Source organism: Canis lupus, chromosome 20 (genome assembly GCF_003254725.2).
Source record: "Canis lupus dingo isolate Sandy chromosome 20, ASM325472v2, whole genome shotgun sequence".
In the NCBI taxonomy this organism is placed as follows: Eukaryota; Metazoa; Chordata; class Mammalia; order Carnivora; family Canidae; genus Canis; species Canis lupus.
Window position 1 is genome coordinate 54,962,706 of NC_064262.1, and position 281,614 is coordinate 55,244,319.

Sequence of the window (281,614 nt, forward strand, 5' to 3'; positions counted from 1 at the left end):
TCATAGAGGGGCAGACGCCACCCCACAGTTGCAGGGTGTATGGGAGTGGAGCTGGGGATCGCGCTCGGGCCAGTCTCCTCCCCGGCCGCCGCGTAGCGCGCCGTGCTGCCTTCCCCAGAGGGGTCAGCGCTGGAGCCGGTGACCTGCCCGCGCCATGGGCCACCCCGGGAATGGGTCCACATGCCGAGCCCGGCAGGCGCTGGGGCGTCCTCGTCGGAGTCTGCTCCTCCCCGGGCACGGGGGCTGGGTGTGGGTCGAGCCATCCCTCCCAGGGTCACGCGCAAGCTCCAGAGGCAAGAACGGGCGGTCTTGGCGAGGGCAGGGTCCCAGCCTAGGCAGGTGGGGCCACCCGCTTGAGAAGCCATCAGATCCAGGAGTCCGTGGATATGAAACATGGGACCGGTACCACGAATCAGCTTAGGCCCATAGACTGATCAGGTCCCACGTCCCCCACCTGCAGAATTCTCGACACACAGAAGAACACTCAACACAGGTGAGCTGTCGCGGTCTCCACAAGTCCCAAGAAACAAATACTGGGGAAGAGAACCAGACCTTGGCCTCCAGGAGTGGATTCTGAGATAAAGCCAGCCCTCCCCCGGGAAGAGCCTCTGGTGGGAAATTTTTTTTTTTCTGGTGGGAAATTTTTAAAGCATGTTTCTAAACAAGGCACAGGTTAAAGAAGGAGCCACATACAAATCACGGAGCCATTGAAATGGAGCCCATCAGTGAGCACGTCGCACGGTGAAAAGGGGGTACCCAGCGGAACGTGCGCAGCCTCGGACGCACTGGAACCGAGTGAGCTCCAGGAAGAAACGGACCAAGCTTTGCATTCAGATAATGAGAACAGACCAGAATAAGTCGAAATAAGATAAAAGTTGGATTGGATTTAACTGGGGATGGTTTTGAGGTTATTATTTTGTGTTAACGAAATGAAAAACTTTTTGAAAACACCGGAAGTAGATAAGCCATAGGTTAAGTGCAATCAAGAAAAGGGGTGCCTGTGGGGTGGGGAGGGCTCGGTTGGTGAAGCCTCTGCCTTCTGCTCAGTTCATCATCCTGGGGCCTGGGATCGAGTCCCACATCAAAGAGTCTGCTAACCCCCTCTCCTCCAGGCCCATGCTCTCTCGCTGTCTTTCTCTCAAATAAATAAGTAAAATCTTTAAGGGCACCTGGGTGGCTCAGTGGTTAAGCGTCTGCCTTTGGCTCAGGGCATGACCCCAGGGTCCTGGGATCGAGTGAGTCCCACATCAGGCTCCCTGCATGGAGCCTGCTTCTCCCTCTGCCTGTGTCTCTGCCTCTCTCTCTCTCTCTCTGTGTGTGTGTGTCTCATGAACAAATAATATCTTTTTAAAAAAACTTAAAAAGAAGCATGTGGGACCACAGTGAGCAGCTCCTGAGTTCTGATGACAAGTAGGGGGGTTGGGATCCTCTTAGATTATGGGACAAAAGGGACAAAATAGATTCTACCCCAAGCCTGGTCTTCCCTGAGTCGTCCAGGACTTGACCAAGAGAGAACCCAGAGAACCTCTCTGCCCCGAGAACCCAGCCCTCAAAGCCCCTCTAAGGGAGCATCTCCTCTTTCCCTTCTTCGGTCTCCTGAGCCACTGAGACCGAAGTATCTAAATAGGGTCTACCTTCCACTCCCTACTGGAAACCAGACAAGGGGGTGGAGATCTTCAGGAAAAGTGAACGTGTGTGGCCCTCTGCTCTGGGGTTCAGCCCTTGAGATGCTCATGCCGATGGCTGGTGGTGGGCGATGGCAGGTAGGGATGGATGTGAAGACCTCTTGGAAACTGAGGATCCCAAGGAATTGCCTCAACCCACGGATATGACCAGTGAGACAGCATCTCCAGTGGCCTCAACCCTGCCACAGGACATACCGTCACATCCATCCCCATTCATGGAGTAGTTGCTGTATGATAGGCGCCTGCGGTCTCATGTAATCCTTACAGCAATGCATCGGTGGGCAGATAAGGAGACGGAGGCCCAGACAAGTCCAGTGCCTCACCCAGGATCACAGTACGCGGTGGAGCCTGGACAGGGAGCCGAGTCTGCCCACTTCCCACAGCCACCGTGCAGATGTTCCAGACACCTGCGTCCCACCTGCCTGAGGCCAGCCTCACCCACGTGTGGCAGCGCCAAGCTGGAAGGGACAAAGCCTGGAGCACAGCCCATCACCAAGGACTTGTCAGGGGACCAGAGCACCCCGATGCTCTGGGGGGTGCCATACACACACTGTCCTCAACAACATCATATTAAAATGTCTAAGGGAAAAACGCCCCTGAGAAGAAATGGATCAAACCACAGCAGAGCAGGAGACTGCATCTAACTTGGGATGCAAAGACCAAGCTGACCAAACAATCGGGATCTTGAGATGATTAATGCCGTTGCAAAGGCATCAAGTCAACATGTATGGGACTTTGTAGCCAACAAACAAGGTACATTCTGTCCAAACGCTTGGAACCATCACAAGACCAGACCATGTGTTAGGCCATAAAGCTGAGCCCAACATTCAGACTCCACTCACCAGCCCCAATGCAATAATATTCTACATCAGTGTTGCCCATGTTCCTCGAGTCCACGGAGTCGAAAGGGTTTAAATAGGAGTGAAAGGTAAATCATATTTACCAAGTAAAGTCCAAGATATTTAGGGCTGGAGGACGAAACCATTGCAAATGAAAACCAGAAATGTGCTCAGAGGTCAATTTCAAATTTTAAATGCATTTATGGAGGAGGGAGATCACCGAATGTAAACGAAATAAGCGGCCAAAGAGGGACTCAGAGGCAAACACGTAGCCTTTATATAAATTTATGAAGTAAGGAAATAAACTAGTTAAGATCTCACCTCAAAAAAAAAAAAAAAAAAAGATCTCACCTCGATCATCTACTGAGAAAGACCAACTAACGGAAAGTCTAGGGAAAATATTAAGAAAATTAGAAATTAGGGGCTCTTGGGAAGCTCAGTCAGTTAAGCATCGGACTCTTGGTTTCAGCTCAGGTCATGATCTCAGGGTCCTGGGATTGAGCCCTATGTTGGGCTCTGTGCTCAGCAAGGAGTCTGCTTCTCCCTCTGCCTCTGCCCCCAACTCATGATCATGTTTTTTCTCTCTTTCCTTAAAATAAATCTTAAAAAAAAAAAAAAAAAGGAAAATCAAATTAAGAAATGTGGAACTACAGCAACAATTGACACAAAATAATATAAAAAGCTGGATCTTTCGGGGGTGCCTGGGTGGCTCAATTGGTTAAGCATCTACCTTCGGCTCAGATTGTGATCCCAGGGTCCTGGGATGGAGCCTCACATTGGACTTCTTGCTCAGTGGGGAGTCTGCTTCTCACTCTCACTCTGTCAAATAAAATCTTAAAAAAAAAAAAAAAGTCTGGATCTTTGGAAACACCATAAAAAGAGGCAGATCTTTGGCAGAAAGACCACATAGGTACAAGTCAAAAACATTAGGGGTGGAGAGGGATCGACTCCTTTTGCAGGGAAGCTATTTTGGAAGATGAGCATATACCACATATGTACAACTTGATGCCACTAAAATGCATGAAATGATAAAATAGAACCTAAGATAATAAATATTAAAATCACGCCACAAAAAAAGTGAATCATCTTTGGGAATACTGAAACAATGGTCAAGGACCTATTCCCCATACAAGGCACCTTCCTGGATGGTTTCTCAGGTGAGTTTTGTCAAATCTTCAAGGAAGAGATGATTTGCATCTTTTATAAATTATGTCAGCTTGTAAAAAAAAAATGATACTCAAACCACAAGAAACACCCAAGGAAAAACAAGAGGAACATCCCACTTACGTGCCCAGAGGCAAAAAGGCTAAGAAAACACTGGCAAATGTGGCATCTCTTTAAAAGAATAGGATGTTAGGAAGATCCCTGGGTGGCTCAGCAGTTTAGCACCTGCCTTTGGCCCAGCGCGTGATCCTGGAGACCCGGGATCGAGTCCCATGTCGGGCTCCCTGCATGGAGCCTGCTTCTCCCTCTGCCTGTTTCTCTGTGTGTCTCTCATGAATAAATAAATTCTTTTTTAAAAATAAAATAAAAAATAAAAGGATAGGATGTTATGACTCAGTAGGGAAGTTAGAAAATCTATTAAACCCAGAGTGAGAAGAAATTCCTGCCTCAGAGAACAATTTGACGGTAGCCAGTAAGTTGAAGGTGTGCATGACCTTGACTCAGCAATCCTGCTGCTGGATACATATCTTATAGAGACTCCAGCAGGGGTGCCCAAGGAGGCGTGTACAAGTACGTCCAAAGTGAGATGGTATTATTTTAAAGATTTATTTGAAAGAGAGAGAGAGAGCTCATGAGCAGGGAGCCCAAATGGGGCTCAATCCCTGGAAAAAATACAAGATGGTATTTTTTTAAGGTGTGTATAATATGTAATACATGTAAATAAAAAATTATTCTAAAACTGGAACCAGTTTTTTCCTAAAAAAAATGGAACCAACGTAAATATCCATCAGCAGGAGAATTATAAAGAAATATGGTAGGCCACGCTGTGGAATACTATGCAGCAGTGAACATGAAGCAACCACAACGTGAATGAATCTCAGAATTATTCAAACAAGCCACAGGAAGAAATGCTAGTGTAACTTTATTTTTTTAAAGATTTTTTAAAAATTTATTTATTCAAGACAGACACAGAGAGAGGGGCAGAGACAGAGGCAGAGGAAGAAGCAGGTTCCATGCAGGGAGCCCGACGTGGGACTTGATCCCAGGTCCCCAGGATTAGGCCCTGGGCTGAAGTTGGCGCTAAACTGCTGGGCCACTGGGGCTGCCCGTTAGTGTTATTTTATTAACACTAACTACCATGGGACACTTTAAAACACATAAATATATATTAGAGATAACTACATACCAGCAAATATATAAAAACTCATCCAGGGGCACCTTGGGTAGCTCAGTCAGTTAAGCATCTGCCTTCGGCTCAGGTCATGATCTCAGGGTCCTGGGACTGAACCCCACCTCCGGTTCCCTGCTTCTCCCTCTCCCTCTGCCACTCCCCTGGCTTGCACTCACTCATCACACGCTGTCTCTGTCTCTCAGAATCTTTTTTTTATTTTTTTATTTTAAAAATATTTTATTTTTTTATTTTAAAAATATTTTATGTATTTATTCATGAGAGACACGGGGAGAGAGAGAGAGAGAGAGAAGCAGAGACAGAGGTAGAAGCAGGCCCCATGCAGGGAGCCTGACATGGGACTCGATCCCGGGTCTCCAGGATCACGCCCTGGACTGAAGGCGGTGCTAAACTGCTGAGCCACCCGGGCTGCCCAAATAAAATCTTAAAAAAATAAAAATAAAAAAAGTCATCTACACGGCAATATTACCCAAAGCAATCTGGAGATTCAATGCAATCCCTATAAAAATCCCAAAGATCTTTTTTGCAGAAATGGCAGTCAAGTCTCAGTTTCTTTTGGAATTGTAAGGAGCCCAGAATAGACAACACAAACTTGAAATAGAACAATAAATTTAGAGGACTCACATTTCCTGATTTCAAAACTTACACTAATTAAAATATTGTGATACTGGTATAAGCATAGACATAAATCAATGGAATAGTATTGAGAATCCAGAAAATTCATACATCTATGGTCATTGATTTTCTACAAGGGTGTCCAGACCATTTGATAAAGATGAATAGGGTTTTTTTTTTTTTAAGATTTGTTATTTATTTTAGAGAGAGTGTGTGTGAGCACAGCGGGTAGAAGCAGAGGAAAGGGGAGAGAGAATCTTAAGCAGACTCCACACTGAGCACAAAGCACAATGTGGGTCTCGATCTCACGAACCTAGGATCATGACCAGAGCTGAAACCAAGAGTCGGACACTAAATGGACTGCACCATCCAAGCACCCTAAAGAATGGACAGTCTAAACAAAAGGTGGTGGGACGACTGGAAATCCACATATAAAAGAGTGAAATTGGGTCTCTGCCTCACACCATATCCAAAATATTAACTCAAAATGGGTCAAAAACCTAAATGTAAGGTAAATAATGAAACTCTTAAGGAGCTCTTAGAAAAAAGCACTGGGTGTTATTCTGTATGTTGGTAAATTGAACATCAATAAAAAATAAATTTATTATTTTAAAAAAAAGAAAGAAAAATGCATCTCTAAACAAATTCAGGGTGATTGATCCCTTTCAGCTAGAGAAAGGAAAATTCAGCAAAGGGTACGTAGGTACATCCAACCACGTGTAGTGGTAAGGATATGCTATTATATCACTTCTGTGTATCAGGAATAATAAAATAATAAATCTATCAATGGGAAAGGGGAGAAATATCACCACAAAGCATCTGACTTTAAAAAATAAAAAACAACTCTAACTTTATTACTTGGTAATGTTGAAATTTTAGAAGAGAAGTCGGCAAAATATTTTCTGTAAAGAACCACATATCAATATTTTAGGCTTTTCAGATTAGAAGGCCTGGGTACAATTCATTAGCTGGGCTGCTATGGCACTAGAGCAGTTGCAGACAAAACAAACGGGCATGGCTGTGTTCCAACAAATGTGATTTACAAAAATGGAAAAATGGGTGGTGAACTGGTTTTGGCCAACCCCTAATTTACAAACATGTTTATCGTATTCAGAAATTAGACAAGGAACATCCATTACCATAACAATTATTTCACGTACTACTAGGGACCCTAGCTAATGCAATAAGACAAGAATAAGAAATGAGGTTCAAGTATGAAAAACACAAAGCCGTTATTATTGCCAAAGGTATGACTGCCCACCTAGACAACTCCGAAGAATCACTTTAAATTGTATTAGAATCAAGAAATCCAACAAAATGATGATTAGAAAGCCACCATAGGGCAGTCCCAGTGGCGCAGCAGTTTAACGCCACCTGCAGCCCAGGGCATGATCCTGGAGACCCAGGATCGGGTTCCACGTCAGACCCTCTGCATCTGCATGGTGCCTGCTTCTCCCTCTGTGTGTGTGTCTGTCTGTCTCTCTCTCTCTGTGTCTATGGATAAATAAATAAAAATCTTAATTAAAAAAAAAAAAGGAAAGAAAGAAAGCCACCATAACAAGTCACTGGCCTAGGGATGCCTGGGTGGCTCAGCGGTTGAGTGTCTGCCTTTGGCTCAGGTCATGATCCCGGGGTCCTGGGATCGAGTCCCACATTGGGCCCAACATTAGGCTCCCAGCTCGGTAGAGAGCTTGATTCTCCCTTGCCCTCTGCTGCTCCCCCTGCTTGTGCGCTCTCTCTCTCTCTCTCTCTCTCTCAAATAAATAAAATATTTAGAAATTTTCCATATAAAAGAGAGGTCCACCATGCTCCCACACTTGGCATTTGAACCTGACTCTCAGTATGCAAAGTCAGTCAGAATCCACTGATTCTTCCCTACCTTTTGTGCATAACCAGTTAGGCTTCTCTGTTTGGGGTTTGAAAGAAGAGTTGGTGTTTTTTGTTGTTTTTTTTTTTTTTTTCCAAGTCCTTGCTTTGTATCACCAGGACGTGCACACACATTACCTGGCATAAAGTTAGCTGTGAGATAGATGCTTCAAAAAAGAAGGAAGCGAGGGAGGAAATTAATAACGATGACAACATAACAAAGTTAGCGGGTGGAAAAAAAATGGACGTGAAGGAGGACATTTGCATAGTCTCAACGTATCTACACACAAGACGCTTTTTGATTACAGAGGGAAAAGAGAGAATGTTACGGTGGGGATGCCTGGCCAGCAAGCCCTTAACCAAGTGATCAAAGTCAACATCCCTCCGCCCCAGCGATGAGACATCCCAACATCACACACGTCCTGGTATACCGCGCTGAGAAGGGCCCAATATAGCTTCTGTGATATTCTTGCCCACAAAGGCACCACCACCTCAGTCTAATCATGAACAAACGCCAGGCAGACTTAAGTTGAGGGACTTTCTACAAAATAACCAACCAGCATCCTTTAGAGTGTCAAGACTATGAAATACCAAAGAATGAAGATCTGTCACAGACCAGACGAGACTAAGGAAGCATGATGACCTAATACAACTCAGGGTTCTGGATTGGATTCTGGACCAGAAAAGGGACATGAGAAGCAAAATGGCTTCAATTTATTTTTTTTTAAGATTTTATTTATTTATTCATGAGACACAGAGAGAGAGAGGCAGAGACACAGACAGAGGGAGATGCAGGCTCTCTGGGACTGCAGAGAAGCAGGGAGCCCGACATGGGACTCGATCCCAGGGCTCTGGGATCACGACCTGAGCCAAAGGCAGATGCTCAACCACTGAGCCCCCTAGGGCCCCCCAAAACTGCTCCAATTTGAACAAAGTCTGTAGATGAGTTACTGGTAGTGTATCAATACTAATTCCCTGATTTCAGTTCAATGTACCTGCTTGTGGTAAGATGCAACCATTAGGAGAGGCTGCATGAAGAATACACAGGAGCTCTCTACGATTCTAGCCATTTCTTTGTGGGTATAAAACGATGTCAACATAAATAGTTATGATTTTTACTGAATTATAAATCCACACACAATATTAAATTAGCTTCACATGTACACGATAGAGATTCGATATTTTCATACATGATGAAATAGTTACCATGATAGGTCTAATGACCACCTGCTTTTGTCGTTGCCCTTGCCTGCGGAGATAGATCCAGAAAAATAAGGATAAGATCGACGTCGGAGAGCTTAACACTGACCTTTTCTTTGAGGAGTTTGATGGCTTCAGGTCTCACGTTCAAGTCTTTAGCCCACTTTGAGTTCATTCTCGTGTCTGGTGTAAGAGAGTGGTCCCGGTTTCTCCCAACACCATTAGTTAAAGAGACTGTCTTTTCCCCACTGTAGGTTCGGTCTCCTTTGTTGTAGATTAATTCACCATATAAGCATGGGCTTAAAATTTAGGATCAGGGGCACCTGGGTGGCACAGTCGGTTGTGGGTCCGACTCTCAGTTTCGGCTCAAGTCATGACCTCGGGGTTGTGGAATCGAGCCCCGTGTTGGGCTCCACTCTCGGTGTGAAGTCTGCTTGGGATGCTCTCTCCGGCCGCCCCGACCCCTACCCCCACCCCCATACACTCGCACCCTCTCTCTAGAATAAATCAATAAATATTTTGAAAATCTTTTTATATAAAAAAGATAGGGATCCCTGGGTGGCGCAGCGGTTTGGCGCCTGCCTTTGGCCCAGGGCGCAATCCTGGAGACCCGGGATCGAATCCCACGTCAGGCTCCCGGTGCATGGAGCCTGCTTCTCCCTCTGCCTGTGTCTCTGCCTCTCTCTCTCTCTCTCTCTCTCTGTGACTATCATAAATAAATAAAAAATCTTAAAAAAAAAAGATAAATAAAAAGATCATTTTTACAGCCGGCTAGTTGTAGTCACAGCAATAGCCGATGAGAAGTTGTAAATAACAAAGACCCCAGATTAGAGGGGTGGGCGCTGGGGGCCTGGGAGGAGGGGGTATGTGGAGTCAGTGTTGAGCAGATACAGGGTTCAGATCTGCGAGAAGAACAGGGTTCTGGACGCGGACGATGGGAGCCATCACCCGACAGAGTGATGGCACTTGATGCCACTGAGCTGGTTACAAAGTGGCTACGGTGGTACATTTTATGTTACTGTGCATTTTAACACAAGAAGAAAAAAGACAATAGTAAGGATCATAAATGTGTCCACGTCAAAAGACGATGATCTTTTTCACTAGATCTTTTCTCCAGGATTGGAGAAATTGTAAATGATTAAATTGTAAATCCCCGTGATTGTAAATCCACGGGGAGATGCGAAGGGGCAGCAACAGGCACAGGCCGACGGCACAGCTCTGGGGAGGCACAGCCACTTCCACACAGGACAGCGCGCTCTCCGATGTGCTTCCCGCTGGCAGGTGGGCTCCATGCACCCCCCCCATCAACTCCAGGTGGGCTCATGACTGCACCTGCAGGATTCAGGGGAGGCAGTGCTGAGGGATACCCCAGGGGGGGGTCGCAAAGTGCTGTGAGCTTCCACCTGGTTCCACCTCTGAGATGTTCACTTGTCAGAAGCTGCTCCTCAGGACTCAGCAACCCCCCCTGCCCCCCCACGTCCTGCCATATCCTGAGGAAGCCCCACCCACGTGGAGAAGCCCCACGTGGGCACCGCGGTCTGCACCCCCAGCTTGTTAGATGGGGCCCGGACATCACGCTGTGGAAACGAGCCCCTGCCCACGGGGTCCCGCACGCTGACTGATCTGCAGCTAGAGTGGAGGGCAAGGGTGAGGCCAGGATGAAAGGTGGGTGGGCTGGTGCTTCTGTTTTTACAGTGAGATTTCTGGCTGGTTAGTTAGTTATGCGGGGCAGGGGGCAGAGGGAGAGAGAATCTCAGGCAGGCTCCATGCTCATCATAGAGCCCGAGACGGGGCTCGATCTCAAGACCCTGAGGTCATGACCTGAGCTGAAATCAAGAGTCAGACGCTTAACCGACTGAGCCACCCAGGTGCCCCAAGATTTCTGGTTTTGTGATGGAAAATGCATCTGTATGGTGATTACGTGGCTAAAAATGAATTCAAAAAGTGAAGGAGGGGATCCCTGGGTGGCTCAGTGGTTCAGCGCCTGCCTTTGGCCCAGGGTGTGATCCTGGAGTCCCGGGATCGAGTCCTGCATCGGACTCCCAGCATGGGGCCTGCTTCTCCCTCTGCCTGTGTCTCTGCCTCTCTCTCCCTCTCTCTATGTCTATCATGAATAATAAATAATAAATAATAAATAAAATCTGAAAAAAAAAAAAGAAAAAAAAAGTGAAGGAAAGCCCTTCCATCCATTATTGGCTATTGGAGCCTTGGCAGCCGCCCTGAAGAACGAAGACACCGCAAAACCTTGCTGACTGTGCTGTCTCACCCTGGGGACCCAACTCCCATTTGAGTGATCATTGTAGTATTTCACGCCCCCCGTGATAAGGCACTATCCTCATCCCCATTTTGCAGAGGAGAAAGCCGAGGCACAGGGAGGTCAGGTCACTTGCCCAAGATCACGCAGCCAGGAAGTGGCAGAGCCAGGATTTGAGCCTGGGCCTTCTGGCACTAGTGTGCTCACCATATCGAACGAGCCTTGCGTCAGGGACTGGACACTCAAGAGCGAATAAGCCATGCCGCCGCCGCCACCACTGCTGCCACCACTGCCACCACCTCTGACTCCATGGGGTCCGTTGACAAGTGGGGGAAACAGACCCGCAAATGAAATTTCTATTCTACGTCGCCAGGGAGAACACAAGATGGGAAGCAGGAGGGCGTCGGGAAGGCTCCCCAGAGACGCGAGGCGAGCGGGGATTTAATTTCTTCATGGAGGGGACACCGGGGTGGCTCAGCGGTGGAGCGTCTGCCTTCGGCTCAGGTCGTGATCCCGGGGCCCTGGGATTGAGTCCCGCATCGGGGTCCCTGCAGGGAGCCTGCTTCTCCCTCTGTCTGTGTCTCTGTGTCTCTCATGAATAAATAAGTAAAATCTTTAAGTGATCATAATAATTTCTTTATGGAGGCGGAGGGCAGACGGCCCAGCCATGCCGAGGTCGCCAAGGGCGCTTGGCTGCAGGGGACGGTGTGGGCAGACACCGAGTCACCGGCCTCACCGGTCTGTTCATTTTCACTGATGTGGGCCTTCGCCCCTGAAGGCCAGTGTTCATGTCCACGAGCTCAGACGGGGTTGGGGGGCGCTGGACGCTGGGGCTGGAGGAGCAGGGGGGCTGCCGGCAGTGCCCAGCTGACATCTGTGGCCCTGGTCACCGCGCTGGGGCCCAAGGTACAGGCTCCTGCACAGCCCCGCAGCGGCCAGCCTCCCCGTGCTCATCCCTCCGACCAGAGTCAGCACCTGCTGGAGGGAAGGAAGTGCTGCCACTCAGGGGGGCGGCGGGGTGGGGGGAACCTTCACCCTGGCTCTCCAGACGCCCTTATCTTCCTTCTGCTTCTCTGTGTAGTTAACCCAGGTGTTAGGGGCTGAACGGCGTTCCCCCACCCCCCACAAATTCATATGATGAAATCTTGCTCCCCAATGTGATGGGATAGGAGGTGTGGCCTTGGGGGGTGATTAGGTCGTGAGGGTGGAGCCCAGGTAAATGGAATCAGTGTCCTTATAAAAGGGACTCCAGGGAGCTCCCTCTTCCTCCCCAAAACACAAGAAGAGGGGACACAGCGAGGAGGACCCAGCTATGAAGCAGGCAGCGGGGTCCCCGGGTACTGAACCTGCCAGCGCCTGGGACTTCCAGCCTCCATGACTGTGAGAAATACACATCTGTTATTTCTTTTTAAAAATTTTATTTATTTATTCATGAGAGACACAGAGAGAGGGAGAGGCAGAGGGAGAAGCAGGCTCCATGCAGAGAGCCTGACGCAGGACTGGATCTCAGGTCTCCAGGATCACGCCCTGGGCTGAAGGCGGCACTAACCCGCTGAGCCCCCCGGGCTGCCCACCTTTCTATTTTTTCAGTTAACTTTCACTTTCAGAGTTTTAGGTTCACAGCAAAATTGAGCAGAGAGCTCAGATTTCCCATATACCTCCTGCCCGTTCCCTACATGCCCAGCCTCCCCTGCCATCGGCATCCAAGGTCCCTCCGCATCTTTTCGTGGCCTGATGGCTCGTTTCTTCTTAGTGCTGAATAATATCCCACTGTCTGGATGCTGCACACTTTATTTGTCCATTCACCTAACGGGAGGACATCTTGGTGGCTTCCAAATTTTGGCAATTATGAATGAAGCTGATAAACGCCTGTGTGCAGATTTTTTCATATGGACATAAATTTTCAACTCTTTTGGGAAATGCCAAGGGGTGCGATTGCTGGGCCATACGGTGAGAACAGGTTTGGTTTTGGTTTTGGTTTAAGAATGTATTTATTTGTTTAAGAGAGAGAGAACACAGACATGAGCAGAGGGAGGGGTGAAGGGAGAGGGAGAAACCAGCTCCCCAGTGAGCAGTGAGCAGGGAGCCCGATGTGGGACTCGATCCCAGGACCCCAAGACCATGACCTGAGCCCAAGGCAGAGCTTCACCAGTGGAGCCACCCAGATGCTCCAGAACAGGTTTAGTTTTGTAAGGACACCCCTGACCTCCCAGAGCAGCTGGACCATTTTGCATCCCCACCAGCAACAAATAAAATTCCCCTTGCTCCTCATCCGTGCCAGCAACAGCCCCTGTCAGGGTTTGGGATTTCGGCTGTTCTTGTAGGTATGTGGTGCTGTCTCACTGAGACCCCGACGGCATTTCCTGACGACATAAAACGTGGAGCATCTTTTCATGTGCTTATCTGCCCTCTGTAGATGGCCTCTGGTGGGGTGTCTGTTCAGGTTTTTTGCCCATTTCTAAATTGGGTTGGCTCTTTTCTTTCCCTTTCTTTCTATCTTTCTTTCTTTCTTTCTTTCTTTCTTTCTTTCTTTCTTTCTTTCTTTCTTCTTCATGAGAGACACAGAGAGAGAGAGGCAGAGACACAGGCAGAGGGAGAAGCAGGCTCCCTGTGGGGAGCCCGACATGGGACTCCATCCCAGAACTGGGATCACGCCCGAGCAGAAGGCAGACGCTCAACTGCAGAGCCACCCAGGCATCCCTGGTTGGCTGTTTTCTCACTGTTTTCCCTCCATACTTTCACTGAAGTGCCACTGACAAATACAGGTAACACGTATTTAGGGTAAACGATATCATGTTTTGGTGTCGATTTTGCTGTGACATGATCACCACGATCAAGTTCACAAACATACCCAGCTCCTCACATAATCGTCTTCTGTGCGTGTGTGCATGCGTGTGTGTGCGTGTGTGTGTAGTGGGAACACTTACCACCTACCCTTTCAGCAAATTTCAACTCTACAACAGTATCAACGATTCTCCCCTTGCTGTACTCTAGATCTCCAGCACGTACTCATCCCAGGTGACTAGAGGCTCACATCTTTTCACCAGTGTCTCCTCCATGTCACCCCTGCTCTGCTCCAAGTCCCTGGCAGCCACCGTTCTACTCTCTGTTTTTAGGAGTTTGATTTTTTCTTTTTTTTTTGGGGGGGGGGGTTGGTGGGGAGCTCCACAGAGAAGCTAGTATCATATCACTTTTGTTCTTTCTGTGTCTGGCTTAAGTCAGGTAGCATCGGGTCTTCCAGGTTCATCCCTGTGGTCCCAGATGACAGAAGTATCCTCCTTTTCAAGGCTGAATCACATCCTGTTGCGTGTAGATACCACATCTCTATCCACGTAGCCATCAGTGGGCAAGTAGCTTGTTTCCATAGCTTGGCTACTGTGAATCATGCTGTAGGGCACGTGGGGGCACAGGTATTTCTTTGAGATCTTGGTTTCATGTCCTTCAGGTACATCCCCTGAAACGGACTTGCTGGATCATATGGGAAGTTGTATTTTTAATTTTTAAAGAACCTCCATACTGCCCTCCGGAGCAGTTGGCATCCCCACCAGCAGTGGGACAGGGTGCCCCTTTCTCCGCGTCCTCGCCGACCCCTGTCGTTTCCTGTGTTGTTGATGTCAGCCACCCTGACAGTACGAGGTGGTCTCTCGTGTGGTCCTGATTTGCATTTTCTTTTTTTAATTTGCATTTTCTTGATGAAAGATGATGATGATGGTGATGAAAGATGGTGAGCATCTTTTCATGTGCCTGTTTGTCGCCTGTGTATCTCCCGAGAAATGTTTGTTTAGATCCTTCACTCATTTGAAAATTGGGTTGTTTGGTTTTTTGCTACTAAGTTGTTTGAGTTTCTTCTATATTTTGGAGATGAGCCCCTTATCCAATGTATTGCTTGCAAATATTTTCTCCCGTTCCCTAGGTTGTCCCCGCACTCTGCTGATGGCTTCCTTTGCTGTGCCAAAGCTTTTTAGCTTGATGAAATCCCACTTGCCTCTTTTTCCTTTCGTCGTCTGTGCTTTTGGCATTGTGCTGGGAAAAGAAAAAAAAAAAAAAAACATTGCCCAGATCAACGTCATGAAGGTTTTCCTCTAGAATTTTACAATTTCAGGTCTCACATTCATTTTTAAGTTTTTTAAAACTTTATTTCCTTATTCATGAGAGACACACAGAGAGAGGCAGAGACACAGGCAGAGGGAGAAGCAGGCTCCCTGCGGGGAGCCCCATGTGGGACCCTGGGATCACCCCCTGAGCTGAAGGCAGATGCCCAACCGCTGAGCCACCCAGCAGCCCCTCAGGTCTCACATTTACATCTTTAATCCATTTTGAGTTGATTTTTTGTATATGGGGTGAGATGAGGGCCTGATTTCACGGACTTGCACGCAGCCATCCTCCCAAGACCATTTTCGAAGAGACTCTCCCTTCCTGCCGTGTGTTCTTAGCTCTCTTGTCGGAGATCAGTGACCGTGTAAGCGAGGCTCTGTTTCTGGGCTCCTGCTCCACTCATCTGCGTGTCTGTGTTTATGCCACGGCCACGCTGCTCTGAGGACCCCGGCTCGCTCCGCAGGACAGTTTGAGACCAGGATGTGTGGCGCCTCTTGCTTTGTTCTTCTCATTCAAGATTCCTCCGGGTTATTCAGGGGCTTCTGTGGTTCCAAACGGATTTTAGGACCGTTTTTCCTATCTCTGCAAACAAAAAAAACATGCCGTTTGGAATTTCTATAAAGATCCCACTGAAAAAATAAAAATAAATAAAAATAAAAATAAAAATAAAATAAATAAAATAAATAAAAAATAATAAAGATCCCACTGAATCTACGGATCACTTGGGGTCATACGGATATTTCAACGATCTGAATCCTTCCAACCCGTAGCACGGAATATCTTTTTTTTTTTTTTTATGGAATATCTTTCCAATCAATTGGGTCTTCTGGGCCTTTTTGATCAGGGCACACATTTTTCACCACCTTGGTAAGACCGATCCCTAAGTATTTTATCCTCTTTCTTTTTAATTTTTATTTATTTATGATAGTCACAGAGAGAGAGAGAGAGGGAGAGGCAGAGACACAGGCAGAGGGAGAAGCAGGCTCCATGCACCGGGAGCCCGACGTGGGATTCAATCTCGGGTCTCCAGGATCGTGCCTTAGGCCAAAGGCAGGCGCCAAACCGCTGCGCCACCCAGGGATCCCCGTATTTTATCCTCTTTGATGCTATGGTCATGGGGTGTCTGCTCCACTCCTTCTCTGAGCAGCTCCTTGTGGGTGTGCAGAGGAAATGCAACCAATCTCTGTATACTGACTTTGTTTTCCTTTCTTTCCTGAATTAATTCAACAATTAGGTCCATCCATGTTCTAACCAGTTCCTGGTAGGCCTGTGGGGGTCCTGCAGGCGGGATCACGCTGTCTACAGGCAGTTTCATTTCTTCTTGTCCCAGTCAGATGCCTTTTCTCTCTCTCTCTCCCTTTTTTTTTTCTCGTCCGACTGCCCAGCAAGGACTTCCCGGGTGACGGGTGACGTTGAATAGAAATGACAGGAGGGGGATCCCTGGGTAGCTCAGTGGTTTAGCGTCTGCCTTTGGCCCAGGGCAGGATCCTGGAGTCCCGGGATCGAGTCCCACGTTGGGTTCCCTGCATGGAGGCTGCTTCTCCCTCTTTCTGTGTCTCTGCCTCTCTGTCTATCATAAATAAATAAATCCTTAAAAAAAAAAAAAAAAGGAAATAACAGGAGCCAACTCCCCTTGGTCTTGCTCCCGATCTCGAATGATCGGAAGGGCTCCTCCCTCTTCAGTTTTGAGTCCGATGTGAGCCTCTGGTTCAGTTGTAAGAGTTACTTGCGTGTGTTGGAAAACAGCCCTTTATCGGAGGTGTCTTTTGGAAACACGTTCTCCAGTTTATTTCGTCTTGTGATCATCTGTCCCGTACACAGTGACACCCTTTGCAGCTCAGCACGGTCCCCTTGAGGGTCAAAACCAGCGCGCTGATGGGAGCGGCGGCCGCGCACCGGGGGCGCCGTCCAGGCCGGGAAGGCGGGGAGCGGCTGCGGAACCGTGAGGACCAGGCTTGAAATGAAAATTATTCTTTTTTTAAAAAAAAGAAAGAAAACCTCAAAAGCCGCCCCCCTACCCCGCCCTCCTTCAGCCTGTAACTGCTGAATTCATTAAAATCCAGAAGAAAGGAGAAAGGAAGCGGCTGAATTCTAATTTTCTCTTTGCATTTCAATGAAGGCAAACAATGGGCGGCTGCAGCCGGAGGGCTCGAGGCAAGGCTGCACCCCCATTCCCCGCACCCCCCCCCCCCCCCCCCCCCCCCGCGGCCCCCAGCCCGAGGGCAGGTCGGACCCTACAAAGGTGGGCAGCAGGCGGCTCATCTCAGAGCTTTGTTCCCGGGGAGGCGCCTCTGCTCCCTCCGGCCCTTCTAGAAAGGGGCTCGGCTGAATGAGCCTCCTGAATAGCCAGGCTCGCCGCCGTCTGGGGCCCTGCGACGGTTCCCGGTTCTGGGATGACTGGCTTAACCCCTGGCCCGGCCCTAGCGGCACCAGCCTGCCCCGAGCTCCCTCCACAGTGCCGCCTACAATCCAGCAGGGTCCCCAGGGAGCGCCCCGCACTGCCCCACGCCGGGGGGGTGGGGGGGGGGTGGGGGGGGGTGGGGGGGGGTGGGGGCGGGCGCAGGACTCCTGGGGGTGCACAGAGGGCCCGGCTCCAGGTTCCTCACCCCATCAAGCTCAGGATTATCACATGACCCAGCTGCGCCCGGTGTCCATCCCAGAGGCTGGAACATGTATTTGCACCATCGCTTGTGCACAGATGTTCACAGCCGCGTGATTCCAACACCCAGAACGCGGAACAACCCAATGTTCATCAACGCCAAGTGGATAAAAAAAAAATGTGGCCCATCCACATGCTGGAATATTATTCAGTCAGAAAAATAGAGACAGGAGCCCACACGCATCACCCCGGGATGGACCCCGAGCCCATGACGCTCAGGGAGGGAACCAGACACAGGAGGCCCCACGGGGTGTGAGTCCACGTGTGTGACACGGCCAGGACGGGCTTGTCCATGGGCGGGGGGGAAGGGGGTTGGGGTTGTGGGGGGTGGGGAGGGGATGGGGGTGACTGCTGACGGGCACATGGAGTCTTTTGGGGAGATAGAATGATCTGGAATGACAGGGTGGTGAGGGTTGCACGGCTCTGAATGTCCTGAAAACCACCGAGTTGTTTACTTATGTGGTGAGCGTATGCTCTGTAATGCCTCCAGATGCAAACTTTTTTCTTTTTTTAATTTTCAGGGCTTCCCAAAGCAAACCCCGCACTCCAGCGCCCTCCTGACGCCACCCCCTGTTGCTGCTGTCCAGCCTGTTCCCTCTGCCCGGACCCTCCCCCACCATCACTGGGCAACTCCTGTGTCTCCCCTCGTCTTCACAGGCCCTGCAGACCAGGTCAGACCCCCCCACCCCAACAACGTCGTCCTAGCTCCCCTACTCCTCAGCACTGACCACAGTCACAGTATGTCCTTTTTTTTTTTTTTTTAAAGATTTTATTTATTCGTGAGAGACACAGAGAGAGGCAGAGACACAGGCAGAGGGAGAAGCAGGCTCCCTGTGGGGAGCCCGATGTGGGACTCAATCCCAGGACCTGGGATCACGACCTGAGCTGACGCCCAACCGCTGAGCCACCCAGGGGTCCCCACTCGTAGTACTTCCATGTGCGGATTTGCTGAATACGGGTTCCCCTCCGCCAGGCTGTGAGGTCCCCAAGGGCAGGGGCCTGCTCTCCCTTGATAACCGCCGGCTGCCGGCACCCCAGACCTAGCAGCACCTGGTAGTCGCTCGGTAAATATTTGTCAGCAAAAGAAGGAACGAATGAACCCGGAGGCCTGATGAATGTCCCCGGATGGACACTTGTTAACTGAGCACCTCGTCCGTGCCCGCACTGTGGCCGCCGTAAGGACAGAGCAGTGAATGACACAGGCACGGGGGTCCCACGGGCCACGGCCAGGTGGCTTCCGCTACAGCCCCTGAGGATCTCCGCGGCCTGGCGGTCACGCTCGATGAGAGGGGCAGGAGCCAGGGACGCACTTGGGGTGAACAGAACAAGCAGGCGTGATGCGAGGTCACTGCCGAGACTGGGGCGTGAGCGTCCAGGACTTGCACCTTGTCCCCGCTCTCTGGCCTCCTTGCTCGCTTGCTCTGATGAAGCAAAGCCACTGGACTTGTCATGTGGCAAGGAACAGGGGGTGGCCCCAGCCGCCAACCAGCAGGGGACCGAGGGCCTCAGGGCTACAGCCCACAGCCGCGGCTTACGTGCGGAGGCAGATTCTTTTCCATTGGAGGCTTCCGACGAGGCCCCGGCCCGACCCACACCTCTTCACGGCCTGCGAGACCCTGGGCGGGGGGGACGACACACCCACACTGCCCCCACAGCCCTGGCCCACAGACGCTGCGCCGTAAAGGTTGTCTCCCCACGCTGTGAGGTTTGGGGATCATTTGTTACGCAGCAATAACTGACGGATACGCTTGTTGCCCGCAGTGTCAGCTGCATCAAAAAGGGCTCAGCAAATGCTCGCGGTTTTGATTATTCTTGTCACGGTGGCGGAGTGTGCAGCTGGGGGCGACGCATCTGGCTCCAGGAGAGCGAGATGTCCCAGCTGAGGACGCGGACCCCCCACACTTGCACACCATCCTCATCAAGCAGCCATCTGTAAGTCCTGGGCCGGCAGCCACCCAGGGCCCCCCTTCGCCCTGCTCTCACTTGATCACACCCGGGTCTGGCTCACAGAGTCTGTCCCCGCGTGTGGCTTCGGGGCTGTCACGACTCCCTCTCACGACCCCCTGCTAAGGTGGCAGTCACTGGTTTAGGTGGGGTCCCCCCCCCCACTCTGAAACCAGAACAGTGGGCCACAGACCTGCCACAGGGCAACGCTTGCCTCAAACCGGGGTGCGATCTGAAGCTCGGGGAGCGGCTGGGGGGCCCTTGGGTGACCCCGATTTGGAGAAGTAAAGGGCACCCCCGGCGGGAGTACCGAGTCCACCACCATGCCCCGTTTTTGCACCTGGAGCCCTCATCCCTCAGCCTCTGCGACATCCATTTCTGCTCAAGTTAATATTTACTGGAATAAACACAAACCCCAACCGTGGCCCTGGTTTGTTTATATCACATATATACATATATATATAATCTAAATGTTTAGGATTTTTTTTTTAAGAGAGAAGAAAAACTAATTACATCAATGAGGGGAGAGAATCATAAATCACCGCGTTAGGCTGAGAACACGGACGGCTCGGACCAGGCCCACAAGCCGGCGACAACTTCTTATCTCATTACAGTTTAATTAAGAATTATGTTTGAGCATCTTCTGTTTCATTATCACCGGACCCAGCTGACTTCTAATCTTTTTTTTTTCTTTTTTTTTACCCGGCGTACAGGAGGGTCTGGTCCAAGATGCGCGCTAATGAATTTACAATTCTCTCTTTGGGGAACTTTAATAAAATTAGCCCGCACAGAAGATGAACACAGATATGGTAAACTTCTGGAGGGAACATTTGCTTTCAATTACAAGAGTTCTGGAGTGAAGGGCCAAGGGGCCCCCAAGGGGGCCGTGGAGGCAGCAGGGAAGGATGCCAGGAGGCGTGGGTGCGTGATCCGCGCCACTCGTCCCTCCCGTGGCAGGCAGGAGCTTCCTTGCAGACGTGGAGCACCTACTGTGTACCACGTCCCCGGGCTGGGCACCCCAGACACAGCGAGGCCCCCTTTTGCGGGGAGTGGGCCAAGGAGACAAACCCTAAGTCACCTACAAGTCATTGCCTGATGTGGCTGTGAGCATGTCCCCAGAGGGAAGCTCATCCCGAGACACCTCTAAGGCGGCTCCTGGGGTTTGCTCTGGCTGCAGGGTGAGCCGGGGGCGCGAGACCTGCTGGCCCCCACCCGAAGTTCACCTCTCACTCACCCCTCGCCCTTTGGGTGGGACGACTCAGCTCGAGCGCTATGTAGTCTCCAGGGGCTCTGGCGGGACTGAGCACCATTTACCCACGGGGGTCACCGGCCCACGAACGTCCTGGGTACTGGCTCCCTTCCTTTCCCATCTCAATTCTCCACCCCCTCCCAGGGCTCCCTGGGATCACCTCCCACATTAACGACTTGCCCCCAGATCCTTGGTTCAAGGTCTCCTTCTGGGGAGCTCCACCCAGGATAAGTGACAGGGGCTCAAACAAGACAAACAGGGCATCTGAAGATGAGCAGCCCTGGGCTAGTTAGTGCATCTGTGGCCGTCAGGGTCCCAGGCTTCTGTATTCTTCTCTCTCCACCCTTTTCAGGGTCATTGCAGGACCCCAAGTGGCTGCCAGCGCCCCAGCCATCATGTCTTCATTCCAGGCAGCAGGAAAGAGAAGGTGGGGGGAGGGACAAAATGATGCAGTTTCCACCTGAATCAGCTTCTTTTAAAACAGCCTCCCTAGAAATCCCACAGGAGATCCCTCCGCTAGGATCTCAGTGGCTAGGATGTGACCAACCATAAGGTCACATGTCGTTCGCAGAGGAGGCTGGGAAATGTAGTCTTTTCACTACACGCAGTTAAAGATGCACCCGTACCCCCCAAATAAAACCAGGATTCCGTGACTCAGCCGGAGAGGGAGAGCGACCTCTGGGTGGGCCAGCCACGATCTCTGCTGTAACAGCTGTAAGCCATTTGTTCATTCCTTCATTTGGCACGCATCTGTTGAGCACCTGCTGTATACCAGGCCCTTGACATTCAACAGGGATCAAATCCGAGCAAGATCTTTACCCTCTTGAAGCTGACAGACCAGCAACTGAGAAACACGATCAGGATCAGATTTCTGTTTGAAAGGATCCATCTGGCGTTTGCAGAGACAAAGTACCCGAGGAGGTGGGGCCTGGGCGCAGGGAGGCGTGGGGACGGGGAGCCACGGGATGCGGGATGCGGTGGGGATGGGGGCAGCAAGAGAGACGGGGGCCCTGGCCGGCCCCAAAGGGGAAGCAGGGAAATGGGACCATGCCCGAGACACCAGGGCTCTGGAAGGGCTGACAGCAACAGAATCCAATACCGGAGGGATTTTAGAAAAAAAAAAGAGGGGGGGAACTTACAAGATGATATTGGGAGACGTAAATCAGAACCATGAAGAGACGCCCCTTCATACCCACTAGAACGGCACCGTCTAATCGAACTTTCTGGGACGATGGATGGAAATGCTCTCTGGCCGTGCCCTGCGCTGCGGTCGGCGCCAGCTGCGTGCTGCTGCGGAGCGCGAGCCGTGGGACTGGCGTGAAGTCCTGGATTTTACATTTTATTTCACTTGGATTGATTTGAACTTAAACTGCCACACTTGGCCAGTGGCTGCTGGGCTGGATGGACCGTGTGTGGCTTTAGAATAAGTAAACCGTAAGAACACTAATGTTAGGGGGCGGCGCCTGGGGGGCTCAGGGGGTGAAGCTGCTGCCTCGGGCTCAGGTCATGATTCCCGGGTCCTGGGATCCAGCCCCGCGTCCAGCCGCGGCAGCGGGCTCCCTGCTCCATGGGCAGTCTGCTTCTCCCTCTGCATCGCTGGTGCTCTCTGCACACACTCTCTCAAATAATAAATAAAATCCTCAAAAAAATAAAAATAAAAATAAAGGGACGCCTGGGTGGCTCAGCGGTTGGGCATCTGCCTTCGGCTCAGGGTGTGACCCTGGGGTCCCAGGATTGAGTCTCACATCGAATTCCCTGCATGGAGCCTACTTCTCCCTCTGCCTGTGTCTCTGCCTCTCTCTTTGTGTGTCTTTTATGAATAAATAAATAAAGTCTTTAAAAAATAAATATATAAAATAAAAAACCTAAAGGTTGACATCAGGCGTGAGAGAGAGTATGGAGCAACAGAAACGCCCGGATCATCCTGGTGGGGATGCAAAGTATGGTAAAAACACTCTGGAAAAATGGTTTTTATGAAGTTACTGATATAGGAACCTATACGCCAATATTTACAGCGGCCTTATCTCTAATGGCCCCAAACTGGAAACAACCGAGGAGGTGTCCGTCCACTAGTGAAGGAATCCAGAAGCCAGCCGGCCTGCCCATAGGACGGATACCACTTTTTTTTTTTTTTAGATGTTATTTATTTATTCACAAGAGACACAGAGAAAGAGAGGCAGAGACACAGGCAGAGGGAGGAACAGGCTCCATGCAGTGAGCCCGATGCAGGACTCGATCCTGGGACCCCGGGATCACACCTGAACGCAAGGGTGTCCCCTCTTCTTTTTCCACTTTAAAGAATCTTGGTGGTTATCCTGAGCCTACCTCTACAGTCCGGGATAATCGCTCTGTTCTAAGGCCCGCTGACCAGCAACCTTCATCCCATCTGCAAAGTTAATTTTGCTTTGCTACGTAACCTAATATATGCACAGGTTCCAGGGGTTAGACATAGGCATCTCCGGGGGTACAGGTGTGGGGGAGCCCTTATTCTGCATTCCGCTGCAGGCCCAATCAGCTCACCGGCTGCTGACAGAAGGGGGAAAGAAGAGACGCCAGGGAAGCTTCTGGGGACTGGCTGTGTCTTACCTCTTGGTCTGCATGCTGGTCACAAAGCTCCAGGCGAACGTAAAAATTTACTGAGATCTACACTGAAGATTTATGCTCACGACTGTACAGAAAGTCCGGGAAGCCTTGTTTGTTTAGCTTCCACACTGAACATGGGGCTCGACTCATGACGATGAGGCCAAGAGTCCCACGCTCCACCCACTGAGCCAGCCTGGCACCTCAAGCCTCAATTTTTTTTTATTTTTAATTATTTATTTATTTTTTATTTTTTTATTTTTTAAAGACTTTATTTATTCCTGAGAGACACAGAGAGAGAGGCAGAGACACAGGCAGAGGGAGAAGCAGGCTCGATCCCAGGGCCCTGTGATCACGACCTGAACTAAAGGCAGATGCTCAACCTCTGAGCCACCCAGGTGTCCCGCCACAATTTTATTTTAAAGAGAGAATGATGTCGGGACGCCTGGGTGGCTCAGTGGATGAAGCATTTGTCTTGGGCTCAGGGCATGATCTCAGGGCCCTGGGGTGGAGCCCCGCATCGGTCTCCCGGCTTAGCAGGGAGTCTGCTTCTCCCTCTCCTTCGCCCCCTCACCCCCTCGCCCCCACCAGGCTCATACTCTCTCTCCCTCTCAAGCAAATAAATTAAATCTTAAAAAGAGAGAGAGTGACAGAGAGAGAACGAGCTCCTGCCCAATAACCACTGAAGAGAGGTTCAGCGCCGTTCGCCACCAGGGAAATGCCAGCTCCGCCCACAGCGATGCACCTCTTTGCACCTATTAGAAGAGCAAAAGCCTAAAAATCGTCACAACACCAAATGCTGGAGCAGATGTGGAGAAACCAGATCTGTCCTACGTCGCTGGCAGGAATATAAAATGGTAGAGCCACCCTGGGAGACAGATCAGCAGCTCCTTTCAAAACGAAACGTGTAGCTGCCATACCGCCCAGCAAATACAGTTCTGGGCATTTATCCCAGAGGAGTGAAAACATATGTTCATGCAAAAAAAAAAGTGTACACCGATATTCATAACGGCTCTATTCACAACAGCAAAACACTGGAAAGCAAGCGGCCTTTGATGATGGAACGTTGAATGAATCTGGCAAGCCCACACCTGGAATATTACTGAGCCATAATAGGGGAAAAGCCCGGAGACGCGCAGCAGCCAGGACGGACAGATTCACAGGCAGCGGGCGGCTGGGGACGTGGGTCTCCGCGCGAGGGGCGCCCACAAAGTGGCCAAACCACGGAGGCAGGGAGCAGAGGGGCGGTTTCCTGAGGGCAGGGGAGGGGTGGGTGGGATTCCCGGAGAGGGATGGCATGACGGGGTCACTCCAGGAGACGGAGCGGCCCTGGCTTGGTGCTGACGGGCACGCGAGTCCACACGCGGAAAACACGCACAGGATCACGCGGGCGAGCGCACTGCAAAACCACCGCGTCTGAGCATCTGTAGCCCGGGGGACAGCGCGGGCCCGGTGTCACTGCCCCGGTTTTGAGCACGTCCCCACGGCCGCAGGAGGGGTCCCGGCTGGGGAGGCTGCGTGGAACTCCGTGTACTATTTTTGCACCTTCCTGGAAGTCTACAATTATTTCCAAAGAAAAGGTTAAAGAGCCAAGAGACAGCGATCCGATTAGCTGCGGACTAAGAGACTCCTGGAAAAACTAATGGGTTTTTTTCTTCACCCCAGAAATGCCCCTGTGACTGTTGATGCTGTAGGAATCAAAGAGGCAGAGAGAGAGAGAGAGAGAGAGAAGTGTCATCCTTGTGTGTGATTTTTTTTTTTGGGGGGGGGGAATATGCCCAAATCGCCGCAAACATTTGAGCATGTGTTTGTTTATTTTAAGGATTCACACACAGTTGCAGTTGTAAATAAACTGTACGGATTGCAGAATAAAATAAAGCAAATTAAGCCAATCGCAGTTTTTTAGTTTAAAGCTCATCGAACCCTCCAACGATCGCTTCGAATTCTGGCGCCTGGCTTGGGTGGGTTTTGTGCCTGGTGGTTGGGTGGCATCTTGGATCCGAACGCCTGGGAAGGGTTGGCGCTCCGGGCCCAGGAGCTTCCCAGCCTGTCGTAGTTGGCTGCGACTCCGGAACGACATGCCGCTGACTGGGTGGCTTATAAGCAACATTTATTTCCCACGGTTTTGGGGGCTGGAAGTTCTAGATCGGGGTGCCAGCGTGGTCGGGTTCGGCAAGAGCTCCGCTCCGGGCCTACAGATGCCATCGTCTCACTGTGTGCTCGCGTGGGCGCAGAAAAGAGGGCTCCCGGTGCCCTCAGCCCCTTACCAGGGCACTAATCCCGGCCCAGGGGCTCCCCGCCTCCGTGACCTCATCCAGACCCAACTACCTGTCAAAGGCCTCACCTCCAGATACCATCCCATGGGGTGGCAGCAGGAGGGTCAGGGCTTCAGCACGGGATCCCGGGAGGCGGGGAGGGGGCGGCGACGCAAACACCGGGCACACAGCTCGCTCCGGGAAGAGTCTCGGGCAATTGCCTGAAATGGGATCACACCCCAGGCCCAGGTCTTCTCCTCCTCCAAGGCCTGCCCCTGAGGCCCCCGACCCCGCGCCCCCTGTACCCTCAAGTGTCAGGGACGTGGACAGGCCCGGAGGGAGGTAAAAGATGCTCTGAACGTGGAGCTGGCATCGCGAGCCTTGCTGGCGGGATGTGCCGTGGTCTAGCCCCTCTGGGAGGCGGCCTGGCAGCTTCCAGAACACCAGGCGCTCACCAGACGATCCAGCAATTGTACTCCCGGGCACTTATCCCAGAGACGTGGAAACGTATGTCCGTGCAAAGCCTGGACACGACTGTGCGTAGCAGCTTCAGTCACAGCAGGCGAAGCTGCAGGGGGCGAGGAGTTAAACAAAGGCCGCCGCCTGGAAGAGCCCAGAACGGAAAGACCCCCTGGGGAGCTCGGAGGGCGGCCCTCGGGGCGGGAGGCGGGTCCTGGGTGCGGGCCCCCCGCTGGGCGCCCCTCCCCGGTGGACACCGCAGTCCCTGCCGTGGGCCGTGACCCTCCGACGCAGCCCGGTGACGCCCTGGCAGCTCCCTGCGCTGGCTTGGCAATTCTCTGGAGCCCAGAATCATCTCAAAATAAAAAGTTAAAAAAAAAAAAAAGGACAGAAGCCTGTGGTCCCGTGGACCACAAACCTCCCCAGCTGCAAGGACTCGCGCAGGGAACGGGCGGGTTGGGGGAGGGCGGGACACCCCTGCAGACCTCACTGGGCCAGGGCCAGGACGTGGGGAGCACCTCCTCCTCCTCCTCCTCCTCCTCCTTGTTCCCCTCCCACTCCCCCTCCTCCTCTTCCAATTACCCACGACCCCAGGATGTGGGGAGCTCCTCCTCCTCTCCTCCCCCTCCTCCTCCCTCCTCCCTCCTCCTCCTCCTCCTATTCCCCCTCCACGGCCCATGACCCCAGGACATGAGGAACTCCTCCTCTTCTTCCTCTTCCCCCTCGTCCTCCTCCTCCCCCTCCCTCCTCCTCCTCCCCTTCCTCCTCCCCCTCCTCCTCTCCCTCCTCCTCCATCGCCCAGGACCCCTGGGAGCCGCTTTATTTGAACAATCAGCCTTGCCAAGAGCGGGACACACAGAAGCACAATCCGTCACTTGCTACTTTGTGCCGCACTCGGGGCCCTGGCAGGTGGCCCACGGCGCAGGCGCAGTGTCACCCAGGCGTCACGATGCTCACAATTGGGGGCTCAGTGTCCACGGAAGCGCCCCCCCCCACCACGACCCATTCCAGCCAAGTCCTCCCTGCGAGGCTTTCCTGGGCCTGCTCCTCCCGGCCGCCAAGCCCTTTCTGGATTTCGCCCCAGTTTACATCTCCCTCCCCTCGTGAAACCTCCAAGGAGGCCACATGACTGGGGGACTGGGGCACACACTTGAACACACACCCCCAGGTTGCGAGCCCGGCAGGCATTGAGTGCTTGGCTCCCTCGCAAGAGCAAGTTATGATGATTCACGGACAAGACTGCACCGGAGAATTAATTCTAGAATGCAGGGGTGAGGCCGCGCACCCCCCCACCGGCCCAGCTCCACCCATGGAGCCTCTCCGGAGCCCGCAGCTGCTGGGGGGGAGGCATCCAGCCACCCCAGCACTGTGGCCATCCTGGGAGCCCCCCGCTCGGGTCTCGCCCCTTGGCGTGTGCAGGGGAGTAGTCAGGGCTTGACCTCAGGGAACAGGATTTCGGGGGATGGGGGGCGGTGCAGCCGGTGCCTGCGTGTTGGCAGGCCCAGCTCCTACCTGCAGGCGACAGGAGTCCCACCCAGCAGCTGCCGGGGTGCAGGGCGCAGGGTGCAGGCCACCGCCGGAAGCCCAGGAGGGAGCTGGCGGGCTGCTGGGCCCACGTGAGCAGCAGGCCTGAGCGCCCCTGGAGGCCTCACCTGCGGGGAGCCAGCCGGCCGCCCCCCACCCTGTGCTCCTCACCGTTTGGACTTTATCCTGGGGCCACCGGGGAGCCACGGAAGGCTATAGAGCAGCTGAGGGGCATCCTGGGCTCTCTGCTGCAGGGGTTCAAGGACCCTCCCAGCCCTGGGCACCCACCTGTCTCACATCGTGGGGCCTTGGTCCCAGACGCCCTTCACCCCAGACTCCTTTTTCTTGTTCTCCAAAGCCTGGTTCCATCAACAGCTTCCCCCGAGCAGCCTTCTGGGGCTCCCACTCCAGACCCCCAAGTCCTGAGGCCTTACTAAATAGGCCGGGGACCCATGTGGCGGGGTCGGGGGTGAGGGCCGCCCAGGGGGTGTGTATGTTATACAGAGATGGGCGCTGTTTTGTATTGAAGTTATAACTCGGTTCATAAGAGCAGGAGAAAAATATTAAAAGAAGGAAGGAAGTCTATGGGGATTTTCTAGAAAAACAAACAAGGAGTACAGCCAAATTTCATGAGAACTAAGATGTCATCCCCGTGTGCGTGTGTCTGTGGGGCCGCATAGACGTCTCCAGGTGCATTGAGGGGGCGCCGAGGAGCAGGGCCTCCCTGAGAGCGGGCGGGGAGGGGGGGGGAAAGAGACCTGCTTTGCTCAGTGTTCAGTGGCATATTTGCATTTTATGAGAGCAATTTCAAAACTCCACAATTAAACAGGAATCCAGATTCCGAGAGAACTGAAAACACATCCACACTGAAACTCGTACACAAACAGCGAGGCACCCACACGCGCTGCCCCGGGGATGGACCCCGAGCCCATGACGCTCAGGGAGGGGACCAGACACAGGAGGCCCCACGGGATGTGAGTCCACGTATGTGACACGTCCAGGACGGGCTCATCCACAGATGGGAAGGGGGGTGGGGGGGCTGGGGGAGGGGGGGGTGACAGCTGATGGGGCGGGGTCTTCTTTGGGGTGATGGAATGTTCTGGAACTAGAGGTGGTGGTTGCACAGCCTTGGGAATACAATGGAAGCCACTGAAATGCACATTTTAAAAAGCTGAAGTCGCTGATATGGGACTTATGTCCCCAAACTGGAAAAAATGTGTGTGTATGTGTGTGTATTAAATAAATAAATATATATATATATTTCTAAAAGTCTTGTTTTTAAAGATTTTATGTATTTATTCATGAGAGACACACAGAGAGAGGCAGAGACACAGGCAGAGGGAGAAGCAGGCTCCCTGCGGGAGCCCGATGCAGGAGGCGATCTCCCGGGGTCACGGCCTGAGCCCAAGGCAGACGCTCAAACGCTGAGCCACCCAGGTGCCTCTAAAAAAAAAATCTTTATTTTTAAAATTTTTTAAATTTTTCCTAAAAAAATCTTTAAAACAAGAATGCCTGGGGCCCTGGGTGGCTCAGGCAGTTAAGCCTCTGACTCTGGACTTCCGCTCAGATTGCCACCTCCGGGTCACGGGATCGAGCCCGGCTTTGGGCTCTGAGCTCAGCAGCGGGGTCTGCTTGAGATCGTCTCTCTCTGCCCCTCCTCCCCCTGTTTGCTCTCTCTCTCTCTCTCTCTCAAGTAAATAAATACATCTTTAAAAAACTAAAATAAAAAGAGAACGTCTGCCTGGTGAGCTCTGCGTAAGGCTGAGTTGATCACATTATTTCCCAATTTCCATAAGACGATGCAGAATGACATTATGGAGGAGGCGCACGGCCCTTCCCCACACTTTTTTTCTTTTGGCCACTTCTTTTTTTTAAAAGATTTATTTATTTATTTATTTATGATAGACATAGGGAGAGAGAGAGAGAGAGAGAGGCAGAGACACAGGCAGAGGGAGAAGCAGGCTCCATGCACCGGGAGCCCGACGTGGGATTCGATCCCGGGTCTCCAGGATTGTGCCCTGGGCCAAAGGCAGGCGCTAAACCGCTGCACCACCCAGGGATCCCCTTTATTGCCACTTCTTGTGAGTCTGAGGCTCCTTGAACGTGAAAGGTCACCACTGTGCGCATAGTGGGACCAGGAAGTGGATGGCGGCTCGCCTGGCCTGCCTGGTGCCCGGGCTTGACCTTGCAGGGCTGCGGGCTCCCCGGCGCGGGCATGCAGGGCGCAGGGCTCCTTAGGATGAAGCCACGCGGGCTCGCCGCAAACACCTTTTAATTCACGGCCCGAACAGCATGAGGAGATTATTAGTTTTCTTAAGATTTGATTCAATTAATTAGTTCCCAAATATCAGCCCATCCAGGCAAGCAAAGGCAAACAGAGATAAATCCCAGCCCAGCCTTGCTTCATCTTTTAAAGGCAATTAACTCTTAGTTATTAGCTTTTAATTAGGGAGTAATAATGGCCTCATTAATACACTTTATTATACTTGTCACCAGGCAGCTGTTCCGAACAGATTCCATTATCAGATGGTCATGGCCCTGGTGTCAGTGGCGCTTCCTGCAGCGGCGGCCCGGGTTCGAGGGCTGCCCGCAGCCCGTTCCCCGGAGCCGGCCCGGAGGCCGTGCAGGAGATCCGCCAGGGTCTCCTGTCCCCCTCTGCCCCCCGATCTGTCCTCCGCAGCAAACCCTGGGAACCCCCGAGTTCCTGCTCTGAATCCTCCGAGCGCTGCCTGGGGCTTGCCAGCAAATCGCCAACCCCTCCCTGGGCCCCCGGCTCCCACCACTGGCCACCCTGGGGGCCATCCGTGCCATTAGGTGCCAGGGCTGTCACTGCAGCATCCTTTAGAAGGGCCCCACATGCAGGGCGCCTGGGTGGCTCAGTGGTTGAGCATCTACCTCTGGCCCAGGCCGTGACCTCGGGGTCCCAGGATCGAGTCCCACCTTGGGCTCCCCACAGGGAGCCTGCTTCTCCCTCTGCCTGTGTCTCTGCCCCTCTCTGTGTCTCTCATGAATAAATAAATAAATAAAATCTTAAAAAAATAAAATAGAAGGAGCCCATGCTGGAGACACCTTGAGTGTCCCCCGGTGGGAGCAGTTTCAGGGAGAGGGAGGGAAACCCAAGAGTAGGTTCTCACTAAGTGTCTACAAAGAGCCACAAGTAGGAGTGAGCTCCCAGGGGCGTCACCTGCAGTCGCCAAATGACCATCAATGAGTGAGCGTTGCAGGGGGTCGGCGGCCCCGCCACGCAGTAGAGCACGACCTGGAAGTGCAAAAGGCACGCCCGCAGAGACACGCAGCAACGTGGGCGAACCCCACATGCCCTGCGCGGCCGGAGGGAGGCCAGACACAGAGGCCTGTGTTCTGCATGATTCCATCTCCAGAAGCTTCTAGAAGAGGCCACCATGGTCTATAGAGACAGAAGACAGATCAGTGGTTGCCTCCGAGCAAGGAGGGTTGCCGAGGGAATATTCTGGAAGGAGGGAAACATTCTGCGTTTTGTTTTGGGTGCCAGTCATTCAAGGGCATGTGTCTGCCAAGCTTATGGAGCCGGACGACTTCGTGTATGTCTAGGAAATGTCAATTATGGCTAAATAAAAAAATTTTACGATATTAGATCGACATTAAAATGTGGGGCATGGGGGCGTCTGGGTGGCTCAGGGTGTGATCCCAGGGTCCTGGGATCGAGTCCCTCCTCGGGCTCCCTGCATAGAGCCTGCTTCTCCCTCTGCTTGTGTCTCTGCCTCTCTCTCTGTGTCTCTCATGAATAAATAAATAAAATCTTTTGAAAAAATAATAAAATGTGGGGCATGAAGATTTAATGATGGGATAAACGTCTACAGCGTAAGGTCAAGTGAAAAACCAGTGTGCAGAAACAGCGACAAGCAAATGAGTCCCAATCTCACGTACTAGAGAGCGTTGCTGCCTCCAGAGCCAGGTGTGTGGTTTATAAGGCCCCTGGTCCGTGGGAGTCTGTCCTAGCAGCCCCGATGCCCGAGAGAGACCCCCAGTCCCCACCTCTTACGTTTGTCATGAGATACTTCCTTGCCCCACAGCATAGAGGCCAAAACTGTGCTCTGGATCCAGGCATCCTGGGTTCAAGTCCCGGCCCTGCCACGTGCTTGCTGTGTGGCCTTGGGCAGATTACTGCACCTTTCTGTGCTTCCACTTCCCCATCTATATAGCAAATGAGCAAGTGCCTTGTAGGGGGTATCGCAAAGAGCAGGGAAGGAAAGCCACCTAAAAACCTTGCCGCAGGGTAAGTCTTCAAACAGTGACCGTTCTGTGCTGTCGATGGATCGATGGATCGCTAACTTAATTACCTGTAGCTCCAGCTGCAGGCCAGGCCCGGAGCTGCCCTCTGGGAGGTCCCCCTCCTCCTCTCTGCCCCCTCCTCGCCCCGCAAGGGGTGTGAAGACGCAACCACCACTATCTGAAGCTGGAATGGGAGCACGTCCTGATTCAGGGTCGGAAGACCCCGTCGGAGGAGGGACATTCAGGTCTGGCCACCCAGAAGGTAAGGGGTAGACTTTGATTTTGTTTTTAAATATTTTATTTATTTATTCATGAGACACACAGAGAGGGAGGCAGAGACGCAGGCAGAGGGAGAAGCAGGCTCCCTGTGGGGAGCCCTTTGCAGGACTCGATCCCAGGACCCCAGGATCATGCCCTGAGCTGAAGGCAGACGTTCAGCCACTGAGCCACCCAGGTGTCCCCAAAGAGGACCCTTGATGCTTTGGGCACAGCTTGGGCACAGGCCCAAAGGTGAGCCGGCACAGGGCATGTGATCCAGGGCCGCGGGGACAGGGACATGAGGCACCTGAGCCACTGTGTGGGGCGGAGAGTTAGGCCTTAGAGGCCGGGTCACTCGGGAGTGTGGGCTCCAGGTGGCCGGGTTGCTTCTGAGGAAGACGCAGGACACTGATTTTGCATACAGGTCACAAAATTGGATGCAGATTCCGTTTTGCCTTTCCCAGCAATCTCGTGAGACTGTCCCTTAAAGACTACGCATGTGCCTCCGTGACGGCATTGGCCAGTCCGTGCCGGTGAGCTATTTTGCATTTTGTTGTTGACCGTCCCCGGATGAGCGCATCCCGTGGCAGTTTTGCATCATGCTGTTGTTGCCCCTCCTTTGTAAGGGAGGAAGGGTGGGCCCGGTCCCGTCCGGGGTCTGCACCCAGCGGATGCGCCTGCACCTGTTTGAGAAGGTTGGCGGCGGCGCTCCTCAGGGGACCCTGAACGGAAGCACCCCAGATGCCCAGCAACTGCAGACGGATAAACGCACCGGGGCTTATTCAGACCGCTAGGCATCTGCAAAAATCGCCTGTTTTTATGCACAATTTAAAAGATGAACTACATACAGATATAGACAACAGGAATGAGCTCATGGATACAATTTTGAGCAAAAGATGCCAGACACGGGGACACCCGGGTGGCTCAGCAGTTGAGCATCTGCCTTTGGCTCAGGGCGTGACCCCGGGGTCCCGGGATCGAGTTCTGCATCGGGCTCCCTGCATGGAGCCTGCTTCTCCCTCTGCCTGGGTCTCCGCCTGTCTCTCTCTCTGTGTCGCTCATGCATAAATAAATAAAATATTAAAAAAACAAAAACAAAAACCACATAGGGTCATGCTGCTCACGCAAGCGAGTCACCTGTGCTTCGGGGGAGCCACCTCATCCCAGCTTGCAAGAGGCAACCGTTAACATTTCCAGGAATTCTGTGAACTGGTTGCCAAACACACCACCGTGAAAAATAAAATTATATAAATTTACAGTTACATACATTGCATTAAATCCAAAGCAATAGGGGCGCCCGGGTGGCTCAGGGGTTGAGCGTCCACCTTGGGCCCAGGGTGTGACCCTGGGGTCCTGGGATCGAGTCCCACATGGGGCTCCCTGCATGGAGCCTGCTTCTCCCTCTGCCTGTGTCTCTGCCTCTCTCTCTCATGAATAAATAAAATCTTTAAAAAAAAAAACCCAAAGCAATAAATATCCCAAACTCATTGCTTTACAAATTATTTTATTACATTTTGCTGCCACCTATGCTGTTGAGGGTTTTATCATTACTGTAACTGGTGATGGATGCCTTATATAGTGGTGCGCTACTCTCTTGTCTTTCCAACGCTGCATTCAGCGGCATCGCGTTGGTAGCGTGGAATCGGCCGCGGTGGGTTTTTATGACCATGGAAATAGGCAAACGCTACCAATCCAATGAATGATGTCGGGGACATCTCTCAACCCCTCGCTGGTGACGGTAAAATGGCTGCTGTGGCTCCTGCCATCACACCCACATTTGATCTGGGAGGAAGGGGCGAGAGGCAGGCTAAAGGGGGTTAGCACCAGCCCTGATTGCCTTTTTCAGCGGGAAGTTTAAAAAACTCCCCCCCCCCCCCCCCCCGTGTGATGTGACCCTGAGTAGGTAAGAGACTTTGGGAAGACAAGCGTTTTGATTTCTCAGGCTTTTCACAGCGGAGGATGGGGACAAGGGAAAGGCAAGTGGGGTTGTCTGCTGGGCTCTCCTGCCACAGCATCTGCCCCGCTGGGTCACCGGAAATTGTCTCTCGGGGACACGGTCACGAAGAAAGTGGTGACCACAGCCCCGTCTCGCCCTTCCTCCGGGTGGCGGCGACAAGAGGTGGCGTCGTGCCCGCTGGAGGGTCTGGCGACCCTGGGAAGGGGCGCTGGCCGGCGAGCTGGAAACACGTGTTGGCGGGACATTTCCTCGTGACACCGACGGTGCCAGGGGGGCGCGGCCCCAACTCCCAGAACAGGTTGGGGTTTCTTTCTGAGACTGAGCCTTCGCACGAGCGGCTGCGTCACCAGACGTCTGGGCCTTCGGTGACACGGGGTGCTTTCCTTTTCTGCTTGGGGCACGAGGTGGATGATTCATCGGGGCGTGTGTGTGTGTGTGTGTGTGTGTGTGTGTGTGTGTGTGTGTATTTTAGAGACAGGAGAGGCAGAGGGAGAGAGGTGGTTTTTTTTTTTTACATTTTATTTGAGAGACAGAGACAGAGACAGAGACAGCATGAGTGGGGGGAGGAGCCGACGGGGAGGGACAAGCTGACTCCATGCGGGGCGCGGAGCCCACCGGGGCTCGATCCCATGACCCCAGGTCACGACCTGAGCGGAAATCACGAGTCGGATGTTTAACCCACTGAGCCACCCGGGTGCCCCAGGGCGTGTATTTAATCTGATTTAATTTTATTTTAAAGATTTTATTTATTTATTCGCAGAGACCCAGAGAGAGGCAGAGACACCGGCAGAGGGAGAAGCAGGCTCCCTTCGGGGAGCCCGATGCGGGACTCCATCCCGGGACCCCGGGGTCAAGCCCTGAGCCCCCCGGGCGCCCCCGGGCGTGTATTTTTAAACAGGGTCCATATGTTCAGCGGACACAAATGTGGGATCCCGGCGAGTCCGCGGGACCAAAGTCGCGGTGCGGAGCGCGGCCGCCGCCCCCGGTGGGAAGGTCCCGCGGGCCACCTGCGGCAGGAGGGCAGGCGCGAGGTCCCTGGGTCCACGTCGAGCTGCCGTCCAGCGCCGTTTGCCGCCTCGCTCGCTGCACAGTAATTATGGGCTTGGATTCGCTAATTTCACAGGATCCGGTAAGAGAAGCGACGCCGCGAGTGTGGCCCCTGCCCCCACCCCCCAGGCTCAGGGAGCGACGCCAGCTGGACGGACGCGCGGAGACAGGCCGAGCATGGAGCCAACCCGCCCGCTGACGGGAAGGGTCACTGGGGAATTTTTTAAATAACATGTTTCAAGAGAGTTCTGACAAAAAGCTTTTAATCGTGTGAAAGGACGCTCAGCTCCGCTCATTAGAAGGGGAGGGAACGTGGGGGCCGTGGCCAGGCGCCGCTTTTCCCCGGTCCCGGGGACCAGGATCGCAGGCGGGGGCACGGCCTCGGGCCGGGGGTCTGATCGCGCAGCGGGGCGCACGGGCCGGGGTCACCTGGCCGAAGGGATTAGAAGTAGAATCAGAGATGCTTCCGCCCAGCGATCCCCAGCCCCACTCTTGAGGGGACGCGTCCTGGAGACACATGCACACGCCAGGACCAAGAACCTGCTTCGCTGCAGCCTGGTTCCTAGCTGGGAGAGACGGGAAACGCCCCGGTGTCCACCAGTAGGGGGTGGGGTTATTGTTACTTTTAATATTTTATTTATTTATTCATGAGAGACACAGAGAGAGAGAGGCAGAGACACAGGCAGAGGGAGAAGCAGGCTCCATGTGGGGAGCCCGAGGAGGGACTCGATCCCAGGACCCCGGGATCATGCCCTGAGCCGAAGGCAGACGCTGAACCGCTGAGCCACCCAGGCGCCCCCTCTGGCTTCATTTTTCCTAAAGCCGTGGCGTCCAGTAGGCCCTTAAAAACATTTAATCTATTTGTTTATTCTTGTTCACTCCCCAGCGGCACGGGCCTCCCCGATGTTTCTCCAACACACCAGGCCCATTGCTGCCCCAGGGCCTTTGCACTGGCTGCGCTCGCCACGTGGAGGTTCTCATCCCCCAGATGAACTCAGCCCGCTCCCCCCAGCCCCAGCCCAGTCCCTCTTACTTTCTTCCTCGTTTTCGGGCAGCGTGTACCATCTTCTAACCTGCCCCATAATTCGGTTGTGCCTCCCGTCTGCCTCCCCTGAGGGGTTTTTTTCCCTGCCTGCTCCCCCAGGGCAGCCCAGCCCCCGGGACGGAGCTCCATCAGCTCCATCAGCCTTTGCTGAGTGACCGCATGCAAGCGGCTGCCTCTCGTCGCTCCTCCGTTCAGTGATTAGACGCCGTCTGCGAGGGAGAACAGTCCCTTTTCCTCCCCATTTATTCATTCAATTATTTATAGGACTTTGCATATTTCTTTTATTCTCTATTATTCTCTGTTCTAACCCAACAGCCTCCCCGGGCCTGTTGTCCCAGCCGCCTGGCCTCGGCCCTGGGGGTGGCTTTGGCTCGGGTCCCGCGTCCTTCCCAGGCCCGCGCACACCTGCGGCCACTGCCCTGCCGGTCGGTCTATCCGCGCCCACAGTCGCTCCAGGGACTGGAACCACGAGCGCGCCCCGACGCTCCTGACCCCGAATGGTCAAGGGACAAGGTCCACGGCGGCTCCTCCCGGCCCTCAGCTGCCATCTGCCCCTGACACGTGCATGCACCTGCCCATCTCCTCGGGCCCCGCATGGCACCTGCAGGTCCGGGACGGCGACGCCGGGGCGCCAGGCTCTTCTAAGGGGAGCGCAGGGGGTGCGCGGCCTGTGTTCGGCCCAGCGTATCGGTGTCGGCCACAACCCCGCCCGAGGCACCATCTGGACGCGCCGGGGTCCGCACGCTTTTGCCTCGTGATTCCTGGCACATCGACGCCTGTCACCGTGCGCTGCGTGACGCGGGCCGTGCTGCGGGGTCCGAGCTGCCTCCGGAGGCAGGCACCCTGCTCCCCGCGCCACGGGCCCTGGACGTGACCGGCCTCCCCAGCCCTCGGGGGCCCGCCCGCCAACCCCGGGACTCACGGTCCCACCTGCCCCCATGCAGGTGCCACGGTGACCGAGACCACGTCCTCACACGCGTGCGGCACACCCAAGTGGGGGGACGGTCGTGGGACCGGGCAGGGACAGCAGAGGACAGCAGGATGCTGGAGCGGCTTGACCGGGGGGTGGGCGGGGTTCCCCCAAAACACCAGCCCACACCCCACTTCCCGCCTCGGACCCGATTTGGAATCAAGCGTCTTTGCGAGTGTAGTGAAGGGTCGTGAGAGGAGAGCATCCGGGGTCCCCGGGTGGGCCCTGCATCCACGCCTGGCGTCCTCACAAGACAGAGGCTGACGGGCCCCAGAGACAGAGGGTCGGGGAGGACCCAGGCCACAGCGAGACGGCCGCGTGCCGAGGGACACTGGGGCCACCGAGGCGGGAGGAGGCAGGGAAGGTGCCCCGGGGCCTCTGAGAGCCACACCAGGATTTCGGACAAGTGGCCTCCAGGACTTTGAGAGTCTGTGCCCACTGTTCTGAGCCACTCGGCTGTGGTCCGTGGTCGCCGCGACCCCAGGAAGCCGACCCGGGGACAGCAGAGCTGTGGTCCAGGGGGTCAGGGCCGCCCCCCAGGGGCCGGTGCCACAGAGGCGACTTCAAACACCCTATTTCCCCTGCGCACCTCGGGTCTTGTGCTCCAGCGGCAAGGGGCGCTGAGGCCCGCGGGGTGCGCGGGAGAGGCCCCCGCCTCGCCCTGCCCGGGCTGCTGCCGCCGGGGAGTCATTTGTCCCTGTCGCTTGCTGAGCGGCCAGGATGGATGCCACGCAGGGACGCCAGGCACCTGGATACTTACTCTTCCTGGCCTCGCCTCCGCCACCATGTGTCACCCCTCGGGCGGCCCGTGGCAGCAAATAATTCTTATTTTCTCCGTTAACAGAGCAAAAGCACTAAGTAAATCTAATCCATAAATAACGGCGGCTGCCGACAGTGCCGGCGCCCCGAGCGCCCCCCCCGCCCGAGCCTGCGCCTGGCTGGCTCCTGGGGCCTCGGCGTTATGTCGGGGCTGTGACTCTCTGTCCCCGAGGGGTGGCGGGCGGCCGGGGGGCACGTGGGCGGAGGCTGGCGGGGAGGGGACCGCACAGGGGTTTCAGCACCATCACGACAGCCACGGACTGTGACAGCGGGGGTCACAGGCCGCAGAGGCCAACGGAGGCCTGTCTACTGTCCTTCTCTGCCCTGGACACAGGTGGTGACTCGGGGGGCGGGGGACAGCCTGCAGGGCTTGGCCATTGGCCACTTTAGGGTGCAGAGGCTTAGAGGCCAGAGCCCCGCCTGCCCTGCAGATGGATGATGGATGGATGAGGGGGGGTCCTTGGGTCAAAGTCCTGGAGGGGGAGGGGTGCTCAGGCGCAGGTGGCGTTAAGGGGCGGCCTTTGAGAGACGGGGGGCGGGGGTCTGGGCCCCGAGGGCTGCTCCCCCCCCCCCGGGAAGGTAGCCACAGGGGGTGGGGGCTGCGGCCTCCCGCTTATTCTAGGTCTGAGAAGAGCACGTTTTGGTCAGTAAGGGGCCAGGTGCTGATCTCTGTCTCCGTGGCCGGTGCTTGGCTCTGCTGCTGCAGCGCAAAAGCCACCATGGATGGGACGCCTGGGTGGCTCGGTGGTTGAGCGTCTCCCTTCGGCTCAGGGCGTGATCCTGGGGTCCCAGGATCGAGTCCCGCATCGGGCTCCCCGCATGGAGCCTGCTTCTCCCCCTGCCTGTCTCTGCCTGTCTCGCTCTGTGTCTCTTATGAATAAAAAAAACAAAAACAAAAACAAAAAAACAACCCACCACCGATGAGCACTAAACAAGTGCGCACAGAGGGTGCCAATAAAACTTTATTTACAAAAACAGATGGAAAGCCAGCCTGGGCCCCCCCAGGCCGCCGGGCCGCGTCCTCGGACGGTGCACTCACCACGTTGTGCAGCTGCCCCGGGTCTTTCATAGGCTGTCGCTTGGGGGCTCAGATCCTTCAAACATCACCTCCCCGAAGGGCCTCCGGACGCCCTCTCGGGCCGACTTCCGTGACTGCCAGCTTGTCCCCCGTCCCTGCCTGTTCCGGTCCGTGGGGGCAGGTGTCAAAGCTGCTCTGGGGTCCCCCTGCTTTCCCAAACCCCAAACTCCAGAGGAGCAGCAGCTGTCTTTCCCTTGTCCTCAGGCTTCTCTCCAGGGCCCAGCCCCTGGGCACCCTGGGTCCCGCAGCGGCTCCGCACGGCTGCACACCCGCGTGGGAAGCAGCAGGTCCTCCGTGGCCAGGCCAGACACCCGGGCCAGCGGCCCCCTCCTCGGGGCGGCGGGCAGATCGTGGCTGCCAGGCCCCTGGGGCGGGGGTGTGGGGATGCTGACCCAGCCAGTCAGTGCCACAGACGGGGAAATTGAGTCCTGGGGCTGTTGAGAGGACGCTGGAGGCAGGGGCCCCCTGAAAAGGAGGATCTGGGAAGTGGGGTGAGGGCAGCAGTGCCCGGATGATTTTATCAAAGGAAACTGGTGCTCAGGATGCAACCACCCAGAAGGATGCCTGCACTGGGGAGAAACTGAGGCCCAGAGATGGGCACCCCCGTGTGGGGCATCTGGTGCATACGCTCCCCCCCCCGCCCCACGCTGGCATCTCCTAACGGCCCCCAGACTCGTGTATGCGCCGTGGGTTCATGTGGGGCCGTCGCTCAGGTCTGAGCTGGTCTCCCCCCCCCACTTAGTGGTAAACCACCTTTCCAGGTGCTCAGGCCCCGGCATCCTGGTCCCAGGCTCCCCTGCCCCTGCACCCTCCACCCCCCGTGGCCTCCCCACAGCAGCCACCAGAGGGTCCGCGAACACCCCATCAGGCCTGCCTTTCCCTGCCCACAGCCCTCCAGGCCCCATTCCTCCCTCAGGGTCAAAGTCCCTGTCCTCCCTGGGATCCCCAAGGCCCCACGTGGTGTGTCCCCATCTCCCCTCCTCTCTCTGCCCCGGTCACTTGGGCCTCCAACACACCAGGCCTGGTACTGCCCCAGGGCCTTTGCACAGACCGTGCCGGCCATGCCACCATCTCCTTCGAGACGCCCTGTGTAAAAGCCTTCCTCCCCGTTCTGCTTTCTTCCTCGCCGGGCAAGCCTTACTTCCTGGCTGACTTCCTCTCCCACTGCCGCTGCCTCCACGAGGGCAGAGCTCAGACCAGCTGCCCTGGTGCTGCACCCCCAGGACTTGGAGGGGCGGCACATTCACGGGGGCAGGGGTCTGGCCGACCCCACGGTCCGGCATGCTCCTTGGCTCAGAAGTCACTGGAACCGGGAGGTCAGGGGGGCGGCGGGAGAGGGTGCCCACGGGCCCCAGACGAGCAAGGGGTGTCTCTGAGGGGGACTGGCCACCACCCCGGCCACCGCTGGCCCCAGCCTGGGCGGAGAGAGGGTCTGCGGAGGACACACGCCGTGGAGGGACGCGGCTAGAGCGGGAGCCGGGGGTCCAGGCCGCCCTGCCAGCCAGCATCCCCCGGGGAGGCCTCACCCACACCCCGGGGGCCGTGGGAGCAGCGGCCCAGGTGCCCCCCACGGGGACACGGGGAGACCCCTGCTCCCAGCGCCCACTCAGAAATGAAGACACCGCCACGACAGCGAGCTGTAATTCGCAGTGCTCACGAGCCTTTAATTCATTATGAACCTAGAGGCAGGGGAAATTAGGCAAAAATACAGCGCATCCTTAATCTTGGGAGAAAAATCAGGGTGGGTAGGGTTTTTTGTCTTTTGTTTTTGTACATAGACACGGATATACCTTTGTGGGGAAATGCGCGTTCCCCGTGTTGAGCCGCGGCCTGTCTGCGCGTCACCCCAGACCCAGAGAGACCCTGCGGGGTGCGGCCCACCCCTGACCCGGAGGGCCAGCCCACTTCTGTTCGTTCTCTTTACAATATAAATAGCATTTTCAAACTACATATGAACACAGTGCCGGCATCTGGGCGGGGCTGCTGCATGCAGAGGGGAACCCCCACATCCCGGCTGGTGCCCCTCGGACCCCCGCCACCGCCCTGCTCCAGGGCACCTGCCCCCCGCCCCCCACCAAGGAAATGAAAGTTCTCGGCTCATTTACATTCTTTCCGTTCTCCTTATATGGTTCTCTCTGGCCTGAAAACCATCGGAACACTTTTTTTAAATTTTTTAATTTTTTTTTTTTTTTTTTTTTTTTTTTTTTTTTTTTTTTTTTTTACACAAGCAAATTAAGCTGTCAATCCCTGGGCAGGACAGCAAGGGCCGCCGCGCTGGGGAAGGCTCCCTGGGGCATGTGGCGGGGCCCAAGCCCCTCCGAGCTCGCTCTCACGCACCCAACCCATGGCTCTCGGCTCGGGTGGCTCTCGGCTCGGGGCTGCCGGCAGCGGTTCTCTCGCTGTCCCCCAGACACACTGGTCCATGCTTCTCAAAAGGGGCACGGGACGCCCCAGCCCCCTGGGGTCCAAGGCGGGCGCCCCTGCACACCTGGGGCAGAAGCCGACATGGGGGTGGGGTGGGGTGGGGGATGCCTGGGTGGCCAGAGCCTGGGGACACAGCCGGACTCGGGCCACCAGGGAGGCCTGTGTGGGTCCACGTGCCCCCTCCCCAGGCGGCCGCTGGGAACAGCCGGGCCAGCCACGCTCACCCGGGGAGGGCCACGGGAGGCCGGGCGTGGGGACGCCCTGCGGCCACCGAGGCCTTCTGCAAACACTGGGGGCCTCCGCCAAGCGGGGGTGGTTCTCAAGAGAGGAAGAAGCGAAAGATGGAGCAAACCAGGAGAGAGGGCGGTTATTTTGTGAAGGCGTGCGCAGACCCGAGGGGGGCTCGGGGGCGCTGGCGGCCAGCGGTGGCCCCCCGTGGGTGCAGAGAGCGAGGACGCTGGCCAAGGAGGCGGTGCCAGCCGCCCAGACCTTCGCCGAGGCCGGGGGAGAGAAAGGCCACCCTGCCGGCCTCCCAGGCACCTCCCTGCCGCTCACTCGCCGAGACAGGCAAGGTCTTAAAACATGACGAAACAAAACAAAACGGAACCCCGAAAAACGAGATGCTTTTATCTCCCTCAGCGTATCCTGGTTCTGAGAAAAAATAATTGTTTTGTTTTGTTTCCTCTTTAAAGCCACAAATCTAGAAAACAATGTGGGGGATTTTTTTCCTTTTCCTCGTTTTCCTTTTTTTTTCTCGTGTTTTTTTTTTTTAAACAATAGGTATTTATAGAAAGAGCCTCACAAAGGTGATGTATGTACAGAAGTCACAATCTCAAAGGCTGCTCAGGAGGCAGGCAATGCAGTAGCACCTTTTCGAGAAGAGCTTACATGGTTTACGAATCTGAGTAGTGGGGGTGGCGCGAGTCCCCGGCCGGGCCCCCCCCAGAGCCCGCGTGGCCCTGCTCCCTGAGTCCGGGCCGCGTGCCGGCGTCCCGCTGGCTCCTGTCGCCACGCGGAGCCGGGCGGCCCCTCGGGGGGACCGGGGTGGGAGGCGAGGACAGGAATCCACAGCAAGCACACGCCAGGGCCCGCCGCCGCCTGCCTTGCTGGGCCTCGGGGGCCACCGGGCGGCCGGCTGTCCTAGAAGGGGGCCCCGGGCCGGCACTGCGCCTGCAGCAGGCTCTCCATGAACGCTAGGTAGTCCGGGTTCCGCCCTGAGTCCTCGGGGGCGCGCGGGGTGCCCACCCGCGGGCGCTTGGCGGCCTTCACCTCCTCCCCCGAGAAGGTGTTCTCCTGAGGTGCCCCCGTGCTGAGCGACTGCAGGAGAGCAGACGGTACAGGGGTTAGCGGGGCGGTGGGGCGTGGGGGCCCAAGCCCCGCATCCCCCCGCAGTCATGGGTTGCAGCTCTACCCCCCCAGGGGCCTGTGTCAGGAGGTGGGGCCCCCGTCAATGCAGTCAGGGCCCCTAAAGGAGAAAGACCCCCGGAGTCGCTCTCGTTCCAGCCGCGGGAAGACCCGAGGAGGCATCCATGGATCAGAAGCTGTGGTCCCGGCCACCGGAGCTGCCCACACCTGGATGCCACACGTGCAGCCTCCAGAACCGTGAGAAACGCCACCGCCGGTACCTTGGGACCCCCAGAGCGGAGCTTCGCCAGAGCAGCCCCAACAGACTGATGCGGGGACTCCGCTCGCCCGCCCCCCCTGGGGGCCAGGGGCTAGGGGGGCCGGCCCCTGTGCCCGGGCCCTGCCTGCTGCGAGGCTCGCATGCACGGCAGGGGGTTCACGCAGAGGCAGCGACCCGTGTCACTGTCAGAAGGCCCGGCTCTGTCTGCACCCTGCCCTTCCCCGCGGGCACCTGGGGTCTGCGGTCAGCGGTGTGACCCGCACCAGCTCTTGCTTTGAGCTCATTCACCGCCTGCCACAGCCGCCTGCTCCTCAAAACCCTGCCTTTGGATTAAACACGACAGATACACAAGTGCAAAGGCCTGGGAGAGAAGGCCAGTCACCGTCCCTCGACCCTGGGGCTGTTCCCTTTCAGTTCCCTTTCAGAGGGGGGAGCTGTGCAAAAGCGTTTCTGCGCCGCCACCGCCCAGGCTGGAGCTCAGGCTCTGTGTTGGGGTGACCACCGCTGAGCACCAAGGTGGGGGGAGCTCCCGCAGGTGCACCTCCCCCTGGCCAGGCATCACCAGCCCTGCAACCCGCCCTTCCCACCACTGACCGGGGTCCCTCCCTGGGACCAAGGACAAGGGGGAATCGAGGCTACCACGGGCCGCTTCCCTGGGGACCCCTAAGGACTTCCGGGGACAGCCCCCACCTTGCTCAGCCACACCACTTACCAGCCGCGACCGGACCCTCTTGGGCAGCTCCTCGTCCAGGGTGAAGATGTCCCCACGCTTCACCATCAGCTGAGACCCATCCTCAAACTCCACCTACAAAGGGGGTGCAGTTTTCAAGGGCGGCCTCTGCTGCCTCCCGCGGAGGGCACTGCTCCGGGGTGCCCAGGTCACAGAGCAAGGGCAGCGAGAGGGATGGCGTGTAGGGGTGTGACAAAGAGATACGAGTGCTGGCGAAATACAGATACAGGAGAAAGCAAAACAGCTGAGGATTAGTGGCCATCGACTCTGGTTGCTGGAATGTGGGTGATTTTTTCCCCAAGATTTCAGGTTCCTACATAATTTCTCTCCCATAATCATGGGAAGAAACTCACAGCCCCATAGATTAAAAAAAAAAAAAATCAGGAGCACTGGACTGTACACTTAAAAATGCTTAAAACAGTAAGTTTTATGTTATGAATGTTGTGTCACACACAGGGAACTGGGGAGACAGCCCTCTGGGGACAACCGAGACCTAACGAATCCTGAGCATTTACGCCAAGCAGACGAGCATCAAGTCCCCAGCAGGAGCTGGCCAGGACCCGCCCAGCCCTCCGTCCCTCCGCCTGCAAAGCAGGGGCCTGCTCACCTGATAGACGTGACTCATCACCGAGGAAATGAATCTGGCCTTGTACATGTTGCCATCCGCCCACCGCAGCTCCACGAACTCCCCCTCGGGTGGGGGTCCCAGCCGGACACAGTCCCTACTCTGCAGGGGAAGAAGGTGGAGGGAGGTGAGGCCACCAGGCCCGTGGCCTCTGCTGGGCTGTAGCACCGCCCCACGCCATGCCGGGCACTTGAACTCGTCCTGACAGGTGTTGGCAGCAAGCAGAGAGGCAAGTGGCGCTCTGGGCCTGACCTCTCCAGGCGAGCGTGTGGGTGTGGGGGCCTGGCTGTATGGGGCCACCCCGCTGCAGGCTCGTCTAGAACTTTCTGCAGAACCCAGCAGCACCTCTCCTGCAGGGGGCCCTGGGCAGCCCCACAGGGCCACCTCCCGGCTTCCCGATGGCCGCCCCGCGCCTGCCCCGCGCGCCGCTCACGGTAATGCTCTCCGGGTACAGGTTGTCGCTGTAGGACCCGTCGTCAAAGTTCACTTCATAGAAGGTCTGCGCGCTGGTGCCGATGACCCGGCACCGGTAGTAGAGCCCGTTGCGGTTCTTGGTGATGACCATCTGGCCCAAGGACACGGCCCGCAGGAACTGGACCTGGGGGCGTGGGTACGGGGCTGCGTCAGCGTGGGCGGCCGGCCGCAGGGCGGGCGGGGGCGGGCTGGGCGCTCACCGTGTGGCTCCCTGACTTGTGCTTGAAGCAGGTGATGGAGACGACGTAGGGCCAGTCGTCAGGCTCCATGAGGACCCCGGCGGCGTGGGCGCAGGTCACGTGGAAGGAGGTGGAGCAGTGCTCGCAGGAGCACTGGATGCAGGCTCCCGACACCTTCTTCATCCGTTTCCGGCAGTACACGCACTTCTGGGGGGACACAGAGGACATGGGGCTAGAAGACCCCCAGGGTGGTCTCCCTGGAATGGCCCTCAAGACCCCGGGCCGGAAGGCAGTGGCCCGCATGGCTGGATGGGTGGAGGCAGCGTGGTAAAGCCCGCAGAGCTCCCCGTGGCCAGGGGTCTTGATCATGGTATCTCCCCTGCCAGGTAAGTATGTGGCCAGGGGTCTTGACCGTGGTGGAGAGGCCCCCAAACCCAGCCAGCGGCTTCCTGCAGGAGCACTTCCGGATTCTTCGCCACACACCCTCTGGGTCTAGCTGCCTGGAGCAGGCACTGAAGAGTCACCCATGGGCACGTCCCTCGGCTGCAAATAGGAGCCAGGCACCCACACGCCACCCCGGGGACGGACCCTGAGCCCACAACGCTCAGGGAGGGAACCAGACACAGGAGGCCCTGCAGCGTGTGAGTCCACGTGTGGGACAAGTCCAGGACGGGCTCCTCCACGGACGGGGAGGGGACTGGGGGGGCGCTGGGGAAGGGGTGATGGGGATGAGTTTCTTTTTGGGGAGATGGAATGTTCTGGAACTAGATCTCGGTGATGGTTGCCCAACTCTGTGAATGTACTAAAAGCTACTCAACCATATACTTTATTTTTTTTTAATTTTTAATTTTTAAAAAAATTTTATTTATTTATGATAGTCACAGAGAGAGAGAGAGAGAGAGAGAGAGAGAGGCAGAGACACAGGCAGAGGGAGAAGCAGGCTCCATGCAGGGAGCCCGACTCAATGGGGAATCCTACCTTAATTCTGAATATGAGGCACCATGGAGTCGCCTCCTCCACGGGGCTGCGCCCACCCCGCCAGGTCTGCGCCGTGGGGCAGCCCGACCCCCCCACACCCACTGCCGTCACTCTGAGCATTTACTAAGCGGGCCTTTATCGTTCTGTAAACCATGTTCAAAAGCCAGATAAGCCGCGCAGCAAAGGGCGCCGCAGGAGCGCGCCCGCCGCCGATCGATGGCAATGAGATCTCATTATTAAACTGTCAATACCTAATCCCGCCAGCCTGCGGGGCGGCGCGGACACGGCGGGCGGGAGCTGCGTTAACCCTCCAGTACTGGGCCTCCTCCGCAGGGAAGGGACGGTGCGGGGAGGCAGCAGCCCCGGGGCCGGAGCGGAGGCTCCCCCCACGGAGCCAGGCTCGCTGCACCCCCCAGCCGGGGCCAGAGCCCCTCCCTGCCCCCCCCATCCCGCGGTGCAGGCCCAGGGGAAGCCGAGGGCTGGGCCCGACAGCAGGAAGGTTTCAGCCCGGGCATGGCACCCCCTCATCTGGAGCTTCTGCATCAGTTAGGATGCCCCCCGCCCCACACTGTGCCTTCAGTTGGGAGCCCCCTGGGGCTGGGCGTCTGGGTCTCCCCTGGAGGCTGCAGCAGGGGGTGCAGGGAGGGCAGCAGAGGTCTGTGGAGAGTGGGGTTCTGCAGGAGCCAGGGGTCACGGACGGGTGCGACGCTGGTCAGGAGGCTGCTCCCACCTGCAGAACCCCCCCAGGTCCTATGTCCTCAGCCTGCCCCTTGTGCCCACCCACCAACCTGCTTTGGCAAATGCCCACCTTCCCTCCAGTGCTCCGCCTCACGGCAGGGCCGACAAGAGGGCCAGGCCGACAAGAGGGCCTGACCCCCACCAGCCCTGCTGCAGTACCCCCATAAGCTGATCTTTCCCACTCAGAGGCCCGACCCAACCTCAAAGTTCCTCCGGGGATCAGCCCAGCCTGGCGACGGGGGTGAGCACAGACACTAATCCTGCTGACCCGACAGGCAATCGGGGCCTGGGCCATGGTACACACGGGCCACCCCGCTAGACAGGACACCCGCAGCGCCCAGGGCCAGAAGCCAGGCAGTCGTGGGGACAAACGGGTGGACAGATGAGCAGGAGGGGCCACCCCTGAGCCTGTGGCCAGCACGTGGCCCTGGGAGTGGGCGGGTGGCTGGGCAAGCAGGAGTTAACTGCCGGCTTCCTTGCGAGGCTCCATTAGGCAGTACAAGTAAGCCTCATGTAGAAGGATTTTTAATTCATCGTTACAAGTGCTGGTAATGAAGAGGCTGCAAGCTGGAAATGTCAGATGATCCATAAAGCGTCTGGGAGGGAGGATCTATCACGCGCGCCGCGAGCCGCACCATCACTCCACCTGAATAATGAAGTCTTTCACGCCGCGTTCCTGGAGGATCACCTGCAGGCCCTCGTCCTAATCACCTGTCCGCAGCCATGAGGCAGGCGCTGGCCTGGCGCTGGCCGCCCTGTGCTCCATGGCCCAGGGCCCCCGCCCCTCCTGCACGGGCTCCCCCCGGCTGTCCCCCCAACCCTGCCAGGGGGCCCCACACCCATGGGCTCTGAGCACCACATCCCACAGGACTCCCCACAAGGCCCACGCCCCAAGCCCCCTTGGCCTCCTGCCCACCTGCAGCCTTGGGGGAATGACTCCCCTGGGACCACCCAGGCGGCCGGATGCGGTCAGGTGCCATGAGACACACATCCCTGTCAGAGCCACCATGCACATTCCCACAGCAAAGCTGTGAACTGGCGGTAATGACGGGCCTGGGAGCAGGAGCCAGTGCACGCATGGCCCAACCAGCGCCAGATGGCTGGGCCCAGTTAATGCCACCACGCAGGAGGCCGTGGGCCGCCCGACTTACAGATGGGAAGGCTGGGGCACATGGAGGTCAAGGGGTCTGCCCAAAGTCTCGTGGCTGGACCATGGCTCCGCACAGTCACACTCTGCCCACCCTGCCTGCTGCCCCAGGGGCTCCCCCAGGGTGACATCCTCAGTGAGAGGAGGTGGCGTGAGCCTCAGGGCCACACTCCACCCAAGTCCAGTCCCCTCCTTGCAGTGGGACGTGCAATGAGCATCAAGAGGAGCCGGTTACAGAATTCCTGCAACCAAGCAGCGAAGAAAAGCAGCCTCCAATTTAAAAATTAGCAAAGAACCTAAGTAGATATTTTTCCAAAGAAGACATCCAGATAGGTGGCCCACGGGCACATGAAAAAGATGCTCACCATCACTCATCGCCAGGGAAATGAAATCAAAACCACAGTGAGAGACCACCTCAGCCCTGTCAGGGTGGCTGACATCAACAGGAAACCACAGGGGTCGGCGAGGACATGGGCAGAGGGGAGCCCTGTCGCACTGCTGGTGGGGATGCCAACTGGTGCAGCTGCTCTGGAGGGCAGTACGGAGGTTCCTCGAAAACTCAGAACCACTGGGGGTGCCTGGCTGGCCCAGGGGTAGAGCATCCAACTCTTGGGTCTCAGTGGTGTGCATTCGAGCCCCGAGTTGGGTACAGAGAGTACTTAAAATTAAAGAAAATAGAACCACCATACGATCGAGGAACTTCACTACAGGGTGTTTACCCAAAGGAAATGAGAACAGGACCTCAGGAGGCATCTGCACCCCCATGTCCACGCAGCATTATGTGCAGTGGCCAAGACACAGAAGCGGCCAAGTGTCCATCAGCGGAGGAACGGGTAAGGACATATGGCGTGGCCCCACGATGGACTACTACTCAGCTGCAAAAAGCAAATCCTGCCATGGGACGGACTTGAGGACGTCACCCACAGAGAGGAACTGACCCAGAAGGACGTGTCCCGCATAACCCCAGTCCCGGGTGCAGAGAGCAGAGTGGAGGCTGTGGGGGGGAGGGCAGTGGCAGCTCAATGTGTGTAAAGCCAGTCACGCTCTGCTGTCCGTGCCGCGGCGGCGTGCCACAGTTAGCAGCGTGGGACAGTGCTGGGAGGCTGTCAGGGTAGATGTCAGGGTTATTAGAAAAGCCGGGGAGGGGGACTGCAGCTTCCCCCACGTGGGTGGGTGCGGAGAGCACCCACCGCTTTGTGGCGCCCCAGAAAAGAAACCGGTTCGGTCGAACTGAAGTCCACGGCACCAGCCGGCCCACACCCACACCCCGGCCCACGACGCCCGGGCACCTACCAGCTTCCACCGCTGCTCGGGGATGGCGCTGATGTCCACGGGGTGGCGCTCCATCACGTTCAGGAAACGCACTTCGGGGACCGCGATGGCACAGATCACATGGATCCACCTGGTGGCGCGGGGGCAGGCTGGGGTCAGGGCTCAGGGTGCTCCCTGCTCCCGGCCCACCCCTGCGCCCCACGCCGCCACCGCTGTCACTGCCGCCAGCTGGGGCTTACAGGACGGGACCTTAGTGACGTGCTGGGCCAGCTGCTCCTCCAGGTCCCCCCACCGCTGCCCCCACACCTCAGGTCTGCACACCCAGGGGGAGACCCTCGACCCACCTCCGGTCGGTGGTCTTCTGTAGGGCTCCTCCCCGGAGGTTGCAGAGACAGCACTCCTGCGGGAACCAGACGGCCATGGGGTGAGGGGGTGCAGGGCAGGGCTGCCACCTGTCTGTCCCCGTCCCCGGGGCCTGTTCCAGGAAGGGACTGGCCTGGGCAGGGCGTGCATCAGGAGTGCAAGGGCTTCCTGCACTGCCAGGGGGAAGAAACGGAGACCCAGCCAGCCTGGGGTCACCCCGGCGACCAGCCGGGAGCCCCCACAGCCTCAGCGGCTTTCAGAGCGCCACCCAGCTGCAAGGGCGAGTTACCGCAGTCCAGGCGTGTGCCGTGCAGCGGGAACACGTCCAGCCCTCGTTGACCAGCTCGGGGCGGATGCCATAGCAACCTGCAAGATGGGGGGTGCGGCTGAGACGGGGCGGCATCTGCTGCCAGGCCGCGCAGAGCTGCCGGGGCCTCCTGGAATTCGGGGGCAGCATTTAGGGCAATTGCTTTCCCCACCCTCTCCTCCTGAATCCAGGCCACTGCGCACAGCGGGATGGCCTGGAAATGGTTTGTTTGCAACTCGGGTAGGGGGAGGGAGAGGGGGCCCCCCGCCGGGGCTGCTTAGCCCGGGCAGCCCTTGCTGTCTCCAGTCTAGTCTAAGAGGCCCTGCCCGGGCTCTGCAGGCCAGGCAAGGCTGGGAAGCCGGGACAGTGACCCAGCAGCTGTACACGATGCCCAGTGGGCCTCAGGGACACTGTGTTCAGGCCGGGCCCTGTGTTCAGGCAAAATCACTACTTATGAATCAGAAATTGGGGCCTCTGGGTCATCCAGGTGGTTTGCTTAGAAAAGAGGCAGGGCGGAGGGCCAAGAGGCCGTGCCCTGGAGCGAGGGCCATGCCTCACCCCCGGGGTCATCATCCAGCAGTTCCTCGCCAGCTGGGATCCTGTCACCTGGCAGACGGGGGCTCTGCTGGCTGGAGTGGGCCGTGGCCAGTGCCACAGGGTCCCAGGGAAACACAGCAGGACAGCAGGGGAGCAGAAAGCGTCCCTACAGAAGCCCCACAAGACAGCCTGAGCCCGGCCCCCCTGCTCTGAGCCCTGGGGGCACTTGGCCAAGGTTGGGGCCCAGTGGGGGCCACACTCCGGGAAGAAGAGGGGGCTCCACCTCACTCCAGGGCCGGGTCTCTAGGAACTATGCTGAGCCTCTGCCTCCTGGGCTCATCCCCACCTGCGCAGCTCGACTCAGGCCCTTCCAGACGTCTGTCTGGTGGGCTCAGCCTGGGCCTGCCCTGCCATCCCCCAGGAGCACATCTCACACCTGGACCCAGCAAGGCAGGGCGGACAGGCTCCCAGCCAGGGGACAAGATGAGCTCTGGGCAGGCCTCTGCAGGGGCTGGATGGAGACCTAGCTTCCCTCCTGTCCCGGCAGCTCATTCCCGCACCTGCTGCCCCAATGCCTGAGAAGGGGGCCCACATCCATTTTCTTGTCTCCAGCTAAGTCGGGCCCTCAGGCTTTGGGAGAGAGTGGCCACCCACAGCAAAGAGAGATCGGACCCCCAAGACCACTCTAGAATCTCAGCTTTATCATCAACTCAGACTCTTGCCCCAAAGTGTGGAGTTTGGAAGCCTCATAGCACTTTCAAATCAGGCGATGGGCACCTCATTTCTTCCCGCTGCTGCCAGAACCCAGAGGGGAGGACAGGCCTCAGTGGAACCGCCAGAACCAGCCAGGGGAAAGGCTGCCCAGGTCCTGTGACACCCCAAAGCAGCAGCCCAGAAGGAAGGGGCTTGCTGGCTCCAGAGCCGAGTGTGGCCACCCAGGGAGGGTGAAGCAGGGGGTGCCACAGACCCCACAGCTCTCCCCCACCGGCTGCCGGCCCGGACCCAGTACTCACTGGCATGGACCTGCAGGCAGCACTTGGCACAGGCAATCAGCAGGCTGGTCCCGTCGTCACCGATGTAGGAGTTGGCAGGGAGGGGCTCCGTGTTCTCACCGCTGGAGGTGAAGCACATCTCGGGGATCAGTGGCCGGGTCTTCTGGCCACTTTTGGAAGGAGGAGCAGCCGAGGGACCCTCCCCGAGTGAGGCCTGGGGAGCCTCCTTCTCAGTCTGTAGGGACTGCAGGAGGAGGGGGCTGCCTTCAGTGGGGAGACACCTGATGCAGGCAAACCAGGCTGGGCACCACGGCCATCCTTACTCTGCCCTCTGCTCGCCCCTTATGCAGCCTCTTCCTCTAAATACCCTCCCCCCTCCAGCCTGCTCTTCACTGTTCCCTGCAGTTGCCCCATCCCACCCTCCCAGCCCTCAACCCTGACCCAAGAGCCCTCAAGAGATCCTCCTCCAACACAGACCCTGTCCTGTCCTTGCTGAAAACCCTCCCATTTAGGGTCACATTGGCACGGACACTGTCCTGCTGCCCTCATGCCCCTTGGTCACTCTGCTCCAACCACACCAGCCTCCTCGCTCTGCCTCCAACACCCCAGGAGCTGGGCACCATGCTGCCCCAGGGCCTTTGCATGTACCATTCTCACTGCCAGGAACATTCAGATGTCTGTTTGTATAGGCTCTAGAGCCCAGCCCGCCACCTCTGCTGTGTGCTCTGTGGTCCTGACCAGCACCTGCCACTGTCTACTCTGTGAACCTATACGGGTGTTCTCCCCACCTCTGATGTATGCCCTGTAAAGGCTGTACCCCAGTCCTCACTGACCCCCCAGGCCCCATCACGTGAACAGAGGATGCCAGTGGCACCAGGTCCAGCACCCTCCAGGCCTGTCTCAGGACAGCGGGGTTCCCTGTACCCACAGGGGCGTGGCAGGGAGACTCTGCACAGCTCCTGACCCAGGAGGGAAAAGCTCCGCTGGGTACACCCCACCTGGCACCTCAAGCTAAGGGACCAGCTGGTTCCCAAACAGGCAGAAGGCCCAGCAAGGATTCTTCTCAGCCTCATGGGACAAGTAGGGCCTGGCCCCAGACCCCAAGGGCTCTGGCAGCAGAATGCCACCGGAACTGTGGGTGCAGTGAAGTTTAGCCACTGGGCACAAGGAGATTTGTGTCTCAAGCGGAGCTCCCAGCACCCTGACTCCCAGTCCCAGCAGCACTAACAAGGGACACGCCTGGAGAAGACGTCTGTGTTCTGTCCTGGAGATGGCGCTCCAGGCAGCGCTAAGCAGCCGTGCCTTAGACAAGCACCCTGGCCTCGGCTGGCCTTGGTGTGGGGCACAGATCTCAGGGTGGGGGCGCTTAGCTAAGTGGGTACTAGGCTAGGAGCCAGGGACACAAAATCAACTGAGTCCATCCTCCAGGGACTCACAGTCCAGGGGCAGATAACCACGGAGCAAGAGCAGAGGTGGTGGGAGAGACTGGGGTGTGGTGTGCCCAGGGACAGCAGATCCAGGAGGGCTTCATGGAAGAGACGGCAACTGAAGAGACTCAAAGAATGAACAGAAATCTGTCTGGCAGGGCACCTGGGTGGCCCAGTGGTTGAGTGTCTGCCTTCACTCAGGGCATGATCCCCCGGTCCCAGGATTGAGTCCTGCAATGGGCTCCCCGCAGGGAGCCTGATTCTCCCTCTGCCTGTGTCTCTGGCTCTCTCTGTGTGTCTGACTCTAGTGAATAAATAAATAAAATATTTAAAAAAGAAAAAAAATGAATCTGGCAAGAGAGGAGGCTGGTGAGGTTGGATGGGAGGGACCCTGGCGGTCAGCACGGAGCACGCTGTGGCTGTGGGCACGGCGGGGCATCCTGCGAGTCTGGGGCCTGCGGTGAGCCTGGTGGAGTTTCCAGCCAGGAGCACATGGCCAGAGCAGCCTCCAGAACATGTGCCCGGGCCTCAGTGAGGCACCAACAGAAAGGGCTCCTGCCAGGGCAGGTGAGGGAGGAAAGATCTAGAAGGCAGATTAGGATTGGGGAGGAGCCACAGGGAGGAACCAGAGGTTGAGAGGGCGGGACCTGGTGGCTGGCGGCCCAGGACAGAGGGTGGGGAGAGGCCAGGTCCCCAACTTGGGAAACACAGGACAGAACCGGGCCCAGGTGGGAATGAGTGCAGGGCGGGGGTGCCTGGCTCGGCAGAGGCCACCTGGGGCTCCTCGCTGGTCCATCCTGGTGGGTGGAGCGAGGCTGCTGCCCTGGCCCCAGCCTGCCTCTCGCAGCCCAGCCCCGCGCTGCTCCTGGCAGGCCGAGGGGCTTGCAGGGGACAGCCCTCTGCCTGCCTCCATGCCAGTGCCCCCCAACTGGCTGCTGTGTTCACATGCCCGTGAATAAGTCACTTTCTGGTAAAACTCAGAAACCAGGCTCTCTCTCGTCCCTGCAGCCCTTCCGAGGGAGCCTCGGCTTTACGTGCCCAGGACCGCCAAGGGCATGCACCTGTGACCCCTTGGCTGTCCTGCCTGTCGGGTCAGGCGGCCCGTCGGGCCAGGCTCTGTGCACGGATCTCACTGCGGTTCCCGCAGCAAAGGGCTTCTTGGTTTCCACCAACCCCCTGGAGATCCCCCAGGCGGAGCAAACGCCGGAGCGCACATAGACGCAGGCCGGCACCCACCTGGCTATAAGGGTAGAAGAGGGTGCAGATGGCGCAGTAGGGCTCCGTGAGCGCGGCCGCCGCGTTGAACTTCCTCTCGGCCTGGAAACTGGCAGCCTTGTTCTTCCACTGCAGTGAGAGCAAAGACCTCAAGGCCTCGGGGTCACTCACGTCTTCCTCCCCGGAGAAAGGGAAGGCTTCTAGAGGAAAACAGGAGGGCGGGAGGGGACGGAGAGAAACCTCGGCATGGCTGGAGGCCCTGAGGAACCTTTCCTTCCCTGCCCTCCGGGGCCTTTACTGCTGCACACAGGCGGGGGTGACAGGTCCCCAGTTCCCTGGCCATGGCCGTGGCGGGTCTGGCTCAGCCTCCCCGAGCTCAACGGAGCTGAGCCAGGGGTGCGTCTGGGAGTCGAGAAGGGGGTAAGGGTACTCCAACACACTCCAGTGACTTAGCATCACCACCAAGATGAAAGCCACCAACACGTGTCCCCCCCACCCCACCTGTCACCTGTCCCGGCTGGCCCCTGCTGGCCTCAGGTACCAGCCAGCCACACCCCAACCCCCCGATGTCCTGTTACTGTATCTCCTGAGGACACAGGGCTGAGCTTCAGTGCCCCGCAGGAGGCTGCCCTGAGAAGTGGGGGCTCATTTCTGAGGCCTTGACCTTTGTGGCAGCTGGGCCGGCAAGGCACGGTGGGAACAGAAAGCAGGAGCCTGGAGTCCTGGGTATGGGACTCAGGACTCACGACAGTGAGGGGGAGGTCAGCGCAGACCCCCTGGGATGGACGTGCAGATCCTCTACGGCCTTGGGGGACTGGGCCTGACTCGGGCCAGGACTGTTCTGTCTGAGCAAGCCCCCGGCAGGCCCCGGCTCCCAGCAGGCGACAAGAGCTGCTGGCCTGCCTCCCGTCACCAAAGATCGCAGGACACAAGCTGGGCTCTGGGAGGCCTTGGAGGCACCTTCTAGAAATGATGTAACAGCCCTTAGCTGCCTGCAGGGCTCCGGTTGCCTCCAGCCCTCCTACAAGCTCCCTCTACTCTTAGGGGCTCTGGCTCCGCGATCCCAGAAGCTTCCAGAATCCCTCCTTGCCTTAGCCCTCAAAGCTGACTCAGTATGAAAGGAGCCATCCAGATGACTTGCAAAATCCACGTGCATCTTACACGAAAGGCTGAAGCTGGCTCAGCAGGATTTTCCCAAGAGGCCGTGCCTCTGGCTCTCAGCGGCATCCCGGCCCCCAGCTCCACATGGCGCGTGCTCCGGTCTCCCCGCGGCCGCCAAGGGCCAGGGCTCAGCGGCAGGAAGAGGCCGCCGAGGGGGCGGCCCGGCCACAGTTCAGGTCACGAGCGGCTCTGGTAGCGGCTGCGCCCCTGCTCCTCCAGGCAGCGTGGTGCTGCTCCCGCACGCGGGGCACGGGGGTGGCAGAGCCAGGACGTCCCCCGGCCCGCAGAGCCCTGCGATCCTCTAACTCTGAGTCATTTCCCAAACTCCAATGCGGGGGTGCGGCCGGCACAACCATGTCCTTCTGCTCTCTCGCCCGCTCGCCCGCCCTACGAGTGTCCCGGGGCCTACTGGGCACCAGGCTTTCCCAGCAGATCTGGAGCCCGACAGAGAAGGCATGGCCCGCACCTGCCTTGGGGGCCAACTAGGGATGTGGGTGTGCAGGGGCCGCGGGGGAGCCAGCCCAGGCCTGGGGTGGGAGCCTCTGGCAGGAACGGAGTCCACTCTGCTTCCACAAGATGCACAGGGGCAGGAGAGGTTCTTGCAGAGCGTGACAGCAGGTGCCCGGAAGGTGCCACAGCCTCAAACAGCAGCACGAGCGGTAACCCAGCCTCGGCATGCCCGGCACCTGGCACGGGCTCAGCACCATGCGGCGCGCCTTCTAGGCACTGGCTCCCTGCACCTTCCTGGCAGGGCGCCTCTCGGGACTGGCAGCCCCCACTCTACAGATAGGGAAATTGAGGCACACCAAGGTAACCGGCACCATGGTCTTGGGCTCTGGGCGGCGGGCTCTGGTCTGAGCCCCAGTGACCTGCAGCCGGCCCCTCACAGGCCGTGTTCGTTTCAAGCCCTGGGACTAGCACAAAGTGAACACCCCAAGGTGGGAAACAGGGCAGATGGGATGGGGGCCGTGCCTCGGGGGGGCCCTGCGGGGAGCACTGTGGGCAGGGTGGGGGCAGCCTGGCCTGACGGTCCATGCAGGGGAAGAGTCTGGGGGCCTCACCCTCATCACTTGAGGCCTCCTGCTTGACCACGGTCAGTGGGGAGCGGGTGGGCGGCTTGCCCAGGGGGTGACGCCGGCTCTTCTTGATCTCCATCTTCAACTTGGAGAACGTGGCTGGTGCCTGAAAGCGGAACAGGGGCATGTGCAGAAGGCCCGGCCCATGAGGGCAGAGCGGTGCCTGGCCCCCCAGCGGGCATGTCCCCAATCATGGGTGCAAGGCCCCAGGAGGGGGTGGCCGGAGCACAGGGCAGGTGGGATCCCCAGGCCCCAGGGACCTCCACTGGGCCCTACCTGCACCTCGCCGGCTCCGCTTTCTTCCTCGGGACCCGTCAGCTCCATGGGGGCCGCCTGTTCCTTCCAGGTGGGGCCCCTCTGGGCAAAGTGCTCAAAGGCCTGCTGGCAGGACACGCGGCCTTTGTCACACCCCGTGCTGGGCCGCGGCACCACGTACAGCATGGGGATGATGGGGCGCGGCTTCACCTCTGGCTCCTCGCCAGGTGCCTCGGGGGGCACGACGTTGAGAGGTGGCGGTGGGGGGGTCTCCTCAGCCGGCACGGGGCCCGGGGCCAGGATTGGGAGCTCCAGCGGGGGCGGCAGCCTGGGCGCCTCCTCGGCAGGGAACTGGGTGGGCGGGGGTGGCGGCAGCTGGGGCAAGAGGGGGTGGTGGGGATGCGGGGGACCATAGCTCTTCTTCTTTCTGTCGCTCCTGGCCTTGGCCAGCCGCAGCTTGCCCCTCCCATCTTCTGTGGGGAAAGAGGAAAGACGGTCACAGGTGAGGCCAGCAGCCATGCGTCTCGCGACCCCCCCCAGCCGAGGCAGGACACGACCTTCCCCTCCAAACACACGCTTCGCGCCAGCTCAAACTGCTACCCAGGTGGCCAGAACCAGTCATGCCCGAGCCTGGGGTGGCCCCGGGTCCCCGCCCTCCGGGGTCTGCCAAGTGCTCAAGGGGCCTTCTGGAATTAAGTGGTAAGAAAGCAGCTGGGAAGAGCTGCTTGTGGTCCTGGGCTCCTGCCCGGGGGCCTCTCTGAATGTCCTCCCTGAGGACTGGTGTAGATGCGGGACGGCGTCCAGGCTTTGTAAGTTCTACACTTAAATAAACCGTGCATCCTATACAATTTTTAAAAGTTAAATCTCGACGAGCAAACCATGAGAAGTGGTCACTTGAGCAGAACACAAGGGCCAGATGGGCCTGGAGGGCCGTCCCAGGGGAGTCCCGACAGGTGACAGGGCAAGGAGGGGGCCGGGAGGCGTGTCTGCAGGGGCCTGTTAACTGGGGGCCAGTTCACCAGATCGAAGGGAATGGCGGGACGTTTGGCAGAATCACGGTCCCCAGGGGCACCGGGGTGGCTCAGGTCACGATCTCAGGGTCCTGGGGTCGAGCCCTGTATCCAGCTCTCTGCCCAGCAGGGAGTTGATCCCTGGAAGCCCGGGATCTTTCCCTGCTGTGGTCAGAGGGAGGTGAACTGCGGCCCGGCTGGCTCTGACGATGGAGGGGCCATGAGCCGAGGACACGCTGCCTCCAAAAACTGGAAAAGGCAGAGAACATGCTCTCTGCCCTGGAGGCTCCAGCAGGAGCCAGCCCTGCCCACACCTGTGAGGCCTCCAAGAGTCTGTGGTCACTGTCACAGCAGCCACAGGTGGTGGCCTTCGTGAGGCCTGCTGTGCCCAGAGCGAGGCACGCCTGGCATTGGGGACCCCTGCCCATGAAGACAGCCAGGTGGCCCACTGGAACACAGAAAGCCCTGGAACCTTCGAGCCTGGCCTGCCCTGCTGGAGAACATGACCTCAGGCCCTCATCTGTACAACCCAGCTTCTCAGGGGCAAGAAGTCACATAAGGAGTGATGGCAGTGACCGTCTGGGCTGCCCAGGACCGAGGGTGTCCTGGGGAACCCGGGATGAGGCGGTCAGCCTGCTGATGGTCCTCGGGAGGCCACCGTGGGAGGCTGCTGGTATCTGTTTTATGGTCTTGGTCTCCCTGACCTGGCCTGGGGAAAGGTTAAACTGGGGGCCAGGGTTCTATCCATCTCCATGCTAAGCCGCTGGCGGGCGAAGCATGCAGAGCTCGGGGTTGCACCCACATTTTACCTCTTATTATAAAAGCCCATCCAAGCGACAGGCCTGCCCCCCAGCCACGGGGGATGAACAAGTGCAGGTGACCTTGGGAGGGATGGCAGCCCTGCCCGGCTCTGGGACAGCCCGTGCCGTCCTGTCCCTTTGCCTCCAGCAGGCACGCACCCCATGTTCTTCAAGAGGCTCCAGCAGTCCTAAGTAGACAGGAGCACTCGGCCCTGTCTGGCTCAGGCCCCAGGACCTGGGCATCCCAAGGGCACCTGTGCTGCTCCTCCCTGTGCCGCTCCACCTAGAGGAGCCCTGAACTGCTCCCCAGGCCCCCTCCTGCCTGCACCTCATGAATAGTTATCAGGCTGAGAAAGCACATGATAGACGCTCTGCTCCACAGACGGTGGACTTGGATGGCTCCCTGCAACGAACGGAGCCCGCGGAGCTGGAGAGGGGTGTGTGTGTGTGTGTGTGTGTGTGTGTGTGTGTGTGCACGCGTGTGCGTACAGGGGTGGAGGTGGGGCGAGAAGGGGGGTGGAGGGGAGAGGTGTGTGTTAGGAGGTGGGGGTGGGGAGAGAGATGGGGAGATATATGTGGGGGGAGACATGGAGGGGAGAGATGCTGGGCTGGGGAGAGACAAGGCTGGAGGAAGAGTTGGGCGGGGACGGGGGGATGACTCAGGGCCCCAGGACACCAGGCCCTGCGGGCGAGTGGCGAGGCGGGTGAGGGATGCCCGCGGCCCTGCTGTTCCAGTCATTTATAGAAAGGGCGACCAGGCTGCCCTATTTGTGTGAAAGGCACTTTCCAATCAACAGCTTTGTTCTCTAAGGAAACTCAGGGCTCGCTCCGCCCTGACAGGGCGAACCTATGGGATGGAACGCAAGTTGAGCTCTCCCCAGCCTGAGGACAGTGGGACCTACTTACTGTCTGTTTACTCTCAGGCAGGAGGCTCTGCTGTCAGGAAGGAACGTGCCCGGCCCCTTCCCATCTCCTAGGCTCTGAGAAACCCAGGGGGACACAGCCGGAGGACCGTTTTCAGGGACAAGCCAGTGGCCAGGAAGGGCACCTGGGTGCTCGCCGTGGGGACCACCACAGGCCCAAGGCAGGGGCCTCACCCTTGGGACCGTGTGGAGCCCCTCCCCTGCCTCAGCCTGAGGGAACCCAGAAATGGAGCAGGGGACAGACACACAGACAGGGCTGAGGGTCCCAGCCAGGTGTGCCCCCAGCATGGGAGCCTCTCCCCTCCCCCGAGAACGGCAGGGACTCCCCCTCCGCTGCCCAACCTCAAGCTGAGGCTCTTTCCAGCACTCTTTTTGAGGAGTAGGATAAGTCACAGCCAAGAACTGCCCCCCTAGCTTTAGACTTGAAAGGCCTGCTTGGTTGGGGAGCACACCTGTACAGGACCAAAGTGCCCCCAGGGAGGCACATGGGAGGGCGTGCTAGGTCCCCGGGCCCCTAAGCTCAGGGGTGCTGCCCGTGGGGAATCCCAGGGTGGTGCCCAAGGCTGCTGCCTGCTTTAGGCACCTCCTCCAAGCCTGGGAGAGCTGGTCCTGGTGCCCAGGGTCTCCACACTCTTCCTGTGCAGAACCCGAGGCAGGGCACACCCCTGGTCCTGAGGCCCGGCTGCACAGCGCTAGGGGACGGTCCTGTGTGACCGGACACGCATCCAAGTATAAGTAAGTCACAGCCCCTCATAAACTTGGGCCCGGCCTCTACTCTGCTGACTGCGGCCACTTTGGTTGTCCTGCCCGAACACTGTGTGGCCACTCCTGACACCCATGGCTCCATGAGCCCCCTGGCGCCCCCTCCCTGAGCCCCAGGGCTGGGCCAAGCTCCCCGAGGCCCAGGAGCTAGAGCCTCTCCGGCCCTCAGGATAGGGGCCACAGCTCTACCTGGGGGGCAGGGTAGCACATGGTGGAACCAGCGCCCTTCAGTCCACCCGAAGGGACAGCGGCCATACCTAGCCACAGATGGGGGTGAGTTCCCGTGAGACAGCAGCGACCCCCTAGGAGGAGGGAGCCCCCGATGACCAGCAAACCAGGGTGGACATGGGCTGCCTTTCTACCTCCTGCTCAGGACCCCCAGGTGGGGATTGGGGGTGGGAGGAGGCTGCTGCTCCAGGTACCACAGGGCAAGGGCTCTTCCCAGATGGCCTGGCAGCGGGAGCAGGGTGGGGACACCAGCGAGCAGCCCTGGCCCCTCCCAGCCCTGAGGAGGCTTCCTCCTGGGGACAGTCAGTCCCACCTCCTCATCCCGTGCAGAGCCCCAGGCGCCTCCACTCCTGCCCACTACCTCCCAGGGCCTGCCATGCGTCGGTGACAGCGTTCACTGTTCTCACTTTGCAAACCCAAAACAAAATGCCCTACTGCTTGCGCACAACATGATTCTCAGCACTCATGGCTTTTAGGGACATTAAGCTGGTATTAAAGGAAGCCTAGAAAGCACTTTAAAATCTTCCACTCATTCCCTGGACGTGTATTTGCCATCACCCCTGACTGTGAGCACTTGTTTATTCAATGAATTTGGTTATCTTCCCTCCAAGGGCTCGAGGGATGGCACACAGGGCGCTTCTGACCATGGCACAGGCCATTGGGCTGTGGCAGCCACATCCGGCAGCCCAAAGGGCCCCCTTCCTCTCTAAAGAGGCCAGACACCCCATGTTCTCCTCCTTCCAGGCTCCTGTGTGGAGCAGGGACAGCGTGTCTGGAACGGGGGTGTCCCACCCCGAGAAGACAACACCCCGCCCTTCCTGGGGACCGTGTGCCCCTAGAAGCTGATGGGGCCCCAGGGCGAGACCGGGGAGGAGGACAGGGGGCGGCTACAGATGCTGGGAGCGAGGCAGCAGTTCTGCACGGCCCCTGCTGTGTGGCTTGCGTTCGATCGGCAGCTTGCAAGTGTCACTCTCAGGGTACACGGAGCCCCGGCTTTAGGCAGCAGCCACCTCGGAAGGGAAAACCAGAGAAGAGCCGGAGGCTCACTGGGAAAGGGCCTTTGATGGGTCGGCTCCAGCTGGGAATCCCAAGAATCGTGGAGGCCAGACCCCCCGAGTCACCAGGACGGGACTGGGCAAAGCAGCCAAGAGCCAGCGACGCCCCAGGCAGTGGGCGGTGCGAGTGGGTGAGATTCGTTGTCTTTAAAGAGTCCGTAGATTTGGGCAAAGATTTGTTACAATTAAGTTAACGGAGAAGAGCCATCATCCCTTTGCTAAGCAGCCCGGTCGGCACATGTATGTCTTGTCTTCCCTGCCGCCCTCCGTCCGGCGTCAGCCCAGTCGGCCCCTCGAGTCTGCTCAGGAGGGCGAGACATGCCAGTGGCTGTGATGTCGCCTTTCGACTCTTCCCAGGAGGGCCCCGTTGAAACCCTGTCCCTCCTGACCACCTGAACCGCTCAGCCAAGGAGTCCAGCTCCAGCGGGACCTCCGTGAGCCCTTTCTACCCAAGCACAAAGCCACCTAAGGCTAAAACCAGCCAGGTGCACTATGGTTCCTCCACTGATTTCAGCCGGGCTTTCTCCCTGTTAGGGGCCAAACTGTGCTCCCCAAATTCCCGTTGTGAGGTCCTAACCCTGGAACACCAAAGTTGTGAGGCCACAAACATCTGCTGCTGAAGCCTGCAGCCCGGGGGACTTTGTTACGGCTGCCTCAGCGGACCCTAGCACCCCCTGAACAATGCAGTGTCTGGGGGGGTGTTCTCTGAACCTGAAAGACACGGGATGGAGCGCATGTGTGCCCCGTGACATTGAGGCTACGTCTGAGAGTCTCTCTCCCAGGCAAAGAGTGGTGGCCTTCATTTCCGCCACCCGCATGGCCAGGGTGAGCTCCCATTCCCGTCCTGCACAGACCACCAGAGTCTGACGTCAGGTCGGGCAGCCTGACCTCTGCTGACCCCTGTCCTCGGACCTCTCGCCCTCCGTCTGCACCTAGGTCAGCACCCCGGAACCCGGCTGGGGCTCTGAAGGGGCTGCACAAACCCACACCCATTTAGAGGAAACTGCGTCCTCCTATCAGGGAGCTCACGGGACACACACCCTTTAGATGGTGATCCTTGTTTTTTAAAAAATCTAATTTTTTCAGTAAAACCCCCTTTTTTTTACTTTCTGTTGGGTTTATCTCAAGGTGCTTTACTTTTCGGTGACCTTTATTATGAGCAGCACCTTCTTGAAAACACTGCTCAGCACGGCCTCCCGTCTGATGACCAGCCCTCTCCAGGTCCCACTGGAAAAGGAGCCAGCCCAAGAAGCCCAAGGCAGAAGCCTCCATGTCGCCAGGGCCACTCTCCTAGAGGAGCCCAGTGGCTTGAAGGAGGACGCCTCGCGGGAGGCTGACCCCGAGGAGGAAGGTGTGCCCAATGCCCGGGCCACCCTGCAGCTTGGCCACTGACCCACCTCTGGGCAGGTGACTGCCCATGCTGACAGTGGTGACGCATTCTTCCTCTCCCTGCTCTGCCCTTCTGGGCTGTCTAGACCCCCCCGTCCACCGGGCAGACAGGACCTCCCGAGTGTCGATCTCACCGCCCCCTGCCGTGAGCTCCTGGGGGCCCCTCCAAGCCGGACACTCCCTCGCCCTACAGCGGGTAGGGGCAGACACACAGTTGCTCCCTAACCACCAGCCTGTGGGCACACTGGGGGTGCCATGGCCTGTCTGCTGAGCAGACCCTCTCCCAGGCCTCAGATTGCACCCCCAGAGTCACATCATCTCTGCCACCAGCCATGGGGCATCCCAGCGAGTATACAAGCACAAGACAGGCAGAGCTGTGCTGGGCTCACTGGTCCCAAGACGGCCACCTAGAGGGAGACTGAGGACCCGAGCGGGACTCTCTGGTGACCTCTGCCCGAGATGCTGTTGCCAGGGTGACCCGCCCTCCAGCCCAGCCCGGCCCCTCCTTCGTATTTGGGGGGCTCCTGCTGTGTGCACACAGGTGAGCAGGTGATGCTTCAGTTAGGAAATGAAAACAGCCATAAAAAAGCAGCAGCGCCATAAACCGTCGGAGTGGGGGCCCCTTCCAGCTCTCACAGGTCGCTACCCCACCCCTTGAAGCCCCCGTGCAGTGTAAGGGCACGTTTCTGCCACCCGCCCCCCACCGACAGTCCCACAATGCCACCAGCCAGGTGAGGGTCCGTCCTCGAGTGCAAACATCCACCTGCTGGTCCGGCCGCCAACAGCAGGCTGCAGTCTCTCGAGGGTCAGATGACACCTCTCAGGGGTTGAGGACCGGTGGCCCCCAGATTTGGGTGCTGCAAGCTGAAGCCCAAAGGGACGGCGGTGTCAGGAGGTGACAGGGGGATGCAGGCGGGGCCCTGGTGAATGGGATCAGCGCCGTTCTAACGGAGGGTGGAGAGGCGGCCGGCTCTCTCCTCAGGCGAGGACACAGCGCAGGCGTCTCGCACCAGACCCTGCCAGGCCCGCACCGCACCTGCCAGGCTGACTCCCAGCCTCCAGGATAAACGCTGCTTGGAAGCCCCCTCCCCCCGCCTGCGGTCTTGTGCCTTAGCAGCTGGGGCAGAGACAGGGAGTCTTCAGTTTCTGGGAGAAAAGAGTCTTTTCACGGCACCTCCCCACCGAGTGCACGTTTGTAGAAGCCCCACCCTGTCAAGGAAACAGCTGAGCTGGACTCTTAGGAGCGGGGACTCTCCCCAGCAGCTGGGGGTCAGGGAGGAGGTCCCCGGCCAAGACTGACCTTCTGTGGCCTCAGCCTCCCGGCCCTGCGGCGGCGGCGGCTGGGGCTCTTCCTCCTCCTCCTCGGCGTCAGCCTCCTGTGAGGCCTCCTCCTTCAAGCCGCCAGGCTCCTCAAGGAGACCGGCCCCGGCGGCCCCCTCCCCTGGCGACTTGGGGTCTTCTGCCTTGGGCTTCTTGGGCTGGCTCCTTTTCCGGTGGGACCTGGAGAGGGATGGTCATCGGACAGGAAGTCAAATGACTGGGATTAGCCCCATCTGTGTGCCCCACAACCCAGCCAGCAGAACAGAGCCCCAGATGGTGCCCCAAAGTCACAGGGCCCAGGGCCAGCAGGGCTGGCTCGGGGGCAGGGGAAGTGGAAGGGGAGACAGGCCCCAGGGGCCACATAGGACAGAGCAGGTGCTGATGACCAGGAGGTGGGATGGTGGGGGTGCTGGCTCAGGGGCAGGGGAGGTGGAGGGGGGCAGGGTTACAGGTCCATGGGCTATGTGGGGCAGAGCAGTGCCAATGACCAGGAGGTGGGATGGTGGGGGCGCTTGCTTGGGAGCACGGGAGGTGAAGGCTGGACAGGCCCAGGGGCTGTGTAGGGCTGAGCAGGTACTGATAGCCAGGAGGTAGGATGGTGGGGGCACTGGCTTGGGGGCAGAAGAGGTGGAGGTGGGGGACAGGCCCAGGGGTGCATGGGGTGGACCGGATGCTGATGACCGGGAGCTGGAATGGTGGCGGTACTGGCTCAGGGGCAGGGGAGGCAGTTGGGGGGCAGTGGGAGGGTGGGGCGCCAGCTGGGGGGCAGGGGAGGTGGTGGGGGGGCAGTAGGATGGTGGGGCGCCAGCTGGGGGGGCAGGGGAGGCGGTGGGGGGGCAGTAGGAGGGTGGGGCACCAGCTGGGGGGGCAGGGGAGGCGGTGGGGGAGCAGGAGGGTGGGGCGCCAGCTGGGGGGGCAGGGGAGGCGGTGGGGGGGCAGTAGGAGGGTGGGGCGCAGCTGGGGGGGCAGGGGAGGCGGTGGGGGGGCAGTAGGAGGGTGGGGCGCCAGCTGGGGGGGCAGGGGAGACGGTGGGGGGGCAGTAGGAGGGTGGGGAGCCGGCTCTGGGGGTGAGGGGCAGGGGAGACAGAGGGGTGCAGAGGGAGGGTGGGCGCCGGCGCGGAGCCGCTGTGCGGTGGGGCGGAGGCGGGTGGAGATGGAGATGGCTGCGCACGAGGACAAGGTGCACTTACGGCGGCCCCGGCCTCCTGGGCTGCTCCCTCTTCCTTTCTAGACTGGCCTTCCTGTCCTCCTCAGTCTTTCTCCAGTGTCTGTTTTCTTTCAGACTAATTTGTCTAGAATGTAAACGTCAGGGAGTTTTTGTCTAGCACCTCTGACTCCCCGGACGCCTCATCTAAGGGCCTGGCTTCGGGCACCTGCCCATCCCCGAGCTCTGCGTCCCTCACTCGCTGGCTGCCGGGGCAGGGGGCCCGGCCTCGCTCGGGTTGCCACCCTTGGCCTTCAGCCCCAAGTGGAAGTCACCCGAGACTCAGCTACGGCTTCTCAGCACAAACCAAAGAGAATTGGGTCAAAGGAAGAAAGGACTATAACCGGGCTGGATGGGGCTGCCCGTCGGGCTCCGGAACTTTCCAAGGAGGGGACAGAAACGGCTTCTAGGCTGACACCAGGGTATGTGACTGGCCCAGAGCTGGGGCACAGGCTGCGTGTGCACAAGCCTGCCTTGGGCCAGTGAGTGGCACCCTCCAGGGGTTGGGGTGACTCCTGCGGGGCCTCAGACTCAAGCCCCATAATCCGCTAGCCTTTCTTCTGCCAGAGTGTCAGCCACGCCAGGAGAGGCACTGGCCACGGCGTCCCTCCCCACAGAGGGTCTCCCTGTGGCTGCCGCACCTCCAAGGACCAAGAGGTCACCAAGCAGAGCAGGGCCAAGTGACTGGGGCCAGCTGGGGGCCTGGGGAGGCCCTGAGGGCTCCCGATGCCAGGACCCCCGTCTCCCACCCAGGGGCGCCCACAATGGCACTGCTGGCCCAGGACACAGGGGCCTGACGGCTGCCTCACCACCTTCCCCGTGCCTGCCCCTGCCGGCTGCTGGGGGCCTCTCCTGACTGTCCCCTAACGCTCACTGTGGCTGGTCCCTCTCACTGTTCAGCTGCCTCACTCAAGGGCCCCTGGCTTGTCGCTGCTCATCTGCCCCCAGCCCAGGCGAGGCCAGGCTGACAAGCCCGGGTGATGTTCACGCATGAACCACTCCGATGACCAAAGGCGGAAAGCAGGGGACATTCCGGGGGAGGGAGTGTCATGGCAGAAGCATGGCGTCACACACATCATGGCGTGCACGGGTCACTGCGGGGGACGGGGTGCAGGGGGGCAGGGGGGACAAGAGAGCCAGGCGGGAGGGGGCACGGGAGCCAGGAGACCAGGGGGTCGGGGGGGGGGAGAACGCTGGCACCACGGAGCCCCTCAGGACTCCATGCGGAGCGACTTTGGGAAAGGCGAGCCCCGCTTGGAAACAAGCCCCAGGACAGCAGCAGAGTGCAGTTGGCTTTTGTCATCAGCTGTCCCCCCAGGAGGGGCTTCTCTCCAGGTCCAGGAATGCCGCAGGGCAGGGTAACCATGAGCAAACCCCCATGCTGGCCCCAGGCAGCAGCCAGTACGAGGGGGTCCTCCTACCATCAACTCACTTGGCCCCAGTTCCCCGCAGCCCCTCTCTTCCCCTCCTCTCCCCCGACCCTGGAACTGGAGGCCACTCGTGGTGCTGCCAGCCACTCCTGGGCTGACCGCCCCAGACAGCCAGGACCTTCCTCGGCCCCCTGGCACCCCTGGGCTCCAAGCTCCGGGCGTCAAACCCCAAGCGCCACCAGGCCTTGCTAATGTGGAGACCCCAGCACGGGGTGGAACCAGACTGAAAGACGCAGGTGGAAGGCCACCCCTACTGCAGGGGGGAAAAGCAAGCCGAACGTCAGCAGACAGAGAGATATGTCTTGTGAAAACATAAGCTGGAAGACGGTGTAGCCAGTTTGTGGGAGCTGCAGGAAGAGGCGCCCCCCGGCTAGCTCCCGATGAGCTGCCTCCCCCGCTTTTAGCTGTGTCTGTCTGCTCGTCTCCCCCTCTGCTGCTTCTTCCGCCACGCTCCCAGCACGACACACGGGGTGGGGCCACCCTGCCACCCTCAGGCCCCCCCGCTTCTCTCCCTGCAACTGCCACCATGATCAATGCGGTGAAATTCATATTACCGTGTCCCTGACTCTGTAGGTATCATCCATCCGTGAGTGACAGCTGCTCGCTCGCTCCTCCTGGAGTCGGCAACTGGCCCCTGTCTTAGAGGGTTAGCTCTCGTGGTGATCTCCAAGCTTGTGTGAGGCCTCTTACACAGGGCGTCCCACACTCCTTGATGACCCCCGGGGACCTGCCCCCTTGAGACTGCCTCGGACTCTCCAGCACGGGATCCAGGTCCCTCAATCTGACGTCTTTTTTGGTTGATGCCCTTGTCTGGCTGGAGCACATCCTCCAGTAGGTTCTTCAGAAAGAACAAGAAATCTGAGGCTTTCCGTGTCTATAAAGATCTTTATCCTCTTGCACGTTTAGTCTGGAATTTGGCTAGGTACATGCTTTTGGGTCAAAAACTATTCCCCTTCTGCTTTTTGAAGGCCTGTTCCTTTGCGTGTTAGCTCGTAGTGGAAGTCCGATGCCTTAGGATCTCTTGTTCTTTATGTGGACCTAGACGTTCCTAGCTGTTCCTTCCAGATGTTTTTGGGATCTTCTGTTCAACCCAAGAGCTGTGAAACCGTATAGTGATGTGTACACCGTGTGGGTCATTGTCATCCTCCGCACCAGGCTTCTTTGAATCTGGAAACAGCGTTTCGGTCCCAGGCAACCTTCTTTCTTCTCTTCCTGAAACTCCTTGCAGAGGCCAGAGCTGCTCAGGGAGCCTGTGTGTGTGGATCTCCCCGTCCTCTGCTGACTCTCGGCTCGGGGGGACTCCTCAAGCCGGCTCCCAGCCCATCGGTCTGTTCGCCTGGAGCCAGCTCTCCTGGAGCTGTGTGGGCTCCTCCTTACCTGCAGACACCTGCCCCAAGGGACCCCGAATGGCCAGGTGCCTGGAGGCAAACCGCACCGTCTCCTTCGTGGGTCCCACTCTCTCTGGTTGGAGGCGGTGTCTCACATCATCTTCTGCTGGAGACGTGTGGGGGTGGGGGGTGGGGGGGCCCTGAGCCCCACGGCGCCTCACACTCGGCCTCCAGTCCATTGAGGTCCCTGGCCCAGGAGGCTCCAGTGTCTCTGAATCCCAGGCCTTCCTGGAGCTCTGGGCATGAGCCACCTGCTGCCTGTCTGCACCCTTGGATCCGAGTTCCCTCTGCGCTGCCCGTGGCGCTGCCCACCCTGCTGCTCCTGTCAAAGTCTGTGGACCAGCCACTCCCTCCCTCTGCCATCCCCAGCCACTCTCCTATGGCCGTCACGGTGGCATTTCAGGAAAGGATGGAGAGAAACATGCACTTTACCCTCCAGACCTGACTGCGTGTCACTGCTGTCAGTTCACAGTGAACCAAACACGGGGAGTCTCAGTACCTACACTAAATATTTTCAATATGGAAGCAGGTGTCCTTGGACCTCAGGTGGCAGGAGAGGCAGGGTGGGGGCTCCTCTTGGATCCCCGCCCATGCGGCTGGTCCCGAGGGGCTCCTGGCCCAGGCAAGAGGGGCCCGGAGCACCCAAGGTCCCAGGTCTCACAGGACAGCCGCTGCCCCGGGTCCCTGCTTCCACACGGAGCAGAGGGGCTGCTGAGGCCCCCGGGGCCAGCACAGCCACTGCATCCAGGCGCAGGGGGCCGCAAGCCCTGTACCTCAGGCCCTCCTCACCCCCTGCACCCCCACTCTGCCCTTTCGGCCCCAAGACACACACTCCCCTTCCCCCTCAGAGACAAGCAGGCGAGCGGCGAGGAAAGGATTTCAGCTGTTGTGTGCGCTCTGGGGAAGAACAATCTAGGAAGTGTTCAGGGAGCCACCAGAGCAACAAGCTCCTTGGGGCCATGGGGCCAGGAGACCCCAGGGTCACAGGGCTTGGGCCTGAGAGGCCAGAAGGTGTGTCTGTGGGGAAGGGCTCAGGAGCAGCATGGAGCCAGAAGCCCTGGGGGGAGCGGGCTCAGAGATGTGCTAACGTCCAGCCTGGATCAGGGAGGAGATGGGAGACAGGCCACCGCCCAGTCAGCAGGTGTCGGAGGGGTGGGAGGCTGGACCTTGGCTCCCTGTTTCCCTTGTGACCCAAGGGTGGTGAGTGGAGAGTGGTCCAGGTCAGCAGGAGTGGCGGAGGCCATGAGGGGATGGAGACCCGTGGGGTCCCCCTGGGGAAGCGCGTCCCTGTCCATCTTCCTGATGGCAGACGGCTGAGCACAACCGGCGTGGGGCAGCGTAGATGCTGCGCGAGGCTGGCGTGCAGCCATCGGATCCCACACCCGCTGGAATGTGTGGTCGATGCAGGCGTTTCTCAAAGCCCTCGTCGGGGGTGACAAGGAGCCGAGAGGAAGACTGTGCATGCAGAGAAGGGCTGCTTTGCAGAACAGGAACAGGAAGGGCATGGAGACGCTGGGCTGGGCTGGGCACCACGCCCCACGGACACCTGAGCTGGCCAGGCACAGGTCTGCCCGGTGCTTGGGGCCCAAGGGGCTGCACAGCAAGGAGCGGGATGGTCACAGCTTTGTGGGGTTTGTCGCAGAGCAGAGTCAATTCACACGATCAGATTTCGGGGTGGAAGATTACGCCACAGGAGGGCAACAAGATGGTGGCAGATCATTTACCCTGGAGAGGCCAACACCTGGCTCCAGCTCCGAGGCGATGCGGGGGCGCACTATCAGGAAGGCTGAACCTTTAGGGGACAGGGGGCCTGACTGAGCAAGAACCTAGGAGAAGCTGCAGGTCCCAGAGAAGCAGGAGAGGCTGCAGGGAGACTCGAGGGATGGAGGGGAAGAGTGGGCAGGGGAGGAACCCACCCCAATGCCATACCCTTGGGCAGGAAATCCAGATGGTGTCTAGGGACATCTGTGGTCGTCACAACTGGGGGTGCTCCTGGCATTGAGTGGGTAGGGGTTGGGTGCTCCTTGACCTTCCAGAGAGTGATCCGGCCCCAGAGTCCCTGATGCTAAGGGGAGAGACCTTGTCTGGGGACAGAGCCAGCATCGCTCTTCACCCTCTGGCCCAGGCCAAGGATGCTCAGGGGGAGACGAGACATCCCCTAAAACAAACCCTCCGAGGCTCAGGGGAGCTGGCCCAGCTGGGCAGGGCAGGGCGCCACGTGGCCAGGAGAGAGTCACACGGGACTCCTGAAAGTCCTTGAGCTTGGCCTTGAGCCCCTGGCCTCCTTTTTCTGAGAAAGGCCCCCAAACCCTGACTTTAAAGAAAAAGAAGAAAATTAGTCCTATTTTACATATTAATGGTTTTAAAGGAAATGATATCCTTGGGAACAAGACTGATTTGTGGTCCAGTCCCCCTGGCTGGAGTACCACAGCTCCCTGGCGGACAGCAAGGAAGGGAAGAGGTGCCGATAAGAATATTCCAGGAACTAAGAGTGTACGGCAAGGGGGCTGGGACAGTGAGGGGAAGGCGCTTCCTCTGGCACAGAAGGTTCTGGACCCGCAGGCTGGGGTCCCTTGTCCTCTGGGTAGGCTCTACAGACAGCCTCTAATCCACTCCATTTCAGGGACGTGCTGCCTGTTTATTGGCAATCTGCTCTGTTGACCAATTAGGCCGAGCCACAATCAATTAGCCATTATGCAAATGCGCGTCTGGCCCGGGAGCTGGCCTTCCACGGGGAGCTCACTCTTCGCTGTGTTGCAGGCTGGCCTCGGCCAAGGAGGTGCTCCGGCAAGGAGCACAGGGAGAGCGGAAATCAAACGGACAGACAACAAAAGAACTCGGAAAAACCAGACTCACCTCCACAAGGCCTGTTAGGAACAGATGTGAATGCCGGAGCTGCCAGAAGCTTCTCAGAGGGAGGGGCCCCACGGTGGGGGAACCACGCAGCGAGGCCGAGACGGCCCAGCCTCGCACGTTCACAGACAGACCCGTGGTAACAAGGACAGACCGGTCGGGGGCTCTGCACCCCGTGGCTCCTCGGCCAGGATGGCAGGCGGGTGTCTGTCCCGTAGGGCGTGGGGGTGCCACCCCCGGAGCTCCCCGAGAAGGCTCTGGCCCAGCCGCCTGAGCCCTCGGTGGCCAGGCCCTGGGGACGTGTCGCCCATGGCCAGCGGGGACAAAATGAAGCCAGAAGTGACCAAGAGGCCGCAGATGGAAAAGCCCTGCGCGAGGCACAGACCCGCCCACCGCCTGTTTTGGCACAGCCCACCAGCTACGGACGGTGACTACGTTTCTGAATGGTTCAGAGTCACAAGACTAATCCTACTCTGTGGCAGGTGAACATGATGTGACATGGCGATCTCAGTGTCCCTAAGTAAACTTCCACGGGGACGCACCACGCTCGTTTGTTTAGAGAACGTCTACTTTTGTCTATAGCGGCGGCTTTCTTGGGAGTCGAGCAGCTGTGAGACCTCCGGCCCCTCACCGCCAGGTTCCAGCTCGCAGCTGGGGACCGGCAAGGACTTGCTGAATGTTCTCTGAGCACCAGGAAGGAATCCGGCGGAACACTGCCCGTGAGCACTCAGACGCGGAGAGCCTGGGCGTTTCCACAAGAAGCAAATGGACCGATGTTTGGGTACCAGGGTGCAGCCGGGCACCGCTGCGGGCTCTCTTGTTCCTGGCACAGAGCTGATTTCCCATTCAGCCCACCCCCTGCCCACATTCCCACAGGCTCGATGACACACCAAGAGGGCGCTGTCGCTTTGCTCTGTTCTTCCCCACCCAATGCCAGGCAGGCAGTGACCACACTGTCCTGGAAGGTGGGGGCCGGGAGGGGTCCACGCTGTAGAGAGGGGCCCTCCGAGCCAGAATGGGGATGTCTGTATGGACAGGACTCTGGACTCAGTGCCATAATCGTGAATCCAAACAGCGTGATTTTGGAGGTACCAAATGAGCATCCACAGGCGCAAAAGGGCAGGGGCCCTGCAGCTCTGCGGGCCCCAGCACAAGACCTGCCAGCGCTCAGAGCCAAGGACAGGCCCGAGCAGCCCCGCCACACAGAAACCCAGCTCTTATGCCCACAACTGTCAGAGGAGTGACAGGGGCTGCCTGCGTCTGTGTCCTCCCAGTGAGGAAACTGTGTGGCCCAAGCACCAAAGGGTTGGCCTCCCAGGAGCTGGTGAATGAGTGTGTGGTGGTGATGGGGGGAACCTGAGTCCCTGACAACAGATGCCACCTGCCCCAAGGCCCACTGACAACGTTCATTCTGGGAAGTCAAGGCCTCAGAGACACTCTTGCAAAAGAAACAGGAGAAGGAGGAGGGGAAGAGAAAAAGGAAGGAAAGAAAAAAGGGGGGAGAGGAGGAGGGGAGGGGGAAAGGGAAAAGGAGGGGAGAGGGACAGGGGAAGGGGAGGGGCAGAGCCACCAGCCAGGTGGAGAGTGGGTGTGGCCAGGGCTGAAGTCACTTACTGTCACCTGGAGAGCCAGGCAGGGTGCGGAGGCTCAGGCTCCAGGGGGACTCACCTGCGCAGGAGCTTGGCCTTGAGCGAGGCCCGAGAGGCGCTCCAGGTGCTCAGCTCTGGGCTGCTCAGGGCTGTGGGCCGGGTGTGGTCGAGCACCGTCAGGTCCTTGCCTTGCTTCCACAGCTCATAGCGCTCTGGCTGCAGGATGCGCACGAAGACGTCCATGGAGATCTTGACCATGTCCTTCCGGCACGTGCACTGCAGGAGGGCAGGGGAGACCTGCTGAGCTTGTGGCTGGTGAGCTGAGCAGGGCCAGGGTAGACCCCAACTGGGCCCCTCTCCTTTCTAGAGCCTCTACCTCCAGGCGGGGAATGGCACCTTTCTTTCCCAAGTGGAAGTCATGCCCTTGGGTGTGAGCGTCTGGCCCACCCCGGTAGGGCCCCAGCCCCACCCCCAGCACGTGGTCTGGGGAGATGAGAGCAGACCCTTTGTGGGGGATTCAGGGGTCAGCAGCAGAGACAGAGCTCAGGAGCCCAAGGTCACGAGGGTCCAAGTTCCAGCTGCCCCATGTTGGCTCTCACCAAAATCTCCCATCTGTCGGACACACGTATCCCCAAGTAGGAAATAATGCATGTGGAATGCTGCTTAATAGCAGTAATTTCAAAGGTTAGGAAGAGGGGAGAGCTGTCAGGCCCAAAAGGCTGAGAGCAGAAAAGGAAACACAAGTGATTTTGAGGAGGTGCAGGGCGCCCAGGGACGCATACACGCCTGCTCCCAGTCTCCGCCTCTGGTCTAGGGAGAGGAAGCCGGGAGCCCGAGGGTCAGCGGCTGGCTCCAGGGCGACCCGAACTCAGACAGAGTGGCCCGCTGGGGAAGGGTCAGGCACAGTGTCCCGGGGTGGCCTGGACCAACACTGCCTTGGACTGGAGGGTCCTTTGTGTCTGGAAGCCCCAAGCACAGGGCAAACACATGTGCAGAGGACAGGTTGAAATGGGGTCCCTCCTGCCCCCTCTTCTGCTGTCTAGACACATCCCTCCTGTCCCCTGAACAACTCCCGTAAGTGTCTCCTCCATGTCATAGCATCGTGGTGGCCCCTGGTGCTGGGCACCATGCAGGAGGCACACAGGTGTTCCAGGGACACTTAACACCTTGGGAAGTCGTGGGTCAGAAAAGCCAGCTAGAGATTCCAGAAGCTGGTCAGTGAGCCAATGACCTTCCTCCATCAGCAGGAAGAACTCAGGAAGCCCTGCTCTCCTACTCATCTGTGGGACTGGACAACCATCCTACTGCGAAAGGGAGAGAAATGGAGGGGACACTGGTCTAGGGCAGGGCTGGCAAACTGTCCGTAAAGGGCCAGGCAGTGACTATTTTCAGCTTTGTGGGCCAAAAGGTCTCCGTCACAACCTCCCACCTCTGCTGCTGTAGCTCAGAAACATCAGAGAGAAGAGGTAAGTGAAGAGGTGCACCAATAAAACTTTATTTACAAAAACAGGCAAAGGGCCGGATTAGGCACAGGCCCCGGTTACAGGTCCTGGAAGCAGGTGGCCCAGGGGACCCCAGGAGGTGGTCCTGACCCCGGGCTGGGGCTCCTGCCTTTGTCTAGAGCACACAGTCCTTGCCTCCTTATGGGGACACATGTATCCAAGACAGGCCTGTCCTGAGAGCCCTGACCAGAGGCCTCAGGACACGCCCAGGGACACCTGCCCTGCAGCCCCCGCAGCTCCGACTCTGAACACCTGCCTGCTCAGAATGTTCTCGTCCCCTCTTTCTGCCCCCCCCCCGTCAAATAAACAGGTTTAGGAGAAGCCCATTTCCAAAACTGCGGCTTAAAACCTGTTTCCATTTCAAACACACGTCTCACCATCCTTTACAACCGTGTCACTGTCACTGTCACTTTCTCAATGGAAACGGCAAAAAGGAAAAGATGTAACTGGATCCAGCAACTGTGCACCCGGCCCTGACAAGCCCCTTGAAGCTTCTCCCATCTGCTCTGGAAACAATGAACACTGAGGACCCCCTTCTGAGGTGGGCGTGGTAGGGCTGCAGGAGGAGCTTCGGGAAGTGTCCTCAGGGCTTTTCCGCAGCCCAGCTCCCACCCCCCCCACCTCCCCACCCCCGCTCCCCCAGGGGCTGGGTCCGGGAACCCGGACTTGAGGACTGCAATACCCTGACCACGCCAAGTGGGAGGGAATATTTATGGACAAGCGATTCCCAGCAAACGCAATTCATTTAATGAAAAATTGTGCAGGAGAGAAAGGCTGGTGGTGCAATCTGGCTTCGGAGCGGCGGGAGCACAGATGGTGCCCGTGTTTCAGATTCCTGGCCCGGCCGTGGCCTCCCCAGAGTCACCATCAACAGCAGCTTAAGGGATTTGTATGGAGTGGCTTGGCAATTGCTTTTCCTTAAGTAATTAAAAAAAGCACCTGTGTGTACCGTGGAGTGGGACACGTGGATGTGCTCCGAGGAGCACTGCCTGCTGCTGTGCAGCCTGGCCCACGCCCCACTGCCCGGCTGGGGCGGTGCTGCTGGGAAGAGCCTCGCTCCCTCTCCACGGGTTCTGGCTGTGGTGGGGCTTGTCACCGGTGGGGACAATGACCGGAGCGAGCAGTGGGTCCCGGAGAGGGGAGCAACAGCACTGGGGTTTAGGACACGGCACAGAGCAGCTGAGCTTGGGGAGCCCAAGCCACAGACCCACGGGCTCCTGTCGGCCCCGCAGGTGGGGAGGCGAGGCTGCTAAGGCCAGTAGAGAGGCCCAGCTTCTCCTTACAAGCAACCTCCTGGGGCTGAGCACGCCAGACACCCCCCAAGAGCCCTCACCACCTGCTACCCGGTGACCGGGGATGTCCCACGGTGCTGCTTCATGTGGCTGGGGTGGCCGGGAGGAGGTACACAGGCCCCAGGCTGCAGGGGTGGCCTGGAAGGGGGCTCAGAGCAGGCGGGGGCTCACGGCACCATCCTCAGGGAGGCCTCTGAGCAGCAGGCCCCGGGGAGGGAGGCCCGGAGCCAAGGGCTCTATCTTCTCGTTTCCCCCCTCCAGCCCCCATCCCATTCCCAAACCTTCTGAGACACGCGTTCTCAAGGATCTGCTGGCATCTGTCAAGCCGACAGTTTCTGTGGCTCGCATATCAGCCCCCCGAGTTAGCAGTCCCCCCATCCGCACCAGCGACAGAGAGTGCTCTCAAAGGGAGTTGGTCCTGTCATTAGTTTCTGACGAGAAATGGGGCACGAATGTGGGGGAGGAGGTCGGAGAGGCCCCCTGCAGGCCTGAGCATGCCCTAGGGCCCTCCGTACAGCTGTCAGGACATACAGCCACCCCGTCGCTGCCGGAACCGGGTGTAGCAGGGCTCCGCTCTGAGGGAGGCTCAGTCATGAGGAGGCCAAGTGGCACCTGTCCTGCCCCAAGCAGCCAACGCAGGGTGGCTGGTGATTCCATTAGTGCCAGGCAGGGCCGTCTGGGAACAGAGAAGGAAGGAAAGGCAAGAGGCAGGGAACTGGGGTGGGGGGAGGGCGGGGACAGAGGCACCTTCGAGTGGGGTCCCCCACCCCCCAGCCTCGGCTGCGGGTCCCTGGGTGGGGCCTGCCTGCCTGCCACCCACAGCATGGGCCCTTCACCACAGGCACTCAGCCCTCGCCCCCAATTCTGGGCTCACTGGCCTGGACGGGGCCCTGGGCAGGCCCGGCACCTGTGGCCTTTCACCTGCTCCCCATCAGACACCAGTGGCAAAGGGGCACATCTGGGCCAGGGCAGGGTGGCCACCCCTCAACGCACGCAACGCAGAAACTGCTTCCCTGATGACGCCTCCCATCAAGAGGAGCCCGACAGCCCTACAAAATGCACCTCAAAGAGCCCTTGACAGGCAGCTCAAGGAGCCGCCCGTGCCAATTTAATTAATCGACACAATGCGTTCAGTGGCGCTCCCCCAATGCAGGCAAAACCCGCGGCCTGGAGTGACAGCACAGAGGGGGAGCGGCAGTTCCCCACCCCCTCCCCGCAAAACCCCTCCAAGGAGGAGCGGAGGAGGGCAGGACAGGCACGTGCGGTGGATGGAGTCGTGTCCCCCTGCTTTTCTAGGTGGAAGCCCATCCCCATGAGAAGATGGGAACATCAGGAGGAAGTTCGGTCACCCCCACCCCTCCATGCAGGGACACAGCGGGAAGGCAGCCGTCTGCAACCCTCCAGAGGGCTCTCACAGAACCCAGCCCCGCTGGCACCCTCATTTCAGATGTCCAGCCTCCAGAACAGTGGGGGACACATTCCTACTGCTGACAAGCCACCCGGTCTGTGATCCTTTGTCACAGTGGCCTGAGCTCACCCAGACAGGTGTCCTTGTGGAAACCTACTACAGTCCTGTTCTTTACGGACCGTGGCAGGTTGCACACGCCCCACCAGCTGTTTCCAGAATCCAGCTCTCACCAGCTGCCAGGAAGCACCTAGAGCCTGGTGATCAGAGGCCTGGCCTCAGTTCAGCCTCCTCTGGGCCACCTGCCCCCACCCCTCGCCCTGTACCCACCGCCCAGGCTGGCCATTCACCGCAAAAACGTACGCCTGGCGCCCAGAAGGACTTCAGGGGGCCTGGGCCAGCTGTGAAGCACCTTCACCCAGCTGGGGCCCAGACCCGGCCTCACAGGGTACCCGGGGGGTCGAGAGGACCAGCCCCATGCTGCCCAGGGGCTTAGGGTCCCCTCTTAGCAGAGATGCCAGCTCCTGCCCCCAGCCACGATTTCACACGCTCTGCTTGGAACTGCCTGGTGTTTCTGTTTTTACGAACCCAGGCCCTCACACACGGAGGAACGTGAGCACGGGCGTCTCTGAAATGACACGTAAGGAATGAGGAGTCAGGCCCTGGGTCACCTGGGTTCGCTCAGAAGCACTGCACCTGCACCTGGAGCAGAAGGTGAAGGGCCATCAGCCTTGGGGGTGGGGGGGGGGCGTTCTCTCCCCTGTGGTGGCGGTGGCGGGCGTGCAGACGGCACCCTCTTCCTCCTCAACCTCCCAGGGTGTCACACCTACAGGCGGTAACGCTCTTTACGCAGCGGAGGGACACATCCGGGATGAGGCCCGAGGCCCAGGAGTGGCTCCCCTGACGGACTCCCCCGCACAGCGGAGCCCAGGGCAGTGCGGCCCTGAGTGTGAGCAGGCGGTGAGGGCCCGTGACTTGCTAAGCTTGTAGGCGTGTACAAGGAAAGGCGTGGAGACCAGATTGGGCAAGTGTAAAGTCATACGAAGCCAGAGCAAAATGGTTCCAGACTTTTAGCTCAAAGAGGGTCCCATCTTCCACGTGTGGACTGTTCTGCGCCCTGAACTGGTGAGGCTGAATCGAGGAGGTGTCGCCACACGCCGGGCCCTCCCTGTGGTGGCCCTCGGTGGCACTGGGGGACAAAAGACACACAGAGCCCTCCCCTGCTCGCTGGAAGCAAGCACACCCTGTGCACCCCCTCATGCCTCTCTGCCTCTCCGGTTACTGCTGGTTTTGACCACATAAGCACGCCGGGGGGAGGGGGCAGGCTGCAGGCTGCCTCCTCACCCACCCAGGAACTGACTCCCTTGGACATCTCACCAGGGTCCCCGAGAATACTGGTGGGGACAGGCGGGGGGCGCAGAAGCCCAGCTGAGGCCCAAGCCGTTCCCTCAGGCAGGGTGCTCCCGACACAGAGCCTCCTGTCACATCAGCATAGGCCTCTGTGACCCCCAGTGGATCACTCCTGTCACAGAATCATGCAAAAGGCCACGGATCTTGAGAGTGCCAGCCAGAGGCTCAATGAGAAGCACTCTTGTCACCTCCAGATGACAAATGACAAGAGTTACGACCGTGGAGTTTAGGGGCCCGAGGCCTAATCTGAGCACCGACCCGGGAGCAGGAAGGCTGTCACCCCAGGTTGGAAGACTGACATATCAAAGAGCCCGACGTTCATGCCTAGGTCTCCCAGGATCTGCCGCTAAGTCCAAGGAAAATGAGAAAACAGGGTACGGGGGAGGTTTGCCTCTGGTTGTCAGAGCAGGGCCCCAAGCAGAGACAAATAGGTTTTTTCTTTCCTGAGCATGAAGAAATAGAAAGCGGCACATCGTCAGGCTCAGAGTAGGTGGCCCTCGGGGCCCAGTAGCACCCGGCTTGGGCTGTCTGGGCCACAGAGGGCAGGTGCCGAGGGCGCATGGAGGCAGACCAGCACCCAGACCACCAACATGAGACCCTGACCCCCACAGGGGACCCTGCTGCAGGATGATAATCGAGGTCCACCACCTTAACTCCACCTCTCCCTCTCTGGGCTTTGAAGTAAAAAACAAACAAACAAACAAACAAAAAATTCAGCCTTTTCAAAGGAATAAAGACTCACGCCCAGTACATCCTAGAGGATCTCACTTATTTGCATTCCTGTGGGCCTCACCAGGCAAAGCACCTCGCCATTGCTCACAGGACGCTCCCAGACCACAGGGGCGGCAGGCAAGGGTCTGAGTCAGCAGGTGGCAGGCAGCCAGGGATCCGTGGCTCCTCTGGGACTGGCCGCCCCACAAGCCCCTCTGCTCCCCATCACTGCCCAGGACACATCCAGCCCCAGAGGGCACTGGGGTTTGTCCCACTGGATCCAGGGTCTCCTCTGCAAGCATTTTTTGCTAAATGTAAAGCAAGCATCAACCCACAGGCTCAGACACGCACCCTGCCTCTTCCTTGGGAGGCTGGCACCGTGCCCTGCCTACGGGGACAGGGAGGGGGCAGTATGTAGGAAGTCATTATGCTAAATCTTTCCAAGGGAAGGGGACCAGCCTCGTGCTGTCAGGGGTTTTAAATGCGATCCCACGAGCAAAGGGCCCAGCCTGGGGCTGGCGGACCATTCAGCCTTGGCACATTCCCATCCCAAAATAAGACCGCTGCCTCCTACTTCTCCAGCCCTCCCTGTGCCACTCATCTGGCAGGAGAAAGGCAACCGAAGTGTTTCTCTGTGTCTGATTCCTAGGCCTGCCGCTTTGTTCTCAACTTCTGAGAATTACCCTTGTCTAGCCGTCACAATCCCACGCAAAATGACCCAACACATATGAAACAGTGCACTTTTGTAAAGTGAGATAAAACCTCGGAAGCCAGACCTGCCTTTAATATCACATAGCAAAAGGAGGGCTCCCCCGGAGGCGGCGCGCCACCAGCTGACCCCGCCGCACACACCTCCGCAGCCTGTCCCCGCTGACCTCAAGGCCACCGTGGCTCCTCGGCTGCGGGAGCCCCGGCCTGGCTGGGGTCCGCACCCTCCTCTCCCCGCAAGCCTGGGCCACACTCTGTAGGTCTCTGGACTTCAGACGAGACTGCCAAAGCTGCTTCCAGGGGCCATTCACCACCAAGCTTGGGGGGCTTCCATGGGGCCTGACCTCCTCCAACTGATACTTGGGCCCCAGATGCCTTCAGTCTGAAGAATTTGGGACCTACTGTGTCCAGGGTGGACCCCACCAGAGGAGACTGAGGGCTCCGGTCTCGCTAGCAGCTGCTCAGCATATGCCCACAGAGCTCAGAAGAGACTTCTGGGGACCACCAACACTTCACAGGGTACAGACCTAGGAAGACCAGAGGGAGTGCGGGAGCCCGTTTGCTCAGCCTCCAGGTCCTACCCAGAGAACCTGCGGCTCCCCTGTCTCGTGTCTCCTTCCAGAATGTTCTCCACATACCAACACAACACGGACATCCTTTTCTTTCCAAACAGATGACATCCCACAGCCATGATTTACACCTTGCCTTTTCCCTAGGACGCATTTTTGGGGAATGTTCCACCTGCAAGCTTGAGGAGCCACCTCACCCTTTCTCCTGGCTGTATGGTATTCCAATGTCTGCATGGCTCATCACACCTGTGGGCATTCAGGTTGTTTCCAATCTTCTACGTACTTAGGGATCCCCTATATACTATCATTAGGGCTTGAGTTAATGACTCACCTCCCTCAGCTGACTCTGCTAACGGCAACCATCCCCACGCTTCTGGAGAATGAGACAAGCTCCTATTTTTTTGCTCGGCTCTCTTTACCCCACGTGTGTGCAAGTCCAACATTCTTTAAAATACAGATTCTGATTTAAAAACAAAACAAAGCCCACTCAGCACTCCTTTAGAGGCCCTCCCCTCCCACAGAATGTCTCAGCTTCTTTCTGGGCTCCCCCCTGCCTCCTCCCAGCCACCAGAGCAGGTCATGGCTCAGCCTGCAGGGACAGACGCCACAGACGACACATGATATCAAAGTCACCGACCACCCCAGTTCGGGAAGGTCCATTTTGCAGAGGCGAACAACTAGAGTCAGGCTGCCGTGGCGAGGGCCCAAAGCCAGCAGGTGCTCAGGTCCCCCGAGCTCCCCACTGAGGACAAGACCACTCTATGCGGTGGAAGTCAGGGTGGTGGGCCCTGGGGGCACTTTGTGTGTTTACAGTGCTGCACACACTTAAATCTGGATCTGTCAGGCACATTCGGCCCCCTGAGGGGCCGCAGGCTGGGAACTGCTCCAGGCTGAGCACCTGTGGGGGCCTGTGTTAGGATCCCAGCCCCCGTGGGCCCCGCAGCGGCTCCGGCCCCATTCCCTCCCAGCATTCCCGACCAGCCGCTCATGCTCTGATCTGTGCTGGAACACGTGTGGCCTGGAGGCATCGAGCCTGATGCTGGTCACAGTAAAGGCAGACCCGTCACAGCAGGACCCACAGTAATCAGAACACCAGACGCCCCCTGTTGGGAGCTCCACCCGTGGGTGGTCTGCTCCAGGCTGCCTGAGGACACACAGGCGGCTCTGAAAATGACGCCTCGGGGCCCGTGGGGTCTTGTTTGCCACATTTCCCCCAATTTAAATAGCACCGAGCTTTAATCAGAGGCCACTACTTTTTAAAAGAATTTAACAAACATTAGAGTTTGCTCATGTAAAACAGCAGAATGAGACTGAGAAGATGCAGTGTTGCCCTAAAGAGGAAATTATTAAATGTGGTTCAATGAAATCATCAACCCAAATAGCATATGAGCACAGGGACCCTCACACATTCCCACCCACGTGGCAGCGGGGGCTCCTGGCCCTCCATCGGAACGAGGGCGGAACACGCAGAGCTGCGCCAGGGCCTGGCGGGCGGGTCCACAGCCAATAGCCTCGTCAGGCAAGTGGCCCGCGTGTGCCCTGGCGTGTTTGAGGACAGAGCACCCTCGGGAGCAGCAAACCCCCACATGGTGAGGCCACGCCAGCAACGACCCCCGTCGCCTGCAGAGCCACATGCCACCCTCTGCTCAGCAGCACCAGAGCAGACGCCCAGCGTGGCAAGCAACAAACGTGCTTCTTTCTTCCAGAGCACTCGGGCTATCAGGCACTTTGGCCCACAAAGCGTTAAACATCCCCCAATGGGGGCAGAACCCACATCTGCTCGTGATGGCTCACAGACGCGCGGCCCCCCGTTTCTGATGTAATTACCAGCGCTGCGGCGAGAGACAGAACAAACCAGTTCATTAGGAAATCCACTGGAAGCTCTCAGAAGCGCTTCATAAACAAAACAATTAGGTGCACAGCTCCCAGGGCTCCCCTCGGCCTCTGACTGTGGGCCGCCCCCCGCAGATCCCGCAGCCAGCCGGGCGGGCCAGGTCCCCAGCCTTGGACCCAGCACGACGCAGGCCGCGGGAGGCCAGGGCTCCGGCGCCACCCTCCTCCCCTTTCTCTATAAAGGGAGCATTATCCGGATGTCGCTGTCCTCCCTGGGGCCCAAAGACATGACCCTGGCCCCCCAGACCCCTCGCACCTCCTACTGAGGTAACATTAACAGAGCAGGTGCTTCGTGAGAGCATTCCCACAACACTTACAAAGGCCACAGAGGAAGACATGACATGCAGCAGGATCCAAAACAAAGCCAAGGGGCCTGGGGCTCCTCAGGAGCTACCGTGTGGCTGTGACACCTGCCCACACGGGAAAGGACAGAGTGACAGGAGGCTTGGGGGAAGGAGTGTGGGGGAAACACACTTCACACAGCAATTTGCTGCGAGCCCCATGCACCTGGCTGCCCAGCGCCATAAATCATAGGGTCAGCGAGGTGCAGACGGGCAGGTGCACAGCCGGACCTCCAACCCGGGTGGGTCGCAGCTCCCTGTTCCTCCTCACGCCTCCGCCCTCACCCCCACCCCGCCTCCTGGTTAATCGCTGAAGCAGGCGGCATCTTTACCAAAATAGAAGGCACACGACCTAGACAATTTGGTTCACGTTTTACAGCAATGGAGCCTGATGGGCCCCAGGCTGGGCCTCAGGAGAGGCCTCCCCGCCACTACGTGCAGTGCACTGGGGAGCCAGGGCCCTCTCCCCTCTTCCACACCCAGTAGCATCCCCCTCCCTGCTGATGCCTCTGGGCGGGGAGCTGACAGTTCCCAGGGAAGCTGAGGCCTCGGCAGGCGGCGGCCCAGACAGCTGGCGGAAAATCAGTTAAGTGCACCCAGGCTCCTGGCCGATCAAACCGGGTTTTAAATCTCTCTCGCTCTGTTTAATTCACAGTCAACTTCTGCATCTGCCTTGTGGAGTGGCCTGGGACGCCAGCACCGCCCCCCCCCTCCCCCCCCCATGGAGGAACGAGCCCCTTGTCAGGCTTCACCCAGTGCCACCCACCACAGGAGCAGCCAGGGCTGCGCCGAGCTAATCCAACGTGGCAGGCAGCCTTGTCGGACTAATTCGAGCTCAGGCCTAGAACGGGTAGTGCGTGCACATTAATTTTCTCTGAGCAAAGCCGGCGCATCCCTCTGATCTCCCCCGATAGTAATCCCACTACAAAGCCTGCCGGTCTGAGCACGTGCCCAGGGAATTCTGTTCTTGGAAACGGAGCTCAGGCCTCAGGAGGCAACTCCACCACCCCAGCTGAGCACTGGACACCCGCCAGGAGGCAGCCACCAGCCTGGAGAGACACCTGCAGCTGGGAAGTGTGTCCTCCAGAAATCTCAACGGGCACCTGCCTCCAAGTGGGATGAGGAAGACAGGCAGGGCGTGGACATTCCGGGTCCAGCCCTCTTGTTGCCGTGACCTCGGCAAAGTCACTTGACCTGTCTGGCCCCCCTGAGTCACCTGGAGGCAGGATGGCGCCATCAGTAAAGCTGGAGGGAGAGACTCAGGGGGAGAGAGGATGGGCCTGCTAAGGAACGCCAGGGCTCAAAACAAAAGAGCAGCAGCATGTGACCCGGGGCTGGGCAGGCCCCACACCTGCTGGGCACGGGAGCCCTGTAGCGTCCTGGGGACCCCAGGCCCCCGCCCTTGCTCCACCTCTCACCTTCTCCCTGCAGGCCCAGCTGGCTCCCGGATCCCTCCTACGCACGCAGTAGGTGCCCAACAGCACTCAGGCTGCTAACTCTGCATATGACAGTCTACGCTCCTGTTGCTCCCCACATGGCAGGGGAGAACGGAGGCTGGGCTGGAGTGACCGGTTTGGGCCTGTTTGGCCTGTTGCCTGGTTTGGTTTTTAATTCCCATTTATAAAACAAACCAACAAAACCAGCCCTACCACGGACAGCAACAGCCAAAAGCTTCCACCCCTAGGGGCTATGGGGCATTTACAGGGAGTACCCAGGAAAGGCAAGATCATTCCCCTCTCCCTGGAAAAGCTACACTTGTGTTTGTTTGTTTTTTTAAAAAAAGAGAAAAAAGTTGTAAGAAAAAGAAACCTACTGAGAGTGTATGTTTTTAAGAGACCCAAACCCCACCACACTACGCTAATATCCACCAACATTCGGTCCACCCCCCCATGCCCACCGGGTTACACATCTGTCACTCTAAGTGCCAGGCCCATGTGTCCCCCCTGCTGGGGGGTGGAGCTGCCAGGAAGCCCCTCCACCGTGTCCCTGTAATCACTGCCTCCTCCTCTGGGAGTCCCAGTCCTGACCCTTGGGCCCTCTGTGGTCCCTGGTTGCACAGCCGGCTTCTCCTTAATTATGTAAAACCCTGGGGCCAATTTCCCTCCGTGCATCCCGCCTCCAGATGGAGGCCCAGTGCTGCTCCCAAGAGACCAGGAGCTGGGAAGCAAGGGTTCTCATGTGCTATGCCTTGGTGACGAGGCCGTGGGATCCAGAAACTGTGCCAGGAATCTAGGACAAAGAAACAGGCAGTATTTTCCTGCCCGTCCCACCACAGGGCAAACCTGGGAGGGCTGAGGCGGCCGTGTGGTTCTCTTGCACGCTGACTGGTAGCGAAGGTTGATGCCAGCAGAGTGGCTCGGGAAGGAAAACCACTGAAGAGAGCAAACAGCAGAACACCACGTCAACTTGATGGTGAGAGCCCAGGGCAGCCCAGCCTTCTGCTGCAGAGTCGCGGGTGCCACAGTGTGAATACTGCCAAGGCAAGGCCAGGCCAGAGAGCACACCTTGGGTGCAAGACCGGGAGGAGTTCCCTCTGATGGCTCTGGCAAGAGGCTGTAAGCCTGGCTGCTTCCTCTGCAATTCTACCTCCAGGAGGAACCTGGGAACCCCTTTGGGCTGGGGGGCCGACTAGCGCTGGAGGGCTGGGCCTCCTCCTGCGCTGGGGGAAGTCAGGGCAGCGAGGCTCTGCAGGCGAATGGCAGTGGCATGAGGGCATTTGGCCTGGCCTGCTGGGCAGCCACGGCTCCCGGCACCCTCACAGGCCCATCCAGAAGCTCCAGAGGCAGCAGCCATGGCGCTGGGTGTGGAGGTCAGGACTGGGGGCCAACCTGCTCGAGAGGGCAGCACCTGTGACACCAGAAACCCCAGGGGTTGGGGAAGGATGCAGGAAGGTGGGAGCCAGGGCCAGCGGGAAAGGCCAGAGCCTGCCCGTGCCATCAGCCCTCCAGACCGGGGGCAGCACACTTCCTCTGCAATGGCCAGAAGGCAACTATCTTCTGTTCTGCAAGCCAGGTGGTCTCTGTAGCAACTCCCCAACTCCGCCTTTGCAGGCAAAAGCAGCCAGAGACAGCTTGTCAATGAATGGGCATGGCTGTGCACCAATAAAACTTCATTTGCCAATGTGAAATCTGAGTTACATCTAAGTGGTGTCTTGCATACTCTTCTGGTGACTTTTTACCAATTCTTTTCTACCCAAAGATGAGGCTCAGGTTGCAGACCATACAAAGAGCCTGCCAACTGGCCCATGGGGCCCCGGCTGCTGACCCTTGCTCTAGAAGGAGAAAGAACACGAATCCCTGAAATTCACGGAGGCTGGCCAAGTGCCAGAGGTTGGTGTCTGCTGCGTCAGCACAGAGGTGGCACCACGGAAGAGGAACAAGGTGGCACCACAGAAGAGGGGCGGGGGGGAGGGGCGCAATTCCTGAGAGCCGGAGAAGGTGAAGAACCAGGCTGAAAGTCTCTAAAATCAGGAAAGTGGAACACTCTCCCTGGGTTCTGAGGGAGGTATCAGAAGGAACTGGCCCAAGCACAGATGGGGGTGGGGAGCTCAGGCCGCACAGAAGCCCTTGCTTATTAGGAAGAGCATCCTGGGATCCTCCCCCAACCGCACTCTCCATTCCCGCAGACGCGGCCAAGGACCCAGCAGGTCCCTGAGAACCACTCGACCTCAACAATCTGCCTGCCCCTCCTCTGCCTGACACGCCTCGGCTGTCATCCGCCCGGCCAGGCGCCTTAGCTGCGTCTCCTGCCTGGACTAGTTACGGGGCAGCAGAGCTTGCAAGAGGCAGAAACCACTGCCCCGTCCACCGCCAAAAAGCCTGCGGGCCGCCAGCCAGGACTGCACGGACGGATGCCCCATGGCCAATGGCCACTCCCGGCTCACCCCCTCGCCTTCCCGCCACGGAGCCGGGGCAGCTGGGGTGGCTCTGCGAGGGAGCCCGGCACGGGGCCCGGCCACCCGCCTGAACCCCAGCTTGCGCGGAGCACTGCACGCCACTTGCTCAGTAATTTCACGCTACGCCGCCTGGCAATGTAAGCGTGGAGGCCCAATCTAAGGCAGCACTTCCCAAATGTCACTTGTTTGTGAACACATGGCTGAACCCAAAATTGCTTTTAATATCTGGGCAGTCCCCGCCGGCCCCAGTGCAGTTCCGGCGCTGACAGCACCTCCAGGATGGGCCTGCAATCTTGTCCAGAGCTTACGACTCAATCGTGGCTCCTGCCACAGCCGGAGCTCTCACTGCACACTGGCCCTGTGGAATTGTCTCCCCATCCACGGTGCCCCAGGGTCACGTGAGCAAAGCCACACACTCCAGGACATTTCATCATTCCTTTCGATCAAAAGAAAAAATCCTGATGCTCCCACCTCTCCCCTTTCAGCGAAGCCCAGCGTCTCTGCCAAAGACAGGCCCCCTGATAAAAATCCTGAGAATCTTCCCCACAAAGCCCATTTCCTTTTCTAAACCACACTGACACAGTGAAGCTAGACAAGCGGGTAATTAGAAATATAAAGGAGAGCCAGTCCGTCTATACCCGAGCTGCCTGCCAGTAGCAGGACACAAGCCACCTATGTAATCTTCAGTCCAGCCTCTGCGTTCAAAAAGTAAAAAGAAACAGACGGCATTCACTTTCGTTATATTTAACCCAATCTATCCAAAAACACGGTCTACGTAACCAGCATGAACCAATTACTCGCGTGGTATTTCATGCCCTTTGTTACGCACTGAGCCTCGGACGTGGTGTGTGTCACGCTCACAGCTCAAGGCCACAACACCCACACATGGCCAGCGGCCTCCGTGCTGATCCCCAGGGCGTCACACCACTTCTGGGTCTGGTGAGAAACCCGCCAACTGCCCAGGTCCTGAGCGCTGACTCAGACCTGGCCAAGCAACTCCTCGGAGGAATCCTCAGGCCCCAGCGAGGGAGGCTGACAGGAAGCACCCCGTTTTACACTACACTGGCCCTGCTGGAGGGGGTTCTCCTGTTCCATGTGTCCCTGCACTAGAGAGACGCCTGTGAGTAACCGTCTGCAGCGAAGAGAGGCCGGAGGGGCTGAAACCCTGGACCAGAGCCCGAGACCAGCCTGACGGGAGGAGCATGCGTCTTCTGCAAAGGCCAGGGCAGGGGCCCAGGGCCGCAGTGGCAGTCCTGGGAGGAAGGCCCTTGGTACAAGCTGCACATGGAGGGCTGGGCCTGTTTCCACAAACAGCCCTCCTCGCTGCCTCCTCTCCCGGGCTCCATCTCCCCCTAACTAGGGGATCTGGAGTCACAAGGCCTGTGTACATCCCGTCACCTGGACCCACAAAGCCACCTCGGGCTCCAGGGGAAGCCAAGCCAAATGGGTGGACACAACCCCATCCCTGCCCAGCAGCTCCCAGGGATCTGCGCATCAAAAGCTGTCAGTCAAAAGCACACAGACGGGTGAGCCAAGGAAATCTGGAAACAAGGGTTCAGTTCAGATGTCAAGTTTTTTGGCCAAACATCAGCCCTCTGAGAACAGGAACAGCAAATTCCCAGGAAAAGAATCAGAGGAGTCTCCTTGCCCCTCAGCAATCTCCATGGACAGCCCAGACACCAGGAAGCCCTCGGGCCCAGAGAGCAGGGTCTGCCGGGGAAGGAAAGCCCCCCGCTGCTGGTCGCAGGCCCCAGGCTGCCACACGTCCACTCACCTGCCCCATGCCTCCTCCCTGCTCCTTCCAGGTGAGGAATGTCTTGGGGTGAGTTCACTGAGGAGCCCAGAAATGGACCCAGGTGGAGACTGGGCCCCTGCTGAGCATAAGGGGAGGCCACATGGGCCCTGGCCCCAGGGAGGCTGAGAGGGGTCAACCCCCACTTTTTTTAAGATTTTACTTATTTATTCATGAGAGAGACAGAGAGAGAGAGAGGCAGAGACATTTAGACCCTCTTTACAGGTTCTGCGGGCACTTACCTGAGTGGCCACTTTGCCATAATCAATCCACCGCAGAGTAGCGAAGTTGGTAGATTCCGCACAGTTGAACCCGTGATTGAAGCCTGCATGGTAGCCGTAGGGAAAGGTGATCATGAACTCCCCGGCCTCCTGTGTGATCTGAGGAGGAAAAGGCCGACAGGTGAGCAGGAGCCAACAGGTGAGGGGCGAGGCCCAGAGTCAGGGCGGCAGTTACTGCACAGCTCACCTGCCAGAAGCCGTGCTGGCCCGGGGTAGACAGGCTGGTGGCAAGGGCCACCAGGAGCCACCAACAAGCATGGCAGGGCCAGGTGGGCTCAAGGATTTCCCACCAAGTGCCACGGAGCCCCGGCTTCGGGAGCCAGGCAAGCTCTGTCAGGTGGAAGGCAGCTCTGCCTAAGTCCCAGGGCTTCGGCCAATTCCCCACAGGCCTTTCCAGCAGGTATGGCCGTGGCCAGGATGAGAGCTGCTGCCCGCCCCAGGCGGGGCCCCAAGGTGACAGCTGCTCTAGACACACGGGACTATTGAATGCTAGGCCTCCAGGGACTCTCGGGAGAGAGGTGGGCGTGGCCCCCCTGCCATCCACTGGGAGACATTCTGATATGGTGCAGGGCCTGGGGAGGAGGCGCAGACAGCACGGGCAGCAGCTGCAGAGCCCCCCGAGCACAGGACGGGGTGTGTTCCAAGTACAGGGTCATGCCCTGTGAGGACAGGACGTTCCTGGGAAGCGACCTGAGCCCCCAGCTGTCGTAAGCCTGGGTCTGTCCCTTACATCCCAGGAGGTGGCTCCTTCCAAGCGAGGTCACAGAGGCCGGAGAAATAGCATGTTAGAAGGACACAATGTCAAGATCAGAACTGTCAAACGCTGATGGTTCTAGACCTATTCAAATGGTGTGATCTGGCCTCAGAAACAGAGAGACCCAAACCAAGGAGCTGGGCCTGAGTGACAGGGGAGAGGGTCCACAATGAGCCCAGATGGAGGCTTCTGGAACCCCCACCCTAAGGCCTGCAGGAAAAGGTGGGGGTGCCGTCTACCCCCCACCCCCGGGTGGCACTGAGCCCATCACTCAAGCATCCTGGAAGACATGGGAGCCGAAAGAAGGCTGACAAGTAACAGTCCCACTGTCCCCGAACACGCGAGGAGGGGCTGGAGGCCCGATCCACGGACGTGGAGACCGAGGCTGGTGGCAAGGGAGGGAGTCTCTGAAGTCCTTGACGGAACACTGGGTAGAACCCACAGGTTACGGGTTGTCGGGGGTTGGGAGTAACCAGCGCCCCGCACAGGGCCAGGCCACCAGCAACCCCGACACTGTGAGACGCGCCTCTGTCACTACGCTCCTTTATAGGGCTTCATGAAACGGCTTCGCACGGACTGTGCTCCTGTGTCTGTCTCTGTCCCTTCTCGCTTATAAAGGGAATCTCATTGTGCAGATGTGTTGTGAGGTACTTCCTCGTCCTGGCGACAGACCTTGGGCTGGCTCTGGAGTGGGGCTCCCACGAGTGGAGCTTCAGGAACACTATGGGCCAGTCTTCGCGCACATGCGTGCTTGCATTCCCACGGGGTCCCGAGAACCTGCCGGGTGGTTTTCTGCAGTGGCCACCCATTGTGCACCTGGGGACCCCCCAGCACTCTCCCCATCACTGGCATTCAGGGGTGTCCTTCCGGGCCGGCTGCGGTACCCCCCGAGGTTTACACGTGCCCACACCTCCTTTTGCCCCCATTTATCAGGTTGTTCATCTTTCCACTGTAGCTTTGTAGGAGTTCTCAAGCTCGCTAATCTTTATTTCTTCCTCTAGAGAGATAAGTAAAAATTGCTGGATTCATTTAAGTAACCAACAAGAAGTCAAGCCCTGAGGGGGTGTGGGGCGGGAGATGGGAGAAGGGGGGGGGACTTCCAAAAACCAACCGCAGAGTCAAAAATCAATCAAAACTGACACAGCCTGGAGAAAAGCCAGTCCTTAAGAACACGAAGATATTTTTCTTTGCAAGTAATGAATTGCACCAATCAAGGGAAGTCAGCGTGCATTAAGTTATATTTTTAAATTCCTGTCCAAGTGACAGGCGTGTGGGGGATGAAGCCCATGCACGGTAGGAGGCGGGGGCGGGGAGAGAACCCTCAGTGTCCCTGAGGGCCCAGCAATCCCCGGCCACAGCAAGGATCCTCTGGGCTGGCTCCTGCCACAGGACTGTGTGAAATGGGTGACAGATAAAATTAACATTTAAGGATTTTTTTCCTTTTAAAATGTAAATACTGATTTTTCTTATCCTTTCCGAGTGGACCATGGACAGTGTAGCATCATCTAGCTCTTGCACCAAGCCCACTGGCCTGCCCCCTCCCTCCTTCCATCAGGACGCAGGCAGGCAGGCCGCCTGGCATGAGCTGGGAGCCTCACGGGCACGCTGTGGGGTCCCTGTGGGCCTCGGGGCTGGGGTGTGGGGAGGTGCCTCCACCCGATTCAGGCAGATTGCAGGGCCTCCATTACCTGACGGCCCCTCCATAAACCAAGGCCTAGCACAAATGCGCTCCGTAAGGACGGCAAGATGATGCTCCTGTCACAAAACCTACACCCTGGCGGCTTCGTCTCGAGCCCACAGTGTCTGTCCTCCATGTCACTGCCGTCAACATTATCCCGACAATAAATTAGGTGGCACTTGGGATGATGGATAGGACGTGTGGCAAAGTAATAAGCAGTGAAGGGAACGCCAGCCCCGAATGCCAGTCATGGAGAAAGCCTGAATTCAGCGGCTTCCTCGAGCTCTCGCAGAATAAATGAGGAAGTCCGCGGCAGATTACAGAAATACACACTTTTAATTATTAAAAAGCTCTGCTATTGATCTGCTTTTTCTTCTAGAAGTAAATACCATTACAAAGATTTATAAGTGGAGTGCGAGAGTCACTCCCCCCCAGGGCTGCCGGGAATTCAGATGAGGGGACCCACGCGGACCCTGATGGGGCATTCATCTGGAGTGGGACGCTGCTCCCTGTTGGCCCAGCCTCGGCCTTCGGCCCGCAGGCCCTGGGGAACCGCTGATGGCCTGTGGACAGCCAGGGGCCGGCTGCGGAGAGGGGACCACGGTCTGTGAGTGCCAGCTGCCCCGGGCCGGGGGCCACCGCCGTCAGGAGATCTGCAGGTATCTCGTGCACAAAGTGCGGTGCAGGCAAACAGTGACGCAGGAGAAAAGAGGGTGCCCCCCAGCCGACTCCTCGGACTGGCATCTCTCCCCAGGAAGCACCGCCTAGGAGAACATTTTCCACAAACCACAGGAAAGCAAGTACTTCTCGCTTCTGTGAGCAATGCCGTGTCTGTCTGCCTGCAAGGTTCCTGGTAACCAGCGTTGTTCAAATCAGAAGATGAGGGGAGGGAAGGGAGGCATGGAAACCTGCATTTCTCAGAGCAGAACATCCCGCTATCTGATGGACGAGCCCGACAGAGAGAGCGAATCCCCGATCTGAGCACTAATGCTGTAGGCGATTTGATTGAAATGTCAGAAGCAATTTCCAACTCGCAGACACTCCCGGCAAGAGTGCAGCGTGAGGGTCTGATGGCAGAACTTGCTCCCGTGCCCAACAAATGCTCTTGTAGGGAGACCTTCGGGAACCAGATCCCCAGGAGGGTCCCTCACTCCTGGCCTGCCCCCACCCCCTGCCCCATACTCAGCCAAGAGTCTGCTCAGGCCTCCCCGGAAGGTTCTGGGCACATCCCCCCTCGCCTGGAGCACCCTGCAGACACAGGCCTAGACTTTCCTATCCAGGCGGCTTGTCTGCAGGGAAGGGACTGGCTGCAGTGGACACCTGCAGAGCCCCACCCTGGGCGCAGAGCCCCACCCCACCTTGGGCAGAGCCCCTGACAAAGGCCAGGCCCGGGTGCTAGCCTTCCTCCCCCCTACCCTGACTCCCCAAGCTTCAGGCCTCACTCATCACAGCCTTTCCCAGGAACAAGCAAAACGCTCCCTGGAGCGGCAAATTGAGTGAGTTCACAGTCTTCATGCTGGGGGAGAGCCAGATATTTCATTTCTAAACAGGTACTCATTCTTACAAAAGATGTCTGCAGTGGGCCATGGGGTGCAGCCAGAGACCAGGGCAATGTGGGGGGCGGAGGGGCCCGCCCAGTTGTCCTGTGGCTTCCTGGGAAGTGGGCAGGAACTGCCCCCACATGGCAACCCCGACACTGCAAGACCAGGCAGGGGGGCAGCCAGCAGCCACACCAGGCAGGGGACTGAGTTTGAGTGGGGGTGGGAGGTAAGGCGAGACCCCCCCCCCCAACTCTCCCCTTTCCATCCTCACCCTCCAACCACAGCAGAGCTACAGGCTGACTACCCAGCCAATCTGCCTTCCCCTAGCTTGCCAGTGTTCTAAAACCTTCTCTGGGCTTAAGAAGCCAGTTTCCTGGGACATTGGTGGTCCCCTCGGCCGGGGCACAACAGCCCCTACGTACCCGGCTGAACGGGATCCCATACTTCTTGAGGATGATGGGCGAGATGAGGGTCATCTTGTGCCGCAGGAAGGCATCACAGCCCTGGGAGCTCCCGGGGAAGAACCCTGGAGCAGAAAAGATGCACATCAGTCTGACGGGCCGGAGCTGAGCAGGTCTCTTTGGGGCAGCGTTTTCCCTCCCATCGAGGCACGGAGTATGGAGAGCCTATAGCTCCAAGGGAAGGAAAGGCACAGGACCCTGTCGCAAAGCCGTGTGGTCCACTGGTGGCAGTGATGGCAGCCCTCAGACCTCCAGTTAGTGAGTCCAGAGCCCAGGCTGGCCAGGGTCATCCGTGCAAGAAAATGCACCCTCGAAGTCACAGGTGGGGTGAAGGCCAGGGCACAGCTGCACAGACCTCCCCGCTGGGCACACCCTAGATAAAACCTGCTGCGTTGCATGCCCCCAGTGGCAGTCAGGGAACAGGACACGGGAACAGATGCTGTCCAACCAGGAAGTCATGAGCAATACCCCCCACACAACCAAGTCTGAGACAAAGAGGAAGAAAGGGCCGCCTGCAGGCACGGGCTCTGCCCGGGTGTACCTGTGGGCCCCACAGCAGGTGGGGAGATGGGGCCTCTGGCTTTTGACTGGCCCCCCGAGGCCCACGGATTGGTGGGAAAGGGCAGAGCGGCCTGACCCAGGGCTGCCCCTCTGCTGCAAACAAGGTGGCTTGAGTTCCAGTATGGGAATGCTTGCTTTCTCACGTATTACCACGTAACTCACTTAAGGCGATGTTCCTAAACATAGAGAGGTCAGACCATCTCTCCACTTGCTCTAAAAAGTGTGCTTAACGCAGTTCGGGGACATTTCCCGACCACCCATTGGCTGAAGCTCAAATCAATGACAGGTAGGTCTTGTAGATAAAGAAGGGCCCAGGGCAAAGGTGCTGAGCTCCTCACCCAGCGTCACCGAGAGCCGGCGAGGTATGGGATGGGCTATAGCAGTGGCTGGTTGTCCCAGGGTCCGACCCCCTGCAGGACTGCCCCCCAGGCACAGCCGACCTTCCCAGGAGCCGCCCCCGACCGTGGGCCCCCAGCCTCCAGGCCAGTGCACACCCCGGATGGGTCGCCAGTTAGAGGGCACACTCGCGTGTGTGCATGTGCTGTGTGTGAGCACAGGGCCTCACTCACACACCTGCTGGTTGGGGAGGGCGGCTCCTAAGCCACAGTGTCAGGGGGTGGGGGTTGGGACGCCCGCCGGCAAGGACACGACTGTGAGGTTCTAGAAAGAGCGAGGGATTACTGAATCCAGCAACTTTCCTCGGTGCTAAAAGCGTTTCAATTAGAGTTATGGCCCCTGCCGCCCGGCCCGCGGCCTCTCTGCAGTCCCTCTTTTTAATGCACAGTTTAAGTGGCTCTCATTAAAGCTCTAATAAAGGCGCACATTTTAAGTGATTAGCACCAATAACGCGCCAACACATTAATGCTCTCTCCGTGGGCTCCACGACTCTCCCAGCGAGCCCATTTGGAGCTCGGCTATTCATTTTCCATATTCATCGCAAACTCATTCCATCCATCTCAATAATGGAATCTGTGACGCATGCCCCCAAAAAAGTTTGGAAGGGACACGGAGGAGGGCAGTGACTCACTGCCCTAGAACCTATCCTGTCTTCCCTCTGAGGTGGGGAGCTCAGGCCTGTGCGAGGCACAGGGGAAGCCTGTGGTCAGCCCTCCAGCCCTCCCACCCTCCCCCAGGGCTGACGCCCCACCCCCCGTCTCCCCACCAAGGTGGGACTTCACGAGTCCACACAGTTCACAAAGCAACGATGGGGTAGTTCTCACAGGCCTCTGGCTCCTGGCTTGTCCTCTCCCAGCCCCGGCCCCTGCGCCTCCTGCATGCACCCAGAGAGCAAACCAGGCCAGATCCCGAGGCAGCAGGGCCCCCGCCTGCAGGAAGGACCCAGGGAGCAGGCCCAGCTCCAGGGAGAGTGGCCATGGCCCCCAAAGACTCCAGTTCTAGCTTTTCTAGGTGGCACTCGGATCATTCAGAAGTTTCTTTCTGGGAGAAAAGATACAGAGGGGAAGAACATGCTGGGCGTGGCTACTGCAAAATCCAGGAGGACGTGAGGAGCAGGGAAGTAGGCAAAGACGGTGACCCCAGCAGTGTGGTCACCAGAGCGCCCCCTGGACCACTCCATGGCGCTTTCTTCCACGGCTCTGTAGGTGTGGGAGGATCAAGAGTGGCCCCCGAGAACCTGTATCTATGTTCCCTTCCATGCGGCAGGTGGGGTTAAGTGCAGGACCTCGGGATGGGGACCCCGGTGTCACCATGGGGTCTCCACAGGAGGAAGGCGGAGGGGAGGCCACATGACCACAGACAGGGACACAGGCCAGAGCCCCTGCCCCTGGAGGTGGGAACGGGTGGGAGAGCCTGCACTGGAGTTCAGCCCAGTTGAGACTCGTGTCGGACCCCTGACCTCCAACCCTCCAAACACAAGGGAATGAGTCTAGGGGTTTAATTAGGGCTCTTTCAGAGCAGTTTCAGGTTCAGAGCAAAACTGTGCTGTTTAGAGCCACAGACTCTGCAGTGATTTGTTACAACAGCAACAGGAAAAGAAAACAAGACGGAGGGATATTTTTTAACTTCTCTTTTAAAATTAACAGTGGTTTTCTAAATTCCTATCTTAACAAAATACTTCAGATAAACATTTTAATTTGGTTCTGATTTTAGATATTAATAAGAGAAATCGTTTCTTGCTAGGACCGTAACTGGCATCTCTATGGGGAGAAGCTCCTGATGGTGGGGTTCAGCCCTGCCCGCGAAGGCAGAGTCTGGGTTTCCAACATGGCAACACCTCCCCGGGGCTGGGGAAGCCTGGGCCTGGGGCTCTGGCCCCAGTCTGTGACAAGCCTCCCTCTGTCCTCGTCCTCAGGGAACCTGTGTGTAGCAGGCATTTGCTGAACAGCTGGGCCACGCCGACAGCAGCTAGGACAGGAGGCCCATTTTTCAGAGAGCTCCACCACTTCCATCTCCAAAGTCAAATCAGGCAGGGGAGGAGCGCAGTGGCCACTGCCTGGGGGAGGCACGAGGAAGGGATAAAGGATGGCGGCAGGACGTTAGGAAGGCTGCGCCAACACTGAGTGATGCCTTCTGGAAGATTTCATGGCGATCAGGGGAGAGGATCAGGGTGATGAGATGGGCCCCTGCACTGTCCAGCGGCTCTCCGCCCGCCCTGCCCGCCCCACCACTGCCTGCCAGTGAGGGCCAGACCCTCAGGCCAGCAGGGTCCTCTAGCACCGTCCCAGGCACTTAATGGCCACCTGATGTCAGAGCAGAGCGCAGGGCACTATGATAGGGAGCAATGTGGGAACCCCTCCTGCCTCTCCGTCAGGGTGGCCAGGGGCCTCAGCGTCACCTAGATGGGTCTCTGGCTTGTCTGCAAGGATCCCATGTCCCGAGGGCCTGCCCTGACCCCAAGGGGGTCAAGCACCCCCTCTCCAGACACAGCCTGGGACCCTCTCTGACCGATCCCATCGGCCCAAGAGGCCCCGGGGGGTGGTCTGTGGGGGGAGCCCAGGGAGGCCGGCCCCACACACACAAGCAGACAGCTGTCCAGTCACCATGCAGCTGCAGGGCATGAGAGGGGGAGCTCCCCACAGGACCGCTCGCTTTCTAGACTAAACCCAGACCTTAAGACTTAGAGGAGAGTGAGACGCAGTGCCAGGCGCCGGGAGGGAGACAAAAGAACACGGCTGCCCTCCCGGGCCTGCGGGAGCCCGCAGTCACGTCTGGCAGCTCCATGCTAACAAATTGGAAAATAGAGTTTAAAGCAATGGCATTCTGTGCGTCGTGCACGATGCGATAAACCCCGGGGCGGGGGGACCGTGATCTGATCACAGGAGGGAGAGGAGACGGAAAATCAGACGGTGACGCCTCCGGCACGCCACCAAGCCAGGGATGAGGGAGACCCGGCACCATGCGGCTGCCCCCCCACACCCCCACACCCCCCTGCTGCCTGCCCCAGCCCAGGTCCCAGCCCGGGGGGCGCACCTACCGATGGCCAGCCGCTCCAGGCGCTTGCCGTGCTCCGGCGGGATGGCGTACCTACGAGAGAAGGGGGCATGTCAGATGCCACATCAGTCGTGTGGCCATCGCACCCCGAGGGGGCCCTGGGGCTGCGGCCTCGGAGCAGGAGTGGGAATGAAGTGCAGGCGGGGTGGGCGCTGGGAGCAGGGTGGGTGTCAGGGGAAGAAGGCCGCAGTCCTGGGCCTCCACAGGCCGCCCTGGCCGCCCCTGATCAGTGGCACCAAACCTGCAAGAGGCTTAAGAGGCAAAACCCCAAAAAGCACTGGATGGGAGCTGCGGGGCGGGAGAGGAGACAGGGAGGCCCCCAGCCCCACCGTGGCTGCCTCCCTGCCTCCCGCTCCCCCAGGCCCAGGAGCCACCGGGGAAGAAGCCTTAGGAATGAGAATCACCTCATTTGTCACCACTCCCTAAGTTTTATTTTAACACATTTTACATTTGAAAGATTCCTGAGGCTCTGTCATAAATAAGAAAGATGTAACTTTAAAGTTTGCAAAAAGATGAAGCCAGAGTGACATCCTCACTAATGCTGTGTGCAGAAGCTGGCCTGCTGGGATGCGGGGACTCTCTCCCCGGTGGGGACAGCCCAGGCAGGGGTGCGGAGGAGCCCCAGCCCAGCTGGCAGGCCACCCCAGACTTGGCAGGATGAAAACCTCCAAGGCAGGCATGCGGAACCGGTGTATGGTTCTTAATGCCACCAAGCACTGAGCACAGGTCCGTCCGTCTGTCTCAAGGAGGAAGGGGCACAGTAGAGGCTCCGTCTACACAACTACTACACCACACCTGAGTCCTGTCCGGAAGAAATTCCAGGGCTACAGTTCTCGCCCTGGGGTGATCCTGCCCCAGGGGACACAGGGCCATGACTGGGGACATCCGTGGTTGTCAAGACTGCAGGACGAGGTGCCCCTGGCATGGAGGGGGCGGGGCCGGGGATGCTGCTCAGCTCTCATAGCACCCAGGCCAGCCCCGCAGACGGTGACCCTCCCCATGTCCACGGTGCCAAGGGGAGAGACCCTGTGTCAGCACACCTCACGTTCTAGAATGAGTCAGACGCGGGGGCACGTGGCGTGGAGCACCCTCCTGCTCCTTCACAGTGCGGGAGGCAGGATGGCAACAGCCCAGGACGTGGAAGCCGGCCCGGACTCTGCAGCTGGCTCAGCCCATTCCAATCGAGAGGGTTATTATTGCTTTTTAATAAAATAAAAGGGGGCAGGGGCAGGAGATAAGGCTGTCTCTAATCTAACAGGATGAAAATAATTAATTTTGGGCACATCACAGGGCCCTGGAGGAGATGGCACGGCACCTTCGATTCTGTTGTCACCAGAGAATTTTCCACTGTCTGGACAAAGATGAGGTGACTCTTCTTTAAACAGCCTTTTATCACTTACATAAAGACGATAAAGTTAATCCCAATCCCAAGCACCTTTGTGGGATTAACATCCCCCCAAACAAGGAAATGAAACATTCCGGTCCTTCTGGGAAGATGCCGGAGGACGGGAGGAACTAATTTATGGCTCTAAGGCTGTGATGATTAATGCAATATCCCCAGCCTACAATGCTGCTTTCACTTAATTACCGCCTGTAATTGGGAGTTGTAAAGATAAGATTAATTGAATCTGGTGGATGTTAAAAGTTTAATACATTGGAACGTGGCTCCTCTGTTATCGGAAAGTACAGACTGCAGGACGCTGGGCTGAGCGCTCAGAAGAGCAGCCCCTGGAGGGATTACAGAGGACGGGTGGACGGGAAGCCGACAGCCACGGGGACTTCTGGGCTCCCACCACTCGGAACAGGCTGGCGACAGCCTCAGGGTGCCGAGAAGCCCCATGCCAGCGATGTGCCCCAGCTCCCCCCTACCCCGGGGGCTCGGCAAGATGCAAACCTCAGATTTCGGGGGGTGGGGGGGCGCCTTACAACACACAGTTCTGAGCGAGCTCGGGGCTGTCTGCCCCAAGGAGGTGCGGTCAGTGAAGGCTCTGTCTGTACGTCTATTAAAACATGCTGGGCCCTTCTGACGGCTGGGAGGAACTCCAGCCCTCTGGGCTATAGGTTCCCTCGGAGCCCTCTCTCCACACCACGGCCGGCCAGGTGCCCTGGGAGACCCTCCGCCATGTGGACCCAGGTGAGCTGGCTACAGAGCTAGTCTGTCCTCCCAAAGGACAGACCTTTGCCCCTGGAGAGAAGTCCCCCCAGGCCCCATGGGGCCGCCACAGCAGAGCCCTGCCACCCTCGTCACAGCCCCATCTGTCATCACGCCACCTGGTGGGGGCATCCCTGACTCTCGGGCCTGGCTCTGGGAGGGAAGGAGGACACGCAGCCATCTGGGTGGAGCATGTTTGTTCACCAACCCCCAAGGCAGGAGCATCTGTCCAGCCATTATCGAGCAAATTCTTGGGGCCATAAAACAGAGTTGGTTTTATTGGTCACCAACATGGGGGCAATTTGTCTTGCTCCCCAGGACCTCCATCCCCATCACAAGGTCAAATATGACGGCCAAAATCAATCTACCTGGCTGACCTGCAAACCCTCTGGACGTGCAGCCCCAGTCGCCCAGTGGCAAAGGATTCTTGCACGGTTTCCTCAGACAGACAGCCTCCCCAGGTGCTCTGGTCCAGTCCATTCTGGGTGGCTGGTAGGTGGCTGGCAGGTGGCCTGCCCCTGGCCCCTGGCCCTGCTCAGAACCTCCCCTGGCTCCCCCAGTCCCTCTCTAGGCCAGCGTGAGGAAACCCCTACAGCGAGGCTGGCATCCCCTCACGTGCTGCTGCACATCAGCCCCGATGCCATCTCCTTGGTCCAACAGCCCAATACCTCCTCCAGGGCTGGCCATGACCCACCCTGAGATGGCACCAGCCAACATGCTCGTCCCCCAGGCCTGGGCTGCATCTGGCCGGCCTTCCTGGGTGGGCAACTCATTCTGGGCCAGCAGAGGGGCCCAGAGGGTATGAGGCCCAGCAGGGTCCTTGCTCCTGGCAGCTGCAGTGAGTGTGTCTGAGGGAAGCATCGGCTGCAACTTGGACACACAGTGAGTCCCAGTCATTAGGTGGGCCGGGCAGGAGTCCAGAACTTTCTCCACAGTATTTCGTTCAGGGTCTTTATCTCTGTATTTCACCAGCCCATCCTCCTGTGCACATTCTCACCACTTCTGAACGTTTTACCCAAAGTACTTCCGGGCAACACTAAACCAGAAAGTCCTGAAAAAGTCGGAACGTTATCCCTGGCAACCACTCCAGGTGCCCCTGCAGAGGCTGCAGCAGGACTCGACAGGCTCCATAAGTCCGGGTTTAATGCCGTGGAATTGCCGAGAAAGCCGAGAGAGACAGATTCAGGCATCATTTGCCAGAAGCCTTTTCAGAGAGGCAGTTGTCTGCAAACGTCAGGGGCTTCAATGAGAAAATAAAACATTTTTAGATCAGGAATAGGGCACATGGGAGGCAAGAGGAGAGACCAGAGCCCCAGGAACCAGGCCCTCGCAGGTGAGCAGACATGATGTGCGTGGCACAGCCGTTGAAAGACCACCACTGTCCAGCGGTTTCATGGTTCAAACGACCAACTGACAGGAGAAACACTTCAGGCGTGCTGGTGAACTGCCACACCCAGATCCAGACACCGAATTCCAGAAGGAAGCAACGCCCAGGTCTGGGGAGGGACCAGATAGGTCCCAGGTAGGTGGGCAGCCCCCAGCTTCACTGTTTCCGGCTCCTTCCTTTACACCTCGAGGTACTTGCAGTGGAGGCGCCCCCTCCAATACGGCCACCCCGAGAAGGCAAAGCTCAAACCCGCGAAGCCGCCCACAAGGCTGGGTCCAGACAGTACGCAGTCACCTAAGCCCCGGCGCCTGACGCACAGGTGAGTCTCTCCTGCCTACGAGCGGCCAGGAGCACACGGTGCAGCCTGGACACTAGAGAGGTACGCCATCCGGCCGGCCCTGTGCTCCCGCTCCAAGGCTGAGTCTAAGCTGGGGGCAGAGCCGTCTCGGGGACACGAACGGCTCCAGACGTCAGGAGGCTTCTGTCTGCATAGGTCACAACAGGCCTGGTGGGCCTAATAAAGACACTCCAGGGCTTGTGACACCGGGCAGGTGGCAGGTGCTTAGGTGGCCGGAGGCCTTAGCTTGGCAGCCAGGCAGCTCTCGGGGCCAGACGGGGCTGGACAATTAAAAGGATATGTGTCCTCTGCGGGCAGGGCTGCTTGCTGGCCAGGGACAGGACGCTTCCATTTTACTGACTCGCCGGCCCGGGAAAGTCTTCCTGTCCGCCGTGGAGGATGCTATTAATAGTGTCATTTTCTTGGTGTTTTGTTTATTCCCCTGGAATGGCTTGATGGATGTGAATAATTATCAGACTATAAAAGCCAGCAAATGTGCTATTTTCTATCGCTCTAAATCATCAAACAAATAAAGTGTGAAACAGCATTTTTGAATATAATTTTCCCCTCTAATGGCTTAGAATTATTATCAAGAACAATGAAAATAAATAAGCAAATGCCTTGTGAGTTAAAAATTAAATGAGTGTGTCACGAAGAGGAACACAGACCATCTTGGAGAGCAGGGACCTGCTCAGGAGCCATTAGTTACAATGACGGTGAGCAGCAGGGCTTAGGGCATGCAGGCCCCCTCCAGCCAGAGGCGTGAGCGCCCGGGGCCACCTGGCCAGGTGGGTGGCAGGATGCCTTGGATGAAGGCATGGGAGCATGGCACCTGTGCGCCCAGCCGACCCCTACCCCTCATGCCCCACCCCATGTGAACAGCCACACGTAACCTTAGAAAGGCAGGTAGGAGGCTGGTCTCTGCCTCGCCTCTCCTGGGCTGTGGACTGGTGACACCAGAGGGATTGCCGCTTCTCAAACCACCAAGCAAACCCACGCTCTTGGAGCAAAGGACAAGCAACGTGAAACTCCGGTGGAAGTAATCCCACCCACCCCACAGAGCCCAGGGGCTGCGCCAGCCGCCAGCCCTCATCTCCTTGAACTGCTGGCTGCCCCAGGCTGCAGGGCCCTTGCCAGGCCAGCATTTCTATGGTAATGAGGTCATTCCTAGCACGCTCCCTCCTGCCTGCTACAAGGGTAACAAGACTTGCTGGGGGCCGTGGCTCTCAAAATCCCCAACTGCCCTTCTTGCAAGGCCCCTTAGCTTGGAGTCAGGACATGTAACACCGTGGCACTGACTCCCCCCCCCGCCCCAAGACTCGTGTGACTCCCTGCCGGTGACAATCGCCCAGCCTGACAGCTTCTACCGCACGAGGTTCCCAGCGATCAGGTGCCGTGATGAGAAGGCTCATCTCCCAGCCTTCCTCTCTGTTGAGGAACGCGTGCCAGGAGCAGGGGTCCAGCCAGGAGCCCTTTGGAAATGTCAGCTCAGCCTGACGCATGTTGGAGGGTGAGGAAGTTAATTTCACAGTGTGTGCACAAGGCCTGGGCAGACAGGCCCCTGGCCGTTTAACATGCTATAATTACAGAAACAGAAACAAGAAGGCAGAGGCTTCTGGAAGTGCTGAGACCATGTGTCAAGTTGGAGGCCACCTAGCATGAGCAAGCCACCCATACAAGCCCAGGAGGCCACGGGAGGTCCAGGTGCCAGCAGCCCTGTAGGGCCCCCGCATGCTGGGCGAGCGGAAAGCCAGTATTACTGCAATCCTCAAACACAAAGCCCCATCTCGGCCCACAGCCCACGCCCGCTCTAGCCACACGCTGGCTGAACAGTTCCAGCTTGCTGCCCTGTGGTCTGGGTGGGCCAAGCAGGACGACCCAGTCACGGCACAGGCTTCCCCATAGGCCTCCTAGGTGCCAGGACACCATCTCTGAGCTGGTTAGGGGAACAGAGGGGCCCAGAGAAACACGTCATGAGTGGTCACCCCTCATCTGATGACCACTGAGACAAGCCACACCAACTTGGTCTGCTGAAATGCCCAAGCACCTCAGGTGACTTCTGTGACCAGCATTTCACATGTGGTGTGGAAGTTATGCCTCGATAAACCTATTAACAATGCCCCAGCCCTGTGGACACGGGAGTGATGAGTCAGTCCCTGCTCCAGTTTCTGGGCTCAGTGCCACAGATGTTATTTGGCTTTTCGATGTCTTCTGGGCCTTGAACCACAGCATCCAGCAGGTTAATATAAGCCCTGTCAGAGGAAGCAGACACTTACAGATACTCCCTCTGGAAAAGGCACCAGGACCTGGTGGTTTTACTGAGAGCCCCACAAAACCTTCACGCTAAAGGGCCAGTGTCAACTGATGTACCTGGTTACCAGACAGCAGGATCAGAACTTCTTCTATGAATCTGGCATATTTTTGAATGAATGAATGAATGAATGAATGGGAAACCCCCATCACCCACACAGAACAAAGACACACAGGAAAATGACGGGCCAGTCTCATATAGCTGCAAAGTCCTAAATAAAATCTTAGAAAATCAGACACCAAAGTGTATTACAAGACCAAGAGGGGTTTATCCCCAGGGTTGCAAAAACAGTCCAATGAATCAGACTCTATGTAAAATTCCAAGCCTTTGGAATATAAAAGTTCTGAGCCAACCAGGCTAGAAGGAACCTCCCCATGGTCACAGTTCATGATGAGGCAGGAGAGGCATTCTGGAAAGTCAGGAGCAAGGCAAGCTGCCCATTATCACAGCACTCATCAGCACACACTGACGACGTTAGCCACTGTCATAGGTCAAGGAGAAAGGTATAAGGACAGTAACAATTACAAGGAAAGAGATAAACGCTTTTCTTTTAAACACAACCTTCTACTTGGGAAAGCCAAGAACAAGCCGGTAAACGACAGAATGAAGCATTCCGGTAAGGCAGTGGAACAATCGGCGTGAGGAACAGCCTGACATCTTCTGCACCAGAAACACACTCACAACAGGCCACGGAACCCGCCAGGGTAGACTCTGCCCTTGTCTGTGGTCCACAGGCAGGGGCTCCTCCTCACAAAGGAGGCCAAACATAAACCTGGGTGTGTTCACGACACAGAATCACAGAGTCTTACCCAGGAGAGCCGGTGCGCATGTCTTCGAAGCAGGCACTGCTCGGTGATGTGACCGCTCACCTGTCCAGAGCAGGAGAGCCGCGGGGCATATCACAGGGCCCCTACACCTGTGAGCTAGTCCTTCAGTAAACAAGGCAAGGGGACCACCTTGTGGTCTGACACCAGGGCCGGCTGACCTCATGATGCAAGCGTGGTGGGGTCACTATGCTGGGTGTGAGCAGGGTGGCCTTATCACAATGGTTGGGGTGTGCAAGAAGCATTATTAGTAGTCACACAGGGTGGCATGGGTTAACCAGGGCAGAGGGCCACCCCACACAGCAGTCTGAGAAAGAAAAGATGTTAGAAAAAAGACCCAGCAGACAGACTAAAGAGATGCAAAGTCCAGCACAGATGGAGAGCCTGGGGTCCCTGTGCCCACTGGGACGGGAGGGAGAAGAGCCGTCACCAGCCCAGTCTAGCTGGAAGGGGAGAGGGGGCCCGGCCTAGGGAAGAAGGGGACACCAGGACTCCATCCCAGACACCCGGGAGAGAAACCAGAGGGCATTTCCAAGTCCCTCCAGCCCCTCTTGGTCATCGCTGCAGCAAAGAACCCAGCCTGCATTGCACAGCCCCTGCCCCGAGCCAGCGCCTGGAACTCTCTGACGGCAAATGGACGCCTGCCCAATTTCTATCGAGAAATCCCATCTTAACTTCCCAGGAACCTCATTCCGTGGAGAGGCAGCCTCCCTCATTTGTCCCAATGCCGGGGCCCCTTTGTGCAACGAATACAAACACTTGCTGGGGAGATAGGATCGGCCAAGGGCCAGGGTGGCTTGTTCCCAGGAAAGAACCGTATTGAGCCCCGGCAGTTTTATCTTTAATGGATCATTTTACAGGACAATAGGCGGTGGAATTCGGTATCTGGCACAAGCAGTGTCAAGGATTTCAAATAATGACATTTTTATTGAAACGCACACAGGAGATAAACAGAGAAAACGGGGAGTCTCTGACGGGATGACCACGGCAAGGATGCCACACGAACTGGCCGACCGGAGGGAGATAAAGGAGGTGCTGCAGGCGGGAGGGGATGCTGAGGCCTCCCGGGGGGCCCTGGGCCCTCACCTCTCCGGCAATGCCCCACGGGAACCGGGGACTCTGAGGCTCCGGGCCCAGTTCACATGTGGCCAGTCTACACTAATGAAGAAAGAGACTTTACAAGGCAAGTGGTATCAATCCTGCCATTAAATGCTGAACTGGAGGCATCTGATCCCCAAAGCCCTGGTTTATTTTAGACCCACGAATTATTTTTGTTATATGACAAGACTGAAACGCCAAGTCACATGCATGCATGTTTTTGATGTTTTTAAAGCAGTGGGGGGCCCTTCTCAGGTGAGGCTTCCGGAGGCAGGCACAGAGGATGGGGCATCTAGTCACGGCAGCCAAGGGTAACAGATGCATGGGGACACGGTGCTGACACAGAGCACCTCCGTCTCCCTCTTGTAGAGCTGGCCTGGATTTCTGCTCCTACAACAAGCCGGGGGCAGCCTCCCACCGCGCCCACCCCCGCGGCCCACAGGCCAGCCGCTCTGGCCCCCAGACTCCTGTGGCGGCGGTGGCAGTGTGTGCTGGAGCAGGGACACCCCCTGATGAGCTTGTGTTGAAACACGCAGACGGTCTGAACAGGAAGGGGCAGGGACGGGTCTGAGAGCCCAAGAGCCTGAAAGGACAGGGCTGCTGGCACAAGAGCCAACAATCACAGTTCCCTTTCATCTGCAGCCGGAAGGGACTCCACAGGCCAGTGTGGGCTACCCCAACCCGTAGCAGCAGGAGCCCAGGACGTGGCAATAAGCTAGTTGGGGCCTGGGAGGGTGGCTGGAGTCCTGCCCTCTCCTCGGGCTGCGAGCAGCCAGGGCGTCTTCCACGTGGGGAGGCTCAGGTCTGCTAACGTTGACTCCCCACGTCCTGGACCTGCGTCCATCGTCACACACACCCACAGAGCAAGGCTGACAGTGAGGCCCCGGCAACCAGAAGACCGGCCATGGGCTCTCCCGAGCCACACCAGAGGCAGCCCTGGGTCTCGGAGTTGTGCTCTTAACTACGGGACCGGCTTTGGGGAACACGCAGGTTACACCATCTTTACAAACAGGTCCCCGGAGGCTGTAAGACCTGTGAGTGAGACCACGTGTGTCTCAGCCTACCATCCAGGAGGCGAAGGCCACAGGGCACTCGGGGTCACTCCCGGGGTCACTCCAGGCGCTGGGGCTTCAGGGAGGGCTAAGCTTCTGCATGGGTTGAGCTGCCCCAGGGAGCTCCGGTTCTGGCGATGACGGGAGGTCTGGTTCTGGCGATGCGGGCGCGGCGCTGCCCGGCCTGGCCCATGGCCGCCCCGCTCCGTCCGCAGGCCACAGGCCTCTCCACTCCTGCTGCTGTGCTAACGTGAAGGGGGAGCACATTCACAGCCAGATTTTTAAGCAAAGTCGACAAAGACTCCTTCTCTCTGTACTCACAGATTTGCAGGAATCTCCCTTCAGAGGAGCCGAAATCTGCCCACAGCAACCTCCCCAGCATGAGAGAAATTTGCCATGGAAACCAGACCCTGCATGCAGACCCCGAATCTCTGATGGCTCGTCTACGGCAACGGGCGGGGGGAGGCGACTGCCGGCCAGGCTGGCCTCGGCCTCTGCAGCGGGAGGAGGGGGCCCCACCAACAGTCGCAGACTCTCCGGCTCGGGCAGCTCCCCGTCCAGACCCTGCCGGGTGGGAGGATCTCGGGATGGGAATTCATGCCCAGCGACATTTCCAACAGAAGAACCAACAGCTTCTTAGAGCAGTGGGCAGAGAGAGGACTCCGGCCGGGGAGCAGGCGCCCTAAAGCAAAAACCCCGTGTCTCCTAATGCAGGCCAGTGCACGTCGCCACTCTTTGAACAAAAGACTCCAAAGTGAAGGGCCATCTGCTCCTGCCAGACCAAGCCAGCAAGGCTGTGCGACAGGCCAGCAAGGTCTGTGTCCCTGAGTGGGAGACAGAAGACGGTGTCGCCCAGTGGAGCAGAAGGGCACTAGCCTGACCTGCTGGCCCCAGGCCCCACGTCCCAGCCCTGGGCCTGCCCTCCCAGCTGACGTGTCCTTCTTGCTGAGGTGTGGCTGAGTGGAGGAACTCCTCCACCAACAACCTTCCAGCCCATGTGCCTGGGCTGGCTGCCTGCCCTCCAGCTAGGCCCTCTCACGGGCTGCCTGGCTCCATCTCTTCCATGGGCTCCGTCTCAGTCCTACGGGCTTCCCTGACCCATCTGGAGACTCCTGGTCACCCCCCAGCCTGGCCCTGCTCTGGGGGCGTGGAGCCACACCGTAAGCTCACCAAAGCTTCGTCTCCTGGACGGTAGGTGTGGTTCATGCTGGATGGTGAGCTAACTCACAACACCACTTCTGTTCACTACCCACAAGGTGGTAAAGCATCGCTCACCCACCCCTCTCCTTTCTCCTCCCAGACCTATAGCTGGACACTTCCCAGGCTCCCTGGTTTTAAGTGAGGCCATGGGACCAGACACCAGCCAGCAAAAGGTGAGCAAAAGCCTGGGGCGCTGCCTCCTGTACCCACCCATCAAAATTTCTGGAACATGTCCTCCCTCTTACCCCACCTGGACACCCAGCGTGACCTCCGCCAAAGCCACGTGCTCAAGACGGCGGGACATGTGCCAGCCTGGGTCTCCAATTCCCGTCTCCATCTCTCCTTCGGCTCGACAGGGCCTGATTCGGTGACTGTTGTGGGGACCCGGTAAGAAAAGAGTCCTTTCACTTCCACACCTTCAAGTCCTGGCCACCTTTGCCACCTGGGACACACCCTGTCTCTGAAGCCGAGTGGCCACCCCTCCTGATGCGAGGGGCAGGGTGGAGCAGTGGCGGGAAAGGCGGGCTGGGCCCCAGCCCCACCACCTCCAAGCTCCACGGCCTGAGCAGGTGTCTGGCCAACCTGGCCTCACCTGCACAGGAGGGCAGCGCGGGGCCACAACCAGAGAGGGGTCAGTGGGAGCGCAGCCAGGAGCACCGCCCGCAGCCACTGCTGACGTCAGGATCGCTCAGTGCCCTCCTCGGGTGTAGTACCGTACTTCATACATGAGCATCAGGTAAAAACGCTAAAGTGGTGTGTGCAGTTGGCCCAGAGCAGAAACAGCCCAAGTGCCCATCGCCAGTGAACAGATGAACAGACGGAGGCAGAGTCGTACGCAGAAAACCCTCCAGCTGCAGAAATAAATGAAGTCCTGCCACGTGCAACAGGGTGCGTCTTCCCCACGAACTCCCAGAAGGAACGCAAGGTACAAATAAGTCTATTTGTAGGGCCCTCAAATCTGGCTGCCGCTCAGCCCCGTCACCCAGGTCCACAGACACACGCAGGAAAAGGACCCACAGAAGCAGCAACACGAGTCCCATCAAGTCAGGAGGAGGAGAAGTCAGAAGGACGGTGGTTGGCTCTTGGCAGGGAGGAGACTGTAAAGGGGCGCACGGGGTGGGCGGTGGGGCAGGTTCGTTCCCCGACATGTCAGGGATACGCGAGGGTTCACTGTGGAGTCGCCGGATGAACGGCACATAGATACGTATCTCTGGGGTGTGTACGTATTTTGCATGCTCTTCCACACCGCGTTACAGTCCACAACGAAGGCATCATGACAGACACCGTTCTCAGATGCCCCTAAGGCCCCCGGCCCCCGCTCACAGTTACTCCAACTGTGCTGGAGTTGGTGCTGCCGTGAGGGGTTTTGCTGTTGTAACTAAGGCCCCCATTGGCAGACACTAACATAGGGAGATGAGTCTGGTGGGCCAGACCTAAGCAGGTGACCCCTCAAGTCCCAGGTGCCAGTGGGAGGGGATCCCAAGCTGGCCTCAAGATGGAGGGAGACACATGGCAAGCCCTGAGCGACCTCTAGATGCCGACAGCAGCCCAGAGCTGGCAGCCAGCGAGGACGTGGGACCTCACTCCAACCTCTGCAAGGAACAGAACTCGGCCAATGACCTGAGACCGGAAGTGGACCTTCCCCAGAGCCCGCTGACACCTCGATCCCAGCCTCAGAGAGCCTGACCCAGCTGGCCCACGCCTCGGTTCTGACCTACGGAACTGTGAGCCCCTAAATGCAGCTCACAAGCCCACTGGTTGGTCACAGAAAAGCACAACCGCCTCAACTCCAGGTTAGGAGAAAAGAAACAGATCAAAAAATCCCTGCCAAGAGGCTCACGTCCAATCACCGTGGCCACTAACACGAGGCTGCTCTGTTCTCTATTCTCTTCCCGTCTCTGATAGTGGCAGTTCCTTTTGTTTGTGTAAGAAGCCACTTGAAACAGAACAGCATGGAAACTGGAAGAGTGACCCTGCAGGGAAGACAGCTGCCCACCCACCCCAGCCAGGGGACCAAGGCCAACGTCCGCAGTGACAGCACCCTCCCCCGAGACAGCCCCAGGAGGAGGGCACTTCACTCCGGGTTCTTCCTCCCAAAACCCATCACCCTGGCCTCGCCATGAGAAAAACCCCAGACAGACCCAAGGAAGGGATTTCCTACAAAAGCCCTGCCCCATCCTCCACGTAACCGTCAAGGGGCATCAGACACAAGGAAAGTCTGAGAAACTGTCTCAGCCCGGAGGAACCTGAGGAGATGTGACGCCTACATGTCCTAGGGGATGCTGGGACCAAAGAGGGACATCGGGGAAACTGAGGAAATAGGAATAAATTGTGGACTTTGCTTACTAGGAATGTATCAACACTGGTCCATTGAGCGCAACAGCACCCCAGCCTGAGCGCAGAGCTCAGTGGGAAATCAGAGTGGGGTTAGGTGATGCTTGGACTAGCTCCTCAGTGTTTCTATAAATCTCAAACAGTTCTTTTTTTTTTAAGATTTTATTTATTCATAGAGACAGAGAGAGAGAGAGGCAGAGACACAGGCAGAGGGAGAAGCAGGCATCATACAGAGAGCCTGACGTGGGACTCGATCCAGCGTCTCCAGGATCACGCCCTGGGCTGCAGGCGGCTCTAAACTGCTGCTCCACCGGGGCTGCCCTCAAACAGTTCTTTAAAAAAAAAAAAAAAGAGAGTTTTTTTTCAAAGTATGCACCCAAAACGGTGCGTAAAGAGGCCGGTGACAAACACGGGAGGCAGAAGGAGAGTGGCCACAGCGGAGCGTTTGCCTGGGGTGGCCTCCGACGCCAGAAGCCCAGCTCCCGAAGCCCCACAGCCACGGCCCGGGCTCGAGGCGAGGCGTCACTCGGTCTGCAGCAGCACAAGAACCCCCGGCCGCTCTCACTGGCTGTTCGAGGAGAGCATATGGTGAGATTCTTCCTTAGCAGAAGGCTGACCTTCCTCTGCTTAGCGCGATGCTAAAATCACTTTGCATTCCCTGAACAAACACCAACTGTGTCTGTCCCCGCCAGCACGCCGCGAGATGCAAGGAGCCAGCCCACGGGCACGGATCCCGCCACCTGCCGAGCAGAGCCTCCCGGGGAGAGCACCCCGAGAGCGCCAGCTTTCCCGGGTCCTCTGATCCACCCCGAGCGGCCCCCTGGCACGTGCCCTCACACGACATGCTGTCAGGTGTTGCCGGAGTGCGCCAGGCGATTAGACTAGGGTGAGTAACGCTGGAAAAAGTGAATCAGACACATGGAATGATCTGGAATTTGCACTGCGCTGCACCACGCCATGAAGAGCTCTCCAGAACGGCCTGTCGTCCTTGCCGTGGTAATCGACGACACAGCCCTATGCTCACAGTCTGGTGACACCTCATACCCCAGTTTGAGACGCCAAGGTCTGACTTTCCCAGCATCAGCAGTTAATTCTCTGATGCCAAAATCAGCTTTCAGGGTTTTTTTTTTTTTAGGTTTACTACACAACCCTGATGAGCAGAGGGCTGTGGTTCTGATAAAGAAGTGGGGTCAAGGGCTCTACAAAGTCCGGGAGGGGACCCAGGCTGGGGGGTAACACGGCTATCGCCCCGCCAGCTCCCTGCGCACAGGCCCTCCTGGCCAGGGTGTGAAACTATGGATCCTAACGCGGCGCAGTGCCATGATACCAAGCTCCAGAGCGCATGGTGCAAAACCCAACTGGAAGCAAAAGCTCCGGCCAGGGCCCCCCATGGCTATGGGGAAGGTGGGGAAGTGGCTCTAGTGACCTCCTGGAGTGCCAGGTCCCAGGTCTTCTGGGCACAATCCGGTGGGGGTTCTCCGGAGAACAGGCTCACGCCGCCTGCGTGAAGACACGCTCTCCCATCTCTTCTATGATGCACTCACCACACACATGACAATGGCACATGGTCACATGTGTGCAGACATGGCACACGTCTGCACACACCCCAGGGGACCAGACACCGCAGACTGCCCAGCTCAGAGAGGCTCCAGAATGCAGGACTTCCGGCTCAGAGGCCAGGGAAGTCACACCGGTCGCCCCACCACACACAGGCCCCATGGAAAGGGACAGCGGGCACACAGGTCAGGCACATCAGAACAAAAGGCAATCGGCTCTGCTGCCGTGGTCACGGTCCCAAGAGGAGAGTCTGCAAGAAGGACCAAGAAAGCTCTCCCTGCCGGCCCTTGGCCCCAGGCATCCAACAGGGAAGCCGAGCGTCACCACAGGCCCAGCAGCAGGCAGCACAGGCTCCGACCCGGAACCAACAGGCCAGGAAGCCGGGCCTCAGCAGGTCTAGCTCAGCACTCTCAGGGCCTCAGTGGGCCATTTGGGACATAGTCATCTTCATCCAGAAGGGGCTCCCTCTGCGGAGAGGGGGCTGGGCCCCACCAGGAAACTCCTCCAGGGGCCTGTCTGGGGCAAGGCCTCGAGACCCGAGGGCAGACTCCGGCTGCAGGGCCCGGCCACTCTGCAAACAGATCCCAGCTCGCCGTGGGGAGCGGTCACGGGCCCCGAGAGCAGGACTCCGCAGCCAAGCGCGGACCCACACGCCAGGCGATCCACCTCACCACCTTCTCTACGACCTTCTCGTCGCTGGGGTTCTGACTCCTCTTGCCTCCGTGGGAATCTGCTCCCAGGGGAACTTCCTGCTCTGAGACACTCCTTCTGTTGCTGTCTCTGTCACCCTCGCGCAGGACCGGGGCTGAGGAAAGCGGAGCCTGGCCGGGTTCCCCAGCATGCTAACGAGGCACAGATGGAGCTGCCTTCCTTCCGGCAGCCTGGTGGGTCTTTTCCATCCAGCCTCCCCAGGCACGGCGGTCACACTGAGCTGCCACGAGGCTTTGTCCCCAGATGCCCAAATGGGGGTTTGGCCCAGGGGTGGGAAGTGGGGGTGTCTATTTCCCCCTTCTGCATCTTGTGTGGGTGACAGGACCCGGTGCTGGGAAACTGAGTTACTAAAGCCAATCTGTGAAGCTGTCAGACTCCTACCAACCGCTATCCGTATCTGTGCTGAGCCGAGCTCCCCTGACACCCGGGGGCTCTCATGGGCCAGAGCCAGGCAGCTGGGAGGAGTTACTCCTGTCACTGGATGAGGGGCTCTTCTGGTCCCCACCGAGCCGGGCACTCAGAAGCCAGGAAGTCTCCAAGCCTTCTCCTGGTGCCTCCTCCGTCAGGTGGTCACCCTCTCCACCGTGGGCCTCCGGGGCTGCGGCCCAGGGCAGCCTCACTGGGCTCCATCCACCACCTGGACTTCCCGTCCCGGGCTCCCTGGAGACCACACCGAGGCCCTCTAGGGCCAAGCTCGGCAGTGTGGTCCAGCAGTGCCACCTGCAGCCAGGCCTGGGGAGCCTGCTTTGGACACAGGAGGAGGCCGGGAGACTCACTGGGAGGGATTAACGTGTGCAAAAGGAACTGCACCTGGGAGGTGGGTTGATGCAGCCTCAGGTGGGCCTGAGGGAGGCCCTGAGGGCCCCGGCCAGGCAGGCGCACAGCCAAGGGCCAAGGGAGCAGCCCAGCAGCCCCCTTCCCCAAAAGAGCCTTGCTCCACCTCCCTGGGCAACCGTCCCACTCATTCCGGGCGCAGCACGTCCAGCCTCGCCCCCACGCTGTGGCCAGAGAACAGGTATCACGGGAGCTGACCAGCATCCGCACCCACCACGCTCTTCCCTCCTGATGCCCCACGGCTGGGAGCACATGCCCTCAAATGCACACATGTACCCACACGTGCAACACACACACTGCACGCTCCACAGGTGTGCATGCGCACGCACACAGGCCCGCACGGTACCACGCGCGGGCGGAGATGGCTGTGCCCGCAGGGAGTCAGGCTTCCCCGCAACAAAGGAAAGGCCGCCCAGGCCCTCTCCTGAGGAACTCCCCTGAGGGAAAGCGCCAAAGAGAAACCCTAGGTGGGGCTGCATCAAAAGAAGAAATTCTCAGCGCGCCCAGTGCCCTGCACACCCCGGCTTCTTAAAGGTCGGAGAGGTGGAGTTCCAGTACCATCCCCCCCACCACCCCCTTCACCCCCTCTGCTCTTCAGGATCCGCTCATCGCACCCAGGACTGTGCATGAGCAGAGCAGGCCCCATGCCCTTTGGGGGAGCATGACCTGAGCCACCCTCTCCCCAGCCCCCCTGCAGGGAGCCTGTGTGAGTGCACATGCGTGCACGAGTGAATGCACATGCATGGCACATGCGCACTCAGGCAGGCCTATGGTACACGTGTGCATCTGAGGACGTGCTCCCTGCCACGGGGGCCCAGGAGGACCTGAAAGACCGCACCCCAGGCGAATGGGAGCAGTCGGGTGGGGGAGGGCGCTGTGGAAACCTCGAGAAAACTGCTGGGAACACAGCTCTGAGGGGATGCTGCTGAGTCACGGGCCTGAGGGCCAAGGTTGGGGCCCAGGCAAACACCCTGCAGAGAGTGCTGGCTGTCCCCACCTCTGGGAGGCCTGTCCTCCACCTCCTCCCCGCGCCGCCCCGTGCACCCGGAAGCCGCAGGGAGAACAGGAGGCGATGCTGCCGGGAACGCTGTGTGCGCTGCTGCATCTGAGCAACGAGCCGGGCCAGGTGGGGGGTCTTTCCCACGTCTTGTATCTCCCCACCCGAGTCACAGGGCCTAGGGCCTAGGTCGTGCGGGAGTGGCTGTGAGGGCCGCTGGTGGAGTGGCCCCAGGATGGCAGTTCCACTCCCCGGATGCTGAGCACCACCCCCTCCCAGCACAGCCCTGCGGCCTGAGCCACCGAATCCGCGTAGAATCTCACGGCCGTCCCCGCGTGCCCAGGCCCACTCGCTGACCCACCGGGCCCCGGGAAGGCTGAGTTGCAAGTGCCAGGTCTATTTTAAATCCCCATCTCAAAAGGGATTTTGAAGCTCTCAAACGCTCGGATATTCTTAGCCTTGCTGCCTGAGAGCACCACCTAATGCCGGCCTTTTGAAGCAATTCCACGCTTTTATCGACACCAGGCTGTTCATGCCGCTGTGACACACAAATCACACTACCAAAGTAGCAACAGACTCAGAAAGGCTTCATAAAACGCTGTAAACCTGAGGACGTCGACACTTAAAAAAAAAAAAAATGCTACCGAAATACTCGGAAATGGTTGCAATTAAGCTGCTGCAGACGCAAGAGGCACAACGCAGTCAGGGAGACAGGCACGTGAGCGCCGTCTGCAGGGAGCAGCCCCCAGGGCCCCGGGCAAGGGCCAGGAGCAGGGTGCCACACAGCGGCCCCCCAAGCCACCCCAGTCCAGGGACCAGAGGCACCTCACCCACCCCCGGGGTCTCGGCCTTGAGAACCAGTTCCCATGGAGATGTTACCGGCACCCGGACAGGCACAGAGGCCCCTCTCGGCCAGGCCCCTGCTGGGGGCTAGGGACCCGGGGGGGGGGGGGGGGGGGGCGGGCACAGGGGAGGAGACCGAGGGCGCTGCCCTCACAGGGTACAGGGAGATTCACCAAAGTCACACGGAGCTAGTATGAGCATGGGGTGCAGTGCCAACACCTGTGGCCCCCACCCAGGTCCCGGGGAGAGGGCATGGTACCTGAGCTGAGCTGCTGGGGCTGGGGAGCAGGGAGCTTGCAGGGGGTGGGGGTGGGGGCAGCAGGAGGACAGGAAGCCTTGGCAGCAGACCCTACACAGCTGCACCCTGAGAAGCCGCTTCCCACAGGCCACATTTGGTCAGCACAAGGAACCCCCGTGTGCAATCCCATCCCCCTTCAGGACCAGGAACTAAGACCAAAGTTAAGATGCCTTCTGGAACATTCTTTTTTTTTTTTTTAATTTTTTATTTATTTATGATAGTCTCACACAGAGAGAGAGAGAGAGGGGCAGAGACACAGGCAGAGGGAGAAGCAGGCTCCATGCACCGGGAGCCTGATGTGGGATTTGATCCCGGGTCTCCAGGATCGCGCCCTGGGCCAAAGGCAGGCGCCAAACCGCTGCGCCACCCAGGGATCCCTGGAACATTCTTTCCCTTGAATGAACCACTGCTGTGCCTGATGCCAGCCATGATGACTACTGCCCTAGGGCTCTCAGGAGTGGGTTGTGGCAAAGAGGTGGACACAGGGGAGGGTGGATGGCAGGGGACGGGGGTGCTGGGGCTGTGGCATGGAGAACCCCAAGCCACCCCCTCAGCCAGGGGCTGCTACCCTCACGTTCCCACTGCCGTCTCCCTCGCCTCCCTCCAAGCCAGCCCCCGCTCTGGGCACTGGCCGGGACCAGCTGCCTCCCTGGGCTCCCAGGCCACTTCCCAAGTCACCCTCCCCGTGACCCTCACTGGCCGCCACAAGCACAGGCTTTGCCCCAGGTGGCCCGAGGCCACCCCCTCCTCAGGCAGGGCCATGGCTGAAGCTCTACCTGCCTCTGGCTGGTGCATGCCAGGACTCAGCAGTGGCTCCTTTTATTTGTTTTGTTCTGTTTTAAAGAAAAGGTGGTTTTCTCGCTTTCTGATCCCTCCGGCTGGTGGACGTGGGCCAACACGTGGGCATCCGCGGAGGGGCTGAGTGTTCCCACGCCCACTCCGGCAGTCAGCACTCTCCTGCTGCTGCTCCCAGGGAGCCTCTGGGGCCTTCACTGCTGGGCCAGGAGTCCACAGAAAGGATGGAAGAACCCAGGAAATTTCCACCAGCGGAGGGAGCAGCAGCCAGTGCTGAAGGGTCGGGGCGCCATCTAGTGGCGCTTGTGGGAGCCGCGTGGGGCCAGGACTGGGATGTGGCCTTGGGGAGGGGGGACAGACACACAGACACCCCCTCCCTCCACTGCCAGCCCCAGGGGGAGGGGGCAGCACTAGGAACCTTGCAGACCAGTGAGCTGGGACCACAGCACACACACTCATACATCACACACACGACGCACACTTACACGTATACACATGAACTCACACGCACATCCATGTGTACTCCTACACCTACACAAACACATGTGCACACACACACATACTTTCATATACACGCACACACACAAATACATTCACACATACTCTCACATTCATGTGCAAACACACGTGCACACGTGCACACGTGCACACAGCCCCAGCCTGTGGACTGTATGGGGAGCCAGAGGCTCCTCACCTGCACTCAGCCTGCCACGGCCCCCAGGGAAGGGACACATACACCTCACCCCACAAGCCTCACCACCAGGCCCTGCTCACAGATGTGGGGCCGGGGCAGAGGGCAGCCGTCTCCAGGGGCCTGTACAGGGGTCTCCACAGAGCTGCAGCCTGACCAGGTCATGGGGGGAGGGGGGGAACGGGGTCACAGAGCCATCCCTGCGACCTCCTGGGCAGCACTGGGGTGACACTGCCTACCAGAACCTGCCTCCACTCATGTGCTCAGGACCACACGGGGGCTGAGATTCAGGCCTTTGTGCAATGGTCATCACCAACCCCATCAATCTCTCTCCAAATTTTACCTGGAAGGTAAATCTCTCCGAGCTAGAGGTTTCGATGATCAAGAGCCTCTGCACAGCCACAGACCACAGAGACAAGTGGAATGAAAGCAAGAAGCCGGTGGAATTCTCACAGGATCTCAGCAGACTGACGAGGTAACAATGTGGCACAACACAAAGGTCAGAGGGCCTGTGGCCAGCAGGGTAACGGCCCCAAAGACCCACGTCTTAATCACCAGAACTGCTAAGTATGTCACCTCATAGTAAAGGGACTTAGCAGGTGGGATTAAGTGAAGGCCCCGAGGTGGGGGTGACCCTGGGTTCCGTGGAGGAGGGGCCGCAGGCTGGGGAGCCAGCGCCTCTGGAAGCGGAAAAAGGCCCTGGGGGGACCCGCCCTGTTCAGGCCTGTGTTTAGCCTCAGTGAGACCAGAGTCAGACTCCTGACCTCCAGAAACGTCAGAGAACATGTGTGTTGTGTTAAGCCTCTAGTCTGTGGTCACTGCTACGGCAGCCCCGGGAAACGCCTACGAAGCCCCTGCCCTGTTCGTCCCCAGTGCTTCTGCACCCCCCGCAAGGGAGGAGCCCACTGCCAGGTTACAGGGCTGGGGCTCCACTCCGTCCACCTCCGAGGGGAGGGAAGGGTGGTCACATAGCCACCACCTGCTCAGGGAGACCTGGCTTCCCACCTGGGGCCTCCTTCTCAGAATGCCACACCCCCACTCCCCCCAACCCCTCCCCCCCCCCCCCCCCCCCCCCGGTCCAGCAAAGGGCTCTAGGATGTCCCAGAGACTTAGAGGGAGCAGGGGTGGCTTTCCCTCATGCCTGTGGGGGTCAGCTGTCCACTGGGACACCAAGGTAAATGGCACCTTAGCCAGGGTCTACCTGGGTCCCCAGCTAGGTGGGGGCCTCCCTGCCCCCCCATCTCAACACACAAAGGCCTGGGCTGAGCTCCTGAGTGCCACAGTCTCCCGGGGCTCCTGCCTCCCCTGAGCTGCAATGATTACTGTAACAGAACCTTCTAAGACAGCTGGGAAGAGGCAAGGAGATGTAAAGGCCCAGCTCAGAAATCTCTGCTGGAAACAGAGCAAAGGCGGCCTGCACAGAAGGCAGCTCCCGGCTGTCCCAGCAGCAGAAGCTGGTGTGTAGCGGGTGGTCAGCTCAGAGATTCCAGAACGCGGAACACATGGAACGTTCAACCCCGCCTGCAGGGCCCATCCATTGCTCTCAGAGGGGCCTTCCAGGCACTTGCCCACTCCAGCCCTGCAAACCAGCAGGGGGCAGGCTGCTAACAGGGGAGGTTCGAGGGACGTTCAGGGCCCATGGCCCCAGGGACAGACCCCACACAACGACACTCTGAGGGTGCCACCCCCACAGGTGAGAGCAGGAAGCTCATTTCTGGAGATGCACATCCTTCCATCAGCAACCGAGGCTGCCCCTGAGGCCAACAGGGGCGAGGCCAACAGATCTCAAGCAGCCAGCACCCCTCAGCTATTGCCTGCTTGGCCATAGGCCCCACCATATCCCCAAGGGGCCACCCAAAGGCACCCCCAGGCCTGCCTGGCCCCCATGAGCCCGTCCGCAGCCCCTCCCCATGGCCTGGCCACAGGCCGAATGCTCACCAGGACTTGGGCTCCCCGAAGTGCAGGTAGTTGATGCTGTACAGGTCCATGTCCTCCGTGTGCCAGGCGAAGGTGGTCTTCCACATGCCGAAGTACAGATAGGGGGTGTTGACGCCCTCAATGATGGTGCCACACTCACGCTCCACCATGTCCAGGATGGTCCGCAGGCTCCCGATGTTCCACTGGGCCACATCCTGCAGGGCGGCGCAAGCACACGGTTGGCGGCCGGCCACCCCAGGGCCCTGGCCAACCCCAGGGGCAGGAGCACAGGAAGGCCAGGGGGCAGCCCCACAGAGGGCCGAGGGCTAGTGGTCAGTCCCAAACCTGCTGGCCCCAGCCTCTGAAACCCACCCTGAGACACCGGCTCCTCGCCCTGGGCCAGGCAGTCGGGCAGGACTTTCTCCGGATTCCACACTGAGCTGTGCATTAATCACAGGCAGTGAAGGCCATGCTGTGAAGGCTGAGGTTTGGTCATGAATAATTAACGTGCCTCAAAGTCAATGACACGGAAGGAGGAAGACAATCGTGGAGTGGAGCTAGCTCAGCAAAGGTGCCAAACAGCCCTTCTGGCACCTTCTGCCAGAGGAGACAGGGACAGCTTTCGGAACCAGGCAAATGAGGCCAGAACGCCTGCCCCCGCTCGACTCACCTATTCCTAATGCCACAAACAGGTCCCATCTTGTCATGAGAGCTCATAAAATACACACCAATCACTTTCTGGCCCCTGGAGAACCCTCCCAGCCTGCCGAGATGCTTAGTGAGCATCAGCAGTCTCTCCGTCCCAAGCCCACGCAGCCCCACCTCCCACTTGTACCCTCCATGTCACAGGTCCCTGAACCAGCGGTTGGTCCTGGCAAGGCGAGCCCTAGCAGAAGCCCGGACACAAGCACAAGTCACAATCAATCAAGGAACACAAAAACAGATAAATTGGATTTCATCTAAGTCAAAACTCCTGTGCTTTAAAAAAAACAGCATCAAGAAAGCGAAGGAGAGAATTCATGGCACCGGAGAAAATACACACGGTCACCTACCAAGTAAGAGACTTGTCTCCTCTCTGAAGATCTCTTGTAACCACAACAGGAGGGCAGCCCGGGTGGCTCAGCGGTTTAGCGCCGCCTTCAGCCCAGGGCCTGATCCTGGAGACCTGGGATCGAGTCCCACGTCGGGGACTGCATAGAGCCTGCTTCTCCCTCTGCTGTGTCTCTGCCTCTTTCTTTCTCTGTCTCTCTCTGCCTCTCATGAATAAATAAAATCTTAAAACACACACACACACACACACACACACACAACAAGAAAACAACCCAATTAAAAAATTGGGAAAGAGTCTAAATGGATGTTTCTCCACAACAAGATGTACCCGGATCACAAGCACGTGAAAAGATGCTCAACATCATTAACCAGCAGGAAACCTATCAAAACCCCAGTGCCACATCACTTCACACCTGCTATGACAACAGGCAGGGGCTAAAAGGCCACAGGTATCCATGAGGACGGGGAGGAAACCGGGCCCTGGGACACTCTCTGCTGGGGACGGGAAACAGGGCGACCTCCGTGGGAAAGCACAGGCAGGTCCTCAAGGTAAACGTTCATGGCCAAAAAGTGGAAACAATCCAAGTGAACGGATAATGCAATGTGCCCCCCATGCGTGGGCACGTCACTGGGCGTGAATAGGAGCAAGGGGCCAACATGCACTGCACCAGGACAGATCTTGAGCCCACGATGCTCAAGGAGGGAACCAGACACAGGAGGCCCCATGGTGTGTGATTCCACACGTGTGACACGTCCAGGACGGGCTTCTCCACAGATGGGAAGGGGGCTTGCGGGGGCCGCCAAGGGGACAGGGAATGACTGCTGATGGGGATGGGACTCCTTTTGGGGCTCATGGAATGTTCTGGAATTGGTTGTGGTGATGGCTGCACAGCTCAGTGAAATTCAGTAGAAACCACTGAATTGTATGCTTTACGTGGGGGAAATGTGTGGTCCCAATAATGCTTTCTTTCAAAAAGGCACAGTAAGTCAGACAATGGACAAACGAGCCAACAAGCCCCACTAGTGCTAACTCTGTAGAACTCCATGGAAAAGAACAGCTCATTTGACAAACAGGCACGTGACTTCACACTCATCTCAAACACAACACAAGAACTTTAGCTCTTCCAACCCGTCAGCTGTCAGGTTGGATTCGCTTCCTAGAAGTCATGATTCAGAGTCCAGGAAGCAGACGGGCCGTGGGCTGGCACGGGCTGGCCAGCACTGGCCCACGAGCACCAAGCTTCGTCCCAACTGTGGTCAGGAGCACAGAGGGCCCGGACTGGACACGGAGAGTGGGATGGGGACGGGGACAAGGCTCCCAGCCACTGAGCTCCACGGTCCCCACCTGAAGACAGGAGGAGGACAGAATGTCACAAACATCAAGAGTAACACTCCCACAGTGCTCTCAGAGAGCAGGAGGGGGAGTACACACGGCGGCCTGCATGGGGAGGGGGCTCAAAGGGGGCTTGGGAAGCCAGGTCCCTCTTGTGGGGCCAGGAGGCCTCGAAGCTAGCAAAGAAATGGGGAGCAGAGGCAGCGCTGGCGTCTGGAGGCTGCACATAGGACCAGCAGCCTCCCCCCACGTGGATGGACCCAGACGGACCCCACAAAGCCCAAGGACACAGCCCCCCGATCCCCCATGCAGTCTGCGCCTTGAGTCTGGCACAAGGGCAAGCACCTCGTGCTGCCAAACGCTCCTATAACCATAAATGGGGTAACTACTCACAGTCCTGGAAAGTCTGAGGCCCAGTGATGGGTGAGCTGCACCCCAGCTGAGGCGTGTCAGGGGCAGCCTGGGAGATGGGGCTCCCCCTCCTGTTAAATGTGTGTGCCCACAGGGCCTCTGGGACCCCGTCCTCCTGCCCTTGCCACATGCAGGGGGTGCATGCAGCTCTGCTCTCAGGAGGAGGAGGCCTAGCCACTGCTCTGGGATCAAGGCCACGTGGATGAGCTCAGGGAGAAGCCGAACCTTCCTCGTCCAGGACGCCCTTCCTGGAGGACAGCCACACACCTGCTGTACCCCTTCGCATGGATGGAGAAACTGAGGTCCAGGAAGGAGGCAGGGCCAGGAGTAAGCTTCATCTCTGACCTGCTGGGTTCTTGGGGGCGAGCTCCCTCTGAGCCTGATGCACCCCCCTCAGCGGAACAAACCTGCCCACAGCAGGAGCCAGGACCCTCTAGCTGCAAGGCCAGCGGGCTGCAGAGCAGACGGGCTCCCCCAGCTGGGCGAACTGCTGAGACCCATGCAATAGTCATACCTTTCCAACACCTTTCAGGAAACACAAGTCACTGCCTGTCCTAATGGGTGCAGGAGGCTCCTGACCCTTCTGGGGGCGGGGGTTTACCACCCACCCAAGCCCAGCACTCAGGAGGCACCCCCAGCTGCTCTCACAAGGAGCAGGGCTGAGTGCATAGAGTATTCCAGCAAGAGATGACCTGCAGGGTGACGGTTCAGGGCAGGGAGCAGAGATAGCAGCTGAGGTGCTGCCCAGAGAGAGCCCAGAGCACAACACGCACAGGAGAGAGTCAGGCTGAAGAGCTCAGAAATCAACCCATCTTCACAGATCCATCCCAGGGTTACCGGGGGCCCCATATAGTAATTAACCATTCCCTAAAAAGCATGGATCCCACTCAAACCTCCATCCGCTGAACAGCAGCATGTCTGTGGGGCCTCCACGCTACGTCTCCACCAGTGTCTGGTCTACACCCCTGGACCAGCCAAGGCCAGCATGAGGCCTCAGGGCTGAGGAGCGAGCAGGGGCCCCCTCCGTTGCCCCCAGTACCCCCAGGACCCTCCCAGCCCAGCAAAGGGGCTAGAGCTCAGGGCATCGGGGTTCCCTAAAGACAGAGTGATAGGAATTGGAGAGGAAAAGCACTAGATTGTGGATGAGGAGGCCCCTGGGAGAAGGGAGGAAATGCTCGATGTCAGCGTCATATTCGAAGACCGCTCTGTGATGGGGCTTAGGTCACCTGCAGGCTACCTGAGCTCAGATCAGGGTGGGAGGGGTGGACAGTTTCGTAGGAAAGATTCTGTGAATTGGGGTGCCTGGGTGGCTCAGTCGATTAAGTGTCTGCCTTTGGCTCAGGTCATAAGATCGAGTCTGTGTGGGGAAGCTCTGCTCAGCGAGGAGCCTGCTTCTCCCTCTCCTCCCCACTCATGCTTGCTGTAGCTATCTCAGTCTCTCAAATAAAAATAAAATAATAAAATAAAATAATAATAAAATAATAAAATAAAACAAAACAAAACAAAATAAAATAGGATTCTGCAAATCAAAAACACACGCAGAGTCCTCCTTTCTTTACCCTGGGACTCGGCACGTGGTTGTACCAGAGCCCACGGCACTGCACCATCCCTGTTCAAGATCAAGTCCCCTTCGCAAACCTTTCCCTCCACCGTTTCCCAGGCAACGGCATCCTTCACTCCCCACAGAACCTCTCGGGGCCCCGGGTACTCACATCATCGTACAGAGAGCCGCTGATGTCAGCCCCATAGATGGGAGACACGAAGGTGAGGTTCTTCCAATACTTGCGTTCCAGGTCATCGAAGTCCTGGTGCCGTGGGGTACAGTACCTGGCGAACGAACAGCACAGTGAACGTGGCCGCTCTGTCCCCACCTTGGGGCACAGCCCAGAGAACAGAGGAACACTGGGAGAGCGTTTACTTGGGACTGAGGAGGTGCAGGATGGGCAGGAGGCCCCCTGGAAGCACACCCACTCATCCCATCTTGCCGGCCACCAGGGCCTGGGGCACCCAAGTCAGAACACACCCCAGGGACAGCAGGAGCAGGGGAGGGACGCAGGTTCCGAGGGTTCTCAGCAGGACGTCCCTCTGCTCTACAGCACTCACCGGAGGCCGGGCAGGTGTCAGGGGCCGGGGTGGCAGAAGGCAGACACCCCGGCCTGGTGGGATGCTTATGCTTGAGTGTGAAGGGACGGCCGGAAAGGCACAAATTTCGGCAAGTGAGGGACGCGTGGGGTAACACGGAACAAGGAATGAACGGCAGAGGTGTGTGCCCAAGTGAACCCGAGTGCGTGTGCCATGCATGCTCACAAATGCACTGGAGTGCAAGGGAATGTGCGTGAGTGTGCCCATGTGTGCGGGGCACTGAACCGAGGGACGTCACCTGAGGACACGTGTCAGGGAGCCCTTCCCCAAGGAGGTGCCATGGGGCCTGAGATGTCACAGGAGGCTGCCAGGAAGTACTCCAGGGACAGGAGACAAGGGTAAGTGCCCACTGCGTCCCAGGGCCAGGAGCCGCGGCCGAGGGCGCCGCTTCGGGGGCAGGGAGGCCCTCAAGGTGTGCTTCCACCCCAGAGACGGGCTTCGGGGGCCCCCCACCCCCCGCCTCACTCCCAGCCACATACTTCTCACTGTTGGCCAGGCGGCGGTACTCCCCGACCGTCATGGCCTTCTTCTGGATGTTGTACTGTGTGAAGAGGCCTGACTGGCCCGTCACCACCTGCTGGATGGGGGCCGGGATGACCACGTCGTCGATGTCATCGTACGTCTGCCTGGGCTTCCACTCCTTTGGGGGGATGATCTGCGAGATGAGAGGGGAGTCAGCGGCGCCCCCATACGGGACACGCCGTCCTCCCCCAGGAGACGGGCAGTAGCTTCCTAGGACTGTGTCCGGGCCCCACACCGCAGAACACCAGGAGCCACCAGGGCACACTTTCTCAAACTCCCAGGTGACCCATGCGGGGCCACAGGCACTGCCCCCCGTCGGGCCCTCTGAGCTCAGCGTGGGCTCAGAAAGCTGGGAGCGGTCCCCCCCGGAACCCAGGGGCCAGCCCCCATGCACACGTGCGTGATCACGAGGTGAGTAAACAGGTGGGCTGCACGGGGCTCCCACTCTCTTGCTTGGGCAGGTACTCTGCTGCTGCACCCCCCACCACAGAAGACAGTGCTATGAGCCTGGTTCGAGACCACCCGGGCCAGGCTGGGGGCCGAGACACCCACCAGGGCCAAGCACAGCCCTGGGTGCTGGGGGCAGGGTGGGGAGCACCAGAAAACAGAGACCCGTGAGGAGCTGCCGCCGTGGGAGTGAGCAGATGCCAAGACTCCGTAAGGGGCAAGGAAACAGCAGGCAGGGCACAAGTCCTAGGTGCAAAGACAGAGAAGGGCTGGTGCAGCACCAGAGGCAGGAGAGTAAGGATGCCACAAAGCCGAGGGGACAAGACCTGAGAAGGCCACCTCTGGCGACCACCCCACCCCCCCGCCCCTCACCAGGAGAGCACCTGGAGGGCCTGCAGGTGGCGAGGCGGGGGGGGGGGGGGGGGGGGGGCGGGGGGGGGACTGGGTCTGTGCCCAGCTTACCAACTGGCCTCTGGCCCTCCTGCTTCCCCTCCTCTGCTGGGCATGGCCGGGGCCTCCCAGGTGCCAGGCTGGCTTCTGTGACAGCCCTGGGGACCCCCACGGGCTGAGCTCTACCAGTCCCCAGCAGGTGTCTGCAAACACCAGATCTCCCGCCAGGGCGCCCGGAGGCCACTCCACAGCTTTGGAAAGGGGCACTAAACCAGCCTGTCTTCAACATGTCATCCAAGACAGGGGAGGCCGAGACCTCACCCAGCTCAGGGTCAACGAGGGAAGACACCACCCCGATGCCCGAGTTTGTGGGCGGCTTCCAGAATGGCTAAAATTCATTTACCATCCCCAGGATTCCCCTCTACCCATCGGGGCAAGAATGTGTTTTGCTTGGCAACGAAAACAGTCTCTGGTTGTCAGTTACCAAACAGAAAGGTGCTGCCTCCACCAGCAGCACTCCTGGATTTACTGACAGAGATAACCAGATAGCAACGGCAACAGGAGGAAGTCAGGGCTCCCACCCGGGGTGATCCTGCCCCCAGAGGACACTGGGCAATGTCTGGAGACAGCTGTGGCTGTCACGAATGGGGGCTCCTGGCACCGAGTGGGTGGGGCCAGGGACGCTGCGCGGGCCCCCCGGTGCCCAGGATGCCCGATGGGAACAGCCGCCTCACTGTCAGCAGTGCCCAGGCTGGGAACCCTGATTTTAGTTAAATGGGGACACGGCTGCTCAGTCAACGCTCTTTCCGGGGCCATCCCCTCTCCCTACGCTGCGGCCACAGCTGCAATAAGCAACTTGGGGTCCCCACGGGTGCTACGAGGCCTCCTGACAACGGGGTGCTGGGGCCACCCTGTCAGTTGGCGGTTTTCTTAGATTTCAAGTGAGAAATGTGAAGAGTCCGGTGACTAACACACTCGAAACCCAAAATGCAAAAAAATATAAAGGCAAAGGGCCTGTGGCTCCAGCTTGGGAGCCGCTCTCACAGGGGAGAGGGTTGTGGGCCGAAGGGCTCTCTCACCACGTGGGCGGCACCTCCTCTTTACAGAGAAGCCCACCCTTCCTCCTGCGGGAAAAGGACTCTGGATCTGCCCCCATCTGTGTTCGCCAGGGGGGCAGGGGAGCTCACCCAGCCAGTCCCATCAGAGGAAGCCCGTCCAGAAACCACGGCTGTGAAATGAACCAAACACATCACTCCCAAATTTTCGGCTCCCTCCTGAGAGCCTTCGGCTCCTCTGCTCACCTATCCCATCCCTCGCGGGCCCCACTGCACAAAGACCTCTGACAACCAAGGAAGGAAGCTTCCGGCATGCCCTAAGCAGGTTCTGAAAAAGGCACGGGATGGAGAGCCACTTCCAGCAGGTCTAGGACCCCAAACACTTGGGAAAATCAGCGTGCTGGACCTGAATAGCCATCCGCACCCAATTCCACTGGGCCCTACAGAGCTTTGGTGGGGGGTGAGGAATACAGCTCTGATGAAACTAGCCCTACCACCTCGCACTCGACACACAAAGAAGGGCGGTCAAGACCGGTGAGACCAGGGTGAGGGGCTGGCTCTGCAGAGCTGGCTCAAGCCAGCAGGACACCGTATCCCTTCTCCAAACAGGCCGGCAGCCCTGAGAGGAGCAGGGGTGGCCAAGGCCCCATTCGGTGCTTCCCAAGCCCCGCCTGTCCCCTCGGAGCAGCAGGGAGGCTGCCCAGGGACCTGAGGTCCCAGCACGCGGGCCCTGCCAGGTGTGAGAAGGGACGAGTGTGCACGCGTGGTCGCTGGGACTCTGCAATCGCCAACATCTATGAGCCTGTGCGGAGGTGCAGGTGCGACTGAACCCGTGCCCGCCCCATGCTGCCCCTCCCTCCCCGCACACACAGGAGACCACCAGTCACAGAAAGCAGCAAACAAAATCCCACTTAAGAAGCTGAAAAGGAGGGCGTGTGGGTGGCTCAGCCAGTGAAGCATCTGTCTTTGGCCCAGGTCATGATCCCGGGGGCCTGGGATGGAGCCCCACATCGGGCTCCCTGCTCAGGGGGAGTCTCCATCTCCCTCTCCCTCTCCCTGCCCCACCGTGCTCATGCTCTCTCTCGCTCACTCTGTATCTCAAATAAATAAACAAAATATAAAAATAAAACAAAATCTTTAGAAAAAAAAAAAAAGCTGAAAAGGAGCACATAGAACAAAAGGCAGAGGAAAAACAGACCCAGGAAACTCCTGCCTCAGGAAACGTCCAGCCCAGTTTCCTTCGATCCAAATAAATCAGCAAAAAATGACTCCACTGGTGTGAGAGCTCCGAGCAGGAACGCTGGGGCTCAATGGAGAAGCACAGAGGCCGAGGAGGAGACGAGCCGGGAGGAGCAGAGGCAGGCAGAGGCCTGGGGGACCGGCTCGCGTGGACACGGAGCCCGCGGCCACCACAGCACCGCAAACAGAAAGCTCCAGAACCAGCCAGGGCCGGGGGCCAGCCAGGAGAGTGGAGCCTCAGACAGTGATAAAGAAGGGCCGAAGGGGGATGAGAGCCACGAGGCCTCAGGCCACCCCAGTCAGAGCCGAGCAGGACAGCACCTCGCGACACCTCCCAGCACCAGGGACAACCCGAACCAGAAACAGAAGGGCGGCTGCGTCCCAGGCAAAGCAGAAGCAGGCCAACGACATGAGACACGGCAGAGGAGGCCCCCCCCTCCACCCCTCAGAGCACCGGGGACCCCCCACAGCAGGGACCCTTGATGGGTCGGAACAGGCAGGAAACTGTCCCCCAACAATGGACGCAGGCTCGTCAGCCAGCCGGACAGAAAACTCAGAGGGTTTTTTTTTGTTGTTTGTTTAAAGATTATATTTATTTACTCATGAGAGAGGCAGAGACACAGGCAGAGGGACAGCAGGCTCCATGCAGGGAGCCCGACGTGGGACTCAATCCCAGGTCTCCAGGATCAGACCCTGGACCAAAGGCAGATGCCCAACTGCTGAGCCACCCGGGCATCCCCCAGCTGAAGGAGTTTAAAGGGAGAAGCAGGGACGCCTGGGGGCTCAGAGGTTGAGCTTAGGGCGTGACCCCGGGGTCCTGGGATTGAGCCTCACATCAGGCCCTCTGCTCAGTGGAAAGTCTGCTTCTCCCTGTGCCTCTCCCTCTGGATCTCCTGCCACTCATGCAAGCGCACACACGCGCACACTCTCCCTGAAATAAATAAATAAAATCTTTAAAAATAAATAAAGGAAGCAGCAAAGCTAACAGGACGATGGGGGCTCTGGTTCCCGACTGTCCGCAGAGCAGGACGCTGTGTCCGTGCCAGCGCGTGTGCGTGAACAAAACCAGGAGGGAGCGGCGGGAAACAGAGGCAGCAAGCGGCCTGCCCGCCAAGTGTCCTTAGGGTGAGTTCACAGGCATGACCACAGCCCGTGCAGGGACAGCCAGGGCCTCTGATGCTCCTAACAAAACCCCCCACACCAGGTAGGGGCAGGAAGGCAGGCCATGCCCCTCCCCACCACCACCAGGTGGCAGCAAACTCAGCCCGGGGCCAAGTCCCGCCCGCAGCCTGCTTTTGTGCAGCCCTCGAGCCAAGAATGTGGGGTGTTGTGTTTTTTTTTTTTTTTTCATTTTCAAATATGGTTAGGGAAAAAATAACAAAAGAAGAATGTTTTGGGACCAGTGAGAGTCCCAGGAAACGCACAGTTCAGCGTGTGTACTGGCACGCGGCCATGCCCACTGACTGGCTCAAGGGTGTCGCGGGTGACAGAGCTGAGTGGTGGGACAGAGACCACCCTGTCCGCAGAGCCAAAAACCCTTACTATCCAGCTCTTGGTGGAAAAAGTTCAGCGACCCCTCAGTTTAAAGAACAGAGAACTGGGCAGCCCCAGTGGCCCAGCGGTTTAGCGCCGCCTTCAGCCCAGGGCGCGATCCTAGAGACCCAGGATGGAGTCCCACGTCGGGTTCCCCGCGGGGAGCCTCCTTCTCCCTCTACCTGTGTCTCTGCCTCTCTCTGAGTGTCTCTAGTGAATAAATAAATAAAATCTTTAAAAAAAAAAAGAAAGAACAGAGAACCAGGCACCTTAGGTAACAAGACGGGCACACAGGCAGCCACGAGAACTCAGGACAAGCAGGTAACCAGCCTTCCAAACAATCGGGCGACCAGGGCCCTCGCGCAGCTTCCCGTTTATAGTAAAAGCAACACAGGCTGTGCTTGTCTGTTTGCTGTCACCACGCGCACACACGTCCGTGCACAGAAGTGACATGCCACAGAAGGAGACCCAGTTCACAGTGACCCGTTTCCCCGGAAGCCTTCCCCCCCACTCCCAACACCCTCCCGCTGCCACGATGCCCTAGGCACCTGTGCCCCCAGGGCCTGGCCCCAGCCATCGGCTCATTCCTGCACACCAGGCCTACGACAGAGCGCGGCACACGGGAAGAACTCCGTAACATGTGATGTCAATGACATCAGAGCAGCTCCATGGACACAGTCGTGGGCCCCCCTTCAGACACTGTCACGCCAGGCCGGGGGTCCCGGGGCCCAAGGGGGCCGAGCCGGTGGAAAGCGGCGCTGGGCCCAGGGCATCACCCACCTTGGCCAGGCCCGCCCGGTGGGCTCCCTGGGACTCGATGTAGGCCACGTATTTGTTGAAGTCCTTAAATTCCTCCATGGTTGGGCGAAACGTCATGATTTTACAGCTCGGGTTCTGAGCCCCATGATCCTCAGACCCCATGGCTGCCGCGGAGAGGCTGTCACACCTGCGAGGGGAGGACAAGAGAGCGTGAGCGCGTCAGTGTCGCCACCGTCCCGGACACGCTAAAAATACCCGGGCCTCGGCAAGACAAAGGCAGGGGGCCGCGCAGTGAAGCTGGGGCCGGAGAGGAGCCTGGGAGCAGACTCCATCTCTCCCCACTGGCACAAAAAACCGAAATGACTGCAACTAATTAAAAACAGAGGCGCCCTAGTTCTCCGAGCCAACGCAATACTGGAAGCCGGAGCACTAATTTCAAACCAGGGGCCCTGAGAAATAAAAGCTTTCCTTATCGGGGCCTTTTTATCTAGGTTCGCCGGTATCAGCTTCTACCCGATGCGTCTACTTCGGAGCCGGATACCCACACCGACAGCAGCCCGTGGCCGCCTTCCGAAGGTGAGTGAGGCTGCGTGTGAGGGCGTCTTGCGCGGTGCGGTCCCCCCAGCAGCAGGGGAACCCTGCCCCGGGCCCTGGCCTGGCAGCTGCCGGCGGAGCCCAGACACAGCTGAACGCTGGAGCGGCCCCCTCCTGTTCCGGGAGTTAATAAGGGGACCCGGTGAGGCAGTCGGTGGCCCACCCCAAGCAAGGAGGGACTTGGGGACCGACTCCGGGGCAGTGTCCCTATGGTCAGACTAAATTCTCCAAAACTGAAGATGGCCAGACTCCTCCACAATTTGGAAAAGGTCAGAACCCAAGTGCATACAGACCTGACAACCTGGAAGACAAGCAGCCGTCAAGAAAGCTGGGCAAAGGGGGGCAGGCAGTCCACCGTCCTGGACGGGGGCTTCGGGTCCCCCACACGCCGCAGCCTCCCCGGAGGCACTCCCCCGGGCGGGCGCTAGAGGGCAGCAGGAGCCCAGGAATCGCGCTAAGGCCGGCACTGTCTGCCGGGCAGGTTCTGGGAGCTCCAGGTACCCCTGCCAGGCCCTGCCCTCAGCACCCCATCCCCACCTGGGGTGGCGGAGCAGGAACCAGGGGGACAGCGCCAAGGCCATGCGCTGATGGCAGACTGCCCGCCGGCAAGGGCCCCTGTGGGTCCTGACACGGGGAGTCCTCACTGTCCTGGGCTGGGACCCCACCGTGGCCCTCTGCCCCGTGTGCACAGCAGTCCCAAGGCTTCTCCTTGAAGGGTAGCCACAAAGCCGGAGTGTGCATGGCAGGACACAAAGGCCCGTGACAGTGTGTGACAGCAGCTCCGGGTGGATCACAGGGAACCCGAAGGAAAACACAGCTTCATAAAGGGAAGGGGGTTGTCACGAACCTCCCTCCAAAGCAGCAGGCACCACAGGAGCCGGGCCACAGCCAGGCTGCCCACCCGGAGGCTGCCCCAGCGGAGGCCAGACCAGCCCCTGGGAGTGACCACCACGCCATCCCAACCCAGCCCCCTGCAGCCAGGCCCCAGGACCCGCATCCCCACCCAAGCCCCCAACCCACCTGCCCTCTCCCCTCCAGCCCAGATGCCACCACATGGGACTCACTTATTGGCTCTGTGGCTGGCAACAGGACACTGGGGGTCTGTCCTGGGGAGCTCATGGCCAGGGCGGGGGGATGGCCTTGACTCTCACTCTCCTGCAATGTTAGCTTTAGCGCAGACTGAGCTGGGCTGTCAGTTGTGGAGGGAGCCGTCAAAGGGCAGGGTGACTTCCCCAGGCAGGGACCTCAGATGAGACATGAGATACCAGCTCCAACTTGGGGAGGACAAGCCGCAGTTGGGGTTCATCGGCCTTCCTCCGCCCTCAGCCTACAGGCCAGCCTACACTCCTGCTAGCCCCCCACACCCCGCCACCCCCACCAGCCTCCCACCGCCCTGCTCCCACCCCCCGCCCAGAATTTTCCATACCCACCGCACAGTGTAGTGAGCCCTGGGGGGATGGATCCCACTGACCACCGATCCTTTGTGGATGAGCAACCCCGTCTGTGGCTGGACATGATCACCCTGGGGGTGGCCTCTGGTCCTAAGACTGGGAGTTAATAAGGGGACCTGGTGAGGCAGTGGGTGGCCCACCCCAAGCAGGGACGGGCTGCCCCTGGTCCTAAGCCCTCAGCCTGCCGTGGACAGTGCCCAGGCTGGGTGGCCACGGGCACATCAGCACTCAACAGTCCCCAGCCCTGTTGGATGTGACTGATGCGGTGACTTGTCCATTCCATGTGGTAATAAGCTCGTTGTGCGTAGCTCGCTCAGGCTACGGGGGAAATCGTGTGCCCAGGCCACACACAGGTAGGTGGCAGAGCCTGGTCCCCCGCCCAGCAGCTCCCATCCTTGACTTGGCTGGTCCTGGCCGGCTGGCTGCTTCTCCTCCCAGGCTAGCTCGCGGTAGCCTATGGGGGAGGGCGCACGGGCTCCTCGGAGCGCCTCAAGACAGGCTGCGTTGCTCCGAGGGGGGGCCGCCTCTGGCCTGTCCGCCGCCCAGGAACAATGGTGAGAGGTCGCATTATGTGGTACGCCCGCCAGCTCCCCAGGACCAGCTTGTCCCAGGCAGAGCCGGGACAGCCCAGGGTCCTGCCCACACGAGCTCCCTCACACATCAAAACTCACGATGCAGAGATGAGCTTTCATCTAGGAGGTGGGAAAAGCAGATGATAAGACAGCAGGTGGGTTTTTTGCACACGCGCGGCCGGCCAGACACGCTTTTTCTACTCCAACCACCAGCATCATCTAGATTCAGCTCGGCAGTGGATTATGTATGATTTTTCCTGTCTTATTTGTGCCTTTGAAATGAAGGTTTTGAGTAGGTAAATATAAAGAAGAAAATTAAAATGGTTTATAATCCCAACACTCCATACCCTTGACACGTCTTTTGAAGGAAGGCAAATAAAAATCATATGTGTACATACTTAAGAAATGAAAAAGGAATCTCACCGAACAGCAGCTCTGGGCCAACCTCCCAGTTTACTGGCAACACGGTGGGGGCAGAGGACCAAGCAAGACCCCCCTCCCCCGCCAAGGGAATGTGCAGGCCAGCCCAGAAAGACCAGGGTGCTCTTCACAGGTCTGTGCTGTGCCAAAAAGCGGGCACACTCACAATGTAATAATACAAAGATAAACATCCCAGTTAAAAAGTGGGCAAAGGACTAAACAGACATTTCTCCAAAGAAAATACACAGACGGCCAATAAGCACATGGAACAATGAGCCATCAGGGACACGCAAACCAGAGCCATGATGAGAGACGCTTCACCCACCAGGACGGCCGTAATCAAAGACAGCAACCAGTGTTGGTGAGGATGTGGAGAAATTAGAACCCTGACACCCCGGGGGGAGACGGGGGGATGGAAAGTGAGGCGGCTGCTGAGGGAAAGGGTCTGGGGGTTCCTTAAAAAGTTACACATAGTGGGCAGCCCGGGTGGCTCAGCGGTTTGGCGCCTGCCTTTCAGCCCAGGGCGTGATCCTGGAGACCCAGGATCGAGTCCCGCGTTGGGCTCCCTGCAGGGAGGCTGCTTCTCCCTCTGCCTGTGTCTCTGCCTCCCTCTCTCTCTGTCTCATGAATAAATAAATGAAATCTTAAAAAAAAAAAAAAGTTACACATAAAATTACCAGATGACCCAGCACTTCCACTCGCAGAAATATCCCCGAGAGGAATGAAAACACGTATCTGTGTTCACAGCAGCATTACCCACGTGGCCAAAAAGGTGGAAACAACCCAAGTGTCCATAGATGATCAGATGCACACAGTGTGTCCATCCACACACAGGAGCGTCCCTCGGCCTCCAACAGGAGCGAGGTGGCCACACGCGCTGCCCTGGGGATGGACCCTGAGGAGCCCACGACACTTGGGGAGGGAACCAGACACAGAAGGCCTCAGAGCAGTGTAGCCCAGGCCGAGGACTGGGGTTTCCTTATGGGGCGATGGAAATGTTCTGAACCTGACTGTGGTGAGAGCCACATGACTCTGGGAATGCACTAGAGACCATGGAACCGGAGGTGCTAGGTGGGCAAAGCGTAGGTGTGAATCTAGCTCAGTGAGGCTGCTACCATCACCACCCCCTGCAGAGAGAGAGAGAGGTGGGTGGAGGGCGGCAAGAAGGAAAGGGGAAGAAAGTTCTGCCCCCGGAGACACGAGAGCAGGCTCTGCTCCAGTACAACACGCCCAGAGACATCAGCGCCCTGTGCGCGGAAGCAGCACAGGCTTCGTGGAGACATGTGGGGACAAGTGGGGAGATCTGAACAGGGCGGATGTCAGGTGACACCAGGAAACGGTGGTGCATGTTTAGGATGCCGCTGTGTCCCTTAGGGGCGCGGCCGAGAGGCCTGTGATGCACTTTGTGATGCTTTGTTGGAACACGTGCATGTGTGTGAATATGGCAAAAGTGAGTGCGGCAGACGTGAGGGCTCGCTGCGCACCGGGCCCCTCCCATGTGGGCTCCCACTGGGGCTTGCACCCCACCCCACTGGCCCCCTGAACTGCGGCCATACACACCCTCTCCTGGAGACCCCATTCTCTCCGTCTCCTGTGCCGGGAAGGGGAGGACCATCCCTCTGGTGAGAAAGGTGCGCTGCTGGGGGAGCAAGGACGGGATTTCACCTTCAACCAGCTGGATTTGTTTCCATTCCACAAAACAACACAAAATTCCCCACGCTCATCAGCCTCGAAGGCACAAAGCTGGCAGGCGTCACTCCCTGCACAGCCCTTGCAGACCCGGCACAGGGCCTCGAGCAGCCCACCCACCTGCCCTGGGGCACGGGGGTTGGGGATCCTCCTCTACCTGCCTGCCCTAGGGTACGGGTGCTGGGGATCCTCCTCCACCCGCCTGCCCTGGGTTACGGGTCCTGGGGATCCTCCTCCACCCGCCTGCCCTGGGGTATGGGTGCTGGGGATCCTCCTCTACCTGCCCGCCCTGGGACACGGGTGCTGGGGATCCTCCTCCACCTGCCCGCCCTGGGGCACGGGGGTTGGGGATCCTCCTCCACCCGCCTGCCCTGGGGTACGGGTGCTGGGGATCCTCCTCTACCTGCCCGCCCTGGGGCACGGGGGTTGGGGATCCTCCTCCACCCGCCTGCCCTGGGGTACGGGTGCTGGGGATCCTCCTCTACCTGCCCGCCCTGGGGCACGGGTGTTGGGGATCCTCCTTTACCTGCCTGACCTGGGGTACAGGTGCTGGGAATCCTCCTCCACCTGCCCGCCCTGGGGTACGGGTGCTGGGAATCCTTTACCTGCCTGCCCTGGGGTATGGGTGCTGGGGCTCCTCCTCTACCCGCCTGCCCTGGGGCACAGGTGCTGGGGCTCCTCCTTGGCCGAGCAAACACCAGGGCTGGCCATGAAACACAAGGTTGGCTGTAAGCTCTGGAGCCGGAAGAGCCACGTCAGGGACTGACACCAGCACAGAATGGCAAGCAGGAATCTCAGTCAGGTAAGGTCAGCGTAGTCACGTGACCGAGAGCACCAGGTGGCAGGGGTCTGTTTAGACAGAAATTTGATATTGAACACGAGTGGGGCACCAGTCACACCGAGGTCTGGGGCAAGAGAAAATTCTAGGCAGAGGGAAGGATCCTGGCAGCGGCAGGGAAGGGGTGAGTGGACGGCCAGGCGCAGCAGGGGCCACGGGGCGGGGCGTGCGCTGCTCTGGGTTGACCAGGAAGCCACCGGGAGTTTAGGGCAAGGACACAGATCCCATGTACATCCTGAAAAGGCCCTGCTGGCTGTGGGCAACAGACTACAGGCAGGGCTGGCCTCATGGGAGCAAGACCCCGGCAGTCAGCCCCGACCCAGTCACCCCTAGCTTAACGCTTGGCTGTGGCTCTCTTGAATTTCTCAATTTAAAAAAAAAAAAAAAAGATTTCATTTATTTATTCATGAAAGCGACAGAGAGAGAGGCAGAGACACAGGCAGAGAGAGAAGCAGGCTCCACGTGGGGAGCCCGATGCAGGACTTGATCCCAGGATCATGACCTGACCCGAAGGGAGACGTTTAGTCACCCACCCCCCCCAGGGGCCCCAATTTCTTCCATTTTAGAATGAGGGGCATTGGGGTTTCACTTTCTCTGGGGCCCTGCAGGCTCTGCAGTCGGGCCTGGCTGCGGAGGGCCAGCGTGGGAGCTGGCAGGCAAGGGCAGATCTAGGGACAATAGCGATGAGAAGGAGAATGGATGCATTTTGAGGACAGAGGCAACAAAACTTGCCAAGAGTGAGGAAGGAGGAGCCGAGTGCAGGGACGGAGGAGATGGGGGGACGAGGGCGAGGTGGGTGGGAGAGGTTGGTTTGGACAAGATTGTGGTGAGCAGTAGAATGCCCACCCCCCAGACATCCATGTCCTAATGCCCGGGATCAACGGCTGTGCCCCCTTCCACGGCAAAAGGGATTTTGCAGGAGAGATGAATTAAGGACCCTGAGATGGGGATGATCCTGGATCCTCACAAGAGGGAGAGAGGAGAGACCCAACGTGGGGACAGAGGCTGGACGGATGCCAGGAAGCCACCCCAAGCCAGGGAAAGCGGGCAGTCCTCTGAAGCTGGAAAAAAAATCACAAAAATCAGTTCTGCCCAGACATCTCCAGAAGGAGCCAATCAATGCCTTGATTTTAGCCGGTAGGCCTCACTCAGACTCTGTGGCCTCCCAGGAGTGGGAGAGAAAAGAGTCACCAGGTTCACGCCATTGGTTCCAGCGGCCAGAGAAGCTCACACGAGATCAGGCGAGCGTGTCTCTGAGAAGCTCTTCAGGATTTCCGTGCATGTGACCCCCACCCCGGCCCCGTGAGACCCCCTCGGCTGTGGGAGCCATGGCCACCTCACACGTGGGCCCGCTGGAGCCCTCCTCTCCTCGGCCTGCTCGACGTGCTGCCACGCGCTCAGCACACAGGAGGCGCAGGCCTGGGCCAGGCTGGGGGCCCCCGTCTCCCATCCTGGCCGCTCCCCCAGGCCTGAGCCAGGCCCCACCACCTGTGCAGAGACCCGGCGGCCCCTGAAGCCCCAGCCAGCTGGGGGGGTCCACTGGGTTTAGTCTTTAACAGGAAGGGCGGCCTCTTGGCGGGTTCCCTGGCTATGACCAACCTCGACCCAGCCCACAAAACCTCCCAACAGCAGAAGAAAGCATCCTCTCTCTGCTCCTCATTCTGAGGCTAAGAGCAGGCAACTGCACGTGCCAACGGGCACTGACGTTACCACTCCGAGGGGCTGAACTGCAAGCATGGCAATTACATCTCAATACAGTTATTGATTTTCTAAAGGTCATTTGTCTCCTGACTTGATGCCCTCCCAGCCGCCTGCAGCCCATCCACCATCTAGGAGCCCGGCTGTCCCAGGCTGTCGCAGGCAGCTCCTCCCACATCTGGAAGAGGAACAAGTCGGCCCAGGGATGTGTCACAAGAGCAGAGGCTCTGGGCCGGGCGACCGGCGCTGCCTGCTTGGGTCTGGGCCACTCTCCGGGTCACGATCGCCTGGGCCCAGGGAAGCCCTCCTGAGCGGCTACACTGCACTGTCACCTGACCCAGGAGGGGCAGGGACTTGTGCATGGGGCGGGGGTAGGGGGGAGCGCAGAACCCTCTGAACTACTGGGGGGCACTACACCCCCACAGCTGCCACCTCCCCAGCAGCAGAGGCTCTCCCTGCATCTAGACTCCAACCCTGGGCAGAAGCACCCCCCATCCTGAAAGTAGGGGTGCCCGAGCCACAAGGGCTGCCCCAGAGCGTGGGTGAGAAACACCGAGGGATGGGTCTCCCACAGCCAGGTGACAGCCAGGACGGGGCTAGCACACACCCTGGGAACGAGGATCAGGGTCGAGATGACCGCCCCTACCCAGCAGTCAGCCCGGTTTTCTGACAAGTGGGCTCAGAGACTGACGCTAAGGGGTTACGGGGCCCAATGGCAGACACTTTCCAGAAGCCACGTGGGTGAACCTGCAGCACTGAGGTTTCGACGTTCAGGGCTGGAAAAGCACGTCCTCCGAGCAAATGCAATCTTACACGGTTGACTGCGAGGCAAGTCTAACCCCGAGAACTGCCTCCCTCCACTCGTCTTCCCAGGTATGAGACGCAGCATGCCACCGAGTCTGAGAGTTCCCTGGGGACCCCGGGCCCTCTCGGTGAGGCCTCTCCCCTGCCCCAAAGGACACCTCTCCCCTCACTCTCCATCCCAGGCCCTCGCCATCACCTGCTCCTGCGGGTCCCTGTGCCGGGAGGTCTGGCTGTCAAAGGAAGTTCAAACCTCCCAGCCAGCCCTGGGCTCCTGGCTCCCACCTCGGGAGAGCTTCTGGTGGCAAAGCACAGCTCCCAAGAGGGGGTGAGGGCAGAGGGGCCCCAGAACAGGATCAGGTCCCAGGAGGAGCCTCCGCGCCTTCACCAGGGATGGAGACAGAACAGAACCTACTGCGGAGCAGCGCCTGGGGTGCTCAGGTCATGATCCCATGGTCCTAGGATAGAGCCCCACATTGGGTTCCCTGCCCAGCGGAGGGCCTGCTTCTCCCTCTCCCTCTGCTGCTCCCTTGCTTGTGCTCTCTCTCTTTCTCAAATAAATAAATAATCTTAAAAAAAAAAAAAAGAACCTACTGCAGAGGTGGCACGAGAGCCCCCAACCACCATCAGCCCATCCCCCGTGGGCACCGTGTGCCACGAGCAGCTCCCCGAGGGCCGGATGCCCCGGTGGGTGGTCGGTGCACAGCAAGGAAGACAGACTTCGGGGGGTAAACCACCTGCCGCTCAGCTGCCCCCCGCAGACCCCAGAGTCACAGAACCCTCACCCTGCCTGCTGTCAGGCCCACGGCACCACAGCGGGGAGCTTCCTGTGCTGCCCCCCGAGCAGCAGCAGAACACGGGCCCAGGACGGCTCACAAGGGCGGGCGGGGGCCAGAAGTGCCCGGCACAGCCCAGGGAGGACACAGGCCCCAGAGACGATGCCAGACTTGATGGGGCTTGATCCCACAGGGCCGGCCGGCCTGGAATGGTCACAGAGACAGGACACAAAGCAGGCGGAGCGTCTCCCAGAGGCAGGAAGGCAGGAGGCCAGAGCCTAGAGAGAAATGCAAGGCCAAGGGCCGTGGGGAAGGCAGCTTAGCTGGCCAGGTTCTCTCGCCGAGGCGTGGTTGCTATGAGCAGCGGACTGATGACCAGCCAAAAAGCCCCAAGGAAGACTCACCCATAACCCTGTGCACTCAGGTCTCTGGTTGCTGCAACAAATTGCCACAAGCCTAATGGCTTAAAACATTGTAACTTTATTATCTTAATATTCTAGAGGCCAGAAGTCTGTCCTGGATGCATGCACGCTGTGTTCTTTCTGGAGATTCCCTGTCCTCTCCGGCTTCCAGAGGCGCCGCCTCCCAGGCCCGCAGCCCCTCCTCCGTCCTCACCGCGGGTCTGGGACTCCCCCTCTCTGCCTCCCTCCCATCATGACCCTTGTACTGACACTGGGGCCCCAGATGATCCAGTAACATCTCCCGTCTCGGGGGCCTTAGCCTAATCCCACATGCAGAGAGTCCCTTTTACCACGCGAGGGAAGGCAGCCAGTCACATGTTCCCGGGAGTGGGACGTGGGCACCTTTGGGGAGCACTATTCAGTCTACTCCAAGTGCCATGTGAAAAATCCATCAAGCAGAGAAAGAAGAAACAGTCACCACATCCCTCCAACCTGGAGACTGCTGCTGCGTGGCACATCTCGGGAACAGGAGCCCATCTGCCTACGCTCACTCAGACAGAAGCACTTTCTAGAAAATGGGAAATGCAACAGAGCTATAAACGGGTCTGCAACTCCTGTTTGCCCCGCAATCTAAACAGTCGTGGAGGGACGCCTCGGGGGGCTCAGCGGTTGAGCGTCTGCCTTCGGCTCAGGGCGTGACCCCGGGGTCCTGGGATCGAGTCCCACATAGGGCTTCCCGCATCAGGCTTCCCACAGGGAGCCTGTTTCTCCTTCTGCCTGTGTCTTGACCTCTCTCTTTCTCTCTCTCATAAATAAATAAATTTTAAAAATAAACAGACATGGACATGGGGCGCCTGGGGGACTCTGTCAGTGAAGCATCTGCCTTGGGCTCAGGTCATGATCCTAGGGTCCTGGGATCGAGGCCCACATTGGGCTCCCTGCTCCATGGGGAATCCGCTTCTACCTCTACTGCTGCCCCTTCCCTCTGCTCGTTATCTCTTATAAATAAATAAAATATTTTAAAAATAATAAAATAAATAGACGTGGACACTGCCCTGAGCCCCAGAGGGGAAGAGCCACCCTTCTCAAGCCACAGTGTCAGATTCACTGGGGACAATCAGGGGCTGGGGCCATGGAAGCAGAAGCTTTATCTGGATGTTTGACTACCACAAAACACCTTGCCCTGCAACTTCACATCAGTGCTGGGGGGCCTGGGTGTGATGGGGGCTGTCCGGAGCCCTCGCTCATGGCCAGGGTGGGACGGGAATGGGACGGCCACTGAGGGAGCAGCATGGCAGTAAATCAGAAGGTTAAGCACAGAGGGACCCCATGGCTCAGCAATTCCACGTGAGGTGTCCACCCAAAGAAAGCAAAACATACATCCGCACAGAAACGTGTAGGTGAATGTTCACAGCAGCATCATTCACAATATCCCCAAAGTGCAAAGAACCTAAGAATCCATTGGGATGAACGGCTACACACAGCGTGTCCCTCACCCATGGGCACATCCCTTGGCCACAAGCAGGAGCAAGGCGCCCACACGCCACCCAAGCCCATGATGCTCAGGGAGGGAACCAGACACAGGAGGCCCCACAGTGTGTGAGTCCACGTGTGTGACACGTCCAGGATGGGCTCGTCCACACACAGGGAGGGGACTCGTGGGGGCTGGGGGAGGGGGGAACGACTGTTCAACGTACATTTTATTACAAGCTGGGTTTCTTCTCGGGTTGAAAAAATATTCTGGAATTAGATGGTGGTGACGGTTGCGTATCTCTGCAAACATACTAAAAATCACCAAACCATACACTTGAAAGGGTGGCTGTTACGGTATGTGAATTATGTCTGCATAAGAATGAATTTTTTTTTTACAAAGTCCACAGCAGCCTACTGGGCAACTGCCAGACCACAGTGAACCGGTCTGGTTTGTCTCAAGGACTCTGATCTCCTTGAACGCCCCAGGCCTCTTGGAGAGGGAGCCGGGAGCCTCATTCGCGTCTCATTCGCGTCTCCCTCCTTCGCCAGAGAACCTTCTCTCACCTTCCAGTCGGGGCACTCAGTCTCTTCAGCCGTAAAATGGGCTGAGCGAGGGAGAGGACAGGCCAGGATGACCGCAGTGAGGGACCACTAGTGGTAAGTCTAGCCCCACGGGGCAAGCTACGCACACAGAACACGTCACACTGATCCGGGTACAAAGAGAAGAGCCAGGCTTTAGAGATCTGCTTGTCTTACAACAAAGCACAAGCTTTAAGGGTAAAAGCCACGTCTTAAGAGACACAGAACAGACCATTTCCAAACCATCCGGCCCCAGCAAGCAACACACTAACCAAGGCCAAGGGTGGCACACGTTTTCTGTACAGGACCACACAGCAAACACCCTCGCCTTGGCAGGTCACATAGCCTCTGTCACAACCGCACGTTCAAGTCTACACTGTGAGGAGGAAGCGGACAGAGATGACACGACCACGAGTGCTGTGCGCTAATCAAACTACTTACACAACAGGCAGTGGGCAAGACTGGTCTGGGCCGCCGTTTGCTGACCCCAGAACCAGGTGCCTGAAGTCCACCCCTTAAGAAACGAGCCCTTTCCTGCACCCCTCCTACAGGGGCACCTGAGTTCCACTGCCCATCTCCCTGAGTTCCTCAATCAGAACAGAAAAAGCCACCATCCTGCCCAAGCGTGGCCCAGTTAGCCCTATGGCCTTGGAGACCATGAGGTAGCCTTTCTCAGGCCACCAGGAGCAGCCAACTTGGAATGGCCAGAGAGCACAGGGGACTCATCCCTCACTGACCAGCCCTCCCCTCAGGTCACCGCTCCCCCCCCCCCCGCTCCTGCTCCGTGGAAGTGAGCCAGGAGGTGAGTGGCTTGTGCCCCCTCTTCTCACAAGCCATAGCCTTGGACCATCAGAGGCCACCTCTTTAAAAACCCTCTGTCCCTGGTTTACTAGAGGGGAATTGGACAGCCCGGAGTTGAAACCAGAGCAGGTGGGCAATGGGATTCTTTTAAAGGTATTTTAAAAAGAATTCTCCATTTTTAGAGATGCCCCAACTCCACTCAAATGTGACTGGTCGCCATTTCCTGTAGGGCACAGGATGGGGTGAATATGCCCCTAGATGAGCCCGGAAACAGTGTCCCACGTGATCCATGTGACACGGGGGGGCAGCTCAAGCCGGGCGATCCCAGCACCACCCAACATGCACAATGGTGAAGCGTGGCACTGGCATCAGGTGCCCAAGGACAAGAGCACAAACATGAGCGCAAGGACTAGAGAAGAATCAGCCAGCAGAACAAACCCCAGGAGGGTTCTAGGCTCCTTGGCTTGGACTCTGGACACCCCTAAACTTGGGACCAAACAGGAGCCCCTTTCTCCCACCAGGGTGTGTGGAGGCCGGACAGGCTGCCCAGGGAGGGGCTGTGGCCTGAGGTGCCTTGCTCTCCTGCGGCCACCTGGACCCAGGGGCCCGAGCACTTACTTCAAAGACCTGGTTGTAGCCAAGATGAGAAGAGCCCAGGTAACTGGCAGGGATTTCTATCAGGTACCAGCAATGGTGACGGTTCCTAAAATGCACAAAATAAAAGCGCGATTAACTAAATTGATTGCGTGCTTAAACTTTAAGTCCAAATCCCACTCTTAGCAGCTGCACGTAGCCCAAGGACGCTCGCCTTCCTTCAGACATTTCCAATTCCTTGCCAATCTGCAAGAACACTGAAATCCATAGCTATAAGCACTTTCCCCGTTAAAGTCTCCCCATGACTGCCCGTTTTAAGCTCAGCTCCTAAAAATCAGTAGCTGAGGAAGTGAGAAGCTCCATGAAACAATCAAATAAAACCAAAGAACCTTCTGGAAATCTTAAGGTATAGGCAGTTCTGCTTCCTCCAAACTGCCCCCCCCCACCAGAAAGGCACCCCTCCAAGGAGGAAAGTCACAGGGACAGCACAGATGCCCAGTGACCACCACCTATGCCCCCGGCAGGCAGAGGGCACAGGCAGAGAGCACAGCAGGGCCTGTACAGAGCCAAGATCCCATGGAGGGTGGGTCCAACCATGAATATACAGTTGGGCACAGAGACCCCTCAACACTTGTTGAATGGATACAGGACAAGACCCCAGACTTTGGGTGCAGCCCCAGGACCTGGGACAGTCCAGGCTACAGCCACTACCCTGACTCTCCATCCTCCCTGCCCCCACCTCTCCAGACACCTGAGCTCTTGATTGCACAAGATCTCCTGGATCCCCACCCCACCCCCACCTCTGTGCCTTCATATGGTGTCTTCCAGGACTCCAGTGTCCCCTACGGCCTGTCCCCCTGGGCCCATGGCTTGGTGAAATGCAGTTCTGCACACTTCTCCACAGAACACAAGCTTCACCAGCATCCCTCATGGCATGCAGTGTATGCTGTACTTCCTCTTTTCTCTGGTTTTTAAAAGTCCTGGGCGTGACCCCATTAAACAGATGTCACTGTCTTCAAACAGGCCAGGCCCTGGGTTGAAAGACCACACCAACCTGTGGGATCACTGGACCTCAGGCTGCACACATCTCCTGGGCAAGGTAAACTGCCGGCGGCTCTCCTGGGGGCTCTCCCACCCGGGCGGCTGAAGCCTTCCCCACTCCACAGCCCCACCAGCACCAGCCACCGGCAAGGCTCAAGTCTGGGGATCCAATCACTCTGGAACCCCTCCGTGGAGCTGTGGCTGGCAGAGTCACAGCCCCCCAAGACGTCTAGGTCCTAGTCCCTGCAATCTGGGGCCACGCTCCCTTCCACAGCAGAAGGGACTCAGTGGGAGGGATGAAGTTAAGGACTCTGAGATGGGACAACGATCCTGGATTATCTGGTGGGCCTGGTGGCAACACCAAGGTCCTCACAAGAGTGGAGCGGGAGGCTCAGAGTCAGAGAAAGAGACATGCTAACAAAAGCAGGGGTCACGTTGTCACACCGAAAACCCAGAGGATGGGGCCTTGAGGCAGGGACTGCAGCACCTCCAGAAGCTGCGAAGGCAAAGAACAGATTCCCCAGGAGCCTCCCGGAGGAGCCAGCCCTGCCCACACCCTGACAGTCACCCAGCGAGACCCAGGCTGGACTTCCCGCCTCCCACCCTGAGCTCATCATGTGTGCTGCTGAAGTCCCTAAGTCTGGGCTCTTTGTTACAGTAGCGCAGGGACACCAACACGGTAGCTCCCAGGTACGTTTCCCAGATGTCAGGGGAGCTGCCTGTTGGCTTCCACTGTGCAGGCTCTGGGCTGCGAGCTGCCAGCCTCGACTTTTCGCTCCTGCGTGGATGGGACCACGTGCATCCATAGTCACTTGTAACTGTGCCCCCTGGGATGGCCAGGGGCCACCCCCACCAGCACATGGTCTGAAAGGCAGAGAGACCACCACTAGGGCCTGTGGTTCTCAGCTGGCTAGACCTCAGTCTGCTGCTACCCATGGCTGTCATTCCCCCAACCCCACGGGCCCTCCTGTCCTCATGCTCTGGGGGCAACAGCACGGACCCCCATGCCGGGAGGCTGGCAGCTCTGGGGCTGGAGTCAGACCCCAGTTCTCAGGCCACAGCCCGGAGTGAGGCCTCCATCCACCCTGACCCACGTCCACAGGGGACGAAGGGCTAGGCTCGCCTACCTCCACCGCTCCTCCAGGCACTGCAGGCCCTCCACAGTGGGCTGGCCACCAGCCTGGGGCCTCCGGGATACCAGGGCCTGGCCTCGGACATGGCCACAGACCCACTGGGCACAAGGCAGTCCAGGGCTGAGGGATCAGAGAGCCCTGAAGTGTGGGCTGGGCATGATGACTTCCTCCCAAGTAGAACAGCATGGAAAGTGGGAAGAGTGACCTTGCAGGGGAGACACCTGCCTGTCCACCTCAGTCAGGGGACCAAGGCGAACGTCTGCAGTGACAAGCCACAGTGACAGCACCCTCCCCCGAGACAGCCCCAGGAGGAAGGCACTTCTCCCTGGGGTCATCCTCCCAAAACCCATCACCCCAGCCTCGCCATGAGAAAAACCCCAGACAGACCCAAGGAAGGGGCTTCCTACAAAAGCCCTGCTTGGTACTCCAAGTGACCATCAAGGGGCATCAGACACAAGGAAAGTCTGAGAATCTGTCCCAGCCCAGAGGAGCCCGAAGAGACGTGACGCCTTTATGTCCTGGGGGATCCTGGGATGGAAGAGGGACATTGGGGAAACTGAGGAAATTAGAATACATTGTGGACTTTGCTTACTAAGAATATATGAACACTGGTCCATTAACCACAACAGCGCCCCAGCCTGAGCGCAGAGCCCAGTGGGGAAACTGAGTGTGGGGCTGGGGGGAATGCTCTCAATTTCTCTGCCAATCCAAAATGGCTTTAAAAATGAAGTGTAAGTAATTTTTTAAAAGAAAACTAAACAAAAAAGCCAGGCAGGCTGGGTTTGGTGCCTCCTGCTGCCCAGGCTGGCCCAGCCCAGCCGCTGACCTCACTGTGGGTCCCAGGAAATCTGGGGCACTAAGAATAGAACTCAGGAGGGGAGTCCGGTTGCAGCAAGGTAAGAGCCTCCAGTGGCGACCTGAGACATCAGACATCGATGCCCCTAAAAGGCACAGTCTGACCACTTCTCCCTTAAAAAGGCACAATCTGACCATTAGAAGATGTAGTTATTTCAACGTGCCCACCGCAAGCACGCAGACGCTGAAGCAGCGTGCAAAGTGGCCTGTGCTTCTACCCGCCTCTGCAAAGGGCAAGCAGGTGGGGCCAGGAAGAAGCAGCAGCAGGAAACAGGGAAAGAGCCAGCTGTACCTAAAGGCTGCGCCATTAGGAACTGCCACCAGCTGGTGGCATCACCCGGGACCCCACGGACTTGGCCTCCTCACCTTGGGCAAGGTACCTGAGTCCCCAGGTCCCATGAGCTCTCCAGCTGCCCAGGGCTGCCCCTCAGGGTAGGATCAGAGGCCGGGCCCATGCCAGGGGCTCCCGTTCTTGCCCTGGAACTGGGCCCAGGTTCTCAGAGGCAGGGAGTTGACCGGGCAGCCTCCAGGCCGGGCAGGAAAGGAGCCCTCACCTACTCACTCTGTCACCTGACCCAGGAGGGCCACCGTCCAACTCAGCCTGGTCTTCCATGGCCACGAGCCCCAAGTGGCCCTCAAAAGGGGCCTGGCATCCCCTGCTGTATACCCAAGATTGCAAGGGCTGTATATGCCCCCCACGGGGTAGGGAGGCCCCCAAAGCCTCAGAAGGATCACTGACCTGAATATTTTTCTCATCAGATGAGTACGAACTCATGGGTTTTTGGGAAAAAGAAAAAATACACACACACACACACACAAAGTTGGACTCAGAAATAAGCACAGACATGCACGCACGCATGGGTTAGGATTCACATTTCCAAGATCTGTCAACTGACAGAAGAAACCACAACACCCCCCTAGCACAGAGCATGCCCAGCACCCAGATCACAGTTCAAATATCGTTCCTCAACATAAGGAACCAGGCCTCCTTCGAGAAGTGGTCTATTCCAGGGCTGGGCCAGGGAATCTACAAGGTGAGCTTGAGCATCTCGTGGGAGCAGGAAGGAAGGCAACCCTCTCTATGGGATGTGGTCATGAAGGAATGACCAAAGCAAGGACAATGCGGGCAAGGGAATAAATAGTAATAGCACTGGACCAGAACCCACAGGACAAAATAAACACAAGTAAGTCTTCACGGATACAAAATTAAAAACATACCATAAATGAGGGAGAAGGGGTTGCCCTGTTCTACAAAGGGATTTTAATTCATACACAGACATGGAGAAGCAGCAAGAGTAATACAAAGTCCTCATGGGAACGTCACAGTAACAACTAGTGCGGGGAAGGTCCATAGACGGGTGCTGAAATCCACAGGCAAAAGTTTGAGAGGAAACAAGGTATTTGCACAGTCCCCAAAGGGAAAATTAGTAACTTTCCTGTAGAGACTCCTGGCCAGCAGCACCGTAACCATAGGATCGAGGTTGACATCACCGACAAAGAGACACACCAACATCCTGCACACAGAAGCAGCCTGCCCCGAACGGCATACCCTTCTTATCCCAAGAAAACACCAGACAAAGCCATGTCGAGGGGCATTCCACAAAATCCCTGACCAGTGCTCTCCAAAAGTGTCAAGGTCACAATAGATCAGGAAAGACTGAGAAACAGTCCCAGCCCGGGAGAGCTGGAGGAGATCTGACAATTAAATGCAGTACAGGGTCCCAGATGGGGCTCTGGGGCAGAAAAGGGACAGTAGTGTGACAAGTAGGGGAATCTGAATAAAGGCTACAGTTTGGTAAATACAATTCCTCCAAGCTCCTTCCTTACTTTGGGTCATTCTTCTATAGTTGTTAGATGCTAACATTAGGGAGGTGGCTGACAAGTACCCAGGAACTCGCTGTACTGTCTTTGTAACATTTCAGTTAAGTCTAAAATTATTTCAAAATAAAAATTCAAAAAAAAAAAAAAAAGCCAACCTTTACCTCAGTCCTCTGAAGCTCACTGCACAGCGGGTTTTAGCTGGAAGAGTAGAGTGGCTGTAAAAAGATCCAAACTGATAAGAAAAGAAAAAGCAAGCTGACACCACACTACAATCTAGTTTCAGGACCTGATAAAGACCCAACCTGCTGAACACAAGTTTCAGATCCTTCCTGTTTGAAAGAGATGAAGAAGTGACATGCTTCATCCATCTTTGCATACTGGCGGAAGAGCCTCTTATTTACAAATATCTCACTAAATTCCCCATGCCCTCACGGACACTGAAATCCAACTGTGGAAGTTGTGATCGCTTAGCTAAAGAAGTAGCGGGCACTCCAGGCGGTCTTGATCCCAGCTAAGAAAGGTCTGGTCTCACTACATGGAGGCGTAAGAACCACATCATTTTCCTTAATGCCCACCTCCAAGACCAGATAGAACTCAAGGTGACAAAGCTACAGTAAACAAGACGGTGTGGTACAGGCATAAAGTGAGACACAGAAATCAATGCAAGAAAGTTGACAGTCCAGAAATAAACCCACACTCATGAGGCCAGTTGATTTTCAAGGAGGCTGCCAAGACCATTCAATGGAGAAAGACCCTCTTTTCGATAACTGGATGCTCACGTGAAAAAGAATGAGGCTGGACCCCTACCTCACACCACATGTACACTTAACTCAAAAGGATCACATAGCTACACACAGAAGATAAAACTATGAAACTCTTAGAGAAGATAACACACGAATTCATTTTTGTGACCGTGGATTAGGCAATAGTTTCTAAACGCCACACCAACAGCACAAGCAACAAAAGGAAAAAAATAGATAAATTAGACTTTATGCTTCAAAGGACATAATCAAGAAAGGGAGGACAACCCACAGAATAGGTAAAGATGTTTGTGGATCTTATATCACATTAGGGATCTGTATCCAGAATACATAAAGAACTCTTAAGGATCAACAACAGAAAGGCAACCTAATTTCAAATAGATGAAAGAGCTGAATGGATGTTTCTCCAAAGAAGATAAACAAACAGCCAACCAGCACACGAGAAGATGCTCAACATCACAAAAGCCACAGCAAGAGAGGAAAAAAGAGGCTGAAACCCCAGAAAAAGTGATGACAGGGCAGCTGAGGCCTGTTACTGAGGCAGCGGAGCCTTATCATGGTGAGGATTATATTTTTCACGGCACGTCCTTCTACGTTCTCTCAAGCTTTCTCCCTGGAGAGCATGGTGGGGTTGTGGTGACAAGCCCAGAGGCCTGGGCCCAGCTCCAGCCTTGTGACCTGGGCCAACTTCCTAACTTCTGGGCCTCAGTTTCCTCATCTATAAAATGGGGTCTCCATGTTAATGCCCTACTAGTGCAGTCACGGGGGCCTAAATTAGGCAACTGACGGAGGCATTTTTTTTTTAATTTTTATTTATTTATGATAGTCACACAGAGAGAGAGAGAGAGAGAGAGGCAGAGACACAGGCAGAGGGAGAAGCAGGCTCCATGAACTGGGAGCCTGACGTGGGATTCGATCCTGGGTCTCCAGGATCGCACCCTGGGCCAAAGGCAGGCGCTAAACCGCTGCGCCACCCAGGGATCCCCTGACGGAGGCATTTAAAGGAATCCCTGGCACACCATAAACCCTCAACAAATGGTAGCTCTTCTGGGCCTGGAGAGAGAGAGAGCCCGAGCAGGAGGGGCAGGGGCAGGAGAGAGAGAGCCCGAGCAGGAGGGAGAGAGAATCTCGAGCAGACTCCACGCTGAGCATGGAGCCCGATGCAGGGCTCAATCTCACAACCCCAAGATCACAACCTGAGCTGAAACCAAAAGTCATCCGACTGTGCCACACAGGCACCCCTCTGGACCCGGTCCTTTAAGTGGCTCACAGAGGCAAAGAAGGCAGGTCTGATGACATGGCAGCTGGTGAGGTGCCCTCACCCATCCACGCTCCCAGCAGCCATGCAGGTGGTCTCTGAAGGACAATCCGGCAGCACCTCTTTTTTTTAGAAAACACCCACCTCCTTCCAGGCAGCTGCCTTTCAGCCTTCATGTTTGGGACACACAGCCTGCCCATCCACACAGACTCCTCAAGAAGACCTTCCTCTGCAGGGTCTGGGGCATGAAAGGCTGCCAACAACCTGGCACCCAGCAGCATGGGGGAGGGGGGCAGCGGGGTAAATAAAGACCTCGGAGGGAGCGCCCAGACTGGGAAAGGTCCCAGCTAGGTGCTGGGAACCATGAGATGCCTGGAGGCGATATGTCTGCGGGACATGCCAGGCACACTTCACATGTTGCAAGGGAAGGAGCGTGCACATGGCTTTCCCAATGGTGACCTGGAGGTGGCTGGGGGTCACAGATCAGGGAGGGAGGGAGCCAAGAGTGGCATCTCACAGCACTTAAGGGGGGGACTTTCAATCAACAGCGCCAGGACAACTGGGCAAAAATTTGGGAAAAGACAGTCAGACCCGTACCTCACACCACCTGCAAGAATGAACTCCGAATGGATGAGGGGTCAGCTTGTAAAGTATGTGACCATATGAGCACTGGAAAAACACATGGTGAATTCCCCTCCAACTCCAGAGGCAATAAAAAAAGAAAGATCCATAAACTTGACTATGTCAAAAATTATTTTAGGAAAAAAAATAAAAAAATAAAAAAATAAAAAAATTATTTTAGGGACGCCTGGGTGGCTCAGGGGTTGAGCATCTGCCTTTGGCTCAGAGCATGATCCTGGGGTCCCGGGATCCAGTCCCACATCGGGCTCCCTGCAGGGAGCCTGTTTCTCCCTCTGCCTGTGTCTCTGCCTCTCTGTCTCTCATGAATAAATAAAATCTTGAAAAAAAATATTTTAAAACACACATTCTTCTTCAGGGCAAAACAACAACAACAACATACACACACAAAGCCACCATTAAAAAGCCAAATTGCAGGGGCGCCTAGGTGACTCAGTCGGTTAAGGATCCAACTTTTTTTTTTAAGATTTTATTTATTTATTCATGAGAGACACAGAGAGAGAGAAGAGTGGCAGAGGCACAGGCAGAGGGAGAAGCAGGCTCCTTGCAGGGAGCCTGACGTGGGACCCAATCCCAGGTCTCCGGGATCACACCCTGAGCCAAAGGCAGCGCTAAACCACTGAGCCACCTGGGCTGCCCAGTCATCCACCTTTTATTTCGGCTCAGGGTTGTGAGATCGACCCTGCTTTGGCCTCTGGCCTCTATGCTTAGCACAGAGTCAGCTTGAGCTTCTCCCTCTCCCTCTGCCCCTCCCAGCTCTTGTGCTTGCTCTCTTAAAAAAAAAAGAAAAAAAAAAAAGGATAGCTTTATTTAAGTCAGAATGCAACTGGGAAACTCAGAGCAAATATTTACAAACATAGCACAAAGGGCTCATCTCCCTAAAGTATATTAAAGTTTGAAAAGTTGGGGGGATAGGGGTAAAAAATTCAATTGAGGGATCCCTGGGTGGCGCAGCGGTTTGGCGCCTGCCTTTGGCCCAGGGCGCGATCCTGGAGACTCGGGATCGAATCCCACATCGGGCTCCCTGCATGGAGCCTGCTTCTCCCTCTGCCTATGTCTCTGCCCCTCTCTCTGTGTGTGTGTGACTATCATGAATAAATAAATAAAATCTTAAAGAAAAAAAAAATTTTTTTAAAAATTCAATTGAAAAAAAGGGTGAAAAGCATGAACAGGCAATTCACAGAAAAGATATAAAAATGGCCTCTGACATATGAAATACTTACTGCTCAGCCTCCCTCATCATTCCAGAAATGCTAGTTAAAACCACATTGAGACCCCATGTGTCACACCTCTCAGAATAGCAGATAACTCTGAATAGAAGAGCCCATCTTGCCGGAAGGCTGTGGGGACCAGATCTGTCACACCACAGGGCCGATGGGAGTAAACTCATACCACCCTTTGGAAGGGAACTGGAGAGAAGCTGACAAAACACACTGACACTTAACTCTTGACACAGCAATCTCACTGCTAGAAATCTACCCTGAAGATACTCTTCCATGAATACAAAAATACTACACAAGGGCATTCACTGCAGCACCACTTGCATCTGTAAAATACTGGAAACAAACTAAATTCCCATCTACAGGAGAGGCTGAGTTAGCTGTGCTGCACCCCACGGCAGACACCTCCACAGCCAGGTGAAGTGGTTTCCAGGATGTGCCCTTCAGTAAAAAGAGTAAAGTTCAAGAGAGATCCCACCATGCCACCCTTTGTGTAAAAAAAGCGGAAATAAAAGAAAACATAAGCCAGGGACTAGTGAGATTGCTCCCTGTGGGGAGGAGTGAGGACACTTCTCTCCAGATACCTTTCTGCACAGTCCTGACTTGGAACCATGCTAATGTCCCACCGAATGAATGAATGAATAAATGAATGAATGAATGAATTAACAAATGAATGAAATCAACGAGAATTGGATAGGAAGGGAATTCTACAACACATACAAAATAGAAACAAATAAAGCATATTTCAGGTAATACTATAACCACAGTAAAGAGGAAAAGGAAGAATTCACTCAGGCCACGTTTAAACACAATTTGGTGGGGGGGGGGACACCTGGGTGGCTCAGGGTCCTGGGATCGAGTCCTGCATCGGGCTCCCCATAGGGAGCCTGCTTCTCCCTCTGCCTATGTCTCTCCCTCTTTCTCTGAATATCTCATGAATAAATATCTTTTTTAAACTTAAAAAAAATTTTTTTTAAATAAACACAATGTTGGAACAATATGCCTTGGAAATAAAGGTACAGCAAATTACTAACTTCTACTCCACAGGCTTCTTTTACTGTTGGTGATGAAGTGGGTTGCTGCTGTCAGAAGCAGGCTCTTATAAACAAGGACGGAAGAAGGCAACAAGGAGCATGGGGGGTGTGGCTGGGACTGGAAGTGTCAGTGTGAACTCATGGGCATCAGTGGGTGACTGAAGCATAAATGTCTGAGTGTGTGTGTGTGTGTGTGTGATACACATATGTACACACAGGAATGCTAATATATGCACATGTGTATTTATGCCCAGCTCTGGCCAGTAAGAGGGCCTAGAAGCAAAGACACCCCAGTGACAATGAGCACACTGAACACCCAGATCTTGGTTTCTAAATACCACTGTGCACACAAAGAACCAATGCTCTCTGGAGAAGTGGTCAACCCCGGAGCAGGGGCAGGAAGGAGTGTAGCAGATGGGCCTGGAACACTCACGTCTTTCACAGTTAGGAAGCACCCGGGAATGATGAGGACACGCCACAAGACTCGAGCCAGCATGAAGGGGCTCGCCCTCTGGATAAATTTGGGACCAGTGGAGCAACCAAACACATGACAGCAACAGATTATAAGCTACTGAGTCAGGTAAGAGGCCACACACACATAAACAAATGGGGAAGAAGAGACAGCTAGCTGGTGCTTACAGCAGAAAGCCAATTAACGAACATAAAAGGAATGATGGAATCAGACAATCGCCCCTTGGCCAGAATCCATCATGGCTAAGAGCAAGGATGCTAAAATCAGCCCTGGATGCTGGAGGAATTACAAGGTGTCCACATGGTCTCAGAGTACCTCCCCACAAGAAACTTACCAAATACAAATTGGAAAATAGTAACTTTAGGGTAGAGAAACCCCCTTCACCATGGATGGAGGTTACCACCACCAGAAATGGAACAAATTGACACCAGGGGCCTCCGGATACAACGTTCTAAGGACACAAGGTTACTTCCAGGATATTCCTGCCAGAAGCATGTAACCATGTGAAACCATGAGACAAGCCCACATTGAGGGACATCCCGCAGGATAACCAGCCTGTCCCCTCCCAAATGTCAAAGTCATGAACTCCAAACACAGACTCAGGAACTGTTCCAGATTAAAAGCAACCAAAGCAGCCTTGACAACTGAATACGCTGTGTGATCCTGGACTCTCTTTTGAGAATTGTGAGAATTCATTTCCTGATTTTGATGATTTGATAAGAGAACCCCTTGTCTGGAAGAGCTCAACACTGAAGAATTTAGAGGTAAAGGGGCATCTCTCTCTGAAACAGTTCAGGAGAAATGTGGAGAGAGAGAAGGAATAGGGCAGGTGAGCAAAACAGTAACACCCAGGGAAGTGGGTAAAACGCATCCAGGAATTCTTTGTGTTATTCCCGCAACTTTCCTGTAAATCTGAAATTATGTCTCTGACAGCTTGCATGACAAAAAATAAAAAGGAAACACTTGGATTGGAAAAATAAAAAAGAGGAGGGAGTGCTTGGACAAAAGGCCACGGAGTCCCGGAGGGCCGTGGGCATGGCTGCCAGCACTGGCGTGGAGCGTCAGGGACAAGCACTGGGTCCGCCAGGCCACCTTCATCTTGACTGGGCTCCACAGGATCAGGGAAGCAGCACAGGCAAAGGCCACCTGTCCCCCTGGCTCACGGCCACGGGCAAGGGGCTGGACCCACACAGAGGACCAGATGCCAGCATCCTTGGCGGCCCCCAACCAAGCTCCCTGCGTAGCCAGAATCCTGGCAGCTGCTCAACACACCAGTCCATTTTTTATTTGTATAGAAAGGTCTTAGATGTTCCATAATTCACCATTTAAAACCAGGATCATTAAAAAAATAATAAAATAAAAATAAAATAATAAAACCATGATCATTAACAAAATAATTGTCCTATGTCTCTGCACATGTGCCCTATAATTTGCACACAGGCGCTGGGCACAGCCAGGGCTGGACAATGCAGAGGTGCACAAGCTACACGCCTAGAGAAAAACTGCTCCTCCCTCGTGGCCCTGGGGAGCCTGGACAGGTTTGCTGGCCTCTCTGAACACCACCTTCCCTCTGGAGTTGGCCCTGGGCCCTCCCTTGCAGCCCGTGCTAGGGCTGAAGATGAACAGTGCAGGGGAAGGGGCCCACGATGAAGGCACGGCTAACCCTCGTGGGGGCCCAGCTCCAAATGCTTGGCATGTCTGATCAGCCCCAACCCCAGAAAGCAGGTACCGTCATCGCAGCCCATTTCACAGATGGGGAAACGGAGCCTGGGGTGGTAGAGGGACTTGTCTGAGACCACACAGCTGGGGACAGGGCAGCCAAACTCTACATGAATCACCAGCCCACGCAGACCACCAGGGAGACACATGGGAGACACAGAGCTCGCTTCTGCCCTGAAGCTTCTAGACTGCAGGTCTTCATGAACTCCATAAGAGTGTAAGGAGGGGCACCTGGGGGCTCAGCCTGTTAAAAGTCTGCCTTCGGCTCAGGCCATGATCCCAGGGTCCTGGGATTGAGTCTGGCATTGGGATCCCTGCTCAACAGAGTCTGCTTCTCCCCCTCCATCTGCCCCTCTCCCTCCCACCCCCCACTCCATCACGTTCTCTCACTCTCTAGCTTGCTCTCTCTCAAATAAATAAATAAATAAGAAAAATCTTTAAAAAAAAAAAAAAGTGCAAGCAGGAAAACACAGGCCAAAGTCTTTATAATCTTGGGGCGGGGAGACCTCTCCAAGGAGGTCACAGGACCAGGAGCTTTAAAGGAAAAGACAAATTTGGCGATAACCTTGAAAACATTTTATGTATCAACACATCAAAAATAAAGCTGAAAGATAAATGAGAAACTGAGAAAAAAAAAACATGTGACACCAAAGAGTGCTAACAGCCCTAACACAGGAAAGGATAGAAAACACTGCTTCTCAACCAGAAGCGATCCAGCCCCCAGGGCACACTGGACAACATCTGGGGACACCCATGGCTGTCACACGGGGGCTGGGTGCACCTGGCATCTTGGAGTGGGGCCAGGGAAACTGCTCAGCGCCCACAGTGCCTGGGACGCCCCCGAAAGAACAGCCTGGTTCAAAGACATGAAATAATTTGAGAAATCCTGTTGCAAGTCAAGAGCAAATATAAACACCCAGTTTAATGGTGGGCCGTGCCATGAACTGGCAGTTCAAAAAAAAAAAAAAAAAAAAGGCGACTAGGAGGTGACAGTGATAAGGACAGACAGAAGCTGGGGCCGTCCCCTGTATGACGGGAGCCTCCAGCCACCGTGGGAGCATCAACACGACCATCTTCCTGGGACGACGGAGCAACATGGTTCAGGATGTAAAAGGCGTCCGCACTCACAGAAGCTCGCCTCAAAGAAACGGCAGCAAGGATGTTCACTGCAGCATGGCTCAAAAATTAAAAAACACATGCAATCTAAAGAGAAAAGTGGGGACCCCTGGGTGGCTCAGTGGTTGAGTATCTGCCTTTGGCCCAGGGAATGACCCCAGGGTCCGGGATCGAGTCCCACATCGGGCTCCCTGCATGGAGCCTGCTTTTCCCTCTGCCTGTGTCTCTACTTCTCTATGTTGTCTCTCATGAGTGAATAAATAAAATCCTTAAATGAATGAATAAATGAATAGCACACACGCCCCTGTAACAGTGAAGGCATAGGCAGCCAATGACCAGGAGCGCCTTGGCCAAGATGCCAGGGACGGTTATCTCTGGGGGGCAGGCTCGGGGGACATCTGTAACTCACAGACTTCTGTCCTTAGTGATAATACACTGACCCCTATAAAAACAAGGGGTAGGGATCCCTGGGTGGCGCAGCGGTTTAGCGCCTGCCTTTGGCCCAGGGCGCGATCCTGGACACCCGGGATCGAATCCCACGTCGGGCTCCCGGTGCATGGAGCCTGCTTCTCCCTCTGCCTGTGTCTCTGCCTCTCTCTCTCTCTCTCTCTCTCTCTCTCTCTGACTACCATAAATAAAATAAAAAAAAAAAATTTTAAAAAAAAAAAAAAAAACAAGGGGTACTTAGAGCCCACCTCGAGAGCTGTGCCTGACACCCAGAGGTACCATCCCTCCAGCAGGCCAACCGGTTGGTCCCTCCCGGTAGACAGGAACCAATCTGAGGGGAAAGAGGCAAAGTGTCCTGGGATTGAACCATCCTCCCAAATGATGACAGTTCCCCATCCTCTACCTAATTGAAATTTCAAATCCCTAGCCAAACTGGAGCCTGCATACACTACTGGTTGGGACTGCAACACGGTGCAGCCATGTTGGAAAACAATCTGGAAGTTTCTTCAAGTGTTAAACATGAAGCTTCCATATGACCAGCAATTCTACTCCAAGAACAATGAAAACATGCGTTCACACAAAAACCGGCATGGGAATGTTCCTATTATGCATCACTGGCATTCATAATGGCCAAACAGTGCAAACAATCCACTGTCCATCAGTGGGTGAGCGGATACACACTGTGTGTCCCTCCATATGTGGGCACATCCCTCAGCCACGAACAGCAGCCAGGTGCCCAGACACACCACCCCGAGGACGGACCCTGAGCCCACAATGCTCAGGGAGGGAACCAGACACAGAAGGCCCCACGGTGTGTGAGTCCACGTGTGTTACACGTCCACAATGGGCTCATCGATGGATGGGAAAGAGCAGAGTGGTTGCAGGGGTGGGGAAGGGGGAGGGGCATGACTATTTAAAATGTATGAGGGGTTTCCCTGGTGGGGGGTGGAAAAGTTCTGACATCACACGGTCATGAGCAATCCACCGCCTCATAGAGAGACCCATGACCGCTGAATTGTACACATTAAAAGGGTGAATGTATGGCATGGGAACTCTACTTAATAAAGCTGCTATTTAAAAAAATCCAGGGATCCCTGGGTGGCACAGCGGTTTGGCGCCTGTCTTTGGCCCAGGGCGCGATCCTGCAGACCCGGGATCGAATCCCACGTCGGGCTCCCAGTGCATGGAGCCTGCTTCCCCCTCTGCCTGTGTCTCTGCCTCTCTCTCTCTCTCTGTGACTATCATAAATAAATTTAAAAAAAAATCCAGCCAGAAAATGAACACATCATAGCTCCCTGAAGACGGATCAACACTTTGGTGCTGGTTGGAAGCTTCAACTGAATGTACCCAGAACACGGTGGCCACCTGCATCGTCCGTGCCTGGTTCCCTGCCTGGTGCCATCCTGACACTGCCACACTGGCTGCCCTCCTAGGCTCTCCCAGAAAGGGTCGGTTAACTGCCAGGTGACAACCCCTCCACTCTGTTGACCTTCCGCAGACTGGTCTCTAGGCTGGGTACCAGGCACGCCTTCAAGACCAAAGACCTGCCTGCCCACAAGTGGGCGTGACACGCTGACCCAGATTTGGAATCCTGTGACAGGATCAGAGCCACAAAGTAGTCAGCTTAGATGGGGCAACGGAGAAGAAGCCAAAACCACAGACAGGGTGATGACAGAGAGTCAGGGCCTTCCCAAGGCCGAGCCTCACAAATACTTTCAGGTATAAACAGCTGTAAGAGGGCTTCAACACCGAGCTCATCTCACCAAGTGGGAGGAGGAATGGACAAAAGACGGGCACCATGCAGGCAGGCAGACCTATCAGCGCCCCTGAAAAACCCACGCTCTTTCATTGATCAAGTGAACTTAATCGTGAGGAAGCTCAGTTCAAATGGAACCAGCAGGGATCCCTGGGTGGCGCAGCGGTTTAGCGCCTGCCTTTGGCCCAGGGCGCGATCCTGGAGACCCGGGATCGAATCCCACATCGGGCTCCTGGTGCATTGAGCCTGCTTCTCCCTCTGCCTCTCTCTCTCTCTCTCTCTCTCTCTCTCTCTCTGTGACTATCATAAATAAATTAAAAAATTAAAAAAAAAACAAAAACAAAAACAAAAACAAATGGAACCAGCATAGATTTGCTTCATATAATACTGGAAATTCTGATAAGACGTGTATGTTAAGACCTAGGGCAGCCACTAGAATATAATTCAAAAAATACAGAGAAAAAATCATTAAAGGAATTAAAACATTACAGTAGAAAATTGCAGTAATGCAAAAGGCGGTAGTAAAGGAGAAGAACCAAAGAAGATAGAAAGCAAAAGGAAAATCAGAAATGTAAACCCAACTATATCAATAATGACATTAAACGTGGTTGGATTAAATAGTCCAATCGAAGGACAGAGACTGGGGGCACCTGGGTGGCTCAGTGGTTAAGCGTCTGCCTTTGGTTCAGGTTATGATCCCGGGGTCCTGGGATCGAGTCCTGCATCAGGCTCCCTCTCCCTCTGCCTATGTCTCTGCCTCTCTGTGTGTCTCTCATAAATAAATATATAAACTCTTTAAAAAAAAAAAAAAAAAAGGCAGCCCAGGTGGCTCAGCGGTTTAGCGCCACCTTCAGCCCGGGGCCTGATCCTGGAGACCTGGGATCGAGTCCCACGTCAGGTTCCCTGCATGGAGCCTGCTTCCTCCTCTGCCTGTGTCTCTGCCTCTCTCTGTGTGTCTCTCATGAATAAATAAAATCTTTAAAAAAGAAATAAAAAAAAAAGACAGAGATTGTCCTACAGTCAGGAATAAAACAGGGATGCCTATCCTCACCAATGTTATCATTTCAACATAGCACTGGAATCCTAGCCTCAGCAACCAGACAACAAAAAAGAAATAAAAAGGCATCCGAATCAATAAAGAAGTAGAATTTTCACTGTTTCCAGATGACATAATACTCTATATAGAAAACCCAAAAGATTCCACCCAAAAATTGCTAGAACGGATACATGAATCCAGGAAAGTTACAAGATACAAAAATCAATGTACAGAAATCTGTTGTATTTGTCTACACCAGTAATAAAGCAGAAGAAGAAATTAAGAAATTGATCCCATTTATAATTGCACCCCAAATAAGAAACTAGGAATTAACCTAACCAAAGAGGTTTGTCCTCTGAAAACTACAGACCACTGATGAAAGAAACAGAAGCTGACACAAACGAATGGAAAGACATTCCATGCTCATAGACTAGAAGAACAAACATAGCTAAAATGTCTATACTACCCAAAGCAATCTACACATTTAATGCAATCACTATCAAAATACCACCAGCATTTTTCACAGAGCTAGAACAAACAATCCTAAAATTTGGATGGAACTATATAGCCAAAGACCCTGAATAGCCAAAGCAACCTTAGAAATGAAAAAGCTGAAGGCGTCACAATTCCAGACTTTAAGTTATATTACAAAGCTGTTGTCATCAAAACAGTGTGGCACTGGCACAAAAATACACATAGATCAACAGAATGGAATAGAAAACCCAGAAATGAACCCACACCTAGACGTTCAACTAATCTTTGACAAAACAGGAAGGAATATCCAATGGGAAAAAGACGGTTTCTTCAACAAATGGTGTTGGGAAAAGTGGGCAGCCACATTCAGAATGAAACTGGACCACTTTCTTACACCAGACACAAAAATAAACTCAAAATGGATGAAAGACCTAAATGTGAGACAGGAAACCAACAAAATCCCAGAGGAGAACACAGAACTTTGACATCGGCCATAGCAACCTCTTACTAGACACATCTCTAAAGGCAAGGGAAACAAAAGCAAAAATAAACTATTGGGATTTCATCAAAATAAAAAGCTTCAAGGGCACCTGGGTGGCTCAGTGGTTGAGCATCTGCCTTCGGCTCAGGGTGTGAACCCGGGGTCCTGGGATCAAATCCCACACCGGGCTCCCCACAGGGAGCCTGCTTCTCCCTCTGCCTGTGTCTCTCCCTCTCTCGCTCTGTGTCTCTCATGAATGAATAAATCTTTTTTTTTTTGAAGATTTTATTTATTCATTCATAGGAGACACACACACACACACAGAGGCAGAGACACAGACAGAGGGAAAAGCGGGCTCCCTATGGGGAGCCCGATGTGGGACTTGATCCTGGTACTCCAGGATCACACCCTGGGTCGAAGGCAGGCGCCAAACCGCTGAGCCACCCAGGGATCCCTGAAAAAATAAAATCTTTAAAGAATAAAAATAAATAGCTTCGGGGTAACTGGATCGCTCAGTGGGTTGAGTGTCTGACTGTGACTTTGGCTCAAGTCGTAATCTTGGGATCGTGAGATCAAGCCCGCGTCAGGCTTCCTGCTCAGCAGAGAGTCTGCTTCTCTTCTTCTGCCCCTCCCTCGTTCATGCACATGCTCACTCCCTCAAGATAAGTGAAATATTTTAAAAACTTAAAAAATAAAAATAAATAAAATTAAAAGCTTCCGCACAGCAACGGAAACCAACAAAACTAAAAGACAACCTACATAATGGGAGAAGATATTAGCAAATGATATATCCAATAAAGGGTTAGTATCCAAAATATGTAGAGAACTTCTTAAACTCAACACCCAAAAAATGAATAATCAAATTTTAAAATGGGCAGAAGACAAGCACAGACGTTTTTCCAAAGAAGACATACAGATGGCCAACAGACGCATGAAAAGATGCTCATCGCCATTTATCAGCAGGGAAATGTAAATCAAAACTACGATGAGATACCACCTCACACCTGTCAGAATGGCTCAAATCAACAATACAAGAAACAACAGACGTTGGCGAGGATGTGGAGAAAAGGAAACCCTCTTACACTGTCGGTGGGAATACAAACCAGTGCAGCTGCTCTGGAAAACGGTATGGAATTTCCTCAAAAAGTTAAAAATAGAACTAGATGTTTAACCCCAAAGAATACAAAAATACCCGAAGGGATGTTTATAGCAGCATTATCAACAATAGCCAAACTATGGAAACAGCCAAAGTGTCCATCCACTATGGATGGATAAAGCAGATGTGATGCCTATATACACATATACAGTGGAATATTATGCAGCTGCAAAAAAGAATAAAATATTGCCATTTGCAATGACATGGATGGAGCTAGAGTGTATTGTGCTAAGTGAAATAAGTCAGTCAGGAAAGAGAAACACTGTATGATTTCACTCCTATATGGAACTTAAACAAAACAAGTGAGCAAAGGGAAAATAGAGAGAGGCAAACCAAGAAACAGACACCTAAGTATAGAGAACAAACTACACTGATGGTGACCAGAAGCGAGGTGGGTGGGGATGGATGAAACAGGTGATGGGGATTAAAGAGCACACTTGTGACGATCACTGGGTGTTGTATTCAAGTGTCAAATCCCTAAATTCTAAACCTGAAACTAATATTATATTGTATGTTAACTGGAATTTAAACAAAAACTTAAATAAAAGACAGAGGGGGTACCCAGGTGGCTCAGTCAGTGAAGTGTCTGCCTTCTGCCCAGGTCATGATCTCAGGGTCCTGGGGTTGACCCCACATCAGAGCCTGCTTCTTCCTCTCCTTCTGCCTGCCACTCTCCCTGCTTGTGCATGCACATGCAATCTCTCTCTGCCAAATAAATAAATAAAATCTTTAAATAAATAAAGACCGAGATTGCCAAACTGGAAAAAACAAAACAAGCCCAACTATATGCTGTCATAGAAGACACTCTTTAGATTCAAAGATATAAGCAGGTTGCAAATAAAAGGATGGAAAAGATATACCATGCAAACAGCAACTATAAGAATACTGGAGCCGTATGTCATGAGCCCAGGGCATTATACAGGACTGATGAATCACAGACATCTATGCCTGAAACTAATACATTACATGCCGAATTCAAATTTAAAAAATAATAAATAAAAATCTGTATGTCATCTCAAAAGAAAACTCGAGTTATTATACTAATATCACACAAAATCACTCTAAAAAAAAGGGGGGGGGTATCCTTGGATGGCTCAGTGGTTTAGTGCCTGCCTTTGGCCCAGGGCATGGTCCTGGGAGTCTCAGGATCAAGTCCCACATCGGGCTCCCTGCATGGGGCCTGCTTCTCCCTCCTACTGTGTCTCTGCCTCTCTCTCTCTCTCTCTGTGACTCCCATGAATAAATAAATAATATTTTTAAAAAATAAATAAATAAAACAAAAATGTTAAAGACAGACATTTTATAATGTTAAAAGGGCCAATCCATCAGGAAGATATAGCAATTTTCAACTTACATGCACCTAATAACAAATCCCAAAATACATGAAGCAAAAACTGATGGAAATGAGGGACAAATAGACATTTCAACAATAATAGTTGGAGACAGTAATATCCTACCTTCGACAACGAATAAGACAACCAGGCAGAAACAACAAAGAAAGGAAAGCCTTGAGCAACACTCCAAACCAACAGACATCTGTAGAGAACCCCCGCTAAGAGCAGTAAAATATACTTTCTTCTCAGTTCCTATGAAATGTTCTCCAAGACAGACCATATGTTAGACTATAAAACAAGCCTCATTAAATTAACAAGAATTCAAATCATAGAAAGTAGGTTCTCTGACCACATTAAAAATTAGAAATCAGTAGCATAAAGAATTTACAAATTCTTTACAAATATGTGGAAATTTTAAAAAATACTCTTTTTTCCTTAAGATGTATTTATTTATTTGAGAGAGAGTGAGAGAGCATAGCATGCATGCGTACAGCTGAGAGAAAGGAGGAGAGTCAGGGAGACTCCTCGCTGAGCACGGAGCCCCATGCAGGACTTGATCCCTGAACTTGAGATCATGACCTGAGCTGAAACCAAGAGTCAGGGGCTTAACCAACTATGCCACCCATGAGCCCCTAAAAAACACACTCTTAAATAACCAATGGGTAAGAGAAGAAATCACAAGCGAAATTAGAAAACACTTTGAAGTGAATGAATACAAAGACACACTAAACCAAGACTTACAGGACACAGAAGCAGTGCTTAGAGGGAAGTCCCCACTGTCTCGATGAAAAGGAGAAAGCTCGCAAATCAATAATCGAAATTTGTACCTTAAGGTCCTGGAATAAGAGCAAACTAAACCTAAAGCAATCATTAAGAAGGAAATAATAAAGATTAGACCAGAAATGAACAGAGTAAGAGCAAATAAAGCAAGGGTTGGTTCCATGAAAAAAATCAAAATAATTTTAAAGATTTATGTATTTATTCATTCATGAGAGACATAGAGAGAGAGGCAGAGACACAGGCAGAGGGAGAAGCAGGCTCCCTATGGGGAGCTCGATGCGGGACTTGATCCCAGGACCCGGGTATCACACCCTGGGCTGAAGGCAGATGCTCAACCGCTGAGTCACCCAGGTGCCCCAAGATCACCCAAATTAATAAACCTTTAGGTAGACCAATCAAGAAATAAAAGATTCAGGTTGCTAAAACTGGGACTAAAAGATGAGATGCCACCACTACCACTCACCCTAGAGAAGTACAAAGGATTATAAAATAATACTGGCGTGGAAAGCTACTGAGCAATGAAAAGCAATGAACAACTGATACAGGCAACAGCCTGGATGGGTGAGAAGTAAACAAAGCCAGTCCCCAAAGGCGACACGTGATGTATGATTCCACAACATTCCCGAAATGACTAGATTATAGAGGAGAACAGATCAATGGCTGCAGGGACCCGGGGCGGGAGTGGGGCGGGGGGTAACTCCAAAGGGGAAGCACAAGCAAGCTTGTTCCTATTGACGGACAGCTCTGTATCTTGAGCATGAAGGGGGTTACACAAATCCATGCAGCTGATGTCACTAACATACAAAAAAGTGAGTGCACGGGGGCAGCTGGGGGGCTCAGTCGGCTAAGCCTCTGTCTTCGGTTCAGGTCACGGTCCCAAGGTCCTGGGATTGAGCCCCGCATAGGGCTCCCTGCTCAGCGAGAAGTCTGCTTCTCCCTCTGCCCCTCCCCCTGCTCGTGCTCACACTCTCCCTCTCCCTCAATAAATAAAATCTTTTAAAAAATAAAGTGTGTGCACAATAAAACTGCTGGAACTCTAGCAAGGCCCAGGACATATTATGCCAAAGTCAATTTCTTAGTCTGACAATGGACTATGGTTATGTAAAATGTGACCACTGGGAGAAGGCGGGTGAAGAGTACACGGGACCTCTTCATACCATTTTTTAAAAAGATTTTATTTATTTGAGGGAGAGAATACGACCTGGGGGAGGGGCAGAGGAGAAGCAGACTCCCTGCTGAGCGTGGAGCCCAATGTGGGGCTCGATCCCAGGACCCTGAGATCATGACCTGAGCCAAAGTCAGATGCTTAACTGACTCAGCCACTCAGGCAACCTCTCTGTATTATTCCTGCAACTTCTTGGGAATCTATAATCCTTAAAAAATAAAAAGAAAAATAATATGGGGGCTATTTTGCCATGGATGGCAGGATGGAAGGGCAGACTATCATATGGACTGATGGTTTGGGGCTGGGTGACAGGGACAGGTGCCTTCTTTATCCTAATCTGTATTCCTCTGTATGTGTTCAAAATCTCGTAATAAAACCCTTAAAATGTGAAATACGTGGAACCAACACAGTAGTGGCCACTAACAAGGGCCTTCTCCACCCAGACCTACAAACACCCTTCAAACTGTGCCATTATCAAGGCTCAGCCCCTTTTGTCTCATACGCTCCCTGAAACAACGGCCAGAGAGGCCACTAGAGCCGCTGAGTGTTCTCACAACCTAGATCCTAAAGAGACGCAGGATGGTCTGAATGCCACCTTGAATAATGTATTCCAAACAGCATGTGAGAGTCGCCTAATACGCATGATCTCTAAAACGAGCTCTGCCAGGCGCCAGGATCTCACTTCCCATCCCGCATTTCTCCTTCAGCCAAGGCGACAAGTGCTGCCAGGGCCCACCCGCCCCCAAGCCCTCACCATTCCAGAGCGGAAATCTGAACTGCTCATGGTCAGGGAATTTTTGAAAGCTTCAGGAGACTTGCATTCTACGTGAGGTTTCTCCTTTTCAAAGGCCTCGTTCCCAGGTGAAAATGATCTGCTCTCACACCAAGGTCTCAACTCTTTCTAAGCCAGAAAATGTAAAAGGGAGAACAATAAAGGAAAGGAAGACAGGCTGACAGAAACAACAGGATGAGCTCCATCCTCCTGACCTTGCCCGGTCATCCTGGGAGAAGCAAGAGCCACGGGGCACCTGGGTGGCTCAGGCTGTGAAGCGCTTGCCTTTGACTCGGGTTGTGATCCTGGAGTCCTGGGATCAAGCCCCGCATCAGGGAGCCTGCTTCTCCCTCTCCCTCTGACCCCCACTCCTGCTTGCTCTGTCTCTCTCATGTGCTCTCTCTCTCTCTCTCTCTCTCTCAAATAAATAAATAAAATCTCAGGGAAAAAAAAAAAAAAAGGAAGAACCAGCATCCCCCAGTACTTTCTGCTCTGGGCCCAGCATCCAAGCCCAGCATCCAAATATCCAAACAGAGACAGGCCCCTCCATGGAGAACCCTGCCGACTGTTCCCCAATCACAACAATCCTCTCAGGTGGTCACCCTCATGTCACTGATCACCAAGAAGGAAGATGAGGCCCCGAAGGGTTAAGGGACTTGCCCAAGGTCACACAGTTGGGAGGAATGATGGGGCCAGGGTTAATCCAGCTGTTTCACCCTGGGAGTCAGCGCAGATCCCTTCCCATGCACCCAGTCCACTCATGAGGCCTCCCTGGTGTGCTGCCTCCGAAATCTCCCCCAAGGCCAGTCCTCCTGCCCCCAAACTAGACTACCTCCTGAGCCACTGTCACAGCCCAACTGGCTGACGGCTGGAGTTCCCTCCTGCTTTTACTCCCATGAGCCACCAGAGGGGTCTTTGAAAACACAGAAATCTCTGACTTCACCATCAGCTCCCCGGGCTTCTCCCTGCCTTTACTGGGGTCTGGCTTACCGCAGCCTAAGCAGCAGAGCCACTCGGTGTGGCTTCTGCAGACCTCAGGGCTTACTGCTCTCCGGCTAGCTCATCATGTTCCAGCTACATGGGACTCCTTCCAACCCTCAAACATGCCAAGCTCATTTCCGCCTCAGGACCTTTGCACGTACTATTTGTTCTTCCGCTTGGAACTTCTTGTTCCAGAGCTCCTCAGGGTTGGCACCTCCGAGTCATTCAGATCTCTGCCCAAATGTCACCTCCTTGGAGCAGATTCCTGTCCACCCAGCACTGCCTCTTGTACTTCCCAGTCAAATCACTCCCCCATTTCAACACCCAGGGGCCATTTGTTCCTTGCTGGCTACTTAGCACCTAGCCTGGCACAATGAGCCTGGAGAGCTCCCAGGCCCTCAGCGCTGTGGCGAGCCTTCAGGCTCTTCTACAAAGTTGGGGCTGGTGGAATCAGCTGGTCCCAAGCACCAAAGCACCAACTCAGTGGCCAGGGATAACAGTCCCGTGCTGAGCACTTCTTAACACACATCACCCCGTTTACATCCAGCAAGGAGAGCACCTGAGGGTGCCAAGGCCCAGAGAGGCAGCGCTGTTCGCCCCAGGTCAGTGGCAGAGCAGGTTTGGGAGCTGGGGTGCCATTCTCAGCACTGGCTCTAGGCCCAAACCAAGTCTCAAGGACTAGATTCTGGTCCCCCGACTCCAAAATCCCCTGGAGAGGTCTTCCTGATTGCCTGGACTGCCAGGGGTTCCTGTACACGGGTGGGGGCAGGGGGCAGCCACGGGACCCCTGCCCAGGCCCCTCTCCGGGAACCACAGCCATCTCTGCTCTGGGCCAGCCTCACCCGAGAGCCAGCAAGGGGGCGTGCAGCTCAGTGTGGAAGGCCGGCATTTAGGGGACCAAGTGGAGCTGGGGAAGCTCTCTCTTCTGATTTCCCAGAGTGGACATCCCAAGTGCGGACACAAGGAGGCACGGAGTGGTGGGTTCCGGCTGTTTCTGGAGAACCTCCACCGGCCCTCCTCTCCAGGCCCAGTGTGAGTCCTCAGGGACAGCTCTGGCCTGGGGGTTGCACACTCTTGCCAGCCCAGGTCACCCGAGCAGCACAGACACATCGGGGATCCCTGCCCTCTGGGGCGCACACTCTGACCTCACCTCTCCGTGGTGGCTTGTACAGCAGTGGCCACGCCGGAGCCCTCCACCCATCCTGACCACACCGAGCTCCAGGCCTCCCGGGCACCCAGCCTATGTGGCAGGACCCCTGCCTGGCAGTCACAGGGCCGTGTGACCAGTCCCCGGCAGGGACCCTTCCCTCAACTACTGCATCAGCCCTCAGGGCAAGGAGGACATCCTATCACCCCCAAACTGACCCCTGGACTCTGGAGCACACGGAGGGCCCCTCACAACGTCTGGCTGCACACACGTCAGACACTCACAGGGACTACAGAAGGCCTTCCCTGGTTGGGTTTTGTCCCGTTGGCCCAGAGTTTTCTATTGGGAAGATACGCTATGTCTGTAATAAAGACCCGTCCGGAAGGCTTGTTAGGCAAACAGCCATATGACCCGGCTGACCCCCAAGTTCCCAGGCCTTCTTCTGGTTAAAGGCCAAGTCAGTTAATACAGGGAGACATGGGGCTTCAAGGAGCAGGTGCCGGAAGCCCGAGGCAGCAGCTCCTGGTACCCGGCGTCACAGGGGCCATACCGAGGACACCTGCGCCCCAGCCGTGGCAGCCGAGAGGCACCAAACCTAACCAGAGCTTCTCCCACCCAGGGCTGCTCTGTGAAGCCCACCGGCTCACACCGAACCCTCGCATGGGACCCCGGTCTTCCAGGCTGGAGACTCCAAGTTCATTTTTATGGCAGCCCCAAGTTCACTGGAGGAGAAAATCCAATGAGGCATGACAAACAGGCCCCAGGACTCCGAGTTCTGGCCCGGCCGCCTCTGGCCAAGCCTCCCCGGGCAGCAGCGCCCTTGCTTCCTGGTCCGTAAATCCCCGGCCAAACCCTCCTACCTGCCCCATTGCCGTAAAGAAGCTCCAGAGGAAGAAAAAACAAACTCATTTTCAAAGTACCTTCTAATAACCTTTCACACCGCTGCTCCGTACCCAGCATCAGTACGGAGCAGCGGTGTGAAAACCATGGGCCACTGTGGAATTTTAGAAATTTCTGTTGCGATGCCTCCATTCACCGGCAAGGGAAGACAGAAGCCCAGAGGAAAGTCGGTACTGTGATCTACCGAAGGCTCAGGAGGCTGGGCCCAGGTCCTCTGCGGGCTGTCCTGGGCACCCCCCGGCATGCCCTCGGAGCACAGCTGTCCTGGGGCCCGAACTCCTCCGGGAACAGATTTTCAGGTATTGACTCGGTTCTTCTCACAACCCCCCGACGCACAGACCTCCGCTGCCGTCCCCATTCTGGAGGTCAGGACATAGACCCAGGAGGTCAGGCGCATGGGTGCAAGCCGCCAGCTGCCCACCCCACTCGGGCTCTCCTGCCTCGAGACCTCAGGCCATTTAGGACCGCCTGCAGCTGGCGATGCTACTTCCGAGCTGTACTTCTACCCAAGCCTCTCTCCTGGGTCTTCCCAGGGCCAAAGCAGTATTCCAAGTTCCTGGAGCAGCTTGGGGCTACGTCCACAGCTCCCCAGCACAGCCAGCATCCATGCCACAAGTGTCCTGCCCTGGGCTCGGCCACCAGGACTCCCAGCCCTCACAGCTGGTCCAAGATGAGAGGCAGGACTGCGAGGGTGCCCGGGAAGGATCGGGACACGGCCGTGGGGCCTGACGTCCCGGAGTGAGCGGCAGCATTGCAGGCCAGGGTGGCTCGCTCAGCCACTGCACCTCGAGAGCCTTGACTTCAAGCAGCCCAGTACCGGGCCCTCCAGGGGTCAGCCCCTGCCCTTCCCAGGGCAAGCTGTCCTGACTCCTGGGTCGGCCCACAGCTGCCGTCTCCTCCTCCTCCAAACACTGGCTTGATTCCTACCCTCTCCGTGAAAGGCTCAGGGCCTCCCCGGGCCCCCACAAAGACCTCTCCCTTAGCTGCACCCCTCCCCCTGCAGTGGGTCAACACCCTCCCCTCTCACCCCTCAGTGGCCACAGCCGGTTTACACTGGCTCTGTCTCGTCTCTCCAGCTAGAGGCAGACGGCTCCAGAAACTCTGATGGACCAGGAAGGTGGGCAGGAACGGGAGGCGGATGGAAGGGGCCAGTCTCCACTAAGGGCCAGGAGCCCCCACGGCTGGCACCCCTGACCCCATCACAGTGCTCAGCTCATCCAGGGACTGCAGTTCCCCCAAATAACCAGGCTGTCGGGGGCCAGCAGCAAGCATGAGAGACACCCAGCATGTTGAGGACTCCGTACCAACAAGACAAAGCAAAAAACAAAGGAGCGTAAAATAATTCAGTAACTATTTTTATACTGATTCCATGTTGAAATGTTAACATTTGGGGTATCTTTGGCTCAATACAAATACATTAGTCAAATTAGTTTCATCTGTTTCTCTTTACTCTCTAACGTGACTTCTAGAAAAATGGCACAAGGGGCTTGCTTTGCGTCTTTACTGGGCCGCGCTGCCTTAGGAAAGACATCTTTCCGGGTCTCATATTTTGGTCACTGAGTCTTCTGGAGTCAGTTTTTGTAGACAGCGTGAGGTGGGGGACCAGCTTTATCACCTGACATCCGGGGTGTGTTTACGCATGTACCCACGGGGCACTTCCCACGAGCCCAGGACACCCCACCTCACCAGTATCCTCTGCCAAGGGGGAGAGAAAGTCACAGGCACACAGGTGGGCGTCACTGCCCCCACAGGGATGGCACCGGGCAAGCATGTGGGGCAGGGGGCTGTCCGGCTATGTGCTGCTACCAACCCACACCCCTCAAGTCCCTCCCACCCCCAGGAGAGCCCAGTTTGGTGGGCATTTCTGAATGGCCCAGTGTGGTGCTGCCACTACGCCTGGAGGGGACACTTAGAACCCAGTCACTGGCATCTAAGAGGTAACTCACAACTCTGGTAAGGCTGGGGCCAGGCAGACCAGGAAAGTGGCCCAAAGGAGGTGGCTCAATTTAAAATCCACCGGCCAGGGACACCCGGGTGGCTCAGGGGTTGAGCATCTGCCTTCAGCCCAGGGTGTGATCCTGGAGTCCCAGGATCAAGTCCCGCACTGGGCTCCCTGCAGGGAGCCTGCTTCTGCCCGTGTCTCTGCCTCTCTGTGTCTCTCATGAATAAATAAATAAAAGCTTTAAATATAAGTAAATAAATAAATACAAATTTATAAAACCCACTGACCAGACTGCAGGGGGAGGTCTTAGAAAGGAGGGTGCTGAGTGGGGTTTCCCCCACATGAAGCTCTCAGGGAGGCCCGCTCAGGCCTGGGAGATGAACGGCCAACCTGGCCAGCAGCAACCGGCCTTTCCGCCCTCAGCCATGGCAGACTCAAGGCCAGGAGGCCCCAGCCCTACCAACCACGAGGTGAACCTACAGGACACGGGAAATGGAGAAGCCAGAGTGGTAGGGGCCAGGGTCACAGGCCCCATGGAACAGACACAGGGAGGGAGGCCCGGCTCTGCAGCGAGAGGTCCCGCAGGGGACCCACCAGGCCAGCTCAGGCTGGAGGAAGAAGAGGGCAGACAGGCGAGGACTCACCGATCACTACGGGGGTCCAGAACTGTGCACACCAAGGGTGGCCTGAGCACCTCCCGCAGGTGAGCTGGGTCGCCGTGTCTGACGTTCTGGCTGTCCCTCACCTTCAAGGCTGTCCCCAAACCCATGGGCCAAGCCTCCCCACACAGATGCTCGGGGAGGGAACTGGACACAGGAGGCCACACGAAGTGTGAGTCCATTTACGTGGGACGTCCAGACTGGAGGGGGGCTGGTGGGTGCCGGGTTTGGGGGCAGGGGGAGAGGGACTATTTAATAGGTACAGTGTTTCCTGTTCAGTTCTGGAATGTTCTGGAATTTCACAGTTGTGACGGCTGCACAGCTCTATAAAAGTTCTAAAACACACTGAATTGTCCACTGAAAAGGGTGAACGTTGTGGTATGTGAATATCTCGATTAAAATACACTTAAGGGGCACCTGGCTGGCTCGGTCGGTAGAACGTGCACCTCTTGGTCTTGGGGTCACGAGGCAGAGCCCCATATTGGGTGTCGAGTTTACTTTGACTATATATATAAAACGACAACAGGGCAGGACTACTTTACGAGGGGCTGCTCTAGAAAATTCAGGTCTCGGGCTCCCTGCCTGGAGCCTACTCCTCCCTCTGCCTGTGTCTCTACCCCCCTCCTCTCTCTCATGAATAAATAAATAAAATCTTTAAAAAAAAAAATAGAAAATTCAGGGTCTGGTCACCCACCAGAGCCAGTCACTGGGCAGCTGCCCCGTGGCTCTCCCTGGTGAGCCCAACAGCTCTGGTCTTAGCCCCTGGGATGCTTGGAGACAGAGCTGCCGCCCCTTCTCCCCTCAGCCCCTCGGAGCCTAGTGTGGGGAGCGGCGGGGGGGACAACACCCAAGAGACGGCTGGGCTTCCCTGCCCCCACCCCATGCCCTGTCCATGCAGGTCCCCAGGCCCCCCTGAGCACCCGCTCCATCCCCCTCCTCCCGCCAGCTCATCGTTGCCCATTGCCCACGATGACAAGGCTCGGCTCAAGTGCTGCCTCTTCTGTCATCTTCCTGGCCACTGCCCAACCCTTTGCCCTGCGCCTCCTCCGGCCTGGCGTCTGTGTATCCCGGCAGCCCTGGCCCCCCGCCCCTCTGCCTTCCACCGTGGACCGTGACCCTGTGGGCAGGAGACGCCGCTCATCCGGCCACAGACACGAGGCGGGCCGACAACTGTCACACTCAACAGATGTTGCTCGATGCCTCGGATGGAGCCAGGGCTCCCACGGCCGTGTGTCCACTATAAAGCCACGGCCTGGCCAGGATTGAGAAGACGAGCCATCGGTCGGCAGGCCCAGAGCCACATTCAAGAAGCGTCCTGTGAGTCTGGAGGCGGGCAGGCTGCGCGGCTGGGGCGTCTGCAGGGCCACGTGCCGCATGACCGAGGCTGCGCTGCCCACTCTCCCCGTGACCATCAGCCTGAACCTGCCTGCGCCCACCTGCAGGTCTGGGAGCCGCTGGCAAGCTCCGTGCACGCATCTGTCCAACCAGCCGCCCTTCCGTCTGCGGGGCCCGGCGAGACGCCTCGAGGTGCAGAGTAGCCAGCTTCTCAACAAGCGACACTGCCTGTGCGTCGAGGCTCTGTCCTGCCTCTGGTGCAAGGACACGCGGACTCGGGAGCAGCCAAGACCGGTCTGTGGCCCTGACAGGCTGCCGCCCAGGAAGGGGGCGAAACAGGACGCCTTCTTTTCCAGAAGGGGGTCACTGAGCCAGCGTTCTCTCCTGACTCCTTACTCTTCCTTGGGCAGAAGGAGCTGGACTAACGCAGTGAATCAAGAGTTTAAATTCCAGGGGCTTTACTCACATGCAAGCGAGACACGAGCAAGCCTCTCGACTCGTGACTCTGATAATCAGATCCATGCAGCACGCAACCCGAGATAGGAAGCCCACTGTGCCGAGGGCCGACTCTTTCTGATACATGGGATTTTAAAGGGAACAGCAGGCATTTGAAAGAGCCAGCAGCAAAATGAGAATCTCCCAGCTGCCTGGCCAGGGACCCCCTCACTCATCTGGAGTGCCCACGCGGAGACCACACCAGCCAGCTCCCGGGCCACTGTCTGGGCTGCCCAGAAATGCTGGGGTACGCAGCCCGTTTCCACCCACCTGTGGCCCGGGAATCCCCGTGCACCCCTGTCGGCAGGCCGTCACCGTGCCTGCTGGTGGCTTTGGGCTGGCTCTCAGTCAGAGGGGGCCTCGGGGATCCATCCTCCGGCTTCTTCTGTACAAAGCACAGCTCCAGATGCACTGGCAGCTCATCTTCCACAAATCATTTCTCTCCACGCTCTCCCCCTGGAGACTGGAGCGAGCAGCCATAAGACCAGGAAGGCAGGCCCGCCTCCACCCCTACCTGCCCACGAGGTGCGGTCACTTGGGGGTCAGACCTGGGCCACCCAACTAGAGATCCCCTCTTCACAGCTCGCTGGACAGGCTCCCCCGAGGAACGTAACCGGGATCACTTATCAGCAGACAGGGCCAGACCCTCCGTTCGTCATTGTTCTGACCTGTACCTGGAGACCCGCTCAGGGAGCTCGGTGGCCTGCGGCGACTTGCTTTCTGGCTACTCGCTCTTTGTCCACTGAACAAACCCACTCGAGGCCTCCGTCCCCAAGAGCCACAGCCTGGAGCGACAGGACAGCTCTGCTGCCAAAAAAGCCCGGCGGGCCCAAGAGCCAGACAGCTCCACACACGCGATCTGTCAATGCCACCAGCGCCCACCAGTGCCCGCGCCGCCCTCGCTGGAACCACTGGGCTGGGGCAGGAAGCACAGGGACGGAGAGAGGGAAAGGCCCAGAAAGAGGCAAAAAAAAGCATAGGCAACTTTGGAAAGCCAGGATGTCCAATCTGGAACTCTCCAGATTGTTTATTTCAATCAACTGAAGAAGGTGCAACCTCACGTTAATGGTATGCATGCCTGACAAATAGAACATTCCTGGGAAGGGACCGGACGGGCGACATAAAGATGTCCTTGGCTCAGAAATCACACATCGGCCACCCTTCTCCCCACCCCACAGTCGTGGTGGAAGAGCACCGTGGAGCCAGAGCTGCCGGGTCCTGGCCTGCGCCCGCCACCTGCCATCTAACTGTCACCATGGTGTCCACGCGCCCCACACAGCTCCGCGTTCACACCCACGAAAGCCACATCTTCAGAGGGTCCCCGTGGAGGCCCGGGAACTGGGTGGCCATAAAAACCACCTCCGACACCCCTTCCGACGAGAGCACTAGTGTTGGTAAAGAGAATGGGTCAGATGCTTACAAAACAAAACGATTGGGAAACGCGTCTTCCTTTCAAACCCTCGGCCTCTGCCAGGCCCAGACAAACTCCTCAGGCCAAGAAGATCCTTTCTAATCTTCTGGGGTGCCGTAAGCAGAGGGGGTGGGGGCTGGAGCATGAAAAGGTCAAACATCGCAAGTGGCAAAGTATCTGCCCCTTTTCACAGCCACTTTTCTTCCTCCTTCATTGTGGGGTTGTTTCGGTGGATACGTTGTTTCATAACGTTTTCTTCTGTTTCCCTTGAAACAGCTTACAACCTTTTTTTTTTTTTTTAATATAGAGTAGGACTCCAAATGCTTTGATGTAAAAAACATGGAAATTCATTCATTCAACAAAGGAGCATTTATTTACTGAACACCCACCGCGAGCCGGGAACCGCCCTAGGTGCTGGGAGACACACAGCAGCCAAGAGAGACGGCGCTCCTGCAGCATGGACCGCACACCCTGCTGCAGGTGTTTCTAAACTATGGCCCACAGCTCAAATCCAGCCTGCCACCTACTTTGGGTACAGCCTCCAAGCTAAGAACGGTTCTAACCTTTTTTTTTTTAATTTTTATTTATTTATGATAGTCACACAGTGAGAGAGAGAGAGAGGCAGAGACACAGGCAGAGGGGGAAGCAGGCTCCATGCACCGGGAGCCCGACGTGGGATTCGATCCCGGGTCTCCAGGATCGTGCCCTGGGCCAAAGGCAGGCACCAAACCGCTGTGCCACCCAGGGATCCCCGGTTCTGACCTTTTTTAATGGTTGGGTGAGGAAAAAAAAAAATCAAAGGAAAAGAAACAGTTCATCACGGGTGAAAAGTATGTGAAACTCATGATTCTGCGTCCACGAATAAAGTTTTATTGGAAAATAAGCACACTCATTCCTGTCTATAGTGCTGTGATACAATGGCAGAGAGGAGTTGGGACTGGCCTGCAAAGCCAAAACTATTTACTCTCTGACCCTTTCCAGAAAAAGCTTCTGTTCTCCTGGATGAGACAAGCAATAAATAAACAGATTAGTATGTGGGTTTGCAGTAGTGCTGAATGCAAAGAAGAAAAAGCAGGACGGGGAGAGAGGGTGGTTGGAAGGGTGCGTTTAGGCAGTGTAGCCAGAGATGGCCTCGGAGCCGAGATGTGAATGACAAGGAGCCAGCTGGCTAGAAGAGTAGGAGAACAACAAGTGCAAAGGCCCTGAGGCAGGGCAGGGAAGAGTGGGCAGGGAGCTGGTTACAAATGAGAGAGCAGGCATGGGGGGAGGGGAGGGCAGGGAGAAAGGACAGACCACAGAGGACAGACCACAGTGACCACAGAGACCACAGGAAGGGGTCTCGAGTTTTCCCAGGAATAACAGGAAGCTACTGGAACGTTCTGAGTAGAGGTAGGCCATTTTTTAAACTTTCTAAAAGCTCCCTGAGGAAGCAGGAGTGAAAAACGACGGGCTAGTGGTGACACCTTATCTAATCAAAGAGAACGCTCCTCGAACAGGCCAAGCCAAAGAGGGGAGTAAACTCAAAAACCAACTTGCCCAACAACAGAATCAATGCATCAAACCACTCAGGCCTTACTACTGAAGGGACATGAACTTTTTTTTTTTTAGTATCACAGTTAAATGCATGTCATTGTACAAGAGTATCGGCAGCCAGCATACTAACAGCCCCACAACCTCATGGACGTAACTGTCCAGGAGGAGGCAGGATTAAAGCAGTGAGTCACCTTCAAGTCAACTTAAAGAGATCTGTTAAGCAAAGTGACAGGAAGGGGTATGGTGACAGGGGGAAGGTGGTGTGGTGACAGGTGGAAGCCTGGGCAGGGCACCCGCGTGGGCTCGGGTGAGGACATCCCCCGGAAGACCCCTGCGCCATGCCTGCCGGCTGGTCTGTACCCCCCTCTCAGGAGTGGAAGCTGCAGGCTGGGAAGGCCGGGGGAGAGCCAGGGTGACAGCAAGAGGGACCTGCACAGCCAGGCTGACACAAGCCCCTCCTCATTCGCGGACGGAGGGGAGGAAGGGGACAAAGGGAAGCAGAACTTGAGGCAGATCAAGGTCCTAGCCAAATAGCAGACAGGCTGCTGTTCGAGGTTAAGTGACACGATCCCCTTTGGGGGGCATCTGTGTCCCCCAGGGGACCCTGGGTAACGTCTGAGGGCATCTGTGGTGGTCGCACTGGGGGTGCTCCTGGCATCAAGTGGGTGGGGCCAGGGATGCGGCTCAGCCCCCCCACAGTGCCCGGGACCATCCCACGGAGGACAATCCGATCGAATGTGAGCCCGACAGAAACAGATGCCACGCACCACTAAGCAACCCAGTCCAGCTCCGAGCTTCTGGTGCCACACAAAGCATTCAGTGCTTCTCACCCCCCCTGAACCCCAAAATGACCTGGGATGGGTTCTCAGGACACCCATTTTTCAGATGAGGACCATGGGGCCCAGAGAAGGGAAGGGATCTGCTCCAGAGGAGGGATTTGAACCCAGGTCCCTCAGACTTGGAAGCCTGTATGGGGAATGGAGGGGAGGACAGGAACCTGGGGACACAGTCACCAACAGCAGGTCAGAACGGAGTCCAGGCTGGGCCCTGTCCTCTGCTGCCCAGCATCCTCAGCCAGGAGCACAGGCACCAGGGCGGGGCAGGAAAGAGCTGGGGCAAGAGGCCCCAGGGGGCAGCCACGGGGCAAGTCTTTGGAGCAGAGCCAGGAACCCTGGCCTGCCGAGGCTGTGGTGAGGCACCGAGGTGACCGAGCAGGTCTGTGGGGCCCTCCACACTCATGCCCTCTGCAAGCAGCGCATTTACTCTCCACCCTGCCCCCCCACCTGGGAAGGTTTAGTGATCCCCCCTCAACTTTGTTCTTGAGCAAGTGACCCACCCAAGGTCACACAGCTCTGACGCCCACACCACCCTGCCACATCCCAGGAGGAAAGCCACCCGCAGAGGCTCAGTTGCCAGCACGTCACTCCATCCCCACCCGTTGTCCTCTGCTCCTGCCCAGTCCCCGAACCCGGCCCCATGGGTGGTGGGCTTCACACCCCAGGACACTCACCTCTCCCTTCCCCCACCGAACTGGGGCCCCCTGAAGCTAGAATGCTCTGCAAGCTGCCCCAGTGCTCCACTGTCCCCATTCTCACAGGTGTCAGATAAGACCCAGGAACAGATGGCCCAGCCCCTCCAGGGGAAGGGGGTGGGGCACAGGAGGGCAAGGGCGAGAAACCAGCAGAGGCGGAGTCGAAATGCGGAATCAAGTAGGGCCAGAGTGAGGGGAAGGGGCTGGGCGGGAGCGGGGCGTGGGGGGAGAGGGCCGAGCACCCCAGAAGCTCCTGCAGGATGGCACAGGGACTGAAAGAAAGTACAACAAAGGCCGGGCGGGGCCCCTAATGACCAATCAGCAATACCTTTCAGCGCCAGCGTTTAGCATCCCCTTGCCCTCCCGCCCACAAGGAGGAAAGGATCCGAAAACGGGAGGAAAAAAAAAAAATCAATTGTTACAAGACCTGTATGGATTCCCAGTCTCCACGCCTTCACGCTCACGGGAGTGTGCACACACGCACACACGCGGCGGCTGACATAGGACCCGCGTGCACGCTGCAACACCTGGGAGCGTTTGTGCCACCACACCTCCGCCTCCCCCTCTGCGCCCCAGCAGTGACGTCCCCCGTCCCCCCCCACCCTCCCGCCCCGGGGGCAGGGCAGTCTGACCGGCGCGGTGTCCCCGGCACAATCGGCACCATCGGAGGAGCCCCGAGATGGGCCAGGCATCCAATCAGAAACACGGAAAGCGGGCCAGCGAGTTTCAGAAACCCTCGACTCCGATAATCACAAGTTGACTCCACGACTTTCACACTCTGTCCTTCAGGGATCCAAAAACACAAACTGCAAAGACGGGAGAGGCTTGTGCACCGCTCCTGCAGGGGTGGCGGGAGGCGGCTGGCCAGCAAGTTGACAGACCCTCCCGAAGCCTCATAAGGAAGCTATTATTTGAGAATCAGGGGAGTCATTAGCTCTCGGATGGCGGCGATAAAAGCCCAGAGTCATCTAATGAGCCCGTTTCGGGGGGCCTTCTCCAGCCTGGGGACAGCCCCATACTGGCTGCTGAGGCAGAGGGGTGGGGCAGGGCACCCCAGCCTTGAATGCATCCCAGTGCCCTCAGACCCAAGGCCGGGCCGGCACCCAGCGGGACCCAAAGCAACTTGCAGCTGACATAAACACACGGACACAACCACACTCCTTACGTGTTGCAGGATCACCGGATCCCACCGAGCACAACCACCTTCTCACTAGTTTCATAACTCGGGAAACAGTTGCCCAGGTGCACCTGAATTATTAAAACAAAAGCATCCTTCCCCCCCCCTCCTCCCCAACCCAACAGATGGGACACACGGAAGCGCAGTCCACGCTTCCCCCGCCCCCGGGGGTGGGAGGGGGGGAGCACGAGCTCCTGCAAACCCTTCACCGGCGCCCAGGTGGACACGCACCCGCTCCACCTGGTGTCACCGCGCCCACCGGACGCAGACGCAGGTCCCTTTCAGAACCAATCCGTGTCCCCGCCGCTCCCACCGGGGTCGCCGCAATCTCCTCCTACAGAGAAGGGGGTCGCTGAGCCGCCCAGGGGGGCTGGGACGGGGGGCACGGAGGGGACGCGTCTGGAGGCTCGGGGTGCATACCCAGTGGATACGTTTTTTTAATCATTAAAAAAAAAAAAACCCGCACACACACAGCGGACTGCACGCTCCTTTCGGGGGGCGCGGGGATGGGGAGCGAGTTGGGCAGCCGCGGCGGCCCGGAGGCCCGCGTCTAGGCGAGGGGGCGGGGGCGGGGGCCGGGGCCGCGGCGGGGGCAGCGCCCCGGTGACCCCGCCGGGCGCCCCGAGGGGCGGAAACGCCGGCGGGGGCCGGCCGGGGCCTGGGATCGCCCGCGCGCCCGCGCTCGCCAGCGCTCTCCGTCCCTGCCTCGCTCTTCATTTTTTTTTTTTTTTTTTTAATTATCAGGATTGTTGTGAATAATAAAAGAGAAGGGCCCAGGCGGGCAGGGCCGGCCGGGCCGGGCCACCCACGCTGTCATCTTTTGTGCAGGGCCGGCGGGGACGCCCCGGCCCAGCCCCCGCGCGCGCCCCCGGCCCCCGGCCCCCGGCCCCCGGCCCCCGGCTCCGGGCCGGACGCCCCCGCCTCCCGCCCCCGGCCCCGGCCCCGCCATTGTCCGGCCGCGCCGCCCCCGCCCGAGGCCCGCCGGGCGCCCCCGGGCCGGGCGGTTAACGCCCCCAACCGCCTCGCGGGCCGGGACAAAGCGCGGCGGCCGCGGCCCGAGCAGGCCGCGCCCGAGGCCTGGGCCTCGCGTCCCGGGCGCCCGCCCGCAGCCCGGGGCGCGGCGCGGGGGCGGCGGCGGCGGCGGCGGCGGCGGCCGCGAAGGCGGCGGCGGGGCCCGAGCTCGGACGCGGCGACCGCCTCCCCGCGGGCTCACCTGAGGCGGCGCGCGCGGCCCGGTCCGGAGCAGCGGCGCGCGCTCCCCCGCCCTCGGCGTCGCACCCCCAGGCCCCGCTCGGGCCGGGCCCCGCTCGGTCGCTGGCGGCCGAGCCCTCCGCGAGCGCCCCGGGCGGGGCTTATGAGGCCGCGCGCCAGCTCCGCCCTGGCTGCCATTGGCCCCCGAGCCCACGCCCGCGCGCCCATTGGCTGCCGCTGACAGCTCCGCCCCTCCCCTCCGCCGGGCCCATCAACATCGCACGGCCCGCCCCCCGCGCGCCCTGATTGGGCGGGCGCCGGCGCAGGCCTCGCCTTCCCATTGGCTGGCCTGCCGGGACACGCCGGCGCCCACCCACGTGCCCGCTGACCGGCTCCGTTTTCATTGGAAGCGGCGCACGCCAGCCAAGGCAGCCGCCACCAACCGGACGGCGGCTGGGCCCCGGATTGACAAGGGCGCCTCGGGGACCGCCCAACGACCGCACGGGGGCAAGCGAGCATTGGCTGGCGGGGCGAGCCCGAGGCAGGGATTGGCTGGCGCGGATGCCAATCAGGGCCGGGGCCCCGCCCCGGTTATCAAGCTGCAACTGAGTACGTGAGACCCAGCACAACATCAGCACCAGGCCAGGGAGGCATGAGGAAGGAGTTCGAGACCCGCGGCCGGAACTTGGACTCGGCGTTCTCCGGTTCGTGGAGTCCTGACGTGCGAACGGCTCCGGTGCAACCCATTTTGCAAAACGGAGGGACTATAAAAAGTCAAGCAGCAAGCGCCGCTCCTCTTCCCCCCCCCACCCCCCCGAAAGCCACATCTACTCCCATCACAATCCACAAACCTTTGCAAATCCGCAAGGCCCACCGGGTAGTTAGGGGCGCTCCCGCAAGTTCCCTAACACGAGGCAGTCCCTGGCACCAAGGTTCCGAGCTCGGCTGGGCCCCGCGCCTCACCGGGACCTTTCTGGGCCTCAGTTTCCCCTGCGAAGTGGAGATGATGGTAACGACCACACGCACACTCGACCCTGCCGGCCAGTCCCATGGGACGTTGCAAGAATGAGTGGGAAGAGACCCACAAAGGGTTTGGGCAGGTGGCTTCACCGCGGTCATCATTGCTACCTGCGCCGTAGGCAACAGTAGGGTGCGCTGGGCTCGCGGGTCACAGGTGCGAATCAGCAGCGGGGCGTTTCCCAGGAGCCTTGGTTAAGTGTTATCCGCACTGTACCCCGGGAGGTCAGGCACCCCGAGCAACGCCCCGGAGCTCGGGTCTTCAGCACCAAAGGAACTGCTCTACACACCCATCTACAGGGTCCGGCCAGGTAACTTGCAGCCCGGGGCACTCTCGTAGCACTTTCAGCTGTGGAGCAGTTTAGGGACGCAGTTTAGGGATCCCTGGGTGGCTCAGCGGTTCTGCACCTGCCTTTGGCCCAGGGCGTGATTCTGGAGTCCCAGGATCGAGTCCCCACATCCGGCTCCCTGCATGGAGCCTGCTTCTCCCTCTGCCTGTGTCTCTGCCTCTCAGTCTCTCTGTGTCTCTCATGAATAAATAAATAAAATATTTTTAAAAGGGGCGGGGGGGGTGGCAACTGTGTAGCAGTTTAACAAGACGTCGTGATCCATGCACTCACTGCCCTGGAATGATCCCTTACACACATCCATGGGCAAGCTGCAGAATGATCCAGAATTTGGTGTCCAGTAACCTAAGTTATGGAGAAAACACACGGAGACCAGTGCCGTGGGGTCTCTAAGAGCACGCATCCGTGTCAACCCACAGAGAAGGTAACCCCGAAAGGGAGAAGAGGAAATCCTTGCAGAGAGATCCACAGGGAAAAAGGGTCGTCTGTGGGGACTTGAATCTGTTCAGGGAGATTGTCCGTTCTCGTGGGACCATATTCATATACTCCCCATGTAGTTAAAATTTGGCTCTAAAAATGGGAAAGAGCAACTGCCCCCAAGGAACTCCCTAACCAGGGGGGGAGACAAATGGCATTTGATCATGGTAACACAGTATCCCAAGTACAACAGAAGGCACCTCCCCCAAACACACACACACACACACACACACACACACACACACACACACAGGTTTTTTGTTCTCTCAGGTCTGTCCCGTAAGATAGTGAGTTCCAGGTGTTTGGATGTCACAGACTCACAAATTTTATTTTTTAAATCAGGGCACCTAAATAGGTTGTCAACTTTATTTTGTATAGGGAGACTTTTTTTTTTTTTTAAGTGCCACCTAATCTTACGTAAAAATCTGAACATTAACAATTGTAGAATCCAGACAGGGGGTGTATTTGAGGGTTCACCCATACAGTTCCTCCAACTTTTCTGTTGAAAAGTTTGCATGATAGGATGTTAGGAAAAAAATACAATTGCTACCATTTAACTAAAAAGTTACATATGCAGGGATACCTGGGTGGCTCAGCAGTTGAGTTTCTGCGGTAGGCCCAGGTTGTTATCCTGGAGTCCTGGGATCGAGTCCTGCATCAGGCTCCCTGCAGGGAGCTTGCTTCTCCCTCTTTGTCTCTGCCTCTCTCTGTGTGTGTCTCTCATGAATAAATAAATAAAATCTTTTTTAAAAAAAAGTTTCATATGCAAAGTAGGAAGGATGCAGATTTTTCAAGTGGGCAAACTCACCTAGAGATAAGTCACCTGGGATTTCTTCAGGTCTTTGCAAACAGGTGCGACTCTCGTGAAAGGCTGAGGCTGAGATCCATACTGGCATCTGTCCCTGAACAAGCCAGGAGGCCCTCTGGCACTAGCCTCGAGCAGCCCAGGGCAGCTCACTTATTTTATTTTTTTTTTAAGATTTAATTTATTTATTTGGTGGGGGAGAGGGGACGAGTAGGGGGTAGAGGCAGAGGGGGGGAATCTCTCAAGCAGGCTCCACACTGAGTCTGACACGGGGCTTAATCTCGAGACCCTGAGATCACGACCAGAACCGAAACCAAAACTCGCTCCAGGGACTGAGCCACCCAGGCGCCCTGGGCTAGCTTCTTCCTAATGATTTCCACCTTCCCTGAACGGCCAAGGTGTGGAGCTGAGACTCCCCTCCCACATACAGGCCTGTCTGATACATAAATAGAAGTGGTTGGAAAGGTAAACTCCTACATGCTTAAAAAATTCATTTTTAGAAGTCCATTTGGAGGAGGAATTCTTTTATTTACTTATTTTTAAGTAGGTTTCCTGCTGGGCATGGAGCCTGACTCAGGGCTTGAACCCATGACCCTGAGATCAAGACCTCTGCTGAGATTGAGTCGTATGCTTAACCGGCTGAGCCCCCGAGGGGCCCCTGGAAGAGGAATTCTAACATTTCATTTCAAGTACATTATCCCTAGACATACGTATAGGTTTCACATTTTTGTTTTTTGCTTTTTAAAAATATTTTTTTTATTTATTCATGAGAGACACAGAGAAGAGGCAGAGAAAGAAGCAGGCTCCCTGCAAGGGGCCCGATGTGGGACTCTATCCCGGACCCCAGGATCATGCCCTGAGCCAAAGGCAGACACTCAACCACTGAGCCACCCAGGCATCCCCTTAGGTTTCATATTTTTGAACATAAAAATACAAATATGCACACACCAAACCACAGCTCACATGTTTGTTTACTGAGGTGCCAGACAAAGTGGTAACTTGATAAATGAACTGAAATGAATAGAAAACCAGCACAACGCAGTATATATAGCGCCATCCTCACTTTGTGTTTAAATTTATATACACACATATATGTGCCCTGGCTTTGCCATGTCCTTGGGTAAGCCACTTAACCTCGCTGGGTCTCAACTGCAAAATGGCTGGGAGTCAAAACTACACTAGAGGGGTCTGTTGAGGCCGAGCACCGTGGTACCAGCGTAAATAGAGCCTGACAGTGTCAACCCTCTGGCAGGCAACGTCAGGTCTTTTCACTTTTTGGCCACACACTCAGTTTCCCAATGTTCTCAGGGGCTCATGAACAAATTTTATAACCTGGAGGAAAAGGAGGAGGAAGCTTTACATTAAAAAGTCAACCAGGTTGGGCAGCCCAGGTGGCTCAGCGGTTTAGCGCCACTTTCGGCCCAGAGTGTGATCCTGGGGACCCATGATCAAGTCCCATATCGGACTTCCTGCATGGAGCCTGTTTCTCCCTCTGCCTGTGTCCCTGCCTCTGTCTCTCATGAATAAATAAAATCTTTAAAAAAAAGTCGGGGGATCCCTGGGTGGCGCAGCAGTTTGGCGCCTGCCTTTGGCCCAGGGCGCGATCCTGGAGACCTGGGATCGAATCCCACATCGGGCTGCCGGTGCATGGAGCCTGCTTCTCCCTCTGCCTATGTCTCTCTCTCTGTGTGTGTGTGACTATCATAAATAAATAAAAATTAAAAAAAAAAAAAAGTCGGGGATCCCTGGATGGGTCAGCGGTTTAGCACCTGCCTTTGGCCCAGGGCACGATCCTGGAGTCCCGGGATCGAGTCCCCAGCATGAAGCCTGCTTCTCCCTCCTCCTGTGTCTCTGCCTCTCTCTCTCTCTCTCTCTCTCTCTCTCTCTCTCTCTCTGTGTGTGTGTGTGTGTGTCTATCATGAATAAATAAAATTTAAAAATCTTTAAAAAATAAAAATAAAAAATACAAGTCAACCAGATGGGAACGCCTGGGTGGCTCAGTGGTTGAGCGTCTGCCAGCCTGCGACCCCAGGGTACTGGGATCAAGTTCCATATCAGGCTTCCTGTAGGGAGTATGCTTCTCCCTCTGCCTAGGTCTCTGCCTCATGAATAAATTAAAATCTAAAAATAAGTTTTTAAATCCACCAACCAGATGGATTTAAAAAGGTGGCTGATTCATATAATGGAATACTATTCAGTCTTTAAAAGGGGTACAACACGGGATCCCTGGGTGGCGCAGCGGTTTGGCGCCTGCCTTTGGCCCAGGGCGCGATCCTGGAGACCCGGGATCGAATCCCACATCGGGCTTCCGGTGCATGGAGCCTGCTTCTCCCTCTGCCTATGTCTCTGCCTCTCTCTTTCTCTCTCTCTATCATAAATAAATAAAAATTAAAAAAAATACAATAAAAAAAAATAAAAGGGGTACAACAGGGCGGCCCCGATGGCACAGCGGTTTAGCACCGCCTGCAGCCCAGGGTGTGATCCTGGAGACCCGGGATCAAGTCCCACATCGGGTTCCCTGCATGGAGCCTGCTTCTCCCTCTGCCTGTGTCTCTGCCTCTGTGTCTCTATGAATAAATAAAAATATTTTTTAAAATAAAATAAATAAAAAAATAAAAGGAGTACAACACGTTAGTTACCCTGTGAAGACTGAGCCCAGGATGCTCAGGGAGGAAACTGGACACAGAAGGCCCACAGTGTGTGAATCCACATGTGTGACACATCCAGGACAGGTTCGTCCGTGGACAAAGGGGCCCCGTGGGGGCCAGAGGGCTGGGGAAAGACTGCTGATGGGAACAGGATTTCTCCTTAGGGTGATGAAAATGTTCTTGAACTAGAAGTGATGGTTGCCCAATCCTGAATGTACTAAAAATCATTTAATGTTTTAAATGGATGAACTTCAGGGCAATGTGAAGTGTATTTCAATGAAGCGGTTACATAACAATAAAAACCAAACCAAATCCAACCCGACCAGGAAAGCAACATGCCTGATGTTGTGATTTTTTTCTGCATAGCAATTCGATACATTTTTCTGGATTTTGCTCATTTTTAACAGTGGCATTGTCCTTAACTTTCAAAACGAGTGAAACATCTAAAAAGCCATCAGTGTCAACAAGGAGCCCACCTCTGTGACTTCTGCCCCTGGGAGCAGCGCCTGCCTGGGGACAGTCCCGGCATTTCCTCTGCTCCTCATAGCTGGGGGTCGCTCCTACTTCTATTTCATGGTCACACTTGACATTTGAGATGGAACTCATCTGCCGTACAACTGACCCATTCAAGAAGCAAACAACTCGAAGGATTTCGGTACATCCCCAGATGTGTGCGGCCATCAGCCAACCTAGAACATGCTCGTCAGCCCCACGAAGCAGCCCCACCCCCCACCCAGCGTGCTTTCAAGGGCACACTTGGCACACTTTTAAGGACCAAGAGAGACAGAACTTTTTCGTTATCAAGTCAGATCTGCCCACATCACTCCTTGATCATCAATAAAAGGTGCAGGGAAGAGGTCGGTGTGAATAATGCCTCTGCAGCGTGGAGCTGCTCCTTCCCTGCAGTCGACACCTGCCCCTTCCTCGGCCTCCGACTTCAGCTAGAGACAGCATTTCAGGTCATCAGGACCCACATTGGTGCCCAAATTTCCCAAGGCCTCTTCAGGGTCACGTGACTTCTGGTTGCTGACTCAGGCCCCTCTCCTAATGGAGGGCATGGCTCTTTCCTCACTAGTAAGTGGGGACAGTGCCACTCACCTTGCTGAGTGTTATGGGACACGCGGTTCCAAGCTGGAGGGCTGGATATGCCCCTGGGCTCGGGTTTGGGGACTGTGTAAAAGTCAAAGCCTGACACCTCCTGAGTGGCACTTAGACCCACAGCGCACCACTCCGTCTTCGACCCTGTCCTGTCCCCTGAGCGGGAATGATGCCACTTGCCAGCTCCGTGTCCCCAGGCTCCGGTGAAGAGGCACAGAGCGCCTCAAGAACAACTCGTGAACAGGAGAAGACACAGCCCCAATGCATCTGTAAAAGGCATTTATTCTGAGAATCTAAAAATCTGGACAAAGAATATTGAACTTTTTAGAAAAAGCCTACACGGGATTTCGTGGTTTCTTCCTAATACATTAACAAATCTAATAAGAAGGAGAAAAGAAAAACTTTAAAACAGTATCTCTCCAGTTTGTCTGCAGTTATGTGATTTAAAATATTCCTGTTCTATTGAGGTAAAAGCTGCAAACTTTGGTAAAGTTAGAAAAATTAACAAATCATTCCAAAAAATACAAAACCGAAGGAGAAAAAAAAAAAAACATGAAACAAAAACACAACCAAACCCTAAGTTATAGCTTTCTTGGTACATATACAATAACTACAAAAAAAATTCATTTAAAAAAAGTACTTAAAAAAAAATAACCCAAAAAATTCCCTCTTATAATTCTCAGTTGGTGAGCTGACCATTCAATTGAAAGGATCCACAGAAATGAAATCACCCCCAAACACTCACCCGGTATCGGGAAGAACTGGCTAACCCCAGTTTCAGAACCTGGCTGGCGTTTTCAACAATTCAGTGCTAAAAGAGAGCCCCGTGTTTACAACAGAAGAAAGACCCCAAGGCACTTGAACATGGCTTTGAACATGTGCTTCCGCGGTGCTGCGGGTGGGCTGGCCCTTGGCCGCACGCCCGGCCCCGCGCAGGGCAGTCCAGCGGCCGCAGTGGTTCCCCCCTCCGTCACCTGGGCAGAGGGCTCTGCGTGCAGGGGTGCAACACGGAAGCGCACGGGGGGGGGGGGGGTGCATGGCTTCGGGACAGGAGTCCACACCGCCGGCCAGGACGGCCCCTCTTCTCGCCACCTTCCCGGCGGGCGATGGCGGGGCCAGGGACACCCCGGCCACTGGCTTGTAGGCGGCAGGATGCCGTCAGGGAGATGCGCCCAGGTTCCACTTCGGGGGGCCGAAGCCACACACCTTGAAGAGATTGTTCTAGGCGGCCGGGCGCCTTCTTGTTCGGCGGCGGGAACTCGTGGGAACTTGGCGCTGGGGACACAAGCAGCCTTCGCGCCAAGGCATTTTTCATTCCATCTTCAGAAAAGATTTTTTTGTTTGTTTTTTTGCTGATCAACTGCAGGCTTGGTATTTTTTTAAAAACCAAAATAAAAACACTGAGAAGTCCAACTTTCTCTTTCTTTGAGCCGTAATACAAACTCCTGAAAATTTATAGGTTAAAAAAAAAAAAAAAAACACAAAACAAAACCAGGAAGACAAGGCTTTTTAGGGAGTGGAGGAAAAACTACATGTTTAAGTTAAGCCCACTAAAAACCAAATAGGGGGCAGAGACCCCCAAGACACGTTTTTTTAAAAACTGCCGGCGAGAAGTGCTTGAGGATCACCGCCCGCTGCCGTAGCCGGGGAAGAGCTGGTTGAGGATGGCCTGCAGCGGCTGGTTCACCTGCATGGCATAACTCCGGCCCAGGTCGTAGCGGCAGGCCGGGCAGCTGAACACCTGAGCCCGGAAGGATCTGTCCAGGCAGTCCTGCAAGAGAGGGTAGAGTGAGAGGCAGTGTCCCCGCGGCCCCCCGTGTGGAGTGAGCAACAGTAACCGACTTCTCACAGGGTCCAGAGGCCCCTCCTGACCCTCGGTCTCACTTTCTGCCTCTAGGCTGGCCTCCCTGGGGCTCCTCAAAGACTCCAAGCTCACCCTGGCCTCCAGGCCGTGGCACTTGCAACTCGTGCCACCTGACAGTCCTGCCATTCATGCCTCGGCTCTAGTCACCTCCTCAGAGGACCCTTCCCCGATGACCCTGGAGCATCAGAAGATCTGAACCCTACTTGTCTTCAAACAGCACCCGCACCAACACAGAATACGTGTTCAATAAATATGCACCGATGAGAATGAAGGAAGGATGAAAGGAAGGCAGGATCTCTGGCCCTGAGCCAGACAATCCTCAACCAAGTGACAGCTGGAGAGGAACGCCAGGCAGGAACAGAGCTACAAGGTGGACGTGCCCTGGAGAGCCAGCTTCCCGCTCGGAGACACAGGGAGGACGCTGCCTGCCCGGCCGGACTGGGCACACAGGTGCACACACACCTGAAGGATGGGGTCAGGGAGCTGGGTGAAGGGGTAGAGGTCACCACGGGGACACGCCTGCTGAAGCCACCGCACGTCCACTTCTAGGCACAGGCTGTGGCTTCAGCTTCCATTTGTAAACACTCAATTCTTTTTTCAATAAAGCCTACAACCTTGATGCCAGAGACCCAGGGCAGTTCCTTCTGTCCAAAACAACTATGATTCAGCGTTGAAAAGTCAGGTTCTGGGCTGTGGCATTACCCACAACAGCCAGAGATGGAGACGCCGCAAGGTCCAACTGCATGCCGGAAGATTATCCAGCCTTAGAGAGAAAGGAGGAGGGGTGCCTGGGTGGCTCAGCCGCTTCACATCCGACTCTTGGTCTCAGCTCAGGTCTCTATCTCAGGGTTGTGAGTTCAAGCCCTGCCTTGGGCTCCACGCTGGGAATCGAGCCACTTAAAAAAAAGGGGGGGTGATATCCTGCCACCTGCCACCACGTGGATGGACCCTGAGGACACCAGGCTCAGGGAGAGAAGCCAGACCCAGAAGGACACGTCCTGCATGACCCCACCTCCCAGAGGAGGCCTGTCCACAGAGACAACAGGAGATGGTGGGAGCCAGGGGTGGGGCGGGGGGGGGGTCCATGCTTCCCAGGGACAGGGTCTCGTGTGGGGAGATGGAAGATTCTGGAGACGGGGGAGGGGGGCTACATGGTGGGGTGAGTGTGCTTCGTGCCCTGAGCTGTGCACTCTAAGTGGTTAAGATAGAAATTTTTATGTTGGGTCTATTTTACTACAATAAAATTATTTAATAGAAGAAGAAAATCAGCTGCTGGGACAAGCAGGCAAAGCGGTCTCCCTAGGACCACTCGGAGGCTGGGGTTCCTACAGTACCAGCGGCCAGCAGCCCCCGCGTCCACAGCACCCACACTGGCTCTGCCGAGAGGCTCGGTGTTGCACTCCCCACAGCCGACTCCATTTCTGCGGCCTGACCCGCCAAGTCCCACCGGCCCAGGCCACCATGGCACACAAGCTGGCAGGGAAGGTGTCGCTCCGTCCCTTGGCACCAAGGCGACAGAGGCTCAGAGGGCCTGCGTGGCTTTCCCAGGCCACACCACCGAAGGGACTAATGGGGCCACACGGCACAGCTCATGGACAGAAAAGTGAAGGGGGGACCCTCCACACTGCTTGGTGGTCCCTGAGTCCCTCCCCTGGTATGACAGCTGACACAGGAGCCTGGACCAAAATGGGCCCAAGGCAGGAAAGGGGGCCAGTGACTCAGAGAGCAAGAGTGGGCAGGAGGCCGGGACAGTCCCTTCCACAGCTGCCTGCCTGCACTGCCCATAAGTTCCTACCGACCCACTCGAACTACAAGACGCTACAAAAAAACAATAACAAAAACAAAACCATCCCCACATGCCAGTGCACCCAACCGAGCGACGCTGCCTCCAGGGCACTCGGGGTGGTGTCGGGGACCTCTGTGGCCATCACGACTGGGGGGTGCTCCTGGCACGGAGGGTATGGGGCCAGGGATGCTGCCCGGGACGCCCCCGCAGAGAACGGCCCACCCCAGCGTCAGCGCAGCTGCAGAGGAGACCCTGGCCACCCCACCTCCCCCCACACTGGCCCCCCGCCCCACATCTCTCTTCCAGTCCAGCCCTAAGACCAACCACCCTCCAGGCTCACCTCCCAGCCCTCGTTCCCTACAGGCCCCAGCTGGTCCGACCTGCCTGTCCAGGCTTCCACACAGGGCATTCTCCCTTCCCGAGATGCCACTTCTAGGAAGCCCTCCCTCCTGCTCCTCTAAGAGCCCAGCACCTCATACTCTCCATCCCAGTCCACATCATGCTCAGTCACCATCTGTTATAACCAGACCTTGGGCCAGAACTGTCACCCATCCTCTCCAGCCCTGGACCCCCAGCCCGAAAGGAGGCTGGGGGAGAACATTCCAGGGAAGGAACAACTAGACAACACTCCTGAGGCAGAGGACCAGCGTGGCTCAAGGTCACGAGGAGGTGCGCAGGGTGGCACAGGTACTGTTTTACTCTACAGCATGGAGGGGACACGCGAGTGTGAGGAGCACGGGAGGGGGTGATGGGAGCCCGCGATAAAGGCTAGAGGGCCACCTGGACGAGGACGAGCGGGCCCTGGGAGGCCTGGGACCCAGGAGCACACAGAAGCCAAGCCAGAGGGGGTGGCAGGTATAGGGCAACGGTGGTCACAATGTCCCTCTGAGCACCCTCCACCCGGGCCCCGCGGCCACCCTGCTCACCTTGCACACGTTATGCTGGCACACGGTCGTGATGGGGCGATACACCAGCTCCTGGCAGCAGATGCACTGGAACGCCTCCTCCACCTTACTCAGGAACTTCTGGAACTGGAGGAGAGCGAGTGAGCACGGTACAGACACCCCCTCCCCGACAGTGTCCGAATGGTGCCCCCCACCCAGGGCCCAGAGGCAGCTCTAAGACAAGAACATAGAAGCCCGGAGGCCAGGCCACGCCCAGGGTCACACCGAGTGGGACCAGGGACCAGCAGGACCATGAGAGCGGAGGCCCAGAGCACGCCCAGCCTGGAGGCAAAGGCGCGTTCCTCGGCAGCTCCTCAGGCGGGCATCTCAGCCCCTCAGTAAACTGGTGCCAAACTGGTCCTGGCTGCACGCTGCCTGGGCGTCAGGGCCCCTCGGAGGGTAAAACAGAAGTTGCCAACATAGAGTGTGGAGGCCAGTGGGGGAGACCAAAGAGGAGCCGGACAGGGACAGAACATCACGGCGGTCCTGGGGGAGGACAGCAGGGGACGGGGCGGGCAGAGCCCTGGAAGACCGGCGATCAGCACTCCATGGAGAAGGCAACCTGGAGGGCACGTGGCCGGCTGGGGCTCGGGCCCCCGGATGCCACATCTGAATTCCGGGACTCGTGCAGGACACCTCATGGGGTAAAGGGACTTTGCAGGTGGGATTCAGGACCCTGAGATGGGGCTATATCCTAAGTCACTCTGGTGGCTCACTTCATCACAAGGGCCCCTGTGTGAAGAGGACAGAGGGAGGTCTGACCCCCAGAGAAGGCCACGTGGCCACTGAGCCTGGGGCCAAGGATGTTGCCACCTCCTGAAACTGGAAAGCGTAGGGAACCTTTTTGTCCTGGAGCCTCTGGAAAGAACCAGCCCTGCCCATGCCTGTGCTTAGCCCCCAAATACCCACTTTGGGCTCCTGCCCTCCAGAATTTCACGTTGTTTTGAGCCACCAAGTCGGTGGTCATTTGTCACGGGTGCTGCAGGGGACTCGTGTGGGAGCACCGTGGGGGCAGGTACTCCAGGCTGAGGGAACCGCGAGGGCTGAGGCCCCGAGACCCGAGGACCAGGGCCAGGAGCGGACAACAGAGGCGACAGGCAGACTCCAAGGGTATGTATCGGACTCAGAGCCCGTTCCCGCCAGGTATGGCAGTGGCCAGAGGACCGAGCTGTTCACTTATGGTGACCCATCCCTGTCACTCATCTCACTCAGGGCAGGAAGACCGAAAATAGGCCTGCTTTGGCAGTTCCTCAGAAAGCTGAACACAGATGGACCTTAGGATCCAGCAGTCCCGTGCCTGGGATGGTACACGAGGGGGCAAGCTGGCACATTCACACCCCGTGCGCCCAGCAGCAAGGTCACAGCAGGCAGAGGGGCAAGCAAGCCAGTGTCCCTACAGGTGAATGGACACACCCAGTGTGGTCCGTTCACACGCTGGAATACGAACGATCCAGCCTTAGGAAGAAAGGGACCCTGACACCTGCTACCACATGGACAGGCCCCGAGGACACTGGGCTCAGGGAGGGGACCCAGACCCAGAAGGACGCCTCCTGCATGACCCCACTCCCAGGAGGTCCCCAGAGGAGGCCCATCCACAGAGACAGAGAGGAGGTGGGGGGAGCCAGGGCTGGGGCAGGGGGTGGGTGGGAGGTCAGTGCTTCCTGGGGACAGGTCTCCATGTGGGGAGACAGAAGGTTCTGGAGATGGTGGTGGGGGAGGGTGCACACCAGGGTGAGCATGCTCGGTGCCCTGAACTGTGCACCTAGAGATGGTTAAGGTGGTGAACTGTTTCTATTTTGCTGCACAAATGAAGATGAGAGGAGAGGTCGCCCAGGATGGGTGGGGTGGAGGTTGGCGGGGGGGCACTCACCGGCCCATCTTTGAGCGACTTGAGGATCTCGCTCCACAGCTTAGTGTTGCTCTCGTCCTCCTTGATGAGGCTGCTCTGCTGGGCCGTGAGGCTGTAGGGCTCCACTTTGCTTTTCTTAGGTGTCCCTCCTGGGGACCCAGCACCGCCCTTGCCACCTGCCGGGACGGAGCGGTGCGTAAGAGTGGGCGGGCGGCGAGCGCACACACATGGCTGCTGCTGCAGAGACACCCACCTCTGGACTTGCTCTTGCGCTTGCCCTTCCTGGGGGACGTGAAGCCCTCCTCTTCCTCCTCCCCCTCCTCCTCCTCGGCCTCTCTCTTGCTGTTCTCCTTCTCCTTCTCCTTTCTGGCCCGGGCCTCCAGGTAGCCTTCCGGATACTGCAAGAGGGTGGAGTTGGGCCGTGAAGAGCACAGAGGGGCCAGGGACCAGGGCCTGTGTCACCCGACGCCCTGCCCACCCTCCCCCCACACCCCTCACGTTGTTGACACTCCCTCCCCAGCCCCGAGGTAGCCTCAGGGTCTCGGGACTCCTGCTCCCGACAGCCTCTAGGGAGCCTCTGGCCAATCTCTAATTGCCAGACTTACCAGGAATAAACGGGTTGAGGGCGCAACATGCACCCTATAGGGCAGAGGCGAAGCAGTAAACATGGGAATGCACAGAAAGTGCTTAGCATCAGATCTAGCAAGTAAGAGGAGCTGATTATTATCCTCATTAATTCAGAGGTAGGCAAACCCTTCCCACCAGGGGCTGGCAGCAGTGTCTCCAGCTTCAGAGCTCCGCTGGAGCCCAAAGGCCGGCAGAGCCCAGAAGGGAATGAATGGGCGTGGCTGGGCCTCCAGAGAACTTCATGTCTTTAACATTGTATTTATTTGACAGAGAGAGAGAGGGAAAGGGAAGGAGAAAGAGAGAGAGAGAGAGAGAGGGAACACAAGCAGGGGGAGGGGCAAAGGCAAAGGAGAAGCAGGCTCCCCCTGAGCAGGGAGCTGGATGTGGGACTCGATCCTAGGACCCTGGATCACGCCCTGAGCTGAAGGCAGACACTTAACCGACTGAGCCACCCAGGCACCCCCGGAGTACAAGAAAGTGGCCCCAAGGACTTTGCTTGCCAACCTCATGTTGAGGAGTCTGGGGCTCCTCCAGGGTCTAGCAAGCATTACTAGGGTTATAACCCCAGCTCTAAGGCAACTCCAATCATGCGGGATTTCCCCATGTGTCACCTAGAAACCGTCAGGCTTCTTCAGCAACACAAGCGTGAAGTCACAAATACTCTCAGCAAACGCTGGTGCTCCCGTCCCTTGGCTATTTTTCTCCCCGGTTCCTTTGCTTCTGAAATTCTCCATGGTACAAACATCATGTTCAAAAGACAACTCTTTGTGACCCCCGGGGGGAGGCGCTATCTGATTCTCAGTAGCAATTAAGATTCCTTAAATAGTCCCACACTGAGTTATCAGCTGTAAAGAGACTCGCCATAATGAACAGAAACACCATAATTATGGTGCAGAAAAGGCGCGCCGCGCACCGGGTAAACCCTGGGTGATGGGATCAGGAGATGGGAGACCCAGCTGCTGTGAGGAGGTGAGTGAGGGCTCGGAGGGAGCATTCCTCCCCACATCCCACCGGTTTTGTGGGTTTGCATGCTTGGAGGAGGCGTGGAGCCTAGCAAAAAGGAAGAACCCGGATTCCACACAGATTCTGCATGAACTCCTCCCTGAGCACAACTCTCACAAGGAAGTCTGGCCCTCCACCCTCAAACTACGAATGCAAAGACACAACCACTACCTGCCTACCTGCCCCCTGCCCCAAGATCTACTGGCTAAAGAACCCAAATGATACAGCCAGCGAGGTGCCAGCAGCTTGGTGCCTGCAAATCATTAAGTAAACAGAAAGCTGAGAGGGCTTCCGGCCGAAAGGCAGGCTCCAGCCGGCCAGGCACTCGCTGCGCAAAGCTCCCTGTGGCCGGCTCTGCCACGATCCCCACTGACCAGCCAGGAAGACAAGACTCAAAGCTGGGCAGCTCCGGGGCTGGGCTGGGCAGCATTAGGCACCATACAGGCCCAAGGAGTCCAGAGCTGAGCTCCAGGGCGGCAAGCGGCAGGCCGAGCCTGGACGTACCTGCATGGTCAGCCCCAGCTTCTTGATCCGGTCCTTCCCTTCCTTGGTCCAGGGGCCAGGTTCCGTGTCGTCCCTCCGCAGGAGGTAGCGCCACACCAGGAAACCCGATTTCCCCTTCTCTGGCCAGTACCTCACGACCTGTGGGGAGGTGTGAGCAAGGTCAGCAACGTCCAGGGCTGGAGGGGGCCTGGCAGGTGCAGGGAGGGCCACTCACCTTGTAGATGCCGTCGTATCGGTTGCCTTCGGCCGGGGCGTATTTGCTATGCTTGCGACCCTTCACGTTCCTCACCACCCGCACGGGCTTCCCGGATCGCCAGTCTTTGGCCTCGGCCCCCTTGCGGTCGTTGATGGGGGCGCTGCAGTTCAGAGCCAGCGCCCTGGGGGCAGAAGCGGGGCCCCACGAGGGGTGGGTTAGATAATGTCCCCCCACCAGAGGAGATGGTCATACGCTCACCCCTAGAACCTGCAACTGTGACCTTCTTTGAAATGAGGGTGACGACAGATGGAGTCAAGTTCAGAGGCCATCAAAAAGGACCAGCGTGGCCCCCAAAACAGTAACGGGTGTCCTCATAAGGAAAGGGTGGTGCGGGCAGGGGCATGGGAGGGGCAGCACATGAAGGAGGCAAAGGCTGAAGGGATGTATCCACAAGCCGGTAGCCCCCAGAAGCTGGGAGAAGGGGGGAGGCGGGGAAGATCTAACCCCAGAGGTTTCAGAGGGAGCACGGCCTTGCCCACCCCTCGACTTCAGAGTCTGGGCCCCAGAATCACGCAAGAATAAATTCCTGTGGTTTTAAACCACCCATCTGTGTGGTTTTTTGTTCCCAGGGCCAAGGGGACAGTAAGACACTGGGTGGGGGCACGTGAACCCTGGCAGGGCAGTCCCACCGAGGGGCATGGAGGCCCGGGACAAGACCGGGGCTGGGGCTCAGCACGGACGCAGTGGCAGTGTCTTTGTCACCGGGAAGGAGAGAAGAGCTGCGGACACGTGGCAGTTCGCCATGTGCAGCCAGCACTTCCTCCAGGACGACTGCGGAGGCGTGTGCCCCCGTCATCCGTGCCGTGAGCTCGGGGCAGGCCTCACACCTGCCAGCCTTTCCCGACCACCGGCTTTTAACAGCTACCGAAATTAAAATACTCCACTAGACCAACACGCTAATGCAAGCTTCCCTCCCTCCTTTTATTTGGTATTTGGCTACTCTCATTTTGCCATTTTAGATAATGGTATAATAAATATCGCTACGTTATCAAATTTTCACATCCTCGTGGCTCAAACACATTTTCGAAGTTGATTTATAGGGTCACAGGTGAGGATGTTTTCAAGGCTCTTCACGCACACAGGTCAAGAGCTTTCTGGGAAGGTGGCAACCATCTGTATTTCCACCAACAGTGGAACACTAGTCTGTGTCTTGGCATTTCTCAACATCTTAGAATTCGGGGCCGATTTTACAGGGGAAATAAATAGTATCTAACCATTGCTTCTATTTGGGTTTCTTCTGTTACCAGAGTGGAACAAGTTTTCACGGTCACTGGAGATCTGCATTGCTCTTATGAAGGAGCTGTATGTCCTTTGCTTTTCTCTATTAATTTTTCTCATTGATTAGCAGAGCTCTTTACGTATAAGACCATAACTGTCATAGGTCATGTTTGTAGTCGACTCCTCTCCTAAATACTTATCTGTCTTTTCATTTTATGTACAGGATCTATTGATGTAACTTATAATACTTAAGTTATCAATTCTCTATCTTTTCCTTTGGCTTTATAATGCTTTTTTATGCCTACAAGGTCCTTCCCCATCCTGCAGTCCGGGGTCAGCCATCTCTGGCCCACTGCCTGGTTTTGCAAATAAAGTTTTACTGGAACACAGCCATGCTTGTTCCTCGACATGGGCTCTGTGGCTGCTTTTGTGCCATTATGGCAGAGTCGAGTGATTACAACAAAGGCCGTGCGGCCCAGAAAGCCAAAAATACTTATTATCTGGCCTTTTAGGAAAAAAAGTTTGCTTTAACAAGTCTGAGTGACTTCCAAGTGTTTAGCAAACAGAAGGGGAAAAACGGATGTTCATCATCTCTACATTCCATCACACTCTCAGTGGGAATCTAACTTCCTGGACATGACACCCCAAAAGAGAACCAACCCGCTCCTCCCCTGTGTAGCTGCCAGAGGACGAGGCAGGAGCAGCCGTTGATGAAATGAGAAAACCTCTTTTTTTGCAAACCTGTTGGTGTTGGTGAGCTTCTGATCACAAGACTGTTCTGCAGTCCGTTTGTTGCCAGAAAGGTCCCGACCACCGCTGCCCGTGTACGTGAAAGAGTTCCCGTGGTCCTGAAAGAGAGAGATGGGCGGGCTGAGCTCTCCACACACAGGAAAGGAGACACTCCACTGAAAACAACCCCACACACCCCTGTCAGGATGTCAGCTGTTAAAGAAACAAAAGGACAGGTCCTGACAGGGACGTGGAGAACTTGGGCTGCCATGTGCTGTCAGAGGGATGCAAACTGGCACAGCCGCTAAGGACAATGGCGTGAAGGTTCCTCAAAAATTAAGAATTACCATACGGTCCAGCAGTCCCATTTCTGGGTCTGTACACAAAGGAATTGAAAACAGGGTCTTGAAGAGCTGTGTGCACACCCACGTATGCAGCAGCATTATTCACAACAGCTAAACACGGAAACCACCTCACCATCCATTGATGGATGAAGGATAAACACAGTCCGGTCCATCCACATGTGGGAATACGAATGACCCAGCCTCAGGAAGGAAGGCACCCCGACACCTGCCCCCATGTGGACGGACCCCAAGGACACCAGGCTCAGGGAGGGGACCCAGACCCAGGAGGACACCTCCCGCAGGACCCTACTCCCAGGAGTCCCCAGAGGAGGCCCATCCACAGAGACAGACGAGATGGTGGGAGCCAGGGGTGGGGAGGGGGGCGGGGGGTAAGTGCTTCCTGGGGATGGGGTCTCCGTGTGGGAGATGGAAGGTTCTGGAGACAGTGGTGGGGGTGGGTGCGCAACGGGATGATGTGCTTCGTGCCCTGAGCTGTGCACTTAGAGATGGTTAAGATGGTGAATTTTATGTGTGTTTACCACAATTTTTTAAAAATCTGGATCAGCTCCACCCACACTCACCACATCATCCTCATATCCCCCAGCCAGGACCAGGGAGTAAGCCCCATCGTTGCTCCGGCCGTGGATGCCCGCCACGTGAGGTCGATGGACCCCTGACTCACTGACCTATGAGAAACACCAAGAAAAATGGCACCTTTGGGACTGGCTGCCACACAGCAGCTCAACCGTACCCTCCTCGCTCCCACTTTCAAAGCCAGTGCCCTGACTTCTTGCATCACACCTGTTATAAAAGCCTCTCCCCCAAACACCCCAAGTCTGAGCCACACCCTGGAAGGAGCTGGCCTGAAGTCCACCCTGCCTCCTGCCCTCAGGGTGGTCCTCGCCCAGGACCTGTCGGCCCAGCCCCACAGCCCAAGAAGCCTGAGGGTACCTGGACTCTGAACCTCCACATGGTGCCCACAGGAATCCCCGGGATGGGTCCGTAGTGGTTGGACGGGACGATGGTGCATTCCTTGGTACGCCCCACACACGCCATGCCCTGTCCGTGCCGGAAACAGAGGGAAGAGCAGCGTGAGCATCTGTGGGGCAAGGAGGGAGGCAGGGGCGCGGGGCGTGGGGCCACCTCACCTTGCCCCAGTCCCGCTGCGAGGAGGACGTGGCTGATGCCATCTTCGCCTTCTTCTTACTCTCCTTCAGCTTCTCCCCGGCCAGCACCACCTCACTGGCATCATTCCGACACTCGGGGCAATACCTGTAACGGTAGGGACATCACCTCCTGCCCACACCCACCCCCTCCCTGGGGCCCCATGCTGCAGACACGCCAGCTCCTCGGGCTCCCTGCCATCCCACGCAGTCCAGGGAAGGGGGAGCACTCCAGTGCAAATTCATTAACATTAAGCAAGAAGTCCAGGCCCCCGATGGCACGGGCTACATCCAAAGTGCTTGGCAGCCGCGTGGGCCCAACAGGCAGCACAGAGCTAGAACATTCTACCCGACGGCAGACTAGACCCCGTCCTCCCCCACAGGAATTTCACGATGCCTCCCCATGATGATGAGGATAAATCCAGCTGGGATGCAGGACACATGGGGAAATTCGACAGGTGCCTTCTCATCACCCAGGCCGAAGCCCATCCACTCACCACTCGTCCTCCTTGGGAATGCTGCTAAGGGGCGGGCGCAGACAGTATATGTGGAAGGCCATGTCACACTCGTCACACATGAGCTGCTTGTCAGGGTCCTGCTTGCCCCCGCACAGGTGACAGGCACACACCCGGCAGGTCTTGCTCTCATCGTCCTTGCAATGCTTGCAGGAGGGCCCGCTCTTCCCTGGACATGGGAGGCTGGGCTCAGCTCAGGCAGGGCCAGCCAAGAGGAGCTGGGGCGGGAGCCCCCACCCCACACCCGACGTGGGGGCCACAGAAGGGCAGGATCAGAACTCACTCCGCATCGGGTTTTCAATGACAGGGCTTCCCTCGCCCGGGTGCTCGATCTTGAACACCTCGTCCACAAAGATGATCCGACAGTCATTGAGAGAATCACCCCTGCGAGACAGAAGGCGTTAGAACATTCTGGCGGGCCAACCTGCCAAGGCTCATCAGCAGGGACTGTACCACCTCACACATTCTCAGAGCACATGAACACCTCTGGTTCTAGCTCCATCAGGGCCTCACGCATTCACTGAGCTCTCCTCCTTGCCAGTTCAAGTCCTACTGAATCAGAAGATGAAGGCCAGGGGATCCCTGAGTGGCTCAGTGGTTTGGCGCCGCCTTTGGCCCGGGGCCTGACCCTGGAGTCCCTGGATCAAGTCCCCCATGTCGCTCCCTGCATGGAGCCTGCTTCTCCCTTTACCTGTGTCTCTGCCTCTCTCATGAATAAATGAATAAAATCTTTAAAAAAAAAAAAAAAAAGGGATCCCTGGGTGGCGCAGCGGTTTGGCGCCTGCCTTTGGCCCAGGGCGCGATCCTGGAGACTCAGGATCGAGTCCCACGTCGGGCTCCTGGTGCATGGAGCCTGCTTCTCTCTCTGCCTGTGTCTCTGCCTCTCTTTCTCTCTGTGACTTAAATAATAAATAAAATATTTAAAAAAAAAAAAAAAAAAGATGAAGTCCAATCTATAAACCATGGTTTCACTACGTGATGCATCTGAGAGAATAATTTCTAACCTTTCAGCAGGCAACACAGATTAAACCGGGCCCAACATACGAAACCTAAAGGTGAGGTCTGATCCGTCTCCCTGTATCAAAATGCAAAAACTCTGGGCAGTCCTGGTGGCCCAGCGGTTTAGCGCTGCCTTTGGCCCAGGGCGTGATCCTGGAGACCTGGGATCGAGTCCCACGTTGGGCTCCCTGCATGGAGCCTGCTTCTCCCTCTGCCTATGTCTCTGCCTCTCTCTCTCTCTTTCTCTGTACTTCTCATGAATAAATAAAATATTTTTTAAAAAATGCAAAAACTCCTCCAGCTCCAAGGGAAAGTGAGCCCCAGGGATCAATCTAACATCACTATCAACAGTGCCCAATGGCAAGGCAATGGGGCCCCCAACATGTGCCACCTGTGTGATTCTGCATTTTCCAACAGCCATACTGATCAAGTGAAAACAGACAGAATCAGTGATGGGTTTTATGTGACCTGATGTACACAAAATAGGATTTCAATGTGTGAGGACCAGGACAGAACACTGAACGCGCTACTTCACATTCCTTCCCAGCACCAAGTCCTTGACCTCCGGGCATGTGTTTTACACTCCCGGCTCGTCTTGGTCTGTCCTGGCCACATTTCCAATGCTCCCCAGTACAAGTGGCCACAGCTGTGGACCTGCACCCCGCAGGCGCAGAGGATCCCACTGGCTCACAGGAAACCTGGGGATGGAGGCGCAGAGAGAGTGGTGCCATGAGGTGCAGAAGGCAAACGCCAGGCTGCGGAGACCCTGAGGGACACACAACTAGGCTCCCTGGTAAGGAAAGGGGGAAGGAGGAAAGGACAGGAGACCGAAGATAAAAGGCACTTAAACAATACAGATAGGGACGCCTGAGTGGCTCAGTGGTTGAGCGTCTGCCTTGGGCTCAGGGCGTGATCCTGGGGTCCTGGGATCGAGTCCCACATCGGGCTCCCTGCAAGGAGCCTGCTTCTCCTTCTGCCTAGGTCTCTCTCATGAATAAATAAATGAGATCTTAAAAAAAAAAAAAGAAAAGAAAAAACACAGATCGGCCTGTCTGAAGTCCGTGTACATCCCAACCAAACAAATGGTTAAGAACAAAAAGTGAGGTAACTGGAAGACGAACCAATGACTGAACATGTTATTAAGGAATTATGACTGAGGCACCCTGCTGGCTCAGGCAGTGGAGCGTGTGACTCTTGATCTTGGGGTCATGGGTTCCCTACACTGGGCATACAAAGGACTTAAAACGAATACATAAATTAAAAAATAAAAAATAAAAAAAAATAACAAATCTTTGTGGGACGATCTCATCATCCTGTTTAAGAAGAGTCACTTTATTTTATTTTTAAGATTTATTTACTCATGAGAGAGGCGGAGACACAGGCAGGGAGAAGCAGGCTCCCTGCGGGTAGCCGGATGTGGGACTTGATCCCTGGACTCCAGGATCATGCCCTGAGCCAAAGGCAGACACTTACCTGCTGAGTCACCCAGAGATCCCAAGAAGAATCACTTTAAAGAAATGAATCGTGGGGCGCCTGGGTGGCTCAGTCAGTGAAGCATCTGCCTTCGGCTCAGGTCATGATCCAAGGAAAGGAAAGGAAAAGAAAGGAGAAAGGAAAGGAAAAGAATATGAAAGGAAAGGAAAGGAAAGGAAAGGAAAGGAAAGGAAAGGAAAGGAAAGGAAAGGAAAGGAAAAGAATAGAATTGTAAAATACGTATGGATGAAATGAATCAACGCTTGAGAGTCACGTCTACGACGGTGGTGGCAGCACTCTCCAGTGAGGGAAAATCAACAGAATTCATTGCTAACAGACACCCCCTTACAGGATGAGGAAGCTCTTTGAACCGGTAGGAAGTGATACGGAAAGGAAATTTAGAAGAAAAACAGAAAGAGGGTGGAGGGTTGGGGTGACTGGGTAATGGGCACTGAGGGGGGCACTTGACGGGATGAGCACTGGGTGATATGCTACATGCTGGCAAATTGAGCTCCAATAAAAAAATAATAAACAAACAAATAAATAACAGAAAGAGCAGAAATGTGGGCACATACAACAGATTATTTCAGTCCTCAGCTGTGACTTCGAGAACTCACAAGGAAGATAAGGATCCTAACCCCGTCTGCTACTCAGTAAGAACAAAGGGACGTAGGTGAAGACAGGTTTCTGGCTAACGTGACAACTACTAGGTCACGTGTTTGCAGTAAAATCCAAAGAAACCACTTAGAAAAATATACACAGCAACATATTCAAAAGACCATACACAGGGCAGCCCGGGTGGCTCAGCGGTTTAGCACCGCCTTCAGCCCAGGGCATGGTCCTGGAGACCCGGGATCGAGTCCTGCCTTGGGATCCCTGCATGGAGCCTGCTTCTCCCTCTCTGGGTCTCTCATGAATAAATAAATAAAATCTTAAAAAAAAAAAAAAAAAAAAAAAAAAGACCATACAAAGCTGGACAGAATCTGAAGTCATGTTTAGGTAAACCCACAAGAAAGACAGAAGAAGAGAAATGGAGGCAACGAACAGAAAGCAAACGACAAGCTGGCCGACCTAAGTCCTAACGTACCGACGGTTATCTCATGTGAATGGCCTGCCTGCGCCAATCGAAAGGCAAGATGACAGAGCAGATTAAAAAAACCACCCAGTTATATGCCGGTCATAAAAAACTTCTTTTTAGTTCAACTACAGAGGTTGACAGTAAAAGGAAAGAATACAGCCAGCAAACATTAACCTGAAAAAGCAAAGCAGGTGTGTCTGTGCACGCAGGGACGCCGGGAAGAGCGCACTTCAGAGCCAAGGAAACCAGCAGACGCACAGAGGGAAATCACAGCACGAGGTAACAAGGGTCTCTCCACCCAGGAGGCCTACTAAGTGCCCTCCGCATGTGCTTATTGGTCAATCACATCCCCTCTGCGAGGCTGAGAGAGGCAGACAGGCCCAGGGTGGAGGTGGGCCCTCCAACACCCCTCAGCACCTGACGGGGAACCAGACAGACAATCAGCAAGAATCTGGAGAGAGCACCACCAGCCCGCGGGCTCTGGCAGACAGACATAGGACATTCTGCCCAACGACAGAATATTCTGGTTTTTCCTCAAGCTACCACGGAACAGTCACCAATGTAGACCCCATCAGGGGCCGTGCAAGAAACTTCAACAAATCGGGAAGAACGGAAATCAGAGAGTATGTTCTTTCACCATAATGCAGTCAAACCAGAAATCAGTAACAGAAGGACAACGCAGAAGTCTCTAAACACTCGGGAATTAAACACAATATTTCCAAAGGAGCCAGGAGCCAGAGAGGAAGTCTCAAAGGATGTTTAAAAAAAAAAAAAATAGAATGGTGAAGAAAAGAAAAATCCAACACAGTAAATTTTTACAGGGAGAGCTGTGAAGGCAGAGCTGAGGAAGAACTTTATAGCAGCGAGTATACTGCTATAGTCCCTGAGCCCTGGGACCTTGTCCCTAAACGTCTGCATCCATCTCCATCCTGGTGGCCCTGGCTCCCACGCTGACCCCGCAGGCTGTTCCCCTCTCAGCTGCCAGATTAATTTTAGGGCAAAGCGTGTGGCTCCTGCACCCAAACGCTCCAGTGGCTGCCAGCAAGAGAACGAACACCAGTTCCGAACCTTTCATGCCACTTGGAGGCTCCCACAGTCTTGATTCCTTCTACCTTCTGTCCTCACTCCACACCACTGGCTTCCTCACCGAGGCCACAAATGCACGAGGTATGGCCCTGCCCCAGGACCTCTGCACTTGTGCCCGTGCTTAAGACACTGTTGCCCCAGTATCTGTGTATATACAGACGATACACGTAATGGAATATTATTTAACCACAAAAAAGAAAATCCCAGCACCTGCCACCACATGGACGGACCCCGAGGACACTGGTCTCAGGGAGGGGCCCCAGACCCAGAAGGATACCTCCCACAGGACCCCCCTCCCAGGAGGTCCCCAGAGGAAGCCCATCCACAGAGACAGAGAGGAGGTGGTGGGAGCCAGGGGTGGGGCAGGGGGGTCAGTGCTGGGGACGGGGTCTCCGTGTGGGGAGATGGAAGGTTCTGGAGAACTGTGGTGGGGGTGGGTACGCGGCAGGGCTTTGTGACCTGAGCTGCATGCACACTTAGAGATGCTTACGAGGGTAAGTTTCCTGTTATATGTATCTTCTCTCTCTGTCTCTCTCTCTCTTACACACACACACACACACACACACACACACACACACACACGAAAAGCAGAACAGGGCTTAGCAAACACCTTCTGCAAAGACCCAATCTTTCTGGCTTTGTGAGCACAGCCTTTCTCTCAACTAATCAACTCTGCCCTTGGAACACCAAAGCAACCACAGATAAAGAGATGGACATGGCTGTGTGTCAATAAAACTTTATTTGCCAAAACAGGCAGAGGGCCGGATCCGGCCTGTGGACTGCAGTTTGCTGCTCCCTGATGTGGAGAACATCCCTACGTGTGCTTTAGTTTCTGCATACGATGCTTGCTTACATGCAGGATGTCCCTAGAAAGTGACGAGAGAGGTCTCCAGAAACAACTGCATCCCTTGGATACAGAAAAAGGAAGAACAGTCCTTCAGAACTTTCTGGATTTTGACGGATTTGAGATTATGACCTATTTGCCAAACTCAAAACAACACAAGAAAAAATGCATCTTGAAACCACCACCGTTCAGAGACAGTCCCCCAGGCGGGGCCATGAGAGACCGAGGGCCTCACCCTCCAGAGCCCTGGCCGGACAGCCCCAGGGCTGACATGTCACTCACCCGATCCGGACGTTGGCGTACAGCTCCCGCGCCGTCCGGGTCTCGCGCTTCCGTAGTATCTCTGCATCATACCAGAAGCCACGCTCCTTGGGATTGTCGGGGTTATAGTTGAGCATGACCACCTGGCCCACCTCCAGCTCCTGCCACTTGAGAATGTTTCGGGCACGAGCCCGGACATCACGGGAACTCATCTGGACCACTCCGTTCTCCGGGTAGCTGGGAGGAAAACCCCAACCTTGTTAGATCCTCGGGTAAACCCCGACTTCAGCCCCTTGATGGGAGATGGAAGTCAAGGCAGGAAAGGCTGCACCAAGATGGGTTTGGGTGACTTGGAGCACAGTGGCACGTGAAGTCGCCTCCCTGATGAGCTCATTTCCCAGTACGGAAAAAACTCAGGCACAGAGACACATTCCAATCACAGAAGGTGTTGTGGGTTGAACTGTGTCCCCCAAAAAGACAGGCGGGGAGTCCTAATCCCTGGTACCTGGCAACGGGACGTCACGTGGAAATAGGGTCTCTGCGGATGAATAGGGTCTGCGGATGTCATGAAGCTCTGATAGGTCACACGGTGGGGGTGGGGGGACCCTAAATCCAATGACTGGTGTCCTTAGAAGAGGAAGGAAGGTGATGGACGGAGACAGACACCTGAAGACACAGCCGAAGAGTGGAGGGGCGCGGCCAAGGACTGCCAGCCACCACCAGAAGCCATGAGGGGCAAAGAAGGATCCTTCCCGAGAGCCTCCAGAGGGAGGGCCGCCCTGCCAACACCTTGATTTTTTGATTCTGGACCCCTGGCCTCCAGAATAGTAGGAGAATAGACTTCTGTTGTTATAAGCCACTCAGTCTGAGGTCCTGTTTTGGCAGCCCTAAGGAACAAGTACCGAGAACATCTGTGGAGGGAAACACTGCACTACTTCCACCTGTCTGCACAGAACGGATTTACCTTGCTTTGCTTGTGTAAGTAATAATGTACTAAATAGGGATCCCTGGGTGGCGCAGCGGTTTGGCGCCTGCTTTTGGCCCAGGGCGTGATCCTGGAGACTCGGGATCGAATCCCACATCGGGCTCCCGGTGCTTGGAGCCTGCTTCTCCCTCTGCCTGTGTCTCTGCCTCTCTCTCGCTCTCTCCGTGTGACTATCGTGAATAAATACATTTAAAAAATAATAATAATTATAATGTACTAGATATTAGGATACAATAGGAATTCATTCTTCTCAAAATGCAGGAACCTTCTAGCAGTCTCAAAAAAGGCATAAAATAATTGGACGGAAACATTCCATCAGCAACAAAGTTAAGCCCCCACTGAGAGGGCTTGGATTCCCACTACCCGTGCTGCCAAGCACGCTGTTTCCCCAGTAAATCACCAAGAACCACGGTTGCCCTGTAAAGGTCAGTGAGTATTTTCAGCCAGGGGAAGCTGGAAGGTCTCTAAATATTCAACTCTAGCACCAAGAAAATAGCCACAGGCCAAACTTCAATGAATGGGCGTTGATGTGCTTTGATAAAGCTTTCTTTACCAATCCAGGTGGTGGGATCTGGCCCTAAGGCCGCAGTTTGCAACCCCAACCAGGAGGCTGGGAGCCCTGCAGACTCATTCATCCGACTACTCCTTAATTTCTGCAGAGCTAAACTGAAGATGTGCCAGAAAGTGGCAGGGAGGGACGCATGGGTGGCTCAGTGGTTAAGCGCCTGCCTTCAGCTCAGGGCGTGATCCCGGGGTCCTGGGTGGGGAGCCTGCTTCTCCCTCTGCCTGTGTCTATGCCCCTCTCTCTGTTTCTCTCATGAATAAGTAAATAAAATCTTATTTAAAAAAGTGCGGGGGGGGGGGGATCTCTGGGTGGCTCAGTGGTTTAGCGCCTGCCCTTAGCCCAGGGTGTGATCCCGGAGACCCAAGATCGAGTCCTGCATTGGGCTCCCTGCGTGGAGCCTGCTTTTCCCTCTGCCTGTGTCTCTGCCTCTCTCTTTCTCTCTCCCTGTGCCTCTCATGAATAAATAAAATCTTAAAAAAAAAAAAAAGTGTCAGGGAAGCAGATGGGGGTCCCTAGGCCCCCAGAATGAGAGCTCTCTTGGGGAGGTCGGCTTGCCCTCTGTGACAGACCAAGTTGGATCCCCCAAAACTCCCATCATAAAGCCTGAACCCCTAATGGGACTACCTTTGGAGATGGGGAGGTAAGTTGGGTTGCATGAGGTCCTAAAGGTGGTGCCCTAATCCAGTTGGGACTGGAGTCCTTACAAGAAGAGACACCAGGGTGGACTCTCAGCCCCACAAAGGAAAGATTGCGTGAGGTCAGTGAGAAGACGGCCAGTCGACAAGCCAGAAAGATGGCCCTCACCAGGCACCAACCCGCCAACACTGTGATCTGGGATTTCCAGCCTCCAGAGCGTGAGATCTAGCCGCCCTGCCTGTAGTATTCTGGGATGGCCATTCGAGATGGTCCAAGACATCCTCTATGTGCACAGACAAGGACTCCCTATGCTTAGCACACGGGGAGCACTCGCTAAGTACTGGTGCATTCCAGTGAGGGACAGACCACAAACTCCAGAGGCTTCACACAGTGAACGTTGTAGAACAGAGTAAGACAGGAAATGGGGTCGGGAGGCATATTTCCAACTAGATGACCTGAGGAGGGGGTCAGCCCAGCTGTGGATCACCATGATAGAGGAGTCCTCTGGGGTGGCCTCCTGGGTGGTTTGGTACCATGAGGGTGGAGGCCCCCAAATCCTGATCCTCATCCCCAAGGCAGTGCCAAACTCCAGGTCCATACACAGAGGGCCAACACCGTGGCCCACCCCACCACAGTGACACTCACTCATCATATTTCACGTGATAAATGACGTCGTCTTCTGGTGTCGAGCTGGAGGTGGAGCTGCAGGGCTCATCCTGAGACGGGGCCTTCCTCGTCACCCTGACAACCTGGGCCTCAAACCACGCTCCCATGTTTGTGTCCCGAGCATCAACATACTCATTGACCTGTCACAAACAAGAAAACACTCGCATCCAATCTGGAGAAGGAGCGTCCGACCAGCACCGCTGACCAGAGACTGCTTGGGTTCTCGGACACTGGATGCTTCAGGATTGGGACACAAACCCAAATATAATATATACCATAATAGGATTTCTTAGCTCTGGCACTGCTGACGTCAGGGCCTGGTGATTGTTGGTGGGGGAGGGTAGGGGGCAGTCCTTGGTCGCTGTGAGGGATTGAACAGTGTCCCTGGCCCTCACTCATCGATGCCAGGAGCATCCCCCCATACACTGCCCAGTGTCCCTCGGGGACAGAATCATCCCTGCCCTGTGGGCCATGGAGGCCAGGGTGCCCATTTTTCTAGACAGGTTGGGAACCCAGATCTTTATGTAAGACTGCCTCATCTTAAGCGGGAGGCAGCGAATTCAGAGCTTTACAGCCACCGTAAAGATGGGCACAGGGACCCCTGTAAAACCCAGGCCCAAGACCTGCCATCAAGCATCACGAAGGATGTTGGAATACTGGGTTTCCGCAGGGAAGCCGCAGGAGACCACCCACTGGCGATTTTCACAGCAGGACCAGCCAAGGGAATGAGGGCAGCGGCCTACCCTTGTGGTACAGCTGGGCAACTGGAAAGCCAGTGATGACAGAGACGCATGGCACATGCCACCTGGGGTCGTGGGGGTCAAGAGTTCGGCCAGGGGGGTCACAAAAGCTCAACCCCAACCCTTCCAGGAGAGACTCACCTTGTACAGACCCAGCTCCGTCTCGTCCCACGTGTCTTCATCCGCTAGGCCTGCCTTCCCATCCGCCTCTGAGGCCGCCTCGCCGCTGTTTGAGGACTTGTCGGACTCGCTCTGGCCCAGGCAGCAGCCGGAATCGGTGTCCGACAGTTCAGAGTCCCTCTCCTTGCTGTTGCTGGGGGGGAGCACAAGGCTCTGGCGGACCAGGAGCTGGATGGTGTCATTCAGGCGAACGTCATAGTCAAAGAGAGTGTGGCCGTCCTCCATCTGCAGAGACACCAAGACAAAGGTCAGTGGCCTGCCAGACACGTAGCGCTCGTCTTCTGGGTGCCAGGCACGGGAACAAGCCATAAACAATGTACCAAATCTGTCCTCATGGACGGCAGGATCTACATCAGATCACAGGACAAAACTTGTCCACTGCCGGGAGGAGGGGGGTACACACGGTTACCCCCTTCCTTCAGGGTCCTTAGACTCTCTCGAATGAGGATTCCCCGTGTCATATGGCGAATGTTCTGTGGACACACAGCATGACCAGCCGTGCTGGGTACACGCATCACACCTCGGGGGAGGTTTCTTAATATCCCGTCCTTTGTAACTTTGGTAATAATAAAAATGCACTACCTTTATCACTGGGGCTAACCTGAGGGCAGTCCTGCCCTCCGGGGAACACTGGGTGATCTGGCTCAAAATGTCTGTGGTGTCAAGACAAAATCTGCATTAATTATTTAGGGGAAAAACCTGAGTCCAGTCCCTGCTCACACTAGACAGCAGAATAAATCCCCAAGAGATCAGACAGTATAAACCAGGGTGACCCCAGCACGTGAGAGTCACCACTTTTTCCCCAATTCAGTGTGTATTAATGTGTGCAGCATCCCAGGACCTCAACAGTCAGATGGTTAAAGAACGCGAACTCCTGGGGGTCAGTGGAACCCCGGCACAGGGTGTCACCCACGGTGATCCTGCCCCCAGGGGACACTTGACAACACATTAGAGTCATTTCGGTCCTCACAACCAGGGTGCTTCTGGCATTGAGTGGGTGAGGCCAGGGATGCTGCTCAGCCCCGCAGTGCCCAAGACGCCTCAACATCAGGGAATGTTCAGCCCCAAAAGTTCATGGTGCCAAGGGGGAGAGACTCTGTCCACTATGAACCAAAGGAGAGGCACACCCAACACTCACCAGGTTCCACGATGGCTCTGCCCCTCTCTACAAAATCCTTTATCTTAATTCCACCCACGGGAGTCACTGATGGGATCCTATGCGCTGGCACAACTCAAGGAGGAGTTCTATCATCTGAGCCGCATCCCAGTGGCACAAAAGGCAGAGGAATTATCTTCTATTAGAAACGATCCCATGGCACCACGGCGCTCCACCAACACCCAGCTAGGACCCACAAGTGCACCTTGTCCTATCCCGAGGTCCCTAAAGCAGGTCTCTGCCCTCGCACTGTGGACATATGGGGCCAGGCTGTTCTCCCGGGGGCCGTCCTGGGCACTGTGGGGGAGCAGCATCCCTGATCCCACCCCCTCGATGCCAGGAGCACGCCCAGTCATGACAACCAGAGATGTCCCCAGACACTGCCCAGTGTCCCCTGAGGGCAGAACTACCGGTTTAGAAGAGGTGTCCTAAAGAAAAAGAAGAGAAAGGGAAACAAATACAGGAATAACCAACTTTTCTTCCTTCCCCACATTTACCAAAGGCTGGTGTTCAAAGGCCTGGCTGCCCCAATATGCAAGCAGCACCTGAGGTCATAGGGAGGGCGAGCTCCAGGGTGCAAAGCTCTTCACTGCAGTGGCTGCTACGCTTTATCCAGCACAGACCAGAGGACCTGATGAATGATCACCCCCCACACCCGCAGAAAGGTGCATCTGAACACATCGACACTTGCCTCCAGCCACAGGGGCTTCCAGGGCCTGCTGCACCTGTTTGCCCAGCGTGCGACCAGAGCCTCCCATGTGCCCAGCCCTGCCCAGAACCACAGGGAGGCCAAGGTGGGTGAGACAAGATGCCAGCCCTCCCACACAAGACCAACACAGGACAGCTGTGACAATGGGTGGAGGGGACACAGACGGGAAGAGACCAGTCAACCTGCACACGCGTGTTCACAGCAGCCTAAAGATGGAAACAACCTGTCCATCAACGGGGGACCAGATACACACACGTGTCCCCCCCACACGTGTCCCCCATATGGGCACTTCACTCGCCCACAAGCAGGGGTGAGGCGCCCACACATGCCGCCCCGGGGATGGACCCTGAACCCACGACACTCAGGGAGGGAACCAGACACAGGAGGCCCCACAGCTGTGTGAGTCCATGTATGTGACACGTCCAGGATGAGCTCTTGAGCAGTCAAAGCAGGTGATTGGTTGTCAGGGGCTGAGAAGCGATACCACAAAGTATGTAAGTGAAGAACAGATCCTAGAACTGCCTCCAGGGGTGGTTGAACAACTCTGTAAAGACGCCGAAAACCACTGAACGACACACTTAAAAGGGAGCGGACTGCACGGTACATGAATTACATCTCAATAAAGCTGTTGGGTTGTTATTGTTTTTGTTTTTTAAAAAGGGAGTCCAAAAAGGTACACATGGTGTGATGCCACCCTAAGGACATTCTAGAAAAGGCCAAACTACGGAGAGAGTGGTGGGATCCGAAGAGAGTGGTGGGATCCGTGGGAGGAGGGGTGACTGGCGATGTGGGGCAGGGAGGGGTTTAGTTCCAGGGCTGGGAGGTTCCTAGAGCCACAGCAGCGGGGCCACATCACTACACACTTGTCCAAACCCACAGAATGCACATTAGAAAGGAACCCTAACATCAGTTGTACAACATGTGTTCATCGAACATAACAAACATGCCACTCAGACGGGGATGTGGGTGGCTGGGGGGACTGTGTGAGGAGGCCGGGTATATGAGGGATCACCGAACCTTCCTCTTGATATCGCCGAGCATCGAGTACTCAAATAAATGTGTAAATATAAATAAGTTTATAAATATATAAATTCATGATAAGTGGGTTAATTTAAAAAGATGAAGAGGGACGAGCATCCCCAGTGTAACTGTGAGAAGGAAACCAAAAGGCAGGCTAAACGGCCTCAAAAAGGATAAGACATGTGTACCCTGAGGCCCAGCACCTCATGAGGCAAACACCCCCTTGGCACCACTGACATTGGGCGAATTGCTCTCGGGGGTGCACATCCCTGACCCCCACCCACTCGATGCCAGGAGCGCCCCACAGCTGTGACAGCCACGGATGTCCCCAGACACCACCCAGCATCCCCAGAGGATCAGAAGGGCCCCAGGAGAGCCCTGAGGTGCAGAGAGCCTCACACGTGTGTCTGAGATACATGCACAGTGACCTCACGGCGCGTTCACAGCAGCACTTGCAGGGAAAACCATGGCCTCATCACACAAAGGAGTACCACACAGCTGCGTGTGACAGGGAGAGGCAGCAAAGCAGACAAGCCTCTCACATCGGTCAAGGGAAACAAGGATAAATCAGGGAAATAAAGCATGAACCGAGGCACCCAGACAACGGAGAGGCAGTGGGAGAGAGCTGGAACCAGGAGCATGACCAGGCCCCTCATGTCCACCCCGGGTCAGGAAGCCAGGCACAGGCTCCCTGGAGGCGGCCGACGAGCCGACCCAGGCAAGGACGCAGACAGGCACACACGGGGCAGGGAAGGAGGCATTCAGGCTGGGGCAGGCTGGCATGGGGCTCTGCCTCCCAGACATAACTCACAAGCTGGTCCAGTTGCTTCCTGAGGCCACTTCTAGAACCTTCCAGAAGGGCCCTTGCAGGAGGGCTGCACGACTATTTGCTGCAGGAGAGAGTGTGTGTGGTGTGCCTCTCCGCCTGCCCAAAGCTGTGAAAAAACGCTTGGGAATCAAGAGGGAGGGAGGCTGGGCCCAGGCCTGCCTCACACCAATGTGCTCTAAGTTTAGATTCATTATCAAGATCCAAAAGTTCTGGAGCGCCGGGCCAGCTCAGTTGGAGGAACGTGACTCTTGATCTCGGGGTTGTTGAGTTTGAGCCCCACATTGCATGTAGAGAGGACTTTAAAAAAAAAAAAAAAGGTCCTAAAATTCCAACCGAGGCTAAGCTAACAGTGTTAATAAAAGCTACAAAAACCACACGACAGGTGACCTGCCCTTGTGTTAGAGGTCTCATTGTTAAAATCAAACCCACAGTTAACATCTCGTAGAGCCAAACTTTGCACTGAACATCCCTCAAAACTGCCTGGAGTGGAGGGTGTGTGTATGTGGTTTGGGGCACGTAATCCTGTACAGCAGATTCAGGTCCGAAGACAAAACTGTCCACAGTGTTTATGTCTTTCTCTCTTTTTTAACCCAAGTATGCGTTCTGGACATTTCTGGATGTTTGGAATTATCGGCCATGCACACCGTGTAAAAGTGAACAAACACATACAGGATTTGACAACTAAGCATGCTGGTCCTGTCAGAAACTGGGATTAAAGCTTGCGGTGCCTACCGTTTCTGTCTACTCTCTGCCCCCCAACATTTTCCAAGGGTACTCTTCAGGGTGCCAGGTGCTGCCCAGAGGCCCAAGAGGGCAGGAAATACATGTCCGTGGGCTTGGCCAAGTGGTGGTTCTCGGGTTAGCTCTAAGCAGCCATTTAGGCAAGAGGTGGCGGGGAAAGTGAGCCTCCTACGGGAGGATCAAGCTGGAGGAGAAAAGGGAGTATCACTGAGGAGGGCCTGCCAGGCTGGGCTGGGCGGCTGAGGGGGAGGGAGCAGGAAACGGCTCTGCCCCTTTCCTGGGGGTGCAGTACAGGCCCCTCACTGGTCCTGCTCAGCCTCCAGGCTCTGCAACAACCCAGCATGCAGACGGGACAGACCAACAGAGACAGGACAGGAAAAACCGCATCAAGCAGGAATGCAGATTCAGCAGAGGGGACACCTTGGCGGGGGGAGCAGAGTGGACGGCACCCCAGGGCCACACAGGACCCTTCCACATCAACAAGAGCTCTTTGGGGTTGTAAGCTGTTTTGGAGGGTGGAAAGGAGTCCTAAGACCAAACACTGTGCACCCTGCCCTGGGAAAACTGCAGCACAATGCCCTAGGGGACCTGTTCTAGTACATTCCACAGCGGAGCCGATCCTGACAGTAAAACCCGGATGCACCTACCAAGGACACGGCATGGAAGCACGACAGGGCGTAACTGAGCTACAGCCAGCATGACAGCCTAGCCTGCACCTGTTTTTGTAAATAAAGCTTTATTGGACTGACTGGGACATGCCCCCTCATTCGCAGTCGGTCTGTGGCCGCATGGGGCTCCCAGGGCGGGGGTGAGCAGTCCTCAGGGAGCCAAACTATACAATAAGGTTCGGCAGACACCTGGCTCAGGCGCTGCTCCCCCAGGGGAAGGAAGGGGACCCTCCCTCACGCAGCCTGACAGACAGGACTCGGGAAATTGGGGACAGCGTTGAGGAAAAGCCAGTCTGAACTGGTGGTGCTCGGACACGAGCGACCCTCTCGAGGCCATTTCCAGGGCACCATTTCGGGCTGATCTTCCAGACGGACCTTACCACCACCACTACCGAGGCCAGGGAGGCCGCTCTTGGGGTTTCCCTCCCAGTCGATTGGCTACTAAATACTTCTCAAGGCGGGCAACTGCAGAAAACAAGCCGGTCCCCGAGTCAGCAAGGCCGAGGGGAGGAACCCGGCGCTGACTCACTGCACCTTCCCTGCGAGCAGGCCGGGCCTGGGCAGGGGACCCAGGCCACCTGGGCAGGGGACCGGAAGATTATGTAAAGGGCAGGGCCCTACACCTGAGCGGGCTGGAGTCACCACAAATGACAGCTATTGTTATTTTTATGGGCAGCCAAGAAAAAGGCACCAGATGCCTCTCGCCCTTGCCCAGGCTGGGCCTGCCGCCCGGGTCCCTGCCCCCATTCGGCTTCTTGCATTTCCGCCAATCAAGCGACATAACCGCCAACCTATTCAGCCCAAACAAGCCGGCCACGAAACCCTCCCATATCCTGAAGAAAGACTCAACTATGTTCTGCTTTATCATCTCAATCAACCTTACTGCAGACCTTGGACTGCTGCAACATGTTTCTTTAAAAGCGAAGAAGAAAAAAAAAAAGCAAAAAAGAACTGCGAAGATTCTCTAGAACGTTCTGTAAAAACAGCTCTCTGGCCCCCCCACTGGAAACTGCGCTGCTTTCAACCAGTATCAGCCTGGTCTGTTTGCAGACTCGACTCACTGGCTCAGTGCACGAGGTGCTGCGGTAAGGCCTGTCCCCACCCTCCTGTCGCTGTCCCACCTCCTGGCAGCCAGGCCGGGCCCCCCGCATCCCTGGGGAAGTTGCATCACGCTCTAGGCCTGGCTGCCTCAGCCGGAAGACGGAGACGACTGCAACATTCCCTCACGAGCTAGCTGCCGCTGCCGAGTGCGGAAGGAGCGCCAGGCGGGGGGACGGGCGGCAGTCACAGAGGTTACAGGAAGCAGGAACCCTGTGCTAAGTGTGAAAGCCGGGCAAGAGCACCGTCTCTCCTCTCTCCTCGCTGACGTCCCGCTGGTTAAAGGTACAACATACGCGTCTTCCGCCCACAGGTGTTCCTGGTATCATCAGGCTTTATGACTTCCAGGAGTCCTAAGGGACTTTCACGTGGATCTTTACCAAGGAAGGGAGACGGGGTTTGGTTGTGTGGGTGCAGACATTTGTCCAGACTCCAAATGTTCTGCTTTACGTGTGTATCTCACTATGTGCCTGTGATAACCTAGAAAAACAAGAAATCCAGACCCGTATTGGGCTCCAGTGAATGTCAGGCGTGCTCAAGGGCTTAGGGCTGGCGTGAACCAGCGCCTGCAACTTAGAAATGCACTCCAAAAACTACAACGGATGGGTGGACAGACAGGAGGACAGAGAAGGCTGCGCTAGCTGGAATGCGGCCAAATGCCAGGGGCAAGATCTAGGGGTGAGCGCTTGGGTGTTCGGCTCTCGAGACTTTTGGGCCCATTTGGAATGTAACAACGGTGCCGGGCACGTGGCAGGCGCTCGCAGATACTCCCACTTGAGACAACTCGATCGGAGCCACCTCTGATTCACGCTGTGAACTGCTTAGCAGGCACACGCAGGAGGTTCTCGGAAACTCTGTGAAAGGATCTTCTGCCGAACAAAGAGACCGAGTGGCTCATCGAAGTCAGTCTGGATGCCACAGAAATGAGCCGTTGGAGGAGGCGGGAGAGACAGCACCCTGGCAGAGCTTACTCAAAGCCCTGCCTTTGCTCAACGCGCAGGCGACTCAACAGTCAAACCCTCGAGTCTGCGGGACTGGCTTCCCCTCCACAGGCGGGGCGGGTTAACTCGGATCCTTAAGACAGTCAAGTCACCCCAGGAAGCAGGCGAAAGGTCTCCAAGGTCACCACAAGCCCAGGAAATTAATCATCGGGGTCTCCTTTTGAGTTTAACCACACTGGAACCTCCCAGCCCCCAAAAAAACCCAGGCCGGGCGCAGATTGTTTATTCCCCAACGGAGACAGCAGATGGCGGCAGCACCCAGTTCAAAACGCAACGACAACAAAGTCAGGCACCCGCAGCCTAACTGAAGACTTTTAAGCCAGGACCCAGTCCCTAGGCCGTTGTCCCCTACCGTCCACCCCACTGTACGACGGCCCCTGCAGACGAGACGGCCACTTCGCGCTGGATCATCTTATCTTACGGGGGAAATCCCACCCAAAGGAGGATGGGCCAACCCGCCAGCCCCCCAAAGACACCGACAAACACGGAAACCCTCCACTGCCCCCAGAGAAAGCCGCCCAAATGTGGGCAGCTGAGAAAGCAAGGGTGGCCATTTTAGGCCACCAGGGGCTGGGAAGAGGGCGAGAAGAAAGGAGGCAGGAAAGCGGGGCCCGCAGACCCGGAGGAAAGCACGAGCTCCCGCTCACTGCGCGGAGCAGGCCCAGAGTGGCGGAAATTCCTGACCAGCAAGCGCCATCTCCGGACTCCGAACAAGCGGATCCAAATTTCTAGATAACAGGCCCTGTGGGGTCGAACTCTAAATAGGTGCAGGCTGTGGCCCACGGGCGTGTGTTTCAAAGGAAAACCTGGCCCTTTCTGTCCTAGTGTCGGAGCAAGGATTCTAGGCTCTTCCTGGAAAATTCATCAGTCCTCCATTGGCCACCTCCAACTTCCTTTTCTAGAGATTATTTTGAAGGGAGCTTCAAAAAACAAAAAAGAAGAAAACAAGGGGAGACCGACTTAAAAGCCCAAATGCTACAGATTGGAGTGCCAGCTTCCTGCCCGGTATGTCGATCTGCGAGTGGAGCCTTTGTTCCTGGCTCAGGCATTTGAGGTTTCTGTGGAGACGTGAAGCGGGACCGGACGAGGGGCGGGGAGAGTATATGTACGACGCCTGGACCAGGCAAGAACAAAGGTGCTGGGCGGGCGGCAGCCGGCGGGGCGGGTTTACCTGCTTGCCCCTGTAGAAAAGCCTCTGCAGGCCTGGCTCCACGTGGAACAGCTCCTGGATCTTCCTCCTCAGCTCCTCCACCTTGGTCAGCCTGGACAGTGAGTCCACGGTGTGGGCCACCTTCCCGTCCATGGTGCGAACCTGGATCCACATGGTGTCTGCTGGTGCTGGGCGGGAGAGAGCGGGACCTCTGGGTCAGTTCTGCGGCTGCCACCAGCAGACCGCACCGTGCCACGCTCAGGTCACCTTGGCTTTGTCCAGTCTGTGGACACGAGGAAACTCCCCGAAAGCCCTCCCGGCGCACGGGCCCGGGGACCAGCCGCAGCTGAGCAGGGCCCCCAGAGTCGATGAAGACGAATTAGTGCATTAATGACCAACAACGGTGGAAGTGCCAGGAGGAAGGGCAAATTAGGGGAAGGCAAGAGGCATCTCGGACCGCTCAGTCCAACCCACTCCGACTTTCACGGGGAGGGCGGAGGGGGGAGGGCAATGTCCACAGAAGCAAGGAGGACACAGCCAAGAGGCGAGGGACCAGGCTCGTTCGTTCATTCATTCATTCATTCATTCATTCATTCCCTGGATTAATACTGAAGCAAGAGGAAAACCCAAAAGTCCGGCGCGGGTTGGAACTTCAGAAGTCCCAGAAACTCAACTAAGTGTGACCGAAGGGGAAGGACACCCCCACCCCCGCCAGACCCCGGAGCCCCCAACCCTGGGCGCCCGCGGCCCCGCCGCCCCCCCCCCGCGCGCGTGCGCGACGCGGCCGGCCCCGCGGTGGCCATGGCAACCGGCCGCCCCGTCCCGGCCGCCCCCGCGCGCGCCGCGCGACTCACCTCGGCCCCACGGCGGCCTCACGCGCAGGCTTGCGTTCCCGGGACCCCGACCCACGGAGCCAGAGCCCCTCTTATTCTCCCGCCCGCCCGCTCGGGCCACGCCAACTAGCCCACGCCCACCCCCACCGCTGGGACCGGCCGAGGGGCCCCGCGCGCCAAGTCCCGCCCCCTCACTTGAGCCGCCTCGCTCATTGGCTGCGCCGCGCCCGGCTGCCCCGCCCCGCCCGCTCCCCATTGGCCCAGGCGCGCCCGGGGAACTAAGGGCGCGCGAAATCGGGCTCGGGCGCGACAATTGAATCGCGGGGCGCCCCGCGCGCAGGCGCGGAGCCTGACATCCTCCCCTGCGGCTCGCCCGGCCCTCCCCCACCCGGCCGGCGCGACCCCCGCGGGGCTCTGGGTAGGTTCCTCCCGCCCCTGCCGGCGCCCCGGCTGCGCGGGCGACTCCCGGGGGCCGGCGGGGCGGGGGCGGGGGCAGGGCCCGGGACGGCGTGCAGAGCCGCCAGGCTGCGGGGCGTGCGTGCGCCGGTGCCGGCCGCGCGTCCCCGGGCAGCTCCGGAAAGTTTTGCAAAGTCCCCGCGCCCGGTGCGCCGGGCCCTCTCCCCGCCCCGGGCCGGGAAGGCACCCAGATCAGTGCGGAGGCTCACCTCTCCGGCCGCCCCGATCCGCTCTCCTGCCTGCGCGCCTGGCCTGGCTGGGGATGGCGATGGAGACGCGTGCGTGGCCCCGGACCCCGCGCGGACCTGCCTGCGACCCGGAGCGCCTGGACGGCCGCCGCTGCCCGCCGCGCTGCCAGCTGCTCTGATTTTTTTTCCCGCGAAAACTCGGCGTTTGGGAGTTGCGGGGCCGCGGGAGGCCGCGCCAGGGGCGGGCGCCTGCCTGGTGATTGGCCGCCGCAGTGGCGGGAAGCGAGAAAGGGGGTGGGGGGCGCCCCCTCCTCCACCCACCCCCACTCCGCCCAGCGGGCCACGGCCCCGCCCAGCCCTGCGCGCTCTGCTGGGCGCGCCCAGTGTGCAGCCCGGCCCAGTGGCGGGAGCTGGGCCCCCCCCCCACTATGAGTGTCCCTCAGGAGCCCTAGGGACGCCCGGGGCAGGGACCCCGGGTAGAGACCCCCTGACCTTTCATTCCTTTTCCACAGCCCCTCTCCCCCGGGGCACGGGCACGCACTGACCAGTAGGGCAAGGAGGGCCAGAATCAATGTTTAAACACGGCAGTAGAATGTGGGGGCCCCTCTCGAGATCGCCTGGACCCCGATGGCCAGCCTGATCGCCCCAAGCTCCATTTCCTGGCGTCAGGGCCTGCTAGAGCTCCCTACCCTACCCACCCGCAGGGCTTGTTTGCTGGGTTTCCCGCCTCGTTTTCCCGCCTTCGCCGGCTGTCCAGGCGGGCAGGACTGCCCTGCCCCCTCCGCCCTGCTTGCTCTGCTGTGGCCAGCCTTGGCGGGCACACAGTGACCCATGCTGGGCACCTACAAAGCGCCCGGTCGCAGTGTTCAGAGCTGGGGGGGGCCCCAACAATGGGCAAGGCCAACCCTGTTGGTGGTCTCCAGAAGGGTAAATTCTTGTCTGGAGAGACAGGCAAAAAAATGAATACGTAAAGCAAATCATTTCAGATACTGCTATTTGCATTGAAGACAGGACAGTAGCTGGAGAGGCATGTGGGGGGTGGGCAGAGAGGACGTTCTGGTTGAGGTGGAGAGGTGGGCCTCTCTGAACAGATGACATTTGAGCTGAGATCTGAGATAGAAACCAAGGACAGATGGGTCAAGGAGGGACAGGCAAGCTCAGAGGCCAGAAAAGCCTTAGAAATGTAGCGGGGAGCAGCCAGGAGCCAGTGTAGCTGAGCAGAGAGGGGACGAGGTCAGAGAGGGGTGGCATCTAAGACCTCAAGGGCCACCAGGAGGACTTTGGGCTTTATCTCTTGAGAGCAGTGAGCAGCACAGGAAGACTGAGCAGAAGAGTGATGACCTCCAACTTCTGTTTGTACAGGTCTCCCTGGCACTGAGTAGAGTCCCTTCTAGGCACTGGTCCTTCTGCTATTATTTCCCCAAGTGGCAGACAGAAGAATGTCCCCCTAAAGATAGCCATATCCTAATCCCTGAGCCTGTGAATATGGTAGTTTCCATGGCAAAAGAGACCTTGCAGATGAGATTAAAAGACCTTTCAGTGGGGGAGATTATTTTAGATTATGCAGGCTGGTCCAAACTCATCACAAGGGTCTAACAAGTGAAAGAGGCAGAAGGGCAGAGAAGAAGTGACAACAGAAGTAGAGGTTGGCATGATGAGACCCACAGACAAGGAATGTGGGGAAACCCATAGAGACTCCAAAAAAGGTGATGGCTGGATTCCTCTCCTAGAACCCTAAAACACCTTCTTAGCCCCTTAAGACCTGTTTTGGATTTCTGACCTCCAGAACGGTAAGAGAATAAATTTGTTTTTTAAGTCACTAAAAATGTGAGGATTTGTCATAGAAGTCATAGGGAACAAATAGAGTCCAAGATACAAAGTCCAGATGCTACAGTTAACTTCTTCCAACTTCAGAATTTCGTCTGTGCTACTAAGTATCTCTCTGGGCACACACCCATCAGCTGGGTACAGACCACATCCCAGGGATCGGCAGGTATAAAGCAGGCCTACCTGAGTCTGGGATGAGGTTTTTTATGCTAGGAACCTGCCATGGGAACTTGGCCCATCCCTGGTGAGAGCATATCATCTGTTTGTACCTACTGTTGCAAAAACTCAACAGGACCAAAAGAGGAAAAACATTCTTCAGGCGTATTTGGAGCAGGGCACAGCCCAGGCCCCTCAGATATCCCAAGTCAAGTAACGCAGAATGAGGTCTGGCTTTCCCTGCAGGAAGAACTTTGAGGGGCCCATTTCTCCAATCATTTTCAGAAAGTTGGAGAGGTTGCTTGGGTTCGTTAACAAACATGAATAAAAGACTGTGCCAGGCATCTCCAGAAGAAGTTTACAAACCATTCAGGGAGACAAACTAGCAATGCTTACAAAAGACATGATATGAAATAATAAAGCAAGATAGGACAAAGACAATGAAGAAGGCCTGCCAGAGTCTGGAGAATGGACACTTCCTGGCACCTCTTCTGCTCCAGTGGCTCACCACTGCCCACATGCAAGTCAGGCCCCCAGGAAAACCATTAGTGGGCAAAAGGCCTGTTTCCTTTTTGCAAAATGATATATTCTGGAAGGTGACTAAATCACTCAACAAACTTATTGACACCCCTCTTGTCTGAACCAGCCCCAGAGTCAAGCAGATGTTGATGGGCACAAAGCTTCCAGAAACTAAGTCCTACCTTGTGGGGACTTCCCATTCAATTGGAGGAGACGCGGGTGTAAAGAGAAATGTCAGATGTGTAAGGAGGTGTTTAGGGGGAGCACACAATGCTCTAAGCATCTTCAGTCCGGACACACCAGATTTCATGTCTTGGCCATAACTATAATTTTTTTCTATCAGGGACTGGTATATAGAGAGAACCATTAAAATGACAATGATTATGGGAACCCTGGTGGCTCAGTTGGTTGAGCATCTGCCTTTGGCTCAGGTCATGATCTCAGAGTCCTGGGATCGAGCCCTGCAATGGGTTCTCCGCTCAGCAGGGAATCTGCTTCTCCCTCTCCCTCTGTGCTCTCTCTTTCTCTCTCAAATAAATAATTTTTTTTAAATGATAATGATTGTATATGAGTTTAACTGGTGTATGAACCCTAAGGAGTGCACATACCACATTTGGGAGCCATCTGATAGAACAGATAATATCTTTGGGCTCATTCCTCTCCATCTCTAGGTAAAGCTCATAATGCCTACCTCACCAGAGTCCTTCCCACCTAGGCCTCTAACCTCCCAGCATGATGACAGGTGTCCCCTATGTAGCTAGAATGCTAGGGTCCTATGGTTGTTTTGGCTTATGTATTTGTTGTTTCCTACAGGAAAAAAAAAAAAGTGGATGGGCTATCATTTCATAAGCCAGCGAGGACTTTGGAATTCCCCAGCTATCTCACCCCTGAACAACAGCCCTGTCTCCCCTCCTGGCCACTAGAGACCCCTTCCCAGAACCCTGGCTGGATGATGTCACAGACAGGTGACCTCACTGCGGCAAAGGAACCGGGAATCTCAGTGGCATGGGGGAGGAGGGAGGATGTTTCTCCACCACCCCAACCCCCCATGTCTGTGGTGAAGTCAATCGAATTAGTGTTGCCCAAGGATGCAGTCTACCTGGCCGGCTCCAGCATAAAAGGGCAGGTGGTTCTAATCCTGAACAGCACCCTGGTGGACCCTATAGTGAAAGTGGAGCTGGTGGGAAGGGGTTATGTGGAGTGGAATGAAGAAATCGGGGCATCCCGTGATTATAGCAGAGATGTTATTTGCAACAACAAGGCCGACTATGTGCAGAAGATGAAGACGTTCCCAGTAGAGGGTAAGACAAAGCCAGCAGCCAACTCTGGCCATAATAGGAATCTGGGTCTGGAAGGCAAACTCATCCCCCAGGGTTACCAGCAATGGGCAGAGGCCTGGTTCCTCCCCAAGAGGGAAGCAATGTATAACAATGACCATCAGTTACACATAACACGAAAATAACAAGACATGAGGAGTGGATCAGATATTTGCAATGAGCTTTCAAAGTAGTTTCCCTGGAAAAAATGCTATCCTTAGCCCAATGACCACTTTGGGAAGCCATTTTTTTTACTCTGTTTTGTTATTTTACGGAGATAAATCTCCCTCTGGCAGTGAAATGTGAGGAGACAAAATAAAGGAGTCTTCTGGTCCCAGGGAAAGAGATAGGAGGCAGGGAAGACATTCTAGGGAGAGAATAACCAACTCTCACCTCCAGCAGGTTCAGATCCAAAGTCTGGACAGACCTCAGGGAGGCTGAACTGCCTGGGAGCTAGAGGCCTTTCCAAAATGTGCTCATGGGAGCGTTCCTAGGTATGCCACAACTTTTAGTCAATGCTTGGCTGAACAAAGTTTAAATTTAGACTTTTAAAATTTTTAGATAGGGAGGTCATGCAAAAGTCTCTTCAAAGAGGGAATGACTGAGCTCAGAGCTGAGTGATGGGAGGGACACCAGCCATGCAGATATCTAGGGGAGGAATGGCAACATCCCAGGCCTTATGTTGCCTTCTCAGTGTCCCATTAACCCATCTGGAAAATGGAAACCAGAAAAGGGATTGCCTCGTACAATTGCTTTGAGGACGTAGCGATTGAGTGATACATGAAGGGCTTAGAATAGTGTGGGGCATACAGTAAGTGCTTCATAAGTGTTCATTTTTTCAACCCAAGCACTCCCCACCCAGTTGCCCCCAGCGTCAGGTACCACCCTCTCCCATCGCTAAGCGTTTCCCCTTGAAAGCATAAGCCCGAGCCTTCAATGGATTCACTCGTTTATTTCGAAAACATTTATTGAGCACCTTCTGTACACGGCACTGAGCCAGGTGCTGGGGGTGCGGCAGTGAATAAATCAAACATTGTCCCTGGAGTCACTGGGATAGCCATCCAGGGGGGAAGACACAACAATGAGAGGCATTTGGATGAATGAAAATAACAGTTTTTAAAAATGAGGAAGTTACAGAAATGGGGGCTGTGTGAGTTGCTCCCTGGTCCTCGGTTGCCACTCAACACATGTTAAGTGCCTACTGTATGCTGTGTGCTGAAGGCCAGGCTCCGGGAGGGCAGAGAGATGTGCTGGCCTTCCTCTCTGCTGCAAATACAGCCTGAAAGAGCCTCTGGCACACAGTAGGCACTCAAGATGTGTTTGTTAAATGAATGTACGACTGGGGGCTGGACCTCCAGTTTCTCAGACCCAGAGTAGAGGTGAGCACATCCCTACGGGTATTTGGGGTAACCACTCCAGCCGCATCACCCACCCAGGGCATCCCCCTCCAGCCCGGCTTGCAGATCCCTAAAAGCACAGAACTCAGCCTAACTCAGGTACAGGTGGGCCAGGCCCAGAACAAACCCCCGGCCAAACCAACAAATAAAGGGGAGGGGGGGAGAAAGAAAGAAAAAAGATTCTAGAACCTTCTGATGGCGCCGGTGTGTTTTGCTTTCAGATAATTGGTTAAGTGCAGGCAGCCACACCTTTGACTTCCATTTCAGCTTACCTCCCAGGCTTCCTTCTACCTTCACCAGCAAAATCGGCCACGTCTTCTACTTCGTGCAAGCCTCCTGCATGGGCCGGGAGCACATTCTGGCGAAGAAGAGAATGTACTTGTTAGTTCAAGGGACTTCGGACTTCCACAAAGAAAACCCACTGCAGGTAGTGGGGGGTGGGGGGCAGCGGTGGGGCCTGTCCTCCAAGCTCCCCAGAGGCAGGTGGGAAGGCAGGGGACAGAGGAAGAAGGAAAGGTGCTGGGGGGCCCCTGGGGCCCAGGGAGTTCACAAAGGATGAACCAGAAGCCAGAGTAGGAACCAAGCCAGAGGCTCTCAACCAGGATCATCCTGCCTCCCCAGGGGGCATGGGGTAGGGTCTGTAGACGTCTACAGGTGTCAGGACCGGTGGGAGCGGAGGCTACCGGCTGTCGAATGGGTAGGGCCAGGGGTGCTGCTCGATACCCCACAGTGCCCAGGGCGCCCCCCACAGAGAATGACTGGGCCCCAATGTCCTTGACTCTATTAAGTCATGACTGTTCAGAACCCTCCCCGCCATTCCCTGCTCCGTGACCCGTGGGTGAGAGGCTGGGACACGCCATGGGTCTCCAGGGTCTCTGAGCCCTCAGACAACAGAGATGGTGCCCCCAGCAAAAGAAGCAAGGAAGGAGGGACGCCCGGGTGGCCCAGTAGTTGACCATCTTCCTTCAGCTCAGGTCATGATCCCAGGGTGCCAGGATCGAGTCCCGCATCGGGTTCCCCACAGGGAGCCTGCTTCTCCCTCTGCCTGTGTCTCTGCCTCTCTCTCTCTCTCTCTCTCTCTCTCTCTCCTCTCTGTGTATTCTCATGAATAAATGAATAAAATCTTTAAAAGAAGAAGAAGAAGAAGGAGGAGGAGGAGGAGGAGGAGGAGGAGGAGGAGGAGGAGGAGGCACAGCAGCAAGGAAGGGGGTAGCTTCTGGCCCCAGGAAAGAAAAGGCCATGTGGCGTTGGTCTGGCTGAGCAGAGGAGGTTTTCTGGATGGTTCCTGAAGGCCCAGGTGCAGAGGTGGAAGTGGAGGTGGGTGGAGACACGTTGGCCCAAGTCACTCCCCTGGGGACTCTGTTATGAGAGCATGGTGGCTGAGATGGCTGGCATTTTAGTTTTCAACATCCAGGTAAAAATCCCGGAGCCCCCACCTCCCTGTCATGCCACCCTCTGCAAATAATGTTGCCTGTCTGCACCTCCACCTCCTCATCTGTAAAATGGGCAAGGAGATAGTGCGTGGCTTCCAGAACTTTCCACAGTGCCTGGCATGGACTGGGGGAATGGGCCCCAAGAATCTTGTCACTGCCTCCACTGCCAGTATTATTATGTGTTTAACAGAGAGATCATCTCTAGCCTGGCCAACCTCCTGGGATGGTCCCGGAGGGTCCCAGGAAGGGAAGATGCTTAGAAGGGTGGATCAGCCCTGGGATGTCCAGACCTGAGCTCAGGGCCCGCTTGACCATCTGCTCCCCGTGTTACCCTCAGTAGGCTATGGCCCTGCTCTGGCCTTCCCTTCAGAGTTCATCTAGAGCACAGGGGGCACAAGGCAAAAACTGGGGTGAAATGTTGGGGCTGGGCACCTGGGTGGTTCAGTGGTTGAACGTCTGCCTTCAGCTCAGAGCATGATCCCGGGGTCCTGGGATCGAATCCCACACAGGGCTCTCTGCAGGGAGCCTCCTTCTCCCTCTGCCTGTGTCTCCATGTTTCTCATGAATAAATAAATAAAATCAAGAAAGAAAGAAAATAAAGATAGATCGATTGATCAATTGATCGATTGGGGCTGGGTGAGTCCCAGCCTGAGCTGTTGTTGACAGAACCTTCATTAGCTAGATGGCCTTGGGCATTTAACACCACCTCCTAGCACCCTGACCATCCCAAGTGGTATAATGAGAAAGATCACAATTCCCTCAATGGGTGCTCACCAAGACTGCAAAGTGCTCAGCACAGCGTCTACACACCCAGGAGGAGCCCCGTAAGTGGGAAGATCTAAAATAAAAATTGTAGCAGAAAAAAAAAAAAAGGTAGCAGTAAAAGGGAGTTATCTCAGATGAGTTTTGAGGATATGAAAATAGGGTGTCCTTTCAACTACTCAGTTCTGTCTTAACCAGACTGGGCAAGGGTGGCCCTTTTGAGGAGGTGACATTTTAGCAGAGAATTGAAAGAAGAGAGGGGAAAACCATGGGGAGATCTGAGGTACAGGGTTCCAGGCAGAGGGAACAGCCCGTGCAAAGGCCCTGGGGCAGGGCTGTGCCTGGCGTGTTGGAGGAATAGTGGGGGGGGGGGCACATGGCCAGAACAGAGTGAATGAGGGGGATAGAGGGGGAGAAGGTGAGGGCACAGAGGTACAAGAGGCTTTGGGAGGACTTGGACTTTCACCCTGAGGGAGGTGAGAGCCCTGGTGGGGAGAGAGTCATCACTTGAGTCCCTCTGGCTGCTTTGGGGAGGATAGACAATGGGGGGCAGGGGAGCAGGGCAGGGGTCATTGCTCTGGTGTAATGAGCAATGATGGGGCTTAACCAGGTAGAGGCAGAGTATTTTCTTTTTTTAAGATATTTTAAAAATTCTTTTAGAAAAAAAAAATTCTTTTAGAAAGAGAGAGAGTGTGCGCTCACAATGAGAGACGGGGCGGGGGGCAGGAATCTGAAGCCAACTCCACGCTGAGCTCAGAGCCCAACGCGGGGCTCGATCCCACAGACGCCAGATCATGACCTGAGCTGAAACCAAATGTTGGACGCTCAATCGACTGAGCTACCCAGGCACCCCTGGGTGGAGACAGAGTCTTGATCCCCAACAGTCTGTCCCCAGAGCAGCTGGAGGCAGTCAGGTGATGACATTCCTCTGCCCCCACAACCTTCCCCCACCTCCCATTTCATTCAGGGTAAATACCAAAGTCCTCTTGAGGCCTTTAGAGGCCTGCTCCAGCCAAACAGGCCTCTTCCCTGTTCCTCCAATACACCAGGCCTGGGTCCTGCCCCACGGCCTTTGCATGGGCTGTGCCTTCCACCGGGAACCCTATAACATGAACCTTCCTATCCTTCCCCTTCATCCTTCAGGTCACTGCTCAGAAGCCACGTAGGCACTCACCTGGCTGGATGAACTCACAGCCCCAGCGAAGGCAATTCAGCTATATCTATTCAAATTAAAATGAACACGTACTTTGCCCCGGCCATTTCCCTTCTAGAAATTTCTCCTACTGATATTCTTTCATGTGTGACCTGACCTCTGACAGCAATGTTTACGTGGCCAGAAAAAAAAGGAATCGACCTAAACACTCATTGTTCAGGGAATTAAAGTAGCAGTGTGGGATCCCTGGGTGGCGCAGCAGTTTGGCACCACCTGCCTTTGGCCCAGGGCGCGATCCTGGAGTCCCGGGATCGAATCCCACGTCGGGCTCCTGGTGCATGGAGCCTGCTTCTCCCTCTGCCTGTGTCTCTGCCTCTCTCTCTCTCTCTGTGTGACTATCATAAATAAATAAAAAAAAATAAAGTAGCAGTGTGCCATCCAAGGAATACTCGCTAGATAAGAGAGAGAGAGAGAGAGAGAGAGAGAGAGAGAGAGAGATGGAGCAAGGCAGCTCTGGGTGCAGGACCTCTAAGTCACTGGGTTGAGTGAGCACAGCAAAGTTCAGCCTGGCACGCTGCTGGTGCACGCGAGAAATGCACTTCCTTGCAGGTGTAACAAACGTCTCCGGAAGGAGACCAGAGAAACTGGCAACAGATGCTGCCCCCCTGGGAGGGGAGCAGCAGCACACATTTTCCCCTTCCACTTTTTTTTTTTAACAGCTTCATTGACATAAAATTCACATATAATTCACCCATTTAAAGTGTGCAGCTCAAAAACAAACAAAAAATAAATAAATAAAGTGTGCAGCTCAGCGACTTCTAGCACGTTCACAGAGTTGTGCAGCCACCGCCAACAGTGGATCGTAATAGAGCAGGTCATCAGCCCAGAAAGAATATTCTTGCATCCCTTAGCTGTCACCTCTGAACCCCCCACACCCCCTCCCCCAGCAACCACTAATCCACTTCCTCGCTCTGTCGGGATTTGCCTGTTCTGGATATTTCATGAGAATGGAATCGTGTGATACATAGGCTTTTTATTATTATTTTAAGATTTTATTTGTTTATTCCTGAGAGACGCAGAGAGAGAGAGGCAGAGACACAGGCAGAGGGAGAAGCAGGCCCCATGCGGGGAGCCCGATGCGGGACTCGATCCCGGGACCCCGGGGTCACGCCCTGAGCCGCCCAGGCACCCGAATATGTAGGCTTTTTGCATCTGGCATATTCCACTCACCTTTGTGCGAGCCCCACCCACGACGCAGGACCTGTCTCACCATCAGGGCCTCATCCCTTTTTAAGGCTGGATAGCGTGTTCATGGGGCAGCGGGACCCCGTTTTGTGTATCCTTCCCGCACTGATGGATACTTGGGTCGTTGCCACTTCTCTGCTACTGTGAATCATGCCGCTGTGCGCACTCACGTACACATGTTTGCAAGGATGTATCTTCTTGTTTCTCTTGACTAGACACCTGGGGTGGAATTGCTGGGTCAGAGGATCCTGCTGTTGAACATTCCAGGAACCACCAGACTGTTTCCCACGGTGGCTGTACTGTTTTGGGGTTCCCTCCAGCAATGCACAGGGGGCTCCAATCATCCCCACCTCCTCTCTCCTCCATTCTTCGTACCTTTAGAATCTTGAAAGTCAGGATTGCGTTCCCTCTTCCGGCCCTTGGTACCGGGAGCTCATTCCAGAGACATTTCCTAACCATCGGCTCCAAGGGAGCCCCCACCCCATCTCTCCTTAGTTCACGCCCCCTGGTTTGCATTTGCATCTGGCCCCAGCCTCATCACTGGCCCTATCAGCAATGAGCTGGTTCATTTTCACTGTGTCAACTGTGTGTCCGGCTACCCCCACACCCCGACCAGAGCAGGAACCGGGCTGGTCTTCACTGCTACGGGTTGTCCTTGAACTTGGCACCAAGTTGATGCAAATAAACCCTGGCTGGATGAATTTCCCCCAAAGTTTCACATCTGCCAAAGGAACGCAGGCCTTCAAAACACGCCCAGATGCAGGAAATCCACTGTTGGGTTTGTACCCCGACATTACTGGGAATCAGGGTGCTTTGGCCACCCTGCCTGACCTAGCGTGGGAGTCTCTCTCCACTGGGCCCCTCTGGGAATTGCTGGGCACCTCTCTCAGGTACAGGCCAGAACTACCGCTTGGCCTTGAGTTAGGGCAGTAAGCTCCTTAATGCCTGCAGGGTCCTAACGCATGCGAGGAATTTTCGAATTTTCGAATAAGACTGGAGGGATTTAGACTAAAACTGCCTGCAATTAGCCTCCTGGAGGAGAGGGAGGAGAAAGCTGAGGAGGCAGGAAGGCCAAAGGCAAGGGTAGAGGTGAGGTCACCTGGGGTCAGAGGTCAGCCCCAGGTCTCCCAAGAGGCAAGGCATCCGAGCTGGAGCAGGGTTTTTCACAACCCGTCCACAGGTTGCAACATAAATTTAGCAGGGGTCCAAGTACACTTGTATAAAATGAAAGAATATGCAAGACCTAAATAGAATGTGTCAGAAAGAAGTCAATTTTGTGGGCAGCAAATTTTCTTGTTGTTTTTTTTTTAATAGAATAAGAAAACAAAACAGAATAAAATAAGAAGAGCAGCAAATGAAGAAAATCTGTTTGGTGGCTTGCAACCGAGTTTTAAAAAAATGAAAGAATAGAACAAAATATAAACATGATGGGTTGCAACAGCTTTGTCTTTATAACATCAATGTGCTGGACCAAATATAATAGTTTTGAATATGCAGAATGTAGAATTTATGAGAAAAAATTAATTTGGTGGGTTACAACCAGTTATTGCTTATAAAATGTTGGTTTCATATAAAACAAAATAATAAAGAAAATGTGCTGAAAATAACAGGAAAGCAAATCCAGAGGGTCTCAATGAACATTTTTAAATGATTACAATAAACAGGAAGTACTAGTAGGCATGTGTTATGGATAAGTAGTAGTTCATAAAAGACACTTCTCTTTCAAAGATCTAAGATGTAGATGTAAATAAGGATTTGTGTTCTTTGCCATAATATTAAAATCTGTTTTAACCATGAGCTGTGATTTTAAGAAAAAAAGAAAAAGGGAATAGTATATGGCACATACCGTGCGTGGCCTGCAAAGCCTAAAATATTTGTCATCAGTTCCTTTACAGAAAAAGTTCACCCCCAAGGCCCAGAGCAACTCTCAGTGTAAGACCAGGAAAAAATGTCTTCAGGATGCTCCCTCTAGCACTTTTATGATATCAAGCACATAGAAACAATATAAATGTCCATCATGTCCAGGGGAGGGGGGAGCTGATGAGTAAATACATTGTTTTGCAGCACACTCAGTGGGCGTCGTGAAAACAAATGTACCAGAGTGACAAGCGCCTGCATGCATGCATTTCCAGCACAGAATGCTGAGCTAGGAAAGCGAATTACTAGAAAATACGGGAGAAAAAAAAAAGAAAGAAAACACGGACAGCTTGATATATTTAAAGTATTAAAATGTATAAAACAGGAGAGCCTGGCCAGCTCAGTCCATAGAGCATGCGACTCTTGCTCTCAGGGTCACGAAGTTGGGTGTGGAGCAAACTTAAATTTTTTTAATTAAAAAAATTTGCAAGCCAGTATTGTATACTTCCGGCACAAGCAGGTGCATTCCTAAAGAATATAAAAGTTCACATGAGGGGCAGCCCGGGTGGCTCAGCGGTTTAGTGCTGCCTTCAGCCCAGGGCCTGATCCTGGAGACCCGGGATCAAGTCCCACGTCAGGCTCAGGCTCCCTGCATGGAGCCTGCTTCTCCCTCTGCCTGTTTCTTTCTCTCTCTCTCTCTCTCTCTCTCTGTCTCTCATGAATAAATAAATAAAATCTTAAAAAAATAAAAATAAATAAAAATAAACAAATAAAAGTTCACATGAGTATGACAAATAGCCAGTCTGGCAAGGAAGGGGAGGAGGCAATGAGGCAAAGCAGAACCTACCAGATAATGTTTCCTTTCCTCCTAGAAGATACATTTGTGCTGGCTATACTGTTCTTTACACACTTTGTTCCAAGACAATACATCTTGCAGGAGGTCCCTCCATGTTTGTAGTAAGAGAACAAATGTGTAGGCACAACAAAGTGATTGCTGTAAAATTCAAAATGTTGCCCTTTGCAGGCAGGGTTGGGGGCTGGGTGCCATGGAGGACTTTGGGGGAAAACTGCCAAATCTCGACTCCTTGCATGGAGGTTACAAGAGAGTTGACTTTGGAATAACTCAGGGTTATCTATTTGCCTCATGAGGGGTTTCCGTGTCTGAGTTGTATTTCTCAATAATGTTTAAGAGTGCTCTTAAAAAGCCATCGATATGGGGTGCCTGGGTGGTGGGGTTGGTTGAGCGACCCACTCTTGGTTTGGGCTCAGGTCATGATCTCAGGGTCATGAGATTGACCACCCACGTTGGGCTCCGTGCTCAGTGTGGAGTGTGCTTGAGATTCTCTCCCTCCCGCTTATGCACTCTCTGCCTTTCTCTCTAATAAATCTTTTTTAAAATCCAGACATGAGGGACTCCTGGGTGGCTCTGTGATTGAGCATCTGCCTTGGGCTCAGGCCGTGACCCTGGGGTCCTGGGATTGAGTCCCGCATTGGGCTCCCCGCAGGGACCTGCTTCTCCCTCTGCCTGTGTCTCTGCTTCTCTCTCTCTGTCTCTCTCTCTATCACTCTGTCTCTCATTAATAAGTAAATAAAATATTTTTAAAAAGCATCCAGATATGCTAAACCCCCAACTCTGGGCAAAGGGAGCAGGGGATGGGGGTGGGGGATGGCGTTAGGGAAGGGTCCATGGGGGCTCCAACCAGATCTCTCATGTTTTTATTTTATTTATTTTTTCCCATTTAAGATTCTTTTTTTATTTATGAGAGAGAGAGAGAGAGCGAGAGAGGCAGAGACACAGGCAGGCCCCACGCAGGGAGCCCGACGTGGGACTCGATCCCGGGACCCCAGGGTCACGCCCTGGGCCAAAGGCAGGCACGCTAAACCGCTGAGCCACCCAGGGATCCCCTTGTGTTTTTATTTTAAATTGTGGCAATATATGCATGATATAAAATTTTCCATCTTAACCATTAGTGTTGAGTACACTCACGTGGCTGTGCAGCTCTGATATTTTATGTCTTAAATGAGCAGAGATTGTTTGTAAATGCTAATAGAGTGGTTTGTAGAAACATGGCAGTGGTGTACTAGGAAATGGTTAACAACCAGCTTTGGTGCAGGGCAGCCCTGATGTGTAATGTTTACCAATTTCCCTGATGAAAATAATCCCATGGGGGCCAATTTCAAATGATAACTTGCTGTCACTAATGGGAAGTGTAAGGGGAGTTTGGAAGTATTTTTCACACTATTTCTCTCTCTTTTCTTTGGTATGCTGAAGGAGAACACACACACACACACACACACACACACACACTCAGTTGTAAAAGTATCAAGTTCCTCTGCAAGAAGACACCGGAAGCCAGCAAAAGTGGAGAGTGCTCATTCTAAGTTCCCCCGGCATCATATCAAGTCCTTTAAAACATTATCCACAAATAAAAAGTAAAATGGCACCGAAGCCACTCGTTAATATAATGTACATGCGACTTTTATTTGCAATCCAGCAGCCAACTAGTGGATAGAGTGGCTGCATCTTGAGGCATTTATTGAAACGCATTACATAATTTCAACTCTACAGTTTTCCTTTTATAATTCAGGGCCCCTAATATTTTCTCCTAGAGTCTGAACTACTCGGGTGAGCCCTAGGTCTTGGGCTTAGACCGCGACACACTTCCTTTCTTCTGGAAAACAGAGGCCCAGAGAAGTCAAGCCACTTGCTCAAGGTCACACAGCAAGTGAGCGTTGGAGGTGGGGGTGAAGCCAGGGCCTTGTGGATACCTTAGGCTTATTTTACAGATGAGGAAGGAAATTGATACTCAGAAAGGCAAAGGGTATTGATTAAAGCAAGTTGGGAGATCACACCAGGCTCCTGGCTACCAGATGCCCAAGGCTCCAGATCCTACCTCAGTAGATCTGGAGGATCTAAGTAGATCCTCCTACTTAGGGAGAGTCCCTAAGACTCAGTTTGCAGGGGCTGTGATGGAGGGCTGTCAGGCAAGCGAGCGGATTTTGTGGCCATGACCCCTCACAGTTGTCTATCTCCCCCCCCCCTTCTAGAACCCTCTATTGGTGGAGGCTGAGAAGAAGGTCTCCTACAACTGCTGCAGCCAGGGCACCATCTGCCTACAAATCCAGATGGAGAAGAACACCTTCACGCCGGGGGAGAGGGTCATCTTCACCACGGAGATCAACAACCAGACCAGCAAGTGCATCAAGACGGTCATCTTTGCCCTCTACGCCCACGTGCAATACGAGGGCTTCACCCCCAACGCGGAGCGGCGGTCGCGGGCGGACAGCAGTGAGCTGCTCCGGCAGGAGGCCAACACCCAGATCACGCCTTTCAACACCACCAAGATCGTCAGCGCCCTCAACCTCCCGCAGGTGCTGTCCGTGAGCAGCAGCACACGCGACAGCGAGATCATGAGCACCCACTACGAGCTGGTCAGCACCGTCCACCTGCCCTGGTCCCTGACCAGTGTGAAGGCCAAGGTTCCCATCATCGTCACCAGTGCCCCTGTGGACGCGGCCAGCTGCCAGCCGGTGGAGGGGACGGCGTTAGCCCTGAGCCAAGAGCGCCAGAATTAAGTGCCCAAACTTCTAAATATTAAAAGCTCTATCAGACTCTACAGGCAGCCCTTTCTTTGCCTTGCGCAGATGGGCTTCAGATAAATCGGGTCATGGGTGGCAGGTGCCTGAACCTCCCCGCATTGCAGCCATTTAGGCGTCAGGTTCCCCCGTCCCCAAACAGTTTACAGAACGCTGGGGACAGATGAAGGGGACTGACCAGGCCTTCCAGTAGACCCCACCCCGGTTAGTGCTCCAGACCCATGTCCTCGCTGTGGGTCTCACAGTGCCTGGACCCAGGGTCCCCAGCTGGGGCCAGTCTACCCTCCAGGTGCACTAGCAAAGTCTGGCTGCACAGGTTTTCACCACTGAGGGGAATGGGCACTGCTCCTGGCCTTGGGTGAGTGGGGCCCAGGGCTGCTGCTCACCGTCCTGCAACGCCCAGGATGGCCTCATCCCAAGAGAATGATCCAGCCCCAAAGGTCCACAGTGCCAAGTGGGAGAAAGCTTGCATTCACTATCTGGGGGTAAAATCGAGTTTGATTCCTAGCTCAAGATACCAGAATAAATCCCTGATGGATCAGGTGGTGTAAACCAGGGTGACCCCCCAGTGCCTGTGAGTTACCTCCTCTCTCCCTCCACTCTAACCCTAACCCATGCATGCATTTAAATGTGTTTAGTATCCCAGGATGGTTATGGGATGCAGAGTCTCCTGGGGGTCAGTGGAATCCCCTAACCCAGTGGGCCTCACCCAGAGGGATCCTGCCCCTCAGGGGACACTGGGCAACATCTGAGGACATTTGAGGCTGTCATGACTGCGAGTGCTCCTGGCAGCGAGTGTGGGGGGGGCGGGCCAGGAGTGCTGCTCAACATGCCACAATGAACAAGACGGCCCCCTTGTTAATTGAGAATGATCTGGCTCCTTGGGGCACCTGGGTGGCTCAGTCTGTTAAGTGTCTGCCTTTGGCTCAGGGCATGATCTCAGGGTCCTGGGATCGAGCCCCCAGCATTGGGCTCCCTGCTCAGCAGGGAGTTTGCTTCTCCCTCTCCCTGCCCCTCCCCCTGCTCATGCTCTCTCTCTCTCACACACATAAATAAATACAATCGAAGAAGAACAAGAACAAGAACAAGAAGAAGAGAGAATGATCTGGCTCCAACAGATTCTTAACTATAGAGAACACACTGATGGTCACCAGAGGAGAGGTGGGTGGGGGATGGGTTAAAAGGTGATGGGGATTAAGTCATGCACTTGCTGTGATGAGCACCAGGGGATGTATGGAAATGTTGAATCACTGTATTATACACCTGAAACTAATATTAGTGTATGTTAATTAAGTGAAATTTAAATGAAAACTTTAAAAAGATAATGATCTGGTCCCAAATGTCAGCATGGGCGAAGGGGGAAAGACGCTGGGCTAGGGGCAATCCATGAGGGCAGGTGGTTGCCAAGTGCCAGGGTTGGGTCTGTGGGCCTCTTACCCAAGTGAGGGCCTGTCCCTCCTACACTCACAGCCTCTCAGGGCTAACCCACGTCACTCAGGGTAGAAGCCAAAGTTCCCCCAGCACAGGGCTTGCATATCTGCCCATGTCTCATCTATGATCATTAGTCACCTGCACCTGACCTTATCCCTTACATTCTGTCCTCCCTGCAAATAAAAATCCAGGATGCCCCATTAAGTTTGAATTTCTGAAGGACAATACTGTTTTAGCAGAAGTATGTCCCATGCCATATTTGGTATATGCTGAGGCTGAAAAAATAATTTGTTGTTTGATATTCCAATTTAACTGGGTATCCTTTACTTTTTTTGGTGATCTGATTGCTCAAGCAACTAGAAAGCTCTCAACACAAATCAGGCCACCTCTGTCCATTGGGTCCCCATGGCACTCACGCTGTCTCTGCATGATCAGGAATGAAGGAAGGACTTTCCTGACACCACACCGTTCTTATTCTTCTCCCACTTCTCAGATTTTTTGGTGTCTGCTTTCATCAAAACCATATCAACCATACCTCCTCTTTCAGGAAGCCTTCCGGCCATACCAGGAAGCCTTCCAGCACCTCTCACCCTCTTCTACCAGGTCCTGAAACATGGATGACCTTCAAGGGTCATCTCTGCAGACGATAAGTCTGAATAGTAATAAGAAATAATGAGGACAGGGATCCCTGGGTGGCGCAGCAGTTTGGCACCTGCCTTTGGCCCAGGGCGTGATCCTGGAGACCCGAGATCAAATCCCACGTCGGGCTCCCAGTGCATGGAGCCTGCTTCTCCCTCTGCCTATGTCTCTGCCTCTCTCTCTCATTCTGTGTGACTATCATAAATAAATAAAAATTTTAAAAAAAAGAAATAATGAGGACAAAACACCACAGCAAGGATCGGCTCCATTCACATCACACTTTCCTTCTTCCTCCTGGGCACATGGCTGGACTACATTTCCCAGCAACCCTTGCAGCCAGGTGTGGCCATGTGATTGATCTGGGCAATGAGAGGTAAGATGATCACAGCCAAGCCAATGGCCTTATGACTGATCTGGCCAAGTGATGTGATTCAGGCCAGATCCATTAAAAACTCACCACAGGAATCTTGTTCTCCCCTTTTTGCCAGCTGCTTGGAGAGGAGTGCTCGAACGGGAGCTGCCCAGGAAAGTTGATCTGTGCTCCTGGGGGTTGATTGTTGGAAACACAAGGAATAAAATTATTGAGTAAACAACATCTGCTGTCGGGGCACCTGGGTGGCTCAGTTGGTTAAGCGTCTACCTTCCGCTCAGGTCATGATCCCAGGGTCCTGGCATCAGGCCCCAGGTTGGGCTCCCTTCTCAGCAGGGAGCCTGCTTCTCCTTCTCCTCTTTGTGCTATCTCTGTGTCTCTCTCAAATAAATAAATTATTTTGTTTTAAAGATTTTATTTATTTATTTTTTATTTATTCATGAGAGACACACAAAGAGAGGCAGAGACACAGGCAGAGGGAGAAGCAGGCTCCATGCAGGGGAGCCCGACATGGGACTCGATCCCAGGACCCCAGGATCACACCATGAGCTGAAGGCAGACTCAACCGCTGAGCCACCCAGGTGTCCCTTAAATAAATAAATTCCCCCCCAAAAAGAAAAAAATCTGCTGAAATTGACGATTGCTCATTCCAGCCATTGGTCTACCCTAGGATTTCTTCAGCTCTGCACATGGATATTTGGGGTCAGACAATTCATTTTATGGGGAACAATCTTGCACATTGTAGAATGTCGAACAGCATCTCCTGCTTTTACCCACTAGATGCCAGTAGCATCTCCCAAGTTGTGACAACGGAAATTTCTCCAGACGCTGCCAAGTATCCCTAAGATGGGCAGAACCACCCTCAGCTGAGAGCCTCTAGTCTACTCTTATCATACAAGTAGCTACAAGTAGCTACATTTATGGAGGCTTTTGGACATTTTGGGGACCCGGAATTCAATGTAGCCACAACTAAACCTGTCATCTCGTCTTCCCCCCATCCCTACCCCACCTGTTCCTTCTTTAGCTCCCTGTGTCAACGAAGACCCCATCTGAGCCTTTTATTCTCCCAAATTCTGCTTCTTTTACTTCCTAGGTAACTATTAAACCTCTCCACTCCTCCCATCTCCCCTGCCACTGCCCTAATCCAGGCCATCATCAATGCTTACCTGGATGATTGCTGCAGCGGCCTCCCAAGTGGCTCTGCTCTCGCCCCTGCCCAGCAGCCAGAGAGAGAGAGAGAGCTTTTCAAAATGGAATTTGTGATTACAGGCTTGACTGGAGCTGGAGAAGCCCCTCCCAAGAGGCCCCACCCACATGGCTCTTGGCAGGAGGCTTTTAGTTCCATGCCACCTGGGCTTCTTGGGTGTCCCCGCAACATGGCAGCTGGCTTCCTCTGGAGCAAGTGATCCAAGAGAGAGCAGGGAGGCCACGATGACTTTTATGACCTAGTCTCAGAGGCGTTTGACACAATCGCTCCTGCCAGATTTTGTTTGTTCTTACAGACACTCAACTCACTCACTTCAACCCACACTCACAGGGAAGAGAATTAGGATCCACCTTTTTAAAGGGGTGTCGAAACATTGGCAGATTTTTGTGTGTGTTTTGTCTTTTTTGGTTTTTCGGTTTTTAAGTAAGCTCTACACCCAACGTAGGGCCCGAACTCACAACCTGAAGATCAAGAATCACATGGTCTATGGATGAAGCCAGCCAGGTACCTCCTTGTGGGCACATTTTTAAAAACCACAATCCCTAATCAATCCCTTGACAAAGCCCATCGGATCCACCTTCAAGATCCTTCTGGACTCTTACTCTATTATCACCACGCTGGTCCTGCAGCTCGAGTGTCCACGGACGGATGAGCCGATAAACAAATGTGGTCCATCCACATGATGGACATCACATCAGCCTTAGAAAGGAAGGAAATCCTGATGCACACTACAACATAAATAAACCTCGAGGATGTTACCTAAGTGAAGTAGGCCATCTCAAAAGGACAATTCCCCTCTACGTCTATGAAGTCCCTAGAGGCGTCCCACCCACAGAGACAAGAGAGAAGGCGGTGGGCGTCGGGGAATGGGATGGGAGTGGGGAGTCACTGTCTCATGGGAACAGAGCCTCAGTTTTGCAAGATGAGAATGTTCTGGAGAGGGATGATGGGGACGGCTGCACAACCATGAGAATGCACTTGAGGCCACTGAGCTGCGCACTCAAAAATGGCTAAGATAAATTAAGGTAAACTTATGTGTGCTTATTTTACCACCATTAAAATGTTTTTAATAACAGCAATACCCAGGCACCGAGCTATGCTTTCAATCTCTCCATCAACTGTGAGTCTGGACAACTGTCATCAATGATCACGAATGCCCCATTTCACAGATGAGGCATCAGAGGCTCAGAGAAGTGCAGGGGGTGCCCAAGCTCACAAAGCCAGGATGAGATCCCCTAACCACCGCCCCATAGTACCCCTCTGAGCACCACAGAGACTCTTATTTTTACTGTTTCAGCTAAGGAAGGAGGGACCTGTCTCAGAGACGCAGAACTGAGGCAGGTGACACGTCAGGCTGGGCTCCTCAGCATCAGTACGTGGCCAGGCTGAGATGGGAACCTGGGGTGGCCTGATCCTGTCCCTGGGGCTGTGGGTTTGAGTCCTAATTATATGCTCTCTTGGCCCCAGTTCCCCCTCTTGCAAAACTGACAGGGTGTTAGGGAAGCAGCCAAGACCAATGTACCTGGGAAGGACTGAGGGTCCAAATACAGGCTCTCCAGACCTTGGTTTTCTCATCTGCAAAATCTTTAAATAATTATTGTGCTTTAAATAATGTTATTAATAATGGTATCTGGTATTGTTATTGACTATTAATTACTCTTTTTTAAAAATATTTTATTTATTTATTTATTCATAGACACACAGAGAGAGAGAGGCACAGGGAGAAGCAGGCTCCATGCAGGGAGCCAGATGTGGGACTCGATCCTGGGTCTCCAGGATCATACCCTGGGCTGCAGGCAGCGCCAAACCACTGCGCCACCGGGGCTGCCCAACTATTAATTACTCTTACTCACCTTGGCACAACTGTATACACGGGGCTGGGTCATTTGCCATGGGGGTGCCCTGGGCACCGTGGGTGGGAGGCTCCACGCCAGGAGCACCCCCAGTTGGAACAACCAAAAACATCTCCAGACACCCCAAGTGGAGACGGAGCCCCTGAGGGTTCTGGGAGCAGAATCGCCCCAAGTGGTAGCCCCTGTGCACATGGTAGGGTTGGAGGTCTACGTTGAGTTAGTGCATCCAATACTAAATGCCAATGAGATTCCCAGCTCCGCTATTTATAAGCTGTGTGACCCTGGGCAAGTCACTTGCATCTCTGAGCCTCAGTATCCCCCCCTTCCATAAAACTCAAACTCATCATTAGTCCCTCTTCCCCGAAGACGCTGGATTAAACAGCCTACGTCTATAAATGCATCAGCCAAAGTAAGCGCTCACTCCACAGGCCCTGTTGTTACCACAAATGGGAGCTTCTAGAAGATTCTGACTGGCAATAGCGGGCCCCCACACCCTCCCCGCTGGCCGCCTCCTCTCTGGGCCCCAGATTCAGGAGACCACACAGGCGGGGCGTTGGGAACACTTCCTGTGCGGTGGCCTGTGGTGCCCACTGGGACAGGTGGGCTAACGGGAGAGCACAGCTGGGATCACCCCACTTCCTGCCCTGGGAGGAGGCGCCTCTTGGGTCCCTTCGCCCCCACCCCAAAAATAACACCTCCCCCCCACCAGGAACCAAAGCCACCGCACCAGCTGCAGCCTCCAACTCAGGGGACATAGGACGGGCGGGGCCCGGCAGCTGCCACCACGGCGCCTGCCCCGCTGGGAATGTCCTCCCCCCTGCTGCTGCCACCTCCGGCATTCCAATCCCAAGGGGGTGACCTGGCCTCCCCCGTGGTGGCCCGGGACACACGAGCTCTGAGCAGGCAGGGCCGGCCGGGGGGATGGTGCTCCTTTGCCACCCCGGGTGACCGGGGACCCTCCCCGGCCAGAACCCCCAGGTCCCAGGTGTCTTCAATCCTCACCTCAAGGGATTGTCTGAGGGGGAAAGGGCTGGTTGCCAGGACAACAGCCCCCCACCTCTGCCTCTGAACAAAGGGGCAGCCAAGAACGGCGTGTTCTCTCCCCGCCAACGTGACCGGCACATCCTGGCAGCTGGCACTGGGAGGGCCGGGCCCCGAGCCGCCGGGCCTGGCCGCCCCGGACAAGGCCGCTCACTGGGGAGCGGTCAGGGGGTGGCCGGGCCCCCGGGGATCTAGTTCCTGGTCAACCGGCCCTGGGCCTCTGGCCTTCCGGTACATTCTGCCGAGGAAGTCAGGCTGCTCTGCCTGCAGGACTTCCCAGAAAGGCCACGGGGCCTCACATGTCTGGCCCCGAGCCGGACAAAGGCCACACAGGGCCCTTCCTGCTGCCGGGCCCCCTGACCCCGCATTCTGGGGCCAGGGGTGCCCAGTGGGACCCGCCGGGGCCTGGGAGGGGCTGGCCCAGGGGACAAACAGTGGGTCTCCGAGTAGCTCCCCTCCCCCAGGCGGTACCTCCAGTGCAGGGGACAGCGGGCAGCTGGCGCCACCAGGGCGGGAGGCGGGGCGGGGACAGGCCAGGGCCTGCATGTTAAAAGACCCCCGGTTTCCCGCGGCGAGCCGGCCCAAGGAGACAAAACCTTGCCTTCTGGCCATCGGGCGGCCGTGGGTCGGATTGTCCGGCCGCTGGCTGGGGCCGCATGGTTGGGGAAGACACAGGCAGGCCTGCTGTGGCTGGCGTAGGGCTGGGGCGGGGGGGGGGGGTCCAGGACGTACGGGTAAACAAACTATTTCTTAGCATAAGTATGTCCCTTACAATATTTGGGCCATACTTATACTTAAAACTATTCACTGTGTATCTGGACTTCACATGTACCTGGGTCTCCCGGATTTTTATTCGGTGAATTTGCAACCCCAGGCCACGGGCCCTCAAAGAGGTAAAGTTAAGCTCATCAACATCCTCCCACACTTGTTCCTCTGCGGCTCCTCGCCCCAGGGGGGGCCTGGGTGTCCTCCACCTCCCTGGGTCACTCACCGGAGGCCCAAGTCAGCCTCACCTTCCAAACCCAGGCCCGTTGGCGCCCTGCCGTGGTCTCTCCCATCCACCCCCACCTCCTGCAGGCCTGGTCATGGCCCATCAGCTCCCGCCTGCCCTGCCCTCGCTCCTGCCTTTCTCTGCATCTTGAAGTCTCCACCCCCTTCCCCAGAGACCTAAACAGGGGCCTCCCTGCTCTGAATCCCACAGTTGCTCCCCACCGCTCCCAGAATAAAGGCCAAAAGCCTCTGCTTGACATTCGAAGCCCTTTCCCCAGCAGGGCTCCAAGCAACCCCTATTCCCGGTTCCCAGCCCCCTCTCCCAGAAGGAGCGTGGTTCTCCGAGAGCTTCCTGCTCTGTCAGGACCCCAGGTGCCTGGGTCAGGTGCCCCCCTCCTCTGCCCACAGCCCTCTGTGGTTCCCACCTTCCGTGGGGTACAAACCCAAGTCCTCCCTAGCCCACCTACCCTGCCCCCTCCCTTCCTTGCACTGGATCACTCTTCTCTGGCCACGAGGGCCTTTGCTGTTCTTCCAGCACACGAGGCCCAGTGTTGCCCCAGGGCCTTTGCACAAGCTATTCCTGTTGCCCAGAGCATACCTCCTCTCCAGAGAGCCTATTTCTCTGTTTCACTGCCCATCCAGTAGATCATGCCAGAGATGTTTAATAAAAACTTTCTGAATGAATAATCGATCACGGTGCCTGGAAGGTCCTCTTGCATGCCCCCTTCCATCTGCCTATGACTTCCGCTTTTTCTTTTTTTTTTTTAAGATTGTATTTATTTATCCATGAGAGACACACAGAGAGAGGCAGAGACACAGGGAGAAGCAGGCTCCCTATGGGGAGCCCACTGTGGACCTCGATCCCAAGACCCTAGGATCACAACCTGAGCCAAAGGCAGATGCCCAACCGCTGAGCCACCCAGGCTCCCCCCTCCCACTTTTTCTTTAAGACTTACCTGAAGCGGGGGGGGGGGGGGGGGGGGGGACTTACCTGAAGCAGGTGGGCTCGTTTTCCTCTTCCCCATTTCCTTTATTCATTGGGCAGCCCAGCACATCTTTCCAATGCTCCAACCTGCCCTTCTGACCCTGCTTCAGAACCTTCTGTGGCTCCCTAATGTCCTCAGGGCTCCTGTCAGCCTGGCTCTTGCCAAAGTGTCTGATGTCTCTCCCCTGACACCATGATTCTTTTCCCTCTTCCCCCACATTCCACCCTGCAGCCTCACTTTGCACCTGCAAGCTCTCTGGTCCCCCTGCCTGGATTGTCTCTCCAGTACCTTCACCTGCCTGACACCGGTTCCTCTCTGAAGCCTCAGCTTCGACATTACTTCCTCCTGGGGGCTTCCCAGGACCACCCACAACCTGGGCCCAGGTGCCACCAAGCATGTGCAGCCCCCATCCCCTCTATTTTATGCACTTGGTCACCAGAGTCAACTCCTGCATCAGACATAGGACACCCAGCGCCCACGACCCTTTTAAGGGTCGGTGGAAATGGTTTGTTTTTAATTCATCTTAAAATCAGAAGAAAACAGGGGATCCCTGGGTGGCGCAGTGGTTTAGCGCCTGCCTTTGGCCCAGGGCGCGATCCTGGAGACCCGGGATCGAGTCCCACGTCGGGCTCCCGGTGCATGGAGCCTGCTTCTCCCTCTGCCTATGTCTCTGCCTCTCTCTCTCTGTGTGTGACTATCATAAGTAAATAAAAATTAAAAAAAAAAAGGAAATGCTACTGAACATTTAAAAAAAAAATCAGAAGAAAACAGGGATGCCTGGGTGGCTCAGTGGTTGAGCGTCTGCCTTTAGCTCAGGTCGTGATCCAGGGGTCCCCGCAGGGAGCCTGCCTCTCCCTCTGTCTGTGTCTCTGACTCTCTCTGTGTCTCTCATGAATAAATAAAACTTTAAAAAAATCAGAAGAAAGTAATGAATATACTACCAATGCAGTTGTAAAAGATCATTTGCAATATTTTTTCACAGAGGGAGGAACCCACAATGACAAAAGTGCCCTTGGGCTGTGAAAGTCTTCTTCTTCTTTTTTTTTTTTTTTTTGAAGATTTTACTTATTTATTTGAAGGAGAGCAAGTGAGCGAACACAAGCAGGGGGAGAGGCAGAGGGAGAAGCAGACTCCCCACGGAGCTGGGAGCCCAACACAGGGCTCGATCCTAAGACCCTGGGATCATGAGCCAAGCTGAAGGCAGACACTTAAGGGGCTGAGTGACGCAGGTGCACCAGGACTGTGACAGCCTTAATGCAGCCCTGCTGGTCCCATGAGCGTCTCCCTATCGGATTATGAGTGTCTTGAAGGGGGAGGTGGAGGCTGAATCTCCAGGGCTGCCCAGCGTAGGTCTGTATACAGCAGGTGGTAAATAATTGCTTGTTGCATGACTGCATACACAATGCATCACTGGGTCTTCACGGCCAGGCCTGGCCTGGCTCACAGTAATAGGAGATACTTGAATGGATGGATGGTTGGAAGGAGGGAAGGGTCAGAGGGTAGATGGAGGGGACACCTGGGCGAGGACAGCAATCTGGGGCCAGCAGCGCCACCTTGTGGCACAACTCTGGTCTGTCTCTCCCCTGGGCTCCGTGGGAAAGAAGTGGGGAGTTTTCTGAGCCTTTACACTGGAAAGTGTGGCCTCGAGGAGGAGGAGGAAGAAGGAAAGGAAGAGGAGGAAGAGAAAGGGGAAAGGGGAGGAGTTGGGTACACTGAGACCTCAAACTCAGGCTGCCCATTTCTGGCCGTGTGACCCGGGGCAGGTTAATGAATCACTTCTGTCATCCTCGGCTTCCTCCTCTCCCAAAATGGAGAAAATAAAAACGAGGCCTCTGAATAATGTAATAAAATAGCTCAGGAAACAATATGCGTCTTACCTCCCACCCTGGGGATCCTGGACAGGTGTCGCCCTCAAGGAGCCCACCAAGGCTGGGCGGTGACAGCTTCCGGGAGGACATGGCTGGAGGAAAAAAGGGGTCTGGGTTTGGAGGTAGAGTTGTCAGAGTCAGCAAAAACAAAAACAAAAATAAATAAATAAATAAATAAATAAATAAATAAATAAATAAATAAATAAAAAGGATCCCGAGCTCAGTCTGAATTTCACGTCAACCAGGAATAATTTTGAACATAAGTATATCCCAAATGTTGCCTGGGATATACTTCTACCCCCAAATGTATTCCTGGTTGACTTGAAATTCAAATTGAAGTGGGCATCCTCTATTTTGTCTGGCAGCCTTCGCCTAGGGGGGGAGACTGAGGAGGTAGGCAGGAGGACTTCCAGGAGGAGGCGGCAGCCATGCAGAAAAGGGAGGCTAGGGCAGCCCGGGTGGCTCAGGGGTTTAGCGCCGCCTTCAGCCCGGGGCGTGATCCTGGAGACCCGGGATCGAGTCCAGGGCGTCGGGCTCCCTGCGTGGAGCCTGTTTCTCCCTCTGCCTGTGTCTCTCATGAATAAATAAATAAATAATCTTAAACAAAAAAGAAAAGGGAGGGCTAAGGGCCGGTGGGGCAGCGCCCGTTCCTCCCCCGCCCCACCTTGTGCACATGCGCAGTGGCGAACGCCCTTGATTGCGCTCACAGCGACCGGGAGGTGGGCGGTTGAGTGCCACACTAGGAAAGACGGTGACCATGGCTGTTCCCCTTTTGTTCAAAAGCTGTGGCGCAAAATCACCAAGACTTTATTTTGCAAATCAGAATTGCGTTACATTTCCTAGACCAGGAATATTTTGGCCATGTCCCAGCACTGGAAGCCCAAGACGTTTCTCCCAGCGTCTCTGGATCTGTGTGACCTTGGCCGACTCACTTAACCTCTCTGAGCTCCATCTATCCAAGAACTCACTCCACTCCAGCCACGTCACCTTCCTGGCTGCTTCTCCAACTCACCTCGCGTGGTCGGCCTCAGGGCCTTTGAACCTGCCTTTTCCCCAGATCTCTCCGTGGCCTCTCCTCTCCTCCCTCACTTCTGCATTCCGATGCCAATCTGGGAAGCCTCCCTTGATCACCGATTAAAAATCACACCCCACGTTCTCCATCCCAGTCCTTTGCTTTTCCTCCGTGACCTGACCCACTATGCGTTTCACTCACTTCTCTTGCTCGTTGTCTGTCTCCGGCCCCGGCCCCGAGCACCACGAGGCTGGCATCTGCGTTACCCACTTCTGCGTTCCCAGCACCCAGAGCAGCAGCTCAATAAAAATTGCTGAATGAGTGAGTAGGAAAATGAGTGCACGAGGAGGAAAGCAGGCCAGCAGCAAACGGGACACTTTTAACCGTCACAGCTGATTGCTTTTGTCCTTTCTCTGTCTCACACTCACTTGAGAATCTGACTAGCTGCCTGTGGTTACTTACATGTGATTATTCAGTTCCTCGATGTACAAAAGCCATATGGTGCTAGTGGCCCATAGCGAGTGGTACGGAATTCTAGAGCATCCCCAGCCTCTCCGAAAGCTCGACTGCGCGGGGCTACTGTAGCCACTGTCCAAAAAATGCACTTAGTCCCAGACACCAACTTTTTTCCCGTGTTCTTTGCGGAGGTTTCAGAGGCCTTGTCCCACCCCGCACAATTTAGCAGAAGTGGCACGCTGGTGGCTCCTGAGCTGAAGATGGCCCCAGTTGGGTTTTGTTTGGTCCAATGGGTTTTTTTTTTTTAAGATTTTATCTATTTATTCATGAGTCACACACACACACACACACACACACACAGACACACACACACACACACAGAGGCAGAGGGAGAAGCAGGCTCCCTCCTGGGAGCCCAATGTGGGGCTCCATCCCAGGACCCCGGATCACGCCCTGAGCCAAAGGCAGATGTTCAACCACTGAGCCACCCAGGTGCCCCTCCAATGGTTTTCTAAAAGGCAGGACACCTTTTTTAGTCTAGAATCCCCGCGGATATGGGAATCTCTGAGCGGGTCTTCCACAGGGCAACACTCTGCCATGCTGCCAACACTTTAGAGGAAGTATTTACCTCCCTTTGGCCCCTGGGGCCATCTGAGTTTGAGACTTTAGGATAAAGGAGTGGGGAGCGGGTATGGAATCCGAGTGATGGCTGCTTCAGGAAGGGGTTGATCCAGGAGTCAGAGATCCAGGAGTTGATCCCTGAACTGCCCCAGGCCGACCTGTCTCTGGGCCTCAGTTTTCTCATCTGTAAAATGGGGATGCTAAAGGAATAGTTTTGGGGAGGATTAAGCGGTAACCCTGCAGGTCGGGGCGGGAGGAAAGCACTCAGCGTGTGCGGTCCCCGCTGTGGTGAAGGCCGCTCATCCTGCTGGGTCGGGCTTGGCTCGGGTCTCCTTCGCGCCCAGGGTTGGGGCGCGGCTGCTGGCGTGCTGGGGGCATCAGACAGCGATCCCTGAGTTCTCCTCGCCTCTGCGGAAACGGGGGACCCGACCTGGGGACCCCAGCCCTCGGATGGCACCTCCCTGGGCCGAGTCCATGGGATCCCTGGGCCGGGAGGGGGCGCCCTTGGCTGGGTCTTCCCAGGCGTCTTCCGTGGGCGGGGGTCTCCCCACGCGAGGACCGCGCAGCCCGCACGCGCCTGTGGACAAAGTCCGGCCCGCCCGGGACTCCACTTGCGGCTCCAACGTCCCGGACGGGCGGGGGCGTGGCCTGGCGGCGGGCGGCCTCCAAACGCGATTGGTCCTCCGGCCCGTCATTCCCGAGCGCCCGCCCCCCCGGGTATAAAAGCCCCCACCCCGGGCCCGCGCAGGACGGTTTCGGAGCTGGCGGTCGAGCCCTGCGCGCCCCGCTGACCGCGGTGAGACTGGGGGGCCCCGGCCGAGGTGGGGGGGCGCGGTCCGGCGAGTCCCGGGACGTCCCGCGGGGGGAAGGAGCGGAGAGAGCCTTCCTGGGGGCTCTGCTGGTCTCTGCGGCCTGGGGAGGGGTCTCCATCCAGCCGGGGCTCAGCTTTCCTGTCTCTTCCCCCGCGACCCCCTCAAGGAACCCCGCCCCCCCCCCCGATTTCTGGAACAGAGTGAAACTTTCAAACTCAGTTGCTGAGACTTTCGTTGGGTGGGTGGGGGGGCGCGTGAAAGAGCCCCCTAGAAGGGGCGGTATCTGGAGGGGGTGACCCCGCCCCCTCCCGCTAAAACACGTCCCCTCTAAAAAGTGTGCTTGCTTGTGCAAACGCAGTGTGCAGGCGAGCCGCCGCCCGTCCTGCTCAGGAAGTCGGGCCTCCCTGGGTCCTCGGGGCGCCCCTACCCCCCAGCCGGGGGGCCGTCTTCCTGCCTAGCGGAGCCCCCTCTCCAGCTAATGGGTCCGCCCCGCGGGGCAGCTCCTCCCCCGCCCGAGGGTCAGGTCCCGCCGCTGGCCCCCAGCAGGTCGCGGCAGACCCCGCCCTCTTCCCCCGGGTGGGTGTGGCCAGCGGGTGGCTCCAGGCGGCCGGGAAGGGCCTGCCCCTTATCTGAGTCCTTGGGACCTCGGTCAGGATTGAGCTAGAACAGCCGGGCCTGGGACCTCGGTGTCTGGGAACTTCGGAGGTTGTATCTTAGCATGCCCTGGCTGCAGCTGGACGTCTACGTGACTGCCGGCCCCAGCTAGCCGGAGCCAGCTTCACACAGCTTGCGGAGCCTCCCCCCCACCAAGGACTTTAGTGGGGTGCTGACATGGGCCGAGGCCACCCTTGGTTCAGCCGCCCCAGGAGGGATCGATGGGCAGGGGCGATGGGAGAGTGCGCCTCCAAGGAGGCCAGGAGAGCTCAGGCTCCAGGGAGGGTGAAAGGAATAACTAACTGGACCTTGATCATGAGAACCAGGGGGATGGATGTGCCTACTCCCTCCGCTTCCCAGTTTGGGGACCTTAGTAACAAGCAGAAGCTCATTCCTGGCAGGCTTCACCCGTGTGTGCAACGGTTTTGTTTATTGAGCACCAGCTATGTGCCAGGCGCCGAGCTCAGCGCCACATACGTACACAGTCACTCACTCTGCCAGTCTGTAGGGACTCTGAGCTAGGAACGGTGATCCCCATTTTGCAGATGGGGCCGGCAAGGCTCTGAGAGGGGGTCCTGCTTTCCTCAAGCTCCCACTGCTGGTGAGTTGCCAAGCTGGGATTAGAACCTGTTTGGACGCTCCAGAACTGGTGCTCTCAAAACCTCAGTTTGCTGGGCTCTGCTTGGGGGACAGGGCAACCGGGCAGCCAGGAGGATGGGCCCCCTTCCTCTAGAAGGACATGTTCAGAATCAAGGTTAGGGGTTCACAGCAGGCTCCTCCCAGGGGAACCAGCCTTGAAGCCAGGTTCTATCTTTAGCTCTGTTTTACAGGTGAGAGGACTGAGGCCAGGGAAGAGGGGGCTCCTCGCTCAGCCCCTCACAGCATGGCCGGAGGTGGGACTCCTGCGGTCTAGGGTGATGATGGATTACCCACCTCCTCCCACCTGGCCAGCCAAACGGAGCACACCTGTGGTGGCTCCCATGGTACCTTTAGACGTGTGCATTAGCCTCACCTGGAGAGCCTCCCTGGCCCTGCCTTCCCTCTGGAGTCCGACATGATTGGTCTGTAGTAGGGCCAGGCGTGGTCTCTCCTACAGAGTTTGTGGGGTGTTTTGTTTTGAATGCTTACCCTTTTTTGTGGGGGGGGTGGGGAGAACTGGTAATGTTCTCTACCTGGCTCAAAAGTCAGAGGCCTGCCCAGCTACCGGGTCCTCCCTGAAAGGTGGCCCCTATTAACAGTTTCTGATGTCTAAAGACTGTGCAAACGACGCACACATGTTTCGCACTATTTGTCCCTGAGCATCCTCGTCCCATGAGTAGGTTTCTACTCTGCAGCCACTGCACTGGGCTGGCTCCTTGATTTCCCCAGGTCGTTAGCGGTACCTTGTTGCGGCCGACACAGATACACACGCCTCCGCGCGCCCGGCAGTGCAGGTGTGGGACCACCATCCCCTCGAGGTTTCAAAGGGAAGGGGGCTCTTGAAAGCAGGGAGCCACGGCCAGATTGCGTCCTAGGTGTCTCCCCGAAGTATTGACAATTAGAGCCCTTGGAGTTGGCCGTCCGGGTGGGGCCCCGGAATCCGCTGCATCAGCAGCTCCTGAGAGTGGGGCGACTCAGGGCCCCACCCGGCCCGGGCTGAATCAGCTCCCGCTCCAGGCCCCCAGGTGCTTGTGAGTGCCTGAGAGGCAGGGCTCTAAGGACCCGGGGAGGGGCACCTGGTCTTCCTCCTGGAGGGAGGGCCAGGGCCGGCTGGACCCTGACGAAGCCCATCTGTCCTCCACAGAGCCCGCTGTGGAGAAAAATGTCTACCGACGGGACAGAAGCCACCCCAGAAGCCACCGCCAGCACCCAGGCGACAGGCGAAGAACCAGTCCAGCAGGTGAGGGCGGGGCTGGGGCCTGTGGGAGAACCGTGGCCGGGAGCCGCTGGCTGCACCTGGGGTCAACAGATCTCTTTGTGGGTGAGGGAGAGCCGTCACCCGGACCCCAGACAGGTGGGGGCTGGGGCACAACTGCAAACCCCGGAGGCTTTGGGGAGATCAGGGGTATGCTCTGAACCTGCCTGCTTCCCCCACCGCTGCCCTGTCTGCAGGGGCTCATAGGGTCACCCCAGGAGGTCAGCCCCTGTCTTATCTCCCCCTTCCCAGATTAGCTAACTCTACCGGTAGTTGATAAATGAATATATTAGCATATCATTTACATGCCATAAAATTCACCCTCGGAGAAGGTGGTACTCAGTGGTTTTTAGGAACCTACCAAGTTGGGGATCCCTGGGTGGTGCAGTGGTTTAGCGCCTGCCTTTGGCCCAGGGCGCGATCCTGGAGACCCGGGATCCAATCCCACGTCGGGCTCCTGGTGCATGGAGCCTGCTTCTCCCTCTGCCTGTGTCTCTGCCTCTCTCTCTCTCTCTCTCTGTGACTATCATAAATAAATAAATAAAAATTAAAAAAAAAAAAAGGAACCTACCGAGTTATGCAGCCATCAGTACCCTACAGGGTTAGAATTTTTTTTTTCTTAAGATTTTAATCCATCCATTTGACAGAGAATGCACACGAGTGGGTGCACACCAGACGGGGGTAAGGGGCCGAGGGGGAGAGAGAAACAGGCTCCCCGCTGAGCAGGGAGCCCTATGTGAGACTCGATCCCAGGACCCTGGGATCATGACTTGAGCCGAAAGCAGATGCTTAACTGACTGAACCACTCAGGTGCCCCTAGAACATTCTCATCCCCCCCCCCCCAAAGAGACCCCACCCCTTTAGCAGCCCCTCCTCATTCCTCGTCCTCCCCAGCAACGGCTCATCTGCTGTCTCCGTGGATTTGCCTGTTCTGGACATTTCGTACTACCGGAGTCATACAACCTGAGACCCCCTGGTGTCTGGCTTCTCTCACTGTGTATCGTGTTTTTGGGGTTTACCCACCTTGTAGCAGGTGTCACTGCTCCCTTCCTTTCTTAAAACTGTGGTAAAATAACACATAACACAAAAAATACCATTGCGACGTGTACAGTTCAGCGTTAAGTATGCTCATGATGTACAACCACCACCAAGACCATCAAATTCCGGAAGCTCTTCGTCACCCCAGATGGGAACCCCACCCCCATTACCAGTTAGTCCCCTTCCCTTCTCCCCCCAGCCCCTGGCACCCACTAATCTGCCTTCTTTATGAATTTACCTCTTCTGGATGTTTCATATAAGTAGAAACATCATTTTTATAAAAGTAGAACCTTTTACGTTAGGTCACTAATGTAAAGGAAATCCTACAGGATTTTTTTTTGTGTCTAGCTTATGTCACTGAGCACAATGTCCACTCACGTTGAGGCAGGTGTCAGAGTGTCCATTTTAAGTCTGGCTACTGTTCCCTTATCTGGATGGACCGCGCCCTGTTTATCCGTTCATCTGTCCACGGATACTTGGGTTGCTTCCACCTTTTGGCCACTGTGAACAATGCTGCTTTGAACCCGAGCGTCCAAGGATCTCTTTGAGATCGTGTTTTCAATTCTTTTGTCTATATACGCAGAAGTGGAATTGCGGGGTCCTAGGGTGCTTCTCTGTAATTCTTTCTAATTCACAGTTTCCCACGGTGGCTGTACCGTTTTATGTTCCCACCCACAAGGCCCAAGAGTTCCCCAATTTCTCCCCATCTTCACTATCATTTGTTAGTTTGCTTTGTTTTGGTGGTAACCGTCCTAACTAGTGTCAGGTTGTATCTCGTTGTTTTGGCATTTCCCTGGTGATCTGTGATGCCGAGTATCTTTCAAGTACCTAATGGCCATTTGGAGGCTAGGATTTTATTTTTAAAGATTTTTTATTTATTTACTCATAGAGACACAGAGAGAGTGAGAGGGAGGCAGAGACACAGGCAGAGGGAGAAGCAGGCTCCATGCAGGGAGCCCGATGCGGGACTGATCCCGGGACCCCAGGATCACGCCCTGAGCCAAAGCCAGACTCTCAACTGCTGAGCCACCCAGGTGTCCCATTTTACCACAATTAAAAAAAAAAAAAAGAAACACCAGTGTGCTACCCCGGGGATGGACCCTGAGCCCATGATGCTCAGGGAGAGAACCAGACACAGGAGGCCCCACTGTGTGCGAGTCTACATGTGTGACATGTCCAGGACGGGATCATCCGCGCACAGGAAGGGGGCTGGAGGAGGGGAGGATGGGGAGTGAAATCGCAATTGCGGGGCACCCTGGGGTCCCGGGCCCAGCCTGCTGAGCCGCCTGTCCCTGCAGCCCAGCGTGGTGGAACGCGTGGCCAACATGCCCCTCATCAGCTCCACCTGCAACATGGTGTCCGCGGCCTACACCTCCACCAAGGAGAGCCACCCCCATGTCAAGACCATGTGTGACGCGGCCGAGAAGGGCGTGAAGACCCTCACGGCGGCTGCTGTCAGCGGGGCCCAGCCCATCCTCTCCAAGCTGGAGCCGCAGAGTAAGTGAGGTCCTGGGGAGCCCCTACCCCTTGGGGCTCCTCCCTGTTCCCCCAAACCAGCCCTGTCCAGCCTTCCCGGCCCTGAGGGGAACGCACACGTGTGACTGACCCTTCCCACCTTGTCCCCTGTCCTGCAGTCGCATCGGCCAGTGAATACGCCCACCGGGGGCTGGACAAGCTGGAGGGGAACCTGCCCATCCTGCAGCAGCACACGGAGAAGGTAACTGGCATCGGGCTTCAGGGGGACTGGGGGGGGGGGCTCCGCCGAGAACGGGGTCCTCCCTAGATGTGGAGCCTCTGCCCCACCCCAGCTAGAATAGACGCACATGACCGCTCCCTCCCTGACCCCTCCTCAGTCTGGCCCCACCCCGGCCTTGAGTCTGCTCCCTGCTGGGCACCTGGGGGAGTGATCTGAACACCAGCCAGCTCTGTTCAGCACCCCCTTGTGTGTCTCACCTTGTCTGGGGCAACAGCCAAGGCTGTCCTCACGACCCTGCAGCCTGCCAGCCCTTGGTACCCACCTCGTCCATCCCATGCCAGCCCCCCGACCAGCCCCTGTAGTCCCCATTCGGTAATGTCCGTACCTGTGGGTCCCAGACACAGTGATAGGAACAGATTGCCTGCCCTTGTGGAACTTTTGTAAGGGAGACCGGGGGACGAAAATCCAGTGAACCCTCCTGTCGCGTTCCTACCACAGGCCCTTTGCACGTGTGCTTCTATCTTCATGAACCAGACCTTCAGGTCTCTGTTCTGATCCCACCTCTTCAGAAGCCTTCCTTCCCCTCTGCTCCCTCTGAGAGAAGGGCCTCCTCGCTCAGCTCTGTCTCCGATGCCCATGTTCTCTCTCTGCACCGTCCAGCACAGAAACCACCAGCTGTATGTGGCTTACGGAGCCCTTAGACTGTGGCTGGTGTCACTGAGGAACTCAGTTACTCAATTTATTTTTTTTAATTTTTAATTTTTAATTTTATTTATTTGTTTATTTAAAAGATTTACTTATTCATTTATGATAGACATAGAGAGGCAGAGACACAGGAGGAGGGAGAAGCAGCCCCCATGCCGGGAGCCCGACGTGGGACTCAATCCTGGGACTCCAGGATCGTGCCCTGGGCCAAAGGCAGGCGCTAAACCACTGAGCCTCCCAGGGATCCCCTAATTTTTATTTTTTAAATATATTTATTTATTCACAAGAGACACAGAGAGAGGCAGAAACACGGGCAGAGGGAAAAGCAGGCTCCCTGCAGGGAGCCCAATGTGGGACTCGATCCTGGGAACCCGGGATCATGACCTGAGCCAAAGGCAGATGCTCAACCACTGAGCCACCCAGGTGCCCCTCGGTTACCAATTTTAAACATAAATAGCCTCACATGGCCGGCGGCCAGCCTTGCTCTAGCACACCACGACACAGTCACATAGTACAATGAGCTCATTTAAGCCTGTGACTCAATGGTTCTAGTATATTCATGTTGTGTAACCACCACCACCCCTTTTAGAACATTTCATCACCCCAGAAGAAACCCCACATCCCTTAGCTATTAATCTCCTTCTTGCCACACGCTCCTGGCAACCACTCATCTACTTCCCATCCGTGGACAAGCCCGTCCTGGACATGTCACCCATGTGGACTCACATCCCGTGGGGCCTCCTGTGTCTGGTTCCCTTCCCGAGGGTCATGGGCTCGGGGTCCGGCCCCGGGGTGGTGCGTGTGGGTGCCTCGCTCCTGCTCACGGCTGAGGGACGTGCCCACGCATCGGGGACACACTGTATGTGGCTGTTCATCTGTTGGTGGACATTTAGCTTGTTTCCACTTCTTGGCTATTATAATACTGCTGTGGTACACGTTTGTGTACCAGATACATTAGTTTGTTGTTTGTTTTTTTTACAACATAAAATTTGTCATCTTTAACCATTTTGAGCACACAGCTCAGGGCACGAAGCACTCTCACCCCGCCGTGCACCTCCACCATCTGTCTCCAGAACCTTCCATCTCCCCACACGGAGGCCCTGTCCCCAGGAAGCACTGACCCCCGCCCCCCGCCCCACCCCTGGCTCCCACCAGCTTCTCTGTCTCTGTGGACGGGCCTCCTCTGGGGACCTCCTGGGGGTGGGGTCCTGCAGGAGGTGTCCTTCTGGGCCTGGGTCCCCTCCCTGAGCCCGGTGCCCTCAGGGTCTGTCCGCGTGGGGGCAGGTGTCAGGGCCCCTTCCTTCCTGAGGCTGGACAATATCCCAGTGTGAGGATGGACCGTGTTTCTGCTTGCATCTGTCAGTGGTTGCTTCACCTCCTGGGGTCTGTGAATCATGCTGCCCTGAGTGTGTGTCCCTGTTGTATTAGCTTGTGAGGCTCCACGCCATCTGAAGGGCTCTTAGCTGCCTATTTGTCTTCCCAAGGGAGTGAGGGCACAGGCTGCTTTCTTGCCCTGTCTAGTGCCCATCGTACAGCCTGGCACATAGTAGATGCCCAGGCTCCACTTAGGCCTTGTGGGACAGATGGCCACGCTCAGGTGCGCCTCTTCATGTCCGGGCTTACTTCACCAGAACTCAGTGATCCCCGGGGTGGGGGCAGGAGGGCAGGCCCAGGGCTGCTCCAGTTAGTTCCCTCCCACTCTGCCCTGCGGCCCCCTCGCCCTTGGGCACCTGCTGCCGGGCCGCAGTCCCCGATGCAGGGCCCACCCCGCGCCCGCGGAACTCCACGTGGCTAGGGAGCACTGTGTCACTGGCAAAGGCCACTAGCAGGCGGGGCGTTGAAGGTGGAAGCTGCCCGGTTCGCAGGAGGATGGAGGAGCCCCGTCCTTGGGCCCGGGGCTGACCTGCTGGTGCCACCCGGGGCCAACATTCCTTCTGTTTATAGAAGGGATGAGCTCGGGGTGACGTTCTGCAAGGTCATCCAGCAAAGCTGCTCCCAGCTCAGAGGTGCTAGCGCTCTCCAGACTCCAGGCCCCGGGATGTCACCCCACACACGCACACCCCAGGCTCGCCCCAGGAAGAGGCAGCGTGTCCCCGTTCTATGAACCGCGGTGTGGTCACAGCTGGGCCAGTGTGAGCTAGGTGACAGCCCCGGGGGGGGGTGGTGCATTTCTTCATGCCCCCAAAGGAGCTAATTCCCACGGACACCAGCAGTCTAGATGTTCAGAGTTAGAAGGGTCGGGACGGGGCTGGTTTTTGACTTTCCGGAGAGCTCTGTGCATAGAGATCTGCTCAGAGGCTGAGCCTCAAGAAGAACAGGTGTCGGCCCATGAATGCCCAACATGTGCTGGCGCTGCCTCTCTTCTGGGATCCCGCGACAAAACTGTCCCAAGGGCCCCCACGCCCGGCCCTGCACCGTCTGTGCCGAATACAGTCACCAGGGCGTGGACACGCGCGCTCCTTACGGCATCGGTGGCCGCGTCTACAGGGGGCAGAGTGAAGTGGCTGAGACCCGGGGACACCGGCCTGCAAAGCTAAACTATTTACCACGCGGCCCTCTGGCAGAGAAGGCTACCAACCCCGTAGCTGTCCCGCTAACCCAGGTTAGAGGTGCTTGAGTCAAAGTCCCAGGTTAAAAAATCCAGGCTCTGGACAAGCTGCCTGGCCTCCTGGACTCGGTTTCTCCCGTGTGGAAAGGATACGCTCCCTCCTCTTGGGGGTTTGGAGGGCGGAAGCCCCGTCATCCGAGGGCTGAGAACCTGACGTACCTGACTCGTTGTTAGTTTTGATGCTTTAATACAAGCTTCATGAATAAACCCACAACTGCTGGGATGTTTTGGGCGCAACCCCCTGTTTGCCGTGGGGAGGTTAAGGCGGGAACCGTGTTCCGTCGTGAGTTCATGGAGACGGTGTCTGGACACCTGGGTGCATCCTTCGTGTTGCCCTAGTTTTGCTCCGGGCGCCTCTAGGTCAGGGTCTCCCCTCTTGGCACCCCTGACATTAGGGCTGGGCGTTCCCTAGGGGAGGAGAGGCCCCGGCCCCCCACCCACTGCATGTCAGGAGCCCCCCCCCCCCGGTGTGACACCCACGTGTGTCCCCAGACAGTGCCCAGCATCCCCTGGGGATGGGGTCACCCGAGGTGAGAACCACTGTTCTAAGCCATCGTAGCCGTCCGCTCGGGGCTGCTGTAACCAAGTGCCACAGCGGGGGTGGCCTAGCCCAGAACTTATTATCTCAGTTCCTCCCCAGGGCGCCTCTTCACTTGCAGACGCTGTCCTCACATGGCCTCCCCTCTGTGTCCTAATATCTTCCTTAAAGACCTTCTCTCCGAATAGTCTCATTCTGAGGTCCCGGGGGTCCGGGTTCAGCACCCTGCGGCCCCTGATGCTGTAGATAAAGAAATGGAAGCACAGAGAGGTACAGTGAGTTGCCTGAGGCCACACAGCCAGGACATAGCAAACCAGGATTCAGGCCAGGCTCCAGGGCACGAGATCTCCACCGTCAGACTCAACGTTGACCCTCCGGGGTGACCCAGGAGCTGGAATGCCTCCCTGGAGTTTGGGGTGCAGGGGTGGGGGTCCCCAAGTACGAGGGGAGGACAAAGATGCCGATGCTGGGCTGTGTTGTAGGTGCTGGCCGATACCAAGGAGCTCGTCTCGTCCAAGGTGTCGGGGGCCCGAGAAGCCGTGTCCAGCACGGTGTCCAGCGCCAAGGACACAGTGGCCAGTCGAGTGACGGAGGCGGTTGACGTGACGCGGGGCGCCGTGCAGAGTGGCGTGGACGCAACCAAGTCCGTGGTGACCAGCGGCGTCCAGTCGGTCATGGGCTCCCGCGTGGGCCAGATGGTGCTGAGCGGAGTGGACGCGGTGCTGGGCAAGTCGGAGGAGTGGGTGGATAACCACCTGCCCATGACGGACGCTGAGCTGGGTGAGTGCAGCCCTTGGGCCCGGACACCCCCCTCCACCCCTGGCCCAGACCTCCCACCCCTCTCCGCCACCTAGAGCTGTCACTCAGAGCCATCTCGCCCCTGCCACCCCGTCAGCGCCCACCTGGCCCCCAGTGTCTGGTCTCCTTGAAGCAGCCACTAGAGGGCCCCTGTGACCACCAAGTCAGGTTCTGTCCTCTGCCCACAGCCCTTGGGGGCTCCCAGCTCCCTCAGGGAGAACTCCAAGCCCTTCCCCGTGGGCCCCCCTCGTACTTATCCATCTCCCCTTGTTCATCCTACTCCAGCTGCACTGACTCCTTGCTGATCCTCGGCCATGCTCCCACCCCAGGGCCTTTGCACCAGCCGTTCCCTCTCCCAGGACCATTCTTCCCCTAGACATCCAGAAGGCTCACTCCTTTCTGCTGCCAGCTCTGTGCTCACATGCCACCTCCCCAGTGAAGCCTCTGAGATTGCAACCTCCCTCGTCCATGCTGCATCCTGACACCTGCCCCCCAAAGTCTTGTCTGTCATCATCCCCCACCCCCCGGGTGCACAGTTGTCCATCCGGATGTGCCTTGAGCACCTGCCATGCGCCAGTCTTCCAAGTGCTGGGGGTACATTGGTGCACAGAAGCCTGCACTCGTGGAGCTCACGGGATAAGGAGATGAGCCTAAAGGAGAGAATTCGAGGGGCGGGGGATTGGCTAGATGTTTCTGAGGAGGTGACGTGACGGTGAATGGAGTGAGCCAGCCAGCTGCGCGGATCAGCGCAGAGAAGTGTCAATAACCAAGGTCCTGGGGCAGGATTTGGCTGGTGGGTTAGAGGAAGGCCAGGTAGAGTGGGCGAGGAGGGAGATGCGAACGAGGGGAGGGTGGGGACGGGGGACCCGGCAGGTTCTGGGGGGTTTAGAGGGACCCAGGGGAGGACTTGGACTTAGCCCAGGGAGGTGGGAGCCCTGGAGGGCAGGTGGGCAGGGGAAGGCGGGAGCTGACTCGGGTGCTCACGGCGCCCTCTGGGGGCCACTGCGGGGAGGACAGGTGATGGGGGGATGCGGGGGGGGGGGGGGGGGTGGGGGGGGTGGGGGGGGGGGCTGAGCATCGCCTGGGCCTGGCCCCTCGGTGCAGCAGGCACAGATGCCCCCAGACACCGCCGTGTCCCCTGGGGGTGGGGGGCAGACCCCCTCCGGGGTGAGACACCCTGCTTCCGTTCTGGGACTTCACGCACAGGGAATCGTGTGCTGCCTCCATCGTCTGGGATCGGGATTGCAAAACGTGGCTGTCCTAAGCATCGCTCCTTCCTCCGTCAGCTCGGAGAACATTCTCTGTTGCAGCTTGTGGAAGAAGAGGGCACCCGGCTAAGTTTCTCCCTTGACTGGCTCGCGGGCTGGCTCATCAGCCTCCACGGTCAGCAGTGGGTTTTTACGTTTTAGGTGTGAATGCGGAGGTTTACACGCCACAGGCCAGTCCCATGGGCTGACTTTTATCGGCGTCGCCCTTGTCCCGTTACTTCCTGCCGCTTGGAGACGCCTTCACCTTGGCTCTGAGTCTCCGTGATCCTCCCCGGGAACCCGCGTGGAAAGGAGGGGTGCGGTCCTTTGCTTCCCGGACAAACTCGATGTTTCGGGCGGGCTGGCGATCGCAGGCCCTGAGGCATGTGGCTTGAGCCCAGTATGTCACTTGTGCTTTGAGTGTCCAAAACCCAACCGTGAACCTCTTGAGGGCGGGGAGCCTCCAGCCCATGGTGGGTGCTGAAGCCGGGTCCAATCGGCTGTGGGTCTCGGCCCCTGAAGGCAGTGGGACAAGCAGGGTCTGCGGGGAAAGGGGTCTTGAGCTCGGCCGGGGCGGGGGGCTGCTGCAGGGAACAGACCCGTGTGACCAGCTTTGCTTCTCTGTCCTCCCTCTGGATCCGCCCACTAAGGAGGACATCGCCGCGGGCGCTGGTGCCCGTGGCACAGAGGGGTGGTCTGCAGGGGAGGGTACGTGCTTTCACAGCAGCGTGGCAGGACCGGGCATGTGTTCGGGGGCTTGGCCCAGGGGGACAGCCCTCTTCCCTCTCTCTCGGGGTCCTCCCCTTTGCCAGGGGCACCTGCCCGCTTGCTTGGATGTGCTGGGAGTCTGCGTGACGTCCTGGCCTAATAACAAAGCCGCTTGCACTTCCGAGGCAGAGCCCCAGGTCCCCGGAGGGCCACAGAGAAGCCCTGGGCCGCGGGCAGGGCAGGTTCACAGTGTCACTCAGTTGGGTTCATCTCCGCAGACCTGCCTTGGGTAGGAAAATTGGGAAAATCTCTTCTTCTCGAAATGCAGTCTTATTTTCTCTGCCTTTAAATGTCCCACGTGTGTGTGTGTGTAGTTTGTTTTTTTCCATTTTTTCCAAAGAATTTATTTGGCAGAGAGAGAGAACATAGGCAGGGGGAGCAGCAGAGGGAGAGAGAGAAACAGACTCCCTGCTGGGTAGGGAGCCCAACATGGGGCTGGATTCCAGGACCCTGGGATCATGACCTGAGCCAAAGGCAGATGCTCAACCATTAAGCCACCCAGGCGTCCCTGTAGTTTGATGTTTATTCATTTTATTTATTTATTTTTTTTAAAGATTTATTTTTATTTTATGATAGAGACAGGCAGAGGGAGAAGCAGGCTCCATGCCAGGAGCCCGACGCGGGACTCGATCCCGGGACTCCAGGATCGCACCCTGGGCCAAAGGCAGGCGCGAAACCGCTGAGCCACCCAGGGATCCCCTGATGTTTATTCATTTTAAATGTTGTTGTGAAATGACTCTTCCATGACACCTTCCTCCCCAGCTGACTATATGACACTACCCCCACGCCACATCTGGCCCCATACCTGCATTTGTAAGTAAGTTTTATTGGCACACAGCCATGCCCATTTGCACGCATGTTGCTTTTGCACAGACAACTGCAGGCCGAAGGTGCAGTATAACCGCCGGCAAGTACAGAAACATTGGCTGTCTGGCTCCATACAGGAAAAGTCTATCAACCCTTGGGTTAGAGTATGTTTTTCCAGATTTTTTAGTGTTTACAGAGACCACTGAAATCCCCTGATTGGAGGCTTACCTTGGTTGAGCAGCAGGTCAAGGACTAAAGGCTCATTTGTGTGCCTTTTTGAGTACAAGCTGGCCCACCTTTCACAATTCACGCAGCTGTGATGGGGCGGGGGGGGGGGTCATATGGAAGGGGAAACTGAGGCTCGCTGGCAGAATCACATTTGTGTAGAGCAGGGAATGGCAAACATCTTCCTAACCAGTTGGTAAATATTTCTGGCTTTTGGGGGTCAGTGCCTGTTGCCACTAGTTACACTGTCAGCACAGAAGCAACACAGCAGGAGATAGGCAGAGGAACGGGTGTGACCCTGTGCCAATAAAATTTTATTTATAAAGACAGGGCATTGGGCCTGGGGGCCAAAGTTCGCAAGCCCCTGCTAGAGGGCATTACCAAGCCGGTGAGCTAGCAGCTCATCAGGACGGGCCGTTTCCATCCTGCCGTCTTCTAACGTCAAGGGCTCTCTCTGGACTAGATATTCCCGACGTTGCCTTACGCGCTGTCAAGACGGTTCTCAAGTGGCTCAGACTTGTCCCCCCGTCAGGTATCGTGGTTCAGAACATGGTGACAGACCGCCTGGCTTCAAATCCTGACTTGCCACTGCCTAGCTGCGTGGCCTCGGGCAAGTCACTTCACCTGTGAGCCCGTTTCCTCGTCTGTAAAAATGGGGCTAACGGTGCCTCCCTCGCGGAGTTGTTGGGATTTGATGACTGCGCAGGAAGCACCTAGAACTTTGTAAGAGAGTAGCCGTGGAGGTGCTGGGCACTGGTACAGGATTCCCCCCCCCCCCATTTTTTTTTCCTGCAAAGGAGCAAAGAGTGAACACTTTCGTCTCCACCGGCCAGGGGGCCACAAACCTCGTCACTGTAGTCTGAGGGCAGCCATCCACGTAGCTCACCCACGCGCTGAGGGGTGTGGAGGCCTGGTGCAAAGCTGGAAGCAGGGGGGCGTGAGCCACGGTTTGCACACCCTCACGCTAGTCCTCTTAATCCCGGGACGTCGGGTTCCTATCATGCCCATTTTGCAGATGGGGAAAGCGAGGCAGGGGAGCCCGCCCTCTGCGCCAGGGCCTCCCGGCTTGCGAGCGGCCGCCCCCGGGACGGGAACCCGGGCAGCGTGCAAGGCCAGGGCCCCTCACGGCACCTTCCTCCCCACAGCCCGCCTCGCCACGTCCCTGGAGGGCTTCGACATGGCCTCGGTGCAGCAGCAGCGGCAGGAGCAGAGTTACTTCGTGCGCCTGGGCTCGCTGTCGGAGCGGCTGCGCCAGCGGGCCTTCGCCCACTCGCTGGGCAAACTGCAGCTGACGCGGCAGCGGGCGCAGGAGTCCCTGGGCCAGCTGGCGCAGGCGCTCAGCCTGGTGAGGCTCCGTGGGGCCCTGGCCCCCCTCCCCGCCCCCCGCGGCTCCTCTCTCCCGTGGTCCTGGGTGGCTTGGCGGGTGGGGGGGGGGGTAGGCGCTGCCTTAATGGGCCCCCGGGACCAGCACGCCTCAATGACCAGAGCCGCCTGCCAGGCCCAGAGGGGCGGGGGGGTCCGAGGTCAGGGTGTCCGCAGGGCTGGGGCTTCTCCTGGACGTGCAGACGGCCGTGTCCTCTGCCCACTGTCCTCTCCTAGGGACGCCAGTCACCATAGGAGCAGGCCACCGCAATGACCTCATTGCGACTTGATGGTGTCTTTAGAGACCTGATCTGCAGGCACAGGCACACTCTGGGGTCCAAGGGGGTCAGGCCTCCAGCATATGATCGGGTGTGGGGGGCACATAATTCAGCCCGCGCCAGGCTGCCCGGCAGGAGGCTCTCCTGGGGGGACCTCCGGGCGGCAGGAGCCCGACCTGCAAAGCCTGAGCAGGTGTTTGATGGTGGTTTTGTTGAAAGTCTCACGGAGGCATAATTCAGGTACAACAAAGTCCCCCTCTTTTAAGCGTACGGTTAGAGGAGTTTTACAGACACAAATGGACAGGTCACCACCACTGCAGTCACAGTCAAGACGGGGAACATTTCCATCACCCCAGCGGGGCCCACCTGCCGGTCTGCAGGCACATCCTGCCCTCCCCGCCGCGGTGGTCTTTCTGTCTCTCTCCAAAGAGCTAAATTCCTCTTACCTTCCTCTTTGCTTTGCTCCATCCGCGAAGTGCTCCCTCTTTTCTCTTTCTCTTTTTAAATTTTTAATTGTGGGAAAATACATCATGAAATTCACCATCATAAGTAACCATTTTTAACTGCACAGCTCAGGGCACGAAGCACCTACCCTCACGATCCATCTCCAGAACCTTCCATCTCCCCACACGGAGACCCCGTCCCCAGGAAGCACTGACCCCCGCCCCCCTCCCCACCCCTGGCTCCCACCACCTCCTCTCTGTCTCTATGGACAGACCTCCTCTGGGGACCTCCTGGGAGTGGGGTCCTGCAGGAGGTGTCCTTCTGGGTCTGGGTCCCCTCCCTGAGCCCGGTGTCCTCAGGGTCTGTCCACATGGTGGCAGGTGGCAGGGTCCCTTCCCTTTTATGGCTGGATAACATTCCACTGGAGCACTTTATACGACCCAGCTTGAGTTCCATCTGCTTACGTCCCGTTGGCCAAAGCCAGCCCTATGGACAGGCCCAGTTGCAAGAGTGAGACAAAACGCGAGGAGCTGCCGAGAATTGTGGCCACTTCCTTTTCGAGTAGCACAAGGCACATGCACATGTTGGTGACAAAACTGTAGCCGTGGAAAGGCTGTGTGAGAACAGCGTCCCTCCTGGCTTCCTCCCCTTCGCGGACCATCTCATCTGGGACAAATGGAGGACTTTGGGGGCCTCTCCTGGGATGGGTGCCGGGCTCTGCCGACCTTGGTCAGATGCTGGAGGCAGCCTCTCTCCTCCTGTGTCTCTCACACACTCTCTCTCTCTCTCTCTTTTTCACTCCTTAACTCCGCTCCAGATGGAAACCGTCAAGCAGGGAGTTGATCAGAAGCTGGTGGAGGGTCAGGAGAAACTACACCAGATGTGGCTCAACTGGAACCAGAAGCAGCTCCAGGGCACAGAGCAGACCCCGGCCAAACCAGAGGTACCAGCTTGGGGGGACACGCGGGGTGCTTGGGTCCCTGACATGCCTCTCCATGCCTCTCTTCCCGATGGACCTACCTGCCCGGAATACTTTCCCCAGCCTCTCCTTCTCTTAACTGCCTTCCGGACACAGCAGCACCTCCTCCAGGAAGCCTGCCTTGATGTCCTCTCTTGGGTGTGGGTGTTGCCTCTGGACTGTGGGACACTTGATCGTGCTGCCTCTCAACCTGCTCAAATTCTAAGCCACATCTCATCCACCTTTTCCCCCATCCCAGGGTCATGGAGGCCTTCATACTCCCCTGCCTGGCTCCTGGGGACGATTCCTCCCCAGCATCCTCTGGTCCCTCCCATCTGTCCCAGGCACTGGCCTCCTGCTCTGCTCTGAGTTTGCACCACCTGTACCTTCACTCACTGGAGGCCTCCTTGAATCAGCACCTTCCGTGGCTCTCACGCCCCATCACAAATGCCCCTTGGCCTCAGGGCTGACCTAGCGCTCACTACAGCTTCTCAGCTTCACCTCTCTGGGCCTTGGCTTCCCCGTCTGCAAATGGGTTGTAGGGCCTCCTGCAGGGCTCTCAGGGTGAAGCAAACCAAACCCACACACCAAACACACACCGTGTTCCCAGCAGCAGGACTCACAATTGCCAGAACATGGAGACTGTCCAGGTGTCCCTTGGTGGATGAACAGATCCACACAACAGGTTCACATCCACGCACGGGCACGTCCCTCGGCCCCGCAAACAGGGAACCAGGCACAGGAGGCCCCACAGCGTGTGAGTCCACGTGTGTGACATGGCCAGGACGGGGAGGGGGCTCGTGGGGACCGGGGGGAGGGGGTCAGGGCTGACTGCTTAATGGGAATGAGGTTTCTTTGGGGGACGATGGAATGTTCTGGAGACAGAGGTGGTGGTGCACAACCTTGCAAGTATACTAAAAACTCTGGATTTTGCACACTTAAAAGGGTGAACTTCCCGGCCTGTGTCATACACACATACATAGAAATGAGTAGCTTTGTAAAGCACACGGTGAGCGCTGCGAAAGTGATAGTTATGGAGACGTCCCCCATATCCCTAAACGCAAAACTATTAGCATTCAGACCCAAACCACCTAAAACCGTCTCCCTTACCCCCACTGCTCCGCGTGGCACCCAGAAGATGCAGATGTCGACTGTGCTCGGCACCTCCCTGCCAGGCTCGAGTCCAGGCTGCTCGCTGTTGCAGGGTCAGGGCAAAGTCCCACCGCCAGCCTGCTCTCTCCCCCTAGTCGGGGAGGAAGGGTAAGGTCCCTATTTGCACATCCACCCTGTGGTCTCCCCCACCATTTACAGCTTCTGCCTGGAAAGTTCTTCCAAGCCTCTTTAAAAAACAAAACAAAATTTAAAGCTGTGTGGTGATAGAAAATTTAGTATCTTACACCTAAAAGAAAAAGTTTTATTTTTTTAAAAGATTTTCTTATTCATGAGAGACAGAGAGAGAGAGGCAGAGACACAGGCAGAGGGAGAAGCAGCCTCCCTGCAGGGAGCCCAATGCGGGACTCGATCCTGGGTCTCCAGGATCACGCCCTGGGCTGAAGGCAGGTGCTAAAGTGCTGAGCCACCCCGGGATCCCAAAAAAAGTTTTATTGAGATATAATTTGCATAGTATGCAATTAAGTAGTTTTTAGTGTATTCACAGGTTTGTGAGGAGATCACAGGATCCTCTGAGAACATTCCCACCGACCTAGCAGATCTTATCCCCATCAGCAGTCACTCCCCCTCCTCTCTGGCCCCCACGAGCCCCCTCCCCGTCTGTGGACGAGCCCGTCCTGGACGTGTCACACACATGGACTCACACCCCGTGGGGCCTCCTGTGTCTGATCCCCTCCCTAAGCATCGTGGGCTCGGGTCTCCCCGGGGCAGCACGTGGGGGGCGCCTCACCCCCGTTCAAGGCTGAGAGACGTGCCCTGCGTGGGTGGGTGGGTCATGTTTGTTTATCCGCTTACCAGCTGATGGACGTTGGGTTTATCTCCCGTGGACACCACCTTGGGAACCAGCCTCGTACAGGCGTGCGTTTCCGTTTCTCTGGGGTGGATCCCTACAAGCGGAGGTGCTGGCCATATGGAAACCCTGTAGATTAGCGTTTTGAGGGACCACCAGCAACATACAAGGGTCCCACTTCATTCCCCATTGTCGTCAGCACTCGTCACTCCCTCCTAGATCCTGCTCGCCCCAGCGCGTGTGGAGTGGCACCTCATTATGGGTCTGTGCCCTGTGTCCTGGTGGCGGGTGCTTATTGACCACCTGCTTGTCCCCTCTGGAGAAATTTCTCTGCCTCTTTTTTACTCTGGTACATACGCCACATGGCTCAAAGCTCAAAAGAGCCAGTGTCCCAAACCACCACCATGCTGGACGGGCTCTCGTGGGGAAAGGTTTCCTGGAAGGTCGCATCCGCCTGCCCTGGGAGCACACAGTCCTGATGGTCCCCCCCCATTCTCAGCAGGTGGAGACCCAGACGCTCACCATGTTCCGGGACATTGCCCAGCAGCTGCAGAGCACCTGCGCCTCGCTGGGGTCCAGCATCCAGGGGCTGCCCACCCACGTGAAGGACCAGCTGCAGCAGGCTCGCCACCAGGTGGAGGGCCTCCAAGCCACCTTTTCCGGCATCCATTCCTTCCAGGACCTGTCCAGCACCGTCCTGATGCAGAGCCGGGAGCAGGTGGCCAAGGCCCGAGAGGCCCTCGACCACATGGTTGAGTACGTGGCCCAGAACACACCCATCACGTGGCTGGTGGGCCCCTTCGCCCCGGGAGTCGTCGAGAAAGCTCCAGAAGAGAAGAAATAAGACAGCCAGGAGGAGGCTGGAGGGGAGGGACCTAGCCTCTCCCTGAGGGGCGGCCTGAGCACCAGACCCCTCGCCTCACTTGGAACATGTGTCCCTAACCTTCCCACCCCACCCCGCTCCACCCTGCCCATCTTAGCTGCCCCCTCGGGGAGCTGCAAACCGACCTGTCCATCCCCTCCTCTGCGCTCAGAGGAAGCGTATCCTGAGCATCACCTCCTCAGTCAAGACAGGGAGGGTTCTAGGAAAAGTTTTCTAGGAGACCCTCAATTTCTTTTTTTCTTAAACCCAGGGATACATATCCCATCTCTTTTTCTTTATCAAGGGCCCTGGATATCAGCCTTTAGCTGATGGACTTGGATTTCTCCCGGGGAGGGGGTGGAGGGAGCGCCACCCAGGCCCATCCGAGAGCAGAGGGGCTCAGCCTGCCTGGCCTCCCGTACCTGCCGAGCTTCCGTATTGCCTTAATAAACTTCACCTGCAGCTAAGTACAGGCTGTGCGGGTGTGGGTGTATATATGTGCGTGTGTGCACTCCCAGGAGCCGAGTGATACTGGGGTCTCCGTGTGGCCTCTGGGGCCCTGTCCCTGCTCTGCTCACAGGAGGGGACCCAGAGTGGGGCTCAGTGTTCTCTGATGGGAGAAGAGCAGGGCCCTTCACGTCCCCCACCCTGGGTCTTGCCCTCTGGGCCGTGTCCTAGGATCCCGCAGAAGCAGAAGGCCTGCACTTTCCCCACACCTTCCTGGGTGTTGGGGGGTGGGGGGAGGCGGTGTGGCAAGCTGCCTCCCGAAAGATGTCCACGTCCTGATCTCCGGGACGTGAGAACGCGTTCCCTCATGTGGCAAAAGGAGCTGTGCAGATGGGGTTCAGTGAGGGATGTGGAGGTGGGGGTGGGTCCTCGCTGCTCCGGGTGGGCCCTGCCACCATCACGAGGGTCTTCACGAGCTGGGGGCTGCAGGGTCGGCTGGAGAGGGTGTGAGGACAGAGGCAGAGGTCAGGACCTGAAGTGGGTGCATCTTCTGCTCGCGTCAAAGATGGAGAAAGAGACCCCGAGCCTGGAGAAGCCGGAGAAGGCAGGGAAACAGGATCCCCCCTGACTCCTGCCCTGAGCATCCAGAAGGATCCAGCCCTGCCTTCACCTTGATTTTAGCCCCAATTAAAACTCATTTCAGGGATCCCTGGGTGGCTCAGTGGTTGAGCGTCTGCCTTCGGCCCAGGGCGTGACCCCAGAGTCGTGGCATCGAGTCCCACATCGGGCTCTTTGCATGGAGCCTGCTTCTCCCTCTGCCTGTGTCTCTGCCTCTCTCTCTCTCTCTCTCTCTCTCTCTCTGACTATCATGAATAAATAAATAAAAAATCTTAAAAAAAAAAAAACTCATTTCAGGTTTCTGCCCTCTATAAGTGCAAGGTGACAGGTTTGTGGTGTTTTCAGCCCCCGAGTCCGCGTTCATTGTTCCAGCACCCCGGGGAGCTCATCCCGGCCCTGGGGGAGTCCAGGTGGCCCCTGGACAAACCCCGGCTTGGAGATTCCCGCATTTCTGTCCACTTCCCACCGCTGGGCTAACATTGAAGAAAACACGGAAACCGAATCCTCTCTTGCGCTGCCTCTGGCCCAGGGCTGCTCACTCATGTCGCCTCGGCTCTGCGGGTTAGGTGTCCCCCCCCCCCTTTAGGGATGAAGCGTCGGGGCCACGCGGCCTGGCGGGCCTTGCCTCCCTGGGTGCGTCCGAGGCCGCACAGTCCTGCTGCTCCTGTCAAGGGCCGGCGCCCGTGCTCCAGCTTGGGGATGGGGAGTGGGTCCCCTGGCCAGCTCCCTGGTACCTCGTGAGTGACCCTGGGGGGCCCTCGGGCTCTCGAGCCATCAGCGTCATCATCCGAGACCAGCTCCCACGATCTGGAGCAAAGATTTTGTAGGACTGCACGTTTGAAAAACCTGGTACTTAGGTTATCTTAGGGTCTCCCGCTCTGCACTGCTGGCACTGGGACCGAGTCGCTCTCTGGGGGCCACCCTGGCCACCTGGGGTGCCGAGCAGGATCTCTGGCCCTGTGGGGGATTGCCGTTGATGTCAACGGCACAAATTGTGTGACCACCACAGGTGTCCTCAGACACGGCCCCCTGGTGAGAACCACCAGGTTAGCTGGCTTCGTCCCAAACACTTATTTTCCTGCCTTTTGGCTTAAACGAGTCAAGGTTCCCCACACGGGCCCCCTAACGTGTCGGGGAGCACATCTCTTTTTGCACCTCCCAACGCTGAGCAGGCACAGGCTGTTGCCCCTGCTCTGAGCACCTGGTGGATGTTAGCACCAGCCTCCCCTCAACCCTCTGGGGTGGCTGGACTGAGCTTCCCGTGTCGTGGACGGGGAAACTGAGGCAGGTAGATGTCACATAATTTCCTCAAAGTCTCCCGGCCACTAGGGGCCTGACAGGGGGGTCTGGGCTCTTGTCTTCCTGCTGGAGGAACTTAGCGGGTGCGCTCTCCAATCCCCCGTGGCTCCGTCCGCAGATGGGGTGTATCGGTTAGCTCTTGCTCCCTGACAAGTCAGCACTAACGTCGTGGCCTCAAACACGTTCTCTCCCCATCTCTCATCTAGCAACTTAAAAAAATAACAAAAATAAATGTTCCTCTCATTAGCTTAGCTGAGCTGAGCTCACTGCAGCAGCGTGTCCAGAAAACACACATGCAAAGGGCCCAGCCTGGCTTGGGGAGATAATAGAGAGCAGAGTATAAGGACACAGGCTCTGCGGGCGACGGGGTGGTTCAGAGGTTGAGCGTCTGCCTTTGGCTCAGGTCATGATCCTGGGGTCTCACATCGGGCTCCCTACAGGGCGCCTGCTTCTCCCTCTGCCCATGGCTCTGCCTCGCTCTCTGTGTGTCTCTCATGAATAAATAAATAACATTTTTAGAAGATTTTATTTATTTATTCATGAGAGACACACAGAGGCAGAGACACAGGCAGAGGGAGAAGCAGGCTCCATACAGGGAGCCTGACATGGGACTCGATCCCAGATCTCCAGGATCATGCCCTGGGCCGAAGGCAGGTGCTAAACCGCTGAGCCACCCAGGGATCCCCATAATAAATAACATTTTTTAAAACAAAAGAAAAGAAGTCAGTCCTGGGGAATGTAACAACTGTGTGGCGACTAGTCAATACCATACTATAAACGTAAAAGTGGCTGCGAGAGTAGATCTGAACGTTTCTCATCACAAAAACAAAAATTGTAAAAAAAAAAAAATTTGTAGCTACAACAGACATTACCCAGACTTTTGCAACATACACACCCATCAAATCACTATGTTCTACGCCTAAAACGAATACTGTGCTCTATGGCAATTATACCTCAAATGTTTAAAAGGACTAAACATTTTGGGCCAATATAAGAAAAAAGAAGATGCAATTACAAATTCAAAATTAGGTACAACAGAAAACCTGCCATTCAGATTTAATAACGAACCCTCTCTACGAGCAGTCACTGTTGCAAAATGATTCAGACCAAATGCACAAACCATCACATGCCGCCTAAAGAGCTGTTTGTACACTCGTGTGTGGGCATGGCCGGTGGACTCAGAATGGTTGACATTTCTCTTTATTTAAGTAAGCTCTACCCCCAACAGAGGGCTTGAACTCTTGACCACAAGATCAAGAGTCCCATGCTCTACCAACTGAGCCAGCCAGCTGCCCCAGAATAGTTTACACTTTTAAAGGGTTTTAAAGCAAACAAAAATATGCAACAGGGACCATCTGTGGGCCTCAAAGCCTAAAATATTTACTGCCTGGCCCTTTCCAGGGAAAGCTTGCCAACCCCTGCTTGAGACCTTCCTGCTACACCGTCCTGCTTAGACAAGAATATTTCTCCCAGTACTTAAAAGCTGCGGTGTGTTTTGCTGCAGTAACTGCAAACATCATTGAGTCGCGCTCATGATACTAGGGCTAAGGGTGTGGGCACAACTCCAGCAGAGGGTGACAGTGGCGGTTTTGGGGGACAGGAAAGCAAATGTTTGGTGCTGGAGAAATGGGATGGACCAGTACAATGTCTGTCCCCAACCAAGACATGGATGTGGGAAGAGGATTTGGGGTCTCCATCCAGCCCCACCAAAGAACTGAAGTGATTGTCTACACTTTCTCATCAGCAAAGTCAGATCATGGCACTTTTTCCCAGGAACAGAGGCTTACAAACCTTTACTTTAAGTAAAGTAAACAACCTGGGAGGGACCCCTGGGTGGCTCAGTGGCTGAGGGTCTTTCTTCGGCTCAGGGTGTGATCCCGGGGTCGTGGGATTGAGTCCTACATCGGGCTCCTCTCAGGGAGCCTGCTTCTCTCTCTGCCTGTGTCTCTGCCTCCCTCCCTGTGTCTCTCATGAATAAATAAATAAAATCTTTAAAAAAAATAAAAATAAAAACAACCTGGGACACCATCCCTGTTTTAGTACTTTTATTCTTGAGCTCAGATGTCTGCACAAAGGACCTCAAATGTTCACAGTTGCTTTATTCTTTTTTTTAAAGATTTTACTTATTTATTCATAGACACAGAGAGAGAGGCAGGGACACAGGCAGAGGGAGAAGCAGGCTCCATGCAGGGAGCCCGACGTGGGACTCGATCCCAGGTCTCCAGGATCACACCCCAGGCTGCAGACAGCGCCAAACTGCTGCACCACCGGCGCTGCCCAGTTGCTTTATTCTTAATAGCCCCAAATCCAAAAGACAGTAGATGAATAAATTGGGAGAGACTCACATGGTGGAATATTATGCAGCAGAGAACATGAATAAATTACTGATATTCACAATACGAAAATTCATCAAGAGGTGCCTAACTGGCTCAGTCAGTGGAGCTAGGGCCTTTTGATTTCGAGGGTCATGAGTTCAAGCCCCACATTAGGGGTTGAGCCTACTTTAAATAAATAAATCAAAATATTTTTTAAGAAATCAAGAAATACAGATCCCTGGGTGGCTTAGGGTTTGGTGCCTGCTTTCCGCCCAGGGAGTGATCCTTGAGTCCCAGGATCGAGTCCCACATCAGGCTCCCTGCATGGAGCCTGCTTCTCCCTCTGCCTGTGTCTCTGCCTCTCTCACTCTCTCTGTGTCTCTCATGAATAAATAAATAAAATCTTAAAAAAAAAAACAAATCAAGAAATACTTTTTTTTTTTTCAAAAAGACCTTAAAAAAAGAAACTAACAGAGAAACTTCATTTAGAATAGAGTCAGGAAGCCCAGAAAGGAGGAGCTCTCACACCTGAACTTTGGGCAGGAACAAGCCTACTTTATTACCCTATCAGGTAGAAGGTTTTCTCCTGCCCAGCAACAGCCCAGCCAGCCAATGAGAAACCACCACTACTCAGCCAATGAGAAGCCGCCCTCGCCCTGGGCTCTCCCTATCCTCCAGTGGACTTTGGTTCAAAGCAGCCCCTCCCTCCTTCTCCCCTTTATTCTCTGGACTTGGCTATGATTTACCAGGTCCTGCCATCCCAAATTGCAATTCCTCTGCTATTCCTGGAAAAGCTCATTTTGCTGGTAAAATAACTAGCTGTTTCATTAAAAAAAAAAAAAAAAAAGATTTTATTTATTTGACAGAAAGTTTGAGCACAAGCTGGGGGAACAGGAGAGGGAGAAGCAGGCTCCCCACTGAGCAGAGAGCCCCTTAGGAGGCTCCATCCCAGGACCCGGGGACCATGACCTGAGCCAAGACAGACATTTAACCCACTGAGTCCCCCAGGCGCCCCTTGGCTGTTCCATTTTTAAGGTCCCGGCCAACATTATGGGTGAAACTCACGGGCACCAGATTGAGAGGGAAAAAAAAACAAAAAACAAAACAGGCACAAGAGAACCCATACTCTGATTTCACATCAGTGAAGTTTCCAAACACAAGCTCAACTATGGTGAGAGAAATCCAAAGAGCATTACCCACGGGGTTTGGGGCATTCCAGGGGCTGGAAATGATGTGTGCATGTCTCAGTCTGCGTGTTGCACAGGGAGTGTGTTCGCATGCACAAGTCTGCTGAGCTGTCCGTTGAAGATTTACACTCTTTAGGGCCTATGATTTATCCTTCGATACAAATTAAGAAAGAGAAAGTAAGGGACGCCTGGGTGATTCAGTGGTTGAGCATCTGCTGTTGACTAAGGCCGTGATCCCAGGGTCCTGGGATGGAGTCCCACATCGGGCTCCCCGCAGGGAGCCTGCTTCTCCCTCTGCCTGCGTCTCTGCCTCTCTCTCTCTTTCTCATGAATAAATAAATAAAATCTTAAAGAAAGAAAGTAACATGCAGAGGTGTTGGGGGAAATGAGCCCTTTTGCTCACTTCCGGTGGGAGTGAAAGCAGGGAGCGCTAATTTGGAGAACAGCAGGGCAGTATTTAGTAAGAGCGAGAAAGTACATTCTCCGCGTCTGAGAAGAATTCTGAGAAGTTCCTCTTCGCCACGGCCACCCTAGAGAAATGCTGTCCACTGAGTCACCTAAGTCTCTCATCAACCCCACGAGGCAGGCGCTGTTATCATCCCCAGGTTCCAAGGGGGGGAAACTGAGGCACGATTCAGAGGACTCACCCTAGGCCCCATGTCACAGCTACTAAGCGTCAAAGTAAGGATTTGAACCCAGCACTCACACATCACCTGCCCCCTGTTCACCAGCACCACCGTAGGAGGTAGTGATGCCTGGTTCGCAGGGAACAGTGGCAGCAAGCGGCGTGTCCAGTGACTGGGGACTCAGGAAGCTGCAACAGAGCCAGGCTGTGTGAGACCGTCACACACAGAAAAAGAACATTGTCGGGCTGCATATACCAGCTGCGAAAAACAGCAGACGGTCTGGCCTCGCCGGTAGCACCGATGATACTTAGCATCTGGCCCTTGAACAGAAAAAAAAGTGGGCACCCCGGGTGGCCCGGCGGTTTAGCGCCGCCTTCAGCCCGGGCCTTGATCCTGGAGTCCCGGGATCGAGTCCCACGTCGGGCTCCCTGCATGGAGCCTGCTTCTCCCTCTGCCTGTGTCTCTGCCTCTCCCTCTCTCTCTCTCTCTCTCTCTCTTTCTCTCAATCTCTGATAAATAAATAAATCTTTAAAAAGAAAAAGTTTGCTAAGTCCCAGCTACAGCGAATTAGAAAGCAAGCCAGACCAAAGAGCAATAACTGTCCCATCCATGGATACGTGTGTATGTGTGCAAATACGTGTGCAAAAGCAAAAAAACAGAAGGAATGAGGATCGCGCAGAGGCCCCTGCCCCCCCCAACAGAGCAGGGGGAAGAGGAACGGGAGAGGAAAGTGGAGATGGGAGGTGGGCAACGGTCCCCGTCTGCTGGTGGTCGGATTTACTCACCTGCAGCTCAGGGTTTTCTCCTGGGAGCCTGGCTGCTCCTGCCATGTTACCTTCTCTGAGCCTCAGTGTTCACACCTATGAAATGGGTACATTCCAGTCCACCCGAGAGGACTATTTTAAGACATGGATCAGATGACCACCAAGAGTGTTTGGGGTGGGGATAGATACCTACTGAAATTCAAAAAAATTGATGATAGGACAAGGGTGGAGGCCCTAAGAGGCATGGAAAGACGGGCGTAATGTCCTCTCCCTCTCTAGCTGCCGAGTCCCCAAAGGTAGGGACCACTTCTTTCTTCCTGCCCAGTGGATCCCCAGAGCCTAGGAACGCCTGGCACACAGCAGGTGTTCAAAATCTCTCCCCTACCTGAGACACACACTAAGTGAGGAGCACTAGGTGGGGAAGAATTAGCATTCCTATGACTTTCATTTGATCCCCCTCCCAAGATCCTTTACAACGAACTTCAGCCTGAGGTCCACGGGCCTCTTGGGAACCCGATGACAGAATTCATGAAGTAATGAGAAAAAAAATAATTCTTGTCTTTATTTTCACTGACTGATATTTACCATTTGCCCAATTATGAATGAAGGCAGCGGCAGGACTTGTGACTTTGTCTCCAATAGAAAACCACAGAAATTTTCATATTTGATTGCATTGCTGCAAACAACTCAAAACACAGCAGGCACCTGTGGCCCTTAGAGCCCGTCAGTCAACGCGCTGCTAAATATAAAGGCAGAGCCCGAAGCCTCCTGTGTTTTCGTGCAGCTCTAGTTCAAAAGGATTTAAAAAAATAAAAATAAAAACAAAACAAAACAAAAAATCCCCCCAAAAACAAAAGGATTTCAAAATGATTATCTTATGCATATTAAACATAAATTTTTAGGGGTGCCTGGGTGGCTCAGTGGTTAAGCATCTGCCTTTGGCTCAGGGCATGATCCCAGGGTCCTGGGATCGAGTCCCACATCGGGCTCCCTGCAGGGAGCCTGCTTCTCCCTCTGCCTGTGTCCCTGCCTCTCTCTCTCTGTCTCTCATGAATAAATAGATAAAATCAAAAATAAAGATGAATAAAAATAAACACAATTTTTAAAATGTGGCAAAATATACTTACCATGAAACTTACCCCTGAGCCCCTCTTAGGTGCACAGCTCTGCGGCATGAAGCGCACTCACACTGTTTTGCACCACGCCCCCATCAGTCTCCAGAACTTTCCATCTCCCCAAACTGAACTTCTGTCCCCATTTAGCACTGACACCCCACCCCCTCCCCCAGCCCCTGGCTCCCACCATCTACTTCCTGTTTCTATAAATTTGACTCCTCTAGAGACTTCCTATGAGTGGAGTCAGACTGGATCATCCTTTCGCATCTGGCTTATTTCACTGAGCATAATGTCCTCAGGGTCCCTCGTGTTGTAGCAAATGTCTAATTTCCTTCCTTTTGAAGGCTGACTAATATTCCCGCATAGGGACCACATTGTGTTTATCCGTTTAGTGATAATGGATCACTGAGTAGTTTTTTTTTTTAAAGATTTTATGTATTTATTCATGAGAAAGAGAGAGAGAGGCAGAGACACAGGCAGCGGGAGAAGCAGGCTCCATGCGGGGAGTCCGATGCAGGACTCGATCCCAGGACCTGGGGATCATGACCTGAGCCAAAGGCAGATGCTCAACTGCTGAACCACCAGGCATCCCACTGAGTAGTTTTTCTAAAACACATTTTAATAAATGTTTTTCAGCACAACGGACTTCCCTATAACCTCTCGTGTTTTGTTTTCCACATCTTTACAATTTTTTTTTTTTTTTTTACAAATGGTATTTTGAGAAGAGGCTCTGAGCTTCTTTTTTTTTTTTTTTTTTTTTTTTTTTTGAGGCTCTGAGCTTCTGCAAACTGACAAAGAAACGTGGTCAGAGGCATTCTGACTTTTGTAGGTCCTTTTGCCCATTAAAATAAACAAACAAAAATTATATATACAAGCATGTTGGTGTAAAGACGACTATAATCCAGGGTGGACCTGGATTCATTGTTTTCTTCCTGATCCAAAAACAAAACAGTGTCACGGGTCCCTAATAGGACGGTCCCACACCTTAACTTTGATCAAGGGACATGTGTGTGCTGGGTCTGGGACCCCCCCAAAAGGTTAGGACCTCCTCTGAACTTTTGCATGTTGTTTTCACAGCTTCAAGATAAGCCATCTTAGGGGATGCCTGGGTGACTCAGTGGGTGAGCACCTGCCTAATGCCCAGGGGGTGACCCTGGGGTCCTGGGATCCAGTCCCTCATTGGGCTCCCTGCAGGGCACCTGCTTCTCCCTCTGCCTGTGTCTCTGCCTCTCTCTCTGTGTCTCTCATGAATTTAAAAAAAAAAAAAAATCTTATAAAAATAAGCCATCTTGGCTGTCCGTCCTCTAGCCACCGGGGATCCCCAAGCCCCTCCATGGTGGCCACGGTTCCCCTTCTTCCCAATTTCGGGTAGCCCTTCCCCCCCTTACCCTACCTCGCCCCCCCTTCCCCGTTCTATTCCGTGGAATGCATTATCGCTAGCTGAGATGATCTCATTTTTAAATTGTGGTGACTGTCCCTAGACTGCGGGCGCCCGGAGGGGGAGGCTCCGTCCCTCTGTGGTCCCCCCCATACCCTCCCCAGACGGAACCCCCCTCCGGGGAGGAGGGGCGCGCAGGGCACCGCTGCGGGGCCCCTCGGGGACTTTCCCTGTCCTGGGAGGAAAGTGTGACTTCACCTTCCTGCCTGGCTGCCCGCGGGACGCGGAAGGGGCGGGCGGAGGCCGGGGGTGGAGCCGCCGCGCGCCCTGGGCGCCCCGACCCGCGCCCCGCCACCCGCGGGCACCGTCGCCAGGCCAGGCCGCCCGCGCGGACCGTCGCACCGAGCGGACCCCGGGTAGGTGCAGGGCCGAGCGGGCCGGGAGGGCGGGTGTGGCCGGGCAGCCCGAGGCCTGCGGCTCCTCCCCAGGTTCGCGACCCGCCGCGCCCGGATCTCAGATCTCCGCGCCCTGGCGCTCCTGGTTCGCGCCTCCCCCAGCGCTGCGCTCCCCAGCCAGGTGGCCCCGGTCCGCCCCGAGCTCCTGATTCCATCCCCGCTCCCCGCTCTGGCTCCCCAGCACCCCAGACCTCTCCCCAACACCTTGAATTCCTTCCCCACACCTCAAAGTCCACCCCACCCTCCAGGATTCCTTCCCAGCCCCCCTCGGGTCCCTTCCAACACCCCACTTCTTTCCCGACGCCACCGATCTCTCTCCAGCTCCGTGGATTCCTGGGGATTCCTCTCCAGCACCCTCCCCCCTGCCCGATTCCACGCGCCGGCACAGACCCAGGTTTCTGATCTCTCCCCCGACCTGGGGGCCTTCTGCCCCAGCCCCAGGTCTTCCTGCCCGGCCAGCGCCCCACCCCCAGCCCCTTCCAGGCCCTGGATCCACTTTTCCCAGAGGCTCCAGGGCCCCCATCCACCGAGATCCTCCAGGCCTCACTCCCCACCCCCTTCCGGTAGTGCCTGTTGGTTGGTATGGGCCTAGGAGCCGCTGCCAGGCTGCGGGGTGCTGGCTGCCATCACCACTCAGGCCTCAGGCCTGGGTGGCCCCAGGAGATCCTCATGGCAAGCCCCCCACCCCATTTCTTCCCTTTCCCTGTGGATGAAGTAGGAGGTTGGGGAGGACCTCCCCCAGGACTGGAGGGGGTGGGTTCCAGCCTGGGGTGGGGGTGGGCAGGTGGGTGCAGGGGGCTCCTGCCTGGGCCTCTGTTTCCTCTGAATAGGGGCGTGCATTCTCCTTCAGCACACATTTCTGAACCACCTGCTGTATGCGCGGGCACACCGCAGGGGCCAAGTAGTGCCCACATAGGGTCTTCGGCCAGGGTGACCAGCAAACACCACGAATGGTTGAGGTGAGGCGTGCCAGATGCAGGCAGCAGATACCCAGCTGCTTCTCCGTTGGCCTGGCTTGAGGACTGCGCAGACCCAGGCATGGGAAGGGGCTGCACTTAGTAGGTGCTCAGTGAATAGGGGTAGGGCCTGGAGCCCGGCTGTCCGCTTTGCTCCTGCGCCTTCACTTTGCTCCTGTGTGACCCAGGGCAAGTGGCTCTACCTGTCTCTGCCTCCTTTTCTCATGTGCAAACAGGCAGCCAAATTAGGCCTAACTTGTAGGGTTGCCATGTGCTTCCCACAGTGCCCACGGCGTAGCAGGTGCTCAGGCAACACTTAGTGAACAAATGCCCCTTTGGTCGCCTGCGTATTTTCCAAGGACAGTCTGGCTACGTCTGGCCCTCCCTGTCTCCTTGTAACGTTTCTTAATCAGCCAGAGGGGTCAATTGCGCCTCTGTGATGCGCCCGCCCGTCCTGGTGGGAGCAGAGTAGACCTTTTGTCCTGTGGGGCAGAGGATTCAGCAGGAAACGTTTATTGAGCGCTTACTGTGTGCCAGGTGCTGTTCTGTGCACTCATGGACTGATCGATTCAGTCAGTATGTATTAAGCACCTCCTGCGTGCCTGCCATTACACGCGGCTGTGAATAAGACAAGTAAACGCCCCTATTTTAGTGGCGCTCACTCAGGTGGGAAATGATGCATAGTCCAACAAAGTAAGTTGGGAAATCTAAAGTGTCAGGTAAGAAGAAGTGGGATGGAGAAAAATAATGCAGGGAGTGTGGGAGAATAGGCTTCAGTTTTGGGCAGGGTGGCCAAGGCTGACCTTGACGAGGAAGTGACATTTGAACTGTTTGATCTGTGGAGCTGGCCATGTGGCTATCTGGGGAAGGGTGTCCTAGGCCGAGGGGACAGCCAGTGCAAAGGTCCTGGGGCAGGAACAAGAGTGGTGTATTTAAGGAACCATGTGGCGGGATGGGAGGGAGCGAAGGGGAATGGGAGGAGGTGAGGTCAGGGAGGCGGCAGGGGCCCATGGGGAGGACCAATCAATGAGTCATGCCTGAGACAGGACTGATATCTGCCTTCTAATCACAAACCAACTTTTCCACATTTTTTGTCTCAAGCATCAGGACAAAAGCCCAGATGCCCTCCTCGCCTCCTGCTCCTTTCCCCTTCTCCAAACTATCCACAAATCCAACCATCCCCCCCTAACCCGGTCCAGCCCCCATCATTTGCTTTGCCTGAGAGTGTGGTCACCACCCTGGTCCCACAGTCCATCCTCCCCGAAGCAGTCACCAGAGGGACCCCCTAGTCTTACCCCACCCTCCTTCCTTCACAGCCCCCTTGGGCTTCCACCTCCCTCAGGGTAAAAGCCTAAGTCCTCCCCCCTGCCCCTCTCTCCCCTCTCCCTCACTATGCTCTAGCCACTTGGGGCGTCCTCATTGTTCCTCTAACACACCAGCCTCTGTCCTACCCCAGGACCTTTGCACATGCTGCTCCTGCTGCCTGCAGCTCTCTTCCCCCAGATTTTTACCTGAGTCGCACCCTCCCCTCCTTCAGGTCTCAGCTCCCATTCACTTCCTCCCAGAGGCTCCCCTGCTCCTCGGTCCTGGGTAGTTCTTTTCCCTGTTCCTCACTACCACGCCCTGCTTCATTTTCTGCATGAACTTCTCATTCTCTGCAGTGGATCGATCTCTCATCCATTATCCCCCCCAACTGCACCGTGAGCTCTGCAAGGACTGAAGACCTGTGCGTCGTGGGCCACAACAGCACCTGCAACAGCTCTTTGCACATGGTAGGTCCTCCACGAATATTTGCCCAGCGCATTGCGAGAGGAGGAGAGGAAGGAGTGGGCGTGAGCCAGATGTGGTTAAAATATTTCATTTATTTCTTTTTAAGATTTTATTTATTTGAGAGAGAGCGGGCGAGAGAACACAAGCAGGGGGAGGGGCAGAGGGAGAAGCAGACTCCCCCCTGAGCAGGGAGCCCGAGGCGGGGACTCCATCTCCAGACCCCCGGGATCACAACCTGAGCGGAAGGCAGGCGCATCACCGACTGGGCCACCCAGGCGCCCTGGTTAAAATGTTTTAAAAAGAGGAAGGGGAAAAAAAAATCAGTTTTGCCAAGACTGGTTGATTCTTATGCTTTATTGTGCTGTTGTACTGAGCTCTTGCCGGTGGTGACGGCCACTTTCAGGTTCTGTTCACAAACGACGAACCCGACCTAAGTGGGTTCCACAGGCTGGCAGGGGCAGAGCGAGGCCCCCACCCCGTGGGTGCTTCCATCCCACCAGGTGCCCGCTGTGCAGGGTGCGCAGTGGACTTTGGCCAGGAGGCCTTGGACGGGGGTGCAGAATACAACCCGGCAGGTGGGGCGGGAGCTGGGCAGGGCAGGCCAGGTGGGTGGGGGACACCTTGGGGCGGCGGGTCCCGGGAGGCGGGCAAAGCTGGTGCAGCCACTGAGCCAGGGCTCAGGCCTGTAGCAGGGGGGAGGTGGAGCCTGGCTATGTGGCTCTTGGAATTTTCTGGGGGAGGGGGTAGAAATTTTCCGGGAATGCAGGTGCGGTTGGTCCTTGTCTTGCTGCTTCTGAGCCCGGCTTGTCATTTGGAGTTTGGGGGGCTCCAAGCCCTGTGCCTGCTAATGCCCAAGCAGCCTCACAAAGTGCTACGAGCGGCCCTGACAGTTGTACACATGTGGACCCCTTCAGTCCCTGCCAGCGCTGGCAGATAGGGCTTCTCATTGCACCCATTTCAGAGATGAGGACACTCGGGCGCCCGTGTGCCCGTGGCCTGCCCTAGGCCACAGCCTGGAGGTGCTAAAGCTGAGATGGGAACCCCAAGTGCTCCTACCAACCGCTCTCTCTTGCCCAATTTTTAAAGATTTTATTTATTTATTCATGAGAGACACACAGAGAGAGATGCAGAGACACAGGCAGAGGGAGAAGCAGGCTCCTCGCAGGGGAGCCCCATGCGGGACTCGATCCCCGGACTCCAGGATCACGCCTTGAGCCAAAGGCAGACACTCAACCCGCTGAGCCACCCAGGCGACCCCTATTTTAAAGATTTGTTGATATAAAACATGAATCCAGAATAGGACGTGCGGCGGAAGTGTTGACATTGATGGGTTTTCAGAGTGAACACGGCGTGAAACGGAACCTGACGTCCAGGCCCACTCCCGCCCCCCCAACCCTGTGCCTTTGATCTACTAAAAATTGTTGGGCACGTGTCAAGACATCTGGGGGTTGTTTCTTCTTAGGTTGTATACACAGCTGCTCCCAGGAGTCCCCGGGAAGTGGAAAGAACAGTTGATCTGTGACTCGTTGTTGCCGGGGAGCGGGCGGGGGGCCGGGGGTCTCAGGCCATCCTCCAGGTATCGATCTTTCTAATTTCAGAAAGATCCAACTGACGTTGTGCAAGCGTCTACACCTTCGCTGCCCAACAGAAATGTAAGGGGCGGCGCCTGTGCCCTTCTACCCTTCCTAGCAGCTCTCTCACTAAGGGGAACAGCGAAGCCGGAAAACTTCATTCTCTCTGTGCATTTTACGTGCCGTTATCTAGCCAACATGTAACCAATAGAAATCCAATTACTCGTGGGCATCTTACCCATCCTTCTTTTTTTTCTTTTTTTGGTGCATGCTTATTCTTCAAAATCTGGTGTTTTACCAGATGTCGATTCCCACGCTGTATTTTCAGCAGTTAAAGCAACATCTGGTCCACCCAGAACAAGACGGTGTTTGACAGGGAGAGGATATTTTGCGCTGCCTCGCCTTACCCATTTCCATTTCGATGAGTTGAAAATGAACACAAGGGACGCCTGGGTGGCTCAGCGGTTGAGCATCTGCCTTCAGCTCAGGGTGTGATCCTGGGATCCAGGAATGAGTCCCACATCGGGCTCCTTGCAGGGAGCCTGCTTCTCCTCCCTCTGCCTGTGTTTCTGCCTCTCTCTGTGTCTCTCATGAATAAATAAATAAAATCTTAAAAAAAAAAAAAGACCCTTGAAGGCCAAGAAAAAAAAAAGTTAAAAAAAAAAAAGAAAATGAACATAATTTAACACTCGGCTCCTCCTTTGTAGCAGTGGCTGCATTTTCTTTTTTCATCTTTTATGTTTTTTTATTAAAATTTTATCTATTTATTCATGAGAGAGAGAGAGAGGCAGAGACACAGGCAGAGAGAGAAGCAGGCTCCACGCAGGGAGCCCGATGTGGGACTTGATCCCGGATCTCCAGGATCACACCCTGGGCCGAAGACAGGCGCTTAATTAAACCGCTGAGCCACCCGGGCTGCCCTGTGGCTGCATTTTTTTTTTTAATTTTTATTTATGATAGTCACACAGAGAGAGAGAGAGAGAGGCAGAGACACAAGCAGAGGGAGAAGCAGGCTCCATGCACCGGGAGCCCGACGTGGGATTCGATCCCGGGTCTCCAGGATCGCGCCCTGGGCCAAAGGCAGACGCTAAACCACTGCGCCACCCAGGGATCCCCTGGCTGCATTTTCAATGCGCAGTGGCCACATGTGGCTGCCGTAAAAAATACAGACAGGGAGGCTTACACACCAGAAATGTATTTTCTCGCGCGTCTGAGAAATCAGTCTGAGCTCAAGCTGTGGGCAGGGTTGGCTCCTCTCCAGGAGTCTCCCCTGGGCGTGCGGACCTCACGTCCTCACGGGGTCATCCGTTTGGGAGTCTCTGTGTCCTCACCTCCTCTTTTTTGTTGTTGTTAAGATTTTATTTATTTTTTCATGAGAGACACAGAGAGAGAGGCAGAGACACAGGCAGAGGGAGCAGCAGGCTCCATGCAGGGAACCTGATGCGGGACTCGATCCCAGGACCCCGGGGTCACCCCTGAGCCTAAGACGGACGCCCAACTGCTGAGCCCCCCAGACGTCACTTTCACCTTCTCTTCTTGCAAGGACACCAGTCACGCTGCGTTAGGACCCATCCCAATGACGTCATTTGAACTTAGCATCTCTGTAAAGACTGAGGTCCTGGGGGTTAGGGCGCCACGTAGGAATTCTTCAGGGGGACATGGTTCAGCCAAGAACAGCCCGTGATGCTTCAAAATAATTACATGGCTGCAGAGAGAGAGACAGAGAGAGAGAGAGGCATTTGGTTGTGTGATCACAAACATGCGTGCCAAAGAGCTGGGCCCGCTGTGTCGTCTCCAGGACGTTTGCTGAGGGGGGAAGAAATTCACACGCCTGTTTCTTGTCAAATGTTTCCTGCAAAGGGCCAAGAGCGAGTCTTTTCGGCTCTGCAGGCGCTGTGATCACTGCTGCGGCCCATCCGCTCTGTGTGGGGCCGGGCAGGGGCCACGCAGGGCGGCGTGGGGGTGAATGGGTGTGGCTGCGTGCCGGGAAACTTCGCTTACAGAGCCAGTGACCTCTGCCCGGGGCAGCTCAGCACAGTGTCAGGAGTGTCATTGATCTCTGTCCTAGGCAGTTATGCCTGGTTGATTGGTGTTGTGTGTGTGTGTGTGTGTGTTTTAACAAATCTCTACACCCAATGTGGGGCTTGAACTCACGACCCAAAGATCAAGAGTCGCATGCTCTTCCAGCTGAGCCAGTCAGATGCCCCATCATCAAGCCGATCTTAATTTTAAAAATATATATATCTGGGATCCCTGGGTGGCGCAGCGGTTTGGCGCCTGCCTTTGGCCCAGGGCGTGATCCTGGAGACCCCGGATCGAATCCCACGTCGGGCTCCCGGTGCATGGAGCCTGCTTCTCTCTCTGCCTCTCTCTCTCTCTCTCTCTCTCTGTGACTATCATAAATAAAAAAAAAATTTAAAAAAATATATCTGCAGGAGGGTAGCGGGTGAGCGTGAGCCTGGCGAAAAAGTGTTGCGGGCTGAGGGAGGAGCCGGTGCAAAGGCCCTGAGGCAGGAGCGTGCCCCGCAGGTTTGAAGGACAGCGGGAAGCACAGTGGCCTGGACCGGGTCCCCAGTTAAGGAGCTCCACCAGGTGACACATAGTCTACGTAGGCACGACCCACTTTGCTGCCCTACCCCGAATATTTTATATGAACGTATGATCTATAAATACCATGCCCCCCGGCCTGTCAGCCCCAAGAGGAAAGCGTCTGTTTCTGTTTTCTTCTCTCGGCCCTGGTTTGCTCAGTGGGGCCCAATGCCAGGCCGA

The 281,614-nt window shown here is 56.2% G+C and overlaps 5 protein-coding genes and 5 long non-coding RNA genes across 16 annotated transcripts in view; 6 read left to right on the forward strand and 4 right to left on the reverse strand.

The window, feature by feature from the left end:
* Positions 1-40,640: 40,640 nt before the first annotated feature.
* Positions 40,641-178,530, reverse strand: KDM4B (lysine demethylase 4B). The gene is given in 23 exon segments (XM_025457058.3): positions 40,641-42,743; positions 43,763-43,855; positions 44,388-44,507; positions 44,839-45,043; positions 45,045-45,265; positions 49,215-49,323; positions 49,538-49,593; positions 49,846-49,922; positions 51,414-51,636; positions 54,056-54,234; positions 56,257-56,377; positions 56,548-56,999; positions 63,994-64,193; positions 65,204-65,305; positions 72,557-72,753; positions 88,238-88,375; positions 92,672-92,775; positions 96,705-96,754; positions 118,081-118,274; positions 122,566-122,680; positions 123,475-123,650; positions 128,962-129,127; positions 178,422-178,530. Coding segments are annotated over 22 exon segments (3,450 nt in total). The 5' UTR covers positions 129,103-129,127; positions 178,422-178,530; the 3' UTR covers positions 40,641-42,566.
* On the forward strand, positions 103,971-109,430 carry LOC112666329 (uncharacterized). 3 transcript variants are annotated; one of them, XR_007404046.1, is made up of 4 exons: positions 103,971-107,073; positions 107,183-108,007; positions 108,537-108,875; positions 108,988-109,430. It is a non-coding gene; the product is annotated as an uncharacterized LOC112666329 (long non-coding RNA). The 3 variants fall into 3 exon arrangements; XR_003140816.3 differs by having other exon boundaries at positions 107,183-107,469; positions 107,683-108,875; XR_003140815.3 differs by having other exon boundaries at positions 107,183-108,875.
* LOC125753077 (uncharacterized) lies at positions 117,257-119,377 on the forward strand. Its single transcript, XR_007404047.1, has 2 exons — positions 117,257-117,835; positions 118,909-119,377. It is a non-coding gene; the product is annotated as an uncharacterized LOC125753077 (long non-coding RNA).
* On the forward strand, positions 167,083-168,551 carry LOC118351643 (uncharacterized). The gene is made up of 2 exons (XR_004807382.2): positions 167,083-167,424; positions 168,202-168,551. It is a non-coding gene; the product is annotated as an uncharacterized LOC118351643 (long non-coding RNA).
* A 6,523-nt stretch (positions 178,531-185,053) lies between the features above and the next one.
* Positions 185,054-217,110, reverse strand: UHRF1 (ubiquitin like with PHD and ring finger domains 1). 4 transcript variants are annotated; one of them, XM_025457054.3, is made up of 17 exons: positions 216,976-217,110; positions 215,499-215,665; positions 207,067-207,330; positions 206,165-206,325; positions 203,355-203,570; positions 197,876-197,976; positions 197,575-197,761; positions 197,063-197,186; positions 196,866-196,973; positions 196,496-196,600; positions 195,583-195,689; positions 193,582-193,744; positions 193,368-193,505; positions 191,488-191,632; positions 191,256-191,410; positions 189,368-189,472; positions 185,054-186,562 (listed from the first exon to the last, which is right to left on the reverse strand). In XM_025457054.3, exons 2-17 carry the CDS (start codon positions 215,649-215,651, stop codon positions 186,416-186,418), a joined length of 2,379 nt encoding a protein of 792 aa, XP_025312839.1. In that variant the 5' UTR covers positions 215,652-215,665; positions 216,976-217,110; the 3' UTR covers positions 185,054-186,415. The 4 variants fall into 4 exon arrangements, with proteins under 4 accessions (XP_025312839.1, XP_025312838.1, XP_025312840.1 ...); XM_025457053.3 differs by lacking the exon at positions 216,976-217,110 and adding an exon at positions 216,332-216,476; XM_025457055.3 differs by lacking the exon at positions 216,976-217,110 and adding an exon at positions 215,745-216,155.
* Positions 217,111-220,426: 3,316 nt separating this feature from the next.
* On the forward strand, positions 220,427-232,236 carry ARRDC5 (arrestin domain containing 5). The gene is made up of 3 exons (XM_025457057.3): positions 220,427-220,757; positions 222,391-222,596; positions 231,668-232,236. The coding sequence occupies exons 1-3, from the start codon at positions 220,505-220,507 to the stop codon at positions 232,193-232,195; spliced, it is 987 nt and encodes a 328-aa protein (XP_025312842.1). The 5' UTR covers positions 220,427-220,504; the 3' UTR covers positions 232,196-232,236.
* LOC112666327 (uncharacterized) lies at positions 221,705-239,159 on the reverse strand. Its single transcript, XR_007404095.1, has 4 exons — positions 238,719-239,159; positions 235,823-235,868; positions 234,744-234,829; positions 221,705-226,981 (listed from the first exon to the last, which is right to left on the reverse strand). It is a non-coding gene; the product is annotated as an uncharacterized LOC112666327 (long non-coding RNA).
* Positions 239,160-245,268: 6,109 nt separating this feature from the next.
* Positions 245,269-264,814, forward strand: PLIN3 (perilipin 3). Of its 2 annotated transcripts, none has more exons than XM_025457052.3 (8): positions 245,269-245,486; positions 247,940-248,035; positions 250,387-250,585; positions 250,723-250,805; positions 255,118-255,415; positions 259,626-259,825; positions 261,382-261,507; positions 263,985-264,814. In XM_025457052.3, the coding sequence occupies exons 2-8, from the start codon at positions 247,958-247,960 to the stop codon at positions 264,324-264,326; spliced, it is 1,326 nt and encodes a 441-aa protein (XP_025312837.1). In that variant the 5' UTR covers positions 245,269-245,486; positions 247,940-247,957; the 3' UTR covers positions 264,327-264,814. The 2 variants fall into 2 exon arrangements, with proteins under 2 accessions (XP_025312837.1, XP_025312836.1); XM_025457051.3 differs by having other exon boundaries at positions 245,340-245,486; positions 263,982-264,814.
* On the reverse strand, positions 258,710-263,986 carry LOC112666323 (uncharacterized). The gene is made up of 3 exons (XR_003140812.3): positions 263,488-263,986; positions 262,633-262,765; positions 258,710-259,199 (listed from the first exon to the last, which is right to left on the reverse strand). It is a non-coding gene; the product is annotated as an uncharacterized LOC112666323 (long non-coding RNA).
* A 9,552-nt stretch (positions 264,815-274,366) lies between the features above and the next one.
* The window catches only part of TICAM1 (TIR domain containing adaptor molecule 1), a 13,785-nt gene continuing 6,537 nt past the window's right edge, over positions 274,367-281,614 (forward strand). Inside the window, exons 1-2 of the mRNA XM_025457049.3 lie at positions 274,367-274,509; positions 277,166-277,276. The gene's annotated coding sequence lies outside the window, so the exon portion shown is untranslated. The remainder of the gene's footprint in view (positions 274,510-277,165; positions 277,277-281,614) is intronic.

Bases quoted from the DNA above. Each gene is read 5' to 3' on its own strand.
- ARRDC5 (XM_025457057.3), top strand. From the start codon at position 220,505: ATGTCTGTGGTGAAGTCAATCGAATTAGTGTTGCCCAAGGATGCAGTC. The intron at 220,758-222,390 runs GTAAGACAAAGC...TTTTGCTTTCAG, and splicing joins GAAGACGTTCCCAGTAGAGG to ATAATTGGTTAAGTGCAGGC. The intron at 222,597-231,667 runs GTAGTGGGGGGT...CCCCCCTTCTAG, and splicing joins ACAAAGAAAACCCACTGCAG to AACCCTCTATTGGTGGAGGC.
- PLIN3 (XM_025457051.3), top strand. From the start codon at position 247,958: ATGTCTACCGACGGGACAGAAGCCACCCCAGAAGCCACCGCCAGCACC. The intron at 248,036-250,386 runs GTGAGGGCGGGG...CTGTCCCTGCAG, and splicing joins GCGAAGAACCAGTCCAGCAG to CCCAGCGTGGTGGAACGCGT. The intron at 261,508-263,981 runs GTACCAGCTTGG...CCCCATTCTCAG, and splicing joins AGACCCCGGCCAAACCAGAG to CAGGTGGAGACCCAGACGCT.
- UHRF1 (XM_025457054.3), bottom strand. From the start codon at position 215,651: ATGTGGATCCAGGTTCGCACCATGGACGGGAAGGTGGCCCACACCGTG. The intron at 197,977-203,354 runs GTGAGTGACATG...TCTGTCTCGCAG, and splicing joins TACGCCAACGTCCGGATCGG to GGGTGATTCTCTCAATGACT. The intron at 197,762-197,875 runs GTGAGTTCTGAT...TCCCATGTCCAG, and splicing joins CATTGAAAACCCGATGCGGA to GGAAGAGCGGGCCCTCCTGC.